General features: G+C 39.3%; 4 protein-coding genes and 1 long non-coding RNA gene across 6 annotated transcripts; 2 read left to right on the top strand and 3 right to left on the bottom strand.

Annotated features, from left to right (window-relative positions):
- Nucleotides 1-4738: 4738 nt before the first annotated feature.
- LOC129774076 (uncharacterized) lies at nt 4739-5807 on the bottom strand. The gene is made up of 3 exons (XM_055777774.1): nt 5789-5807; nt 5415-5728; nt 4739-5230 (listed from the first exon to the last, which is right to left on the bottom strand). The coding sequence occupies exons 1-3, from the start codon at nt 5790-5792 to the stop codon at nt 4739-4741; spliced, it is 810 nt and encodes a 269-aa protein (XP_055633749.1). The 5' UTR covers nt 5793-5807.
- Nucleotides 5808-15141: 9334 nt separating this feature from the next.
- LOC129778250 (chymotrypsin-1-like) lies at nt 15142-17833 on the bottom strand. The gene is made up of 5 exons (XM_055785030.1): nt 17756-17833; nt 16627-16809; nt 16239-16552; nt 15589-16166; nt 15142-15524 (listed from the first exon to the last, which is right to left on the bottom strand). The coding sequence occupies exons 3-5, from the start codon at nt 16306-16308 to the stop codon at nt 15381-15383; spliced, it is 792 nt and encodes a 263-aa protein (XP_055641005.1). The 5' UTR covers nt 16309-16552; nt 16627-16809; nt 17756-17833; the 3' UTR covers nt 15142-15380.
- Nucleotides 17834-68950: 51117 nt separating this feature from the next.
- LOC129778364 (uncharacterized) lies at nt 68951-78651 on the bottom strand. The gene is made up of 4 exons (XR_008743426.1): nt 78076-78651; nt 77820-77921; nt 70681-71705; nt 68951-69844 (listed from the first exon to the last, which is right to left on the bottom strand). It is a non-coding gene; the product is annotated as an uncharacterized LOC129778364 (long non-coding RNA).
- A 43301-nt stretch (nt 78652-121952) lies between these two features.
- Nucleotides 121953-251633, top strand: LOC129776648 (nuclear receptor subfamily 2 group F member 1-B). 2 transcript variants are annotated; one of them, XM_055782410.1, is made up of 5 exons: nt 121953-123456; nt 140965-141114; nt 167936-168475; nt 251265-251422; nt 251496-251633. In XM_055782410.1, exons 1-5 carry the CDS (start codon nt 122940-122942, stop codon nt 251610-251612), a joined length of 1482 nt encoding a protein of 493 aa, XP_055638385.1. In that variant the 5' UTR covers nt 121953-122939; the 3' UTR covers nt 251613-251633. The 2 variants fall into 2 exon arrangements, with proteins under 2 accessions (XP_055638385.1, XP_055638384.1); XM_055782409.1 differs by having other exon boundaries at nt 121957-123456; nt 167933-168475.
- A 27-nt stretch (nt 251634-251660) lies between these two features.
- LOC129774075 (protein kinase 4-like) lies at nt 251661-252338 on the top strand. Its single transcript, XM_055777773.1, has 2 exons — nt 251661-251681; nt 251760-252338. Exons 1-2 carry the CDS (start codon nt 251661-251663, stop codon nt 252336-252338), a joined length of 600 nt encoding a protein of 199 aa, XP_055633748.1.
- The last annotated feature ends 36020 nt before the right edge of the window (nt 252339-288358 follow it).

The following is a 288358-nucleotide window of genomic DNA, read 5'->3' as shown; positions in this document are numbered from 1 at the left end:
TGGGAAGTACTCGTCGCACAATACCTGAATAGCCTTATGAAGAGCATGCCGAAGCACTTACAGGAGATCTTGAAGGCTAAAGGAGGTCATATCAAATATTGAAATGTTCTTGTTTGCCTTCAGTTAAGTTTATTTCAAGCTTTTCTGATCTGGGCACTATTTTTTGTCTCTGTTTTTTTCTGGAATACAAATAATTTTTTTTTCTGAGAGAAAAAATTTATTCTTCTTAGTGTTTGTTACCGAACTCCTCCAAAACGGCTCGACCGATTTTGATGAAATTATGCTCAAAAAACTTGGTAAGCATGAGAATAGGTAGTAAACTATATACGATACCGCTATGATACCGATTACTATATATTTATACCTAATAGGGTGGCCCTATGCAGAAAAAAAATCAGACCTTTTTTTTCTTAAATTTGGCTTCAAACAATTCATTTAATCACAAATCCTATACCCTGTACCCTATTTTTAATCGTGGTTTTAGTTTTTTTATACTAACAATATTCGAATAATTTACACGGCGTTCGTTTTTCAAACAGAACGAATTTATTTATGTTGTTTAATGACAGAAGGCGCTTCATCGAACTTTCATTCACATATTCGCAAGTAACCTCACTTCGTCTAAAGCCGGGCGTATCGCTGGCGAGCAGAAAGTATTTTTGAATAAGCACAACAATTTATTGTTTATTGCGGTGCTAGACTCATAGAAGGCAACTGCACAGTGACGCAAGAAATTGTGAATCGAAGAAAACAATAATCTGGAATTCATCGTTGACGCACATCGTTCACACGACTCTGTCCATGTTCTTCTTCAATAGTCTGGTTAGTCGACAAAATCAATAGGCCCTGAGGAAAGCGATGGTGTAATTTCCTTACAAATTCCAGATACACTGCGTTTCACAACTATAGAACCACTCATTTTTTCTGAGTTTTCAGAGATATGTAAGAAGTCGGATGAATTGAAGTATATAATGTAGGACATAACAACTATCTTCGTTTAAACTGACCGTTTGAATTTTATTGTTGTGTCCAGGCACGAAACATTCCAAAAAACAATAATTCCAGTGTTTCATAACTATAGAACCAGACGGGAAAACTCTCACTTCTTTACAAAACTAACGTCAATTTCACATAAATTACAATAAGTTCCTCATTCGTAGGTCATCTTTAGTTCTCAATCAAAATAAATAACCCATTCGGTGTGGTTTTAACCAAGCTACGCCATGTTGTAGTGTGTATCTCGTTCTCCGCAAAAGATACTGCTCTTTTAAGCTCTTCAACTCACTCATACTGCTTGTAAGCTGCATCTACTATTCGTACGATTACTACTCATAAGTGCTTGATTGAGTTTTGATCTGGTAAATAAACTGACCAGTCCAGAATCTTAAGCCCCTATCCATTGAACTATGCCATGACTTCCCGGATTTTATGAATTGATGCCAAATTACCCAATTATCACATTGTTTTTGATGTAAACACAGCAGTAAATGATTGGGAAGTACTTCTTTGCACTTCTGACTGTTCATTCGTGTTGATGAAAAGCTGTCTGAACCAGTCCGTTTTGAAAATATGTTCCTCAAACCATCAAACTGAATTAGGAACTTATTGTAATTTATGTGAAATTGACGTTAGTCTGTATTATAGTGACTTTCAACTCATTTGGCTGGTTCGTCACTTTTACTTCCATTTTTGGAAGAATGTCGGGAGTGAGAATTGACTCGTGACCCTTAGCGTGAGAGGCATGGATGTTACCACTACGCCAGATCGCCTCCACTGGTTCTATAGTTATGAAACACTAGAATTTTTGGTTTTTGAATGTTTCGTGCCTGAACACAACAATAAAATTCAAACGGCCAGTCTTTTGAATGAAGATAGTTGTTATGTCCTACATTATATACTCAGAAACTCAGAAAAAATGAGTGGTTCTATAGTTGTGAAACGCAGTGTATGTCTACTGATCAACTACTTACCCATATTCTGAAATCCGATCGAGTCAGAATTACCCAAACGGATTCCAATTTTGCATTCAGTAATCTGTTCGACTCAAGTCCAATCGAGTTTTGCAAATGTGGCAACTTTGCCACACAATACGATATAGCCAACATTGAGCAACAATTATGTGAACCAAAAATGGTTATGGATTTTCGGGTGGAATAAACACGTTTTATAGGATAGGATCAGAGCTGATTTTTGTCACTGTCACTGCTCATATTTTAGCTACTATGACGACCATTGCAACATTACTATCGAACGACGTGCAACAAAACACAAACCGACAAAACAAGTTGTTCGCTCTTTGCTGATGAATGGTTTGTCAGAGTGCTCTGACGATCAAAGCATGTTGCTTGTCATTGCACTATTGTGGTCAAGACGGAAAATACTATGTCATTTGGTGTTATGGAAGTTTATACTTTTTTTCAATTTGTTTAATGGAAATTTACACATTTATCAGGGTTTATAGGGCTTCGTGAATATCCTTATTATATAAAAATGCTAAACATCGAGGAGAATAAAATATATAAATGAGTATAGGATCTGCCAAATACGTGCATTTGGATGCCGGGCAGAAATTTCATCGAAGGAATTTCTTCATTATCCTCACATGTGAAGATTTGTCATTGCTAGTTGAAATTTATGTCCTGAATTCAACCGCTATAAACACCTTATGTGTAAAGTAAGGAATTGATACATGTAACGAACTGTTTCCTTATCTTAGTGTGTCTGGGTTTAATGGTAATTTATTGAAATTTAAAAGAAGTTGAGGAGAACAATTAGTTGATATTTTGTAATAGAATCAAAAGATATCTGCTAATCCTTCCCATTTTCAATCAGGTTTTTATTTGAAAGGAAAGTTAAACCGGTCGTCTTGTTTAATGAGTTCCATAGATTCTCAGGTGATTCGTTGGGACTTAGCAGTATGTTAACATCAATGCTTCCTAATTCTAGTAGTGTATAAACATTTATAAATAACTAAGAGAATGATTGGGTTGGAGTGGCGCACCTGCAATTGCGGTATGACATTTATGCTGGAATAATGAGGGAGAACTGATAAGGTCAATTTTAATTGAGGATAAATTATTGCCCCGTTAAGCCCCGGATTGTTTTTGCTGCGGTTTACAATACGCATCAAAAACATTTGCACAATATTAGTATCGATATTTATTGTATAAATAGAAAATAGTCAAAAATTCGGCTTGAGAGAAATCACATATCGTGAAACATCCGAAAATAAACCATGTCCTTTTTTATTTCCTTATTTAGTAACTGTCAGTCCAGTGATTAATGTTTTTCTAACGAAAAGCTCAATGTTGGCCCCTAGGGACTGACATGGGGCTCAATGTGTTAAGCAAGCCAAATTCTGGTAAAATCAAGCTTGTTATTCAGCCATTCCATGCCAAATCGATATAGTGGTTCTCAGATTTTCATGACAATTGGTAGTTATATTCCTTATCGCGGAATATTGAATCCGTTTTTTTTTATTAATTTTTCATTATTTTTTATTCTTTCCGATTAACATTTTAGAGTGGTCCGCCAAATCAACTTTTAACATTTTTTCCAAAACTGACTTTTTAAAATTTCATAAACTTTAGATACAGGACCGATTCAAATGATCGACATATCAAATTGAAGCCAATGAGCTTGTCTTTTTTGAAAAATATTTCCATTGCCCTTTTGTTTTCGTAATTATTTATTGTATTTGTGTTTTATCGTTTACATGATTTAGGAACCAAAGGCAATATAATTTTTATTTTTTTTCTTGAAAACTTTTTTACATAACATATCCAAAAATCGAAGAGATGAATTTTTCGTTTTTGTGTTATGATTTTTCAAAGTTAACAAGTTTCATCTAAATTCAATCTTATTAAAAATGCAATCGTAGAAATTGATTTAAGACCTTACGTGTAACATGATAGTCTGGGATTAGAAATTATAATAAGTATTGATAATGTAACCATGATACAGTCGCTATAAATCATTGTAGGCACATGGCAGTCTAGTCGCATATGAATATTGAACGAAGACTAAAAACACGTTAACTTTAAAAATCATAACACAAAAATGAAAGGAAACACCTCTCTGATTATTGGATATGGATAAAAAAAATCTCAGTTTTCAAGAAAAAACATAAAAAATATAGCGTCCTTTATTTTTGGCCATGTAAACTATAAAAAACAAATACAATCAATAATTACGAAAACTAAATCCAATTTTTCGCAAGTGTAATATATTTTTTCAATTTAGGCTTATTGGATTCAATTTGATATGTCGATCATCTAAGTCGGTCCAGTAGTTCAAAAGTTATGAATTTTTGAAAAAAAATCACTTTTGGAAAAAGGGGAAAAATGGATTTTTTGGACCACTGAATTTTAAAATGGAAATGGGCACCCTAATGGAACAATAAAAAAATACGAGGTTAATATCCTGCGATAAGAAACGAAACTACCAATTTTCATGAAAATCTGAGAACCACTTTATCGATTTGGCATGACTGATTCATAAAAGAGCAACCTGAAAAATGAAACAAAAACTATAGAAATTTTCAAATGTTACGAGAGAGTTGTATTGGAATTTTTGTAAGAAAAGAGGTGGGAAGTTGTTTTAAATTATATTTTTTATTAAAAAGATTAAGTTCGTCTTTTATTGAAACATTGCTTCAAGCTAACTCAATTCAACAAACATCTGTTCTCATATAATAACCCTTAACATATATCTAGTAATATAAAACCTGTCTTGCAATCTAGTTGTTTGAATTCATCTCTGTGATTGTGTCGTTCCAGATGTAAAGGTCTGACATAACCTTATCTGAAAGATCCTTGTTCAATTTGACTAGAAGAATATTAGGAAGGGTTTCCGCTCCTAAACCAGTTCTCTGATCAGAAAGGATTATCGCCAATGCACTGAACGCTCTTTCAACCGATACCTGACTGGACGGTGTAGTCAAAACAACCATAGCTACGGAGTGTAGTTCCGGGTGGGTATATTTACGAGCTACCCATTGTTTCCACACATTGAAAGTATGGGGCTGACGATCCTGTGTATCCAAAGCTCTTATTTGATTATAAAAAGTTGAAGAATTGTCAGAGCTTGTATTGAATGTCCCACCAAACATTTTGTTCAATATATCATCGACTTTGTCGTTAAAGTCAAATGCATTCGTGTGTTCCTTTTCATCAGAAGACACCACTGGGCTTAGAGAGCGAATTCGTTTCCAAGTATCTGCAATAAAATTCTGAAAAGAACATATTATTTTAACATAATTCAACATAAGAATTGATAAAAATAATGTCTAAAAATGTTTTTTTGTTTGAAAAACAAAAAAAATCAATATTATATTACCAAAAGAATTTTATAATTCATTTACATAAAAAAAAATAGAAAAAGGTTGGGTGTACGTGCACGTTACTGAAAAATACCTGAATTTCTGCTTTCTCATTAGTAGACTCAAAAACTGTAGAATCAAGGAAGTTCAACCTCGGATCCAAATATAAAGATGCCTTAAATGCCATGTTGTTGCGAAGACGTTCCAATCGATTTGTGCATGTTGATACAAGGGCATTAGAGAAAGGATTGCCTTTCAGCATACTGACCTCCTGAATGGCAACCAACCAGTCGATGTAGAATTGTGACAAGGGATAATGATCGGCTTGCATAACCTTTGTACAGTGATATAACGGCCTGGTAGCATCAACGTAATCTCTGATAAATCTCCAATCATCCTTGCCCAAACCTGAAAATGTATTTTTTTCTTACATTTATTTATTGGAACGATTAAATTGTCTTAATTTACACATTTCAGAATACTGAGTTCCCAGTTCAACAAATTTCGCTTCTTGCTTTAAAATGCTAGACAACATTTTTTTTTTACGGCAGCAACCATGTTGCTGCCGTTGTCCACCGTAATGCTAAAGATTTGCTCCAACTTCAAATCATAGACACGCAATGTTTCCAATACTTTATCACGCAAAAACACAGCAGTTTGTCTCTGGTCTACTTCAATCATTCCTACAACAGAGATCAACATTAATTCGTTGGCAATAAAGAAATATACATAAACGAAAATACCCAAGGTTCGAATCACCAATTTTCCGTTAATTCGTACTGTGCGTTGATTCCGAGAACGTGACGACCATGCCGTGATGCAGAATCCAATTTGATAGATACCAGCTTGTGTTTCATTTCGACTGCCATTATTGATTTTAGTTTGTTAGCTGCTGCAGAAATCCAAACCTTGATGTTTGATCTGGATACTTTTATGTTCACAGCATCTGCTATAGTATCAAGCAACATTTTCAGACCCTCCCATTGAAAGCAGTTCAAAGGCAGGTTGTGTTGCGTGACAAGCTTTATGGTTCCTTCGACATACGTTCGCTTGTCGACGGAAACAAGGCGCTTAGTGATTACTCGTGACCTTTTTTCTTGATTTCCATCGGGAAAGAGCCCTTTAATTTCCGCTGCCGTTTTATGTTTGTTCCGGAAGTGTCGTACCAAATTTCCTGAATCGTAATTCTCCTGTATATAAGTACAACCACTGTCAGGATCAATAGAACAATAATATTTAATGCCTTCGATTTTGCAACACTCTTTGGCAATTTCGGCAAAACTTTTCCTGCCGTGAGCTCGCTTTCTCTGCATAGAGGAACACCCCACACTACTGTTCTCACCTATCGGCATAATAATTCTTTAAACAAAAATCAAACTCAACAACCGGAACGGAAATCGTAACTTTGCTCGACAATCTACGACAATCAACAATTCGTTACGGACATTTTTACAGCCTACTTGATCGGTCAAAGCGTATTGACGGAGCTCGGCAACAGGTATCGTGTTGCATCGTACTCCGTCAGTCACCATTTGACCAAGAATTTCGTCAGTAGCAAGTGACTAACGTTGCACGTTAGTTGTCAGTGATATTGATGAAACTGTGCAACTCTGGATAGGATAGGATAGGATAGGATAGGATGAAATTTTAAATAAAAAATTAGCTCTACATATGAAATGTGTTCTATGTAAAAAGTAATACATTATCTGCAAGTGGGAGGAAATTTTGAACGAAAATTGTTCTTGATGATGACTGTGTTTTCTATGCATTTAAGCGACATCTAGTAATAATTTTCATTCAAGCTTCAACAATTTGAATGTTTTTCCGGGTCTGCCAATCTGATAGAGAGTAAATTGCTCCACGAATACGGATGAATTATTTTGACGTTTGTTTTGGGACAAGGCGAGGTTGCCACCAGTGTTGCCACACGTACAGATTTATCTGGAATGGTACAGATTTTTTCTTTATTTTTGGTACAAATTCTGTACGGTACAGAGTACAGATTTTCGTCAAAAACTACAGATTGGTACAGATTTTTTCCATTTGTAAAATTTCTTACATTTGAACAAAGCAACATTAAGGTACATGACAACTTTTACGCCGCTGTATCGCTTGGTGTTGCTGACCTTCAAAACATCTACAATGCAATGATTGATCAGATTCATAAGGACGAAATTCCTTACAAGGATCGTTTGAAAGGTTTCGCGTCGGACGGTGCGACGTATGTTTTGCCCCAGATCAACAGATTGAATCGTTTGTTCCACGATGCTATACGAAGAGCTGAAAGATTTTTATTTGATCATTGAATCACCTATGCCTCAATCCTTGGAAACTGTCGAGCGATTTTTTTCTGAATATAATCAGAACAAAAATAAGCTTTGAAATTTATTTATTCATTCATTTTCGTCAAACAAATGTAGACTACATACTTATATATTAATGTTACAATATTTTCGTAATTGAAATATTATTCCTACGGTATATGTTTCTTGTTAACTGTTTTTTATTCATTGTTGTGTCAATTAATTCGCAGTGCTGATTGAATACACGCATCATGCGATTGATAGGCGCAGCAACGATACGAGGAACGCTATTTTGAGATCAAATGATTTGGTCAAACATCGTGGTGGCAGCTCTAAAAAAATTATAAAAAATTATAGTATTCAATCTAGATTCAAATAAACTATGTATAAGCATCATCAAACACACGAATGACTTGCAAATATAAATGTAATATTTGTAGTAAATGAATGAGTATTTTTTTCATGCTAATAAATTATTTTTTTCTCTACAACGAATTTTTTCGATGGTAGAGATTTTTGTAAAAAAAAGTACATTTTTGATCCCTCTGGCACATATTTAAATGTGGCAACACTGGTGTTCGGGTTCGATTCCCGTTCTGGTCGGGGGATTTTTTCGTCAAAGAAATTTCCTCGACTTGCACTGTGGTCACGCGTATTCTAGAGCTTGCCCCTCGGAATACATTCAAGGCGTGTTATTTGGCTTAAGAAATCTCAACTTAGTATTAATAAATGACGCTAGTTAATGCATACGTTGTGACGGCAAAAGCTCCAGAGGGAACGTTAACGCCATTCAAGAGGAAGAAGAATTACTTGATCCACGTTCAGTCATAGTTCGTATTTCATTTGTGATCTCCAAATTACCATAAAAATAATACCCGAAAATGAACGATTTGGTAATCCTTTGGGACCTTCGACCACTCAATCAGCGCCACTGTCACAGATCAATCATGGCTTTCCTGGGACGCTGGAAAGCGCTAAAGTGCAGCGTAAACAAACCGAAACTTCATAATTACAATTTTCTTACTGGAGTACTTGTAATTGATTACGCGTTTCCCACTTGAATCAACGGTACACCGCAAATGAACTCCCTCGACGTCGGTGATGATGATGATGGTGGTGGCGTAATGTTTCAATTAGCAAACAGCCGCCAGAAATTAACACCAACCCGAAAATGCAGATGAGACACACACAAACTTTGTCAAAGTTTAATTTATAATCTAGACAAATTTGCTCCCGCTTCACCAGCCCAGGAGAACAGGGAAAGGGTTACCACGTCTCAGGCCAGCACACAGTTCCACGCGGCGCAAGGTACGATGTTGTAATCCTTCGGGAAATGGACTATCGGCTGGCGAGAGGCAAATTATAGATTACAACCATCCACCGGAGCAAACCCGGGGGGCGCCCGTTCAGGTTCAGCAGCTAGAGAGCAGCAGCACGCGAGAGAAGAGGTGACAGTGATAAATTATTAATTTAATACTCCCACCGAAAAACGGGGTCCACATCCAGAAGTGCCGCTTCCAGAGATTTATATGGGACACAGTATCTCGACTAGATCTCAAACAATTGCAACTACTTAATATTCCGATTCTAATTTATGTGCGGAATCAGTGCGCGAGGATTTCTCCGGAGGAAGCGAAGTGTGCTCGAAGGCATTTGATACTTACAAATATGCCCGATTTTCGCCGGCAGCCGGCAGGAGGGGCGTGAAAAATACGGTAAGGGTAGCAGCAAACCAACAGATCTGGGCAAGTGGAACCCCTGCCGCTGGGAGAGTTTTTCCAACGTAGCAATAATAACGGTAATTTTTGAGAATTTCCGATGTGAAAGGAGCACACCAAGCGCGATTTGCATAATCAAATTTATTTAGCTAATTAAATATTCCGGTTGTTGCTTTATGTATCTGCGGAGATTGAACGATTTGTTCGAGAATATCGCCGGGCCGGGACGGTTGATTTGTAATCCCGATGACAGGTTTAAATCTGTGGTTCCGATTACATGGAATAAATTTTGCAGAGAACTGTTTGGGTATCGGTGTCAAATGTTGATTTGGCAAATCTCGCGGAACTGATTCGAACTTGTTGATTTACTTTTAAATATGGATAATTTTTTCAGAAAACCGGAGTAAATATACTTCACCTCTATCAAAACCATGGCTAATTGCTATATTATTAATTATTATGGATCATAAAAGGAAGGTGAATGTAATCTCCAATGAATTGATAACGTGTGCTTTCAAAAATAGACTAACTTCGGATGGCAATGGAAAAAAACTACAAGGCGTAATTCAATGGAATAAATTTTCCTAAAATTGCATGTTTATTAAGCCTTCTACAAAAATGCTTCGACGCCCTGCTTTGGTACAAGGTTTATAATCGAAAGGTCCATCTACTCTAGAGATCTAATAATCTGGTCAAAATATCACATCTTCCTCTTCCGACAGACACTTCATTATTCGGGAAATAAAGAAAACGATAAGGTTGAGCGTTAAGAAGCGTTGAACATTTCGATCAACCAGAGAAAATCTTTTGCTTCCAATATCTGACCATACATTTAAGAGTAAGAAAACACGGATCGACTTTCACAGGCAAACTACCGTACATCAGTTCAAAGGATAAGCAAGAACGGCTTTTGCGGAAAAGTACCCAATCTCTAATCAAAAACGACTATTGAAAGTGTGGAAAAACCAATGTGAAGTATAACAAGATCGGCATTTTCAGCCTACGATTAAACATAGTAGTGGAAGCATCATACTTTTGGACTGCTGTATGTGAACTGGTGATGGAAAATAGATCCGAATCAATGGAATAATGACATCAACACCATTAATGAGAATCTGCGAGAATCCGTAACAAAAACTGGAGTAGGAAAGGATTTTTTCTCCCAGCATTGTCAATTATCCGAAGTATTGCCTAGGCATCCAACGCTCTTTTCGTGTATAAGCTTCTAAAACCCTTAAAACCTCTAAATGCCAAATTTGGTTCCATTTGCTTGATTAGCTCTCGAGTTATGCAGAAAGCTATGTTTCATTTGAATGACAGCCCCCCTTAAAAAGGAAGAAGGAGTGTTATACCACAATAGAAACATTTCTTGCCCCCTAAAACCTCCACATACCAAATTTGTTTCCATTTTCTTGATTAATTCTCGAGTTATGCAAAAATTTGTGTTTCATTTGTATAGCAGCCCCTCTTAGAGAGGAGCGAGGGGTCTCGAACTATCATGAGAACCTTCCCCGGCCCCAAAAACTCCTACAAACAAATTTTCACGCCGACCGGTTCAGTAATTTCCAAGTCCTTAAGAATCAGACAGAAAGACAAACATAAGGACAGACAGAAATTCATTTATACAGCCATTCCATACCAAACCGATATAGTGGTTCTCATATTTTCGTCAAAAGTAGTAGTTTTGTTCTTTATCGCGAAACATTAGACCCGTATTTTATTATTTTTTTTATTAGGGCGCCTATTTCCATTTTGGGGTGGTTCGAACACCATTTTTTTTCACTTTTTCCCAAAAATGACTGGGTTATGATTTTTCAAAGGAAAAAGGAAAGGAAAAGAGGAAAAAATGATTTTTCAAACCATCGGTTAACTTTGAAAAATCATACTTTGAAAACGAAAAAACGCCTGTCTGGTTTCGACATACGTTATGTGAAGAAACCTCTGCTTTCCTGAAAAAAACATAAAAAAATATAGCGCCTTTGGTCCTGAGACTAAGAGAACAATAAAAACGAATACAATCAATAATAACGAGAGCAGAATTCGAATTTTCGTAAGGTGTAGCATTTTTTCAAAAAAGAATGGTTTTAATTTGATATGTCGATCATCTGAATCGGTTTAGTAGTTCAAAAGTTATGCATTTTTGAAAAAAGTCATTTTTGGAAAAAAGAGGAAAAAGTTGATTTTGCGGACAACCCTAAAATAGAAATGGCCATCCTAATAAAAAAATAGTCAAATGTTTTGCGATATAGAACAAAACTACCAATTTTCAAGAAAATCTGAGAACCACTATATCTGTTTGGCATGTAATGGCTGTATAGATAAATAGCAAATGCAGCGTTCGCTTTACGAACAATGTGGATAGAGAAAATATTGCAATTCAAGCTCCACCCGTTTTCAATTTATGGAGTATAAACAAGTGATTTCACAGTATTCACGATTCATCAGTCATTCAGCTAGCGCCCAGCCGGCAGAGAGGTTTTCACAATTACCTTCATCAAGGCCCAGAGTTTAGTTTAACTTTCCAAACTGACCATTTCAAGACTTGAGGCAAATGAAATGAGAAATTTTAAAGTGTCTATAATTCAAACCATGATCCACCGCATCCATTTCTATGCCGTCTGGTGAAGAGTGCTTTTGAATTATTGCACAGCAAATTACAGTTTTTCGGAAAAAACCATAACCCGCCTTGAGGCGGTGTTGGACACTTGAGTGAAAAAAAATCCGACTGAAAATTAACATCAGATACTGCTGTTTTGCAGAAACTCAGTCTATTTTTGTGTTTTTTGAAAGGTTTGTTTTCCAGCACGGTGTGGGAACATGTTGGAGAAGAAATTTGTTTTTGCTAAGCCGAAGGCCGAAGAGCTACTTTATCCACTGGATGTTGACGTCGACTAAGGAATAACTATTACGAACGGTTAAAAAAATGATTTTTTTTCAATCAGATACCCAACCCGGAAAAAAAGCGAATTACTGGTATTGTGGTATAAATAAAAAATCCGTGACTTTAGAAAATTGTCCTTATGTTTTTCGATTCTCTCCCCATAAATATGATCTACTATAGTTTTTTCACGCATAAAAAAATGGGTTTTAGAGGGTTAACAGAAAGGGAAGAAGGGAAGAGCGAAAAACGGAGAGAAGTGTATGTATACAGCCTTTCCATGCCAAACCGATATAGTGGTTCTCGGATTTTCGTGAAAAGTGGTAATTTTGTTCTTTATCGCAAAACATTAGACCCGTATTTTTTTATTTTTTCATTAGGATGACCATTTCCATTTTAGAGTTGTCCGAAAAATCAACTTTTTTCTCTTTTTTCCAAAAATTATTTTTTTCAAAAATTCATAATTTTTGAACTACTAGACCGATTCAGATGATCAACATATCAAATTAAAGCCACCTACACCTGCGGAAAATTTGAATTCCGTTCTCGTTATTATTGAATGTGTTCGTTTTTTATTGTTTTCATAGTCTCGAGACCAAGGGATATGTTATGTGAAAAATGCTCAGCTTTCCATGAAAAATATAAAAAATATGGCGCCCTTGATCCCGAAACGATGTAAGCTATAAAAACAAATATGATCAATAATTACGATATGATCAATAATTGCTGTTTTTTGATTGTTCCATTCAGTTGAGAGTTACAGGGAGTTAACAATGGAAGTCAACATAAAGAAAATTCGGTACATTTTACACTTTTTTTTATAATGGTGCCAATGCAAGCCAGGTCGCTGAAATTGTGAGTGATGTTAATGGTGCCGATACTGTAACAGTAAAACGCATTCCTTTTTTTATTTTTGATGACGTTTTTGAAATTTGAATAAAAAAAATAACCAGAAAGCGTTTCTTTTAAGAATAGCGCAAAATGGTGAGATGTGTTTGTATATTTAGACCCTTCAAGTCGCCAATGTATGCATGCTATGTTGAACGCTTGTTTGGTGCTGGATGGTTTATGTTTTACGAACGATGTCTAGAGATGTGATACCACTGATACAATACTAGATAACATGTAGCATGATATTTGATACTTGCAGGTATTGTCATTGTTGTTATTTCCATGCGTTATTAGATGTGGAATAATGATGCTGGTGCAACAAGTATATAATCGCTTGTAGCCGAGTGTATGTTAATTGCGAAAAAGGAACCGGAATAGCGTACGAGATAAATTTTCAATGCATTGATATGAAACAAATTCCGACATACGATCAGCTTGTGTATTGTTCTGCAAGGGCAAGAATGGATCGTCAATCAATTATCATTAACTGATTCTACAATAAAACACCATTTCAGCTAACCAAAACAATTTTTCTTTGCAATTATTTCTAGCAGCATTCTAAAATAATATCCGAGGTTATAAACAAGCGACTTGAATGAAATAACAGCGTAGCCCTACGTCAACAATGTGGTAGTCTTGGACACAACCTTCTATAATTTTCTTATGTAATTTTTTTTTGTGCGACCCCTATCCCTCGCACAAAACAGGTTTGCCTGTATAGTCTTTCTCAGACTTTCAAACTTTCTTAGTTCATTCGTCTCTAGCCTTAAAAAAAGGCCAATTCGGACAACGAATCTAAACACTCGGAGAAAATGACCAATGACCAAATGGGCATTACCTTGCTGTCGCTGTAATCTGGTCGCTAGCAGGAAGACTAATAATTCGTGAATATCTTTTTGGTGATTTCTTCCGATCGATCAATTAATTTTCCTGAACTCGAGCATTGATTCCGGGATAAAAGTGGCTTTGAAGTACAGTAAATTTCAAGCCGGATGTGAAGAACGTATTTTTTCAGCGGCGAGAGCTGAAAGCGGTTGCTGTCGACAGTATCACCTCATCACACACTCGATTCGCTTCGGGTTTTTCTGTTGCCGTTCTGAGTGTTCTTTGGAGCGTTAGAAATTTAATTCCACTAAGAGATATTAAAGAACTACCTGATAATTTCGTAAGTTCAATGTTTTAGTATCGCTGTGGACAGCGAGAGTTTGACAGTATATGATAATTACAAGAGTTAATTTGAAAGTTTGCTCAAAACATCGTTTTATGGCTTGGCGAAACATTCGTGCCCCTCATTCCGTGAAAGAATTCATTCATCGTCCCTTGTCAGTGCTACTAAATGTTTATAGAAAAGTGTTTCATGCTTGCATTTATGTAATGTTTGTTTCACGCCGGTTATAGTTTCATAGTCCTACGTTGACATTGCGGTCGTGTCTTGGACACCACTCTTCTTTAATGATTCTGATTGAGCCCGCGATACCATGACTCAAGCGTGTTTGTGGCCCCTCTGGAAAAAAAGGTTGAGTGTCTGGACCCTGCTCTGGACCCCAACAGAATCTACATTTTTGGATAAAAAACTTTTTAAAAAAGTCTTACACGTTGTTCATTTATCAGTACAATCCATATCGTAAAATAACAAACCTAAATTTATACAAAACCACAAGTCGAAACGAGACACCTCAGATCAGAGAATGTGAATTAAATGTTACAGATGTCAAAGAGGCCTGTCACACCCTGACAGACTCCGAGCTCTCGCCCTCTTCTTCGGAGATACTCTCGTGCCCATTGTTATTCCACACGTTGGTTTCGGGCTAACCCATTCATGGAAACAGAGCGCGTGCGGTTCCCGAAAAAACCGGAAAAGAAGAAATGATTTTTTATTGATTTTCCAAGTTGCTTTTTGTTGTCAAGCAACCGCTGTCATCGGAGGCTCATCTCTGGCAGGATTGCTCCCGTTTTCACACTCCCATTCATCAACGGAGAAGAAAGAATATAAAAAACCCTAGACGGGACGTGGCACGCGTACATCTCGTTTTCTGTACGGAGGCTAGGAAAAGGGGTTGATTATTATTTATTCGCAGGGTAACATGTGTGCGCTCTCAACGCACTCACACTTTATCGGGTTTCCCACAGCATCCGTGTGCGGAGGGACACTTGTCACGTTGTTTCATTTCCTATCTACTTTGATACTCCACGGTTTCATTCTTCTTCTCGGTTTATTATTAATACAATAAAAAAGGGTATCATTTTGTTGGACTGTGGTGTGTATCGGGTTACTTTTGGTTTGCGTCTATCCACGATTTGAACTCGGAAACGCGTGTGAAAACGTCCGGCGAGCCGATGCCGCAGAAGCGTGTCCCATAGGACACAACTCCGGCGAGTTCATTGTTGCATACCAGCGGTCCCCCGGAGTCACCCTAAAATTGATGCAAAGAATGATCAAGCGCTATCGCAAGACGCCGATATTTTTCCGAAACTTACTCCACAGGCACCTTGTCCTATCCTCGTAAAGGTGCACATCTCCGTAGGATTGACTGGAAAACTTCGGGCTCTGCACTCCTCATTGGTGATGGTGACAAGTTCCGCTTTCTGTAAATCACTTGGCGTCCTCCCGATTCTTATGGGCATCGTATAGCCCCAACCCGTCAGAAGGCATGTTTCGCCACCACCCACTTGGTTATCGGAGTACTTAATAGGTTGCACACTATCGTTGAACACAAACGGTTCGTCCACGCGGATAATTCCAATATCGCTTCGATTCAACTCTATGTAGTCCTCATGGATTTTGTACCACTCAACCATATGACGTGTTCCCTTGCTTCCGTCGTTCCGCAAATCGTTTGTCCCAGAAACAATCGACAATCGGCTGGCCTCAATGTCATCCAGACAGTGAGCCGCCGAGATGACGTACCGTGGGGCAATAATCGAACCGCCGCAATTGTGTGCCCAGGTTTTAGGACCAAATCCATAGAACGAGTTGATCATAACCTGGAGCGATATTTGATACGGAATCCGCTCGTCGGCCCGCTGGCCTCCGACAACTTTGCTCTGCTCGTCGCCTAGTGATGGTTGAACGAAAAATAGGTAAAAAAAATTAAAATCGGAAATAAAAGATTTCAACTCTAACTAACCATTGACAGTAGCCGCCAGACTGCATAGTGTAAGGACGCCAACTAGTGACAAACTTCGCATCACTTTCATGACTGTAATTAATGTTTGCTTATTGGTGGTGCTATGTTCCGATTATAAAGACACGTTGTGAGTGGCATCGTAATGAAATTTATACTGTTTTACCACCGTCGTTATCATTTGGCGATTGGCGGTTGGCGATTTACGGCGGAAGCAGGAATGTAGCCAGAGTTCTGTTGGTGATGATTTAATTTTTATTTCGTATGTTTACTACCGAAGGTAGGGGGCCTCAACGATCAGAACTTTTCGAGACAGACTAGAAGGTTAAAAATTGTAGGTTGACAATGCGGGTGTCTCACTGCAATCGAATTCGCGGAAGCGTATCCATACCTGTGCTGATAAGCTGACGGAAGGTGCACCGTGCTTTGAATAATTGATTGTAAGTGTCGTAATTAAGCCTGATGCAAGTCTGTTAATTTGTCAGTCAAATGGTGCACTTCACCTAGAGCACAGACCTTCGAATATGCATGGCTTAGATAGATATAGCAGTGTGAGGTGTGATTCCAATTGTTGCTGTGAAATGGGAGAAAAAAACATCAACGAAATTTCATCGATACCTAATTATAAAATTCATGCAGAAATTGAAGGTGTTCTCTCAAGTTTATGCCAATTGAGGTTCAAGAAAATTAGAGCAAAAATGTGAATAATGTTCAACAAAAAAAAAACGAAATTCATGCCAACTCGTTGTATATTTAAAATCACAAAAATATCTAGACGACTTTATGAAAAATAGTTTTTTTTTGTAAAATACTTTTGTAAAATCTAACTCAAATACAATCAGAGTTAAAAAAAATTATTAAAGAATGAAACGTAGGAAATTGTTCTATTTCTGTTTTTTTTATGTTCAACTTGAAAAAATAGAACGTTTAATTGAAAATCGATAATTTGACCGCCATCGGTAGAACTATGAAAGGGAAGGGAGGTAAAAACCGACACCCTTAGTAGAAGTTGATTTTTTTCTTGAATTTCACAAAAAAAGGTATCTCATCACGTATTGATAGTCTAAGTATCTGTCAATAATGAAAATTGTTTCTGAGGCAAACATTTTGCTAAATTGATGTGTGCAGATGTGTCGGAAAAATAAGAAAGAGTCGAGAAAGATGGACACTAACTGAAAAGTTATATTTTTAAAATTCGAATTGATATACTCAACAGGTTTTTGAGGTCTTCAAAAAGGCCTCACAAATGATTGAAAAAAACGGCTTGACTAAAATCACCTAGAAGGGCCTTGTAATTTTTCTCATTTTTTCATATCTCAAACAGTTTCCAGCATCCGGAAGGACAGATTCGGGTTACGTTTCAAAAACCACTTAGCTAGGCTCTTTCAGCCTTCTGAGTAGGTTTATTAAACGAATGCTTCAGTCGGTCTTTTCCGTCAGTTTGAAAGCCACTGGCATGTCTTCCGTCATGGACTTCCCATAGAATCTTCTCTGTAGGTCGAGAAGATGTCGATACTTACAACGATTCTGTTACCTCCTTTTGGATCTTTTTGTTCCTGCTGCTGACTGAATACTGTCGGAAGTGGTCCTATCTGTGGTGAAATAATGGAATTTTTGAGGTGCCGTATGAGAGTTGTTTTTGGAATGTTGGAATTCAATGCAGCTGTGTTCACGGAGGACCCTCCCTTAATAGTTTCTTCAATCCGCTAGCTCGTCCATGAACTCCAGTTACCCTTGCAAACGTAGTTAGTGACCAACTGCTAAAAAAGGAGGGGTTAATCAAATTGTTTCAAAACAACATGTTCGTCTTTCCCTTCGATGGCTTTCTCGACTTGATTAGTATTTTTAACATCAATATTTTTGGAGTAAAGGCGAGAAAAATACCGCCGATTTGATATAAAAAGGATGGTGATGGTAAAACACTCACGAAACGAAAACTACCCAAGAAAATTACTTATTAACAATAAGAACCTCTTTTCCCACAGACGAAAATTTACATCGAACCATTCTTTGCAGATCATTTTTATGTTTTTATTTACAATTTTGACAGAAGACCAGCTACCGTTTTGTCTCATATTCCGAACACTTAAGCTTTGATGGTTTATTTCATGATCCATCCGTAAAATACGGAACGCGAAACACGAGAAATCTCGTAAGCGGTCCGCAATATGTTAACATAAAAACAACAAACAAAATAGTTGATCATTGGTATCATTGGTTTGACTGTCACTTTTTGGCAAATGTCTAATATTATGAATTATAGGCTGTATCGATACCTGTGAATGATGTCAACATGAAGCCTATACATCAAAGAATGTCTGTGTTTTCATTATTCAATTATTTATAACATTAAAGTTCAGTAAATTTACATTTGAAAATGAAGTGTTTGGAATTTGAATCATGCGTAGAAACTTGATTCATATTCCGAACACTACTTCAATATTAATTTTAATGATGATTTCTGCATAAAATATCATTTTATCACTATCAATATCACTTACTTATTGAAGGTTCATACATTATCTAGCGCTTAACATGAACACAACAAACAAAATAGTTGAAACAACTACAAAAACTGAAAAATGAGCGATGCTTGTTTTTGACGGAATTTGCTAACGCAAATATTTTATCATTGGTTTCGACTGTCACTTTTTTGCAAATGTCTCATATTATGAATTATAGGCTGTATCCAGAAGGTTCAGTAAATTTAAATTTGAAAATGAAGTGTTCGGAATTTGATTCATATTCCGAACACTACTTCAATATTAATTTTAATGAAGATTTCTGCATAAAACAACAAACTAAATAGTTGAAACAACTACAAAAACTGAAAAATGAACGATGCTTGTTGATGCCGTTTTGTCTCATATTCCGAACAGTTCATTTTTAAATGTAAATTTACTGAACTTATATGTTAGAAATAGTTGAATAATGAGAGTCTTGACATTCTTTGGGTTATAGGCTACATTTTCACATCATTTATAAGTATCGATACAACCTATAATTTATAATATTAAGCATTTGCAAAAAAGTGACAGTCAAAACCAATGATAAAATGTTTGCGTTGACAAATTCCGTAAAAGACAAGCACCGTTATTTTTTCAGTTTTTGTAGTTTTTTCAACTATTTTGTTTGCTGTTTTTATGTAAAGTCCTAGAAAAGTAAGAAATGAATGAAAAAAAAAATATTTTATGCAGAAATATTTATTACAATTAGTATTGAAGTAGAGTTAGGAATTTGAATCGAGTTTCGACGTATGATTCAATTCCCGAACACATCATTTTTAAATGAGAATTTACTGCACTTTAATGTTATAAATAATTTCATAATGAAAACCCTAACATTCTTTGGTTTGTAGGCTTTATTTTAAAATTCATTTACAGGTATAGATACTGCCTATAATTTATAATATTGAACATTTACAAAAAAAAAGTGATAAAATGTTTGCATTAGCAAATTCCGTCGGAAACAAGCATCGTGAATTTTCCGATTTTTGTATTTTAATTGCTGTTTATATGTTCGTTCGGTAAGAATCTCGTTACGAATCTACTATAAATTGTTAAAAAAAATCTTTTATAAAGAATTCTTTATTAAAATTAACGATAAAGTAGTGTTCGTAATTTGAATCAAGTTTCGACGCATGAATCGAATTCCGAAAGAACACTATTTTCCGGCAAATACAACGATAGTTTACAAATTAGGGTACAAGGACAATTCAATTCTGGTGCAACAGTATAAAAAGAACATTTGTTAACAAATGTTTGCATGCTCTTCCCTTGCAAAACGCAGGTCGCAGGTGCAAACCAACGAGAGTTAAATTGATTTTCTTAGCCAGCTCTTTAACTTAAATCACAATAACAAAACCGGGGTCCTGAAGTAACAGGGCGAACTCGGTTATTATATTAAATTTTTAAATAACATATCCAAAAATCAGAAATGTGTTGTTTTTTGTTTTTGAATTATAATTTTTCAAAGTTAATCGTTGGTCTAAAACTCATGTCTCGCTTTTTTTTTCCAAAAATGACGTTTTTCAAAAATTCATAATTTTTGAACTACCTAATAGATTTGAATAATTGACATATTAAATTTAAGTCAATGAGCTAGTCTTCTTTGAAAAAATATTCAGTTTGCAAAAAAATGGAATCCTTTTCGCATAGATCTCGTCTAGTCGCATAGGAATATCGAACGAAGACTAAACATGTTAAAAATAATAACTCAAAAACGATAAAAAACAAACCTCTGATTTTGGGATATGTTATGTAAAAACTCCTTAGCTTAAAAAAAATTCCACAAAAGACTAGCTTATTCGCTTTAATTTGTTAAATCGATCATTTGAATCAATCTAGTAGTTCAAAAGTTATGAATTTTTTAAACAAATGCATTTTGGCTGTTCGGAATTTGAGACAAAAGTGTTCGGAATATGAATCAGTGACATAAATAGTGTCCGGAATTTGAGACAAATGTGATTAATGTAATTTTTAGTTTTCCACCATGAAAATATATTTGTGAATCAATTTTTTTGAAGTCAAATGGAAAAGAAGGCTCTATTGTATCCAAAAATCAAATTAGTTTCGCGAAAGAGTACCATTTTGAGTAATGCGACACTGTTTAATGGCCACCAAAGCTTAAGTGTTCGGAATTTGAAACAAAACGGTATTTTATCATTGGTTTTGACTGTCACTTTTTGGAAAATGTCTAATATTATGAATTATAGGCTGTATCGATACCTGTGAATGATGTCAAAATAAAGCAAAGCATAAATACATCAAAGAATGTCTGTGTTTTCATTATTCAATTATTTATAACATTAAAGTTCAGTAAATTTACATTTGAAAATGAAGTGTTCGGAATATGAGACAAAACGGTAGGTGTACACAGTTAGTGTCAAAAGTATTAATACACTGTATTGCAAGTTTGTGCATCCTTCAAAGTTGAAATAAAAATGGAATTTATCAATACATGAGTGTCCATCTTTCCCGACTTTCCCCTAATTGCTGTATATTTTTGCATTGCTCTCTCCATTTTTCATTTGCTTCGATTGATAGCGTGTGAACGGACTGATCAACCAATGCATTAACATGGAGATAACCATAAATAAATCGACTGTTGGACAGCTTTGAAGGTTTTTTTTTGAACATATTAATGTTAACCAAATGTGCATAAACTTATTGAAATATAAGTTTATGAAATGCTATCTTAGATGATACGATTTATCGCAAACTAGATAACAAATCAAAGCAATAAGAGAAGAGAATGTATTTGATCTTTAGTTCATGCAAATTAATATGGTCCGTTGGAATTTTCAATTATCATCAATTGCATTTTGGCGAGCTCCAGTCACCTCAGCCTGTGGAAAGATTAAGGTAAATGATGTTGATGTGCCCGATTTTGGGTGTTTTCACGCAACTAGTAAATGCAAATTGATTTATCTTTATAAAAAGCACATGTAAACAAGACGAGTTTGGGTTTGTTTAAAAGCTTATAATACCATGAGGTCATCGAGATGCATTAATTACATGATCTAAATATATGAATCTGATACAAATGGTGTGCAAGCATGATGTTAAAAATATTTGTAAGTGTTATAATCCAGAAAAGGTCCGAATACGTACCAAATAATCATCTGGTGGTTAGTCAAAAGTAAGCTCAAATTAGGTGCGTATTGACACCAATAGAAGGTGGATTTTATAAACCTTTCAAACATGTGAATCCGTAAAAATATCCTATAAATGTATTGTAAATCATGAAAAAGACAATTTTATTTATATTGATTTTGAATACCTGATTTGACACAGGTACGCTGAATTTGCATTTAAAAAAGTAGACAAACTAAGACAAATTTTTCGACTGGACAACTCAACATCATTAACCTTACGCAAAATCCTACATTGGAGAAAAGTTCCGATAGTGCGATGGCGATCTCATCTGAAGCTTCCTTCACGCAATATAGTTTTAGGATTGTGTTTGTTCAGCGAGCAAAAAATAGGCATAGAAATAAACTTTCCTCAAAACTAATGCGCCTTGATCCCTGAAAACAGAAGGGGTCCTTTTCTTACGTTATTTATGTTTTCCCTTCTTCCTCGCATCATTTTGTTGCCTACGAGAGGGGTCACAGTCATCAACATACTGCGCTGTGCGCTACCGTGGCTGGTCAAGGGATGCTTTGGACATTGATCTTCGACCAACATCTTACAGACGTCAGCATCTGGCCCTGCTGGTACTGGTACCCCTGCGAACGCGGCTGGATCTTTAAATGCTATTTAAATTTGTACTGCATCCGAGGCTAGGTATCGAAATTTGCGTCCCCTTAATGAGAGGCTGCATTACTGGTCAGCGGTGATGCGTAGATATGAGCATAATTCAGCATTTGCATCCCACCCTAGTCCCAACGGTCAGTTCAAAGATGCAAATGCGGAAGATGACCCCTCGCTTTTTACATCTTCATGGACCAGTTTGGCAAGATAGACACACCCTGGGCGGAAGATGTTGCCACCGATGTTAACCGTTGAACTGGACATCACCGGTTCAGAGGTTGCACCTTTTGGCTAATTGACGCTCTGCTCTATCGCCGGGTTGTGTTGATAAGATGTTTGTTTTTTTTGCACTCGCAAGATGCATCTGGGGACTGTTTTGTTAGTTAACTTCTTCGAAGATGTTTTGCCTAGAGCGGTGATCGGTGTCAAGGAGATCGTGATTCTGGGTTTTTCGTTTGCATAGAAAGGGTTGTAATAGTTCTAGTTCTGGTTTGCAAAACCAGATTTTTAATATTACGCAACTATTAATATGAGACGAAATTTAATGTTTAAATACGAGGTTCCTTGAATCAGGTTTTCTAAATCGTGTTTCGTCCGTTTTTTCGAAGGCATTTTAAAAACGCGAGAAAATTGTATTTGCTATTCAGCTTGTCAGGAACATTTCAATATGAACCGTTATACATATCTTTCCCAATAACGGAAACAATCAGGATTGAAGAGTCAACAAGTCACTAATCTACTGTCATTTGCCGAATGATACCAATAATCCCACTGCCTTGAATTAGTTCCGGGAAAACCATTCATCACCGGTAGTGGATCGTTCCACGTTCGAAAATCTGCACTACTCTTCCCCGGGAGCCAGATTTAGTGAAAGGACAAATCCACCTCCACCATCGACCGTGTATCAAAGCGCAAACGAGTCGAGCCATGGCAGAAGCAATACACAAGGGTAATTAAGCAGAGCCGTCATTTGCAAGGGATGGAACGGTGTAATTAGCAATCGATAACGACATCGAATCCCGGCGGTAGTACCGAGATGAGCTTAGGAACAATAAGAGCTGCCAAGAGCTAGGCTAGGACCCGATTGTATACCCCTCCGATTGTTCCTTCATCGGGTGTAGGAAATGAGATATCATCGGAACGGTAATAAGCGGTAATTTGAACTGTGTCGGGAACTGCGCGCCTCGACTCCGTCTCTCAGCCGGCAGAGAAATGTTTGAATCCGCCCACTACGATTACACACATTTCAACTGGTTGTCGCAGTTGCGGACAATCCCGGTTGCGAATCGCTTTCGGCGGTTTCAGTCGTTCAACCCCAACCCCATTTTGGATTAACGTTTTCCCGCTAGTTCAGGACGTTTGCCACACCGTACATAACATGTGGTGCACATGTCATCAAGTGTTTCCCACTCCTAAAATGTTTCGTGGCTAGCCATCGATTTGCAGTGGGATGATGATGTTATGCGGTCATCATCTGATACCGAAGAGACAGTATTTATTTCGCAAAGCAGTGATGAAATCTGCGTTTCGGAATAAGTTAAACAAATCCGAATCCGAACCGAATTTATTATTGTTTCACCGTATAAAAAACGACCTAAATATTCACACGATGATAAAAATATTGCACTAACACTTTGACCGCCCCGTCACCACGATGTGGGTGACGCTTTCCTCGCTGAATTTGAATAGGATTTTCAATTGGGATTTGATAGAATAAGCATGTAAATGTAAGTATGGGAAATGTATAACAATCATAAAATCAAAAAAAAAATATAATTTTTATACTATACTATTAAACGGTTTTATTTAGCATGACCTATTGTAAGAATGTTTGTATGTTTATCTGTAGGGTTGTCCCACATCAATAGAAATTTAACCCCCTTCCTGTTGACCGATTGATAAGAAATTTGGAACACAACTTTATCTCTGCTGTCGTTATAGAACTGCTATTCCATGATCTTGAAAATTCAAGATGGCGGCTGCTACAAAATGGCGGACTATATATTTTAATCAAAACCCCATCAATATGGGTATCAAATGAAAGCGCATGACTAATAGAACACAGTTATACATGAAAATGCAAATTCAAAATGGCCGCCATCACAAAATGGCGACATTTTTTTTCAATTCATCTATATGGGTATCGAACGAAAAGGGTTTGACTAGTAGAACATACTTATTTGTGAAAATGCAAAACCTCATCAATATGGATATCAAATGAAAAGACCTGACTAGTGACATTAGATCATGAAAATTTCAAGTTCAAAATGGCCAATTACTTTTATTTATACAACTCCCGCATAGAGCTATTCCACCCCAAATCAGTCGGCTGCTAACGCGACCCTCTACGATTTTTTTGAAACTTGGTACAAATGTGGAAACTACATAAAATTACAATTTTCATTATTATATGACCAATTCAAATTACGACTGATTTTTAAAGAAGGGCGTAATTAAAATGATTGAACTTTCTTCCAAAAAATTGTAATTCCAAAACCAGATATCTGATTGTTTGATTGTTATGATGTTTGACAAAGTTATTGGAAAATCAATAAACCGTTACATTTTAAATATATTAAAATATATTAAAACTAAAATACAATATTAAATATATTAAAATCTTTTATATCTTTATCTTTCGTCTATAGTAAGTTTTTATAACATATCGTCCAAGTCTTCACTTGCGTATAGTTCCTCAATATCCGAACGAGAGCTCGATGAGATAAGATTTACTATTACGCCGTCCGGTAAACATTTTGAGGATGAAAAAAACACATGGCGTCTAAGAAAAAACTTTTTGGAATAAACAGTAGCCTATCCGAGTTGCGCAATTATTATTCTCATTCTCAGAAAAAAAAATTGCCCCTTTTATCTACCAAGCGCAAAGAACAATGAAAACAAATCACGTGAAAAGTTGGAGTTGCCAAATGTGATATAGTTTATGACGATTATTTCCCCAGAAAAGTGACATATGTTTTTGGTATGATATACAGGGTTTTCCATTTCGGACTTCCGAAAGTATACAGCCCTGCGCTGACAACCGTTTGACATAGTTGTCAACCAATGCGTCATATCGTTAGTTGAATGTCTGCCATTTTACAATATGGATCGTTTTAGCATCGCACAACGTTGTTAATTTTGTTAAATTATACTATAAAAATGATGAAAAACCGGCAAATGTTTTTCGAGCATTACGGACGGATTTTGGTCGTCATGGACGGCCTACAGAGCACACAATCGCTAATGTAGTGCGTAAATTCGAACAAACTGGATCCGTAGCGGATATTGTGAAACCTTTGCATCATCGTAATGTGCGTTCGGCCGAAAATATTGCTGCTGTTGCTGCCAGTGTGGAGGATGACCCGAATGTTTCGATTCCACGGAGTGCTCAGCAATTGGGCTTGTCAAACACATCATTGTGGCAAATTTTGCATTTGGACTTGCACCTACATCCATATAAAGTCCAACTGGTACAAAAATTAGAGCGTGGTGACCATGGAATGCGTCGGGCATACGTCGATTGGGTGAACGAACAACAGCAGCAAAATGCTGAATTTTTGCATCAAATTTTCTTCAGCGATGAGGCACAGTTCGAGCTCGGTGGCTATGTGAACACCCAAAAATTCCATATATGGGACTCAAAAAATCCACACGTGATTGTTGAGAGGCCATTGCATTCGCCAAAAGTCACTATGGCGCATTATGGTCTGGTGGAGTCATCTGGCCGTATTTCTTTGAAAATGAGGATGGCGAGACGGTAACTGTAAATGGTGAGCGCTATGGCCGCATTTTAACCGATTTTTTTTGCCACAAATTGAAGATATGGATACGGATGACATGTGGTTTCAGCAGGACGGCGCCAAGTGCCACACAACAGGACCGAACATGGCCATATTGCGAACGAAATTTGAAGGACGCATAATTTCGCGTTTTGGTGATGCCAATTGGCCGTCCAGATCATGCGATTTGAACCCGCTAGACTTTTTTTTGTGGGGTTATGTGAAAGGCCGTGTCTATGCCAACTCTCCGCAAACTCTTGAACATTTGAAAGACAACATTCGTGAAGTTATGACCGAGATACCGCTCCATATGTGCCGAAAAGTCATCGAAAATTACCTGTTCCGGATCCAGGTGTGCGAGGAAACCCTAGGTGGACATTTGAATGATGTTGTATTTCACACATAATGGCATACACCAAACTTTAATTTGAAATAAAAGTTTCATCGAAATTCGAATTTTAAGTGTGTTTTATCTCAATTTACTTTCGGAATTTAAAGTTGGAAAACCCTGTATTAACAGAATCTTCGCAATCGATTGAACAGAATATTCCATGTTCTCCAATAAAATTGTAGATATTTATCGTCATCGAATATAGTATAGGGTTGGGGAAAAAGAAATGTCGTATTTCTGATCGAAATTTGACGTTTTATTTAACATACTTAAAATTATCCAATTTAAGTCAAATATGCGCCGTTTTGTTCGCAAACTTGTTGCCATTTAGAAGGCAACTTCATTATCCCCCCCCCCCCTTATTTGCAAAAAAAAACTCAGACTGCCAGTTTACGCAAGCTTCTTTTGAGGCCAACTTAGTATCACCAAGAGCGTTTTGCATGGCCCGGAAGAGATGATAATCACTAGCAGCCAGGTCCGGACTATACGGTGGGTGCAATAGGACATCCCATCCGAGCTCCCGTAGCTTCTAGCGGGTTATCAAAGATGAGTGAGGCCGAGCGTTGTCCTGGTGGAAAACAACACCATTCCTATTGATCATTTCTCGCCGCTTCTGGTCAATCGCCTGCTTCAAACGGTCAAGCTGCTCACAGTAAAGAACCGAGTTGAGGGTCTGGCCATAGTTGAGCAGCTCATAGTGGATGATTCCCTTCCAATCCCACCAAACACACAGCAAAACCTTCCTGGCCGTCAATCCAGGCTTGGAGATGGTTTGGGTTAGCTCACCGCGCTTCAACCACGACTTTTTTCGCTATAGGTTGTCGTACGTGATCCACTTTTCATCACCAGTCACCATCTTCTTCAAAAATGGGTCGAGTTCGTTCCGTTTCAGCAGTGCATCGCAGGCGTGGATTCGGTCTAAAAGATTTTCTTGCGTCAACTCGTGTGGCACCCATACATCCAGCTTTTTTTGGATTCCAATCTTCTGCAAATGGTTCCAAACGGTTTTATGGTCTATACCCAGTTCCTGGCCAATCGAGCGAGTGCTCACATGCCGGTCTACGTGAATGATTTCAAAGATTTTATCGGTTTCCTCGACGATTGGCCTACCAGTACGGGTTGTATCTTCGACAGCCACTACACCAGAACGAAATCGATCACACCAACGCTGTGATGTGCGAATCGTTACAGTACCGGGTCCATAAACTACACGATTTTTTTCGGCCGTCTTCGTTGCAGTTTTACCTCGCAGGTAGTAGAAACTTAAAATATGACGAATTTTTTGCTTGATGGACTCCATATTTGACGCGCTATAACTAGAGACTGAAAAGGACAATCACAACACTGTCAAAACGACACTTGCAGCACAGATTGTCGTCTTCAAATAGCCGTATAGTATGACCCGATGCGATAAGTACAACACAAGATATGTTTAAGTGTTGCCATATATTGACAATATACGACATTTCTTTTTCTCCAACCCAATATATAGAGCAAGTACGTTTGGTTGAATTTCGTTTTTTATTATCATTGGCAACACTGTACAATTGGCTGAAAAATGATTTTTATAAGTTTTCTAATCAGCAGTCGGTTGATTTCATTCGGATTCAACAGAAAAGTAGTCCTGAATCTAACCCGAATTCATTATTATCTTTGCCCTCTTATTTCTCTTGCGCACCGACAGTTGAATTTGGGCCCCGCATAAAAACCCGACCGAATCGCTCTGGGCGACGAAAGTGTTAAATAATACATTACATTAAATATATCGAAATATTGCATTCAACAACATTTGGCGCAACAACCTCAAAAGTTTGAATCCTGCCCTAGAAGGCATAGCATACGCTTCGAATTCCACTGAAGCAAAATATGTTCCCTCGCCACAGTCCTTCTAACGGCGCACTGATTGCAATCACCCAACTGAGAGGGAAGAAAGGACGACGAAGGATTGCAGTCTTCGTCCCCCGTCGAATCCCCTTGCGATTGACCATCGGCTAGTTTGTTTTGTTTTCTTTTCCTTCGCCAATATATGTTGATTGGGCGCATGCACACACCAAAGGCAAGAATCCGTTGGTCAGTAGTGTCCCTTTTGTTTTGTCCCTTTTCGCATCGTGAGAACATTCCTTCGCTAGTCCTATCGTCACTCCATCTAAGGCAAACGCGACGAGGAAGAATCGTGCGTGTTTGGGTGTCCGGATCGGTCTTTCAGGCTCGGGCGAGATCGGAACCGTTCATTGTGGCGAATGTAGTTTTGGGATTAAAAATTGCGTGTAAATATTAGGGAACAAAGAAACTTTATCCGCATTTTCAATGGTTCGAAAATCCGATGCGCCTTGTTGCCGCCGGGACTGGTTGTAGTTTTGACGATTTATTAGCCACCGTCTCGGCGTGTTCCGGTCCGAGTGGAACTGATCGGTGAGTGATTAGAGCGGTTTCCAATATGACACAGCGATGAGGGGTTCGCTGGGAATAAAGAGTGTATAGCGATGCAAGCTTATGCTGTAATGGAAATATTTATCACATGAGGCAAATCACTATGTGTGAATATTGACTATGCATAAACATATTTATGTGACTTAATTCGTTGGTACAACTATCGTACATTTTAATTTAAAATTGTAAATGTATCTAATGTAAAAAGAATAAAAAATTGCCTACAATCCTGAATCTATGGAGCCATGAATGAATCATTAGCAATCATGAAAGTTCTTGAGCTAAAAGATAAATAATCGCTTCGAGATTTTTTGAGCTTGTTCTGCATTTGTATTCATAACTAGCTGACTCGACGAACTCCATCCCGCCCAAAATAGATTTTTTGATTTGAATACTTTCAAACATCCACGTTTTCTTACTAAGTGAACGTTAGTGAGTCCAATCACTGAACTCTTCATTGATTGATTACCCAAACCCTCACAATTTCCCTATTACAATAAATTGTCTAGTACTTTTACAAAAAATCGTTCTTGTAATATAAAATTATTTTCAGACACAATCCTCGTTCACGATTCTTCAAGCATTTGGAAATAACATGTTTCTCCGTTGCATGGAATACATGTTTGATACAGAGAATATTACAAAATAAAGACAGCTCAAATCGGACCATTCCTCCCTCGTGTTTAGGGCACATCAACACATTTGGCCTTCCGTTTTTGTTCATATAGATAGAAGATATAGGAATGCGTTATTCCGTCTGAAAATCCTTTTCCACTTTCGAACAAAAATCAATTACGTTAGCGCCAACATCAAATGGACTAACAACGCTTAGCTAATTGTAGAAAAAATGGGAATTCAATTTTCCGAATTCACCGATTTTTCTCTCCGCTATATTGATCTACGGGAAAAGACGAATACAACGAAATATAGATGACTCAAATTGAACCATTCCTTCTTCGGGTTTTGCGCTTACCAACACATTTGGCCTTCCATTTTTCTTAATAGACTAGCTGACGCGGCAAACTTCGTCCCGCCCAAAATTTGTTTTTTGTTATGAATACCTTCAAACATTCACGTTTTCTTACTATGAGCAATGATTGGGTCCAATCGCAGAACTGTTCACTAATTGTTCACTAATTGGATTTCTATTCGATCCCGTTGAATTTACCTTTTACTATAAAATTCCTAGTATTTCTAACAAAACTCATCATTATAATATCAGATTATTTCCAGACACAATTCTCGTTCAAGATTTTTCAATCACTTGCAAATATCATGTTTTTCCGTTACATGGAATAAATGTTTTATACAGAAAATATGATAGAATAAAGACAGCCCAAAATCGGACAATTCCCTCCTCGAGTTCTGCTTTTATCAACATATCCGGCGAACCTTTTTTTTGGTATAGATAGAAGAAGATATATGAGTGCATTTCATCACATTAAAATCCATTTCCAAAGATCAATTTCGCTAGCACAAACTTGTCACTATGCACTTGTCACTATGTAATTGTACAACATATGGGAATTTAATTTTCCGAATTTTCCCTTTTTCTTTCAGAGTTTTCCGAAAATTTTCAATTGTCATGTTTGGTTGGAATATTTTTGGTTGAAATATGTATAATTTTTTTTATAGGACCCCCTCTCCATTCCAAAGGAGGGAGGGGTGTCATACCATTACAGAAATATTTCTCATACACAAAAACTCTCACATCCCAAATTGTGCTTGATTAGTTCTCGAGTTATACAGAAGTTTGTGTTTCGTTTGTATGGCAGCCCCCTTAGAGAGGGGGAGGAGTGTATTCACCATAGAAACGTTTCGTGCTCCGTAAAACCTTCACATGCCAAATTTGGCTCCATATGCTTGATCAATTTTCGAATTATGCAGAAATTTGTGTTTCATTTATAAGACCCTTCATTTATAAGTCCACCCTTAGAGAGCAGGAGGAGAGTCTAACCATCATATAAACATTTATTGCACCCTAAAACCTCAATATGCCCAATTTGGTTTCATTTGCTTGATTATTCTCGAGTAATTCATAAATTTGTGTTTCATTTGTATGACAGCCCCTCCCCCCCTCTAGAGAGAGAGGGGAGGAGTGTCTATGCACCATGGAAACGTTTCGTGTCCCGTAAAATATTCACATGACAAAATTGGCTCCATTTGCTTGATTAGTTTTCGAATTATGCACAAATTTGTGTTTCATTTGTATGGCAGCTCCCTTTAGAGAGGGGGTGGAGTGTCTTACCATCGTAGAAACATTTATTGCACCCTAAAACCTCAACATGCCTAATTTGATGTCATTTTCTTGAATAATTCTCGAGTAATGCAGAAATTTGTGTTTCATTTGTATGGCAGCCCCCCCTTACAAAGGGGGGAGGGGTATCAAACTATCACGAAAACCTTCCCCGGCCCCAACAACCCCTACATACCAATTTTCTTGTTGATCGGTTCAGTAGTTTCCGAGTCCATAAGAATCAGACAGACAGACAGACAGAAATCCATTTTTATATATTAGGCTGTCAAAAAAGTCCTGCGGTAATTCCGCGAGGTGTCGTTGTAAGCGCGTAGTTCTAGTTGTGTTCATTGTATCGAGTTATACTATAGCTTGTTGGAAAGGTATTTTTGCGCGCTATAATATAGTCCTTGACAGTGTTTTGTTTGGTTAAGTCGTTCGTGAGTTATAGTGTCGCAAATATGGAGCAAAATAAAGAGAAAATCCGACATATTTTACAGTACTACTATGACAAAGGCAAAAATTGTGACTTTGGCACAAATTTTGTTTTGTGTGTTACTTGGATAATATTCACCACAACTAATGCTATGAAATATCCACCTATCGCGCCAAAGCGTATTTCCGGAGGCCGTCATGCATAAAATGACCATGACCCAACTCGGGGTCAATAATCGATTAGCATCCAAGCCACTAAGACGTTTTACTTCAGATGTTCAAAACTTTGATCACAACTGAAGGTTGTGCCAGCTAATAATTCGACGGGCTGAAGATTGTCCCAGGAACATCAATTAGATGAGCTGAAGGTGGTGCCAGTGGAATACAAAAAGAGTAGTGTACTGAAGATTGTGCCATTGTGCATCCGTACTGAAGGTGGTACCAGTCAACCAAATATCAAAGCTGCAACGCAGCTGCGGACAAGGCCGAGCGACGCGAGCTGGTGGACGATTCCGGTACACAAATTTATTAAATAAAATAATGAGGTTAGTTCACAAAAAAAGTTCTTATATTTTGTTCTCTGTTCGATCTCCCACATCCGAAAACGACCCGCAAAGAAGAGTCGGTAACAAAATGTATCTCAAGCTGCCAATAAAATTTGTGCAGTTTATGGACCCGATACAGTTTCCATTTCCACCGCACAACGATGGTTTCAACGTTTTCGTTCTGGTGTAGAGGTCGTCGAAGATGCGCCACGCTGCGGAAGGCCTGTCGTCGAAAACTGCGACAAAATCGCTGAATTAGCCGAGAAAGACCGGCTTAGTAGCAGCCGTAGCATCGGCCAAGAGATGGGGATAAGTCATCAAACCGTTATTAACCATTTGAAGAAGCTTGGATTCACAAAGAAGCTCGATGTATGGGTGCCACACACGTTGACGCAAAAAAACATCTTTGACCGTATCGACGCATGTGAATCGCTGCTGAATCGCAACAAAATCGACCCGTTTCTGAAGCGGATAGTGACTGGCGATGAAAAGTGGGTCACTTACGACAACGTGAAGCGCAAACAATCGTTTTCGAAGCCCGCTGAAGAATGATGTAATTTTCGAACATGTGGGAATTCAATTTTGAATTTTCCGACCTTCCTTCAGAGTTTTCCGAAAATTTTCCGATTTTTCACTCCACAATATCTACGGGAAGAGACGAATACAACAAAATAAAGAAGGCTAAAATCGGACCATCCCTTCTTCGGGTTTGCTACCCATTTTTTTGGAATGGACGGATTGGTTGCAATTCCTTAACAAAATCAAAATTATTAATTGAAATGTTTTCGTTAACGCGTTCGACAAAATCAATTACGATATCGCTGTCGCCAAACTCCAACGCCTAGGTTTCCATAGTTTTCTTTTGAGCTGGTTACCCGCATATCTGACTGATCGTGTGATGTCGAGTAGATTAAGTATTTTAAGTTATTAATATATTAGGTATCGGGCCTGATCACGAACGTCACTTCAAGGTGAAAACGAAACTAATTATATGGAACTTGTATGCACTTCATTTCGTTTTCACCGTGAAGTGACGTTCGTGATCATACCTATCATTAGGACACCCATGTTCAGGCCTGTTGGTAGTAATGAAATTTGATATGCAGTTCAGGATTTTTCATAGATACCTCTATCACCTTAAAAATCCTTTCGTTTGCTGGTAATAGGGTTGTATCCCATTCACCCGATACGCGTTTACTCGAAACACATTTACCCGAATGTAACACATACCCGAACGACATTCACCTGAATGTAACAAATACCCGAATGCAACATATACCCAAATAGACATTTACCCGAATGCGACAAATACCCGAATGGACATGTACCCGAAAGCAACAAATACCCGAATGTAACAAATACCCGAATGGGCCATTTACCCGAATGCAACATTTACCCGAATGGAATATTTACCCAAATGAGAAGGGAAGATTCCGACAAATCAGATTGTGAGTTTCGTCGAATCTCCTGTTGATAAATAGGATTAAATCAAAACAACATGAAAAAGCAACAAAAATACAAAGTGAAAGAAGAAAATGTGATGAGGAAATTTTGAAGACTTCGCGGTGTAATTTTTAAAAATTAGTATAGGCACAATTGGCATGCCGTCTTCTTTCCTTTTCGTGTTGATCTTTAAGGCCCTGAGATCATTCAAAAATGAGCATGGGTTATGGATTATTTCGAAAATTAAGCAGGTAATTTTAACATAAAAATAAAAGCATAAATACTATAACAATGTGAAAAGAATTGATAAAAACGTATTCAATACCGATTGATAAAAACGCAATGTTTATCATGAATTTATTAATTCGTGATGAAATTTATTCTGAGGTCTACGTAATGGGGGCGAAGTCACCATTTAACAAGGATAATGAACCGAGACGGCACCAAGCCGGTGAGATGACGCAATCCAAGTCGGCCGCCGACCCTTCGTCGGAAGCGGCGGCCTCTCGCAAGCAAACCTGTGTTCATTCGATTGTCCGGTTTGTTTGAAACATAGGAGACGATCCTTTTGTTAGGTCCGACCGAGCGTTAGCGAGCGTCAAACGGCATCAGTTTACCTGGTGCATTACGGTCGGCGGCCAACTCAGATTGCATCACCTTGTCGGCTTGAGGCCACCACGGTTCCTCATCCTCGTTAGATGGGGATTTCTCCCCCATTATAGTGATCTCAGAATAAATTTCATTGCGAAACAAATAATTCATAATATAAATTGCACTTCAGTGCCATAATACGTATGTACCAAAACTGTCAGCTTTCGGGCTACGTCATCTATATGAATAGATAAATTTCATAATACGTTATAAAACTGCATTATTTCACCTTTTATTATTTCGAAATGGATTTGATCCAACGCCGCTATTTCCCAAATTACAATACCCACAAAAATACGAACTTTTTGGATGGAAATGAACGTACAAGACAACTATGATCTTTATATAACACTCATTAGAAATTAATATACAAATACTTCCTAATAATAAAATTTGCGTATTATCCGAATATATCCTTCTTTCGAGAAAGTCTCGTATTTGGGTAGATGTTACATTCGGGTAATTGTCTCATTCAGGTTGATTAACTGTTACATTCGGGTGATCGTTGCATTCGGGTAAATGTCGCATTCGGATAAGTGCCAATTCGGGTAGATGTTACATTCGGGTGAGTGGAATTCGGGTGAATGTCTTTCGAGTAACTATCTTTCGGGTGAGTGGGTTTCGGGTAAATGTTACACAATCGGTAATAGATCGGAAACCGGTCGTAATACAAGCATTTCAAAAGTAACGACTTTTCAAAAATATTAGACTGTCAAAAAAGTTCTGCGGTATTTCCGCGAGGTGTCGTTGTAAGCGCGTAGTTCTAGTTGTATTCATTGTATCGAGTCATACTATAGCTTGTTGGGAAGGTATTTTTGCGCGCTATAATATAGTCCTTGACAGTGTTTTGTTTGGTTAAGTCGTTCGTGAGTTATCGTGTCGCAAATATGGAGCAAAATAAAGAGAAAATCCGACATATTTTACAGTACTACTATGACAAAGGTAAAAATGCATCTCAAGCTGCCAATAAAATTTGTGCAGTTTATGGACCCGATACAGTTTCCATTTCCACCGCACAACGATGGTTTCAACGTTTTCGTTCTGGTGTAGAGGTCGTCGAAGATGCGCCACGCTCCGGAAGGCCTGTCGTCGAAAACTGCGACAAAATCGCTGAATTAGCCGAGAAAGACCGGCTTAGTAGCAGCCGTAGCATCGGCCAAGAGCTGGGGATAAGTCATCAAACCGTTATTAACCATTTGAAGAAGCTTGGATTCACAAAGAAGCTCGATGTATGGGTGCCACACACGTTGACGCAAAAAAACATCTTTGACCGTATCGACGCATGTGCATCGCTGCTGAATCGCAACAAAATCGACCCGTTTCTGAAGCGGATGGTGACTGGCGATGAAAAGTGGGTCACTCACGATAACGTGAAGCGCAAACGGTCGTGGTCGAAGCCCGCTGAAGCGGCTCAGACGGTGGCCAAGCCCTCATTAACGGCCAGGAAGGTTCTGCTGTGTGTTTGGTGGGATTGTCAAGGAATAATCTATTATGAGCTGCTTCCCTATGGCCAAACGCTCAATTCGGACCTGTACTGCCAACAACTGGACCGCTTGAAGGTAGCACTCATGAAGAAGAGGCCATCTTTGATAAACAGAGTCCGCATTGTCTTCCATCAGGACAACGCCAGGCCACACACTTCTTTGGTGACGCGCCAGAAGCTCCGGGAGCTCGGATGGGATGTTCTTTTGCATCCGCCATATAGTCCGGACCTTGCACCAAGTGACTACCACCTGTTTTTGTCCATGGCGAACGAGCTAGGTAGTCAGAAGTTAGCCACAAAAGAGGCCTGTGAAAATTGGCTATCCGAGTTTTTTGCCAATAAGGAAGCGAGCTTCTATAACAGGGGTATTATGATGTTGGCATCTCGTTGGGAACAAGTCATCGAACAAAACGGCGCATATTTGACTTAAAACAGATGATTGTAACTAATTTTATGAACAAATGAAAATTCAAAAAAAATACCGCAGGACTTTTTTGACAGCCTAATATATACGATGGAATTGCGATAGATTACCAACAGATGGTGCAATGAGTTTTCTTTATTTGTGGAACACAATTTATTTTATTGAATAAGGCAAATAAGACACAGCTAAAGAGGCTTTACTACGAGTTAAGAGTAAAGAAAGAGGGGACTGGAGCGTACCTTATATGCACAGATTCGCTCAGTGTAATAACTTCGCTCGGAAGCTACAGAATAAGGACGAAATGGAGAGACTGCATGGAAACACTTTACAATACATGTTTCGATAATGGGAAAGATGTCACAATTTTCTGGATACCGAATCATATTGATATACCAGGCAACGAGCTTTCTGACCATGAGGCGAAAGCGTCACTGAACCATACAGTCGACAGATCAATTGCGGTTGATATTCGGGAAGTTAAAACCCATATTAAGAGACGAATCACCTGGAGATGGCAGGCAGAATGGGATGCTGTGAGGGAGAACAAGCTGAGAAAAGTTAAAAATACGGTTTTACCCTTTACTGTGACAGCATAGACAAGAAGAGAAAATGTGATGCTTACACGATTGCGTATAGATCACACGCCACTTACACATCAGTGCTTGCTCGACAGGTCAGATGTTCCGAATTGTCGGTGGTGTAGTGGACGATTGACCGTAAAGCACTGTTACCGATCATTTCAAAATTCTTCGGTCACAAAAGGTTGTTTGTGTAAATATTATTGTCAGGATTGACAGATGTCCTTCCGGTGGAAATGGGAGGGAGTAGAAGAAGGAAAGGAGCTGGATGATAGGAAAGGAGGTGACTTGGAAGGAGATGTTGGATTGAGTCGGTCACTTAGTCCGGAGTCAGGAAACGACACGCAAGTGAAGAATTTTGGTATCGTTGGAACAGAAATTTTAGGAGAAGAGAGTTGGAAGACAGTGAGTTGAGAAGATAGAAAAGAGTCGTGAAAGAAAAAAAGTGAGTGGTAGAGTGAAGTGACAGAGGTAGAGAGAGAAGACCACTTGCGGAATAGGACTCTCAATCACGCTACACCATCCTCGGGTGTCCGGCCGAGAAACTCCGGCCACCTACCACCACGTTTCCAAGCGACGCCCATCCCACCTCTCATCCGCACCGGTGAACCGCAGCGCGACGACGACGACCACGAAGGACAACGAAGGGCCCCAACGAAAACGGTACCGATACTAACCCTTTAAACCGAAAAAATATAGAAAAATCGAAAACTAACTCCTCTACTCTATTCTATTAAATAATCAATGCCAGTCCATTTTGCATAGGCAGCTTCTTGTGTCCGCATTTCGCAAATCCGCTTTGCTGGTGTTCCAACCGAGGTCGAAACAGTCCTCCCGAGGGCCAAAGCCGACCCTGAGAGAAATATGAAACACGAGGTGAGCTAAGCTGGGCAGTACGGCTAAAGCCGGAGTTAACAATTGGCGATCCTCCTAAAACAAAAAATATTCTAACCTTCAGTTAGAATATTTTTACGGCATCTCGGGGAGACTCGAGACATTCGTCTCGAATTAGATAAAAAGTCATTCGTCTCGATTAATTTCTGCTTCGATTTTCGCACTGAAAGAGTGGGTGAAGTTTTAGGAAACCGTTTGATTCTTTGTATCGAAAAAAAAAGTATCGATTTGAGCTGACTGATAACAGCGACGTGAAATTATATTGCGTTTGGAGATCGGAACAAGCCCCCATTTAGGATTGCTTGTGTCCGCAGGAAGTGAACACGTGTACTTACCTTATCATCGCCATTCTATTTCAGATCTCTAGATAAATTACGTAGTGATAAAGTGTAGATGAAGTGTAGATTCGATATGGATTCATCAATGAAATTTACGAGTGATAATTTGAAGGAAAAATGTGTGTAGATGCGAGTAGATTTTGTGGACGCAGAAGAGTTAGACTATGAATTAGCCATGAGGAACATATTCTTGTCAGGAGAACGTACAATGACTCGACGACGTCGAGCATTACGCGAAGTGCTAAAGCAGGAGAAGGAAAATATCGTAATCGAAAGAATTTTACCCCATGAAGAGGGGAAAGAATTAGAAATTTGTAGAGAAAAATTGCATAACCTCGAATACTCATTAACCGCGAATCATGTGGCGCCAAATTGCTATACTTCATTATTGCATATAGCAAATCGATTACTAGTGCTGATTGCGATTGCAAACGAAAACGTGAAAGATAATGCGCATGAATTGTTGAAGAAAGTTTTAGGTTTGCTTAATCGTCATTATGGAGAAAATGAAGATAATTATCGTGAAAATCCTGGTAGCGTGGGCGAGGATGAAGAAGAGACAGTGGACTGTAATCCAGTTGTGAGTGATTCAAATACAATACAAAGACAATCTCAAGCAGATTTGTTTTCCATTGAGCTAGATATGATGAATTGTTTCCAACGAATGGGTTTGATTAATACTTCGAAGTCGAAAGACGTTACCGAATTGCGGGACGCATTATTATCTCTTGAAAAAGAACTGTTTATGTTGAGAAAATCTCAAATACCATCCGATAACGATTCACCGATTGCTTCATCAATTCAGATCTCACCGCGAAACGATCAAAATTTTCATTCATTTAACCCATCTGTGTGTACTGCAACTTCAGTAGCAAAATACACCGGTACGATTCCGAAAACTACTTACCCTTCCACCTTAAATACTGTAGTAGTCTCGCAATACTCGCGACAAATTCCGTCAATAATGCCATCATCATCGGTATATTCAACAGTATCGAACATGTGTTGCCCTCCTGGGGTAGCTCCTGATAGGAACCGCGCCCATGAGCATTTTTCAAACTTACCATATTCAAATTTCACCAATACCTTTCCCGCGAATAATCCGCTTCAGTTCTCAGACATCACTCATCCTCAGAATGTTGGGTCCTTCGGAATGAATTCCGCTCATCAGAACAAAGTCACGAACCCCATTCTGACTTATCCACAGAACGCACTCCATGCTACAAACAATTACAATCCACACTTTCCACAAAATGAACTCAATATGAATCGTCACAACTTCTTTACAAATTCCAGCACCTCTGATTCGAGACGTACCCCGATATTGCACAAGACGATACCGGTTTCACAGTGGAACATCGAAAAGTATTCTGGAAATGATCAAGGCATGAAACTCAACGAATTTCTAGTTATGGTAGAACAGTTATCGCTTTCGGAGCGTGTTTCTGAAAAAGAATTATTTAATTCTGCATTCCATCTGTTCACAGGACCAGCATCAAACTGGTACATGTCCCTGCGCTCTAGTGGGAGGTTGCATAGTTGGCAACACTTAATTCAAGAGCTTCGAAAAGCTTTCGTTCATCCTGAATTAGACACACTGGTTCGATCTAGCATTTATCAAAGACGCCAGCAGAGGAATGAAACATTTCAAGATTTTCATTTTGATATGGATAAGAAATTCAGATCCATGATTACCCCAATGCACGATAAAGAAAAACTAGATGTACTGAAACGTAACCTTCGAACGGATTATAAAAAGGCCTTGCTGTGGAAACCCATTCACGATCTTCCACAACTCATTGAGTCTGGTCATCTCATTGATGCATCTAATTTTTCCATGTACCATAAAGTTTTCGGTAATGCTAAATCGGCGAATGTAATCACCCACAAGAACCCACCCAATACAAATTCGATACAACCGAACCCACTAAAGGGGAAATACAACAAAAGTAATAACTGGAAGTCTTCTAAAGAAAGTGCTGAGTCCAGTGAAAAGCTACAATCTTTTCCTAAACCAATAAGGAAACCCAATAATTTACAATCAGTTGATACTGAGGATCCTAGAGAAGGTCCGTCCAAACCACATCGGACGCTTGAGTTTTTGGTTGCTGGATTCAAACCTCCACCTCCAAATGTGTGTTTGAATTGTCGGCAATTAAATCATCAATTAGATCAATGTCGTTCATTGAAAGGATTGATTTGCTTCGTATGTGGATTCAAAGGATTTGACTCACAACATTGTCCATATTGCAGAAAAAACGGATTTCAGGCGATCGAAAAACGCCGATCGTCAGACAACTCCGCGTAAGTCAAAATATTTCCAACTCAATTCCAGATTCTTGGGAACGTATTCCCTCGAATCGATACTGTAGTAAACCACAAATTTTGCAGATAACATTACCTGATGTGAACGACAATCGACCATATGCTTGGGTCAGTATTCACGACGTGAACATTAAAGGCTTGCTCGATTCTGGTAGCAATCACACTATAATAAGTGATTCATTATACCGCCGTTTACCTCGTTGTAAATTGAAACAACCAGCTAATTCTTTAGAACTAAGATCAGCTGGAGGAGAATTTTTGAAAATTATCGGTGAAGTGTACATTCCGTTCAGATTTAACAATGAACTGAAGGTTGTACCCACACTCGTAGTGAATGGAGTTGTAATAGACTGTCTGCTAGGAATGAACTTTTGGTCAAAATTTCGCATATACCCTAGCGTACAACAGTGTGCCACTATACATCACACTGATAAGCTTTTGGAACCCACCCTGGAATCAACAACTTTATCCTCTGACGAAAACCTTGCCATTAGCGAAGTCAAGCTTCTTTTCAAAGCTGCCGAACCAGGAAGATTATCCACTACTCATTTAACGGAACAAACCATCGAAATTTCAGATGCGTGGAAATCCAAGGCGCCCATTCGACAATACCCCTACACAATGTCTCCAAAGGTTCGAGAGAAAGTTGCTATAGAACTTGACCGAATGCTTCGTCTAAGAATAATTGAACGATGTCATTCTGACTGGTCTCTGAGTGTTGTACCTGTCATTAAACCCACAGGAAAAGTTCGCCTCTGTTTAGACGCTCGAAAAATAAACGAACGCACTGTGAGAGACGCTTACCCTTTGCCCCATCCTGGACGGATTTTAGGACAGCTCCCAAGAGCGAGCTACTTGAGCACAATTGATTTGTCGGAAGCTTTTCTCCAGATTTCACTGGCGAAAAGCTCGAGAAAATATACCGCATTCGGCATACAGGGCAAAGGGATGTTCCAATTCACTAGGTTGCCATACGGCCTGGCTAACAGCCCTGCGACTTTGGCCAGGCTGATGGACCAAGTCTTGGGGCATGGTGAATTGGAACCAATCGTTTTTGTTTACCTCGACGACATCGTCGTGGTAAGCGAAACGTTTGAGGGTCACTTACAGCTGCTTCGTGAAGTTGCTCGGCGACTAACAGAAGCAAACTTATCAATTAACCTGGAGAAATCCCGATTCGGTGTGAATGAATTATCATTCCTTGGGTATCTCTTATCCACCAACGGCCTCAGAGCAGATCCAGTAAAAATACAACCTATTATCGACTATGAAAGGCCAAATACCATAACCAAGTTGCGAAGGTTTTTGGGTATGGCAAATTATTACCGCCGCTTCATTGACGATTTCAGTGGTGTAACGGCACCCTTGAGCGATTTGCTAAAAACAAAAAGCAAGATCCTAGGATGGAATGACGAAGCTGAAAAAGCTTTCTGTTTGATAAAAGAAAAGTTAATAATTTCTCCCATTCTAGTCAGTCCAGATTTTCAGAAGGAATTCTCAATCCAAACTGATGCTAGTGATGTCGCAGCAGCGGGAGTTCTCACGCAAAACCAAAATGGAAGCGAGAGAGTCATAGCTTACTTCTCGCACAAATTGACAACACCTCAAAGGAATTACCACGCGTGCGAGAAGGAAGTACTGGCAGCTCTCCTTTCCATTGAGGCTTTCCGTGGGTACATAGAAGGGTCTCACTTCACATTAATAACCGATTCATCCGCTTTGACACACATCCTGAATACAAAGTGGAAAACCTCGTCTCGTTGCAGCAGGTGGAGTCTGAGCCTACAGCAATACCACATGACTATTCTTCATCGGAAGGGCAAAGAGAACATTGTCCCCGATGCACTGTCACGTTGTATTGCTGTAGTCTCCGACGGCCCTGGGACAGCGTGGTATGAGGACCTGAAAATTAAAGTTATAAATAAGCCAGATGATTTCGTTGATTTTCAGGTGAAAAATGGAGCTTTATATAAGTTCGTTTCTACACCGGTCGAACCTCATGATTTTCGATTCGAGTGGAAACTCGTTGTCCCTCAAGCAAATCGAAAGAAAATTTTAGAAGAAAATCACGATCAATCTATGCATGTGGGATTTGAGAAAACGTTGAATAGGATTAAATTGAAATATTACTGGCCAAAAATGTCCAAGGACATTAGAGAATATGTTCAGAAGTGCACAGTTTGTAAAGAAGTAAAGTCAGCTTCAGTACCCGTAATTCCTTCTATGGGAGAGCAAAGGATCACTTCCCATTCAGGACAAATAATAGCGGCAGATTATATAGGGCCGCTTCCTAGAAGTAAAAGAGGCAACCAATATATCTTGGTCATCGCTGACCTGTTCAGTAAATGGGTGATGCTTACACCGTTGCGCAACATCAATAGTAATTCACTATGTAGTACTTTGAAAAATCACTGGTTCTTCAGATTTTCCACTCCTGAAGTAATCATATCAGACAATGCGACAGTGTTTCTGTCTCGAGAGCTCAAGGCTCTTTTAGATAGGTTTGGAATTCGGCATTGGTTGAATTCTAAGTACCATTCACAAGCCAATCCCGTGGAAAGGGTGAATCGGACAATCAATGCCGCGATTCGAACCTATGTTAAAAGTGATCAGAGACTCTGGGACAGTAAACTGTCGGAAGTAGAATTTGTTCTTAATACATCCTCACACGTTTCCACAGGAGTAACACCTTATTTCGTGATTTATGGTCATGAAGCTTTCACTAAAGGAACCGACCATCGTTGGTTCCTCGAAAATCAAAACCAAACCCCTGAACAACTGATAGAATCGCGTAGAGGATTATTCCAGGACATTTACGATTTAGTCCAAAACAATTTTTAAATTGTTTTGGACTAAACACACAGCATTTGGACCACAAAGCAGGAATTTGGACCACAAAGCAGGAAAATCTCGTTACAATCTTCGACATCGACGATATGCTGAACCCTTCCACGTAGGACAGAGGGTCTACCGAAGGAATATGAAGCTATCCAATGCTTCCGAACGATATAATGCCAAGTACGGGTCAATGTATCTACCCGCTACTGTAGTTTCCAGAATAGGCACTTCGTCCTATAAACTTGAGGACGATGATGGCAAAGACCTGGGAGTGTGGCCAGCAGCCCACCTAAAACCAGGATAATTTATTTAATTGAATATTATGTATACAGTTACCTATTGCATGTGTTTCTAGAATTAGTTTGATCATTATGTTTATGAGTTATTGGTTGTTTTGTTCCTCATCATTTCTGTTCATCCGCATTTTGTTCCTTCAGGCCCAACTATCGTTTGGTCCGAAATGCTGAATTTTCAGTCAGATCCTACCAATGATTTCGGATTAACTTCAGAAAACGTTTGGGAACCTGAAAGAAAACCCAAGATAAAATTCAACTAGCGAAGGATACTTACCCCAAGCGCATTTTAGATCATCTTTAGCCCCACAATACATATGGTCTCTCAATTAGTTTAGGATGTCTTAGAATGACAACTGTCATTTGACAGTCTTCAACCGTTACAACAATGATTTGCATTGTTTATGGCGGTTCACATCTCCGCTCTTTCTATTGTGATAGAGAAGTGCGTTCAGTAGATGTGTTTTGAATTTAACGTTATTCAAGGTAAATGAGTACTTCGTTGATATAAATGCACTCCACTTTCGAACTCGTGATTCGAAGAGTTGGAAGTGCATGCAACGATAATTGATTATATCGTTAGAGTAATTTGTTTGGAACATGATTGACTAATTTGCTGGAGACCGGAGTCATTACGACGTTGATGGTCAGTAGCAGGCTATTTCAAAAAGGAAATAACCCTGAAAAGGAAATGAAAATAGGGAACGGTATGAATGAATCCGCATGTGAGGTAGAATGAATGAGGACGGACGCGTCCAGCGCATGTAAGAGTCGGATTGATAGATGAATGATTGAGAAGTAGGAAATTATTTCGTTCTTGATTTAGAAATCAGGATAGAGAGATGAGATTGATTTGATGATGGTGGGATGACGGCGTTCATTGATCGTGGCACATAGTGGTTTGAAATGGTGAGGCGCGAGAAGAAATTTTAATGTGGTATGGTGGATCGAAGTTGCCATCAGACGGTTCTTCGTAGTTACCAGAATCCAGTTTTCAGACCGAGTTTTCGGACTTGGACAAAGCGAACTTCAATCAGAAAGCGGTCGAAACGTTTGACGAAAAATTATATTCACAATTTTTCTACCCGAACTCGGGGAGGATTGTTACCGATCATTTCAAAATTCTTCGGTCACAAAAGGTTGTTTGTGTAAATATTTTCTGTCTAGTGTGTAAGTCAATTTTTGTTTTGCTTCGACTGGTATAAATGTTGTTAAATGTACATACCTTGATTTAATTTATGTAAACATACTAACCCAACATCGCCCCGACGAGGTTGCGTGTCGGGCGAAAAGAGACATCTGTCAGGATTGACAGATGTCCTTCCAGTGGAAATGGGAGGGAGTAGAAGAAGGAAAGGAGCTGGATGATAGGAAAGGAGGTGACTTGGAAGGAGATGTTGGATTGAGTCGGTCACTTAGTCAGGAGTCAGGAAACGACACGCAAGTGAAGAATTTTGGTATCGTTGGAACAGAAATTTGAGGAGAAGAGAGTTGGAAGACAGTGAGTTGAGAAGATAGAAAAGAGTCGTGAAAGAAAAAAAGTGAGTGGTAGAGTGAAGTGACAGAGGTAGAGAGAGAAGACCACTTGCGGAATAGGACTCTCAATCACGCTACACCATCCTCGGGTGTCCGGCCGAGAAACTCCGGCCACCTACCACCACGTTTCCAAGCGACGCCCTTTTGCTATACGGTCCAGAGCATCACGGACAGAACGCCTCCCACCTCCCATCCGCACCGGTGAACCGCAGCGCGACGACGACGACCACGAAGGACAACGAAGGGCCCCAACGAAAACGGTACCGATACTAACCCTTTAAACCGAAAAAATATAGAAAAATCGAAAACTAACTTCTCTACTCTATTCTATTAAATAATCAATGCCAGTCCATTTTGCATAGGCAGCTTCTTGTGTCCGCATTTCGCAAATCCGCTATGCTGGTGTTCCAACCGAGGTCGAAACAGTCCTCCCGAGGGCCAAAGCCGACCCTGAGAGAAATATGAAACACGAGGTGAGCTAAGCTGGGCAGTAAGGCTAAAGCCGGAGTTAACAGCACATTATAGTTGAGTGTCCTGGTTTAGAATACGATCGTAGGAGTACGAGATTACGAGCAAATATGCGAGAAGCTCTAGCAGATGGAGAGGATCGAATCAAAAGCATCATGGAGTTTCTGAGGAAAATTGGAATTTATACAGAAATATGATACGAAAATATGAATTGTAAATTAACTGAATTGTAATATCTAGGCTTAAAAGACCCAAATAACATATAGTGGAACGGGTCTCTAATATCAATATAAAAAAAAGTAAGACACAGTTGAATATTGCAATTCAAACCAATAGTTCCAAAAATCGCTGCACAGCTAGTTCCTTCATATGAAATATAATGACACCATTAACCTGACTCTCACATCAAATTTCGATTAAACAATACTTTCAACAGACAAGTTAAAGCGCCGACAAATTTCTTTTAGTGATCTATAATTATTCCCCGGAATATGTATATGAAAAAAAATAAAGAATTGGAAGCACCTTCAGCTAACCGAGCAGCATGGAGACTTAATATTTATGCAGATCTCAACCTAATGAGCAACGGAAGATCGTAAATAATAGGAAGCGTTCTCTGTTGTGCGCGAAGAAAGATAAAAACTGTTAAACTAAACATTTTACGATGGCATATGTCGGGATCATATTTTTCGTGGCTCCCACCAGCCAAATCCTTTCGCTTTTGTTGATTCCAACGATCGTCGTCGTCGTTCGATCGTTTGTCATACCTTAATCGGAGCGCGCTGCAACGGATATTTTATCGTCGGCAGGTGCTGAATTTAATACACCGAAAAAAGGCAAACGTAACGACGATCCCCTTCCGAAAAAAATGATTTCGCCTTCCTATCCATGCGTGCGTGTGTCTTACTGGTCGTCTGAGAGGATGTGGTTTCCTTTCATCAAAGTGAGTAACACAAAACTTCCGAATGAGTGTCTTATTTTAACTCTTTTTAATAGGTTTTCATATTTCTTTATCGCTCTGTTTATGATCGCTATGCGATATGGCCGGTTGGAATCGTTTGCGTCCTAAGTGGATTGTGTATCGTATATATCCGGAATAGGTGTCTCAGGGTGTAGACCAGAATCCACGTGCTCCAACAAATTAGGGTTAATGTGGTTACAGAGTGGAGGTTTGTTGCTCAGCCGACCGAGACAGAAATAGGCATGTTTGCTTCGTCCCCCGCAAGCCTTGCATGTTGTTTTGCATGTGGTCTGAAAGTTTGAAAGAAATAAGTACAGCTAACGCGAAGTTCGTTGATTATTTTCCCACGAGACAGGTGCAATTGCATAACAGTTTCCAACATTGCGCTGTGCTACTAACAGCAATGTCAACAGACTGCATTGGCTACATACAGTGTGCAGATAAAAGTCGGCGACCAAACAAGAAAGCAACCAGAGTGGACCCCTCCGGAGGAACAAGAAAAATCCACGAAACACGCCAAGAAACAAGGTTATTCTCATTCCCATCATGCGCTTTTCGTGACGCTGCCTGCTGTGACAATCCCCATAGATCACAATCTCTTATCTCTTTGTAACTTTCTTTCACTGCCCTGTGCCGTGTCCTCTCTTCGCCTCCCGCCCACCAGCACTCAACATAATTTCACGCTAAATTTATCGAAATTAAAACAAGATATAAAGTGCAATGCAACTACTCGCGGAGATGGTGCAAATATGCACCAACCGATGAAAACATGGCGCGAAACAATGAGAACTCGCCAACAAAACGGACTATTTCGTGGTCTTCGTCGTCGTCGTCATCCCCGTCATCATAATCATCATCATCATCATTATGATCATGGAGCGAGTTCCGAGCAAGAGAAATTGGCCACAGATTGGAATCGGGAGATAAGCGAATTGCAGGAAAGCAAACTTGTGGGAGTGTGCTCGATAATAAAAACAGAAAGAAGACGAACGGGGAAAAGATGGAAAATCGGACTTGCTGAAAACGAATTGAGCTCGAAGAATATATATGCACAAAAAAAACGAAGCGAAATCGGAAAATGATTAATTATGAGAACGATAACCTTTCAATACGAGTCGAGCATAGGGTGGAGAGCACTGGAAATTGAGTGAATGAGATCGGCTCGCGCAGCGTGATTAGTCAGGACTCAGCCACGTGGTCTAGTTTGCGATCACGATTTTTCCCATTCATTGCGATCGCTTTGCTTCGATGTTATGCAACACGTGAAGCATGAACAAAAAACTAAAATCCACTCAACATTGTTTAAGTTTGATTGAAAACCGCAAGCGAGTGTGAGATCTGATTCAAAAATCGATAAGAGATCGTCATAAATTTTAAATAATTACCCCCGACTTTATCGGTTACAGGAACTTTTCGGGTAGATAACGTCTGCACCGAGTATTCACCGAGCCAATAGGATCGCACCGAGTCAGAGATCCTGGTCAGCTGTTGTAGATGATACCGTACGATTACCCGTGAGCAGTTTTGAACGTTCCACTGATAGGTACATCATGAAATATGTTCACCCTCTGCTAATACGACACTATTGTCGTTTATCTCATTCTCGGGCTAGCAACCACTATCACTAAACACCAATCTGTGTAGAACTAGCCCAACATAAAATTCATTTTCCGTACTGAACAACTGCAACGGACCGCTTGGCGGTGGAAACAGAAACCCGGCCGCGGCCGCAGCAGAAAAGTATCACATTTCACGAGGCCCACTATCGTTGGTACATCTTGCGGCATTGCAGCGCGCAGATTACACAATACCGGTAGCAATGAGAGATCGTCAGCTAGCCATCAATTAGATGCAATCATCTTTTTTTGATTCATACATTCAACGATGTACATATCTTGGAGGTTGAAAAAAATAGTTTTTGCATCGAACGTTCATAATTCATAATTCAACAAATTTATATTGTTACTAGCTGACCCGGCAAACTTCGTCCCGCCAAAAATTCGTTTTTGTTATCAATACCTTCAAACATTCACGTTTACTTACTAAGCGCAAATTCATGAGTCCAATCGCAGAACTGTTCTTTGATTGATTTTCTAATCGACCCCGTTAAATTTAACTTTTACTAAAAAAATCCTAGTACTTCTACCAGAACTCAACATTATAATATCAGATTATTTTCAGACACAATTCTCGTTCAAGATTTTTCAACCACTTGCAAATAACATGTTTCTCCGATACACGGAATAAATGTTTGACACAGGAAAAATATGATAGAATAAAGACAGACCCCTTCCCTCTTCTCTCCTTAGAGAGGGGGAGGAGTGTCTATTCACCATAGAAACGTTTCGTGCCCCCTAAAATCTTCACATGCCAAATTTGGCTCCATTTGCTTGATTGGTTTTTGGGTTATGCAGAAATTTGTTTTTCATTTGTTTGACAGCCCACTCTAACATAGGGAGGAGGACTGTCGAACCACCATAGAAACATTGATTGTATCTTAAAACCTTCACATGCCAAATTTGGTTTCGGAGGGGAGGGGTCTGGAAATATCATAAGAACCTTCCCCGACCCCAAAAACCCCTACATACCAATTTTCGTGTCGATCGGTTCAGTAGTTTCCGAGTCCATAAGAATCAGACAGACAGACAGACAGAAAGCCATTTTTATATATATATATATATATATATATAGATTAATTCCTATTTTCGGCAACTAGTGTTTGTACAGAGCGTTTTGACATAGGACTATGTCTTTGATTTCTATATAGGGGGGTCACTCTACGAAAAATGTAACGATTCATTAAGAGTTTTCAAACGCATATTATACAAAATCGTTATAGCGACATATGTTGTGTTATATACCATTAGACAGGAAATTTATTCAGTTTTTTTTCGCTTGAAACATGAATAGTGAATATACAGGGTGGGCCATTTAAAGTGGAAGGATTTGTTTTTGCAATAGCAAATAGAATTTAAATATAAAAAATAGAATTAAATTTTTTTTTTTTAAATTCATTTATTTTGGTCCAAGGAGATTTGTTCTAACTACTTTTTGATTATGATATCTCGTAAATGACCGCCTCTCGGCTTGACCGCAAAATGTGCCCTTTTTTCGGCATTTTTCATCACTTTGCCCAATGTTTCGGCCGATATGGCAGCAATTTCTTGTCGGATATTGTCTTTCAGCGCAGCCAGGGTCCTTGGTTTACCAGTGTATACCTTGGATTTTAAATATCCCCATAAAAAAAAGTCAGGAGGCGTCAAATCAGGTGATCTCGGTGGCCAGTCATTATCGCCGTTTTTCGATATTAATCTTCCGGGGAACATTTCGCGCAATAATTTGGTCGTGGCAGCCACTGTATGGCATGTAGCGCCGTCCTGTTGGAACCAGTAATTGTCCAATTCATTTTCACGAACAAATGGCAATAAAAAATCGGTTATCATTGTCCGATAACGCTCCCCATTCACGGTTACCGTTGCTCCATTTTCGTTTTCAAAGAAGTACTGGCCGATGACTTTATCGGCATAAATGCCACACCACACAGTAACTTTTTGGTCGTAAAGAGGTTGCGTTTCGATGAATTGAGGGTTTTCAGTAGCATAAAACCGACAATTTTGTTTATTCACTCCTCCATTCAAGTTGAAATGCGCCTCATCAGACATTATGATTTTTTGCCAAAAGCCACGTTCATTTTTGGCCATTTCGATGGTCCATTTCGCAAAATCAAGTCGACGTGGTAAGTCAGATGGGTTAAGTTGTTGAGCCATTTGAATTTTATACGGAAACATTTTCAAATCAACACGAATTATGCGTCGGAGAGTGGTTCGAGCGATGCCTAACTCTTGCGAACGATGGCGACCTGATGTCGATGGAGTCTCTGCAACACTGGCTCGAACGGCATCAATATTCTCGTCGAATCGTCTTGGTCGTTGTCTGGACAGATGACTGGCAATACCAACACTACCAGACGATATAAATTTGGCATATAATCGACGTATAGTGTTGTCTCCAGGCGATGTTTCAACTTTATTTATTTATTTAACATTTATCAATTATTGTATTGTATGTTGTCCAATCAATTCGTGCTCAATTCACATCTTTATCGTGTAGGTCCTGCTACTAACAATTTATGTAATTGTGGTCTAGGATGTCATAATATCGAGTATGTTGTTTGGTTATGTAAAAATGCAATTATTGAATTTAAATGGCTGCTGATTTAGAAGGTCAAAAGGGTATACTCACGCATATCAGATTATACTATCTTGAGTAGTCGCGTTCTTAATATTATGCTCACCATATAGTCGGTTTAATTCAGATCGAAACATGTGACATTTTTATGATTTCGAGAAAAACGAGCTTGAAGTTTAATGAAGATTTTCCAAATCTGATTAATGGTGTACGTAGCTTACGAAATGCTTCACCTAATGCAATCAATAACACGAAACTTTCAATTTTGCGACTTGGTTCCCTATGACTTACCACCGACCATATATTTCTTCCTGAGAAACCTGCTTCTCTTCCTTAAATGCACATGCCCATTATCTTATCCCTTTCCTATACATAAGCAGAATTTAGCACCCAATGAGATCAACAGCACCTACACGAACTTCCCAAGAGAGCACTCATGGCCATAGAATACCTAATATACATCACCGGGCTATAAAGTTATTACTAACAATGTTCCGGACAACGTGGCGACGAAGGAGAAAATACTATAGATAAAACTACGTCTTTGATTTCTATATAGGGAGGGTCACTCTACGAAAAATGTAACGTTTATTAAGAGTTTTCAAATGCATATTACGCAGAATCGTTCTTGCGATATATGTTATAATATATACCATTAGACGACAAATTTATCCAGCATTTTTTTCGCCTAAGACACCACGGTAATAATAATAAATAAGTGAGTAACTGACCAATCAAAAGAGGTATGTTTTGTGGGCGGATGCGAAGGTAAATCATGTATTATGCATTCTTTCTTCCAACTTCGCTCCCATGAACGTTGTATGTAACACAAAATTGCGTGCAATAATTCGTTCTATCTAAAAAATAAGCAAGATTTTAAGGTAATCAGATGCAAAATGTCATGCAACACTCAAACTTCATGCAAAATTTCATCAAATCAATGAGGAAAATGTCACCCATTGTCGTTCATTAATTAGGAGAAGGCAGCGATTATCATGCGAAGACTTATTAAGATCAGCATTACCTCGCATCACAAAAATGAAACGTAATGAAATATTAATATTCTTCATGACTCATATTCATAATTCTCAATGACTCAATTCCTGCTATGATAGCTTGAGCAGTAAAACTAATACGACTTGGTTGTGATAGTCTGCTAACGAACATCATTTCACCGAAAAAGCTACTGCTCCCGATGCCTCAGAATAAGACTATAGCTATCCATTAAAAGTAAAGCAACTTCATGATTTAATGTGTATTTTATCTCAATATATCACGAAATCGTGAGTATTTTCAACTTGTTTTTTCGTTGCGGTCAATGTGATCAATGACGATATATTTTTTTTTTGTTTACCGATTCGCATATACTTCATCTACCATTCCAGCCTGTTATGTATCTCACTGATATTCATTAATCATTTTCAGACAGTTGAACTTCCTGTCAGAAGCTTATTGTCTTTCTTTGTTCGTTACAAACCGTTTGAAGTTTATGAGTGCATACAACAAACGACCCTTTTCAGGGCTACTATTTAGAGTTTCAAAAAAAAATAAACTAACATATTTCCGAACAATGAAAAGAATTACATTTAAAATTACCAAGTGTTCTGAACAATCACAGTCCTACGTCAAACTTCCGTCCGTGCCTCTAAGCTCAGACACTTCTACTTTTTTTATGTATAGTGTATTTCTGCAGTCATAGATTTATTTGAATTAGGCTTTTATTTATGAAGATCTTAACTAATTAGACTTGTGTTCAAAAATGATACATGATGACTCTTTGTCTTTGAAGTTCATACAGAAAACAGTTTTTTCATTTGATGTATCAAAAGAGGAAAAATTCAGGTTGTGAACAATGATAAAACTCAATTCAAATGCAACAAACAATCACAGTCCTATGTCAAGATCCCGTCCTTGCCCCTAGGCTCAGACCCATCAACTTTCTTATTAGATGGACACAAAGAATTGTTGATAGTGTTAATTGCTCTTTGATGTACCCTACCGTCAGAGTCGTTCCAGTCTTGTTCTGCCCATGTTTGCAGAGGAGACGTAAGCGACAAAATGAACAAAATCGACCTTTTCGCCGTTTTTTCATTCATCTTTCTAAAATCAGCAATTATCAGTATTATGTGCTATAAGCTAAATCTACATTTGAATCACATTCTGTGTAGAGTCTGCACATGCCTGTCACGATAGTGTCTTATCACTCAGTGTTTCCTAATAGATTAATATAAGAAACCATTGAAACGCTACTCAAATAATTACTATTTTCTGTACACTGCACTGCTATGAACAAAGATAGTCAATTGTGTTTTTTAATGTTATAATTACCTAAATTTCTGCATTTGAATCTTCAAGTAGATAATGAAACAATCAGATCAGTAGTAAAATTCAATAATATTGGTACATACTCAGTATTTACTCATATCATTGGTGTTAGTCTCTACATGATCTTTATGCGATTGATCGTGATATTGGTAAATCATGTCGCTAAATTTACCAACGTTGCAGTTTGCCTTTACAAATTCAATTAATTGAATAAAAGGAACCTGCTGTTCTTATCATATCCCAGAGTATTCAGGAAAAAGTACTATCATAGACTCGCAACAAATCCAGAGCACCTCCAGCAATTTCACTAAATTTCTTCCAAACCTTCTCGATTTTATCCGATAACAACTGAAATTACCGACGGAGACGGTAGACAGAGCAAACTGGTGATTACGTCTAGCTATGCGAACAAATGTTCATTGAAACGATTGAATGTCCGTATAAATAGACGCAAACGTTTTCCGAATGGAAAAATGTGTTTTTATCCGCAAAATCTACTAGGCTCTCTTTTTGCCGATAATATCCTTCAACTGGACAGATTATTCCGTTGGAAATTTGCATGGTTACGCTTGTAACCATGGGGCAGTGTTGTCGATTATCGGACGGGGGTCTCTCAACCAACTGTTTGAGGCAGGTAGGGTAATGATACCAGTTTTGATACTACTGATAGACCTTCGTTTTTCAGCATTCATGTTTGCTGATTCGCTGGTGAACCTTAAAATTTTCCGTGGGCGAAACTGTCAGAATTGAACACCAAAGGTAATTCGCAAACGGAATCTCACCTAGCAGCAACTTTCAAAAAAAAAATCTAACTTTCTGGTGGTTTCTCCTGTTCTCCTGGCTAGCTATTCCTAGTAACGGACTTTACTCTCATACGGTAGAAGTTTGATTGGGTTATTTCAGGGTAAAACTTACCGCGCATATCTAACAAATATGGTTTCTATTGATTCAATCCGTTTCACTTAAACATCATGATGGGTACAAAGTTTCAAAACAATACGGATCACAAATCTCTTTGGAAACGCAGAAGATGAAGCAGCCTAGATTCGTATGTGCGTTAGGGTTAGCATTATTGTTATGTCGAAGTAATGGTCATGAAAAGTCATCTTGTAATCAAGCTCCACTCCTAGATCTCCTATGCTCGAGACTTCTTCTACGTATCTATCAACAGAAATAAATTTATATTTATTTTTAGATAAACAATTCAACCATCGTAAAATGTAAATCATTATCTAAAGGCGCTAAATCCCACGTTTCGAATGGTCCAATTTGTGCTCCTCAGATTGTACCGACCAAAACAGGCGGCTAGAAAAACAGACATAGCTATCCATCGAGCATATCGTGTAGAGGAAAAAAGAAAGAAGAAAAGCAAAACATTGCGTCGCAAGCCTCACCCCTATCGATTACTTATTTCCAAACCGGGAAAAAGTTCATATCAAGAGGATCGGTAGCAAAGCCGAAACAACAAGCGGCGGCTTCAGTGACAGCAGGAAAAAGTTTCAATATCTTGTTTTAAACCACGACTTGTTTCATTTCCCCTTTTACCAAGCAGAAAAGTTAAACCATTCTCGTGTATTGTAGTAGTAGAAATGACTACAGCGACAGCAGTAACAGCAGCGGCAGAGTTCTAATTTCTCTCCACAAACTTGTATAACTTGTTTCATTCCTCTGTTTCATTCCTTGCAGCAGTTTTGAAGGGTGTACTTTGACTGCGATGAGAGCAAACGATTGCATTCAAAAAATGGACAAATTTTATCAATTTGTCATGCGTTTACTATAACACTTGGTGATGAGACCACTTGTCTTTCGTCAATCACAGTAATCCATAATTTTTCAGCTCTATCCATTGAGCTGTGGAAGTTATGGCGAAAATAGTAAAGCAACTGCGTTCCATGGTTTATGCGCACTGGGAGCTCTATCCAGTCGCGAAGAAAGAGGATATCGTCAAGTTGAATCCGCCGGATACGCCCGTTCCGGTATCTATAATATCCTTACACTTCTGGAGAATAAAGATAGCATTGAACTGAATTTCGAAGCTTTTTGCTCCTTGGTTAGCCTGGATGCACAGGTCGGACTCGATTATCCGGAGTATTTTATTTTTGATTTTCGGAAATATGAATAATTTGTATAATAATTCCATATTGAATAGCTAATATGAGTATCGAATGAAAGGGCTTGACTAGTAGAACACAGTTATTTATGAAAAATGCAAATCCAAAATAGCGGCCACTACAAAATGACGGATTACATATTTTCTCAGAACCCCATCAATATGGGTATCAAATGAAAATGCTTGACTAGTAAAACACAGTTATTTATGAAAAATTCAAATTCAAAATGGCCACCACCACAAAATAGCGCCATATATATTTTTTTCAAAACATTGATGAGGTTTTGAAAAAAAATATATGGATATCAAAAAAAAGTTCTCGACTAGTAGAATATAGCAGATGATGAAAAATCCAATTCCAAGATGGCCGCAGTACCCAAACAACTAATTACTTTTTAAATGGTTTCATCCAGCTTGACCTGTTTCTATTTATGTTTGAATGTTTGTAGGGTTTGTAGAGGTTTGTGGACTCGATTATATACAGACTTGATTATATGTGATATGCAAGCAGTGGGAACTTTCGTACTCGTTTGCGTTTTTGCAAATTGGAATGTTTCCTTAACACAGGCTTCAAAACCATGAACTTTTGTACTCGCTTGCATTTTTGCAAACCGAAATGTGTTTTCCCAATACAGATTCCGAAACCAAGGAGTTGGGAGAATAGGCATTGCAGATACATTCAAGTCGGCAATACTTGTATACCCCCAAACATTTTTACAGTCCAGAATTCGTTTTGCTATCACGGTCTACAAAAACGGGTACAAATGCAACGCTTTGGCTCGATTATTCAAGACTGCTTTGGAAGATATCCCTTCATGTCGCTAGCTCACTGGACTTCTACGCATACCATTTGATAATTAGGCAACATGTTGATAACTATTTGCTGCGATAACTGCGATGACCACAGCGATAATGCATGAATTGACTTAAATTGAGATTTGTTTGCAATTGAATTCGTAAATAGTTTCATTCATTCACTATTTTAATCAATAATTTAATCAACACACAAAAGATAGCACTGCGCAGCGGCGATATCGTACCTAATGAGGATCATCCGAGGTGGGATTATTGGAATTACTAAGCCAATGGCAGTCCCACGTCAACCTTGCGGTTATATCATAGGTATAACCCATCCATATTTTTTTCATTTGAGAAAGATATTTCCTGATTTTAAGGGGATGAATCAAAAATCAAATTTCTCTTTTATATTTAAAAAACGAAAAACATATGTAAAAAACGAATAAAAAACATTTTTTTTTGACTCGATTATATACAGGATTCGATTGAACGAACGACCTGAACGAAAACTCAGTGTCAGTCACCGGTGACTGACGTGGCAGTCAACGTGTTAATCAGCGGGAAAACCTTAAAACCACTATCGGAAAACTCACATTTTTTGGCGATCAATATGCTTGCTGTGTTCATGCTACCATTCCCTTCAACCTGTCGAATTTTACCAAAGTTTTTTTACGTTAGGTACATACGGTTCAACATAAAAGGAGATGGCACTTTAAAAAATCCAAGTTGAACCGTACTTTTTGAGATAAAGGGGTGATCCGAATCACCCCATATGTCCAACTCACCCCGTGTTACCCTAGTAGTGAAATTAGAAGTAAGATTATTTAGCATTATGACAATGCTTAATCTAATGTTGCAAAAATTGTCAATTTAGGGGTAAAAATTCGGACATTGAAATAAGAAGCCTCTCTCGTGTTTTCTCCACAGGTTGCAACTTCCATCTGTCACTTGTTTCTATCAATGGTCAGCACTACCGGTTTTTATAGGGAAGTGTCTTCTATGTACCGATCCATTATTTACAAACCAATGCATCAAATAATCTAGTTTGGAGAGATATCGCTCACAGTGAGACTACAATAATACTACATGGGCTAAAAAGTCCCGGGATTTTTAATGAAAAAAATCATTTTTTGGGCAAAGCTGTATTTATTCCTCAACATAGTTTCCTTCGAGGGCAATACACTTGGTATAGCGAGTTTCCAACACTTCGAGTCCATTTCTGTAGAACGAAACGTCTTCGAAATATCATCAACGCGCCGCTGTTTTTGGTCAAGGTCAGCTAACGCGGCACCCATCGCGCGGATAGCTTTTTCATGTCCAAAATGCCGTGCAAAATGTATCCCACTCGTTCTTTTGAAATGCGTACGGCCTCAGCTAACTCGCGTAACTTCACTTTACAATCGTTCAAAACGAGTCGATGCACTTGTTTTATGATTTCTGGATTCGTAGCCTCTTTTGGCCTTCCAGAGCGAAGTGCATCTGCGGTGCTTGTACGGCCCATTTTAAATTCATTAACAACCGATAAATTGGTGTATTGAAGGAGCAGAAGTAAATTAACATTTCGTCAACCACTGCACTGATTGTTCAGGAGTATTTCCCATATTTTTTTTTTATCAAAATGCAATCCCTCTTTTCCATTTTCTACACGCTCAGGTAGTGACACTTAAACAACTGTAGTTTGAGACCACCGCAATAATTATATGACGAGAAGATACACAATCATACTTCAATCTATGCCGCGATTACCAGCGTGACTAAAAAGGGCAAAAAATTAGCTCGCGAATGGCACCTCGGCCAGATTCAATTACACATCCAATTAAAAATCTCAATTAGCACCGTTACGAATTCTACGGGGAAAACAATCACTCAGGATCCAATATGCACGAGACGGTGGAAGCGAGAGAACGTATCGAACAAAACAGCATCCAATCATCGATCATCGTCGGTTGCTACGCTTGCATACTCCGCGGTAACTTCGAGCAGCGTCGTTTTGTTGCGTCTCAATCAAGCCAAGACAAATCGCTCCCTTTAGTTGGAGGGTTGGAGTTGGAGGCGCATTTCAATGATATTTGAAAACCCTTCAATTTCTAGAGCCAACAAGCTCATCTTTCTCAGCCATACACGATGACATGTTCATCATCCCGCATGTTGCGCGCCGTCGGTTCGCACCTAATTGAAATCACGTGGCGAATCGCCAAGTCCATCATCTGCGTTTTTCGACACAATATGAGCATCACGAACTCGATGCCCTTGCTGATTGGTCACAGGCGGGCAAGTGTTTTATTTTGCTCCCGACACGAAGACAGAGTAAATTCGATTCAAATTTAAGTAGATCAAATACCGAATATTGTATAATCTTTTGTGGAGTAACAAGATTAAATTCAAAATGCGCTAATTCAACACTGCTCAGGAAGATTTGACCGAAGAAGAACAATGCTCAACAGCTCATTCTCATTAATCAGCCAGATTATTTGGGTTAATCTTTCCGTCAACGCTGGAAATGCCTCCAAGAGGGCGTGAAAAGTGGATTACACTCCCTCGTTAATGTCTGTCGCTTTCGTTCGCTAGCCACTTCAATTAAAACGCTTGAATTGTGCTAAAAAGAGCGAAACAAGTGAACGATAGGCTTTTATCAGACAGGAGGAGAGGAGAGAAAATCACTTCCAGCTGAACGCATTTCTACCTCTGCGATTCGTCCGGGGTTCGAGCAGAGGATGACAAAAGTTATCATCAGATGTAATAAAATATCCTCTTAATCCTTTTGAAGCTCGAGAGTGGCGAAGAGGCGCTTGGGAAAAATGTGTTTGCGAAAAAGGACACCCATTTGCCGCTGTTGCAAATATCGATTTACGACTCGACATGGTCCTTGGGTAACCACGTGACTTTTCGCAGTGTTAGAAAAAAAAATACTTCTGGCCGCAAAAAAAGGGGTGTTCCGGTGGGAGGCGGTGTGAAGGATACGGTATCCTTCTTTCGCCATGTCGAACATTTTTACGAACCGGATAACAACGAGAGCGATGAGTACCACGTGTGCTTGCGCTAGGGTAGTTGATCCTATTCGTGATAGGAAGGAACGGCTCAACGCGATCCAAGGCAACAATATGTATATACTACTTCGGAAGGAGAGCAGCAAAAAAATGATAGCATCATTCGGTGACAAAAGCAACGAGATAAACCCTTGCGGGAAAGAAGTAGCGGAATCCCATTACTGAAGATGAATGTCACAATGACTGCTTCATCGACGTCGTTCCAATCTACCGGTACTACAGATAGCGAGAAAAACTCTTGTTTAATGCATACAAGATTCTAGCTTTTTCTTTGCTTGTGGAACACACAACGACGATGTTTACCTCCGTACACCGAATGCGGTACTCTGGTTACAACGCGTAATTTTTATCCTGCACACTCGGTTCATTTTTCACGAGAATAGTCGGGGGACTGTTCAATTGCAGAAAATTAACAATCGAAAGTAACGGACTGTGCCCCAAAAAAAAATACACCGTCATCGCAATCGCCCTGTTTATTTTGAGCAATCTAAAATTTGGGCACCCAAATCAACTTCCACGAGTCTCTCTTATCCGATTTTAATTCCCGGGAAGAGAGTTCTGCTCGATACGTTCGCTGATTTTTCCTCTACCGCCAGCTTCGGGTACTCCCACCAGGAAAACGGAACCACAAGAAGTAGCGAGAAAGGATAAAGGTTTTCATTATAAACGGGTGTGTCACCGCCGGAGGGAGACAGGAGGCAGTGAAGTTACAACAAGATGATGAATTAGTGATGCGTGGATGCCTTTGATGAATCGCTCTTGGTTTTTTCCTCTCTTTTTTTGTATCTGCACAACTTGCAAACCGTTTTCATGTGCAGAAGAGCGTCGGGGGAATAAAGGGGAAATTAAAGGATTTCGCTTTTCCTCTTCAGCTTCTCGCATAGATACACAACAGCAAATAGCTGAGTGATTCAACTCAGGCACACACACACACACACACTGACGCTCTTGAACACGCCTGATTACATCGTCAAGCGAGCGAACAGACAAATCAAAACAGATTCGTTCCGCTGGGCGATGAAAGGAGATGATTATCGATTTAAGCTACGGTTGTATCGGGATTTTTTTTGCGTGACACGATAAGCTTGTGCGATGGGAGTACTTTAACGCGAAGTGGGGTAATACATTTACAGCATAACATACATAACTGCATACAGAATATACAAGTGTAAATTCAAACAATGTTTGAAAAGATTATTGATCGAGTCAAATATATTTTCCCAATGAAATCTTACACAGGAATCCATTGCCAAATTATTTGACTCTCATAGATTCGCAAATAATATTAAAGAAAAGAATTACGCTAATATAATAATCAATAATTTAAGAAATAGAAATGCACCATTTTTTGCATGAAAACTTATTGAAACTGGTCAAGCATGATAAATTATTATCAAATTTTATTATCATTGAACTTTATACAGGAAAATTATACGATTAGAATTCCGAATTTTCAAATGCCGAGGTTCACGTTTCACACCTTCCATAATATTTTGTATTCGCTGTTATAATAGCTACCTTATTTGATGCTAAACGTCATTCCGCTTTGAACTGTTTTCCATTTCCAATTTTATGAGTTATATTCACTGAACGATTGTCCAATATCGTTCAACCAAGCGCAGACCCGGCGAGTTTGGAGGATTTTTTGGATATAAATACTACAGTGTTGGTGCTACTTTTCCTAGGCCATTTCCTCATGGTGACAAGAAGCGAGGTCTGACCAAAACAGCACGAACGATTATGTTTTTGACGTTGGACTACGTTTTTGAGTAAGGACGCCAAAACAGAAAACTATGTTTGCTACGAATGGATTTTGATGATTTGCCTACCATTAGAATTGGAAATTTCCTAAGATTTGTTTGATATGTTATTCATTACAGTACTCTGGTTTATAAATGCTTCAAATTTAAGAAAAATAGAAACATTTTCATTTTCCATACATTTGTTCTGTGCACTGTTCTGCCATTCTACTCATAGTTGCCCCATGTTACTTTTTGGCAATTTTCACATTTCTTCATAAAACGATGTTTCTATGCATAATATACAAAAAAAACGTATAGTTTGTTCCCAGCTTTTGAAAAAACAACATCAAGCTCAATTGTCCCTTGTAAGGTAAGGTAAGGTAACAGTCTCACCATGTATTTTTTGCAGCATAACTGCATGCTCGAAACAAACATATTTTTTACATTTCATGCAGTTGTTGCGTGTTTTTCGGACTTTTATCGAAGAGAAGAATGTATAACGACCTTCTAGATAATCACCAGATGATAAAGGTTCTGGAATATGAAGTTTGCATATTTCTAATATCCTTTATCTCTGTATTCTTGGTAAACTAAGAATTAATGCCTTTTTTTAGATGGGGTATAAAAAGATGATACAAAAGGATTTCTAGGAACTTCCTTTACTTTTTCTTGTTTTCTTGTCGATATTGTTCATTATAAAAAAATATCCTCGAAACTGTAACTGTTAAAAATTACCATAAGCCGCCGATTGGTTTATAGTTTACTGTTTACAATTCTTCCACAAGTGAAATTATTTCACAAGTGCGTATATGTATGACCATTATATTTAGCGAATAACTATACGAAAGCCAAACATTTATATTTTGCTTTTGAACGCATGGATCTAACGAGGAATAGTTAATACAGGGTGGGCCATTTAAAGTGGAAGCATCTGGCAACCCCATAACTTTTGACAGAGATGTCAGATTAACAAATGTCATACCGCGTTGGAAGCGTCATTTCAGTACAATTTTAACCATGGAACAATACACACCTAAACAACGCGCTGAAATTGTTCAGCTGTACATTCAAAATAACTTCTCAATTGTGTTAACTAAACGTGCGTGGAAAAATAAAAATAAAGTTAAAACATCGCCTGGAGACAACACTATACGTCGATTATATGCCAAATTTATATCGTCTGGTAGTGTTGGTAATGCCAGTCATCTGTCCAGACAACGACCAAGACGCTTCGACGAGAATATTGATGCCGTTCGAGCCAGTGTTGCAGAGACTCCATCGACATCAGGTCGCCATCGTTCGCAAGAGTTAGGCATCTTTTTATTGCCATTTGTTCGTGAAAATGAATTGGACAATTACTCGTTTCAGCAGGACGGCGCTACATGCCATACAGCGGCTGCCACGACCAAATTATTGCGAGAAATGTTCCCCGGAAGATTAATATCGAAAAACGCCGATTATGACTGGCCACCGAGATCACCTGATTTGACGCCTCCTGACTTTTTTTTATGGGGATATTTAAAATCCAAGGTATACACGGGTAAACCAAGGACCCTGGCTGCGCTGAAAGACAATATCCGACAAGAAATTGCTACCATATCGGCCGAAACATTGGGCAAAGTGATGGAAAATGCCGAAAAAAGGGCACATTTTGCGGTCAAGGCCAGAGGCGGTCATTTACGAGATATCATAATCAAAAAGAAGTTAGAACAAATCTCCTTGGACCAAAATAAATGAATTTAAAAAAAAAAATTTAAAATTCCACTTCTTTACTTTGCTATTGCAAAATAAATCCTTCCACTTTAAATGGCCCACCCTGTATATGTATTTTTTGCAGATCCATAATAAGTTATTCGGTGCAAGTACAATAATTTCATGTCACACTTTCAGCAGGGCTAGTGCACTCATTTCTGGTTTGTAAGAATGAGCTAATTCTCAAACAAATAAACAAAAAGTTCAACAAAACACGTGTACACCTTGTTAGCGATTGCCTAATAACAATATGATTTATATTCTGCAAAGGTGTGTCAAATCACTTACTGAGCTCATATCACTGTGCGATTCACAAGCGATATCACATTCTGATGGTACTTGCTACGGCACCAATTATGTTTACTTTTTATGCTATTAACACTCCTATACTCGCGCATTGGTCTGTCAGACCGAGAAATCAATAATTCGTCCATTTCTCGCAAAATATCAACACTACGACTTTGCGATTCCCTCTAGATTCGTCGTTCGTCATCGACGCACACCGACGCAAGTATAGGAGAAACTTTTTTGGACAAGTGCCTTTTTTCATATTCTAGAATATTGTTGAATGAAATGTTAGTGGCGTGGAATTTTTATTGAATATAATGCATAAGATCATTACCGGACTATTCTTATTTGATTTCAGTCCCTTTTATAACTGGATTAAACGGATCCATATATTGACTATTCCTCGTTAGATTCATGCGTTCAAAAGCAAAATATAAATGTTTGACTTTCGTATAGTTATTCGCTAAATATAATGGTCCTACATATACGCACTTGTGAAATAATTTCACTTGTGAAAGAATTGTAAACAGTAAACTATAAACTAATCGGTGGCTTATGGTAGTTTTTAACAGTTACAGTTTCGAGGATATTTTTTAAAAAATGAACAATATCGACAAGAAAACAAGAAAAAGAAAAGGAAGTTCCTAGAATTCCTTTTATAACATCTTTGTATGCCCCATCTAAAAAAAGGCATTAATTCTTAGTTTACCAAGAATACAGAGACAAATGATATTAGAAATATGCACACTTTATATTCCAGAACCTTTATCATCTGGTGATTATCTAGAAGGTCGTTATACATTCTTCTCTTCGATAAAAGTCCGAAAAACACGCAACAACTGCATGAAATGTAAAAAATATGTTTGTTTCGAGTATGCAGTTATGCTATGTTCTGATTCTAACTCCAATGAAACCATAATCGATTAATACGTTTTTATGTTATTTTATAGCTCTTTATACTTCCATGAATTATATTCAGTTGCTTACTTTTAATTAATAACAGAGAAAAATTCGAATTTCGTCATTTGTGTTGGAGTATCAGAAATTACTCTGTTTTGAGGAGACTGAATTAGATAGCTATTAAAACATAGTAGAGACAAAGAAAACTTATTTTTTTTAGATTTTTCATTTAATAGCCCCCTCTTCTTTGAATAAATGCCAATGAAGCCTGAAAAATACACAATGGCAACATTACAGAGAAGTTCAATTTTCAGTCTGTGACACCGTACGCAAGTATACGTGTTATGATTTTGCACGCGAGTACAGGAGGGTTAAACTGCGATTTTACGCAGTTCTCTCACGATACTTTTTGGCAAATTTCTTCTTCTTTCTTCTTTTTTTCTTCATAAAGCGATGTTTTTATGCATAATCTTTCGGAAAAACACAAAAAAAAACTTGTTGTTTGCTTCCAGTATTTCAAAAAACAACATCGAGCTCAATTGTCCCATGTTGATATTCTAGGCATAACTGTCCCACCATGATTTTTTAAACCCTTAATCAAGCTTGATTGATTCAAGTGAGGGAAACTGTCACATTTCATTAAACAATAGTTTACTGCTTATGAAAAACCCGGTGTATTGCTAAACTGATATGCTTAAAGCTTCTGGTAGACAAATATGCTAGAAAACTTTGATCGCATTTTTCTCAGTTGCCGATTTGGAACATGGGACAACTATGTGTAGAACATTGAAAAAAATGTTAACTGTTGGAACAGTTGAAAAAATTGGTGGCCATATAGCTTCAACGGCCCGTTAACCGTTTGTAAGGCCATGGCAACTATATTGCCACTGATAAAAAAATATTCTTCTCATTGTACTTAGAATACAATTCCAATATTTTACTTTACCAAAAACTTCCGAAGGTTTCTGGTAATACTCGATTTTTTTGGGCTGCTTAAAAATGTACGGTTTTTATTTGGGAATCATTTTAATGTAACAAAAAATGGGTGGGTTATATCTATGATATAACCGCAAGGTTGACGTGGGACTATCTTAGCTTAGCAATCATTTGTTTGTATTGATTAAATTTTTGATTGAATGAAACAATTACCGAATTCAATTGAACTCGATATATTTGCTTTGTGAGTAAAGAGATTGAATAAATGCCATGCAAGGTCAATTCATGCATTGTGATAGATTATGTTCTTCGTTTAAAGTAAACTTAATAACAGTTCTTTTGCGTTTGGTATGATGTCTAGGACAAAATATGTGAACGGAAGAATTATCAAACGAATATTTTCCCTCTGAAGTTTGCAACTCTCAAGTGTACGTACTTTTCGAACTGCCTTTTGATGGATTTCAGCAGTTTCGATTTTGACATGTACGTCGAACACATATTGTTTAATCAATAATAGGTGTTATCGCAGCAAATGGTTATCCACATTTTGCCTAATCATCACATAGTATGTGTAGAAATTCAGTGAGCAGAAGATATGTAGGCATATCCTTCAATGCAATCTTGAATAACCAAGCTAAAGTGTTGTGTTCGTACCCGCTTTTGTAATCCGTGTTAGGAAAACACTTTTCGGAGTGCAAAAAAAAACATACGGGCAGAAGTACTCCCGGCTTGCATGAATGAACCACTTAAACCTCTACTTTTTATACTATAGAGGCTGTAAACTTAAAAATTCATTCGCCTCTAATGTTTGCACGATTTTCCCAAGTTCCCGTATTAAGGCAACATATTCTAGTCTGCACAAAGGCAAGCGAGTGCAAAAGTACTCGCTGTTTGCATTTATTTCCAAAGCCGATTTCGCCAGACACCTTGGCTCTGAAGTCTGTGTTGAGCAAACACATTTCAACCGGAGCAAAAATGCTCCCGACTTGCATGTATTTGCAATACCAATTTCCCCACGCTCCATGGATTTGAAGTCTGTGTTAGGGAAACACATTTTAGTCGAAACAAAAATGCCCCCGACCTGCATGAATTTGCAGTGCCAATTCCTCAGACATCTTGGTTCTGAACTCTGTGTTAGGGAAACACATTTCAGTCGGAACAAAAATACCCCAGATTTAATGTATTTTTAATGCCGATTTCTCCAACACTGCTTGGCTTGAAAGTCTGTGTTAGGGAACACATTTCGGCGAGAACGAAAGTCCCCATACTCTCATGTATTTGCTATACCAGTTTCCCCAAGGCTGCTTGGTTATGATTTCTGTGTTGGGGAAACCGTAAATCGAGCCAATTAAAACGAGGCAGTTAGGGATTTTAGATAACGGTTAACATTTTACAGTTATTCAATTGTTTATCTAGTGAAAAATAACATTTTAATAATTGCGATAGATGCGTAGAAATATTCGCTATCAATTGATGCAATCAATCAATGATCAATTGATTCCGATCCAGTAAGGAATGTTCGAGTTATAAGCATCCGAAATATTTCTTTTTTTTTTCCTGCATGTTCTGTGTTTAGATTTTCATTTTACCCCCCCCCCCTTCCCAGAACCACCCACCCGCCCCCTAATACTCCGGTTAGACGTCGTCCCACATCAAAACCATGATTTTAGAGCGCCGGGAAAAAAACTATGTTTAAATTCGTTGAAAATGCAACAAGTTGATAAGTTTTTCACTGTAAACGTACTATTTTGGATCTACTATGTAAGATCATGCAGTTTTTTCAATAAAATAAATGGTGTATTTGATGAAAAATTCACATATGTCAAGCGGCAATCAAACTTGGTCAACAATATCGTGTACAACTTACCCGATCTTGCTCTGGCCTTGCTGCTTTGTTTGTCATCTGATTATGTCTCACTGTACCCTTGTATCTTGACATTCCGGATTCCGTTTCTTAGCTCTTTGCATAGTTGTGTGCATTCTCGGATAGTTTCCGGCATCTCATATGGTAAGGTAGGGATTACGTTTGAAAACGCAGGCCAATCTTCTACCAGTCGATGCGGGAACCTTGTTCCGCTTTCGTACCTGTACAGTCAATAACGAGCAACCAATCCATCGGCGTCGCCTGCCGTTCCGCGTTTAGGTATAAATTAACCTTTCGTGATTTCAAATCACAATCTCAATCTAGCTAGGGAGCCGGCAATTTTTTTTCTTGATGCTGATATCACAAAAAAGATTTTTTCGACACACAAACAATCAACATCACAAACAACAACTGTGCTATTTTGTTCGGTGGAAGCAGATTGTCGATTTTCATGTCGTCTGGTGCAGAGAGCTTCTGGAGTTTTACATCACACTCAAACATAGTTGTTGTTTCTCATGCATTTTCAGAGATATATTAAAGTGTTTTTATGTGGTTTGATGGTATTATTGGTTTGTTTTTGACCGTAGAGGGAAGCCGACGCTAAAGCTGGAACAAATCTCGTGTTTGTTGTGGTACTATTGTGGTGCGTTGGATCTGAGAAAGTTTCGCATTGGGAGTACTTTTAGCTGACGCTCTGCACGTCCGCTTCTTAAAAAATTCCACCAGCTGTGAACATTGACAACTAAGTGGCGAGTGTTCTTTACCGTAAGGAATGCACTGTGTAGTTGTGTTTTCATTTGTGTGATGCCTTCACATGAACTGTTTACAAAACAGTGAAATTTTGTTCGATGGACGCCTAACGTCGATTTTCATCGCTCCGCCTAGTGAAAAGTGCTTCTGTATTTTTGCATTTTTGTAGGATAAGGATATTTAAGCTAATTTTAAGAAGATATTGCATTTAATTTTAGGAAATATAACTTTATACTTAGCAAACATGTTTCTAAATTATGCATGTCAGTATTTCAATAGAACAATTCCTCTCTCTATCTGTCCGCATCTCTCAGTCCTTAGATTACTTGACATCTAGGTATAAAGTTCCTCGCATCACATCGGTAGCTGATCGTCATTAGTGCCCAGTGGTTGTAACATACAGGGTTTTCCATTTCGGGCTTCCGAAAGTATACAGCCCTGCACTGACAACCGTTTGACATAGCTGTCAACCAAAGCGTCATATCGTTAGTTGAATGTCTGCCATTTTACAATATGGATCGTTTCAGCATCGCACAACGTGTTAATTTTGTTGAATTATACTATAAAAATGATGAAAAACCGGCAAATGTTTTTCGAGCATTACGGACGGATTTTGGTCGTCATGGACGGCCTACAGAGCACACAATCGCTAATGTAGTGCGTAAATTCGAACAAACTGGATCCGTAGCGGATATTGTGAAACCTGTGCATCATCGTAATGTGCGTTCGGCCGAAAATATTGCTGCTGTTGCTGCCAGTGTGGAGGATGACCCGAATGCTTCGATTCCACGGCGTGCTCAGCAATTGGGCTTGTCAAACACATCATTGTGGCGAATTTTGCATTTGGACTTGCACCTACATCCATATAAAGGACAACTGGTACAAAAATTAGAGCGTGGTGACCATGGAATGCGTCGGGCATACGTCGATTGGGTGAACGAACAACAGCAGCAAAATGCTGAATTTTCGCATCAAATTTTCTTCAGCGATGAGGCACATTTCGAGCTCGGTGGCTATGTGAACACCCAAAAATTCCATATATGGGGCTCAGAAAATCCACACGTGATTGTTGAGAGGCCATTGCATTCGCCAAAAGTCACTGTTTGGTGCGCATTATGGTCTTTGAAAATGAGGACGGCGAGACGGTAACTGTGAATGGTGAGCGCTATGGCCGCATGTTAACCGATTTTTTTTTGCCACAAATTGAAGATATGGATACGGATGACATGTGGTTTCAGCAGGACGGCGCCACGTGCCACACAACACGACCGAACATGGCCATATTGCGAACGAAATTTGAAGGACGCATAATTTCGCGTTGTGGTGATGCCAATTGGCCGTCCAGATCATGCGATTTGAACCCGCTAGACTTTTTTTTGTGGGGTTATGCGAAAGACCGTGTCTATGCCAACTCTCCGCAAACTCTTGAACATTTGAAAGACAACATTTGTGAAGTTATGACCGAGATACCGCCCCATATGTGCCGAAAAGTCATCGAATATTACCTGTCCCGGATCAAGGTTTGCGAGGAAGCCCTAGGTGGACATTTGAATGATGTTGTATTTCACACATAATGGCATAAACCAAACTTAAATTTGAAATAAAAGTTTCATCGAAATTCGAATTCTAAGTGTGTTTTATTTCAATTTACTTTCGGAATTTAAAGTTGGAAAACCCTGTAGAACGTTCAACGTTAGAATCTTGTTATTTTTTACCTTTATTAGAGCGACTTTCAGTCTCCTGGGCTGGGCTACAAATAAAAAACTGAACACATGAAAACTGCTGTTATTTCACTATTTTATGATTTTTTTTCCAAAACCAACAGATATAAGTTAAGTGGTAAAGTGAATGGGGCAGCTGCACCAGTTGAAATCTATGATTTTTGGGTTTGCGCTTAGGGTTCATCGTTCATACATTTTACTTTAGTATTGAATTGTTATTTTTTTGTTTCAAATGTATTCAAAGACTCGTGTAAATGAAGCGCCACACAGTCTGATAAGTGAATTGATCTTTTTACGTGTGCCATGCTCTTCTCTCACAAACACTATTGCCTCATTTTTACACGTTGGTTTACCTATAAGAAAACAATGGCTATCTTCCACCTTCACCTTAAGAAACGAAGGATTTAATAATTTTTTTCTCCTTTGAATTTTCTTTTGTAGTTTTTTTTCATCGCCATTCGAAGTTAGCTCATTTTGTTAATGCATAAGCTATGTATTAGGTTGTGAAAAAAAATATTTTTGGGTGAAATTTAAAACATTTTTAATATGCTTGAGATTGTCCTATTTGGGTCAAATATGCACCGTTTTGTTGTAAAAATTTGTTGCCATTCTGAAGGTAGCTTCATAATGACTCTATCATAGAGGTCTTGGTCACTATTAGCAAAAAACCATTGCAATGGATTTTCACAGTCTTCTACTGATCCCAATTTATCATCACTCTGAAATTTTTGCAATGCGAGATCGTTTGTTGCGAGGTCCGGACTATATGGTGGATGCATTAAAACTTGATTCGGATGTCTCGGAATTGTGTGACCTTGCGTTGTCCTGATGGAACACAACACCTCATCTGTTGGCCAATGCTGAACGTTTCTGGTCAATCGCAAGCCTGAAATGGTCCATTTGTTGACAGTAGAGATCATAGTTTAGTGTATTGCAGCGAAAACATTTTTTTTAAATAAAAAAAAAATAAAAAAAAATCAAAGAAAAAATTCGAAAAAAAATAGAAAACAAATAAAATTGCACCTATTTTACTGTTGCAGTATCGGCACCATAAACATCAATCAAAATTTCTGCGGCCTGGCTTGCATTTTCGTATTTATAAAATATAAAGTGTAAAATGTACCGAATTTTCTCTTTGTTGACCTCCATTTTTAGCACCCTGTAACTCACAACCGAATGGAGCAAACAAAAAACAACAAAAGATTTTTTTTAGTGTGAAATGTCACCTTTACAACGTGCCTAAATTTGAAATTGTATGATGGATGTTACGCGAGATATTGATCACTAAAACCAGCCAAAGAGAAAATAATGGATAACTTTTTCCCCGACCTAATACGTCATATCTACCGTGCATTTATACAGATCTTAAAACTCAAAAAAAATTTAGTGTTTCTATAGTTATAAAACATAGTGTATTCAAAATGAATCAAGAAGAAGATGATGAATTATCATGGAATCATCGAATTATTGAAACAAATACAATGCCATAGTGAGTATTCCCACGATGGCGTTGTTCCCATAAATATCCAATATTATTACCGGCCACAAGTAGCAGATATGACCCGCAAGATATCATTATCGATTGGAAACAAAAAGAAATGTTCATGTTTTCTGTTACCGCAAAAGCGAACGACACAGGATTTTATGTTACAACTTTCCGTAAGAATCTACAAAACAAGATAAGAAGTTGAACATGCAATCTAGAGCTTCTCTCGTGCATACCTGAGTTAATGACGTTCAAAATAGCCGTTGATGAACTTTCTCCTCGTTTGATTCCTATTTTGCGATCCTTCACTTCTTCTACCCACGTCGGAAATGTCATTTCGATTGTCTTCCGCATCCCTCGATTTTACCCACGCACGCCAAAGGTAAGGATACTTGAAAATATTTATGAGTTTTGTGGTTTTCTTGTGGCAATAACAATACGACATCGCTTTAAAATTTATTCTATCTCCCGCCGTAAGTTCGCCCACTGTGCTACCATTTAGTGCCGCTATTGTTGTAACAGCATCCTGGCGCTGTCCTGAGGACATCGCCTTTGTGCTGTGTAACCTCGTTATCGATAGCCTATCATCTTGACAAAAAGGCAGACAGACAGGAGCGCGCCAAGGGGTTCTTTGTTTGCCGGTGCCGAAGCTGCAAGCAAAGAAAGAAAGGCATCTCGTCTTCGCCTCGCATACAAACACCAATCGATCACGTTGGTTGGTTGGCGTTGGTTCTTGCCCGGATATGGCTCTTGTTATGCGCTCCGATGCTGATTGTGTGTGAGTTTATGTATATTGCGTAGGAAGAGTGTCCTCGCCACTTTCCGCCGGGTGCTGCTCTTCATCGCTTGTATCCGATGGTAAATTTGATTGTAAACATTTCCTCTCTTCCGAACCGAGATAGCAGACCCTTTTTTTCGTTGCCGATTTTCGACGAGATTCGTTCCAAATGGTGGGAGAATTTTCTTATTTGTGGCTAACTAACGAGATGGTTTGGTGAAACGATACAACTGTTGCATTTTACGACTGGCGTTGTGATTGATTGGAAAATGGACCCAAAGGAATATCCGTTAGAGATGAGTTGTGCGGGGTATATTTGCGGTCGTTTCGTTCTAGATGGTCTGTTGTGGTTACATTTTAACGAGAATTTAGCTAAATTTATCGACACCCGTGAAATGGAGGCGACGTAAACAAACGGTTCCGTTGTCCGTATGAACCCAGGATTCGGCGCTTCGACTCATTGACGTGTTAAGGTATTTAATTCTGAAAAGAAGAAAAAGTTACGAAATGAATTTTTGACTCAAAATTTTATGGCATAAATGAGGTTTATTCACAATCGATGACAAACTCGATAGTTTCTTTATTGATTTTTTACATCACCTTTCATGGTTTATATTGGTGCTAAGGATGCACTGATTATATATATTTTTTTTTGAAGAAGAAGAAGAAATCACTTTAGCGATATTTTTTATCTTCGATTCAATGCAATTACTTATACTGTAGGGAAATCCGAGTAATAGCGACATCCTCTGATTTTTCTTATCTAAACTTTTTTTTTGCAAATTCACCAATGTCAACACTTTCCATTTCTTACGTTTCGAGCCACACTATAACTGCGGAAGTCGCGTTACTGTCAAAACAAACAAAACAAAACTGATCAGCAAACCGGTAACACTCCGTGAAAAATTCCGCTAGAGGAATTTAAGGTTGAGTCGCAAAATTTTTAAAAATTTAATAATTTTCGTGAGTCTTATTCATCTTAGATCATCGTTCAGAATGTTCTGTGAGACAGTAGATGCTTTTGTTGCTTATCAATGATCAAAAACTGTTGGAGTAGCAATCAGACAGACCGAGAAGACGATTTCCGATTTTGTAACTTATATACTTGCAGAAAGGAGAGTTATACAATTTTGTGTAAGTTCAAACTTTCCAAAACGAAAGCGTTACGCCGGAGAACGAGATTTTGAGCGTTAATAGCTCCTAAACAACTGAACGAAATAGTATGATAAACAATTCATTCGAAAGATAATCTATGCTATGTCTATGCGTTATATGCTTGTTACTTTTTGATCCAAAAATTTGTTTCAATAGCCCTAATATTACTTTCAAAAGAGGCTATTGAAATCACACCAATCGGTATATAAGCGAGTGCCGCTCAGTTAAAGTTGCGCAACGATTGAGGTACGATCGCTGGAATGGATGGATATTTCCCTAACACAGACATAAAAACCATGGAGCCAGGGGAAATTGGCATAGCAAAGCTGCGGGTACTTTTGTGCTCGCATGCGTTTCTGCAAATCGGAATGTTTCCCTAACGCAGATTTCAAAACCATGGAGCCAGAGGGAATTGGCATAGAAAATTAGATGCAAGCAGCGAGTACTATTGTACTCGGATTAACTATGGATTTGATATGGTGTGATACCGTATAGTGGATATGATCAAAGTGGATATTATATAACATATCGAAGAAATAATTTATAAAAGCAGCGTTATAATTTTTTTTTATTTACGAATGTTGCAATCGATCGTCGTTATTGGGAAGTTGGAATTGTTGCGAAGGGGGTCTTATTTTCGCCGTGTATTTCCTAGGAGGAATCCATTCCTTCTCAAGCGTTAATAATCCTGCTCCGGACCAACGATGATTCCAACTGTCGGGGCTCGGGGAGTGGGTACTATTTGCGCTGGGTATTTCCGAGGAGGAATCGATTCCCCCTTTGAACGTTAATACTTCTCTTCCTGCTAAACGAAGTGGTACGATAATCACTTTATTCGAAAGATGATACGCTTGTTACTTATTGATTGCTTAGTCAACGTTAGTCCTACGTCCACCATGCGGTTATATCAAAGATATAACCCACTTCTAGTTTTTTCGTTTAGTATTTTGATTTTGAAATCAATGTTTTTAGATAAAAAAAAAGGACGTCAACCTTTTTACGTTAAGTTCCTTTTGGTGATAATTAGCGCATAAACCCAAACTAGCCTTGTTAGAGAAGATATCATCCTTAATAGAAAAGATGCTTTTTATTGTGTTACAGGGTCAAATGCATAAACAAAAGCATCTGTTTTTAAAAGTTTTAAAATATTTATGTGTATTATGTGTACGGAGAAGACCTCTCATTTTCTCAGACTGAATATGAGTATAGAGTTGTACCCAAACAAAATCCCAAACCGTCCTGGAAAAAAAAAGTTTAAATCTATCCCATTTAGTTTGATATGTGCGAGTGACCCCCAAATTTTTAGTTTGTTTCTGCTCCAATATTCTATTTCTATATTAACCCCTTCGTGTACGATTTAATTTTCAAAAGAGTGGACCAAACACAAACGTCTCGATGGATCACGTATCAAATAATTTCACTACTCTGTTGTCTCTGCTCTGCGTCTTAGCGCCTTGTGATATGCAAGCGTACAACGAGAGAGACTCGATGTGGCTCGTTTTGGCACAATCATTTCACATCGAGTGAGACTCGATGTTGTACGTGAAAGGGTTAAGAAAATTATACATGTATTTAACCCTTTTAAGACCGAACGACGATATATCGTCGTTTTTGTCGGTCGGTGCACTTGCCAAAAATGCCAACGACGATATATCGTTGCGCCTCCGTTGGGGCCTTATTGTACTCATCACAAGAGGTCTTTGTTTCAAAATAACTATTAAAATCGTTCATATTCGATGCAACAAAAGTGAAAAAATGGTTATTAGATTGACATTTTTGTTATATTTTATGCTGATTAGTACCGCGGGTCTGTATATGTTAAGACGCGTCCACATTACGCCAATCGGCATCGGTAATTGGCCTAATAAATTGCTTGTGTAAGTAAAAGTAAGGAAATATTACATATTTTTAGTGGCCAGGAAACTAACTATAAATATCTATAATGAAACTTATATTTTTTTAGTGACGCATTACCAGCCGCATGATCCACTTGTGTAGTAGATCTATCTGACGCTTGCCGTGCATCATAGCGTTATCCTTCCGTTTTATTATCCGATTTCTGTTATTGTATTGTAAATAATTGCAAAATGCAATGTCTATACATTATACTAAAAGATGTATATATGTATAGAGCTATGACCAAATTATGACATTTTTATGTGCAATTACCATTTGTAAAAAAAATCATTTTTGTACGATTTTTGTTATGTCTTATGTTCATGTTATTCTTATGAGTTTCAACAAATAATGAGACACAATTCGTATCGTTTTGTTCTCCCTTTATTTCCGAATATGCTGCTTTGTATATTTTGTAAATATCACTTCTACTTTCGTTTTTACGAGCATTTTTGCACTCCTCTGCAAACTCGCCGATTCGACCCGGTATTCTTCGCTTAGGCACGTTCTTTTCGCCGGTATTAAAAGGGTTAATGATTAAAATGCTTTTAATTTGAACCAAAGTTGAATAACAGATGAATGAATTCTATGAATATGAATTTCGACATAAATTCATACATTCAACCTCATGAACATAATATCATAATATAACATGAACATGAAATAGATTCTGGTGCTGAACAAAAATATGTGTTATGCAAAATGAATATTTTTGATTGACTGTAGCAGTTTACTTATATATTTCATGTGCGGAAAAATGTGAAATTGTCGGTTTTAAAAATCTGTGCTACGAATTGGAAAACCATGTAAACAGATTAATCTCCAAACCTGGCATCCCTGGTTCGTTCAACTGATTCGTCAAAGAAATTTTACGGTGTCGACATCTATGGCGACATTATTGTTTATATGACAAATTACAATCTCTAGCAGATTGGCAGGCCTGAAGACAGTTTCAAATTTGTTAAAATTTGAATTAATATTTTTATTTGGTATTATTTAATAATTTAAAACACGTGGCTGACCTTAATTTAATCCTTTTTCTATATTTTTATCTGACAATCCTACAAAAACTAATTATCATATACAATTATCTTTAGACACCATTTACGATCAAGTTTGTTTCACTAGTAGCGAAAAATGTGATTTTCAACTACAGGGAAACTTCGATATAACGTACCCTCGTTATAACGTATCCTCGATATAACGTCACTCGATATAACGTACACATTTCCAAAGTGTAAAGAAATTTTTTTTCAATATTTTTTTTCTGATAGAACAATTAATTATCTGCATTGTGATGCTAAAACAAGTTTTGTATCTTCAATCAATTCCGAAAAGCAGCTGGTTTTGTTATTCCGGATTCTAAATGAATCATGCTTTAATCAACAGTACGAAGGGAAACATCATGAGAAAGGCTGGCTTCGTCTTCTGATTGAAGTTATTCATTAACTTTACTAAAACAGCAACACAATAATGTATTATAGACTTCGTTTGTGAGTACTTTATTATGCTTCGATATAAAGTACAATTCGATACAACGTACAATTTTGAAAGTGAAATGTACGTTATATCGAAGTTTACCTGTACACAGAATGCATATTTGATACAAAAAAGTTATTTTTTATTCATAATTTTTATTTTAAAAGTGTGTTCGTTCCATATGTTCCATATGAAAATCCATTGTCTTTGTCGCTTCACAAAAGCTCCAGAGTCAGGTTCTGCGATTTAAAGATGACAGACAAAACTTAACGATACCTGTCAGTTCCGAGTTGCTTCGTGTGCGGATCGAAGTTGAGCTTAAGTTTGACAGCTGAGATGAAGACAATTTGATATCGAATTTCAGTTGACCCGTTTGCGGACGGCCTTATGGTATCTCACTACATTCCAATCGCCTTCTCTGTTGACATCTCCGCGCCGAAGTTCATGTTCTTCTCCGTAGTGTATCTTTCATGTAAAGGGTGTCCCACATCAAATTGCATCACAAAAAAAGTTGTAAGAAATGAACTAGTTGATCGATCCTTCTGAAGCTTTCAGACAATAAAATATAGCCCATTAATAAGGCATATTTATTCCGTTCAACTTCAAAACCATCACCGTTTGCTCGCAACATACGTTTTTGATGTTCAAAATCAACAATGATTCATCTATACAAGACATAAAAGAATCATTTGATGAAATATTCAACTATGTAGTATGATGCTAAGCATTAGATTTTTCTGGGGAGTTATTTGATGGCTATTTTTACATCAAACTCTGATGAATTATCAAACAATAATCATTTGTACTGCAGTTAAGTCTTATGCATTGGAAGTGAACATATGTCTCCTATAAAACGGTTCACTGCTTTCAAAAATATTTGCAATATTTGTCGTACCCCCAAAGTTAATTTTCAGCACATGTTATGGCATCCCGATTTAAAACATTAAATGAGCCGAAAAACAACAGAAAATGTTCTTCTCCCCAATACGTGTATATCATTTGTATAATATGTATGCTAGAACCAATATGAGCGAGCGAAACAGGAGACACATTTAAATAAAAGCATATGAAAGCTTTGCGTATAGTTTGCCAAATACACGATCCAGACAGAGAAAAATATATATTCTCGTTCATAATCTTCTTTATCCTCTTAGAAAACACTTTCCAACTTCATTTTATGATGAGGTGTAATATTATCTTGCTTTTGTACAACAGTACTAACAGCTATATGGATAGCATGGTCATGTGAAACAGCTTTGCCTTCCAGCCAGCCTTGGTTCGATCCCCATTGACGTCGTATGGTTTTTTGGCACAATACCAAATGAAATGAGAAAAGGAAAAACGAAAGAGATGTCTGCTCCCATACATACAAACCTTTTTTTAAGCTTTCAAAACAACTAATTATTTGGGCATTTCACCCGAAATAGCATTTCACACATTTCACTCATTTCACACGAAATAGCATTATTTCTGCCAAAAATTAAATGTTTTCAGCCAACGCTAGTTTGGGTGTAGACATTTTATTATTCGAATTAAGTGAATTTCACCAATATTAATTCATCAATTTATTGAGAATTTTTTCAGATGCTACTTCAAACAAAGTATCACTAAACCAACGATAGTCCTACGTGAATCTTGGAATTATACCACAGATATAACCCATTTCCTGTTTTTTCGTTGTTTTTTCAATATACGATAACTTTTATTCGATGTTTGAATAATCATGTTCCATGGTGAAAGTTCCCACCGCTCATACGATGCCACCTTCTGACCCATACGCGAACTTCTGCACACATTCTTGTGGTCGCACTGTCGTTTCAGCAGCATTGATTCACAGCCTGATGCTAATTGGTCCCAGAAACTAGAACTTTTCCCACCGAAGGTTCACCGCCACTACACGCGACGTAATTGATGAGAAAGTGGGTCTCTTTTTCTCCATCGTCATCTCCATCAGCCCAGGCATCAGTTGACGATTGTCACAGTTCCCAGCGCATCATTCGGGCTGGTATCAAAAGAAATGCCGCTGGCCGATAAGGATCTGCGAATTGTGTGAGCATGTTTGCATACCTGCAAAGTGCATCGGCGGATTGTTGCATTGCGAGTTACGAAAGTGAGCCGCGACTGTTTTCTATGTCACTTTCAGAAGTCTTCTCATCGGGGGAACGATGCCTACAACGGGACGACAACAAAACATCACGTATCAAACACTTGGCGTGAAACAGAGGTAGGTTTCATAACTGAGACGCCACGAGATCTTGATCGTGTTCGCTTCATGCCCACCTCAACGCTCTATCAGTATCCCCGTAGAATAACAATTGCTCACCTCTAAACAATCGGCCGAGAAGTTGGCTAGCGAATGAACACGCGATGGTGTGAATTACGGACTTGTCAGCGTAATGGCCGTCGTTAACTTCCGCGCAAAATGTTCACATCGGTTTTCTCACAGTGCAATTCCTCTGGTGGTCGGAAATGGGCGAACATGTTAATTGAAGATGTTTTCCACACTATCTGCAGTTGCTTAAATATGATTCCTTTACAGAGTTCTTATTTTACTGGGTCCCAATGAGTTAATTATCGATATTTTTCTAATTTTTACATGTGGCGAAGAAGCCTACATGTCGATCATATAATTTACAATTTCCTACAGTAATAACATTTATGATTCATTACATATTCGGAAAAAAAACTCTAATATCGCACTAGAATAACCAAGAAAACTTATTTTCTCGAAGCATACATTCAGCGTATTGACAGATTCGCTTAACTCGAATCGTGAAATAAACGCTTCCCAATCGATAATCAGGACCTCAAGAATATTGGAAACGCAAGAATTCTCATGAATTCCTTTCCGGTACCGATAAAAGGCGGATGTCTGCTCAAAAGGTTCCATCCACCCACACAAGCGCCGGCACAAAAAACCGTAAACGTCAACCGTCGGTGTTCCTCCGGTGGAACGGGTAAGAGCACGAATGGCAAGTCAAAGTTGGAAGCAGTTCACCTGCCAGCGGTTATACCGTGCCAACATTCCACCCACCCGGGTCCGACTTTCGTTTCGCTGATGGAATGTGTTGCCATTTGCACACTCACGCGCACCTTCTCTCCTCCCGGGGATAGACTCGCTCTTTGGTCGTTTGAGCTCCACCTTCCCATTTAAGAGAATTACTACCACAGCAAGCCATTAGCCATCATCGTCACTCGCCTCCTCGAAAGCAACGGAGACGGAGATGGGGGCGAACAGCAGGGATTATAAAAAGGACTCGAACTCTTGCGGGTATGCCCGTTATCACAATGACAAAGACTCGCCACCCACCTTATCATGGGTAAGCACTACCAACACCACCATCGGAGCAGCTGAAATCAGCGACAGATCTGCACTCTCACATTTACACCCACCACCACCACATCCCGTTCGGAACGGGGCGATGAAGCAAGAAAAAAAGGGGGGGAAATTTTCTTCATCGCACAGAGTGTGGCACACATAAAAACGAAAGCATAAAAGCTTCGGCAAAGTGACGGAGAGACAAAGAAAAGCGTGTGCAGAGTGAGAAAGATATAAAATTCACGCGCGCATGTCAAAAGGTCAGACATTGCCACCCAGCTCCAAACTCGGCCAACGGCAGCAGCAGCAAGCAGCACCAGCATCAACGAGGCAACACCAGTAACAGGCAGGAAAGGAGCACCGGAAGACCTCCCAGATTCGCGACTTGGCGGGTGAGTTTAGGGGCTGCGAAGTGCGGGCCATCTCGGAACGATGTAATAAAGGAAATGTGTTTTAGATAAAAATACTTGGTGCACAATATTGCTGTGAAAAAAAAGTCAGCAAGATTTCAAATCCAATGAGGCACTACGTCGTTGAATCATGATGTGGATGAAAAGATACACTGTCTAATAAGAGGAAACATAGATGAACACTTCGATAATATTTAAAATGGTAGAAACTTCCCCTATCCGATACTCTCGGCAGAAATGTTGTTGAGTAGTTCGTCGGTAATTATGAGTGTAACTCGAAAAAATAACATGAGTCCCCTTTAGCTTAGGTACAACCAATTACATGAGGTTATTCACACGTGTTGTAAGAAACTAAATTACAGGGTCTTTCGGATTAAACGCTCAAACAAAAAATTTTTAATAACTTCTACAAAAGTTAGATTTAATTTTTAATTTTTAAAAAACGAAAATAAATCTTATTTTTGGACATTTTCGATGTGACCACCTCTTTTTTCGATAACCCGTTTTGAACGGTGAAACAAATTCTTCATGCACAACTCTAACATTACGACTTGCTGTTGAGAATCCGAGTTATTGACGTAGAACTACGTCTCCCATTAAGGGTGACAAATCAGAAAACAGGTCACGTTTTTCTGAAATGAAGTTAATGTTAATAACTATTTTTGCTGCGAAAGGATTTTAGCGATTTACATACCAAACGAATCGGAAATTCCCTAAGATTTGTTTTATATGCTATACATTACAATCCCAGAGTCTGTATATGCTATAATTTGATGAAAATTGGAAGCATACCCATTTCCTCATACATTTGTTCTGTCCATTTGTGTGCTTTCCCGAACAGAGCTGTCAATAACGAGCAACTTATCGACAAGCACGAAGGGGTAAACGTAAGATGTAAAGTCTCTGTGAACAAAGAAAAGAAGAAGAACGAAGGGGAATATTTGCCCAGAGTATAAACAGTTGATCTCGCTGAGGTAAACTTTCATTCTTCGTGAGAAAATTGACTGAACAACATCGTTGCTGGGCGAGCTGAACGGCGAGGGATGACAGCTAAGCTAATCTAGACTGGCAATATCGACAGAAAATGCTTCTGTTGAGAAGAGCACGAAACGGAGATAAGTTGCTTCAAGCCATCGATATATGAATATTTGTGTGCGTATGTGCGTGCTTCATAACCCGTGCATAAAAATAGTGCATCTTCGCTACGCTGAAACCCCATTTGTATCTGCTCCCATGTGCATTGACTCTGTAACGATGCAACAATCGCCTAGTTTTTTATGCTATGATTGACGATTATTTGGTGTTGCAAATTATGTAGCCGTAATAATAAATATAAACAACCAGGGGAGATAGCGGGAGGGAAATATTTGCGCTAGGATATTAGTAATGAATCTCTGCTGAGTAAAAAATTCAGCCTTTTTCCAAGCAGTTAACATTGGCTGTTCTCTGTCAACATAAAGGCTTCGTTGGTGTCAAAACATTGCATCAATGCATTGATCTGACGCTATGGTGATGCAGATGTTAAGGTTGTGCACCAAAAAAATATTTGGGGAATACCAAGTTATTCAATAAGTTTTAATAAGTTTTTGATTTATTTGGGCTCGTGTACCAGACGCAAAACTGCCTTCAACTAGGATTGCATTTGTGCTAATATTGATCATAATGAAGCAGTGCTACTCTTTTAAAAGTTGTTTGAATTAGCAGATAAAGTTTATTTAGTTCATTTAGTCACCAAGAAAAGTAAATGTCGTTCTGGAATTTTGTATGTGATTTGGTTTCGCTTGCCAGTAGCAAAACTTTCTCCACTAAGGTTGACAGCTACGCTTATCTCGAGCATGTATTGTTCTGCGAGCACAAAAATGAATCATCAAACAATTATCGTTAAAAATACAATAAAAAAAACATTGCAGGGCGACCAAACTGGTAGCATGGTTATTTCAAAATTTTCGTAGCATTATAAAATAATATCCGCAGTTATAAACAAGCGACTTGAATTAAATTACAGCGTAGTTCTACGTCAACAATGCGGTCGTGTCTTGAACACAACCTCCTCTAATTTTTTTTTTCGCTATTTTCTCTTTAAAGTACATTAAATTACCTTCATTTTGAGCAATCAACATTTTTATTTAATTAGAATGGTTCCAAAATAAACCCGTGTTTAGCGTCCAGATATTAAATGATTCAAGCTTTACAATTCAGTCGCTATCCTGAATGGTGCCCAAAAAATTGTATTCCAGGTCCTCTTTCAACAACGGCGACAAGTTCAAGGCGATCGACGAGTTTATTTACCTTGGTTCGTTCTGCCATGAAATTTGAAGACCCATGACAAACGCAAGTCGGCCCTACTATCGACTTCACAAATCTCTAAGCTCCGTCGAGCGCAAAGAGATGAAAGAGAGGCTGAAAGTGTGTTGAATTATTGAAGCTTTTGCACTTCATCCCCCATTAGCCTTGAAAAAAGACAATTTAGAAAACTTATCCAAAACTCTTGGTCTTGACAGAATCCAGTCGGAGCAGGTGGAGCAGTGGCACAGGAATTGGTATGAATTGATGATGTCCAAGGTTGAAGAAATACAGCCGAAGAGATCCGTTTCCATTTGCCGAAGTCTTTTTGTAATAAAGTGGAGTCTGGAACCTAGTCGGGCCTCCATGAAGCGCCATGCTGACTAATCCAATGAATTAAGATCAGTGCTGGATGGCAGCTACATACCATATTCACTGAAACTAATGAAAATAACGAAGTGAAAGAATGTGCAGTATGCCAGCAGTCTTAATATGTGGCCGACGCTGGTTTTGTGACCACACTTTGTCCAGCTTCTATAAGACCACCCTGATTATATTTTGTTGCAACACAAACAGTTAGAATTTCAACAAGACACATTCATACATTGTAGAATGTTGAGAATAAAGTATATTTAACGTCAATTTCGTTCAAAAGAATTGTTTGTTTATTTATTGTGCTTAAATATGATAATTTCAGCTGTCAAGTTTCTATAAGATCATTTCAAAATTCATATGTGTTATTAATGAAAAATTCAAAACTATTGCCGCCAGTAATAAGTTTAATTACATGAAATAAGAAATGTCACATCTCATCTTAGGTGGATTAACTTAGGTTTATACTTAGAGACCCCTATCCGCCTGTACTTGTTCGTTCGTGAATATAAAATTGATGCATTTATGAATACCGTATATTTGCTAATTGAACTGATTTTCAGTTTGCAGTATGTTTGTGTTTGCAAAAAAAAAAGTGCGGGTTTCGGCCAATCGATTTTTCGAACAGTCATTTCCCGGAAAACGGAAAATGGGAAAAAATTCTTGAACATTGGGGTTTCTTTAGCATCAATAATCCAAATTACACCAATGGCTTCACAAAAAAATAATCACGTCACAAAAAAATAATTTTTACAGCTTGGTCGTTAATGGGTTAATCCATTGCTTAATTTCCTTGCTGGTATGATTAGTACGATTGTTTTGCTGGAATGTGAATTTTTTGTGACGATATCCACGCAAAAACGGTAGGAAAGAGGATTCCAGAACATGTATGTAATCCTTGAATGAGCTATCTTGAGCTTTTCGGTTGCACTGAATCCCGCCCAAACCATGCACGAGCCTGATTGAAAAATACTGTTCCTTCTTCCACAAATCACGCCAGTACCCGTTGAAACCATCAGGACCATCCAAGATGAACTTTTTCTCGTCACTGAAGATAACCTAGCAAAGTTAAAAGTAAAAAAATAATTGAAGAACTTTTCGTTATGGTATATAGCAAAATGTATTCTTTTGAAAACGTTCTTTGTCGTGACATACCATGTCCCGCTGTTGGTTCATGTGAGTTTTGGCAAAACTCAATCGTCTTTCGATGTGAAATGGTGTAAGATTAGGAGCTGTAACCTTTTTAGCTCTCTTTGTGTAATGACTTTTTACCAAAATTTGACGAATCGTCTCCCGTTAAACATTTAGATTCAAAGATCGCTTTATTTGCATGATCGATTTTGAAATATTCGAAACTGTTCTAACTATTTCCCGATTATCCCGGTCAGGGAGCTTCGATTTACGTGAGAGCTCCACGAGCTTCTTTTTACCGTATCCTTGAGGATTCGTCAAATAATTGAGAACTACTTGATGGGATCATCCAATCCGACGAGCAATTTCTCTAATTCCAACATTTTCCTGGTGAAGTGCATCGATTTGTCCCTTTTCTCTATCCGTGAGTACTTTTCCTTTCGGCATTTTCCAGATTCATTAATCGAACTAAATACTATCGAAACCGTTACTGGTCTTATAGAAACTTAACACTTGAAAAATACAAAAACATTTGTTTACGCTCAACGCTTGCACACATACATATGAAAATCATGCAGTGTATGATAGTTACCAATACATATACACTAGAATATTGATTGAAGCGTTGTTTGTTCACAATTACACAAAGCAGCAAGATCATCACCTGGTCTTATAAAAGTTGGACAGAGTGTATATATGCCCCCATATGCCTCATTTAATTTGCTTTCTTTAAATATACAGATTTATTCACAGTGCAGTTCGAAGAAGGGAAACATTGAAGTTGAAGCTCCACCCTTGCCCAAAAACAGCACCAAAAATAGCGAGATTATAAACAGTCTCTCTATTCCAGTCTGCAAACAGTCAACAGTAGGATTGGACGATCTCGGATCGATTCTTAGAAGATCGATCTTTTCCATTCCAATTTTCGATTTTTTGGATCGATCTTTTGTTCTCGAGAAAATCGAGAAAATCGATTTTTTTTTGCTTTTGATATTTTCGATATTAAAATATTTTTTTATAGATTTGTTTATCAGTATACATTGATTTTATTCTCACCAAAGGCCACCTATTTTTTCTAAACATGATGTCAACATTTTGATCAGTTCTTCTACGATTTTTTTTTTGTACAAATGCTGACAGAGACAGAACTAGATCGACAAGATCGATCTTTTTATGGAGATCGCCCAATCCTTGACAACAGCTTTCCTTGAGGTTGAGATTTATTTAAAAAATTCTACTTGTATAATTTAGGTAGAGATGATTGGACTTTAATGTTTCAGAACTAGAAACAAAGAATGGGAGTCTAACATAAACGTTTCAGCAAAGAATGATGACGTAGGGAGTCTCAATTTGTTCACCGATCGATGGAAAATTACCACCATTGACTCAACAACCAAAACAGTATCGCTTGATAGTTGAAATCATTTAAGAAAATAGAATTTTGAGAGGCACCTTCTGTTATCGAACGCGAATGTAGGATGAAAAATTATTTCAGGAAAAAAAACTAAAAAAAGAACAATTTAGAGCAGGACTATGTACTCCTGGTCTGATCATACCTATATGAAATGAGGAAAATTATGGAATGAATGCAAAAAAACGCTAGTCACAATATTCAACGAGATTCAGTCCTCATCGGCACTTCAAAAATCATTTTCTCAACTCTAACTAATCGCCAGAAAGCGAAAAAAGTACACTGCGATACGCTGGAGAGAAAGGTTGGAGAGACACTCGAAAGTCAAGACGCGATAGATTGCAAAAGAAGCAGAAAAAACGGAAGCTTTTCCGCCCCCGTTCAGACACGACGAGGGAGCCGTCTTCTTCCCAGTGGCTCTGGTGTTGGTGTTGATGGATGATATCATTTCATTGGAAAACATCTATTGGCTTCCTTCTTTCGCTTGACATCCAGCTTTCCACCAATCGTAGTATCGCGATAGCGAAAACACCCAGACCACGTTGATCCTGGGGATGTGAGGGGGAGCTTTTTTTCGCTATCCACCCATTGTTGGTCTCGTACCGCCTGGGTTTAATTGTGCGGTTGCAGAGCGAAACCATTTTTCATCACGACCATGGCGTCCACCAGGATTGCGAGGTGGAATAAGGTGATGATGGGGGCGAAGGAGATTGCCCGGGGAGCACTCTGGTCGGATGATCCTTCTCCTCGCTTAGCCGACCAATGATTGCGTAGCGCTTGAGGCACGCGGTTAAATGGGTCGCGATGGGTTGCTCTGCTCTCCGAACTCGGAAGCTTCGCAGCCCTCATTTCACATACCCATCCAGTATCAGCAGCAGCAGGTTTAAACACTAGTTCAGGGGAGCCTCAGAATGGGAAAAAAATCCGCCGCAGGAATTGGCAACGGAGCTGTTATAGATGTACCCATGTTTCATAGTCAAAGGAAAAAGGAACTGAAAATATTGCAACATGGGATTTGTGATTGGAGGTTTGTATGTTGGCTGACAACATCGAACCGTATTGTTAATTCCTATGTATTATCTCATTAAGATACGATCGGTCTACCTTTTACAATTTTCGAAATAGATATTCAAATACTTGACGATTCTAAGGTACCTTCTAAAAACACCCTCAATATACATTAAAAATACTTATTAAAGCAACAACTGTAGCAATTCAATTGTATTTTCGCCTTTTTAGCATTATATCTGTTCTATGTGAGCGTATAAAATACAGTATGCAAAAAAAAAGTTTATCCACCCCCAGTGAAAAATTAGATATCTTCCAAAAAATCCACCAGAAAATTGAAACACGATTAGTTGTTGCTCAGTTTATTATTATTTATGTAAAAACAAAGCCAATTCATGAGAGTTCGAAATAAAAAACTAATTCTCTTGTACTTTAGCTTTTGTGCAGACGCTGGTAGTTTTCGCTACAATGTCCAAGTAAACCTCCATGGTCATGATTCCATCGATGAACTCAAGTTCTCCAACGCCGGATGTAGCCATAGATCCCCACACCATGACTCTACCTGCAAAAAAAAAATCAAAGTCATGTTCAGATTAGGATTGGGCGATCTTTATTTTCCAACCGGCGTAGGGATCGATCAACTGATTAAATCGGTACCAAAGAACTGATCTTTGCTGAATCGATCTTCGAAAAATTAAAAGCTTTTTTATCAATTTATCTTCTTCTTCTTCTTCAATGGCACTAACGTTCCTAGAGGAACTTCGCCGTCTCAACGTAGTATTACTTGCGTCATTTTTATTAGTACTTAGTTGAGATTTCTATGCCAAATAACACGCCTTGAATGCATTTTGAGTGGCAAGCTCTAGAATACGTGTGATCACAGTGCAAGTCGGAGGAAATTTCTTTGACAAAAAATTCCCCCGACCAGAACGGGAATCGAACCCGAACACCCGGCATGTTAGTTATGACGCTAACCACTCGGCCAAGAGAGCACTATCAATTTATCTGCTTATTCTATATAGGCGTGGCCTTTTCTTTAAACAGGGAATACAAATTTCATATTTCTATTCAAACATTAAAAGCATTTTGTTTTGTTCCTCGGCATGAAGGCCACAAAAATTTTCTCGTTTTATCTCTTTTCCCATTCGTTGCTCTCCGCAAATGGTGACCGAATGATGACGTAATTTTTCTTGTATCATTTATTGCTTTGCACTTGTCTGTGCAATGGGTTTCGCGCAGACAAGTGCAAAGTGGTAGAACGGGACGATATATGCGGTTCAAACTTGTATGCAGGCTTCGAAAATGGTGTGCGATGTTTGGTACAGCTCGAATATACAAACAACAGTCTTCGTTCCTCTCTTGGTTTAATCATTTAGCATAACACAAGTGATTACTGTCATTCATACAAGTATCTAAATGATCCACTCATATTTGGTTATATGTTCGTGAGAGGTTACTTGCATGACACAAGGTGCATCATTCGATATTGATCGAAATCCAAACACTGCTCTGAGGGTTTAATCTGAAAGACCCTGTATAGAATTCCTGCCCTGGAATTTGATCGAAAACTGCGAGACAGTACGTTTCGTCATTCATAACCACGTAATCATATTTTGTTAACAAATTTTCGTACAGTTTCCTCGAATGCTTCTTTGCTCCAAATTCTTCTTTGGGTGTCTAATTGCTTAGAGTTTCGCTTGGAAAGACCCACTACTTTCGCATGTTTTCAGGACATTCGTTTCGTCCGTGCAGAATCCAGCCCCATCATAGGCTTTTAATGTCAACATCTCGAGCAAAAAAACGACTGAGATGTAGGCGGATTGGTTGGTTTTGAACCCGTTTTGAACCACACTGATAGCTGCGTCTGCTGAGATGTAGACACTTTTATGGTTTTGAATCCTGTGAAGTTGACATCGTCCGAATACATAGGGAGAGATAGGCCGTAGCAGGACCCTGGTAGCATCGAACTGCGACGCTCTTGCATCCGATGCAGTCATGATGTAAACCAATGAACTTATTCTGACAACCACCGCTTACTGTGATTCTATGCACTGCTTGATTCGGTAAAAAAAAAACAAATTAGGGGAACCGCGGGTAATACGGACAGTGGAGATACAATGGACAGGTGGTTGATTTGTATAGTTACATTTTGAATTTCAAATTTCTGTTAATGAGAACACCTTCTACATGTTGTTCTATAATATTTATGACACCCTATGACAATAATCATACATGATTACGCGTGTGGATGTAGTTTTAGCTGCTTCGATATTAAGCATTTTGAGTGGGGTTTAATATCAAAATTTAGTTCGCTGATGGTTATATTTCGGTTTTTCAGTTAACAGAGAAGCGATATTAGGTATGTACGGAAAAGTAAATTCATTTTTGAGTGAAAAATTTAAATTATGGAAATAATTGTGTTGATGGGGTAAAACGGACAGTTGTCAGTGGGAGTGAGATGGACTGTGAAAAATCTGTTTAAACTATTCCTAAGGAATGCCCTGCGTCTATAAATAGAAATCAAATCGCCAAGTGTGGACTGTTTGGAAGCTGTCTGGAACCAAAATCAAAATAGTTGAGGGTCTGTCCCTTTATACTGCTGAAATGCACGATATCACTTCTAGGTGGATTAATTCGATCTTTTCATCATCTAACGGCCATTCGTGATGAGTTCAGACTTTAGTTGAATAAAGCGCCTTTTTTTCTAAGTTACGTTAGGGTCACCATGAAAAAAAACTGTTTTCTTGCTCTAACTTTTATAATTCAAATTCTACATGCAAACTGTCTTCGAAAGACTTTCAGAGCTTACTGATACAAACATTTTGCGGTGCAAAACTTGTCAGTATCTAAACTTCACTCAATGTTTATGATATTTCTTCCCAAAAAATACGCTCTCTTCAATTGTTTGTCATTCTTTCTGGGGCAAACATAAACATATCTTATTGACGGCATTTGAAAGAGCATGTTTCACTCTACATGGCGTGTGATTTCCAAAACTATGTTATTTTTCGTGTTTGAGTAAATCAAAATTGAAATCATGAATTTTTGGGTAAAAAACATCAATAACTTGGAGTGAGATTAAGATATTGACAAGTTCTGCATCGCAAAATGTTGGTATTGATAAGCTCTAAAAATCGTACGAAGACAGTTTTGATGTAGAATTTTAAATATAAAAATTAAAGCAAAAACCCCGTTCTTTCATGGTCACCCTAATGTAACTTGGAAAAAAGCGCTAATTCGATTATAATTAAAGATAGAAAAATGTTTTGTTCTACAAAGTTGTTTAAAATAACTCGTGCTACAACATTGTCAAACTATGTTTATCTCTACAGGAGGCTTATGTAACATTTTCAACAATTCGGCAAACCCTTCGTCGCACTTCATATGAGCTATCAAAATCTAACACCATAAACAAATGCAATAGATCGCACTCAATTTTCACTTCTGTATCGAGAACAGTCGCGACCAGGGTTGCCAACTATAATTTTCGAAAATCAGGGAAAATGAAAGTAAAAATCAGGACAAATCAGGAAAACTCATTTTGGGATGTCCGGAAAGCTCGTGTCGATTTTTAGGAGAACAAAGGTATTATTTTTATAGGCAGACATACATTTATTCAATTTTATGTGAACAGTTTTGTTCCACAATCTTTCGCTATGTTTCATACAGCTTTAAAATTCTATCCTACCAGATCATGTTTGCTTTCTCGTCGTAAACTGTTCAAGGTATTTGTTATGCTGTCCATAGAATCGAAGTTCTTGCCCTTAAATGAACTTTGTAGAGACCTGAACCTATGATAATCTGAGGATGTAATAACCGATTAGTTTGAGAGCTGGTGATATAGGATCTCCTACCATGACTCAAAAATATATTATTGTGTAATTTATCGAGACATGCAGTTTAGCGTTGGCCTGATGGAAAGGAGACGTCTATCACGTAGATTTGTTTCAAAACAGCATTTTCGTTACATTTATAAAGCGAGCCGCAGATTGAAATGCAATCCATTGAAGGCATATCTTTCAAATTGTGTGGAACCCACATATCGTCTCGAAATACGTAACCAAGCTTCAGCAGATGTTCATCAACGGTGGATTTAGATATCTGTATTGAATTTGCCAATTCATTTTCGTATACTGAGGATTACTCTCGATCAACGTCTCGATTTATTTATCATCAATGGCGGCACAAATTTGCTGCGAAAACATAAGGGAACCTTATCTTCTTTTTCAGTTCTACATAATTCTTAGTAGCTAATATTATTTCCATTATTTCCGTACCCAGTCTATTAAAAATCATTGTTTTACTATTTTTATTACTTTGTTTTATACTTGAGCAAACTTTCACTTGTCCTTTTTTAGACATTTCCACAATTATGCATAATTAGTACTGTGGACTACAACTACGACAATAAATGCCATACATTTTACGATTTTTCAATAATTTATAATTATATACTCTACAAAAAAATCTACTAAATATCTATAACTCTGTAATCCTTGACATAAGATTCAAGAGAGAGAGAGAGATAGAGAGAGAGAGAAAGAGAGAGTGGGAGAGAAGGAGAGAGAGAAATGATCTCGCAAAATCATCCTCAATGCTCATTCATTCAATTGGCGTTGACACGGTTTCATTTTCTGTCATTGTGAAGCGAAAAACATAATGAATTTTTAGGTGTAATAAACGCACTACGTGTTTAAGCATTCAAATATATGTAATACGTAATAAAAAATAATTAACGAAAGAGAAAGAGCAATCACTATACAAGAGAGAACCGAGGAGCTTTTTATGTAGGCTATTCTGACAGTTCTCATTTCCAACCAAGATCCTTTTTATTGTCATAAACTAAAAGACAAAAAAATCAAGAAAAATCAGGAACACTTTAGAAAAATCAGACAAAATCGAGTGTTTGTCAGGATGTCAGGATACGAGTCAAAAAGTCTGGGAAATCCTGAAAAATCAGGAAGGTTGGCAACTCTGGTCGCGACACTTAGAATGAGAGTTTTGACAAACACTTTGAGCAGGCTCAAGAGTTGAAACCATTTTTATTTGCGTTATGCGACATTCTAAATTATCGTGCACCCGTGGCCGAGTGGTTAGCGTTTCACAATATCATGGCGGGTGTTCGGGTTTGATTCCCGTTCTGGTCGGGGGACTTTTCGTCGAAGAAATTTCTTTCGACTTTGCATTGTGGTCACGCGTATTCTAGAGCTTGCCCCTCGGAATACATTCAAGGCGTGTTATTTGGCTTTAGAAATCTCAACTAAGTATTAATAAATGACGCTAGTTAATGCATACGGCAAAGTTCCACAGGGAACTCTAACGCCATTCAAGAAGAAGAAGACATTCTAAATTAAACCGGCGTTGAAAAAAAATAGATTCAGATTCAGGATTCAGTAAAACTGAACGAGTAATTAGCACCGTGACATGGAAATGTTTAATTTCATGTTTAATTTTTTTAATCGCGCTAAAACACGCATCATCAATCGAATTCATTATTCGTAAAACGCACAACAGACATGAACTTGAAAAACAGGGTGACGCACATAAGGCTCTTATACTAGGATCTACGTTAATTGCTTAAACGACACACACAGGATTTTGACAAAATGGCTCGGTATGCGTAGGAATGTATCGGAATATCAACTGTGATGTTGATAACGTGATAACGTTGGAATACCCATGAATGATTCAGCCACGATAAGTTGTTCCCCTACTCAATCAACGAACGATTCCTCCATATCTCGCCAATACAGGAATTACCCGAAAATGATTCGTGCTACACGGTGATTGTTGATCTTAATTGCTTTGAACGGCAATCCACACGAATAGAAAATATTGCTAACGTTACGTGTCAAACCATCATTGCATGAATATTTATTTATCATTCTCAATTGTTTTATGTAACTGCCTCGCTCTATTGGATGAACTCCACCACTCAAGATGAAGGTTCCACATTATTCAAACTTCATCGAGAACAAACAGCGATAAATGTGCCAGTTGATCGGACTTTGATTGATACTCGTCGCGCTGTCGACTCAACGTTGAATGTGGAGAGGAACGCCTTCTTTCGCTGTGAGTGTGATTTTGTCCGTCATACGTTCGTATGTTGGGTTTTGTTTTTTTTTCGTTTTTTTTCTCTGTCCTGTGTTCCACAGCATCCATTCAAATCGCATAAGAAACACTTTCAACTCGATCGTCCGTGTTTGTACCGCCGAACTGACGGATCGTTACGTTCTGTTTCTTCGCTACTATTTGTTTATTGCTATCGATTTTCTGTCCGATTCGATGTGTCTCTCGATGAGGATGATGAGATGGCTGCCAGCCCCAGTATGTGCGTGTGTCTGTATTTGCTCCGAGCTGAGTCGAGTTCCGAGATTGTATGTGTCTGTGGGGATGGATGCTGAGGACTGTTTTAATAGAATCATGCTTATAATTAGAATTATTGGGTTTGATTGCAATAGAATGAGTGCGGTCGATTCACTTATGCAATCGCCGACGATGTGGAGTATTTCGATGTTGATGTATTCATTTGCATAGATTATTTACAGTTTTTACCCGAATCGATTTCGCTTCGTTCCGAGAACGAACGGCTGATATGAACCGTTGTCTTCGTTTACATGCCATTCATCGCCCATAGCACCGACTAATTTTGACTTCTGCCTTAGTAGCGAAACTCTTTGACCCCGGCTGTTGGTGTCACCTGAACCTCTTTTGGCACACCCACTTTGTGGCCAGCGCTACCGCAGACAGCAGACACGAGGTTTCATTTTGCTTAAAGTGCAAACGATATTTAACCATGCACAAATGTCTCTCTGCTGTCTACTTAAAGAAGACATACAACTGCCCTTTCTTGGTTCATCGAATGTCGAACCTTCTTAGTCGGTCATTTTGCATATATGTATGTTGAGTTTGTTTCATTAATCGCACGACAGTCTGAAGAATGCAGGTTTTAATTTACAATCATTGGTGCAAGCCGAATCGGTCTTATCAGTGAACCGAAACTTTGTGTTAGAAAAGATTGCAGCTTCAATCATTGCGAGTCGCCAAAGTCGCTCTCTCCGCTGTTACTGCCGAGTATTGGTGATGCTGAAAGGACAGACATGAAAGCAAACCAATTAACGAACAGATGATGATTAAATTGAAATGACCTAGAATGTGGGGTAATTAATGAAAGGCTGGAGACGCTGCACAAGTCGTGTAATGATTTGCTTCATATGATAAATTTGGAAAAATTGTGAATTACTTGAGCAATATATTTGCGGTCCGGAAAATTCTTGCCGGACTTTTGGTGTACCTTTAATTTATCCAGTTGCGAGTTGTAAAAGTAAAAGCATACAACACAGAATTTCTTTACAACCCAACCAGACATCCATCGCAAACTCGTCGCTCTTGATGGGAGGTTGATTTAGTTCTCGTAGGAGCCTCTTATTCCGATATATGGGGAAAAAGAAATGTCGTATTTCTAATAGAAATTTGACACTTTATTTAACATACTTAAAATTATCCAATTTAAGTCAAATATGCGCTGTTTTGTTCGCAAACTTCTTTATCCCCCCAATCCAATCTTCTGCAAATGGTTCCAAACGGTTTTATGGTCTATACCCAGATCCTGGCCAATCGAGCTCACATGCCGGTCTACTAGGATGATTTCATCGATTTTATCGGTTTCCACGACGATTGGCCTACCAGTACGGGGTGTAGCTTCGACAGCCACTACACCAGAACGAAATCGATCAAACCAACACTGTGCTGTGCGAATCGTTACAGTATCGGATCCATAAACTACTATTTGACGCGCTATAACTTGAAACTGAAAAGTACAATCACAACACTGTCAAAACGACACTTGTAGCACAGATTGTCGTCTTTAAATAGCCGTATAGTATGACCCTATGCGATAAGTACAACACTAGATATGTTTAAGTGTTGCCATATATTGGCAATATACGACATTTCTTTTTCCCCAACCCAATATTTTGTTTTTGACGCATTAATCAGTAGTTCATCCCGCCTAGTTTCGCTTTTAGTCGGGTGCAGGTATCCTCAACCCTCACACAATTACGCACTATAATATGAAACTAATGGACGGAGCCTAGATGTTGAAGCACCATTTTAAAAAAAATAGGTTCCGCTCATCAACTTATCCCAGTCCTGTGTCAGCCTTATCAGTCAAGTGAGTTTATCAGAGAAGATGTTCTCGATCTCTCACATGATCTTCCAAGGCTGATCTTGATCAATATGGTGTCACGGTTCATGTCGATGTTGATGATAATTTGGTTTATGAAAAGGTTGTACTCAGGTTTTTTTGCAATATCTATGTGACTGAAAAGATTGGATCAATAGTTGCACGGGTTTGCAGGCAGGCTGCCTAGTTCTAGCTCAAGAACCTCCTGGTTATCGGCGATAGATATCGGAATAGGATTTGGGAGAGCTTTTTGCTGGCTGCGTTGGTTAGTGCAAGGCCACGATAGTTGTGGTATTACAGCTTGTCACTCTTTTTGTAGATGGGACAGACGACTCGCTCCATCTAATATTGCCTCCTCTTAGACCTAAGAAGTATCCTGCTCTAGCAAATGTTCCTCTCCGTCCTTGCCAACAGTTTTATTGTTTTTCAGCGTTACAAAATTTCGCTTGATCTCGTGTAGGGACTGGTACTCGGTCATCCGCTGCTGGCTCTTCAGTTTCAGTTCCATTCCTACTTGCTGCGCCGATATTCATGTGCTCATCGAAGTTATGCTTCCGCCTGCCAACCACCTCGCTTTCGTTCATGATCAGATGTCCTTCCATACCCCTGCATATGTCAGCTTGCAATACATAACCTCTATGGGTTTGGTCAATCTTTTTCTCAGAATTTCCGCTTATCATTGGCGATACTCCATACTCCATAGTGACTACTCTAAAATAGAAAAATACGTTTTTCAATATATATCCCATGATGTACCTCATAGGAGTTCAAAAAAATTGTAATTTTTTTTATTTGGTACCCCATACAATATTTTCCATCACCAGATCGATTTGAGTTGGAAGCGCTTTTTACTCCCTCACCCAGCCATGACTTTACTCTACCATGGAATTTTACCAAATCCCTATTTGATTTGGACATCGTGTTCGTGTTGTATTTGTTAAATTTTAACAAACGCGAATTTTCAAACTCAGCAATGATATTAACATTATCGAGATGTTTTCATTTAAAACCTTTTAATTGTCAACATTAGCATAAAACTTAATTGTCAACATCAGAAAAATATCGATAAAAGAAAAAAAAAATTATGAACCCTTTGAACAAAAATTTATTTTCAGTCAGCACTGCTCTGGCAGACGATTTAATTTTCTTAATTTGAGGAGGAGGGATTGCATGCACACAAGTATATCAAAGCAATAGACTTGGTATGACTGACAAATACTGCTCAAAAATTTCTGGCGAGTCCCGCCCCTCATTGTCAGTTTGTTCAGGAAAGCTTATGACGAGCTGAACTCGTGTTTGCCGTTCAAGGGGTTAATATAGGATTACCCGCTCTGCTAGAGTGCGGATCGGCTGCGCACAAGTTGTTCGCTTCGGAGTGCAATGCAACATTTGTGGAAAACATTTGCCATTTGTGAAAACACCTGGCGAAAGTATTAAGAGATGCCATTTGCGATTTCTATTCCTGTTTTGCTCCAATCAACGAGCAGTCAACAGCCTTTCTAAACACTAAACCTTTTTCAGCAATCCCAGATAGCGATCAAATGACCGCTTTTCAGAAAACCGTTTCTATCTATCATCAGGTAATAAGCATAAATTTTATTTTATTTTTTGGGGTTCTGGGAAAATATTTTCGTTGTCACACTTTTTATTTTTAACGTGTAGAACAAATGTTTATTGTTTTGTCTTTATTTCACAATACCCAATATAGTTTTCCAGAAATTGTGATAAAATCACAGATCGAGTATTCAAAATAGAAAACCTAAAATGCATGTTTAACACTTTGACGACCATGGTGTTTTGGCCAAAAAGTTTGTAAAAACCTGGAAGGTCCAATGGTTGATTCTTCTACTAGATGGAACCAGGAATCCATCTAGCATAAAATTTCATCCCCATCTGCCATGTCTGGAAAAGGTGCTCTGGATTTGTTGCGAGTCTAGAATAATACTTTTTTCTTGAACACTCTGTGATAAGATAAGAACAGCAGGTTCGTGTTTTCTTTAATGTTGGTAATTTTAGCAACATGATTTACCGATATCACGATCAATCGCAGTGACTTTCACCAATGGTATGAGTAAATGCTGAGTATGTGGAATAATTCGATGTCGAATCCGAGGAGTTATGATGCTAAGAACCAATATTATTTTAATTTTACTACTGATCTGATTGTTTCATCTTATAATTGTTGATATTCGAACGATGTATGAAAGCTGTATGGATCTACGTCTGTTATGCGGACAAACGGTGATTTATCGTAAACGTTTCTTCAAAATTGCTCCAATGTTTTCGAACAAAAAATGTTTGTTTGCATGTTGAGCAAACGTATTACATTTCGTAGAATGCAAAACGGCGAAAAAGTTGATTTTATTCATTTTGTCGCTTACGTCTTCTATACAAACATGGGCATTGCTGTGCTGCACTCATGGCCCCAGCGGAATAATTGTTGAGTGCAGTAAGGCACTCATGGCCATCAAAGTGTTAAATAGCCACTAATGTGTTATGAATGAAACATGTCACACACCGCGGTGCAACTTTGACCTCGATCCTAAATTTGGGGTGGAAACTTGATAAAATGATGCACCCATCGGTTTTTTACCATCACACATACACGTGTCAGCTCCCGAAAACGACTGACACGATAACTGTTACGAGTAAACAGATGTATGTGCAGGGTTGCCAATAATATTTTTCAAAAAACTGGAAGATTGCTTTAAAAAAACTGGAAGAAAACTGTCTCTGTAAAATCGTTTTATTTTAAGAAGTTTGGCTTTGATTTATCTTAAATGGTTGTTTTTACCTATTCCAATGCTTGAGATATAGAATTTCCTACGAAGCTTTCTTGTAGTATTCATATGTAGTTCATAAAATACTGAAATAAACATTGATTGCCCATTCGAGCAGATCAAAATAACGTTTTCCGCCGCTCGAACATTACTGTGAAACAATATTTGAGAATCTTTTCTTTCAGCACCTCTAGGAAATACGGTTTTATTTGGATAAAACTTGTAAAATCTCGTATTTATTGCCCGACAATAAAAAAAAGTCACAGGAGGGTTGTGTCCGAGACACTACCGCATATTTGACGTAGGATTGCGCTAGGCTATCTGTTGATTTTGAATATGTTTGAAGAATTACATCGTTAAACTCTTTGATAATGATTTGATAGCCCTGAAAAGAGCCGTTTTGTTTGGTTGTTGGATATTGTTTGTTCACTCCACCAGTGATGATGACAGAAGGATGGTAAACAATCGTTGGATGGTGCGTTTCAGATAAAAGAAACGATATATTAGGAAAACCGCTCTCTGTGATCCTAGACGAGATGTCTCATGTGATATGTATGAATGAAATAAAGGAAAAAAACTCACCAATGTAATATAAGATAATTACCAATACCGAACACAATTATCAATTTTTCTCATCAGTAAAACATGTAACATGTTACATATTTGAAATGAAAAACGTAATTTTCTTTTATAATTTTTACTTTATGAGTGCTTATTCAACCCAATGCAAATTTTAATTGGACTAACAACACCTAATACTATATGTAGAGCATATGGGAAATCACTTTTTTAATATTTCTTCACTTTAACAATTTCTCACACCGTATAAACTTTCCTTGGGTTAAAATGAACACAACAAAACAGACAGCCTCAACCAAACTGTTCTCGAGCGGGAACACACCTTGGTTTTTATTATGAAAATTGAATTAAACCGTTTCATATATCAAGTCATTTTTAACACAACTGCTACCATATACAATTTTACATTTACACTTGTGCTAAATTTTTCACAATACACGATCGGTCATTGACATAAAATTTCAGGAAGCAACCAACATTGAAGTTCTAAATTTAAATTTTATTTGCTAGAATTAATCGTATCACTCACCTTACTTGCAATACAAAAATGCCCCCGACTTGCATATATTTGCCATACCGTTTTCCCCCAGGCAGCTTGGTTTAGATATCTCTGTTAGGGAATACATTTCGGTAGGAGAAAAATCTTCCCCTACTTTCATGTATTTGAAATGCCGATTTCCCCCAGACAGCTTGGATTTGATGTCTCTGTTGGGGACCCGCCGCATGTGTCATCAATTTCGACCAATCAGAAGTGGGTATTTCCGTTAGAATAGGGGTTGAGATTTTTCAATTGTTCGATAGTTAGTTTGATGATATATATTATTTTCTTCAATATAAAAAATTGTTATGAAGTGCCGAAATCGATTGACGCGAAAAAATTCATCAATCCATCATGAGATGACCGAGCAATAAGCGTTTGAAATCGGACAATTTTCACGATGTACTCGATTTTCGATTTTCAATTTGTACCCCAATATGTTCCCGAAAGACGTAATCCTACGTCAAAACTCCTCCTGCGAATGATGGATCTCTATGGTAGTATGTCCGAAAAAGCATTTGAAACAATTGAGAAACAGAGTAGAAGGTCAAAAGCCCTAAGAAGGACGGTTGTAATTGCTATTATCCATGACTATTACGTAAAGAAATATAACTCTCCGCCGCCGCGATTGAAGTTCGATTCAGAGTACGCGCGATTGATAACGGAACATATCGCCTGGAATATTGGTATTACAGGAGTTCTCTCAGTTACCTTCTCAGGTTACCAAAAGATAATTCTCCATCGCGATTAAATTTCTATAAAGCATACGTGCGTGCATAATGGAACATATCTCCGGGACGATTGTTTCTAGAGGAGTCCTCTCGGCTTCTCAGGTTTTCAAAAGATAACTCTCCCCATTCGAGATTGCCAAGAAGAGTGAACGAATGGTCGAATGAAGTGTAACAGGACTAAATACCGTGACCGAAAAAAAGGGGAAAGAAATATAATGTTTTGAAGTAGGACTACGTATTTAATTTCTATATAGGGAGGTCACTCTACGAAAAATGTAACGTTTATTAAGAGTTTTCAAATGCATATTACGCAGAATCGTTTTTACGATAAATGATAATATATACCATTAGACGGCAAATTTATACACCAATGTTTTCGCCTGAGACATCAACAGTGGGAATAATAAAACAAATGAGCATTTTAACAAACAAAAGAGGTATGTTTTGCAAGCAGATGCGGAGGTAAATCATGTATTATGCATTCTTTCAACTTCAACTATCAACTTTCACCCATACAGCGATCACTCGTGAATTAGGCCGGAAAATCAATACAGTTATCGAATTTTACTCGCTAACTGGACTGCAAAACAGCAAAAGTTATACCTCAAATTGAGGACGACATCTATTATCGAAACATAACTGCTTGCAGCCCAGTTAACGTGGGCCCTGTAATAGATAGGTCCAGTTGAAGATAGTCCAGTTAGCGAATGACTTCTGTGTATGACGGGGTGACGAACATTTTAAGCGAGTGTCTCCGGCGCTGTGGCAACATGAGCAATTGTACTGCGAAAAATGATATCAATACTAGGAGGACTGCAGCGATTACCATGCGAGGATTTATTGAGATCAACGTTACATCACAACACGAAAATGAAACGAAATGAAATATTAGTAATCTTCATGACTCATATTCATAATTCTCAATGACTCAATCCCTTCTGTGATAGATTGAGCAGTACAACCAATATGACTTGATTGTGATAGTCTGCAAAAAATATTATTTCACCGAAAAAGTTACTGCTCTCGATGCCTTAGAAGAATACTAATAATAAGAATAAGATAATGAGAAGAAATCACAATAACATAGCTATCCATTAAAAATAAAGCAACTTTATGATTTCATGTGTATTTTACCTCAAAATATCATGAAATCGTAAGTATTTTCGACTTGTTCTCTGTTTATTCCCCATAAATTTCATATTCAATGTAATCAAAGACGATATAGTTTTATTAATTACCGATCCACGTATACTTCATCTTAAATTCCACCCTGTTCTGTGTCACGCTGATATTCATTATATCATATCATTTTCAGTTAGACAGTTCTACTTCCTGCCAGAAGCTAATTTTCTTTTTTGTTCATTACAAACCGTTTGACGGTTATAACTACATAGTTTCATCAGAGTTAGACTAACAGATTTCAGAACAATGAAAAGAGTTTTATTAAACCCATTAGTGCCCAGCGTATAAAATTTAATACGCAAAAATGCCCGTTTTTGAAAAACTGTTTTTGATGGAACTAAAGTGTTAAGCGCATTTCAAATGATACCACATGACAATTTAAGAGTGTTTTTTGTGTCAGTGTAATTTTTCTGTCATTTTTATAGTTTTGTTGTGTATTGAAGCTTGCAAAGTTCGAGTTTAATGGAATCGCAAAAGTAAACATAAATTTATCAAAGTTTTACCTTTTAAAGGATTCTAAATTGCTCAAATCTGTGAGCTGTACAATTATCTGATTGATTTAGACGAAGACGCTTTCGAAAATCTAGTGTCAACAAATGATATTGACTTTGTCATCGTACCTCCAAGAGGTGGAGACAGCGATGTGGATGCTGGAGATAGTGACTCGGAGGACGGCCCTTCCGATTTTGGCAAACAAGTGAATGTCGAGAGCAATCTTTGGCATATCTACAGAAAGAATCATGGAAATGGACCTTTGATTAATTTCGTCAGAGCTATCTGTGAAGGACTTCTACGTGACATAAATCTAGTAAGGATCGAGATCATGCAGATCGACCCTAAACACTCGAAGTCATCGGAAGTTAGGTTTGACGGAATAAATCATTTCATTAATACGAATTCAACTGGTACCCAACGAAGGTGTGCGTATTGCAACCGATGTACGACGTATATTTGCTTGAAGTGTGATGTGGGTTTGCACCCTTCGGAGTGCTTTTTCCGGTACTGTACTCAGTGATACTAAATCCGATACACTGCCGTTCTACGCATACCTGTACTATGTTCTATGCAATCCCTATGAACCGTGGGACAATTATGCGTAGAACGGCAGTACATGAAAGTGCTAATAAACCATGTAAATGGTTGTTGAAGTTGAATTTTACGAAATAAAACCGTTTTGTTTGATATTCGAATGATTTCCATTTTTGATAAAGGGCGAACACGAAATTATTGCGACACATTCAACAGGGCATAACTTTTTTACCATTAGGTTAAAATCAACCAAATTTTCTTTGAGAGACCTTTGCAGGGACCTGATCCTATGATTAGCTGAAGATGCAATATTCGGTTTGTTTAGCTGATTGGATAGCACCTCCCAGCCAGAGTCAAAAATAATTTGTCCTGTTTTCAAAGAGACATGATGTTTGGCATTACCCTGATGGCCTGATGGGATTGCACGACGTCTATAACATTGGCTAATTCTGGAAGTTTGTACTGGATTTCATATGACAGGCAGTCTGCAGAGCGGCACTGAGGCATATTTCGAAGACTTAGACGTTTCGTACTACAGAAAGGGAATCGAAATGTTGGAAACTCGTTATACCAAGTGTATTGTCCTTGAAAGAAACAATGTTGGGGAATAAATACAGCTTTGCCTAAAAAACGATTGTTTTCATTAAAAATCACGGGACTTTTCAGCCCATGCAGTATCATTCAAACAAAATCTGCCAAATGTCTGTAAAGCTGTCCTCATAGAAGTAAATTTTTGGTGCGAGAGGAATAAATATCTCGGACAGTGTGTCCTCACACACATTCATCGAATTCACGTTAACGGAATTATCTTCTTGTTCAGTCATTGCACAATGGTCCAGGAGATGCATTTAAGTGGAAATTAGCATTTAGAGCTTGACACTCATTCTCTAGACAAAAACTGTCTTAGACAAAGTTGTTACTCATGATAGAGTACTCGTTTTTATGTTATCAAAAATAGGGTGACCAAAATTGTCGATGAAATAAAAAATCTAACTTTCTTATCTCTATAGATAGAGGTAAACATAGTTCGACAATGTTGTAGTTCCAGTTATTCAAAACATCTTTGTAGAACAAAGTTTTTTTTTCTATTTCTTGAAATAACCGGTATAGCGTTTTTTTTTTCAATTTGCGTTGGAGTCACCATTAAAAAAACTGTTTTTCTGCTCTAACTTTTATATTTCAACTTTTACATGCAAACTGCCTTCGAAAGACTTTTAGAGCTTACTAATACAAACATTTTTCGATGCAAAACTTGTCAATATCTCAACTTTATTCAAAGTTATTGATATTTCTTCTTAAAAAACACGCTCTTTTCATTTGTTTGTCATTCTTTCTGGGGCGAGCATAAAAAATGTGACGGAATTTGAAAGAACAGATTCCACTCTATATAATATGTGATTTTCAAAACTATGTTATTTTTTGTGTTTGAGTAAATTAAAATTTAAATCATGAGTTTTTGGATGAAAACCCATCAATACACTTTGTCATTGGTATGTATTGTCTACATGCTGTCAAACTCGAAGTCGTGTTTTTCGATTCAACGAAAATGGAGGTGAACCAACGTATATAAAAGCCGATTTTAAGCAAATTCCGGGGTTGGAGTTTTCACCGGCAAGAGCAAGTTCGATGTGGACGACAAAATTTAAGAAGAAGAAAATGTCGAAGTTCGCCTCCAAATATCTCGTTTGGCAGGCCATCTGCTCTTGCGGACTGAGGAGTGAGCCTTTCGTGACAAAGGGCACAGTAAATGGCGAGATCTACAAATCTGAGTGCCTCGAGAAGCGCCTTTTGCCGTTCCTGCAGCAGCACGACGAAGCTCCGCTATTTTGGCCAGATTTGGCATCATGCCACTATTTTAAAAGTGTCCTGGAGTGGTATGAGGCCAATTCTGTCCATTTTGTTCCAAAGGACATAAACCCGCCAAACTGTCCGGAGCTGCGCCCGGTGGAGCAGTACTGGGCAATAATGAAGCGGGAACTTCGGAAGAGCAAGAAGACAGTCAAAGACGAGAAGGACATGTTAAGAAAATGGAAAAAAACTGAGAAACTGGTACCGGATGACACTGTAAAGACTTTGATGGAGGGCATCAAGCGAAAATGCGTTCAATTTTACACTCAAGGCTCCATCGATTAACTTTTCTTCTGATTTTTGAAGTAAATATATGTATAAAACTACCCTAAAATTTTGGTTTGATTCTAAACATTATAAGAAAATTGGCATGACATTTTCGGTGTCGCAATAATTTCGTGTTCGCCCTTTACTGTATCGGCTCAGCGTATGAAATTTCATACGTCAGATATCTCGACTTCCAAAGAACTCCAAACCAAAATATTGCGTTTCCCCCTCCTGGGCTGATTCGTCTCAACTCTCTCAGGAGGTGATAGATGATCATATTTGATGAAAAAAATTCCTTCTACGCATATGTTCGAATTTCAACAATGACAGAGTTATAGAACTTTTTTTTTTGTTTCGGACTTTGTTGCCTCAAACTTACTCTACACTAAAAAGTACGCCGCGTAAGCCAATTCTGTTGCTTCCATTTGAAAGATGAGAAAATTTAGTAATGGATAGAGTAGTGCGACATCTGAATGAGTGGAATTAAATAAAGTTAGTAATTTTTAATGTGTAATTATTAATTTTATCCCAATAATTCATATTAAACTTGATTGTTTTTTTCAATCAAATTAAAACTCTCAAACCTACAATTTGTTCTTTGACACCCAACTTCTATCTTTCTTAATTCAGCTGCAATATCGATATAAACAATTCCTGGTGAAAATTCAAGCAAATTCTTCGAAAATCACGATTATTACATCACTGTACATATCATAGCCACTTAAATTCCACCTCAACATTCAAAGGATACTTTTTTTCTTGAAACAAGTCATTTTTGAAATGTAAAAAAAAAATTTCATACTGTATATATTCGAGTCCAAAATTGTATATAATCGAATCACATATAATCGAGTCTGTATGTAATCAAGTCCGCCCTGTGTATACTTTCAGTTTATCAAAAAAAATCCTAGACAATTAAAGAAGTGGGTAAACGAATAATCTTCTAGTGGGAAAGCAAATTGAAAAGAATTTTTTTTCGCTGCCTTCAAACCATTGTTTGGCCTATTGCGTGTACGTGTTATCGTTGGAAAATGTCGTAACGGGATTTTTTCTCTGATTGAACTATGTTTAAACGTTATTTTTTTATGCAACCTAGATTGATTCCCAACAGAAAATTCAAAAAATTGCGTGAATCAATTTATTGCATGCAGCATTGTCGGATTAGAAACATATTTTTACATACAATTTGCGGCTTTTAAAGAATAGACACCTTTTCTTTCCCCAGTAATTACTGGGGAATTCCGTCCAAATTAGGAAAAAAGTCCTATCTAAATAACTAAATGGATAGAAAAAAAGGAATGGTTTTAATGATGCTATTTCTGCGCACATTTTCGTACCTCGATTTAAAAAAGTGTCGAGTTTCTCGTGCCCATGATAGAATGTGGTTCCGGATTTTACCTCGTTGTCTCATTTAATCCGTTTAGAGAATATCAGTTCATACAGCTAACCTCCATTTGAAGTATTAAAGAAGTCAAAAAATTATGAACATTGAAACAACTGCAGTTTAACAGTTATTCCCAACAATCCCAGTCCTACGTCAAGCCCCGTTCGTACCCCTAGGTCCAGAACCCTTTTACATTTTTTAAGAGTAAAAAGGAGAGCTGTAAATTTTTTTTTTAATATATTTTATTACTTTATGCAAAAACATTATTTGCTGTAGACGACTATTGCGTTATTACCTCAAAAGAATGACTCATCGATTCTGATTAAAACTCAAGCAATACACAATTCATCTACACGAAGCTAACCCTTTTGTCAAATGATGTTCTGTGCAAAACGGTATAATAACTTTAATAACAATGCAACACTTAGGTATCGTCGTATCAGAAACCAATTCTATACCAGATAATGTCATTAATTTTTTCCTCAGTTTCAACAAAACACTCAATCATCGCTGTAAAGTACGCCTTACCAATGAAGCGCCAGCCAGCCAGAGTCTGAAGTTCACTGTTCGTCAGATCTTTCTTTTCATTAGCGACGCGAATAACGCGAGAGGAAGAAAAAACTCCGCGCTGTGAGATGTCTATGAACGCAGCAGCCGCAGCCTGGCCTCGCAATATCTCGTGGCTCGGCGAAATGTTAATGTTTGCATTCCTCTTTTATTGTCTGTGGCTAATATGCAATTGTGATCATTGATATGCACAATCTACCGCCTCCTCCTGCTGCTGGATCCCGGCTTCTTCTACCGGCACTGTGTGAATCTATTCATCTCTGCCAAACGCTTCCCCCAGTTATAGATAGTACCGAACACACCGCCGCCCCGCTGAAGGCAAGCTGTCATTGCATTTTGATGCGGCAATGAATAAGTGACATTAGAGTAGATATGATTGTAATTTCGCAGGAATTTACTCTGCGCGGCGGAGGTGTCAGAGATTTAAGTGACAACGGGGTCAATCGTTGCATTAATTTGCGCTGCCTCTGTAAGTGGGAGAGGAATTTCATTTTTTATCTGTCCTCTACGATTGTAGGGTAACAGCGATATACAAATTAGGCCATTTTTTTTCGTGGAAAAAGCTTAAACAAATGCACGATAAATTTCGATTCAGCGTCCCCTGGGCGAATTGTAAGCGATCCAGCCCATCGTAAACGTCAACTCAGGGATATCGAAATCGCAAATTTTAATGTGTTTTATACTGAAACGCAAATGGCCACTAGTGTGGATCCGCCACCGTCGGTCCCGGTCTAGTGTTGCGTGTAATCGTACACGAGCGCGCACAAACCTCGCGTAAGCGCTTCGCATTTCGCCTTTTACGTAAATCGAGTGGATATAAACGTACTTAGCGCAATAATGAAGAGATTCCATAGGTCGCAACCCGCTAATAACTTGCTATAGTTTACGTGAACGCGCAGTTTTAGAGTTCACGACGTGTTGGTAAATTATCCATACCCATTGCCACTGGTCGCCGGTGGTCGGTGGTCACAGGCAAAGTAGGAATAGGCGGAAGGACTAACTTTCGACCATCTGAAACTCGTAAGGTCTAATACCTGTCGTAATACGTCTGAAATGGCACCGACCAATAAAGTCTGACGTAACCTGCGAACTGATTTCTACTACGATCTCTCGAACTGTGGGAACCGAAAACGGCACGCTACTTCTGTTTAAACAAAATCTCCAACGTTGTTTACTTTTGCAATTAGAAATCTGTCCGCTGGCGTCGGCTCGGTGAATGAATGAGTTTGTGTCGCAAACTGTGGCCCTTGGAACCTTGTGAGCACTTCGCATGAGCAGAGTATATCGATTAGCTAGATGAACAGCCGTTTGAAGGTACCATGGTACGTTTTTATTTTTAGTTCAATAGGAATGCTAAATACGCACATTTCATCCTGACTAGCAATTGACATTTCGAATAGAGAGAAAGAGTCCTAGTGTCACTCCGAGTGCACTTGCTATTTTTAAACCTGAAATCTCTTGCTGCGTTCGCTTAACGCGTTTGATAAACAAACGAAGGCCATTACATGAGTAATACGGAATGCTTCAGTGCTATGCGAAGGCAAAGACATCCAATCGACACATCGTGATTCGAGATTTCTCCCGATTTATCGCAATAATATACATTAACTCCTCACTTGCTTCAACTTTCGTAAAAAATGATGAACTAAGCAATCACTCAATGACATCCCAGATGCGTAATAACACTTACAGCCAGGGTTGCCAACTAAAAGCAATCACTCAATGACATCCCAGATGCGTAATAACACTTACAGCCAGGGTTGCCAACTAAAATTTGCAAAAATCAGGAAAAATGAAAATAAAAATCAGGAGAAATCAGGATAATTAATATTGGATTGTCCGGAATATTCGTGCTCATTTTTAGGAAAATAAAAGCAACAACAGCAACATATGCACAGTTTTATTCCACAACCATTCGTCATCTTTCACGAAGCATATACATTTCATCATCTCAGAACATGTTTGCTTTTTCGTCGGAACCTTTCATGGTTTTCTAAGCTGTTCATAGAGTCGAAGTTTTTCCCTTGAAATGACTTTGCAGGGACAAAGTATGACAGACTCTAATCCTTGAAGTAAGAAGTTAGAAAAAATTGTAAGGGGTTGTATCTAGGACACGACCGCATATTTTGACGTAGAACTACTCAATTATATTATGCAATCCACTTGTTTACCACTTCGAATATTATTTTAGAATGCATCTAAATTATTGTAATAGATTATGTTCTTTGTTACAAATAAATTTGATGAACGTCCTTTTACCTTTGATATGATGCCTAGGACTACCAAAATATGTGAACGGAAGAATTGTCAAACGATCATTGTATTTTACATTTCTGAAATTATTGCACATCTCATGTTTACGTAGTTCTCGAACCGCGAAAGTTCATTCACCTCTAGTATCTGAAATGATGATTTTCTCAGGCTTCTTAGTTTAAAAGTACGTTTTAGGGAAATATATTCCGGTCTGCACAGCGACAAGCGAGTATAGAAGTACTCAACACCAAAAATACACCCGACTTGCATGTATTTGCAAAGCGGATTCTCGCAGGCACATAAATTTTGAAGTCCGTGTTAGGGAAACACAGCTCAGTGGGAAAAACTACCCCCGACTTGCATGTTTTGACAAAGCGGATTCCGCCAGCACATTGATTTAGAAGTCCGTGTTAGGGAAACATAGCTCGGTGAGAACAAAAATACCCTGACTTGTATGTATATTTGCGGAGCGGATTTCCACAGGTACATTGATTTTGAAGTCTGTGTTGGGGAAACCGTAAATCGGGCCAATCAAAACTCGGCAGTAAGGGCGTTTAAATAACGCTTGACATTTTATAGTTATTCAATTGTTCATCTCATGGAAAATAATTTTTATTAATTATGATAGACGCGTAGAAATATTTCCTATCAATTGATGCAAACATCTTTCCGATCTGTTGAGAAATGTTCGAGTTATAAGCATTCGAAATACGGGTAGGGTTAGTACACAAATCGGCAAAACAAATGTATGGGAAAAAGGAAGTTCTTCCAGTTTTCATGAATTTATACCGTTTAGAAATTAGCGAATTGTTATGTATAGCATATCAAACAAATCTTAGAGAATTTCCGATTCGATTGGTATGCAAATCATGAGAATTAGTTCACAGTGAAAATAGTTATTAACGTTAACTTTATTTCATAAAAACGTGACCTATTTTCTTATTTGGCACCCTTCCTGAAGGACGTAGTTCTACGTCAAAAAAATCGCAGCACTATCTTGAATGTTCATTTATTGAATTAGCATTGGCAGCATTGAGCCTCGTGTTCTGTCATTGTGAATCAAAAATCATATTCGATACTCCAAGCACTTTTGAACTAAGAATTATGAATAAAAGTTTACTTTCCCGCATCGGATATGTATTCTACGTAATAGAGGAACTCGTATTTGTTTTAAAATTGTGAAAAATATTGAACAGAAAACTGTATTTGATAGTGTTTTTCTATTATAATGACAAGATTTTGTGGTAATATCAAGAAATATGTATACAAATGGCCAAGTAAAAGTCAGGACAACATTTAAAAAAACTAATAATTATTTCAATTCAAAATATAACGATTTGAAACGACTTTCGGATATTCTAATCTGATAATGTATTTCTCTTTCACGCCAACTTCAAGATTTAATAGATGATGACAATGTTCCCTCCGGAAACGCGAATCACTTCGGAATAGATAAAAAATAATCGAACAAAGGGTAAGCATTATAGAAGTGCGGACCGAATAGCTTATTTCATGTAATCTGTTAGAATAATTCTCATTTCACACATTTAGATTGTATTTATTACTATTTCTAATGAAGGAAAAACTACCAAAATCAGGAAAAATCAGGATCATTTCAGTAAAATCAGGGAAAATCGAGTATTTGTCAGAATATCAGGGGGTGTGCCAAAAAGTCTAGGAAATCCCGAAAAAACATGAAGCTTGGCATCTCTGCTTACAGCAACCTAAGCTGAACTCCCATGCGAAGCTTGATGGGGTTCAAGAGAAATTTAGCCTATGGGATGTAACCTCCATACGCGAAAAAAAGGCCGTTATTGGAACCTGCTACTCAGAGAGTTCTGGGTAGGTTTGATGCTCTACGAATCTCTTTTAATTGCATGATGAATGCAGATTATGTCCAGTAGGCCAAAGTGAAATCAATCTATAACTTATTCAACGATGATTTTCATCGGCTCATGTTGACTCATCCGTCATATACCCTTAAATTAATGAATGAAACGAACAAGCTCTTGCAAGATGAGTTTCCAAAGCTGCAGGTTATACATTCCTATATTTCAAGATTTTTCCGAACGTTACCAGATATTCCTAAATATAGAGTTTGAATGTATGATAAATATATCGATCCATATTAGAGTGCCAATGAAAATGGCCATCTCGAATTTTCAAAGCGAACTTGATTAAAAATGTTGAGTCCCACGAAAAACTACCCTATGCAAAATATCAGCTCAATCGGACTTCATTTACTAGTGTCGCACAGCGGTCAAAGTTTGAGTTTTTTGTAAACCGAAAAATCACCCAAAGGGGGAGTAAAGGAAATCGGGGTTTTCGAAAAAAAAAACAATTTGATGCCAAATGTCTTCAAATTGCATGAACCGTCGAGATCTACTGTTATCTCGAAAATATCGGACTTAGTCGTTTTTCCGGAATACGAGGCAAAACTTATGGTGCCAATGAAAATCGTCTTATCGATTTTTCATACGGAACTCCCTGCGAAATGTTGAAACGTGGAGATTTACTGTTATCACGAGAACAAAATTTTCGCCAAAAATCGAGTTTTCAGACAAAAACGATCAAATGCCGAAAAGTCAATTTTTGACGAAATTTTTTTTTCGAGATAACAGTAAATCTCGAAATTTCATGCAATTCTAAGACATTTGGCAACAAAAAATATTTTTTGAATACCCCGATTTCCTTTACTTTCCCCTTGGGTGATTTTTCGATTGTCAGAAAACTTAAATTTTGAGAAATGCGACAATAGTAAATGAAGTCCTATGAGCCAATATTTCGGGTATCTCATCGTGCAAATTAACATTTCGCAGGGAGTCCCGTACGAAAAATCGATATGACGATTTTCATTGGCACCCTAAACCATACGTTTTACCTCGCAATCCGGAAAACAGACTAAGTCTCAGAGTGTCCATTTTTTGAAAAAAAAAATTTCGAAATCACAGTAGATCTCGACGTTTCATGCAATTTGAAGACATTTGGCATCAAAAATTTGTTTTCGAAAACCCCAATTTCCTTTACTCTCCCCTTGGGTGATGTTTCGGTTTTCAAAAAACTCAAACTTTGACCGCTGTGCGTAAATGAAGTCCGATTGGGCTGATATTTTACTTAGGGTAGTTTTTCGTGGGAATCTACATTTTTAATCTAGTTCGCTTAGAAAATTCGAGGGTCACTTTTTTCCCATACATCCATTGGCACTCTAATCCAAATGTATCAGTTTCAGTGTAATACCATTCTATATGTATTAGATATGTGATTATATTAAAAATCGCAATTCGAAGAAAAACGTCTAGTTTTAAAATATCCAGACAAATCCAAACTTTTTATTCATCAGCATCCACACTCTACTAAAAAAATACTTGGCTCCCCTAGTTTTCACAGTTTGATTTTTAATAACATTCAGCCAGCATACACAATGATTTGGGTTGCCTTTTTTTTCGCTGTATGAAGAATAGAATATATTTTTCAATTTCGATATGACAAGAATCACTTCGGCAATTTCGATGTCTATGACACGACTACGAAATTATTTCATTCAATTCGCTTGTTTATCTTTTCGGAAATTGATCTAGAATGGAACTTCATATGTTTCGTATTGTCGGTCAATGGACCAGATAATATGTGCGAAAAATCATTATCATCAAAATCTAAATATCTCCAAAAATGCATCTGAACCGCATTGGAGCAGAGCACGATATGGCAGATTGGTGTTTTATGACTCATGGGTACGGAGTTACTAGTTAATACATAAAAAATGTATCGCATCTTAGTCGAAATCCCTCCGAATAGGTTATTTGACTGAAATTGTTGATCATTTTATAAAGAAGTGAAAGTTTTTTTCTATCTGGTTCTATAGTTATGAATCATTAGTGTTTTCGTTTTTTAATATTTCGTGACTGCACAAAACAATAAAGTTTAAATGGCCGGTCTTATAAAACGAAGATAGTTGTCATATCCAACACTATAAATTTCATTTCAACCATGCTCTTCCATATCTCTGGAAACTCAAAAAAATAGTGGTTCTAACGTTATGACACTTAGAGTATAATGTTTGAGTTTAAACTTAATATAAACTATTTCACAATTGATGAAGTCGAATATCTAAACAGCACGAGCAAACATGTTGACGATGGACATTTTGATGTTTTGCTATTTTAGTTGTTTGCAATTGATTGGTTCCTGACTTAAGGTTCCTGGTTTTTATGATCGAGAACCAGGTTCGGTCTTCAAATTCACGCTCTTTCTAGATATCATGTTCGGCTCATACTGCGGAGGTGTGCTACAGTTAGAGATGTCTGTAATTTTTGTTTAATCGATTATGGATTGATAGTTGGGGCATTTTACAATAGTCCATTCATTCGTATAATTGTCTTTCGATTTTCGAATGATCAAATGGATATTTGTTGGGCGAGCATTTACAAAAGGGTTATGATGCCATATTTTTTAAAAGGTACATTAAATTAATTTTCACCATAAACTTCGAAGTGTATAATATTTTTTAAATAAATTGTATCGTATTTGTTGTTAAACTTACTAATTTATTATTTTTGCGGACGATCTGAGCACGTTTTAAAGATGATGCAGATTGTGTTTATTGTAAAGACATACGATTTTTTTCCGTTCAAAATTATCTGTTCATCGAATGTTTTTGGGATAACAGATTTGTTTGGCGTTGTCTGCCGCTGGTGTCGCGGATCGGTTGTTTAGACTAGAAGATTTTTGTAGCTACAATTACAATCGGAGTTCGATAAAGAATATGCTCGATGGTTTACGGAATATATCACAGGTCCGACTGATTTCTGATTTCTCTCGGTGACCTTCTCAGGTTTCCTAAGGATAACTATTTTCCGTCACGAGTTCTATAAAGCGTACGAGCGATGAATAACGGAAGAAATTGCCGGATCGATTGATTATAGAGGAGTTCTCTTGGCTACCTTCTGAGGTTTCCCAAAGAAAATTTTACTCCGTCACGATTGGAGTTCTATAAACCGTTTACGTGATAAATGAAGGAATATATCACCGGGCCGATCAATTTTAGAGGAGTTCTCTTGGTTACCTTCTCAGGTTTCTTAAAAATAACCCTCTATCGCTAAGAATGGGATTGAATGAAGACAACGCGCGTGGAATAACGGAATATTTCGCCGGACCAATAGTTTTCAGAGGCTTCTTATGACTATCTCAGGCCAGGAAAAGTATCTATGTACTACGCACGATGAATAACGAAATACATGACCGATTCGATAAGAATGTATATTTTCTTCAAATCTCTTTTCGCCGAATAGTTGAGAGTTCACGTTTTTAGAATCACATCACTTACCACAGTGAATCCTGATTTTTCTTAACCATTCCCACTAACAACTATCCCTTCCATGATAAACGCTAGGGAACCACGCTATAGAGGCGACCCTTCTGGCCTCCGGGCGGCAAATATCATACTAACATTCCTTCCCTTCACCTGGTGACTGTAAGGACGTGGCCGGCGTCGTTATTGACCATTTGAAGCTCGAATCACCGAAAATTGCACAACGAGAATGATTTGCTAGTCCCAAGCGTCATTCTGTGTGTTCTTTGTGCAGTTTGGTTGGTTCAGGTCAATCACGGAGAGCAACTACGAATTGTACAGTCTACTCAAGCTCAAGCTCAAGCTCAATTTAAACTATTTCACAATTGAAAAATGACAATAATTTGCATGCCAAACAACTTATTTGTCTTTCACGAATTGATTGGATTGTCTATAAGGTATCAAATACTACGATCAAACAGAGACTAACCAGCCCAGGTAGTTAAAAGACTCTATAATAAAGCACAAAAAACCACGATGAGCAGTTTGAACTGATGCTCAGCTCAATATCACAGTTTCTACGGTTTGATGAACATTGAAGAGTCCCCCCAACTGCGACTCGTTTGCTTCATTGATACTAGGAATCACGGCTTGTGACAATCAGACTTGTGTTTATCAGTATATTGCAATCTATGTATTTGAACCATTTAGATCATGTGAAACTTCAGCCTGATTTTCTCAGACGAGCAAAAAAATTACCATAGACCACTATTCTGTTCTGCTATTCTTCAGGTACTGGCAACACTGTAAAAACTTATACACAGTATGCAGAAATGTGTAAAAAGTGATCAACGTGTAACGTGTATGTAGTTGTTTGAAGAAGTAGTGAACAAATCTTGAACGAAAATCGTTTTTGATCGTTTTTAATAATTTATTTATATTTTTATTGGAACCTCTTTATTATTATATGAAATAACTGTCAGGTACCATGTTCCATCACGTGTTACTTTATATTACAGAAAATAGTTATTTTATGAGGGAAAGTTAATTTTCATTTATTTATTTTTTTTCGCAGTACTGCGTCTTCGATTTCAATATATACAGAATATTCCTATATTATCTACGAAATTCAAAATGAGACATAAAATATACCCTTCTGGAATTTGTTCAATTTTTTTTGCCTTAAATACAATTAGTGATAATAGATGAACAATCAAACAATTGAACGAATGCTTACGGTTTTTTTTCATTTTACTTGCCGCTCGCATTCCCCCATAACACAACAAGTAGTATTTCTGCATACAAATCAGAAGTTAATTTGCATGGTATGGGGCTTTCTTCTTTCTCTAATATTTTTTGACGAGGGACTACGTCTAACCGGAATATATGTAAATGGTAAAATGAAATCCTAAACACAGAACATGCAGGAAAAAATGAAAGATTTCGAATGCTTATAACTCGAACATTTCTTAATAGATCGGAAAGATGTTTGCATCAATTGATAGTAAATATTTCTACGCATATTTAAATGACTATCAACATTTAGCTCTTTAATCCTTTAGCGGGCCGTGAGAACTAGACATGTAATCAACGCAAACTCCAATACAACGACATGTTCAGATGCTAAAATACTCAAAATATTTTTTTTTTTCAATACACAAGACAATCAAAAACATTGAGAAAATTGGTGGCAATATAGTGTCCACAGCCCTAGCGGAAAACACTTGATGGTAAAAATGTTGTTTTTGTATTTGAAATGTTGATGTTAGTTTCAACAAAAAAACAACTAATAAAATTCATGATCAGACTCAACAGGTCCTAAACAGTTAATATGTATTGAAAACTTCAACAAAATGACTGTTTCTCAATAACTTTACGGGAAATTTGCTCTTGGTGCTCTAAATCGGGAGTTGTTGACACAAAATGGCTCCAAAATAAATAGTTTTTAATTTTTTCGCGCTCAAAAAAATCAAGCATGTTGCTAGACATTAGAACAAGTTACCACGTAAGGTTAGAAGTGATAATTTATTGCTAAAGAAGAGAAAAAAATTATTGCTAAAGAAGAGAAAAAGATAAATTTATAGAAAAATAAAAAATTATTTAATGAGTACCGGCAATATAGATGCCGGTACTCGTTAAATGGTTAAACTAGAGTCACATCGAAATTTTGAGACTAGTAAATTGTACCTATCTTCTAAGATTTTGCCATTTGGTAAGTCTCGGCTGTCGGCATATGGAGGAAAATTCATAACACACATCAATTTGCTCCTCTCTAGCCCTAAGAACGGCCCTTGTGGAAATAAAACTACTCCATTACTCCTCCTTCACCTGTCTTAAGAAAGACAAGGCAATGCGAGAAAAAGGGTGTGCCAGGTCCGGAATATATGGTGGATACATTAAAACTTCTCAACCAAGGTCCCGGAGTTTCTAGCGAGTCACTACAGACGTGCGTGGTCTTGCGTTGTCCTGATGGAACACAACACCTCTTCTGAAGGCCAATTCTGGCAGTTTCTGGGTCAATCGTTTGCTTCAAATGGTCCATTTGTTGACAGTAGGAATCTGAATTTAGTGTTTGGATGTACGGAAGCAACTCAAAATAAATTAATCCTTTCAAGTCCCACAAAGTACACAGTAGAACCTGTTTAAGCTGTTCCTTCAGGCTTTGACCACGATCATTTTGGCCGAGGCTTCGCAGATGTAAAGCCGATCCATCATGTTTTTTGGTGTTAATTGGTGTAGCACACAAACATCGAGATTTTGCGCAAACTGGTTTAAGCTGTTAAGCTGTGTTTACACAATAAAAATATCGTACAGTAGAACCCCGAGTATCCGCGGAATAGTCGGGCTAGCTCACAGCCTATAACAAAAATCGCGGATAATGCAATAAAGGACTAAAAATGAGTTCCAAACACCAAAAAAAGATATTTCAGCATGAAAACTATGTTCAACAATACATAAATCATTAAACTATCTCTCTACTATGACGTGTTCACCGACCTGCACTATGGTCACGCGTATTCTAGAGCTTGCCACTCGGAATACATTCAAGGCGTGCTATTTGGCAAAGAAATCTCAACTAAGTACTAATGAAAATGACGCAAGTAATATTACGTTGAGACGGCGAAGTTAGTGCCATTTAAGAAGAAGAAGAAGAAGAAGATCGTGTTCACCAGTGGTCAAATAATGTGAAAGCCATAACCAAAAAAAAAAGTGCATGCGTCTATCATTCACTGACAAATTCCGGGAAGGCCTATAGTTTTGCTATGGAACTCGCTGTCGCGAATAATCCGTACCGCGGATCTTCCGCTCACGGATAATCGGAGTTCCACTGTATACTACATATGTCAGATTAATTCTCGAATACTGTAGTATTGTATGGCCCCCCTACATAACTTCACACGAAGACAGAATTGAATCTGTACAAAAACAATTTCTTCGTTAACTAGGCTGGTCTTCATATGATCTCCCTCCACATGAGGCACGATGATGCTAATCAATATAAAGAGCTTAAAAGAACGTCGGAACTCTGCCATGATTCTGTTTATTATTGACATCATGTCACAACGAGTGGACTCAGAAGAAATATCAGGAAACCTAAATTTTTACGCGCCCATTAGGAACCTGAGAAACACTAACATTTTCTACCCAGATTACCGAGGAACGAACTATGCCAAATATAGTCCTATTAATCGTATGATGAGCCTCTGTAACGAACACAGTGAAATAATTGATGTAACCATGTCAAGGTCGATTCTTAAAGACTATCTGAATAGAATAATTTATAGTTAAATTTCACTGTAATATCCGGGCAGCTGATTTAGTCTACGCTGAGATAAACAAATAAATGAAAAGTTTGTTTCTGATTATATAATTTGTTAAAATCCTCTTTTGGATTAAACGGATACATTATCAACCCAGCTGACTTTAGCTTTAAGTAAGTAGTTTTAAGTAGTATTAAGAATGTATCGGTCTACAATAGATTACGACAATAAAAACAAAACAAATCTGGCTATAACTTCACTGGACCTTTCTGCAGGCACTCTCTTACATATGGATTCTCCGAATGGTACTTTGGTTAGAGTTGTGTTTGTGGCGATGTCGTAGTCCGAGAATCCCGGTTAATTATCTCAATACCTTCAACTTCAGCTCCCGGTCGTATGTTTCACTATGACGCGTCCTCTGAGCCATCGAAACAACAGTTGCACGTTCACGAGAACGTTTCAGCCCATCATACACTGTCAATTTAGCCACTTTCATTGGTGATTTTAGTATCTGACCACGCCGGATTCTAATGTGGGTGTCGAAAATCAAATTTCTTCTTCTCAGCATTAATCCTGCACAAACTTTTCAAAACAATATGGATCTACAGTAAATTTTCACCGTCGATAGGTACAGGTTTTCCAAGCAATTAGCTGTCACCCTACTACCTACACCCTGACGACCCTACTATAACATCAACAGTGATTTCGAATTCTAACTGAATCAAACCTTAAGGATAAATAGATAAAATGGACACTTGCACTTTTGTTCCTCAGCACAAGTGTTCAAATCATATTACACAGCATGTAATGAAAAAATTTCATTTGAAAGTCCTAAATATGGACTATGGTTTCAGACATGAGACTTTAATTACCTCATTCGCAATGCAATGATTTCCAATACTCTAATTGAAATTGAGGAACCTGTACCAAGGCCACTAAGTGACATTTGTTGAACCTATGAGATTGATATGAAACTCTAAGTACCTATTCCGAATATATTTTTTTACCCTTTGAAAATGTGTACGTTATATCGAGGTAAAATGTGCGTTAAATCGAATGACGTTATATCGAAGTTCCCCTGTACCGTTTTGTCTCATATTCCAAACAGTCTCAAATTCCGAACACTTCATTTTCAAATATAAATTTACTACACTTTAAGGTTATAAATAATTGAATGATGAAAGCCCTGACTTTATTTGAGGTATAAGCTACTTTTTAACATCATTTACAGGTATTTATATAACCTATAATTTGAAATTTTAAACATTTGCAAAAAAGTGACAGTCAAAACCAAAGATAAAACGCTTGCGTTAGCAAATTGACTAAAAAACAAGCATCGTTCATTTTTCAGTTTTTGTAGTTCTTTAAATTTTTTTGTTTGCTTTTTTCAAGTTAAGTACTAGAAAAGGTGAGAATCTACAATAAATGGATGAAGAAAATGATATTTGATGCAGAAATGTTCATTAAAATTAGTGTTGATGTAGTGTTCTGAATTTGAATCAAGTTTCTTTGCATGATTCAAATTCCGAACACTTAATTTTAAATGTAAATTTACTGAACTTTAATGTTATAAATAGTTCAATAATGAGAGCCTTGACATTCTTTGGGTTATAGGCTACATTTTTACATCATTTACATGTATCGATATAGTCTATAATTTATAATATTAAGCATTTGCAAAAATGTGTCAGTCAAAACCAATAGTAAAATGTTTGCGTTAGCAACTTCCGTAAAAAAACAAGCATCGTTATTTCTTTCAGTTTTTGTAGTTTTTTCAACTATTTTGTTCGCTGTTTCCATATTAGGCGCTAGAAAAGTAAGAATCTACAATAAATGGATGAAAAAAATGATATTTTATGTAGAAATATTTATTAAAATTAGTATTGAAGTAGAGTTCGGCATTTGAATCGAGTTTTGACGTATGATTCAAATCCCGAACACATCATATTTAAATGAAAATTTACTAAACTTTAGTGTTATAAATAATTGCATAATGAAAACCCTAACATTCTTTGGTTTATAGGCTTCAATTTAAAATTCATTTACAGGTATCGATACTGCCTATAATGTATAATACTAAACATTTATAAAAAAAATGGCTATCGAAAACCAGTCATAAATAGTTTCCTTTAGCAAATTCCGTAGAAAACAAGCATCGTGAATTTTGAATTTGTGTAGTTAAAATTATTTTAATTGCTGTTTATATGTTCGTTCGGTAAGAATCTCATTACGAATCCACAATAAATTGTTAAAAAAAATCTTTTCTTCAAAAATCTTTATTAAAATTAGCATTAAAGTAGTGTTCGTAATATGAATCAAGTTTCGACGCATGAATCTGATTCCGAAAGAAAATGTTTGAACACACTATTGTCCGGCAAATACAGCGATAGTTCACAAATTGGGGTACAAGGACAATCCAATACTGGAGCAACAATATAAAAAGACCATTTGTTGACAAATGTTTGCAAGCTCTTTCCTTGTAAAACGCAGATCAGGTGCAAAAAATCAGACCCGTATTTTTTTATTTTTTTGTTAGGGTGACCATTTTCATTTTAGGGTTGTCCAAAAATTCATTTTTTTTTCTCTTTTTTTTCTAAAAATTGCTTGTTTTCAAAAAACCATAACTTTTGAACTACTGGACCGATTCAGATGATCGACATATCAAATTAAACCAGTTAGCTGGTCTTTTTTGAGATGATACTAAGTCTGCAAATTTCAACAATTTAAATTTTATTTTCATCATACGTATTTGTTTTTTATAGTTTTCATGGTCTCGAGACCAAGAGCGCAATATTTTTAATATTTTTTAATATATTTTTTTTTTTAAAGCTGAGGATTGTTTACATAACATACCCAAAAATTAGAAACGTTTTTTTTCTGTTTTGGAATTATAATTTTTCGAAGTTAATCGATGGTCTAGAAATCATGTTTCCCTTTTTTTCAAAAATTTATAACTTTTGAACTACCTAACAGATTTGGATAATCGACATATTAAATTGACGTCAATGAGCTAGTCTTCTTTGAAAAAATATTGAATTTGCAAAAAAATGGAATCCTTTTTGCATAGATCTCATCTAGTCGCATAGGAATATCGAACGAAGACTAAATCATGTTAACTTCAAAAAATAATAGCTGAAAAACGATTAAAAAAAACACCTATGATTTTTGGATATGTTACGTAAACAATCCTCAGCTTTCAAGAAAAAATATAAAAATATATAGCGCCCTCGGTCTCGAAAACTAGAACACAATCGATAATTACAAAAACCAAATCCAGTTTTCTTGCGAGTAAAATATTTTTCCATAATAGACTAGCTTATTCGCTTTAATTTGATATGTCGATCATCTGAATCGGTCCGGCAGTTCGAAAGTTATGATTTTTTCAAACAAATTTATTTTAGCTGTTCGGAATTTGAGACAAAAGTGTTCGGAATATGAATCAGTGAAATAAATGGTGTTTGGAATTAGAGACAAATATGATTAATGTAATTTTTAGTTTTTCACCATGAAAATATATTTGTAAATCAATTTTTTTGAAGTCGAATGAAAAAGAAGGCTTTTTTGTATCCAAAAATCAAATTAATTTCGCGAAAAGTACCATTTTGAGTAATAAGACACTGTTTAATGGCCATCAAAGCTTAAGTGTTCGGTATTTGAGACAAAACGGTACTTTGAGTTTGAATTTTATGAAAATTCCACATTATTCTGTATCGAATTTTGTATAAAATTTCCTTCAGTTTCTACAGTTTGGGATACATTTACAGAATATAGCCGGAGTTACCCCAAACCAGGACAAATCTTCAAATGTTAGAGTCAAATATGTTGCAAATTATGATGGAAAACAGAATTTGAGAACCACCACTACACGCTTCCATCGAATTTGTTGTACTTTAATTTGTCGAACCATACATCATAAATGGTGGAACCTTGGCAAGATATAATTGCTTTACATGTTTTCATCTGACCTTTAAATCATAATCTCCGTATACAAACAAAGGGACAATACTTGAAAGCCATAGGGCATTCTATTAATGAAGATTATTGTTGACATCAACAAATCTAAAACTATATAACCATCAACATAATATTCTACATTCAAAATTCAACGAATCAGGCGTGGTTACGAGAGCCACGAAAATTCTTAATTCAGGGAAGAAAATGTTACCGACATGCAAGTGGTTCAACTACTTATGTTACGGCGTTAGCTTTATTTTAAAACATCCATTCATCCAGTAAATGTGAAGGGATAAACGTTCATTTTTCATCCAAAAATCACACAACGAAGATGTGTGCAACTTTAAACTCTCGCTATCGATTTTCACTGCGAACAAGAGGCCGGAAATGCAAAAGGTTTCAAGTGCAGGAAAAAATCAATTCTCCGCGACAACAACAACAAGGCAAGAAAAAAGAAATCGGACAGTTAAACCGGAACACAGGCCACAGGACGACTGCTCCATAGCAACAACGAACGGCGGCCAAGATTAAGCCCCGGGGCAGCTCTCTATGGCAACGCTCCCCGCGTCCGGTCAGTGGATAATCTTCTAAACGTCCAACAACAAAAGGGAAGCAGCATAATGAAATGGGCCGCAAACGGAGTCCGCACATCGCATTTGAACTAGATTTTCCCGCGCCAAACGTTCGCTCTATCTCTGTCGCGAGTTCTGCATTCAACGCGAATCCTCTTCGTCGTCGGCATCGGGAGACATGTCCTGTTTTGTTCGTTGGATGGATAGAAAAATGTCGAAGGGAGTGAGAGCAGTGCAAAAAAAAATATTATCCGGTTCTGGAACATTGACCGCACCTCGGACCCGGAGTAGAACAAACATTTCACTCGTCACTCGTCACTCAGTGCTCAACTGTCACCATCACCAAACCAAGTTCTCTGAACGGACGGACGGTTCCGTCGTCCAGCACCGGAACGGTTCGTTGATCGATAAAGCCGTTCGGTCTTTCTGCTAAAGCGAGAAAGGCATGATTAGGTGGGGGCCGGGCCGGGCCAGGCTTCCTAAGTTCAGCCCGAAAGTCCAAAGGCTGGCCCAAGTGACGACTCGATTATAATTCGATTTGACGGAATTTCACCTCTCCAACCTCCCGCGCGGTTGTGCGGCCCGTCGAGAATTCGAGCTGCAACTGATTTTTCCTCGTCCGGTCTTTTTTTTTGTGTTTGCGCTCCGTCACAACGGGTGCTCTGTTTCCCACTCCACTCTATTTTCGCTGCGTTACATTTCAACACGAGAAGGTTGTAAACCTTCTCGTAAACCTTCCTCCTCTGAGGAAGGTCTCGGAGGAGCGAATGAAAGAGGGTTAGCGAAAGCGGGACAACCGCTGGTTTGCGGTTGTTTTCGAACAGTTTGGACGATTGCTGGCGTATAACAGTTGACGGGAAAGACCAATATCGAGGCACCATATCGAGGAAGGCGTGGCTAGCGGTTACACGCACACATCTGTTGAGCCGTTTGTCAGAGGTCGAGTCCGGAACGATTTAGGAAGGAGAAGAGGGCTGGGGCAATTTTTTTGTACTCTGTGTGCGAGAGCACAACCTCGACCGTGGCTGTTTGACTGTTCTCCTTCCCCTTGTCCCTTCCACCGAGGGAAAAACTTTCGATCGGTTTCGCTGGTTCTCTCGCAACTCCGGGACGACCGGGACCTGAAGGAGAATGTGGACCGTACTTTTCATCTCTCATTCGTGTAATTCGAAGTAACAGCCGCTACCGCTTACAGTGATGTGTGTACGGCAGTGGCTCTCTCTTGCTCTGGCACACGCACACACCGCCGATCAGACCTGTCATCTCTTTCGTGTGATCTCTCGGGGCCTGCTGGGATTTGTACGTTTATCGTAAGCATGCCAACACACAGTCTGCGAGCATTGCACACTGTCAGTCAGTCAGTCAGTCAGAGTCGCAGGGCGTAGGACCGAGCGAGACGGGGCGTGTGTAATGTGTATGAGGCTGCGCTGCTCTGCGTTTGGGTGTGAGTGAGAGTGGGGTAAACAGGTCGAGTCGAGTCGGGTCGGGTCGCGTACCTTTTGCACTGACTGTTCTAGGCAGTCAGGCACAAGAAGGCCTTTTGAATAGTGGCTGTATGCGGTGCGCTGTCTGTGTACGATTTTTTTGTACAACGTGATTTTTTGAGATTCGTGCGACGGCAGAGACTGGAAAGTCAATGAAACTTTCTACCACTGTGTGTGACGCATTTGTGTAATCTTAAACTAGCCAGCGGCGACGGCTTATCAGCAGCGACCTATTGCAAAAAGTGACTTTTTCCCGTCTGGCTTTTTCTCCCGGTGTCCGTTTATTCCGGTGCTCTCGGAAAACGGCTGGATTACTAGCGTTTGTGACACGAACCGTGATAACACTTGATCGATACGCGCGCCTGTGACCCTGTGGTACCTGCTTTTCGCCCAGTACACGCGAGTGACAGTGAATTATTTCGCGTGAAACATTTCGTGATATTGGTGATCGCCAGCGGTATTCACGTGTCCCGGCAGTGATTCTGTGGAGTGATTAGAGCGTTGAAGCAAGTACGAAACGAAAGAAGAAAAAAAACGGACTTCGTTTGGAATAAACAAGTGATATTGTTTGTGTGGAGCGATTGGAAAACAACAACTATCGAGGCATATGAATATGATTGTAGTGTGGTTGTGATAAGACAAAGCTTTGATTTGATTTTGGTTTCTGTTTTCATTTGTTTGTTTGTTTGCTGTGCCAAACGAGAGTGAATTTCCGGACTGCAAAGCAACGCGGAAGAGGAGCAGTTTTAGCGACTCACGGTTTTTTAAACAGGAAAAATTTTCCTCGATAGCGTAGGCCCCGATTGTGGGGCCAAAACCGGTAGCAATATTATAACACACAACTCGCTCAGTATGTACGGCGGAGGAGTCCTGTGTCCGTCGCCTTCGACGGCGACCGGGTTCTACAACCCGCGCGGACAAGGTTCCGAGATTGGGGCCCTCGAGCTAGGATTTCCTCGGGGGATGGCCCTAGTGCCGCCACCTCCCCACGGAGCCTGGCGGGATCCCACCTCAATTGGTTCCCACCTGCCAGTGTCTAGCACAAGTGAGGACATCACCACCCTCGGTGGTGCCAACGCACCACCCTCGGTATCCTCAATGCAGTCGAACTCGTCTGTAGATAAGAAAGATTTCATATCATCGGTGACCGGTTCCGGGTCGCAGCACAATGCCGGCAGCTTAGCAGTCTCACAGCACACCTCCGTCGAAAAGAAAGAGTTCCTCTCGTTGCAACAGAGCACTACACCTGGCTCCCAGAGCATGAACTCCCAGAACGGAAGCCAACAGGACATTAAAAATCAAAACATCGAATGTGTCGTCTGCGGCGACAAGAGCTCAGGCAAACATTACGGCCAGTTCACATGTGAAGGTAAGTCTCGGAGCCCTTCGCCCCCACCAACAACAACAGTTCAAAACGATCCTCATAAAACTTTCATATCCATCCAGTAAATCCGCTCTGGAACGAAATCCCCGGCATAAATTCCGCCAAACGTGCGGAATCGTTTCCACCGAGCCAGACTTACATATGTTATACACGCGAACCGACGTCGTCGTCGTCGGATTTATCCCTTAAACCGTGAGACACACTCGCTCCTTCACTCCCTCCCGCCATCTCGGGGTATCTTAGATTGCAATCTGCCTCTGCCAAAGCCGAATTCCCACCGAAACCTTCTTCCATTCACTCAGAATGGGGACTTAATAAAATTATGATTATTGTGAAATTGCTTCCCGTCTCCCCCTGGTTCCTCCACATAGTGGAGCGGAGAACGAGGGGACGACCACTCCGCAAGTGTGTGTGTTATTGTTTGGCCGTGCGAGAGGGGCACCAACGCCGGCCATCGTCGTTGGGCCTCGCGTGGACCATTCTCCCGCCGATTTGAGACACAATTAATCAAAACAAATAAGCATAAAAAAGTAATTTTTCTACACACAGGACTACTTCCCTTCGGAGGAGAGCCCGACCCGACTCGACCCGGGAGTTTCATAAGATTTGATTTTTACCTTTGGTTCTTTTTTTTCTCGGTGCGTTATCGGAAAAAAAACCAGCGGTAGAAAGCGAAGAGGGGCCCGCTCGCCCGTCCTTTCCCACTTTCCCCGTCGGTGTACATGTGAGAATGCACTTTTTTGTTCGTTTGTTATTCTTGGTGCAGGTCTCTTGCGATATTTTCCTTCGAGGGCATTCTTCTCTTCCGGGGATTCTGCAGGCGCACGACACACAGAGGATCGCCACTCCGCGATCCGCGGAAAGCATGTGCGTAATTGTTATGATTTTATTTAGAGAAGCTCCGCGTGAGGTTTTGGGATGATTTGGGTTTGGTTTTTTGCTGGTGCTGGTTCTTGGTTATTTCGTTTTTGCTGCATTTCTGGCAATTTATTGGAAATACTTTTTCTCCAATCTGGCGATAATACGCATTTTATTGTGAGGAGCTCTGGGTTTGATGAATTTGTATGCAAATATTTTGTTTCGGCAGGATAATAAGAGAGGGTCATAATTTTGAAACGGATTACTTAAGTTGAAGGATTCAGGAACTCTCTATTGACACCACAGTAGATTAACGTGACCGAAAAAATGCTCGTCATTCACTTTTTATTTTGTTTATGAAGCCCAAATTGGTGTCACATTTTTATTCGCTTCTGATTTGTGGTTGACCAGAATCAGCATTGTATTTCCCAAATCTTAACCCCCTTGCGGTTATTTTCATCGGCAGTATTTGTCCGAATCGGGGATTTCCAACAAAAACGAATTTAAGAGCAGTGTAAAACATAATAACGCTCTGTTTTCGATAATGGTGGTACTGTGTTTCGAAGTGTATAAACATACACAATCAACGATCATCTTTCAGAAGGTTCATTCGTATAACGAACCCATTTTCCCCTCCTAATATCTCTCATCTTCATGTCAATTATGCACAATTGGTTAAATCAATAAATAAAATAGAGAGAAAGCTTATAAAGAGAGAGAGTGTTGAAATATAGAGGCCTTAAAAGTGTGTTAAAGTTGCATTTAAATCGCATTTAAATGACTTTGAACTCTTGGCTTTGGAGAAAATCATTTTGAACGCCCTCGTCACCGACTAGTTTTCGCGAATCGTAATTGAAAGCTTGTACTCAGACGTTCAATATGTCCTGAATATGGAATTGATGCGTCGGGCACGCTGTTCTCGATATATTTCCCGAGTGCGTAGAGTACATAGAGCATACTTCGATAATTTTGATTCATTTACAATGATACTACTTCCCACAATGAGAGTGGTTCCTCACAACAAGCTTACGCCAATAAACCCGGTCCATTGCTGTAGTTTTTCAGGTGAATTTTGCTCCACCTGACGACCTTCTGAAGTGTGGGTTCTCTTTGAAGTTGCACTAGTTTGTGGTTCACCCACCTTCTTCTTGCTCCGTTTTCCTATAAACCGCCGTGCTCTCAGAACACGACGTTTTTTTTTCTTCTGTAGGAGCCTTGAACTAATGACACTACCAGAAAATAAATGATAGTCGCACTAGAATCTTGCGTCTCTCCTCAAAAAGGTTTGTCCTTCCTAATGAAGTGCCTTTCCTTGTTTGGTTCAGCAGACCATATCACGTTGGACGTAAGAAGCTATAACAGAGTATCTTCGAGATAGGGAATATATTTAAAAAAACTTCTTCCCGGAATCCGCAGTATTTTTTGAATCAATACTCTCCATTGACATAGTGTATGTTTCGAGCTTTCAACAAAATTCAGACATTGTCCGGTCATTAGAACAGGAGAACGTTCGAAAACACCTAGTTCAAGCCCTCTTCAAACATTGTCATATTCAACCCATTAAAAAATATCCGATTGAGTTGGGGAACCTTTCGAATGTTGTAGCATAGTTTTGCGTTGACGAAAACCCCTAATGGTTGATGGTCTTTCAAGGAATGTTAATATCACGTGTTGTAAGAGCATAGCTGGACTCGATATAAACATTTAACCACCAAGTCTTGTATATCGGGATAGAATTGCTACTCGTATCTTCGCAATACAGCTGATTCTAGTTTTTCACGTCCCACAAGCGCAAATGTCTGAACGCAGATTATTATTCTCTCCTATTTCTAGCGGACTTTCATTCGAACAGTTTCTTGCATACAATGAATTCATTGGACACAACTTTTGACACGGGGAATTACGTCGGAATAGTCAGCTTGAAGCAGTTTGTTTATCATTTGCTCATCCAAGTAGGCCGAATTCTTGACAAAGGCAAAATGTTATGATAGAACGGAGATTAAGAGGCGTTTTGTTGAATCCGGGATTGGCAATGAAAATCAATGAGTAATACCACTCTGCCGGGTGACCCATAATTAATCGTAAAAGTTTTTTCTGTACATTTCTTTTAAAAAAAAGTCTATTTGTATCTAGCCATTAAAAAAACCCAAACAATCGGTCCAAATATAATGTGAAATTTCCATCCATGCTTTAACCAAATATTTTCACAAAACATTGAAACTTGTGCGTCTTCAAGAGCAGGCGTTGCGCTCCAATTTCAGCCGAATGGAGAAATGCATCCCATTGAAATCCGGTGAGTTTGAGAGCTACTCATTCTTGGGGATCAGTGAAGAAAAATTGGCCACACACGTGTCTTGGAACGTCTTCTTCGTGGGAACCGGAACCAGTGAGGCCACAGATTGAATCTGTACTGGAAGGATTGAAAATCTTTCTCATCTGTACTTTTTCTTCCAAAAATTTGTACCATTAATTGGTTGCATAAAAAATCTGTTTCATTACTTATACATATTCTTACTAAACTTATAGTGCATACTATCATTTGTGAAACGTTTCGAGCTGCTCCACGATGTTTAATCAAATTATTAGATCTCGAGATTTCCGAGGATAGGAGTATACTTTGGACAGAAATCTGTAGTCTGTATCGTACAGAATTTGTACCAAAAAATCGTAAAAATCTGTACCTTTCTAGATAAATATATACTTGTTGCACATTGCCTGACGATTCAATACGGGCTTTTGTTGGGTTTCCCAGCCCGTTGCATTGCGTTCTTCATCAAAATCTCATCCAGGTAATACTTTCCATCGATTTTTATACCTTTTTCGACTAAAAAAACAATGTCGTCCTCGAATCAGCTGTTTTACTGTGAAAACCATCATTAAATTTTTAACACTTTTGTATAGAATTTCCTCACAAGCTTGTTTTTGCTTTCACTCCATTTTCGACACAATGTACCGTTTTGCCTCAGATTCCGAACACTTCATTTTAAAATGTAAATTTACTGAACTTTAATGTTATAAATAATTGCTTAATGAAAACCGTGACATTATTTGTGGTATAGGCTTCCTTTTAACATCATTCACAGATACTGCCTATAAGATATTATATGATATCAGCATTTGCAAAAAAGTGACTGCAAAACCAGCGATAATACGTTTGCGTTAGAAAATTCTGAATTTGAATCAAGTTTCGAAGCACAAAATCCAAATTTTTGGAAGTATAGCATTTTTCCAAAGAAGAATAGCTAATTGCCATAATAATTTGATATATCGATCATCTGAATAGGTCTAATAGCTCAAAAGTTATGATTTTATTCAAAACTTGCATTTTTGGTGTTCATAATTTGAGACAAAAGTAATCAGACTTATATTAATAGTTTTTCACCATGAATATGTATGGCTTTTATGGTGCACAAATGAAATCCTCTATTGTATCCACAAACCACATTAATTTCGCGAAAAAGTACCATTTTGAGTAATGAGACACTGTTTAATGGCCAACAAAGCCTTAGTGTTCGGAGTTTAAGACAAAACGGTACAAATGCCAACAAAACATATTTTTAGGATGGTAAAGTTACAATGAACTTTCGTTCTTGGTATTGGTACTAGAACAAACGAAAATGGTGCAGTCAATTTACAGTGACTAAGTACAGTGACTATTATGGGACCATTTATATACAGTCAAGAGGTGTAGAGACTAATCGACGAAAATGTATTTTTTTAGATATTTCTTTTTTTCAAAACTAAAGGGACGATTTTCTAAAACAAAAAATTGTGAGGCTGTCGGGCCCCAGATTACATAGATTTTCGTTGATGTAAACAAAACGAAAATCTATGAGTGAAGAATGAGGCATACCTTGTTCTTCTCCAATGAAAACAGAAAGCATACAGAGAGTACATGCTACAAAAATATTATCTCGTTCGAAATAATACTCATTGTGAACTGACTATCCAACAAGGTATATAAGGAACGCATTTCTTTTATACTGATTTGACAAAACGTCCGATTTGGTAAGATTCTCTCCGGGCAAGGGTCAAGGTTTGATCATTTACAGGGTTTATTTAGGTTTGATCATTTACCGAGCTGACTCGAGGTTAGCAAGTAAAAGTCATCTTCCAAGTCATTCGTCAATAATTGATTTTTTTCATTTTTTATTTGAGAGGCTTTCAGCCTCCTGGACTGGTTTGCCTCTGTCAATAACTGAGTTATCCCCCATGTACAGATAATTTAATATGTACTATCTAAAGTTTTGAAAAAAAACTATGATGTGTGCCTCATTCTAGGCCATTAACCTATACTATTCACAAATTTTCCTGTTAAAATAAACGATGGATGAATATTTTGTGCTGATTTTCAATTTTTGTCTTTGAAATCCTAAGAATGATATCGAAATTTCTGGGACCACTCTTTCTACTTGTCACGGGTCTGCGATGAAAGAGTTAAATATGATGAGATAAAATGCTAAACAGAAAAATGATGTTAAAACCTCGATACACAATCCCAACACTCTCGAGTGAAATGCATAGAAAAAAACCAATATCACCACTAATTTGCTAATTTAAACTATCAACATTAATTCCACCGGAAAACGACCCAATAGCATTCAATCTAATCCATTGACATCATTATCCTGCTCGACACAATGAACCGGAATCATTATGATCTAATCACAACAAAACAGCTCAATTCTCCTGGCTCATGGCGTCAAACTAAAACCAACAACAACAGCAACAAAAAAAGGCCAACAGCATTCTAGAGCATCATCATTCAATTAACCGATAAGCACACTGAAATAACAAAATAACAACCGGTCCTCACAAGGGGGAGTTAAAAAGCGGCAATTCTGACATTTGACACCCATTCCGTGCAACACCCTTTTTCCAGATTGTTTTTTTTTATTCTTCCTTCGGAGGCTGCTGCTGCAAAAAAGCCCTCTCGCGTTCGCTTTCTTCCGGCGCCCAGTCACCTCTACCTGAACATCTTGAACTCTCGGATCACCGAAAATGTTCTTCTCCGTTTCACCCCTACCTAGAAGGGGATGCTGTGCCGTGCCTCAGAACAGATGATGAATCAACCGCGCGCTAGGTTGGAAGAGGAACAGGAACTCATCTCATCGTTTGACGAAACGGTTATTTCACGATTAATGGCGCCGGTACCAGAAAGGATTGTACCCGAATCTGGTCAAATGTCACCGAGCATCAATTAATCTCACCCGTATGCACGCCAAACACCAGGGGCTGATGCGCTGTCACAGTGCTCACAGCGACGGGATGCGTGTGTTTAAACTGGTTTAATAACAAGTTTTTCTTGTCGTTCGCTTGGTGTAACCTCTTCAATTTAAATATAAATGACCATCATCAGCATTATTACCCAGTGTGCGCCCCCAAAGTGGTAGTAGTAGTAGGCATTGAGTTTGATTATCATATCATAAGCTGCTTGCTGCGACAATGGGCGTCATTTTTGCATTACACACCGCATGACAAAACCTCAACTTCGCCAAATGCGGTCAGAGGTCAATAGCGCGAGTCTTTTCTTAGCCATTGTACGTAAATACACGGACAGACACAGTCAGCATTTGTACACCACTCTCTCTCTCTGTCTATTAATGTTGTTGTTTTGACAATGCGACGGTTTTTTTGTGAGTTTCATTACTTCACCACCTCGTGTATCAATCGAGAGCCAGATTCGAATGTTTAATTATTATTTTTTTCGGTATTTACTGTAGCGCTCGCGATAAGCTGGGTAATTAAAAAAAAGATGGTTCTCCGAAGCAAACCCAATCGAATCCGGCAAAAAAAGGGACAGATAACAGGCAGTCCAAAAACAGCGGCGATCGCAAGGAGGATGATCGCTGAGGATCGTGGTCGTAATTTTCGGCCGCGCTGTTGTGTTATCTGCTCTGTCGTGGTTTTCTGTTGAATTCTCCGGAGTAAAAATAACCGGCGGTGGCGATAAGAGACCGTTCGGGGAAAGAACTGTTGCTGTTCCCGTTAGCGAAGTTCAACGATTCAAATCGGTAGCGTTCCAGAGCGCCAGCGATCCCGGTTGCAATTATTTCGATCTTGCAATCTATGCTAATCGTAGCTCATATATCACGAGCATAATTGCCAGCTGCACGTGCGAAAAATGCACCACTCTGGGTGCAGATTAACATTCTTACTAGACCATCGCGAGCGTGGTGAATGCGGGGTAGGAGGGGGGGTTGTCTTAGTGCTCTCCTGCGCAGCGGGGAATGCCTCGCCAATGTAAACAACACACGAGGAGATAACAGCTACGAGAGTTACTAGGGAGCGAATAATGTTAGAATTTATTAACCGGAACCGGCTTCAGGTGATCCTCATTTCTTCGCGCAGGGGCTGACGAGAAGATGTGTGTGCACACTTCAGATTTGTGCACGCTAGCTTGATGCAGGTGAGTGCACACTCCTCCCCCCGTCCTGGGTTGTCATGTTCCGGCCTTCTGCAGCCGGCAGCAACAGGTTCACGAAGCGGCAACAGCTGACTGGCTACCGGTAGCGTCTGGCCACTGAACTTGTCGGTAAAAAAATATTCAAAACATGCAACAATTGCAAGTAAAGCGCGCGAAACGGCCCGCCACTTGAGAGATTCTGGTCGCTGGAGTACCGTCGGAGAACTAACAGGAACGAACGGACCTGGTTATCTCATCGGCTCTATATGCTATAGACACTTGCGTCCCGTAGCTGTCTGCCAGTGAGCTTCATGGGAATGGACTTCAAGCGCGGATACTGATTTGTAAAATCCGATATTAATTATAATTAAGCAATTTAATCACTGACCATGGCGGTGAACGGACACGGAAGAGTGCCAACGGATGGGTGGCATATGAAAAAACCGTCAAATGAACAAGAAAACGCGAGGGCTTTGATCCCGGCCAATTACGAGCGCAGTTCTTATCGTTCGGACCAGATTACTATCTCGCAAATAGGTTTCTGGACACCTTTTAACCTGATTCATTACGCGAGCTGCTCAGAGAAACCCCAACGGCACGACGTAGACAATGTCGTTTCCGAAAATATGCGATACGATTTGAATAAACGGAATTAAGTCTCATGTTTTGACCTTTTACGGAAGTTGCGACGATGGTCTACTGCAAGTCTCCGCGCGCTACGAGCGGACAGGAACTCTCGCACCAAGAACGAGAGACTTGCCGAGATTTTATTAACTATTAACCTCAATCGCATTCTCTTTCCGCGATCTCCCTGCTGTTTTCCTCCTTCGTTCGATTGATTGCATACTCTGAAGTGCTCTTCCCTCCTTCAAACTACCAACAACGGAACGCATAGGCTGAGAAGGCTAAGAAGGCACACTGAAGTAAGGCAAAAAATTGTGACCTACTCGCGCCCCGTGATCACTCGGCACTCGGCACTCGGCGGTGTGCACTACTCCTTCTCCGTCTTCACGCTGCGACTCGTTTTGGACACACTGTCAAATTCACACAACACACGACCAGAAAGATGTCGTCGTCTCCTCATCTTCCCACAAACTTCGTCCGTCCGTCCGTCCACTATTCTCATTAATAATGAAACTGACGATGATGATGGGAACGATCAATATAATGATCAACGCCGGGACCCCGCGCGCTTTAATGATCATGATTATCGAATCTGCGCGGTTACCTCGCCGCATTTGGCCGCAGGTTCCGCGAGATCGCGTTAGCGCTCTTGTGCCCAACGCCGTAAAACCACGGCTTGCTGCGTGTAACGACACGTAACGCTTTCACATCGAGTCAAATGTTAGAACGGGGCAAAGCGATCGGAACCAAATTCTTTCAGTGTTTGCGGCTAACCAGACCATATCAGCAGGATTGCCAATAATTCAAAAAACTGAAAGATTGCTCTTAAAAAAAACTGGATCCTGTAAAACCGTTTTATTTCAAGAAGATCGTATTTGATTTATCTAAAATTATTTGTTTACCCATTTCAATATCTGAGAAATAGAATCTGCTCTGAAGCTTCGTATAGTTTTATTTATACGTAGTTCATAGAATGGCGGAATAAACCACGATTTAACCATATCATTCGAGCAAATCAAAATTACATTTCCTACCACTCGAACATTACCATGAAACAATATATGTGGATCTTTGCTCCTAGAACCTCTAAACTACACGGTTTTATGTGGGTAAAAATTGAATAATCTTCGCCGTTGCTGTTTATAACCTCTTCTCACCTCTCGACCAATTTGTTGATGCCGTCCCGCCAAAAATCGCCTGGTCTGGTGTCAAAGAAGTTGTTGAGCCATTTTTCAAGGAGCTCTCTGTTATTCAAGTTAACGCTCTTCATATGGGTTGACAGGGAGCGGAGAAGATGGTAATAGGCGTGACCGGAATAAATCGCAGCAGTAAACCGCCGATCCGCCGTCGGAAGCGCCGGTGTCTCGCACGCAAACCTGAGATCCCGCTTAGTTTGAAACATAGGATACGATCCTTTAGCAATGTCCGACCGAGCTTCGACGGCATACGTCTGCTCGGGGTGTTACGTTTGCTCGGTTAATTTATTTTATTTAATACAATACCGCACCACAGTATTTCTAGCCTACTACACTTTTTCTGAGTGTTAGTTTCTGTTGCAATCGTTTTCTGTAGCGTTTTATTCCGGGAACCGGAACCGGTCACCGGTCACCGGTCAGTGCAATGTCCGAAGAATACGGTGGATGCTGAAGGACTTCCCATTCGAGCTCTTGGAGTGCGGCTTTGACCACTTGTGCAAGCGTTGGGCCTGGCGTTGTCGTGAAGGAGTATGGTTTGACCATGTCGATCAGGTCTTTTCAGTCGAATAGGTGTCTGAGAATCGTTTTAGGATCGCAGTTAATTTTTTTCCCGACAATTCACCACTGGTTTGGCGACCGTTCTTCTTCAAGCGTGATTTGAGACATTCTTCATTGAATTCATGTCGTCAAAGTAGCCACTTTGAAACCATTTTCATTGTAAACTCGCCTTTAACCCCTTCTCCATACATGTCGCAAATGTCATGGGACGGCTTCGGCAGCTTTTTGACCTCGATGAAAAGCAAAGAAGAGCAGGTGTCAAAAATGTTGGTTTTTGCCTCCTGGGTATTCCAATTAACATTACAATTAACATAGTTTTGTAGAGTAGAAAGAGTTCTATCGAACTTACCCTTTGCCAAGCAGCAAACAAATCATTGTAAAGTAAAAGAAATATAAAAACGGTATGAACTTATTCCCCAACCCAATACATCGGTGTTGAAGTTGTAGGAACAGAAGTTGATGACCTGGGCAAGGGCGGAAAAAAAATTTCAGACTAACGGCCGAATCGTTAAATTATTGAATAAAAAATATAAATTTCAATAAAAACATACCCGACTATTTTTTCTCAGAATGAGAAAATTCTATCAAAATCTAATTCATTTTACAAGAAATGGGTAAGACTAATGCACACAAACAAAAAAGAAAGGATAAAACTGGATGATACATAAAAAAACTGGAAGAATCCAGTTTAAACTGGAACATCGGCAACGCTGGTGCTGTTTGTAAACACAAAAGTGCTGCTAATCCGTTTCACACATATAAGTATGGACGACTGAAGCCATTTGTTTTGGTTTGCTTGTTTTTTTTCTGGTTGTTCTTATCTTCTTCCACCTCTCAGCTCGCTCTACGAAAGAGTGACATTTGTTTGCTGTTCGTCCCTTAATGCGGGGGGTGTTACACATTTCGCTTTAACCCCGTAAACTGAGTACCCGCCTACTGAGTTACAGAAAAAGGATTAACTTTCGCTTCGCCGGCTTCCTCCGGTTGCTGGGGCAAAAGTAAATGCCAACTAGACGTTGGCGGCGATTTCGGAACCGAAACGATGCGTTGAACTTTTGCAGAAAACTTGACACGTTTGTGTGTGTTTGTGTGGGTACGGGTCTTTCGTCCCACAAGGGCTTGAACCTTTTGATTTATGTCCAAAAGCATCATAAAAGTTAATGAAAAAACATTTTCTCCCTGACGGTACGTTATTCTTCTACATTTTGCATAAAACATGTGATGTGTTTACTTTAGCGGGAGAGGTCAGCGGCGGGCCGACGTCGACCTTCTAAACACCAAGAGCGTTGGTGATTTATGAACAATAAGACCGCTCAATAGTGCTAATAGTGTATATACACGTTGACGCTTATCAAAAAGGTGGAGAAGCTAGAGTGGGCTATAAATCGTTCGGAGGTCTACTCGCTCATCCCTAAGCTCTGCGAGGGGAGGAATAAATTTTCTCAAGAGCGCGATAGGAGGAAAAATGTTCATCGCAGGCTGGGCATGTGTGTATTTTTTTTTTCTAACATGTAACCAGATAACGCGAATGCGAATATGTCCCCAACGTTGTACGACAGAGCGCGCTCCTAGAACACGCATTGTCGCTACTAATTTGACATTTAGATTCGAATCGGCATTAAATTAGCTGCAGCAGAGGCACGGACCCGGTAGGATCGCCGCAGATTATGCTTTACGATTCCTCGATTCCTTCCCCCAGCTGGCGAACGGTTTGGTCCGACGAACGGTGTGTGTGTCTCTCGCGCCGCTGTGGGAACCACGTGATTTCATTTAATTTCCCGAAACCGATCCTCCCGTGGTGGTTGGTCGTCGTCGTCGTCGTCTCGTCCCAATCGATTTTAATTCAATATTATTTTGTAGTGCTCCACAAAACGAAGACGACAAACTACAGCTTGTGTGCACTGGGGCGATGACGGGGTGGCGGAGAAGATAATGGCCAGTAAGTCACCGCCGCTAGCCAGCCGGAGCTCGCGATCAACAAGCGGTGATCTCACGAAAGGGCCAACCCGCAGGCGCCAGAGACGACCTGGATCTACCCGCCGTCGCTGCCAGCACCATCATCGACTACCGGCTTGGAGTCTCTCTCTCTCTCTCTCCCGATTCCGGGGTGTGAGGAAATGAAAACAAAATCGAAAGAAATAAACTCATAAGTACCACCGAAAGTCGTGATCTTATTCTTTATGCAATGAGTCGTTTTGGGCTGCCGAGAGAGAGACAGAGTGGAACGGTTCCGAGGGCGGAGAGAAATGGGACCAGCGCCGATTGCACGGGGATATCCGCGCGGATCGTCCATTAACGGTTTAATTATATTTAAACAATAACAATAAGACTAATGAAATGGAAGGCATTTGTTCGCTGCGTCCCTTCGCATCTGTCAAAGCGCGCGGACCGTGTTGCCAGCCAGCAGAGTCACGTTACCATCGCGCCCGAGCAGATTTGTTGATGGGCCAAGATTTAATACGATAGCAGCGATTTTCTCGTCCCAGTTTTTGCAGTCTCATAAAGATCATCGTCCGCGCAGAAAATCGCTATCATCGTCGATCAGAAAATAATTTATTATAGTATATACTTTTTGTGTGCCCTAAACCCTGTGGACCCTGTGCACCAAACCAACATACCTTTATTTATGTATGTGAGTATGAGGTGACTCGCGGATCTCGCGCGTTCCACAACAAGGCGCTGAAACACTCGCGAGTCGTTTTGTTTTTCAGTTCATGTGAAACGTGCTCGTATGATCGATTGCCCATGATGGTGGAAACCGTGATCATAGCGTCCGCCGGGTCAACAAGGAGGGGAAAATACACACCCACGCTGAGAGGAAAATTATATACCTTTTCCCTCTAGGCATCGCACTGTCGACACACTTGCACATCTGTACATTACATTTTTTTTGCATTTCTCTACAAACCGGGTTTCTTGTTTAATTTATGATTAAATTCATTAAAACTTGACACTCGATAACTCGCACTGTGGCGATGTTCGAGAGCTCCAGCTGGGGCGTCCAACCCACAGTTGACGACAATTGTCGAAACTTGCTGATTTTTAATCAAACGTAATTGAATTAAATATTGTGATGTATGCGTTGGAAGCGACGCCTCCCTACCGATGAAAACAACCCATCTAACAAACCGACCAAAGCCACACATTCTAGCCGCTGCGCTCTATGCAAATTTATGCAAAAATATGTCCTGTTAACATTCTATGAAACAGCATAAAAATAGCGCCTCCGGTTTGCTCCAGTTCATGTCCGGTTATGTGTTCCCCGCACACCGTAACATGCCTGCCGGACATTGTTTCCGCGACCGGGAACGGGGCGGAGGAAAAGCGGCGACGGTTACAATACCGCATATGTGACCGATTCCCGTCCGTGTCTTCCCGGTTTGTCTTTATGAATAATGTATAATTTCACAGGGATCACTTTTGCCGATCTATCACGACCGAAGCAGCCAGCGCACCGCAAAAAGGGGTTTCATAATCAATTATCTCCCAACGAACCTCAAAATTATCTCGTTGCTCAAGGCTCCCATCCTCCCTCGGTCTGAAGGTTCTGAATGGCACCCACCATGCACAAAGGCTTCCCACACATGGAGGATGAAAGTCGAGAGCCGAATGTGATACATCTTCCCGTTCCTTCCGGGCTTGAAACCGAACTGAACTTCTGCAACAAATGAGTGAATAATCCTGCCCGTTCCGTCGTTCCGGCGCTGCTAAGTGGGTGGAGGGAGGGATGGGATGCTGGATTTACCCGTAAAGACCCGTGCAGACTATTCACACTGCACCGAGAACACAATGTGAATCTAGATAAATAGGTGTATCATATATATCTTTTTTTAATTTAATTATTCGATTTTTGTGGCCCCCGGGCGGGTTGACGGACACCCATGATGGATAGCCCAGCTTTGTCTCACTTCCGAATGGGTTTAATTACACGGTATGAGAACTTAGGGTAATACGCACCATCATGAAAAAAAAAAGTTTAATGCCTGAATGGTTTCTAAAAAGCATAAAACCGTTATGGTATTTTTTTAACAATTTTAATATTAGGTATTAAGAACCAGAAAGAACAAAATTAGTTCAATGTTTCTGACTACCAAAAACCTTCCATTATTAAGAATCAAAATAAAAACCCATAAATAAAAAGGCCATCCTGGCTTCACATTTGTGAACAGTGTCACCTAGCAATATATTTGTGAACAGCGGCACTATAAATTAGATTTTTAAATATAAACATAGTATAGTATTGAATATCAAGTAATTTTCACTATTGATCATCCCAGTCTAATTGTCAACAATTATTCTGAATTATGAAAACCCATTTTCGGAGTGGAAATTCTTTTAAGCACATGTTTTATTCTCAAAAATATATTAAAACAAGGACCTGATAATTTCAATATTTGGATATAGCCGAATGAAGTGAAAAGTTTAAAGCCTCTCAAACACAAACAGCTAATCAACCAACCAATATTTGGTTGGTTTTCCATTTTTTAGAATCGTTTCATAAATTCGTTTTGGCATTGAATCAATCACCCGGCATTCTTTGTGGAATTTTATTCCACTCATCTGCAGGCACATGTTTGCGGCTCACGAACTGTTCCAAAATGTCGTCCGCCACTGTAAACTTGCCTTGCCTTGGATCCCAGGACGCCAGGATCTCTCCAAGCTTCATACTGCGATTCCAGTCCCGGCTTGAAATCTTTGAGTTGTCTTTGTTTTTTTTGTTTCCGTATGCCATATTTGAGATCCTTCTTGAGAGAATTTCTTACCACTGTTTCTCCTGTGTTGGTTCTCTTCGCTATCGCCCTGTTGCTTAAGCCGATATCCTTCAATTCGCGGATTAATATCCACTCAGTTTCGTCTAGAAACTTTCCTCCCGGCATCGTGCTTAAAAATCGTCCGAAACGCTTCACTGCCAAACCGTTTATGGAGCGAGTGTACACACATACAACTCTATGTGGCTGATTTGACAGATGATCAAGATATTGTCATTAAGGTAGGGTAAATACTAAGAAGTCAACTGCGCGTAGAGGAACTTAGGGTGAGACGTACCGTATCAGTGAAACGCATCACAATGAAAATCTTCGAAAACGCCGTAATTGGCCGAATTTTTCTGTGATTTTCATTTTAATTTTGCCCCATTTACATTAATTTTGCCCCCATTACAAAAAATACAAACTTCAGAATCAAAACAAAAACTATCAAATATAATCACCGAAAGTCTGGCAGCACATTTGTGAACAGCAATATATTTGTAAACAGCGGTACATATCAATACGTTTGTAAACAAAAATATTGAATTTGAAATTCCTCGACGTTTTTGGTTCAATAACAAAAATGTCTCGAAAGTTCGAGAGCATCTGACGATTTTAACTGGCCGAAACATATCGGAAGCGGAAGGTATAAGCAGCGAATCAATAATTATCCAAACGAATCGCTTCGATGTCGTTTGACATTTTGACCCGTTATTTTGTTGCATTTTGGAAATGCGTATGGCATCTTATCTCGCTTGTTTCAGAAAGGTGTTATTTTTGTTTGTTTTCGTTTTGGTTCATTTCATTACAAAGAAAACAGGTGTGGTTACGTGGTAGATGTGAAAAACGGTGAAATTCGTAGAAAAAATGCATGGTCCATCCTGTTTTGCTTAAGATGGGCGTCTTTCCCCCTTGTCCTCCCCACAGCTTATTACCCCGATGAGCTGAAATGCTAGCAGAACTAAACAAAAATAACGCTCTCTAGGAGCGCCATGTATGCGAACGCTTTATGAAGCTTCTTAATAGCAGTCTGCGGCAAAAGGAACGCTGTTCCGTCGGCACTTTCACGTAATGAGATAAATAATGAGAAACTATGTTCCACTCCGCTCCGTTGGGCAAATATTACAATCTAGACTACGCGAACATAATCGCAATCTATAACCTCAATTTGCGAGCACTTGCGAACATAATGCCCGGTCTGCTCTGTTTGTTTATTTTATATTGATGTTTTTTTTTCTCTGAATCACCCCCTGGTAGGCCCGACCGGGAAGATCGGGAGCGTTGCAAAATTACTCGCGTAGCTGATTGAAATTCGCTTTGTAATGAAGTGACCCGAAGGGGGCGACACTCGCCGCGGCAGCGATGTGTTATTAGTTCACGTTGCCGGAGACGCGACGCGAGTGATAATGACAGTATGGCTTCCGTGTCTGATCCTGCGCTGACCCCACACTGATTGAGGTTGTGGCCGGCGATGGACGAGCGAACGCAAAGGATCCTCCGCTGACGGCAGGAGGATCCCATAAAGTAGCACGCGATTATTATACCCCACAGGTGCACACGCTGCCGGTGGCCACTGTTATGATTATGTAAATTTTCGTTTCTTCTGCGCCGGCTGATGGAGGCATTTCTAAATTATTAGCTCCGCCAAGAATATACCGAAAGTGATTGTGTGTGTGATGCGCAGGTATGCGCCGTGGTTCGTTTTTGGGTGGGCAGTGATTTATTTGTTTCGTATGTTTTCCCGGCGCTTTCCTGAACCGATCACAACTCAATTTATCGCTCATCCCACCTTTGCGCCATCGGCATCCATCCGGTAGGTCCAAGTTTGCTTCGCTATGTGTTTATTTAACGCTCACGTCCCCCAATGAAATAATCACCGGCGGGTAGGGAGCTTCTGGAATTGCATTCGGACACACCACCAACCACCACTGCGGACGTGAGGTTGAAAAATGAATTTCCTGCGTCGAACTTCGGTACCCATTCGTCCAGCAACAATTCGGCCGAGGACAGGTAACATTATGCAAATTAAAAACTGCTCAGACTGCGTCCCAATGGATGCATGGACCTTTCTGCCCATTTCTAGTCTAAACAGCAAACTAAAAAAGAATAATCGGCGCTATTGTGCTTCGAATATTGTTACAACCACCGCTGACAACCTCTCAGGAACTGAATATCCTTTTCATTCATGCCTGCAAAGGATAATGAATGAAAAGTCCTTTCCCCTCTGCATGTGTGCGACACAACACAGCAGCGGCAACAAGATCATTCACTCTGAGAATGGAAGTAAAGAACCTGCAGGGGGTCCCATTGACTGTCGACTGCTCCTTCTGTTCGGGGCCTACGACACACCAACAGCAACAACAAAAAACCTTCCTAATTATTAAAAACTTTTCCCCCGGAGTGCCATAGCTACTGCAAAAAAGCCCAGACCATACCTACGGCAAACATTCGACACAAAAGTGCACACACGAACCGACACAATGTTTCCAATTGTTTGACATTTTATCGAAACCAGCCTCCCTGCCTCCCGGCGCATTTCGGAGGTGCGTCAATGGGAACAAGAAAGCAATTGATTCAATTACTTCCCAGCCCCTTCCGAAACTGACTTCTGGCGCTGCTGACTCCTGGCGCTTCTTAAGACGCCGCCACGGCGCTTCGTCGGAACGCCCGTTGATTCGGATCAAAATAGAGTCCTATAATAGCCCAAAATATGTATCGCTAACGAGATTCCTTCCCATCCGCGGGAGACCACCGTGGGGACTTGCCGTTACTGTTACTTCGGCCGTTCCGGGATTATGGGACTAATCGACGAGGGCGCAAAAATAATTAACATGTTTCGCGTCGTACAGCATCCATGACCTCTGACGCGAGCGGAGTCCTATTCTGGGCCCACGCCCAGCGCGCACTAATTCACCTATCTGCCAACGCTAATTACACGCGTGCACGCGGGAAGATGTTGGAACAATTAATCTTTCCGACGCGGCATTTAACGCTTTAACTTTTTGTTCAAAGCCGCTAATCGATTTGATTGCGTTTGATGGGTCAATTTTTCTGTGCTGAATCTCGATTAATAACCCCCAATCTGTTTTCCCATTTCTTCCAGGATGCAAATCGTTCTTCAAGCGATCGGTGCGGCGGAATCTAACCTACTCGTGCCGGGGCAACCGGAACTGCCCGATCGACCAGCACCACCGGAATCAGTGTCAGTTCTGTCGACTACGAAAGTGCCTCAAGATGGGAATGCGACGCGAAGGTAAGTTTTTCTTACTCATGTAAACTTGCAGCATGCATTGTTTCCGACGGTTGGACGGACTTCCACGCCCCCTATCCAATGGCTGACCGACTTGCTACTGTCACTTTTGACACGACACCACCAAAACACACGCCAAAGCCAATTTACTCGCAGCATTACAAAAGCGTAGCTAGAAGACAATCGATGGAATTAGCACACTCAACACTTGACGCGGTGTAAGGACACAAATTACCAGGCGAAGCAAAGCGGGTGGTTCTGAACAATCATCTATTGAGCTTGATAGGTGTATGAGGGATTCGTAATGTTGCTGACACGACACCCCGTTGGCGAACGATATAATAATTTATGTGGCGCGACTATTTGTGGCTCCTCGAGCCCCAAGCAGTTGGAGCGTGTAAATCATAATGTTGTTATAAGCAAAGCAAAATGATGGCGCAATGAATGCCTATTAGTATCGGCTTTTGCCTCTACAAACGTTGTTTACATTAATGGGGAAGATCGTTTGTCAGCATTATCGTATCTTTAGCTTATTTATTGGACCTGCAAGCTGAATTCTTCCATTCATTTATTGCGTTTTTAATGAGATGCGATAAATAACTCTAGCTTCTAGCCACTGTTCAAAGATATTTAGAAATGCAAACAAACAAAAAGGTTAATTTTGTATTACCTCCGATAGAATTCAATTAACAACTGATTCAAATGTATATGAACAGCATTCCAAATCAGCTACGATTCGACAATATAGTCGAATAATGAACAAGAATATAAAATTGTCAAAAAGTAGTGGTATAGATTCACGTGTAAAGTCTATCCTACTTCCAATGACTACTCAATAAAAACAAAAGTTAACACAATCATTTTGTCATGGACTGCCTCCTGAGCCGATAATCATTACTCCGGGGTCTGATTGGATTTAGCGATCCGATCGAAATCGATTTTTACATTTTACAAATCAAGTTTGAATTCGAGCTTTGCAAATATGGCAACCTTGCCTTGTTGCAGAACAAACGTCATAATAATTCATCCGTAATTGGGTAGCAATTCCCTCTCTGCCAGATCAATAGAACCGAATTTGAATTGATCTTCTGATCTTCACTCACTTTTTTTTCTATAAATTTCTTAATATTCCCGCTTTTACTTTACCATTATTACCATTATTTAAATCAAAATCAGACACAATTTTCGTTCAAGATTTGTTGCACCACTTGCAAAAAATATGATCCTCTTCCAAACAGAAAAAAATATTTCCATTTATAATTTTTATTATGAAGGTGTGTTTATTCCACCCGAAAATCCGTTAACAACCTCTCGCAAACGGAACACGAAGCTCAATGCCGTCAACACGAATTGCGAAATCAGTTTGATTTCCATTCGAATCTTGCTCAAATCGAGTCGATCGGATTGCAGGATGCAGAATTGCTTTCCGTCCAGTTAGTTCTGATTCGATCGTATTCTAGAATATGAGCATAGTTTTTTCTTATAAACAAATAGCAATTTAAAAGCTATCACCACTATCGCTTCAATTAAAATCTGACTGAAAATCAAAGCGCAGGAATCGACAAATGGTTCGTTATATCGTACATATTTCGCGATAAATATGATAATCAAATGAAATCATAAATGTAGTCATTTTTTATGCGTTTAGAATTGTACAACAAGCAGGGAATTTTATCCATTGATTCTTTTTCAAGAAACCATCTTTTTATTCTATCGACCGAATACAAAACAACAAGATCCTACGATGTCACTCTCATTGACGAATCATCACTCAATAATGTACCTACTGCATTTCATGTTACACTTTATTCACGGTGGCTTCATATATTTCGTTGCTCTCTTTGCACGTTCAAAAATGAAAATATCGCTTCTCTTTCCTCTATTGAATCTCTACTCCCTTCGTTTTATGTTATTCGTTCCATTCTTCACGATGGATCGATTCTTCTAATCGTAAGAGTGAATTTATTCGAACAGTTTATAATCAAATGAAAATTTCGTTTTCGTATTCAAAATGTACTCACAGAAACGAATAACAAAGGTGTGATGAATGTAATTAAATCAGTTGATGGAGCCGGTGTTAAGTGTAGTCAGCGTGACTGCTATATCTTTTCAAATAATAGCTTTCTTTAAAAAGGTGCGGAAAAATATTTTTTGTGAAATAGGACAAATTAAACATTCAATTGAATAGCTGCAAGTGTCTCTCCGCATAATACACTTTGACGATGAAAATGAATAGATCCCACTCGAGCAAATTCAATGTTCAACGAAAGCTTCAAAAAGTTTTCAAACAAAGATATTTAGTTTTATGTATTTCTCGGAATCCATTCCGCTCGAGCATGCTGGAATTTTTCCAGCATCACTGATGCCTGCCCAAACCATTACGGTCTCTCCTTCGAAGTTAAAAGTTTCTCTTGTAGGTTTTTTCCGTTTACCTTACCAATAATCACCAAAACCGTCAGGGCCGTCCAGATTCAACTTTTTTACATCGCTGAAAACTATTATAGACCACTCTATAATAGCGAAAACTATCCGTGCTTTCTTATACCATGAACATTGTCGGATATGATGATGCCTGATACCTTCGGATACCTGCGTATAATTACAAACCTACGGAATTAATAGTTACACTGATGAAAAATCTTAATCATATATTTATATATATATATATATATATAAATATCTTAAAAATATATTTATATATATATATATATATATATAAATATATTTTCCACCCGTGTATACATTTTTCGTTCCTCTATTATCTATCATGATAGAATGATTGTTAAATAGGCAAACTCAAACACTATCTCAATCATAAATCAGTAGAATTGAATGTTAGAAAGCGAAAATTCACAAAAAAAAGTTGGTAAAAGCTCCCCGATCATTGAAAAGGTCTTCTCTAGCGTATTGTAACAGTTGCAAAAAATGAATTTGTATGGAAATCAGAGATGACGTATTTGGAATATTGATCCAAGTTGAACCAAATCATTCCTAAGCGTAAACTGCAAATCCAAATTGTTCCGGAACGAAGCCAGAATTGTGTTCGCTGAGTAAACTGGGTTTAGTTACTTACAGAATGATCAAATCCAAACCAAATCGAAATCAACGATATCAAGTTTGAGACGTGTTTTGAACGCAAAAAAGACTCTACAGACGCCAAAGTTAAAATACATCCTTTGCGAACTATTTGTATACACCAATGTTTGTCGCTTCGATTATTATCTCTTCAATTTTTTCTTGAGGAAAAAGGAAAGTTTGTTTCTCGCAATCAAATCTATCGTCTGTTAGAAAGACGACAAAATTTACGGTTTTGACCCAACAATGACGAACAAATTGTGTAGACACCGTTACTGGACATTGGTTTAGCTGAAATAGTACGGAATTGACAAAAAAAACTAATCTGGAATTGATTCTTATTAATTCGCATTTCTTGCCATCAATATGGAGAATGATGCAAAGTCCATGAATCGCCATTCTGTCAATTAGAATAATCATTAATCGAAAACACGCCTATTCCCAGAGGCAAACCAAATTAGAGCCGATTCCCGAGCGACGTGAGAATCCCTTCAATTAACCAGCAGGTGACGCTAACAAAAATCAGAACCAAGAACTCTAACTTTTTGTTGTCCTTTTCGCGATTCCTTTTCTCGCGATTGGAAACACACCGGGAAACAAGAGATGAAGAAGTACAAAGCCTTTGCGAACAAAAGAGAGCGAGGACCGAGGTTCACTAATATCGTTATTAAGTCACAAAACCCTTGGCGCACAGCGGGACCATATTCTTCGTTCCCATGCGAGCCCAAAGCCCTCCTGCAGCCGCGCTCAGAATGGAAGGCAACACTGTTTCCTTCCGATTGTTCTTCGGCGCGGCTGGAATCAATAAAAGCTGGAAGAAAACTGAAAACGACAATCCGTAAACAGAAGTAGAGGAAACAGAAAAAAAAATCCCTGGTTGTGATAGGGTGCTTGCGGGCGCTTGTGGCGAGTGCAACTGTCAATTGGGGGGCAGTCCAAATGTCAAGAGTCGTTGAAACGCCGGGTGTCATGGCGTGATGTGACGCGCGTTGGGTGCTCGATGAAGATATCAAGTATTCATTACGTAATAAATATTAAAACGCTCACAACGCTCGGGAAATCACAACCTGGAAAGTGAGTGATCCGATGTGGTCCCGATAGGAATCATCGGATGGAACATGATAAATACATTCACCGTTGTTGTGCTGTGGGGTTCGGTGGTACATCGCATGTCAAACGCGAGAATGAAACCGCCGGTGAAAACTCGTTAAAGTCGTAGAGGTATCGCGCTGCGCTAGAGTAAACACCACTCCGGCATCGAGAATGACTGGTAAGTCCCGGCGGTTCCCAGGCCCAAGCCCAGCAGTCGTTATGATTTTAAATATTTTAAACAAATAAAGAGTTCGCTTGGAGTCGCAAAATTTTTCTGGAAGACCCTTTCACTGATTTATGCAATGGTTATGATTTTTAATATCTAAAGCAAATATAGACAGACAATTGATGCGGGCCTTCGCTGTCCGGGGCCAGAGTGAATCAAATCCCGTCCCGTTCTGGAGCTCGGAACAATACCGGAGCGGAACTATTTTCCCATTGTTCCCGAGAAAAGATTTATAGTTCGATGTGTCCCTATCTTTCCTCGGCCCCTTCGGACGGATCTTCGTCTTCGAAAGGATCGATGTAAAATTAAAGGACACGGAAAAGGACTGACCACTGTCCAGTTGCTTTCTTTTTATCCAACCCAACACAACAGCAAAGGGGTGCATCTTAGCAAAACAAATTGTAGAAAAAAAACCGGCTTCATCATCTCGGGAACCGGTTAGCTGCTGCTGCTGCTTCTGCCGGTGACCAGACCGAGAGTGGTCAAGAAGCAAAACTGACCGTTGGAATAAATTAAGGGTTATTAAAGCGAACACCCGAACTCCCGAAGGATAATAGCGCGGATGCAACTACGGGGATTTAAAGGACAAGATTCAGGACGTGTGTGACTGCCCCTGACACAAAGACCTTGTGGTGTGAGGATTACGGCTTCAGCGTTTTGTTCCTGAGAACAGCTGTGCTGCTGGGTCTGTGGTTGCGTTACTAAACTGATTTTGTAAACAATAATGTTGAGCGAATGTTTGGTGCGGAAAAAAATCCAGAACATCTGAGAAGAAACAAACATCATTCGTACAAGTGTTCCCCGCTGAATCGATGAGCCTACGATGGATGATTATACATTGTTAACAAGAGTAGTACACACGGTGCGGCAATCACCCCTACCATACATATTCCCCCCGGCTTATGCAGGCAGGAGTGTAGCTTTGTAAAACAATTATTGTGTGGGTGATCAATGGTTATTATGATGTTCATATCTTGGCTCTAACCAATTCCCCCTGTCGATTGTTGTTCCTTCGGCGCGGCGCGCCGCATTAACGGGAACCACACGAGGGGAGTTAAAAGCTCCATTCAATAACCAACATTATCTCGATGTCAATCATAAATGATCTTTTTTCTCTGCGCGTCCCGCTGAATGTAACAATATTTTCTCTCTCCCGGCACCAGAACGTCATTATCATGGGCTCATCGCTCTTTTCGTTGCTGTCAACTTCAACCTTTCCGCTACGCGAAGATAACACCGAGCGTGTGTGTGTGAGTGTGTGTACGCACACAACATGACAATGTTCCACTCTGGGAACGCGGCGCGAGAGATGCTTCAAGAGCCCTCCAAGAGCTGGCGTCCGTTTGCGGAAGATTGACAGTTCCCCCTTCATGTAAATGATGATGTTTGCATCTTCTTTTGTCCCGGTTCACACTCAGCCCGGAACTCCGAGATCTGTCCATCCATCTATGGATGGGATGACTTATCACCGCAAAACCTCGGCACGCATCTGTGTGTCTGCAGACCGTTAGAAAACGTCCTGCTAAGACTCTCCAGCACGAGAAGACGAGTGACGAGTACAAAAGGTGTCAAAACTGACCTTCTCGCTTTTTTTTTTCTCTCGCATTGGTCTCTTTGGTCTCCGGTGCCCATTTGATGTTTTGACCACTGGTCATCATTACCTCGCATTGTGTATCCGCCGGTACACACGGATGGATAGGGTTCTAGCCGGAGAGCCTGAATTAAAATAAAATGTCCATTTTTTAAATGACAAAACAGCGTCATAAATACGGTACACATGCCCACAGGTAGAAATGGCAAAGGGTTAACCGAAAATATCGAAGAAAGACGGGAACGAACACCAGAAGAAAAAAAACTGTTGCATGAATAGGGATTACGCACAGACTCAGGTAAAGCAAGTGATCCCTTCCCCGGAGCCCAAAGGCCGCTATCTGTTGTAGCTCGGTTAGATTAAACCTTTGTCTGCCGACACCTGAAACTAATAAGTAATCATAAATTTGACCGTTCGGGCTAATCGGGCTATCCCTGTGCGTCATCGAAAGCGAACGCGCGGATTGTGTACATGGGAATTTGTGCAATTAAGGTCACTCGCTCTGCTGCTGCTGCACCCGAGCGGAGGACCTTCGAACTTTTGAAGAGTAATGAGTGGTAATTAATCTGGTGCGGACCCGCATGGGATGCGGAAGTGCCTCACGCGGTGGCCTCTGTACCCTTTCTGTCGGGATTGAAACGCATTTTTTCGGACCCCAATGACATGTTTGGAATGTTCAACCGTATTTTGTTAATTCACCGTTAGGAAACAAAAATACACACTTTTTCTGAGGCAGTACTAGTTGTCGAGCGCTATCGAACATAAAACCACTGTGCTTCAATTCACATTTACATTCTGAATTGACAGCTTTTTTGTCGAACAGTAGGGGAAGGGTGGTAAAGGCGGACACATTGAGCAAAAATCGATTTTTTTTTCGTGAATTTCACAAAAAATATATAGCTATCTCACCACGAATCGATAATCTAAGTCTCTTTCAATAACAAAAATTGTTTTCGAGGCAGAAATCTTGCAAAATTACGGTGTCCGGCATCTTTGAAAAAATCATAAAAAGTCAGGAAAGATGGACACTTACTGAAAAGTTATATTTTGAAATTCAAGTTGGTGTACTCAATAAGTTTTGGAGGTCTTCAAATAATTTAAGGCTTATTTGAAGACCTCCAAAACTTATTGAGTACACCAACTTGAATTTCAAAATATAACTTTTCAGTAAGTGTCCATCTTTCCTGACTTTTTATGATTTTTTCAAAGATGCCGGACACCGTAATTTTGCAAGATTTCTGCCTCGAAAACAATTTTTGTTATTGAAAGAGACTTAGATTATCGATGATTGATTGATTGATTGAACAAAAACGCTTGACGGTAAACCAAGGAAAAGTATTGAAATATGTAAAAAAAATTAATATGACATTTTCTTTCAAGACTTTTTATGTAAAAATAATTTTGACGTCGGACTTCTATTGCTATACTGTGGTTCAAAGTTTCGAAAACGAGAGCATTACATTGCAGAAACAAGATTTTGAATATTAATACCTTTTTGCCGATTGAAAGAAATGGTATGATAACCACTTCATTCGAATGATAAAATGTCTACGCGTGTTATATGTTTGTTACTTTTTGGTCCAAAAACATGTTTCAATAGCCCAAAGATTGCTTTGAATGCAAGCTATTGAAATCACAAAAATATGTATAAAGCAGGCGTCAGCTAGGAAATCCGTTATACAGCGTTTGGAGCATGTTATCACTGCTCAAGATTGATGTGGCGAAGCTAAGCATCATGAAAGCGCTGATGAAAGAAGTCATTACCTAGAGCCTGTTTGTGCAAACGAAGGACACTGGTGCGTCGTGTTCGTTCAAGCTAAGGCCAAATGCCGATCCGAAAAATGTCATCGCTGCTGGCAAATAATCTGCCGCTGCTATCGGGGAGAAAAAGGAATAACCGCTGTAAAACAAATCCCAAACTTGTTGTAGTCCACCAACGATAGGTGGATAGCTCTCATCGTCATCCGAATCGTGATCACTGTCTATAAAAAAAATTTCGTTTATTCGAGTTTTGGTCAAGTTATTTCATTTCAGAAAAACAACCTGTAAATACGTAGTTCATTGTTTGGCTTCTCATTCATATTTTAATACAGTGCAGATGTCATGTAGACAAACCAAATGCGCAAACCATTGACAGCTCTCACCGCTGAGAAATGTCCTCTTCGCGTCCAGCTTGACTTTTAACTCGGAAACAATGAAAGAATTCGCGAATATTTAATGAACGATCGGAAAAAAGTCACAAATGAGCCCAAAATACCCATAAATTCACATGAGATCTCCACCAACAAACAAATCGTAACGATCAGGTTGCTTATTATTTCGTATATAACTTTAGAATGCATCGGAATAATTCTTTAAGACAAGTATATCGAAATTTTCGGAAGCAAAATAACTTGTTTGCAGTGGACTGAAGCAGCTGGAAGCCATGATGTGGGCTGACCTGGTACATCTTTCATTATTTCCTACATGATCGGTGCTCAGAGTTTCATTTTACTCCCCATATATTCCTATTAGACGTAATCCTACGCCTAAAATCGCAGATAAAAACGCACAAAGAATCTCACAAAGAATGATTCACGTCAAGTTTGAACACTTTGCCCGAAAATGAATGTCAACAACTTGCTTGATTGAATTTGTTCGATTTGAATTTTCATGATAAAAAACGTAAGAAGAATAAGAAGAAAACAAACTATCTGTCATTCAGCTGGCTCCTCTCTCTCACAGTTTCCGACATCCGAAATGACAGTTCGTATGACGTTTAAAAAACCGCTAAGCAAGGATTTTCCATCAAGTTATTTTCAAAACAAAATGGTCGTCTTGTAATTTATCCATAATATATAAGGGTCCATTTTACCCACCCTGTCCGCCTTTCTCGACTTTCCCCTTATTAAGGATGAATGAACTGCAAAGTTTGAAGCCTCTCTAAAACAAAATGATTAGATTTGCGTACATTGCTCCTGTATTTATAACAAAAAAGGCACATTTTGAAGAGCTGTGTAAGCCCTCTGTTAAGCCACAATGTCCTATGCGTGGAAAACATTCCACACATCGATTGGCTTTCTTGTATCCCCTGTCCAGCACCCCGCCGCAACTGCCACCAATCTGACACGCTTCCTCGTGCCACTGAAGAGAGAGACCCATTGCGCCAATTTCGCTGGAATTTTCCCTGTGCCGGGTTCGCACCTTTTGACCCGCCGTACATCTGCTCCTTTTGATAGCGGCGCAAAGAAAAAACTAACCATCCGCAAGACAAAACAAGATGCAATTTCCATAAAGCAGCTAAATCACGATGAGTATGCAGTTAACTGCCTCTTCCTCCCGTTTCCCGCTCGCTCGCCCTAAGAATGTCTAATTAGGCTCGCTTCAAACATTCCTTCGGCTTCTCGCTGAGCCGCCGCTGCTTCCATCGACCCAAAATCGGCGCCTATTCGAATATGCGAAAAACCGAAATCAGTCATGCAAAATATTTTTTTTCGTCTCTCTGGTCCTCTTTACGAGTCCCTGGTTTTGGCAATCGCCTGGGAAACACAACCCCATTGTTCACGATATGCGATCACTCGCCGGACAATATTTGTGCCAACTTCCGAGCCGGGGCAATGAGATTTGCTTACCGACTGACTGTTCCCAACTGCCCCCCTAGAACAACGGCACATTGCGATATTGCACATCGCGAAACAGGGAAAGGTCGAGCGTTTCGGCAGGTAATCACCGTGTGTCTCCCTGTCTGCTGACTGCAGCCTGGGAGAGAGAGATTTATTTCCGCAATAATTCTTTTCGTCAGGGTCGGTCGGTCGACCAGCACTCCACAGAACTCCGGTTGGTCAGAGAGAAATTATCAAATATCCTTGATGATACAAGAGACCCGAAGATGTTCCCACAAGCCCGGGCTAATAATGTTCCACGGAAATTCTCCGCACCCGGGACCCGTGCGGCGCCGGACAGGAAAAAAGTATCCGCTTACAATTTATTTAGAAAACCCGTCACCGCTTTTGTTCTCCGCGTGACGGCCGCTCGCGGTATATCTTCGTCGTTTCGCCGTGGTTATCCGATACTTTATGTTCTGGTTCGGTTCGGTGTTTACGTCTGCTCGTTTTTTCGGCCGTAATTTGAATAATTAAAAGATGGCGTAATGATAGCGACCTCCGGGAATAACAACAAACAGAACAGAACAGAACCCTGCGCGGTCGGCGCTGTCCGCGTGGCGCTGTCAAAACAGCGTGTACCGTTAACTGTCCGGGCACCGATCAGCTGAGACACAGTGGGCAATGCCGGAAAATGTGACGTATCACGCTGGCCGCACGCTCCGCCAACGCGCCATGACGCGGCAAAAGCCCGAACCTGAATGAGGTTAACAGGCGTCCCAACAATGGCTCAATAGCCAATCAATGCGACCCCACCTAGAGAGAGGCAGGGGCCTTCGCGCGGGCACTTGTTGTCGTCCAGCGGCGATGATGGAGAAGTGCGATGGTGATTTTTCGTTTTTTTACACGCTTCCTCTCCCCACCCAGCGCCACCCGGTGGGGAATCAACGAAATTAATCACTTATTGATACTGACTGGCGTGAAGTCGCACTACAAAACAAATTAAGGGTTTGGATTTCCGTGTGCCATGTGCCTTAAACCAACAACAGAACAGTTAATCGACCATGTGTGTGTGTGTTCGATTCATTGAATTCCTTTCCAAAAGGCAAGGAAGAATGTGGCCTATGGAATGCGCGCCGTGACGGAGCAGTTTACTCCAATCCGTCCATCTATGCGTGCGTGTACATACGTATATTCGCATAGAGCTCAGGAGATTTTTTGACGCCTCTATTTTGGCTGTAACCGAGCTGAGATCATACATCAAACATCATGAAAGTAAGCCTCTCTTGGTCCCCTAATTTTTCTTCACCTTTCAATCGCCGGTCCGATCTCTCGGCGTTCGCTCGTCTGGTATTGATGGTTCTCGTGATTTAAATAATGCCCATTAATCATACGTGTATGTTAGGGTACGATATCGGGCAGAAATAGCTAGCGTCCTGCTGCGGGGGATGGATGCGTTCTGGAATTTGCTCGGTTTGATGAAGGGAGTAGCTCTCTGGAATTTATGTTGCAATTTTTATCATGGTTACGAGTTAAATCAAGATTTCTGAAGCAATGTTTTTTATCAGACAGACTCGGCAACTCTCACCTTATTTTGTTTTACTTGTTTTGAGATCATAAATGTTATTTTCTTTTGTTGGATCGAAAAACTTTTATTGTTCTCGTCTCCTGTACTAATTTTGAGATAAAATCGCAGGGAAACCTGTTTCAACTACGAATCAAACAAACCACAGCTCGGTCTGCGATGACAATTTACAGTGTTGACGTCTGGCAACGACATTCGAACCAAACTGTATTCTCTATCAAATTAGAAGAGCCAAAGGCAATTTCAAAATTATAAAATAACAATGAAAATTTTTGCTTGATGTTATTTGATTCCTTGAAACGAATATTCTGACTCTTACCTAACCATTTGACTATAATATATCCTAATATTTCCACAAAAAATCACCATTTATAATATAAGATTACATCAGACACAGTTTTCGTTTTAAAGTTTTCGCTATTTGCGGAAAAAAAACTTTTCACACTTGTCTATTACACAAACGCTATTTACGCTAAGAAATAGTCAGTTTTCATTCATAATTTTCATTTTTTAAGGTCATTCTACTCTGAAAATTCATTATCATTTTCGCTTCCCAAATGACACAACACAGAGTCATATGCCATCAACGCAAAAAACTTTGTAAATCAAAACAAATACCTATCAATCGAAGGTGCTTTGGTATAGGGGAAATCAGGGCAATTCATATTTCGCCACTTTTCACGAATTGCTTGGCTTAAATGAGAATGCTCCACAAAATTACCCAGAGGGCTGATATATGAAATTGCTATTCCATATATCATGATTTTTTTTAGAATTCTAATTTCAAATTCTTTCTACATTCTAATTTTAGACCCGATTCGGATTCAGATTCTACGTTTAAGATTTCCGATTCCTTACTTCAAATACTAGATTCATAATGTCAAAGAAATTTCATATTCTGAATCTGCAGTCACAAATTACGACTACAGATTACAAATTTATACATCCAAAATCTAGATTCAAACTGCATATATGAATCTTAGAATTTAACTTTTCGATTCGTGATTCAGATATTAAATTCCAAAGGCGACGCGTGACCAAGTGAACTACATGTTCAATCAACAATGGTGTATTTGTTTTCTATCCTTTTCATCGGCTGTGTTCAGCAGAAAACCTTGAACACCAGATGTCGTTTTTACGCAATACGGCGCATTAGTAGTAGTGATCGCCTCATACATAGCTGACTGCGTTTGCCCTGTCGCGCTTGAAGATGCCGAAAAGTGTTTGAAAGACGTCGGGTTCAGATGAAAGGTTTGAACCCGGTAGTCACTACTGCTTATTTCGTAGTGTTGTGTTGTGTTGCGTGTTCACTCAGATACGCATTTTAAATTTATGGGCTCCAAACATATCTCGGGTTCTTGGAATGGATTTCAGATTAAGATTAGATTTTCAAATCTAGGTTTAGTTGGCAAAAGTCAGATTCAAATTCAGAAATTAAATCATGAATTCAGAACCCAGGAATTCTGATTACCGATTCCTTCCGATACCTTGCTTCCTTGTCAGATTTCAGATTCATGATACCAAACTGCATAAGAAATTCTGGGGAATGGGAAAGATTTACGTTCTGAATCCACCTTCATATAGCCAGTTTCGTATTCAAGTTTCCATATTCCACTTCAAACACCGAATTCTAGTTTTAAAAGTTTTTGAAACTTTTTTTTGGTTTTTGGATTCCAATTTGGATTCAGATTCCACATTTAAAAGCATCCTTGCTTCAGATGCTAGATTCCAGATTCAAAGCGAGAATGAAAAAGAAAACGTGAATTACAGGTTTACGTTCCAGGCTCTGAATTAGTTGTTACAGATTACGGCTACAAACTAGAGATTTTGGCCTCTAAAATCCAGATTCAGACTCTAGATATGGCTTTCTGGTTTCTGGATTAATTTTTCCGATTCCTAATTTTCATTTTCAAATGCCAATTTCCAAAATCCTAATTCAATAATGATTTGCAGATTATAAGTTCTTGATCAAAATTAAGGCTAAATATTACAGTTTCTAACTTCCAGATTCTAGATTCAAAAGCCCGACGTGGATTTCTGATCAGGATTTTATTTACAAATTCCAGCTCAAGTTTCGGAATCTGAATCATGCTTCTTCTTTCCAATTTTGATATCAGATTCTATATTTAGTTTTTAGCACCGAACTATAGATTCCAATTTCAGACTCAAACTATTGATTTGGTTCCTGATTTCAAATTAAAGATTGTCGATTCCATGAATCAGACGCCAGATTCCAAATTCAAGCCAAAAAGAAAGCTATGAAATTCAGGAGAAGGCGAAAAATTTCGATTTACTTTCCAGATTCCAAACTCTCGATGAAAATTTAAGCTACAGATTACAGTTTCAAACTTCCGGAATCTGAATGAACTTGCTAGACATGGATTCCAGATCTAGATCTCATATATTTAAGTTCTCACTTCGAACTCCAGATTCAGATCCCAATAATTGATTTGGATTCAGATTCCAAGTTCAAATTCCTGATTCCCTGATTCCTTTTATCAGTCGTCAGATTTCAGCTCCAACATGTTAAACAGCAGCATATAAAATTTGCAAGAAAACGAGAATTCAAGATTCACATTCCCGATTCTGAGTTCTCGGTTATAGTTTATAACTTCCAGATACTAGATTCAAACGCCAGACACGGATTTCAGATCAAGATTCCATTCACAGATTCTAGATTCTAGTTTCTCGTTTCTAGATTCTAGATTCAGATTCTAGATTCAGATTCTAGATTCAGATTCTAGATTCAGATTCTAGACTCAGATTCTAGATTCAGATTCTAGATTCAGATTCTAGATTCAGATTCTAGATTCAAATTCTAGATTCAGATTCTAGATTCAGATTCTAGATTCAGATTCTAGATTCAGATTTTAGATTCAGATTCTAGACTCAGATTCTAGACTCAGATTCTAGACTCAGATTCTGGATTCAGATTCTAGATTCAGATTCTAGATTCAGATTCTAGATTCAGATTCTAGATTCAGATTCTAGATTCAGATTCTAGATTCAGATTCTAGATTCAGATTCTAGATTCAGATTCTAGATTCAAATTCTAGATACAGATTCTAAATTCTATAATAGCTTCATTCTATTACTTCCTCTTAGAATGCCCCATGTTGGTTTACCTAGGATCTTGTCGTTTTGTCAGTTGTCAGTTTGTCAGTTGGCAGATTTTTGTCAGTTTACTTCGAAAAATATAAACTTGGAACACTATTGGAAACCTCGATCGTGTCGAACTAAATCATGTAAATTCCCGACCTATGTGTCCGTATTTCACGGGTAGACTTCACTCCGCGATATTGAATTACACTGCTCTCGTCGCTTATCACCACTCTGGATTATCAGATATTAATCTTCCTTCCCCGAAGTCCGTTTCCTCGTCTCCAGCCTCACCCCCGCGCCGCATCAGATAACAGCCAAATCTCAGAGCAACAACTTGGTCCAGAAACGAACCAGCAACCTCTCAACCGACCATTCAGTTCAGTGGTGGTTGTTGTTGTTGCTGGTAGATTACGTGATATGTACACCCGCCACGGAACAGTATCGTTCCGTGCGCGTTATCGATACATAAAAACCGTTTTCATTTCGCGATCCTCGCGAATCCTCGGCCCCGGCCTCGATCCGTGTATATATTTCATTTCTCTGCCAGTAACCGAAGACGAAGTTGTTTCTGCTTGCTGCGTATTGCTCACCCAGGCCCAATCCGCGCTCTGTTGCTGTTGTTGCTGTTGTTTTGGTTGTTATTTTATTTATTACTCTCGACCCTATCTGGTTCGACCGATATTATCCCTTCTGTGGCCGAACGAACCGTTCACGAGCGGTTCCTCGCGCGTCAGATAACACCCGAGACGGAGACCGCAGTTATCCCCTCCTGACCTCCTGTACCTTCGCGCTGAGCGCTTCTTATTTTGCTTCCCCAAAAATAAGTAACAGCAACAAAAATCTTTCCCGCTGTCCGCTGTGCCAGTGAGCATGTTGTACTCCTTCACTTTCACGGCTTTCGGGGGCGCTCCTCTGCGCACAAACTGCATGGCGCGAAAGTTTTAGGTTATGTCTACAAGTTTCCTACAGGCGGAGAGGGAGGAGGGGGCCCCGAAAACTTTTGTTGTTGTGCGCTGTGTGACCACGGCAGCAGCCTGGGCGATGCTGTAAAATGCACAACATAACAGATATATAATTATGGTTAAATTAGTCGGTATTCACCTTGCCGTAAGCTTGCGACTGATGCGCTTAACCTATATGAACACGAACCTGCGGCGAGCCGGCAGACGGAGAGGATCGGGCCCTTTTCCGCCCGCTCGTTCGAGGTTCTTAAGTGTGTTCGGAAGATACGACTCGCAAAGGTTCAAGTGGGTAGGCGCGAGGTCCCAAAGCAGCAGCATCAGCAGCAGCAGCAATAGAGGCGCAAGGGTCTTGAGATCAACACTCTCTTGCGGTACGCAAGCGCGCTCACGTCAAGTGTATATGTGTGTTGGAGTCAAGTGGGGACCTTTTTTAGCGTGCTTCACAACCGTGCACACACCGGGTGAGTGAGTCGTTTTTGCTTGTTGTTCCGTTCCGTTGAGATGTGTGTAGCTCGAAATCGATTATCCGCCGCAGAATGAAGAATCGGAGATAGGGGCACGGGGACCGGTACCGACAGCGCGCATCCGAAGACACACAGGCTGCCGGAGAAGTCTTGTTTTTACGAGCGGGTAGAACCTTGGTCTAGAAATTGCTGCTACCCAGCCGGGGCTCCAACCGATACAATGAGGCACAAGTGTTTTGATTGATGTTTTTGTTAGCTCGATTGTTGTTTGGTGTAATTATTGGATATGACAATCGAGGAAAACTAGACTTCCTTGACCTGAGTAGGTGTTCGCTGCGGTAAGACTCTCCAGCGACACCTGCTCGTTCGGATGGTGTTTGTTATTAACAGGCGCCCCAGAATATTAAGCCACTATCAGCAGCCGCTGAATAAATTTCGTTAGCATAACCTTATCTTATCACCCGCCGAAGCGCTCTATATTCGATAGTACACATATTGCCAGGTCATTCACTCGGCCAGGATTATTTTCATCTCCGCCTCCGGTGGAGGAAATGGTGCTTCCCAAACGAGAGGTAAAACGTGGTATACAGCAAAAAAATACCAACATTTCTTTCTCCCCCATCACAGAAACATATTTGACCGTGCAGCCTGGGTCCACAGCGAACCATATGGTGTAAATTCAATTTTAAGCTACTCACCAGAATCCACGCCTCCACCCCGACCCTTTCCAGCTCCCGCAAACCCTTGGAACAAATTTTCGCAGAATCCGAATAAAAGAAACTCGCGAAGATAACCACCAAACTGAACATCGGACTGAAAAACGTGTAGTAAATACGTAAGAAACGCATCCCCATTCCATCGCCGCATCCCAATCCATGGGCTGCGCTCACTCAGTAGGTCCAACTGTTTCATGTTCTTGGCTTAATCTTTGCCTCGTGAACGCCAACCGGTGTTCTGTTCGGGAAACGGTACAGCGAAATAAAGGAGAAAAAACATCAAATTCAAAGCGCGAAATTCCAATGCCCGTGAGACGTGTTACCGAGCGCAAAAATAAAAAAAACTGTTGCGAAAGGGGAACTATATTGAGTGGTTTGATATTCAGCTCATGGTAGCTTCCAGAGGCAGCACGGAAAATTAGGTCGTTACATATTGCACACACTGTAAAATATTGAAGGCAAAAAAATGAAATAAACGGACGAATCTTCTGCTTTCACTTCTACGTCATATCGAGGTGACCTTCCTGAGCCGAGGTGTAAAGATCTCCCTCGGTGTTCACCTCTCTCCTATCAGGTACAAAGTCCGTAAGATCTGCGCGAAAAACTCATCATTAATCACTCAATAAATCAACAAACGGCCAAGCGTACAACCCGGAGGGATTCCGCTGGCGACGAACCCGACATATTGCCCATCATCTCGCAAGGCTTGATTTCTCACACTTTGACTATCGTCGGGAGAACGGGGACCGTCACCGTCGTCGGGCAGATCATTAAGCGTTTAAAAACCCTCAGCATCGCTTCAGCTGCACTGAAGCTCTGGAAGTTACGCTTCCCGAGTACCCGAGGCGCACTGTTGATCTGGAGGCATTTAATTGATTCAATTACACGTTATGATTAATTATTATTTGTGTCCTTTCCCTCGGCTCTGCTTCGGCCGCTGCTGCTGTTACTGCTGGTATCTCGCCAGCATATGCATAGTTTATTCTACGCTTAGGTTGCCCCGATTGGTGTGACGTTTGAATCGTAAAGTTGAAGGGCCTCGGCAACATTCTGAGTCAATTTCCACGTCGAGGAATGTGATATATTTACGAACGAAAAATCAGAAAGATTTTTAAACTGAAGCCCCGGATCACTCCAGTATTGGCAGATCAGCCAGTCGGGATCCAGCCCAGAAGAAAAGAGGGACCATCCGGGAGCGGACGTTGCGCGGTGGAAACCGTGAGAAAATTCCTCCACTTTTATGATGTACAATCTTTCGTGATGCGCGCGCGAAGTATCTGCTTGCTACTCTCGGCGGCAGTGCATCTTTCGGTCAGAGGGTATGGGTGTGTACGAGTGTACGGTATCTGGCCAAGAGTCCGTGCATCCGCGATCCACCGCCTTGCGCTTTCCGCCGGCCAACGGAGTGCATTTCTTCCGCTCCGATTCACGATGCGCTGCCGTAGCAGAGCGAAACGCGAAACAGAGGGAGAGAGTTTTTGTTGGTAATGTTGGAATGAGAGGAATACGCTGCAAAGGCAGAGCACAGGGGCAAACTTTGGGACACTCACGGTATTAAATAACGAATTGCAATCTATTCGTCTTATAGGCGAATGAACTTCCAGAGTTCAAAACCACTTTAATTCAACCGTACACTGTACGTTAATATATAAATTAATATGTAAGCGTTAAAAACTGAATATTTGCTTGTCGTGTTTTGTGTCAAATATATTTGATTAGTACATTAGTGATCAAATTTTATCTGTCACGCTAAGTATGAAATATTTAGCTTCAGTCAAACACTTTAAACATTAGCAAGAGAGAACAATGACCGACTGCTCTGATAATTTACGCGTATTCGCGTTGAGGGCTCATCTTCCAAATTATGAGGCGAAAATGATAATGGCTTTTTTCACATTTTTAATATAGAAACTATGAATGAAAATTCACTTTTCCGTATCAAATGTGTAATCTTTATGATACAGTTATAGGTTTTATAGCTAATTGTGAAAAGTATCAATAAAAAATTGTGTCTGAAACCGACTGTACAGTGGCGAAAGAAGAAAGTTGCAAAACTTTGAGGAGAAATACTCGTAGTATGTTTTAATCTATAATAAAAAATCCACTGTTGAAAAAACAACAATTCATATAAAAAGCTCTTTTGGCGTACTTTAACACCAAAATAACGCGTCAAAAAATAAAACCAGCTGAAAATTCATGTCAAAAAAAATGTAAAAATAACTTCATGCCGGAAAAGGCTTCCTTCAGTATTCTGTGCTAATATTTCGTCATATAACCTTTGTTTCGGAAGACCCAGTTCGGCAGAGAATCTACCAGCTTTCGATAAGTGCCGATAGGGATCTCACACCAGTGTGCTATTGTTCGTATAAACCGACTTTTTTACGAGCTGCCATAGATTCTCGATGGGATTTGAGTTCTATGATGAAAAACCATTTCTTCACAGTTTGGGGTCGTTGTCTTGCATGAATTGCCATTTTAACGGTCTATCCCACTCCGCGCGCGGTAGCATAGCATCTTCCAATATCTGAGCATAAAGGTACTGATCCTTTATGCTCAGATATTGGAAGATGCTATGCTATCGCACGCGGAGTGGGATAGACCAATCGAAATGGTCCTTGCAAAAATTCAACCTCGGTAGAAGATGCTTCTGAGTGAGCATAGGAACCTTCCTGGGCCTTTTACCATCGAGTCCATGCTCCACAAGCCGTCTCTGGGTTGTTCGGGAACTCACAGACAAGTTCAGCTCGTCTCTGTTTCTATTTGCAGGCTTAAACGGATCTTTGTTTGAAACTCGTTTAATTCTTAGAAGGCGATCTGGCGTAGTGGTTAACCTCTCACACTAAAGGTCAAAAGTTTAATTCTCACTCCCTTCGGAATGGCAATAAAGCCGTGATCTGAGTGACGAACCAGCCCAACGGTTGAAAGTCCCTATAATAAAAAGAAATCTATAAATTCCTCAATATTTCCAATAAAACCTCAACAACTACTACTAAAGTGTTTATTATGTTTTGTATGAACTCATGGGAATATCTTTCGGATGATCGGAGAGGATTGAAACAGCAATTTGACGTTTCTGCTCTGGGATAACCCATTCGTTTATTTTGGTTAGGGCCTCGCAGCCTTTTTCAATTATAACAGAATTTTATCGTGTACATGTTTATCTTACTGATACACGTGATAAATTTTACACAAACGTATTATCGATCTGGGAGTAATCCTTTTATTACAATATTCAAGTTGGACCGTACAGTCATGGCAGCTGATACGAAGATTCCGTGCTTATTTGTTTTTCTGTTTGTTTATATTTTTCACAAACGGTTCCGAACATCATAGAGGGCTCTAAAATTTAACTCTTTGATTTGCTTGACCCCCGTTAAAAGTTGCCGTCGCAAATTCCCTGGATTTCATATGACCACTAGACCCTGAGTACGGCTCATCGCACCGCATCGAATCGCCCCAAAAAGAAATAAAACAGTGCGGTAGCGCGATCGCGGGTGGATTCGCTTCGTCGTAAGCATATTGCAGCAGTTGAACCATTAGATCGTCCAAATGTCTAGCAATGCTAGCCATCTTCTGCTTCCCTCTCCTCTCTGATTCCATCGGTTCACTCCGCGATCAAGAAGCACTGCACAACAGCTAAGATAGACCAAACCTTCACCGATGACCAAGGAACACTGCATCCCACCACAGAGCAAAGATAGGAAATTCAGTTTATTGCTGAATATACACCGAAAAAAGGCCAGTGCGACCCCAAGGTGTCGGGCCCCGGGGAAGAAATGATAACCAGGAACTGGAGCGTGCTCTCGTGCGCCCTCTTCCTCCGACGGCGAGATTTACGCGATATTCCACCGCTGATAAGCGTTTGTTCCACGCCGGAGAAAACCCCCGCGGAAGGAAGGTTAAAGAAGCAGCATGTTTTATGAGAAATAGGAACTTGCTTGCTGGCTGACTGGCTGCCGATTACGGAGGCAATGCGAGACCCCAGTGAATGTGCACGGTGAAAACAACACACAGATGGATACTGGAAGGTAAAAAAATCGTGGTAATGTAACAGTCAGACACAATATGTTGCAGCAGTTCATGTCCAGGGATCAGCAGCTTGTGTGCGTCGTATTTCGAAGAGCAAGCAAGAACCTGAACTCAGGGGAGGGAGAGTATCAAGTATCGTGTTGAGTTTATAAGATTAACTTGATTATGTATCAGATTAAATATAAATTATATTATTGCTTGCCGGTTTCGTATGTATTTTTCTGTTTCCAAGTAGTGATGAGCGATTTTGTGATGGCTCAAACCTCACAAATGGATCAATTGGATTGCTGACAGCCGCAAAACCTGTTCCCCGTAATGTAAACAAAGTTATTAGTTTGATGTCATGCCAAGTCACCAGGTGAAATGCTATTAATCAGCAATGCAGCAAGCCGGAAAATTATAATTGTGATTAAGCCATTATTCACGTACACATAGTGCGCCATAATTGGCCCGAGACTGAAAATCAACACGCATTCGCGCCGACTTCGGGCGGTTAGTTCGGAGCGGGATGGAGCAACAAAGTATTTTGTTTTCCCGTTTGAGAGGACGAACAAAAAAAACCCGTTTGAATGATTTTATGCAAATTTAATTTAAATTTATAATATTTTCACACCCTCCGGGAGCAAATGTTTAGCACCAAGCCTGGTCGGGACCGTGCAACGAGAGAAACATTTTCCAAGAAAATCATTGAACCGTAAAAGCACTGTGTGATGGCAACCGATGTTTGCTACTTTAGGTAATGCATTTTTTTGTGCCAACTTTCCCACTTATGCACGCTAAGAAGACAAATCGTTACTCATTTTTATCTAGCTGACAGCTGATAAATTGAGCAAAGTGGAGAATGTAAATTCTCTTGTTCTCAAACGGGAATGCTGCGAACCGGTAGACGGGACGCCAATCTCTTCAACAGCCTCCCAACACTGGTCAACCGGGTTGAATTCCCCGACGAAAACTTCACCGCACAGATATTGCCACCGTCTTTCAAAGACCAAGTCACCGGCGATAAGAACAATTGTGTTGGAAAAACTTTTCCCCCTGCAAGAGCTCGGGAAACGCATTCTTAGCATTAAAGTAAAGCCGAGTGATACCGCAGAAGCAGGTGGACCATTTCGGAACCGAGGAGTTTTTAAGATAATGTCCCGGCTGAGACAACGGGTCCCATTTAGGGTGAGCTAATGTACTTTGCTGCTGTGTGTGCTATTTTCAGCTGAATGAGGCGAATGCTCATCGCGGCACCATAATGAGTGTAGAGCTGCTCGTTGTTGTTGAGCTTGTTGATGAGTACTTTCGGTAATGTCCTCAGTAGTATGGCATCTGTTGCCAGCTGGGTTAACAATTTTTTATCGCCTGGAGCAAGCGGGAACTATCTCTGCTTTATTGGATCAGTAAGGATCATATTAGAAGATGCCTCTTTTAAAAGATTTAGAATATTTTCAAACAAGGAATCGAGAAGTAAATTTTGCATCAGTGTAAAATGTTTCCATCGCCAGTATTTACTTCCAATTACCAAGCGACTCAACTGTTTCTACCGTTTTCTGTGCAGATTGTGTCATCATTTGAGGGTTGAAGACATCAATTGGCGTCGCAACACTCGAATTCGTTGACGTCATAATGACAAATATGGTTCATCTGGACGCATTGAAGCGAAAACATCCTGCAAGTTCACAAAAACTGAAGCTTGGTCGTCAGTACCTGGAATGTGTAGATTGAGTTTCAAAGCAAATCTCGGAGCAGATATCATATTAGTTTAGGGAGAGAAATATAGAAGTGTTCATCATCGTCAAAGTGTCTTATCTTGCTTGCGATATGATACTCGCAGCTATTCTACTGTAGGTCTCATCCGTTTGTATCATCAAACTGGGTTGGCCCTGAAGTCTTCCAAAAAAAGGGTGTTGAAGGGAAAAGGAGCGCATAGCAGTCACGCTTACCACAACACCACCTGCGCCAGCAGCTGATTTCTCAGGTTCACGGCCTATTGACTCATCGTGAATGCGTTTCGAATACAACAACGAAACTGCCATTCGAACATAAACTACTCTAATAATTGAATGTCTCAATTCGCTGTGAAAATGGCGATTGGAAACTTCGCTTCGGTTTGAAGAATGGAACAAATGAACGCAATGAGAATGTTGCGTGCGCGAAGGACAAAAGAAACAAAAAATTGAGTCAGCGTGAATAAGGTGCAACCAGAAATGCGGTAGGTTCGTTGTCTTTCGACTCCTGAAACGCGCTCTCCGAGGACATTTCATATGGGTTCGAACAGAGAGAAATCACAGGGAGACATGTCAACAGAATTGGAGTGGCTGTTCAATTGTCAGGGTGGATCGCGCCTGTCGAAACCCCTGAACCCGGACCAAAATCCCAATTAGCCCCCCATCGAATTGATTGAAATCACGTCCCTGACCCGAAACAAGCCCCTGGTTAGCGCAGAACACGCAGAAACGAGCGGTTAGAGGTGGCAAATTGGTATAAATAAAATCAATTTCATAATCATCATTACCGGACGCGCTATCGGAAAATCGCAAATGATTGTGCGGTCGGTTTGCGGTTCTTTCCACCCGTCAGTGGAACACAAAACATCCATAATACAGAAACTGTGTGATTCCGATTATGAGAGTGCCTCCCTTCGATGTGACCTTCCTCGGCGGCCCATTTCGAGCCGACGCGGCTTGTTGTGATTGGGAAAATTTGAATTATCCGGCGAGTTATTACTCGCCGGGAAGATCGACCGAACCGGTAATGGGAGTGAATGCAATCTCGTCCGGAGTGCGTGTATAATCATATCGGCCGCTTTCTGGTCCAGCCGGTCCCGCGACCGATGATGCAAATTGGCATTAAAGCAATGAGAAAAGGTGCGAAATGGATGATATCGATATGGCGGACAGTTTAAATTGGCCCGACTACAATGTTGCATTCGCGATTGATTGAATACAACAACAAAAAATCGGCGTTATTGTGAAATGAGATTACAGCCCGAAGAAATCAACAACGCTACGTGATATGCTATTTTTAGACTGTGAATCTGCATGTTGAAAATTTGACTGTGATTTTTTTTTTGATTTTAATACACAACCTCCAAAACAAAACAAATCATCTCTCCACGAGAAACTCCCGCAGAAGACGAAGACAACGGTGATCTACTGGGAACGTCGTGAAGGAATCTTGATGCGCGATCACTCACGACCGGGTGCCCATGCAGCCCCCGAGAGTTCGGTCAGCTGTCAAAGTTAATGAATTCCACCGCCACCACCAGGGGCGCCACCTGTGTGTGGCTCTATACGCGAATGGCGAATCTTGCGGCTACGTACGCCACGAAGGATCGTCCTTATCCGATTTGTACCGACATGAGTCCTGCCAAAGTTCGTGTCGCTCCGGAATCAGTTTGGGCTTGTTTGAACAAATTAAAAGAGAGGGCGAATGGGGTTCCGCCCCCTCCCAGCCAGCCGCCCTTGTGTTGAGAGAAGCAAATCCAAAAAAAGACTGCAGACGCGAAGCAAAGCAAATAAAACGAGACACATGAATCTTGATCCCGCGCGGTCTCCACTGCCACGGCTCAAACAAACGGACGGGAAAGGCAAGGACGGATCGGTTGGGAGATGAAGATTTCAGCTGTTTCGCTCGGAGCTAATTTCGTGAGTTTCGAGTTTATCCGGACCTCAGAAATAATTAATTATTTGCAAGCATTTGTTCGCGGACCATATCGTACCGTACCGGGGCTAGCGTGATTGTCGTGTTCCAGGGTCTAAATGGGTTCAATCCGGCCAGAAAGAGAGACGTTAAAAACAAATACGCCCTCGGGTGCGCGGTTTGCGGGAGCGAGCGAGTCGCGGGCTGTCAAACTTGTTTTTTTACCACCGCCATCTCGCGGCAAAGGCACCTGTTGCACTACCACCAACGGTGCAGCATTTAAACAATATCAATTTATTCCATTTGGCACGCACACGATCAAAAGGTTGCGTCCGGGAGGTCGAACACTAGAGGGCAGTGAAATATATTTTATAAAGCAGTTCCTCTTATCTAAATCAGCTACTCGATAGTGTCGCGCGCAATTGTAATTTATTCATTTTCAATTGAGCGGTTTTTTTTCACGCGGTTTACTTCCATCGGATGTCCACCGTTTCGCAAACTGTTTCCTGCGTGCAAATTTTTCCGATTTCCGGGTATTGGCTGCCCACACGTGGTAGTGCCATTATTGATGGCATTTGTGCTCACCTGAAACTTTTCATCGTGATAAGGTGATACTTTTTCACGTTATTATTTTTCCATCGGATGTGCCACTCCAGTCCCCGCGAAAAGGTGCCAACGAAAAAAAAAACCCGCGATACACCCATGGACCCATGTACCACGGGCCGTTATCTCTGGGCTTCCCGAGTGCTTGGAAAAGCTCAGCATTTTTTCGCTGGAAACAATGTTGGCAGCACTCAGCTCGTTCCCTGGAATCCCGCCTCACAATCCCCAGGCGGTTGTAGAATTTATCCCTCTTTGTAACCCGCATGCTGCCGGGAGAGACATAGCGCTTCATCAATTCCGCACAAATTCAATAAAATATTCAAATTTTATCGTGATATTCTTCTCGCATGTTTTTGCCCTGTCTTACTTTGCGCTTCGCGACTCGTGTTGTGTCACGTGCGTTATGGTATTCCGGCGGCACTCCGAACCAGAAATCCCAATCTGACGTACCGATCCGCCAGCAAAAAACACCAACAAATGGCGTGAAAATTTCTCAATCATCAAGCATTGTGAAAAATCTTCTAAACGACAATAATGATTAGTTTCTTCCAACTTGCCTGCCAGTTTGGGCCGTATTTTATCCCGTCATCGTTCGCGCTGTCTGTCGTACCATGATTTGTGGGAAAATGCTACGGCGCGGCTTCGAACCGAGCCCCAAGTCGCGCAAGAAATGAAAATTGAAGATTTATCGGTTATTTTATTTCATTTTAAATAGCATCAATAATCGATGCCCGCGCGTGTATGTGTTAACACACACAGAGCGCCCCTTACTAACCCTAGAAAACAAAAGCGAAACACGAGTGGAGCTCCCAAACAAAAAATTGTACACTATATGAAGCCCATCGGTGATGATGATTACCCCGCTAAACTATCAACGAGCAAACTGAGCCGCCGCCGACTCGAAAGGTGAAGATAACGAATTAGCCGCCAGAGGGCTAGAGCAGCATCGCGGCGCGTATCGATACACCGTGGCGAGTTTCCGCGTGGGTCACCACGCCATACCCAACAACAGCGCAATAACAACTGCGGAGACTGGGCCGCGAAACCGTGAAAACAAAAGCGATAAGCTTAATTATCTGATTTATGTTTTCTTCGCAGTCGAAGCCGCCCTCCAAGCGCTCTGGAGCTCTAGAGCGGCCCATATCCCGTCCCACCCGAAATGATTCCTTGGCCAGCGCGCTCTGTGCGCTGCCTGCGCCGTCTGTGCTCAACAATCGGATCGCGTTGCGGTTTTTTCAATTTTTATTCAATTACCCATTCCTCCCGAATAGTGCCGGCGGCCAATTTGTGCTAAATATATTCATCATCATTACATCAACTTTACATCTTTTTAAACAAGCGACCGCCGCCGCCACCACTTGGGATCGATCTCTCTTTCTCTGCCGGTAATCGGTTAACTTCTGTTAATTTCGTGTTCGTTTCTGGGCAATTTGCATAATTTCGCTGCTGCTCTCTTCTGTGAACCATGGCCGCAGCCAGCCAGCCAGGGCGGAAAACGCGGTAATGTCGTCGGGGCGGTTCACGCGAAACTACAAAGTCTTGTCCGTTTTTAAATATATTTTTCTTGCTCCTTCCACACCGCATCATCATTCGCTGGAAGAAATGTAACGAGTCTTGTTTTATTTTTATTGACACCATTACTCATTCCGGTGGTTAGTTTGAGCCCTGTCCCCTGTGATTCTCACGCTTTCGGTGCGCGTCTTTCTGTCGAAGTACACCGAAGGATCAGATCGCCGGTAATGGGCGCGAGTAGCTTATCAAATTTTCCTCCGACCTGGCTGTGTACACCAATGCATACTCAGCCATACCAATCATCGGCAACTCATTTCCATTCCTAATCAGACACTACAAAAACTGTCCTCGCGACGACAATTACAACATAATACAGTTTGTGTGTGAGGAGACAAGCGTGACCCTTAAGTGGTTTGCGGACACGTTGAAAAAAACGACCCTCAGCAGAATATGAATATTTAAATCGATGGCTAAGCAAATGAAACTGAATGACGGTAACGCGACGACGTGACACTCGACACTCAACACTGTGCATGCGTTAATCGATTTCCAGCATGGCTCTGAATTGCTAATGAGCGGACTATCGAACGCTCTTGGTCCCCGACACTCTTTCTAACCTCATTTTTTTTCGCTTGTTTCCCCTTTCTTCATTACAGCAGTGCAACGAGGTCGCGTTCCTCCGTCACAACCACCGGGCCTTCCATACGGCCAGTACTCGATACCAAACGGAGACGCCGTATCCGGCTTCAACGGGCACTCGTATCTTAGTTCCTACATTTCGCTCCTGCTGCGAGCGGAACCCTACCCAACGTCCCGGTACGGCCAGTGTATGCAGACGAACAACATCATGGGCATCGACAATATCTGCGAGCTGGCCGCTCGGTTACTGTTCTCGGCCGTCGAATGGGCCCGCAATATACCCTTCTTCCCGGATCTCCAGGTGACGGACCAGGTAGCGCTGCTGCGACTAGTCTGGTCCGAGCTGTTCGTACTGAACGCCTCCCAGTGCTCGATGCCACTGCATGTGGCACCCCTGCTGGCAGCGGCCGGCCTGCACGCATCGCCAATGGCCGCCGACCGGGTGGTTGCCTTCATGGACCACATACGGATATTCCAGGAGCAGGTGGAAAAGCTGAAAGCACTGCACGTAGACTCCGCCGAGTACTCCTGTCTGAAAGCAATAGTCCTATTCACCACAGGTAAAATGCTGGACTATCTCTTCGGGGATGTCCACGCTCTGCTTGCTAAGATCAGCTCCTCACTCCAAACCCTGCAAACCGAATCCGACCTCATCCATCTGGTGCAGATGCAAATGTACCAGCTCTCCTCTCAGCTACCCACTAACACGACTAACAGCAACACTAGCTTGTTATCACCAAACAGTTCACTAAACACTACCAACAGCAGTAGCGGGAACTCCTCGCTCATCAATCACTCGGGTTCGTCCTCGACTGGCTCGCTGACGGTGAGCGTTTCCGAGAGCACAGCTCCGGCTTCATTGGCTTCCCCCTCGGTGACCACCTCCACGGCGGTAGTCCCAGGTGAGACGCCAACCACCGTCAGCACCACCAGCTCGACGACCCCTCTGAACAACAACGATCTAAAAACCGCCAACAACAACCTCCCGACCTCGCGGGGTGACTCGGGCACTACAGGTAACTCGCTTATGGCGGCCGGTGTGGGTGCACTGTTCGGCAGCAATGCCCAGTCCAAAACCCCACCCCTGCCGGCATCGTTATTCCACTTCCAAGCGACCCCCAACCGGTCCTACCACGGAACGCTGGATGACTTTGTCAACCTCACCAGTAGTAGTCCTTACGGCGGCGTTGGTTCGTCTCCCTTTGTGCCCAGCTTCGGTACCGCCGGCATTTTCAGTCCGTACGCGAACGGTAGCCTGCAGGGTACACCTGGGCCCAAATACCTTAACCATAGTGCTAGCTCCGAGTACAAATTTTCCCCGTACAGCCCGTGGAATAGACGATAGTTTGTAGTGCTTAGCTGTACCTTGCACAGATGTTACAACGTTTCGACTGGCAACACTTGAAGCGTCGTAATAACTGACTAACGTTAGACTGTAAATTTGTTCCCCTGTATGTATTGCTTGTAAAAAACTAGAGTGTATTATTTATTAGTGTATTTATTGATTATTTATTTAACTTATTCGTTACCCTAGTTAGTAGTAGACCATTGAAGTGAGCGCGATGTATAGAACCAAGTTTATAGAATGAAAAATAAATCGACGCGGATCGTTTCCCTTCCCATTGTTTAAACAAAAAGCTACTTGTTTCAATTTAGGTTAGGCAGAGCATTTATGGACTCGGTCTAGATTTCTTCAACCTTCGATGATAGCGAGGCTACTAGCTGAGGTATTCTAGGAGTTAGGAAACTGGACCGTCGCGTCGATTCTACGTTTGTTCCGGATTCAGGGAAGTCTAGTCTGCACCATTCTGTCTTTGCGATAACTGTCCCAATCAAGGAACGCGGAAACGCCCCGTCAAACAATCTTGTAAAGAGGTGTTTTGTTTACGTTTAATTGAATCTGACACTCAATGACGCCGCGACAAAGGAATTGCGCCGTCCTTTGCCACTCAATCTCTCGTCGTAAAATCGCAAATTTTATGGCTCCGCTAAAAGTCACTGTATTATTAATTTCATCTTTTTTTACGATCATTGGAATGATTATGTTTTATTGCGGCACTCCCAGCAAACACACACGCAGCAGTATTTGGCCAAACGCTGTCGGTATGTCTCGTGCCTAACCCCAAAGACAGCGGAGGCCTCTTGGCCTTTGGCTGTGATTTGAGTACATGCATGCGCGCTCGTGCATGCACTTTTATCCGTCATTGGGAGATGGATATTCCGGGCTCTCAGCCTCGTGGGTTTTACACACAGTGGCAGCCAGAGGGATGGGACATGAGATGATTTGATCACGGTACATGAGGAAGTACAAATAAAAGAGGGAGGTTGTTGTACAATTTCAAAATTATAACAATCAAACTGAAGATTTAAGAAAAAATGTTCGTTTCAATCTCGTTTGCAAGAACTTTTTTTTGTTCTGTGCCATGTCCGTACACTAAAAAAAAAGTCTCAAGGGTGAAATGAGAAAAATGCTTGTAGTTTGGTTAAATTTTTATTTGAAAGTCATCTGATTTTTGTTTTAGTAGTTCAAACAATATAAAAAATGTAAAAATACGATAAGCTATTTGCTGCAAAAGGATTGCGGATATGTTCGAGAAATTCCATCACTAAATTTTTGGTTGAAAATTGAGGACCCTGAAAAGGGTCGTTTAGTTCGATAGTTGGGTTTTTCTTCACTCCACCATCGAGAAATGATGGCGGAAGGATGGTGATTAGTCGTCGGATCGAGAAGAACCAGTCCAGCAGGCCGAAAAATATATGATAATAACACTACTATGATTTTCGATTTCCTTCACAATTTCAATTGTTTCGCCCTATAAACCTCCCTTGGGCGGAAACGCACCCAAATCAATGGACAGCTCAAATCGGACGATGCGTTCTTGCAAGGTAATCCGATTCGTTGTGACAGGATATTGTAAAATCTTTACTGCTGTTGATATGTTTCATTGTCATTATTTCGGTTGTTATTTTGTTTCTTTTTTGGTTTCCTTTGGTTGACGGCATAAAATGGGTGGGTGGAACTTGGGATACAGTTTTCGCTTCCCTTCAGGAACTGAACATCTAGCGATATGCGCAAATGCATGCAAAATTCTCTCGATTGAGAACAAGGGCCGGCGCATCTTGCTTCATTGTCAGTGATGCCAATGACTTTTTGAATTATGGGGGCTTGAAAAGCCGAATTTGGAAAACTTGAACTAGAGGCGAATGAACTCTCCAAGACTCAACTTGAACTAAACTCTCAACCTTCAGAAACATGTGATATGTGTGAGGAACATCAGCAGAAAATCAATCACATACGCATATTTCACTGCACAGCCCCGTATTCGTGTTAAATGAGCAACTGGGAGAGCTAAGACTGTTGGTACCAATCGACCAATCAGAACGCGGGATTTCCGTTTAGATAATGCATGACCAGAGATGTTAACCTTCCAGATTTTTACGGATTTTCCAGACTTTTTGGCATGATCCCAGATATGCTTACAAACACTCAGCTTTGCCTGATTTTTCTGAAATGATCTTGATTTTTCCAGTTTTTTGTACCGAAAAATAAAAATTATCCGCAAAATTTTACAAAATAATTTAACCCTCTAACGGACCTTGAGTTTCCACTGCCCGTCTAGCGGTGAATACATGATGATAATCATAATTTTTTTTTATTTGAATTTTTGATGTTAGTTTTAACAAAAAAACACCTAATAAAACTCTTGATCAGACTCAGCAGATTCTAGAAACTTCATATGTATTGAAAACTTCAACAAATTGACTGTTTTCCAATGTCTTTTCGGGAAATTTGCTCTTGCTGCTCTAAATTGGGAGTTGTTTAACACAAAAATGGCTCCAAAATAAACAGTTTTTGATTTTTTTCGCGCTCAAAATATCAGTCATGTTGCTAGATATTAGAACTAGTTACCACATAAGGATAGAAGCCATAATTCTTGTTAAAGAAGAGAAGGAAATAAAATGGTTGATGGCAATATAGTTGCCACTACTCGTAAAAGGATTGAATTGAATTAAATTTAAAAAATTCCGAGTTGAAAATGAGAACTGTTATAATAGCAGTCCGGTCGTGAAATTAAACTCTCCTGGTGCGAAACTGTACCTATCTTTTTTATCAACATGTATGATCGATTCAAATCGGCTGAATAATTTAAAAAAAAAATCAACAGTTCCTCTTCTGCTGATATGCTTTGCTGATTTGGTGAGTATATATGGACGATGAATTAAAATAAATTCTGAATATTGATTACTCTGCATACCATTGTGGTGATTTTTAGTTATTGTAGTAAATTTTCTGGTAAAAATATGACCATTCAAAAGATCCCTGGAAAATTCTCTTAATTATGTAAACATCATATCTAGCATCATCATGTCCAGCACAAAAAATATAAGCAACAAAAAATATATCTAGCAACATCATGTCCAGCATAAAAAATATAAGAAAACAAACATGTTCTGGGGGGCTAGAATCTCTAAGCTGTGTGAAATATCGCGAATATTTTTTTTATCCCATCTGTTTATTTTATTAGGCTCATTAAGCCATTCAGCTATAACAGAACTGAATTTCGTTGTATGTTACACTGTAGCCATTTTTAGGCGTAAGAGTATTTTCTATCTATCGATAAACATTTGTTTTAACTATTACACAGTAGCCAATTAGGCGTAAGAGTATTCCTGTTGTTCGAATGTTCACAGTTGGACTATATACACAACGGGACTGTTGATATGAGGCTTCCATTGTTGTGTTATCAATAGTGCCAATTACCGATGCAGCAGAACGTAATGTGAGCGGTAAGGGACTGGGAGTACCATCAATTGATAATTATGGCGTGAACGTTGTAGCTAGAATAACACCCAAAGATGGTCAGTTGAGGGCTCTGAGCTATGAGCTCATGATCGTTCGCTTAGTAGCGGACACGCAACCAATTAGGCTACGAAGACCCCTTATCGCAAACAATGATTATAGAACAAAATAATATAAATGTAGTGTGTATAATGAAATTAAATATTTGGAAGTCTGCCTATAAAAATGGTGCTATTGTTTTCCAAAAATTCGGCCCGAATTTTCTGAACTGAGCTATCTGAGCTATCATGATTTCTTCCTGACTTTTATTTTAATTCTTTCTGATTTTTTAATAAAACAGTTAGCAACCCTGTGTATGACATTTTTTAATTGGCCGATAGTTTCATAAAATATAAAATTTTCTTCATTGTAATAAATTGTTATAGAAAGCTCAAATCAATCGAAAATCTCGTAAATCCTCACACGATGCGACAGACTGTTCATACATTTTATATTATTGGAGCTATTATTGGAGCTATTAATGGAGCAGAATACGAAAATCCTCTGCTATGATTGCCATCGGGCAGGGCTTAAATCGCAATATTTCCTCTCTGCACAAAAGACACATGTTCACAATTGGCAATATTTGTTCTCTGTGTGTGCATTTCGAACTACTGAACCGGTTGATTCACTGTGGTATTCGTTCTCGCTTCTTACTGACGGTACGGATAGGTAAGCACAGACTTGAGCATAGCAACTGTATTGGAAAATGGGAATGCTTCTCTAACTTTCTTCAATTTTAATCATTTACTGATTATGGAGCTAGGGAAGATAAACGAAATCCAAAGTCAAGAAAACACCACACCACACATTTTTTGGCAACCAAAAAACGGTAACATCGCAAAAGCGCAAATGGATTACCAGACAAGTTTCACAGAGTGAGTTAAGCGTTTAAGTTTGATAAAAGAAAACCGCCGGCATTATCACCATTTCCATTTCCATTTCCATTTTTATCATTTCCAAACTCATTCCTGCTGATTAAGTCTAAACTGGGACGTTAATTCTTCCTGTTTGAAACTGTCGAACAAGAAGATTTCATGATTTCAGGTTTCGTGAGACTCATAAATTCTCATGACGGCTAGTCCACAGACCACAGTAGAAGCTCGATTATCCGCGAGCGCATGCTCTGTGGTCTTGCTCTTGCTCTGACTTAAAATAAGTACGAAAAAAAAAGATAGCTATTAAATACTGGCTGTATTCCTTCAAACGATTCCGAGAGTCACACAGTAACCATGACTGTCGAGGCTTAGAGATCTTCACAGAGGAGACATTGCTTAGCTAGATCATGTTTCATCGATCGGAACAAGTTCTTAAATCTTAAATAGACAATCCTCCTGGTTTGTAACATGTGACCTAGCGTTTTCGAGTTACAAAATGATGTTGCCGTCTCTCTGCTCGTGAAGTGGCAGTTTCTCCTTCAATGTTCAACTCTCGAATGCATCAATTACAGTTAACAGCGATCTCCCTTGATGATTTTATCGATCGTAATTTTATTGATCGTAATTACATCTAAAGAAACATTTTGTTTCCGAGGATACATAAATGCTACCAATCTTAACAGGTTTTCAGTGAGCCTCAGTTGCGATGGATAGATTGTTGATAAAACAAACTGCGAAAACTCTTCTTCCCATCGATGTGTTGAAAACTATGAAAAAGTTGCTTACACTTAGATTTTCGACTACACCGATTTGCAAGCTCCTTCTAGGCGCGCTACCTTAAAAAAACACGCACGAATTAGAATGCACAATGAAACCCTAGTAATAAATTGAATCGCACATTATCTCAAGACAGGTACACTAATTCGTTGGCTATCTGTGTCCCCACCGTAGGTACCGTAACCAGTTTATCCAACGTTCGTTCATTGATGCCAACACCGGGGGGAACAAATGTGAAAGTTTTAAAATGTTATCCTTTCCCTGTTCCCCATCAACAACCACCAGCCAACAAACGTGCGAAGAGATAGTTAAAACTAATAAATTAAACTGTTTGTATGCAGCCCAAGTAGCTGTTTGCATAGACACATCCTCCTTCCGCCCACACATTCTTCTTCTAAGCTGCTGTGCCAAAAGGACCTAAACGGCATTGTTTACGGCTTATCGTAAACTTATCTTCGGGATGACCTTTTCAGCCATGAAGATACGTCGACACCCACATCCGGAGGAGGAGGAGGAGGACGAGAGCATCCGTGAAAATTTTCAAGCAAGCAGTGATTCGACCGCGTGGCGAATGAGTCAAATTTACATATTAATGCCAAGCCCTAATCCCTCCATCGTCGAATGTCAGAATCGGGTAACAATAACCGTATCCTTTCGATTTAATAATTATTTTACAGCCTTCCATTTAGATTATGGCCACATTAGGTGTGATAGTTCCGTCGTAACCTTTAAATAAATTTCCCGACATAACCTTAAAAACGCACACATTTGCCGAAGGAAAACTTCATTTGACCTTAATTTCCTCCGGCACGGATTACTTCCCTTATGCAAATATGTTACTTTGACATTTTAACATCGGTGTGTCTTCTTGGTTTGACATTTGACACCGTGTGTCTCGGATTTGATACGCCACCACAGCTCTGTTTGACATTAGCCCGTTGTTTTTCGAATAAGTAATTGAATTTGTCCGCCATCCCTCCTTTCGCCTCAACACTTTCTTCGAAAGGGAAGAGTTGAATGGAAAATTGTATCGAGGCGAAAAGCCAAAAATAATCAAGATTAGCGGCGTGAATAATCAACTTAGCCCCGGGTCTGCTCGACTAGATTAGAACAGCAAATTTCTCCCCCACTCATCGAGCATCGATACTCGAGCGCAAAGGGTTGGAAAGAAGTGTTATGTTTTGTTTATCAAACCACCGTAACCTTTCCCGGTGGTGTTACAGAGCCGAGGGGCGCGAAAAGTAGTGTGAGTTCGCTCACAGAGATATAATTTTCGCAAGGTCCGGGTGGCACGTGCGACCCCGATCCTCGTCTCCGAGTGTCGTACTGTCCCACCTTATTAATTACATTGTTGCGGTTACGCGGTGTGGCAATGTGGCAAACAAATACGAGAGAGCAAATGGAGCTACAAATGGCCGGCACACGACCGGCCACTCATATTCATGCCGCGTAGATGGTTACAGGAAACCGGGCGCACCAGCAGCAGCAGGGATTCGGGCCGCTAATGATAAGCGTTAATCTTATTTTTCGCCACCATCGCTGCTGCCCGTCCGTTTGCTCATGGAATGACAATGAAGATGTTGGGGGGAAGTGGCGGCTGGAATTAGGTGGGTGTTAACGCTTCATAGATTATTTATGACGCAAAACGGTTGCCCTTTGACAAAAGATTGTCCCCGGTTCCCGAGCTTGAGTTGTAATGGTGAGTATCCAGAGAAAGGATACTCTTATTGGAGTTAGTCAATTACTATGAATTGTTACTTTTTATATGCTGCTAACGTTGCTGTGTTCTTCGAAGAGGTATAGATCCTTAAGCTGGCAGCACTTTTTGATATATGCGCTCAGAGAAATAATTAGTAAATATAACGTAAATATAAATATAATTGTTTTGTGAATGCTACCAATCTATAGTCATTTTCTACCGTACATATATGTCAAACAGAACCATGATCTGTAAGCCCAATATCGGCTACATTTTCCCGCCGAAAAAACACGTATTAGAATTATATCCTTATTATACCCCCGTACTGCCTTATGGCAACAATAAAAATGATTAATACGCGCTTTTCTCACCAGTTTTCAGATAAGACTAATACAAGTTAACTAATGTTATCGAGTAAAATATACTAACATCTGGTGGAGATACGGGTTTGTTGACAATATGAATTGTGCATTCTACTAATGTTTGGATTACCAAATGTATTTGGCAGTTTTCGACCGAGGATTTTTTTAAGTGTGCATCATTTCGTGAGCTATCACTTAATAACGCCTGCAAATTTCGCAAATTTTTAAGAACACTATGGTTTGGTTTGAGATCGTTTGGGATATAATCGTCCGCTGCGATTTCGGGTGACCATGGATCGTTTGCAGACCGTTGTACACGCATCATGAGACATGATGCGCTTTAGGGGCCGGTCGAATCATTGTTCCGATTTTTTCACAAATGCCAAAACATAACAGTTAATGGAGTTTACACTACACGGTCCTAATTACCAATTTGTTTGTACCACTATTGAGTACCCTTCATATGAAGGAGCTGCAGTTTCAACACGGCGGTATTACTTGGCATACCTCGCGGACCACAATTGACTTACTAAACGAAATGTCCGGCGAACGAATAAATTCGCACATTGAACCCGTGAATTGGCCTTTGAGATCATACGATTTCACACCGATGAATTATTTCTTGTGGGGCTATGTGAAGTTTTCGGTGTACGCCGATATACCGTAGAAGTGCACCCGCGGCCGAGTGGTTAGCGTCTCACATTTTCATGCCGGGTGTTCGGGTTCGATTCCCGTTCTGGCCGGGGGATTTTTCGTCATAGAAATTTCCTGTGACTTGCACTATGGGCACGCGTATTCTAGAGCTTGACCCTCGGAATACATTCAAGGCGTGTTATTTAGCTTAAGAATTCTCAACTAAGTATTAATAAATGACGCTAGTTAATACATACGTTGAGACGGTAAAAGTTCCACAGGGAACGTTAACGCCATTCAAGAAGAAGATAAGCCGTAAACGTTTGACATCTTCAAAGACAACATTGGTAACGTTAAACGGTGTTACGATAAAGGTCGCTCAAGATCATATACTTATACAGCCCTTCGCCGTCAACAGTTTCTTGGATCTTCTCAAGGTTCCGCTTGACGATGGACCAATCAATATTCCTCGATTGGGCGGAGCTCTAGCGTGTTGAGAGGTGTCTTGTATTTGGGCATCACCTTCACACTGTTTGTCACACCACCCCATAGTCTTTGTTCTGTTCCAGAAAAGAGAACAGATAGTTTTTTTTCCAGGCCTTTCTCCTTCCTTTTACCATATTAAACTCGATATATACTTTGATCTAGCTTAACAATTCGGCTAAATAGTTCATAAGGTTTTTTTTTGCAAAATTCGAGCATTCTCTTCAGGTCTGCGAAGAGAAAATAGTCGCTGGGGCCAGATCTGGAGAATACGGTGGATGCGGAAGCAATTCGAAGCCCAGTATGCAATTTTTCCATCGTTTTCATTGATTTGTGATTTTTCCATTTTTTTCACAATATCAAAAGTTGCTTCACTCTCGATGCTCGATGCTCGATGCACCATCTAGACGTCAACCTCATGAATTTTTCAGCCGAACTGTTCTATATGATTGTGATTCAATTCCACTTTATTTAAGGCTTCGACTATGCAATTCATACGATTTAATGTTTGCTGGATCGTCAGCATCTTCGATACGCTTCCGGTATCGTGCATTGGATGTCTTGTGTTGTTTATCATCGCGATTTGGAGTCACTATCTTGTTATAAATCGAATCCATACTCTTGGTCGTTCCGAAAAGCTCGAATTTGCTTTCGTCTCACCACAGCACTTTTTCCAGAACGAGATTGTCTTGTGGACGTATTTATTGCTGAACTCCAAACGTTTGATCTGGTTGACCTTACCGATCAACGGTCGCCGAGACGCAAACTTACTCCTTAATCCTGGCTGTTGTAGTCTTAATCGCACTGTTCGTTCTGATGTTCATTGATAAGCTATCTTTTATAGTTTTGCTTGTAACTCTTGCTTTTTTTCGCACTTCTCTGACGATTCTGACATCATTCCGTTCAGCTGTCAAGCGTTTGCGTCCACGTCCTTCCCGGTCGCAAACAGTACCAAGTACCAAGCCTTTGGTACTTCCTCCAAAGCTTCTGAATCTCATCAATGCTTACGATGCACTTGGCCGTTATGTTCCGAAAGGAAACGCGATCTTGGCAGTCCTTATTTAGTTTCCACACAGAAATTCCGATTTTCATGATCAGCAAAAAAACACTTATAACAACTCGCGAAACCACATTCAGGATCAACAAAATCAATCTGACTTTAGAGAATGATGGCACGGTACAGCGTACAGAAATGTCATTGATATCAGCAATGAAGCGCCATCTCCAGCAGAATACGAAAACTGTTCACCTATATCCTTTTTTTGTACCACATTCAAAATAACAGTTTCTACAACATTATTCATTTGTTCACAAATATGATCAAATCTGACACAACAACCCTTAGGGCATCCATATACTAATACACAGCATTTGACAGCGTCAAACATGTCCGGGTCGCAAATGCAAATGCACTGTCACTCGCGAGAACTGCCAAAATGATTAAATATGATTAGCGAATGGTCGCACCTTGTTCCATAGATCTGCCCTGAGCACACCGAGTGATTTGATAGTTTGGCAATGACAGCTAAATTTGCAACACATTTTGACTCGCGGATCATATCCTCTTGGCCGGGGCCCGGGCACAACCAATGTACAACCAATCCAAAAACAATATTTGTAGTGGTAACTGATATTGTACTTATGTAAAACTAACGATTCATGAGCCAAGAAGAAAAAATTTAAACAGTGTATTCTTTATTATTGCCAGTACTGTATCTTTGATCCAGCCATCCTGACTGTCGATGAACATTACCGGAGAACTTATTACGTTGGCGACAGCAAGGCGCCTAGAAGTATATCTTGAGGTGAGGCCGTTTCCTCACTAAGTAGGTTAGGGGAGGTATATGGAAACAGTGCGGATGAAAGCAGAAGGAGAATTATTTGCTTGAAGCGTGAATTAGAGAGACTGATCACGAGCGAGCTTGGGCACAAGCGTATTGTGTTTTGTTTACAAACAAAACACAGTAGACTTCCAAGATGGCTGAAGAGTGGTTTTAGCAAGTTGGTCCACCTTAGGATATACTTCGAGGCGCCTCGGGCGACAGTTGATTCGACCACTTTTAACGATATCCTTTACTCAAAATGCGAGTGGGTCGTATTTTCGAGAGGCGCGAGCACAGTTTTGATGCGTTAGGCGGAGGTGACATTGTATCAGAGTACACACGAAAACACGAAACAAACAATTTGGTCGATAGTATCTGGTGAATTCGAACGAAGCAAGGGAGGCGCAATGTAACCCCACCAATACAATTCTATGTAGTTGTTTACTTCTCACGATTGCATGCGTTTCGTGCAGCCATGTTTGCATAATTAGCTCCAAGCAGTATCTAGCTCTTCTAGCTTGGACGCCATATTGATAACCGAAGAGCAGATATCAAAATCAAAATAAAGTCATTACTGACTGAATTTTGATCGTATTGTTTATCACTGAATATTGTTGCAAAAAGTAATCGAAAGCTGGGCTTCCCGAATGAACTTTATTTGAGTCAGTCGTACGAGTTTTATGCCAGAAATTTAATTCAAAAGGAAATGGAAAAAATATATTTTAGATCAAGGCAAATTAATGGCAATTGACATCGTTTATCTGAGTTTTATTTCAATGCACTATTTTACATCTCGCATAATTACATTGGTTATATAAAGTGCTAACGATTTTTGACGTAAGACTACGTCTCTCATTTCTATACTGGGTGTAAGTTCAAACTTTCGAAAACGAAAGCGTTACGCCGTAGAACGAGATTTAGAGCGTTAATAGCTCCTAAACAACTGAACGAAATAGTATGATAAACAATTCATTCGAAAGATAAAATGTCTACGCGTTATATGCTTGTTACTTTTTGATCCAAAAATTTGTTTCAGCCCTAAAATTACTTTCAAAACAGGCTATTCAAATCAGACCAATCGATATATAAGCGAGTGCCGCTCAGTTAAAGTTGCGCAACGATTGAGGTACGATCGCTGGAATGGATGGATGTTTCCCTAACACAGACTTCAAAACCATGGAGCCAGGGGAAATCGGCATTGCAAAATAGATGTAAGCAGTGGGTACTTTTGTACTCGTTTGCGTATCTGGAAATTGGAATGTTTCCCTAACACAGACTTCGAAACCATGGAGCTAGGGAAAATTGGCATAGCAAATTAGATGCAAGCAGTGGGTACTTTTGCACTCGTTTGCGTTTCTGCAAATTTGAATGTTTCCCTTACACAGACTTCAAAATCATGAAGCATGAGAAAATCAGCATTGCAAAATAGATGTGAGCAGCGGGTACTTCTGTACTCGTTTGCGTTTCGGCAAATTGGAATGTTTCCCTAACACAGATTTCAAAACCATGGAGCCAGGGAAAATTGGCATAGAAAATTAGAGTGCTTTTGTACTCGGATTGACTATGGATTTGATATGGTATGATACGGTGTAGTGGATATGATCAAAGTGGATATTATATTACATATCGAAGAAATCACATTTATAAAAGCAGCGTTATAAAAAATAAATATTTGTTTACGAATGTACGAATGTTGCAATCGATCGTCGTTATTGGGAAGTTGGAATTGTTGGGAAGGGGGTCTTATTTTCACTGTGTAAATCCGAGGAGGAATCCATTCCTTCTCAAGCTTTAATAATCCTGCTCCGGATCAACGATGATTCCAATTGTCGGGACTTGGGGAGTGGGTACTATTTCCGAGGAGGAATCGATTCCCCCTTTGAACGTTAATAATTCTTTTCCGGCTAAACGAAGTGGTATGATAATCACTTTGTTCGAAAAATGAAACGTCTAAGATTTATATGCTTGTTGCTTATTGATTGCTAAGTCAACGTTAGTCCTACGTCCACCTTGCGGTTATATCAAAGATATAACCCACTTCTAGTTTTATATTGAACAAGATCGAAATTCATCATAATAAGGATATCGAATTTTTTGAGAAAAGGGGTTGAGCAAAAAGTATGTAAATGTTAAACTGCTCAACTGGTCCCTAACACTAACGGAAGCATCTTTATTCTCGACAGAGAAAAGATCTACCGTGGAAATAACCTTTCAATTCCTCAGCCCATCTTCGAAGCCAACGACGCGCTTCCATTGTTCTCCCGACAACTTCCTACTTTATGCAAAAATTTAAGCGTGAAATAATGGAAACAATATCCGACCGGCAATATAGTTCCTTCTCTCCGACGGCATACCAAGCGAAAGCCGTAGACTGTCCGACCGTGGAAGTCCACGGCCATGAACACACCGCTCCGTTTCGCTCCATAAATATAATCGATATATTTATTATTTTTCCCATTTTCGGGAAGAAAAAATAACACCTAGTCACCTCTTGGAAAACATCCCTCGATGTGTGGTAGCTGTTGCAGGCCTTGCAGGCCACCAGGAAATGACACACCGATCGAACCGGAGTACGGAAAAAAAGCGCTTCGGTCGTTTGAATTATCACAGCGCTGCCACTTCCAACGGATCCATTCACTGATGTTGATATGGTATGCGGTATCGGTAGTCAACTCGGCTGCCGATGGGGTGGAAAGCCACAGAACCAAAAGTTGATAATGCTACTCCCATGCGTGTGCCAGTCAACCCATGGATGTAACCAATGGATTGGTCTTGAAGACGAGCCCAAGCTCTGTGGGTGAGTTTGTATGTCCGGTAACAAAAAACCACCAGAAATTAATAATATGGCTTATGGAGGATTACTTTTTTCACTCCTGTCACTTGTTCCGGCCGTGCAGTGTGCAATGCCATTGAGCAGGAAAGGATTTTATTTGTTGTTTCAATCCGGTCACCGGTGTGGACGACAGGATCCGAGCACATGACTGCATGGTTTTGGGAGGGAAGGAGCGGGTGTTCAATAGGTACTCGGAGATCAACGAAAACAAAACCTCGCGCTGGAACAACATGACGATATCGGTTGGCGCCGACTTTTGACTCTAGCGCTGGCCATCTAGTGTAAACAAAGCTGATGTTGTTCTGGCCAAACCGATAGCTCTCGACAATGACGCCACCACTGTCATCCTCGGACGGACGCGAGCGCAATGGACAACGTTCCACCAACGGGATAGGGATTATTTTATTTTATTATATTTAAGGTGATTAAGGTTAGGTTAGAGGGTGCGTATCTGTAGTCGAACATTGGTATAATTGTGCGCCGAGATATATTGCTCAGGCAGGGGTTCTCATCGAACCGAGTCGGTGCCAGGATGGATAGCATTTGTGCTGTCGAATCAGATTTGGGCCAATAGTTATCCTCCTTGTGACAGCTTAGCCTCTATGTGGGACCTTTTGACAGTTTATAATCACATTACGATCATAATCATTTCTATCACATTGGCTTTGAAACGCTACGAGTGGAACTATTCCGTGAAAATGTATATTGACGATAATGATTGACTCACATTACATAACAAAAGGTGTTGAAAGATGATATCTTGATGACTATCACCACAGAACACAACAATCGAAACCGACGAAATAGACAGCCAAAATACACAAATATTCCAGAGGTGCTGAGTGAACATAACCCCCGCGCTGTTTTTCCGCGTTCCCCAGCGCCACCCAATCCGCGAACATGACGTGATGGCCTCCGTCCTCGGATCCTGTGTATTTCGACAAATCAAATATCCCCTTCGGATGCACAGCGATAAAATTGTGAAATTGTGTTCCACACAGCGGAAAGAAAATAATGATAACAATATCGTTGAAATTAAATAAAAATATCAAACAATCCCGTGTTTCCCCACTGCCACCGCCGTGAGCCTCCGGCGCGTGTCCTGATCTCGCAGCACGTGGTTCTTGAACTGTGAAAGATAGCGTTCTCGCGCGCGGAAATTGCGGTGGTCGTTGCGAGTGGCGAGCGGAGGAGGTTCGCTATTTCCGCGCGAGAACCCTTTTTTCGGCAAGCCGAAGAGGAAGGGTTAAATTTCATCACCCACTCAAGCGCTGAATGTTATTGTTTTGTTTATCTTCTTAATTTGATTTGGTTCTGTTATAAAAATGTAAATTATGATGATCTCCACCCTTCCGAAACGGAGCGGTTGCGGCGCGGGAGCCTGGGCAATCTTTGTTCGATGGGCTAATGCGATTCAACGTCACCGCGTTTCTTGAGAGGTGGGATGATTTTTAAAGAGATCAAATATTTTGTTAAAAGATATTTGAAGAGTGTGTAAAAAATGTTCACACTGTAGGTTTCATCCCAGTTATGATATGGCATTATATAGAATTTAACGTTATATTAATAGCTTTTTCCTAGCTTTTTTGACGTTGGACTGCGACTATACTGAACACCAAATTAAAAACAAAATCAATTATTTTTAATATTGGTTCACTGAAAAAGTATCCGTCATTTTTTTTCAATTTTGGAATGAGTTTTTTCTTCATTGAAATCCTATCTTTCATGGAGTATATTGTCCATTATTTATTATAACCTTACGTAATTTTTCAATTAATGTTTTTTCACGCAGAAAAAATTAGAATGGTGATATCCAAGACACAACCGCATTGTCGACGTAGGACTACGAAATTATTGTCAGCGAGCATTTTTCGCTAAACGGGGACAGAAAATACAAAATACGCATCGATAGTCAAATGGTGGCTGCTCTGTTGTCTCTTTCATTGCAGAAAGTTATCCAAATCAATCCTCTTTTTTATTTCGGATATTATTTTAGGATACATCGAAACATTTCAAATAACTCTTTCATTGACAGTTTTGATGAACCTGAAAAGGATCAATGAATGGTTTTGAAGAGTCAGTTTAAGATGGATTGATTACTTATTCTTGCCCTGGCCATTTACTCGCGGAAAATGATAATATGTTCAAATTCATAGGCGCCACTTCAATCTATTTTTGGCTACGCATTATATCATACTCTGTAGACACACACATGCAGAGGCACTCTTGCCAGACGGCATGAAAATCGATCTGATGCTGCCATCGAACAAAATTGCCGCACCGTTTGCTTTTTCACCCATTCTTCCATTTTTCCTATGTATCGTGTGAAACCTCTCAGAATCAAGAAACAATGTTGCATGTCCGGTCGCTAGAATGCGACTGTTGTTTGAAGGAAGGAAGGAAGGTATTGAATTAGAGAGACTTTAAACTCTGAGAGTTCATTCGTCTCTTGTTGTTTGAAATCGCGAATGGGTTGTTTATACTCAGTTTAAAATAGGCGAAGCTCACATCGCTGTATTTCCTCTCTCTACAGAATGCTCGTAAAATGAACGCTGCATTTGATTCGCAGTGGTATATGAATATTGTAATTCACAAATGCATTAGTAAAACCTTATTCACAACACGGGTAGGCAAGCACACAAATGGGTAGAACGAATGTGTGGAAAAAAGAGAATGCTTCAATATTCGTTAATTTTATCCGTTTACGGATGAGGGAATCATAATGTATAATATACGAAACAAATCTTTAAAAAAACGGTTCGATTGGAGTACACATAATAAACCCAAGACAAACCCCCCCCCCCTTCCCCCGTTTCTTCGATTTCAAATCGTTTTAGAACCTCTTCTAAACTCTACATGAACCATTCTACAGCATCTGTTGATAATTTTTTGGGTAGAACTTAAATTTTGATAGAGTACACAATTTGATGTTTTTTTGTGAAATAAATGGAAGTGTGAATAAGATCGGCATCATGTCGGGGTAAAACCGACACATCAAGAAAAACGAATGAAAACTTGTAACAATAATTTCAAAGTACTAAGAGGATATCCATATACTATGTGATCACTTTAAGAGGGTGGAGGGGGGATAGTTGCAAAAGATACGTAATTGGATTGCAAAGATTTTGAATGATGAAAAACCAAACTATAGAAACATGGAAAATATGAAATTCAAAACATATAAATTCGTTCTCTGAAGTTTTCTCGTTGCTGCGCATGACAAATTATACCCTATCTCTTTTCAACTTTTAATACGAAAGTACCGTTAATGTTCACAGCGACGTTGATGCCCTAGATGCTCTTTTATACCTTCTACCCTTGCACCAATATGTGCAACTTGAAGCGGAAAAAGATGCTCTTAGGGTGAAACGTATAAAACATATTCTCGAAGCAGATCTCACAGGGCATTTACAAACCATGAATGATTTTCAACTGAACACTATAGTAAGCATGAATGAAGATCAAAGTGATTGAACTCAATCGCAACGAATGGGAAGAAGGTGGTCCCAAAACTCGTCCAGGATCACTCATGTTTAATACCGATGGATCTAAAATCGGTAAATCTACGGGAGCTGGGATTACTGGATCAGAAATCGACATGTCAATTCCAATGGGACAGTGGCCTACAGTTTTTCAAGCAGAAATACAAGCTGTTAGAATACTAACATGTACAAATATTTGTTTGGCTAGAAAATACAGGTATGCCAAGCAGCTCTCAATAAAATACAGGTATAGCCAAGCAGCTCTTAATGCAGTAAAAGCATACACATGTCAGTCAAAGCTAGTTTGGGAATGTATTTTATCCTTAAAACAACTAGCTGCTACTAACGAAGTTAACCTATACTGGGTGCCTGGTCACTGCTGCATAGAAGGTAATGAAAAAGCCGATCTCTTAGCAAGATTAGGATCTTCAACTAAATTCGTCGAGCCTGAGCCATTTTGTGGATTATCTACATCATGCATGAAATCTGAACTCAAAACCTGGGAAATATCAATGATTGAAGCCAAGAGGGCTCTATCAACACCAAGACAATCCAAATTATTCATAACACATTGTAACAAAATAACACGCAACCTACTCAGCTTGAATAAGGCAGATTTTAATACATTAACCGGTCTATCGACCGGACACTGTCCGAGCAGGTATCAGTTTTAAAAAATCGGAAAACTGGCAGATGATAACTGACGTTTCTGCAATTTCGAAGCTGAGACTTCGGAACATTTACTGTGTCAATGCAGTACACTAATTCAGCGAAGACTGCGAATTCTTGAAACCAAAACAGGTAAGGAACTTCATAAAGAAAGTCTGATAACGACGTTATATGATAATGATGAGTTTCAGTAAAAATATCAGAAAATGTATATATAAATTGTTAAGCAAAAGTCAGCACTACTTGAGTAATCGAATAACATGAAGTGAATGATTTCATTTAAACTTTAACAATCCAAAACTGATTTCAAGCCTGCTAATCGGAAAACATATATCGAATATCTATCAGTGTAGTATTTCTGCAACGAATGGTTATCTAGAACATCTGCTTCATTCAGAAACCACAAAAATTGTTCGTGCCATTAGGGGACAAACATGATCAGTGACTCCACTCACTTGCAAAGCTTCTCGGGAATAAGCTACTTTTCCCAATAAATTTGCTGATATCCGTTCGTCTGCCAAAAATTACTCTCATTGATCGAGAAATAATCGTAACATTCTGGCCTTAACCGAAAGCCCCCAGACAAAGTGCAAAATGCACAAAGTTTAAACTCACCCATTCCATTTACCATAACGACAGCAATAACAATCTCAATAATAATTCGAGCCTCATACCTTGCCACATATCGCGCGCTTCGGCAGCGGGAGGTTTCGACCGATAATACACCCTATAATGCAATCGTAAAACTATAAACATAACGTATAAAAAGCTGTAAATTAAGTGCCTAATGGATACTTAAAGCTCGAAACTGACAACCACAGAAAGGCGATGATCCCACACCGGCCCTCAAAACTCCGAACCGAATCGAATAACTTCGTTTTCGGCGCGGTGAAATGGTTTTCATGCGCAAATCTGTCTCCACAGCCGCTCCACGGAACAAACCCCACGAACGCGCCCCGATATTAATTTTCAATTAAAACAAACAGGTTCAGCGTTTAATCGATTTTATGTTATGGGAAAATTATTCAAATTTTGCTTTTATTTCGGTTTTATTATTATGGCGGGATTTCGATTCCTGCCCAGGAGACGAGCTGGGCCTCCCCGGAACAAACTACAGGGCCCCGGTTCGGGTCGTTAAAATCACGCCGCGGACCATGTTCGTGGTTTTTATGGGTTGGCATTTTTGTTTTCTCTCCCCGGTGAAGAAGAAATGTCTCTTAGCATCGTGATGCACGGAGATTTCCGTCCCGTGTCAAAAGTCGGACTTATCCGATCAATATTTGGTTCCAGGGCGGGTGACAGGAGCCCGAAGCTGGCACGCGGTGACGCAGACAGATCAAATTTAATGAGATTTTAATTTATGCTAAGTGCAATGAAACGAGGTATAAATGTTTGACAATTATTATCCCCCCGGTGGGACCGAATATTGGATCTACAGTGAAGCCACATTGGTGTGCTACCATCGAAATATTTGGACCGGGAATGGCAACCGATTGTGCTCAATCAGATTCCGAGCGATATTTTTACGACCCAATAAAACGGATAATGAGCTTTGTTTTGGCATTGGAAGAGAACCACAAACAAACGCCACGTGTAGTGCTTTCTCCCAGGACCCAGGGACAGGGAACATGATCCGTTCTTCGATGAGTCGATCAGACAAATATATGGGGTGCCAACGACATCCACTATGGGCTAGATAAATCGGCGGCTGCTCAATCGTCGCCCGGGACGACTGACTATTAACTGTCCGATCAGTTTCCCGAGAAAGACAACGAAAGGCTCCGCGCTGTGGTGTCAACTGATTTTACGATCCCGTTTTACGACCGCACAAATTGCCTGCCGTACAACTGATTAAACCGATTAAATGTATTTTAATGCGTGGAAAAAAATATTTTTTCTTTCTTTAGAGGGATGAAGCACATTGTGTTGGGGTCTTGTTATGGTGCGGCGGTGATTTATGCTGAATTGATTCCATTTTTAAAAATTGAATATGAAAAACAACAACTCATTAGCATGTTACAAGATTTCGGGGAACTGATAAGAGTTTTATGATGTACCATCGCAACCAACATATTTTGTTCGGGTTTGGAATTGATCGAGAAATTAAAGAGGATTGAGGAATTGAGGATTTTGGGAAGATTCTCCTATAAATATGAAATAAATCTGTTACAGATGGTGGTAGATTGAAGAATTGAATCGCTGATCTTGAAATTTTAAAAAAATATGTTTGCGCGTATAGGGGAAGTCCGGGCAAGACGCCCCTGTTAAGGAAAACAGGATGAAACATCTATTTTTACTACATATTTCAACGTTTCTTCACATCCACAATGTAGCCACGTTTCTTTTCTTTGTAATGAAATGAGATATAACGATTACGAATAGGCAAACCAACAGAAACAACGAGAATTCTGAACGCATTTATATTACACCATTCTCAAATAAGCGGGGTAAGGCTGTTGTCACATTAGGCGGATTCGCCGCCGCGGATTCCGCGAGTAAAACCGCAGCGGAGGATCTACATTGTATTGTGAATGAGCCATGTCACACAGAGCGAGGCGGTTTTCAAATGGAGAAAATAACCGTCGAGATATCCGCGGCGGTGAATCCGCCTAATGTGACATCAGCCTAAGATGCCCATATGCGTGTCCAAAACGCACCACAACGAGTCAAAATGTCAAACGATATCGAAGCGTTTATTTTGGATAACTCTTTATTCGCTGCTTATATCTTCAGCTTCCGTTATGTTTCTACCAGTTAGAATCATTAGATGATCTCGAATTTTCAAGGCATTTTTGTTATCAAACGCCGAAAACGCCAAAGAATTTTGAATCCTATATTTTTGTTTACAAGCGTATCAATATGTGCCGCTGTTCATAAATATATTGCTACGTGCCGCTGTTCACAAATGTGCTGCCAGACTTTTGGCATTTGTATTTATGAGTTTTTGTTTTGATTCTAAGGTTTGCATTATTCTTAATACAGGTCGGACTCGATTATATATAATCGCAATTTCACTTTCAACGTTGATTTTCGAATCCAATACATAATCGAATCACAAAAAGCTATTTTTCTATTAATTTGTTTCTTGAGATTCGATTATGTATAGGATTTGAAATTAATTGTTGAAAAAAAATGGTCGACTATATACAAGGTGGGCCATTTAAAGTGGAAGCATCTGGCAAACGTTAACAAAACGCGTTGGAAGCGTCATTTCAGTACAATTTTAACCATGGAACAATACACACCTAAACAATGCGCTGAAATTGTTCAGCTGTACATTCAAAATAACTTCTCAATTGTGTTAACTAAACGTGCGTGGAATAAAACAAATAAAGTTAAAACATCGCCTGGAGACAACACTATACATCGATTATATGCCAAATTTATATCGTCTGGTAGTGTTGGTAATGCCAGTCATCTGTCCAGACAACGACCAAGACGTTTCGACGAGAATATTGATGCCGTTCGAGCCAGTGTTGCAGAGACTCCATCGACATCATCGGACAATGATAACCGATTTTTTATTGCCATTTGTTCGTGAAAATGAATTGGACAATTACTGGTTCCAACAGGACGGCGCTACATGCCATACAGCGGCTGCCACGACCAAATTATTGCGCGAAATGTTCCCCGGAAGATTAATATCGAAAAACGGCGATTATGACTGGCCACCGAGATCACCTGATTTGACGCCTCCTAACTTTTTTTATGGGGATATTTAAAATCCAAGGTATACACTGGTAAACCAAGGACCCTGGCTGCGCTGAAAGACAATATCCGACAAGAAATTGCTGCCATATCGGCCGAAACATTGGGCAAAGTGATGGAAAATGCCGAAAAAAGGGCACATTTTGCGGTCAAGGCCAGAGGCGGTCATTTACGAGATATCATAATCAAAAAGTAGTTAGAACAAATCTCCTTGGACCAAAATAAATGAATTTCAAAAAAAAAATTTAAAATTCCACTTCTTTACTTTGCTATTGCAAAAACAAATCCTTCCACTTTAAATGGCCCACCCTGTATAATCGAGTCCGACCTGTAATGGATGGATTTTAGTAGTCAGAAACATTGAAATAATTTTGTTCGTTCTGGGTCTTATTACATCATACATGAAATGATATGTGAAAATGGTTTCATGCTTTTCAGACACCATCTGGGTATAAAACAATTGCAGAAAATATCTGAGTGAATTGGTAACACTGGAACTGACTAACTTTTTATTAATATCCATACTGCACTGAGAGAAATAATTAGTAAATATAACGAATTTTTTGGTAAATACTACCAATCTAGTCATTTTTGACCGTACTAATAAACACATATGTCAAGCATGATTCGGAAGCCCAATATTGGCTACATTTTCTCGCCGAAAATGCACGTATCAGAATTATATCCTTATTATACCTCCGTATTGCCTTATGGGAACAATGAAAATGGTTAATACGCGCTTTTCTCACCAGTTTTTAGATATGACAATATCCAAGCTTACTAATGTTATCGAGTAAAATATACTAATCTCTGGTAGGGATGCGGGTTTGTTGACAATATGTACAAAAAATTTGTACATTCTACTAATTTTGCATTACCAAATGTATTTAGTAGTTTTCTGCCGAGGATTTTTCTAAGTGTGGAGCGATGTGCCCCATTATGAGATGGATTATAAAATTGCATTTTGATATAAAAAAATGAATTTTCAACATTTTTTCATTCAAACTCAATTGATACCTCTGGTAACAATTGAGAATGTATTGGAGTTTGTGAAATTTGAATAAGTTTTAAATGCTCAAAAAGTCTTATGACAGAAGTGGTCAAAGTTGCATTCAGTCATGCAGTTTTTAATATATTATTATTTAATGAAGATAGACGTGGTTTTTTATGGTACAATACTTCTAAGCACAGAAAAATCCTGCCGATTACTGCGTTTTCCAAGATTTTTCATGGTGGTGTGTTCTACCGACCCGGTGCGTCTTACCCAAAGTTCCACTACGAATTTCTCGCACTTTTGCAGTCTTGGTTTTTGCAGTCAGGGCTTTTAACAAACGAGGATTCATAAAGAATCGTTAACGAAATCTGACGATTCGATTGCAAATGGAAACCCATCGACAAACGTTAACTATCAAAACTGCTCCAATTTCTTTGGATGCCTGATGAATAGAATGGCCGGTAGTTTGTAGTGTCCCAATGAATGATTTATATTTTTAAAATTGAGTTCAGAACAGTATTCTTCTTTGAAGAAGATGATTTGATATTCGAGGGGAATCATTTTTATAACTCTGATCACAAACCGAAACCGAGCGTTTTTTTTTTGTTTCACAGCATACAGTTGACTCTTTAGCACCTCAAAAACTTGCCCGAATTTTGCAGCTGTTCAGGTTCCATCCACAACGGAAGCGAGACATGCAAAACCAATCTCTTATTTTGGTGCACGAACTCGTTAGTATTCCGCCTGCAATTGACTACGCAGAAAAACTGTGACGACACTTGCGGCTAGCGACGAAAAGTACGAAAAGGCGCACACAGCATCACACAAACAGATTTCGCGCGCGCGTCCTCTTAGATATCGATAATGTGAATTTCATTGTTTCTTTCGCGGAACCTTTTTTTTTCGTTTTTGTCCTGGGATTCTTTTTGCTTCCCGGGCTGTGTACGACGGTACCATCGCGCGTAAGAATGAGGGTTCGCTCGAGTGGATTCTAGGGAATCCACTCAGCAGATGGAAATAAATCTTGCAAATATGATTAATTTACATAATGTAATAATGTGCACCGGGAAGATTCCTCTCGGTTTTGCATTTTCTCTCTGTTGTGTGAAAGCAGCAGCAGCAGCAGCAGCAGTAACAACCGCAGTTTGGCCCTACGTGGAAAGCTACATCGCGCAAATCGCGCAATAGCATATATTCGCGAGTCGGGCCCGGCCTCGGCCACGTATCGCTCATGATATGCGTGAGAAAATTAACAAGTACCTCGCGAATTTATCAGAGGGATGAAAGGATTGAGCTGCAACGGTTCACCGTTGCCGCGATTTGCTACAATCTCTCCGATGAATGATTGCGACTGCAAACTCGACCGAATGCACTCTGAATGTCAATGAGAGATCGATCCAGCTGGCGGCGATGGCGGTCAGCTGCCTTTGGGCCGAGATCACTGACATCTCGAGGCTTAATCCTAATCCTGTTTATCGATTATCTCCGAAAGGACATCACGGTATGTCTTGAGGAGGTGGAACAAAACTGCATCTGTCGCACTTCGGGGTAGAAGTTTGCATTTACATCATTCAAAAGACTTTGATGCAATCTGTAAGGTAAACCTGAAAAGACGGAGAATATACCGTTCCATCACTCTTATGTCGAAAAGAAGCAATTTTCGTTTATCGCTTCTTCCGATCGTACCGGACCGCTAGGATTTGGTTTCCTACGAATCGCTGAGTGGCCAACCGTCCGACCCTGAGTATGCTGAAAACAAACAGATTGGATAGATTAACTTATTGAATATCGCTCTGAGAGTAGCTGGTTTTTTTGCATTTTGCAACGACAAATGGAAGATGCGAGAACGCAAAGAAACACATTATAATGACAAAACAGATTCAAAATACCTTCCTGATTCCTGTGCACAGAGAGCCACCAGGTGACCAGGTGGGTTTGAAAAATGACGATGACCACCGGTATCTAGCTTCCATTTGTAGTAATAGCTTCCACTGTTGTTGTATACACACAGTTACAAAATCCGTAGCGGTAGCTTTTGCTGGAGGAAGAAGTGCTTAAGCTTGTTCTGCCGGGTAAACACGGCTACCGCCACCGAAGGTACTGCACGCTGGGCGGTAATCCGTTTTGTTATTGAAAGTTAATCACATTAGGAATCTTGGCAGGTTTTAACGGGTTACCTAATGGCGCACGCAACTATCAGGCACATTTATTGGTGTTATAAATCACACCTCTATACGCCATCGAAGATTGTTGTGGTCCCTTGTGGTAAGCCACCAGGGGATATAATGGGACGATGTCACCACTATCGCTGGGGTCTCCTGCGAACTATCGCAGTGAAAAAGCTGATATGAGTTGTGAAAAATGAGCAGATGTAACTCCGGTGACTGTAATGCCTGATTATTTGGGGTTCAGCTTGTAGAAGAAGTAGGGTCATTGGTTTGGTTATCTACTGAGTAAGTTACGAATGTGGTAATAATTATTCTTCAATTACTTTGTACGTCATGATGTTTTGGGACAGATTTTTTCTACTAAATTAAGTAAATTTTTATGGCCTTTGTGAACAGAGAGTTTTTTTCGAATGTACTGATATTTTCACGAATTAACAAATTGAGTGATGCCGGTGTTTGCGGCCAAATTGGTAGACCTCCTTACGTGACATTGACCCGGACTACATTTCTGTCGAATTCGTAATAGGGTCTACAATTTACCTGCGAAAGCATATATCGTCAAAGAGTTGCAGAACAATTCTTCAGTATTCACAATAGTAATGGATTATGAAGTAAATTCAAATTTATGTGCGAGGAACGGGAAATATTCGAGCCAACAAAGCGTCATTTGCAGGGTGTTGGGCTTTTCACGTTTTATTCAACGAAATCTGCGGTTGAAACGTATCGAATGATCGCTGATCACTATGGTGGGATCGATTACCATACACCCAAACTTGCGTCGGCATAAAACATTTCATTTTCAGCAGAAAAAAATACTTTTACGTGTGCTGAAAGGTAAAATGAGCAAACAAAAGCTCCCTTTTCAAAAGCTTTAAAATGTTTGTATGTATGGGAGCAGACATCTCTTTCTCTCAGACTGAACGCCAGCTTGGGATTGTATCCAAAAAAATGTCCAACCGATGTCAACGGGGATCGAACCAAGACCGACTGGAATGCACGGTTGTTTTACACGACCGCGCTATCCACATAGCCACTGGTGCCATTGCATAAATGCGTAATAATATTACACCTCATTAAAAAAAATTGCAAGATCGCTATAATCACTGTATCGTCCTCGAAGGCAATTGTGTTGAATAATAAAATTGAATTTTACAGTTTTACTGTGTTACGTTATGAACTTTTCAGCCAAACTATTATATTATACAAATGCAAAAGAATACTAAAACATGTGGTAAAAATGAATTTTGAGTGTAGAAGCTTTACTTTCAATATGTCCAAAAAAAATCTCGTTTGTAATTATTCCGTCTAAGAATTCGAGTACACTGTACCATCGAGCGATGCTGCACGGGAAATAAAATTAAGTAAAAAATGATTGCGTAGCAATAATTAACATTCATCATGGTTGACTGTTAGCTTCAAACACTCTTTTTTTAGACTTTCACCGGTTTGTCGACATTTGCGTGTGATACTATCAGACCCAAATAACATTATTTTAAACTCATCTGTCCAAATTACCTTTTTCCAGTCATCAATCACAAACAAACACTCAATTTTGTCTGATTTTTCAGGAAGATCCTGATTCTTCCTGATTTAATTTTTGCATAATTTTCATTACGCACAAATGTTTCGAGACTTTTCAAAATAGGGCTGAATAATTTTATGAATAACGAGATTAAGTTTGAGGAACACCATTACCTTGTATGATGTGTATGTATGAATAGCCATAATGTTATTAATGAAACAATACGTTTCAGAGTGTAATATTACTCAAGAGAAGCTTTATGAATTCAAAGCCAATATAATAAGACGTATATAAATTACAAATATAAGAAGGGGGTCTTCGTAGCCTAATTGGTTGCATGCCCGCCACTAAGCGAACGATCATGAGCTTATAACTCAGGGCCCTCAACTGACCATCTTTGTGTGTTATTCTAGCTACTACGTCATGTGACGGAAATCCCAGCCCCTTACCGCTCACATTACGATCTGCTGCATCGGTAATTGGTCCTGTTTATAACACAACAATGGAAGCCTCATATCAACAGTCCCACTGTGTATATAATCCAACAGTGAACAACCGAACAATAGGAATATTCTTACGCCGAAAAAGCGACATGAGTTGTATATCGATAAAATAGGAATTCTCTCTGGCCTAAATGACTACTGTGTAATATACAACATAAGTAAAAATGTACACGAATAAATTCGGCTCTGTTACAGCTAAATGAGCCTAATAAAAATAATCAGATGGGATAAAAAAAAGATGTTATACAACATTTGCTCGCCAGATTCAAAATAGAAATTATGGTGTATGGTATTAATGGTGAAATTATAGTAAATATATCTATTATCGAATGCATTGTTCCATTGTTCCGTCGTTATGTTACATTTCAAAAAAATCAAATAAATAAAAACAACAATATGGTAACTATTTAAATCTACCTTTGACGACACCTAAAAACAAAATCAATATGAGCGTTTGATGCAAAAATACACAACCAGTCTCCACCAGACGACATGAAAACCGATGCGGTGTATCATTTCATCAAAATCAAATCAAATTGTGCCCCGCCGCAACATTTTTTGTTCATTGTTGAGGGTATGGGTAGATAAGCACAAAAATGTACAGATCAAATGTATGGTAAAATGGGAATGCTTCCATTTTTTGTCGGTTTATACCATTCACCGACTTGAGAATTCTAATTTGTAGAATACGAACAAAAAAAAACCTTAGAGAATTTCTTACTCGATTGGAATAAAAATCACAAGAATTCGTTTCGCAGCAAAAATAGTTATTGTCGTTGAAACTATTTCATAGAAACGTGACATGTTTTCTGATTGGACACTCTTAATGAAAATCGTACCCTTATGTCAAAAACTGCGCCCAAAATGTTTACTTTTATGCGAAATCCTAGAATGTTTCAAATCTTAAATGGTTTTTTGAGGTGTCGAGACCAGTGAGCCCCTGGTTGTTTAAGTATTTTTTGAAAAGTTCATACTTTATTTTGTTCCGTTTTGAGGATATATTTGAATATAGAGTTTTTGCCGATTTTATCGAATATACTAATTTAAAAAAAATGAACCTGTATATTGAATGACTACTTTAACTCTTTGCGGTTGTATATCTGCTCTCAACCACCACATAGTTTAGACTTTTTCTGAACGAATTTTCATGTTTGTTATTAAATAACATCAAAATTGGAAAAAAAATCGTTCAACAATTCATCTACTGTTGAGATGCTTTGCTGCTCATTAGGATTCATTCCAATTATGAACGATGAAATCGAAGAAATTCTTAACATTGATTCCTCTGTAATTCACTGTAGTAATGCTGTAGGTTTTGGAAAAAAATGTAAATGATGAACAGATCCATGCAAAATTCTCTCAACAACAAACACTTTAACTCTATGGCCAGCATAATCATACGAGAAAACGAATATGTTTTGGGATGATATAATTTAAAGATGGCTGCCAAAATGAACTATTCTGATTTCTTCCTGAGTATTCTTTTCATTCTACCTGATTTTTGAAAATCATAGTTGGTAACCCTGCTTATACCCATGGTTTAATAAGTGCCACTCGACACATCAAATATTGTTTATGATGTCGATTTCGCACTGTTTGAGGAGTCACACCATGGAAAACTAACTCTCTATTTGTTGTGATGTTTTGGCAGCTGATTAATCTCGTTTTTGATTAGCTGTTGACACGATTGCTCTGTGTGCACCAGTGGCCGAGTGGTTAGCGTCTCACATTACCATGCCGGGTGTTCAGGTTCGATTCCCGTTCTAGCCGGGGGATTTTTCGTCAAAGAAATTTCCTTCGACTTGCACCGTATTCAAGACCTTGCCTCTCGGAATACATTCAAGGCGTGTTACTTGGCTTAAGGAATCTCAATTAAGTATTAATAAATGACGCAGTTACTACATACGTTGAGACGGCAAAAGTTCCACAGGGAACGTTAATCACTCTTTTTAAAGTTTTGAACTATATCAGCAATCGAATTTTTGCTCAGTCAAAATTTCTGTATTATGAAGTTCTACCAACTAACTAGTCCAAAAAATTTCAACGAGTGGTGCTCGCCACTGGACCTATTCAAGGTAGAGATGCAGTATGAATGTCCAGAATTAAACTAAGTGTTCCACTTGAACAATGCCGGACCTCATGTTTCTTTGAAACCCGGCCAAATTTTTGAGTTCAGCTGGAATGTTGCATTTCATCTACCGCACTTACCAGATATCGCATCTTCAGATTATCCCCTGTTCAGGTCCTTGTAAAGCTCTCTTAAGAACAAGAACTTCGACTCTTTGGACTTTGGACTAGAAAAGCACCTAAACTAGTATTTTGTTGAGAAGCCAAACAAGTTCTGGCAGGATAGAGCTTGCAAGCTACGAGCTATTCGTCAGTACATATAAACGGTAAAATATGTGTCAATAATCTGTCAACACTGGGGCCATCTATATGTCATGTCGTTGACGATTGAGTGATTTGTTATACATGCTCTGTCACAGAATGAATTATAATCAGAAAATCATTTCATTTACTAGAAAGAATCTTTCTGAACTAAAATTCTACTTGATATCTGATGACAACTAATGACTTTAATATGTCGTTGATTGGGATGATACTAAGCCCATAATATTTATTTATTTTTTTATTTTATTATAACATACACATGATTCAAGACCTCTTCGTTACAGCTTAAAACGCTTGAAATCCCGAATCAATTGAACGAAAAAGATTATAATATAAATGAATTCTAATAAAAAAGTTGACGTTCTGATTAATCTATTGGCATGAGCAATCTTTGATCAATCCCAAACAGAGCCATGTAAACAAACATCCACCGCAACGGCAGGACACAGTACAGTTGATGCTCTGCTGTCGTGCGGATCTATCGCGCCCAAATCGTTCGCTCTCGGAATGTATGCTCAGATATGCGATCTTTCAACGCTGTGTGAGAGTTGTTTCTCAATTTTTAGTTGGCCCCTGTCATGGCTAGAGGGGCATGGCTCAGCACCAATAATCAATTAAAAAAAACTGGAAGTGGGTTACATCTGTGATATCACCGCAAAGTGGAAGTAGGACTATCGTTGGCTTAGCAATCATTAAGTAACAAGCAGTTATACTTTTAGACATTTCATCATTTGAATAGGGTGATTCTCATACGGAAATAACTATTAACGCTCAAAGGAGCAATCGATTCCTCCTCGGAATGCATTCGATACTAGAACTGCTCATCAAACTCATCAAACAGTGCGGCTCCATTCAGTTCGACTGCAGAAAAGAAATGGAATTGGAAGAGAAAAGCATAATACATAGGCGTGTGTGCGTGACCATTCTTTTCACACATCGCAATAACAACTAAACATATTTCCGATTCGATTCGATTCTTTGTTTTTAAGAGGATTCAATGGATTTCCGAGCGGGCGCCGTCTTATGTACGGATTTGTGTGATTTCAATAGCCTGTTTTCAAAACTGTTTATAAGCTATTGAAACTATTTTTCGAGTCAATAATTAGCAATCTAATATCTCTTGGACATTTTGTCTTTTGCATGAAATTATTAAAATTCATTGATCTGGAGCAGAATTATCAACGTTTGAAAAAAGAATGGATTCCTTCTCGGAATTACAGAGCAAAAATAATATACCCTTTCCGACAGTTGGAAACGACGATAGAATGCGACATTCGTATACAAATAATTTAATACCGCTGCTTTCAACAATGTAATTTCTTCGATATGGCAGAATATTTACTACCCCATATCAAACATTTCGTATTCTTCACTATCAAATCCATAGTCAATGGCACCCATCGGTATGGGATTATCATCGATACCTCGATATTATTTGAATGTTCCATTCAGTTCGGCTGCAGAAACTAAATGGAATTGGAAGAGAAAGGCATAATGCATAGGCGTGTGAGCATGACCTTCCCCGGCTCACATCGTAATAACAATTAAATGGATTTCTGACTTATATACGGATTCATGTAATTTCAATAGCCTGATTTCAAAGCTATTCAAAGCTATTGAAACATGTTTCCGGGTCAATAATTAACAATCATATAACTTTTGGACATTTTGTTTCGAATGAAGTGATTATCATACCACCTTTTAGCCGGCAAAGAGGTATTAACGTTCAAAACCTTGCACTCCAAGTATCTCTCTCTCGTTTTCGAAACTTTGAACTTACACCCTGGTACAGAAATAAAATACGCAGTCCTACGTCAAAAAAGCTGATCTCAGCAGAAAACGATGACATTAAGAGTCTCAATCGTCTACTTCTTCGGAAACAATGGAATCATTATTGAAGATAAACGTTTCATTGAAGAACAAGCGATGTAATCGTACACGTATAGGTAACAGTTCGGCTGAAAAGTTCATAAGGTTGACGTCTTGATGGTGCTTGTTGCAAAAATATACTTGGTTATCCCAAAGTACCATCTTTAAATGGATACGTGTCAAAATTTGACAGCAATCGGTCGATTGGTTCGTGAGTTACAGCATTGAGAGTGAAGCAACTTTTGTTATTATGAAAACAATGGTAAAATCACAATTCAATGAAAACGATGGGAAAATTACATGAATTGGGCTTCGAATTGCTTCCGCATCCACCGTGTTCTCCAGATCTGGCTCCTAGCGACTATTTTCTGTTCGCAGACCTGAAGAGAATGCTAGCTGGCAAGAAATTTAAGACCGATGATGAAATGATTACTGAAACTGAGACCTATTTTGAAGAAAATCCGAAAGTGTACTAAACAATCGTGATACAAGATACAAGAGTGATAAACAATCGAGTTCAGTAAAATAATCTCATAGTCCTACGTCAACAATGTGGTTCTATCTTGGGCACCGTCCTTCTATTTCTTTAGCCAGAAAATGAATCGGGTAGTGTCCGGCATACGACCGTTTTATTGGCGTAGGACTACGAAACTATTTCATCTATTCGCTCACTTATCACCTCGGATACAACTAAAACTCTTAAAAACTCTTTGATACAAAGTCCTGGTTGTCTGCAAGCGTTATTATTTTTCTTGGTGTTACAGCTACGACAGCTATCGCGTCGATCTTTTCCAGTTGACATACGCATATTTTTTGGTTGTCATTCAGTCGCCAGTCAGAGTTCAATAACTTTGGAAACAAATGTTATTAAATAGTCATGTAACATTTCGATATACCGATTTCGAAGGTTTTTTTAACTTTTATTCTATTTGTTTAATCCCTCTACTGAGCATTCTAAAAATATCCAATCGAACATTCCTACTTTTATGAACTATTGGTGTGGAATTGTTGTTTTTTTGTGGCATTTTTTTATCAACGCCCAGATGCTGGAAAATCTTCAAACGTTTCGCTTTCTTTTGTTTCCGCATATTTCCTAGCATCCGTTTTAAAAACGGCTATTATGAGTCAATTTGTTTTTCAAACCAAAATAGAAATGCTGACACAATAAGTGTGTCCATCCGGAGCTGTCGTCTGCTGCCGAAATCAATCAAATAACAATTTACGGCAGTGCGCCACTTGCGGCATCAAATTCTGTCGCTCACCGCAAAGGCCGCCCAGAGCGGTCCGCGTTCGCGGCAACTCACCGTGCGGTGCTCACCACCGGAAAGCAGCATTAAATCGACGTTCGATTACCATCGCGGTCGATCCGCGCCAAACGCCAAAACAACGATTTCCTTTCAAGCCCGCGCCCCCAAAAATGTCACCTAGCTTAGATGCGATAAACAATCGGTGATCGTAAAAACCATAAGCCGTTCAATGAATGGTGATGCGTTGAGAAGAAAGAATATCCAATCGACATCAATCGAACCCGTTGTCGATCAAGCGTTTCGGGGCCAAATAGCACGATCCCAAGGTTGAGGACATAAAAACAGTCGTAAAAATCCGTTCGATAACTTTTTTTTCGCCGGACGCGAGGATGATCCGATGCCCGAAATAGCCGCGCGCTGTGATCGAGAGAAAACCTCGTTGGCTCTCGAGAAGCGAATCGGGAAAGGTGTTAATATCCGATCATCGTTTTAGGTTTGATCGTTAATCGCCAACGCCAGCGGAGAGACCACACATGGAGATGAGCAACTTTTCGATACGGCGAAATCTGTGATCAAGCGGCGAAAATACTGTCGGTTACTTTTACGATTGAAATGATTTGAAATCATTTTGCGATTACGGTGAAGTGTTTTATGAATTTTTCAAACCACGAAACAGTACTATTGGGTTCCAATTCATTTACGCCCACTGCCGGCGATAGTCGCAGCAGGGGTTAGCCTGGGGTTTATCGTGTTACGAATCATGCCTCCTGTTGAAGTCTATTAAACTGGCGTATGAATATTCTCCGCAAGGGGCAAACCGATTTGTTTTGTTCCTTTTTGTTGCCTCGAGTCTCAATCAACATGGCTCACAAGCGGCGCGGGTGTGCCCATTAATCAGCTCCAGCTCTGAAATGTAAATATTGCACGATTAGTTAATTATTAATGATTTATTCAGCATCGGGGAGCACTCTCTCGCGAACTCGCTTCACACCTCGGGAATGACAGCTTCCCCCTTCTTTTGTTTGGGTTAACGATGGCTAACCCGACGATAACCCCGATTCTTCCCAATATCACCCAGATTGTGTAGATCCGAGAATTGGCTCACCATAGTAGGCACTGGGGAGCTAGTGGGTCCGCACAAAGTTAAATGCATCGTCAGCATCGATGTGGGATCTTTACGCGCCTGCTGTGACTCGTTCGTTGATTAGCAGCATGAGATATCCCCAAGAATTAACAGCTGTACACACTTTCCATGTTGGGACGTTCGCTAAATCGTCGAATGACGAAGCTAGTCGAATGAGTGTTAAATCATAGCGACGTCGGATTGTTTAAATTTAGTATTTTTAATATAGAAACATATTGTGACAGGCAGACAATAGATCCATCGTCGTCGCGGCCCCTAAAAATGCCCGTGAGAGCCGATGATTTGCCTCAAATGATGCATATGGAGGTATAAAATTCCTATCAAAATTATATAATTGACAGCGATACACAACAGCTCTTCGCATGATGCATGTTTACATGATGATCAATCATTTCACCGGTCTTCGCAGAAAGCTGTAGGTGGTGCCCGGCATGATCATATGATTTACGCAAGCGATGAAAAAACGGGGGTTTAATTCAGCGACATTCATCGGAGGTGCAAAAGTCGTAAACTTTTTCACAGTCATTGGATCATGAATCGATTAAATTTTATGATGGCAAGTTTTTCAAAGGCCTGGATTGTAAAAAGGCGTTGGTTTGGTATCCAACAAACGTTGGTAGCGCTGCCTAAATGCCTGATTTTATTCCAACCTACTGCGGAAGTCAAATGATGAAAAGTTCTGGGTGGCAAATAATACACTATGGCTGAAAAAAACCTATTACAAATATTGTTTTTACAGTGATCCACTACGAAAGAAACACCAGGACAATTATCATACTATGGAGCAATTCCACACCGAATCAACCGAAAAACAGTTGATTTTGACTCGACCCTCTCCAGGTTTTTGACGTAGGACTACGTCTTTGATTTCTATATTTGGGGGGGTCGCTCTACGATAGATGTAACGTTTATTAAGAGTTTTCAAATGCATATTACGCAGAATCGTTCAATCAAGAATACAATTGGGGCATACTTTTAAACGTTTTCTATTCGTTCGAAAACAAGAATGAGGGTGATAGTCTGCAAACGAACATTATTCCACCGAAAAAGCCACTACTCCCGATGCCTTTTTGTTTACCGATCCACATATACTACATCTACCACTACAACCCTGTTATGTATCACACTGATATTCATTAATCATTTTCAGTTAGACTGTTGAACTTCCTGCCAGAAGTTAATATTGGTTTTTTTTTGTTCATTACAAACCGTTTGACGGTTATTGCTACATAAAACAAACGGCCCTTTTGAGGGCTACTATTTGGAGTTTCAACAGAGGTCAACTAACAATGAAAAGAATTACATTTGAAAAATTAACTATTCTGAACAATCACAGTCCTACGTCAAACTTCCGTCCGTGCCCCTAGGCTCAGAGCCTTCTACCTTTTTTAACTTTGTACGTATGGTGACAGCTACCCAAAATCACAGTTTTTATCATCAGATGACCTATTTTCATCACGATTGATTTTTAAAAAGAAGTATCCTGAATCATTGACCTTTCTTACGAAAAATCATTAATTCATATCTTCATTTTGGTGAATCCGACACAACACCACTATACGTCAAACTATTGTCAAAAAATCGAAAGAGGTTTCTAATTTGTTTCTAATTTTTGAGCTATAAACATTTTTAATAATAAATTCAGCTTTTGAACAAGATTTTTAACCACGTATTCAAAACGTTATTTTTCCTAAATATTTCATTGATTTTTCAACAACTTTGCTGCACATCATATTTCAATCAGGCATCTGGATACACCCTCATAAAAAAATAAGTTATTAAAATTGGTTAGCTGATAATGAAAATTGTGATTTCAGGTAGCTACCACCATATAGTGTTGGAAAAAATAATACGTGCGAAGGGAACTTTTCAGTAGATGGTAAATAAACGGCTTCCTACATAGTTTTAAATATCAATTTTATTGTCTAAACGTAACTTGACAAATAGTCACAAATTATTGGATTAATAAAGACAGACACTAACATATCCCGCAGTATTCACATTTTCGGTGGAAAATAAAACAGGTGCGAATCATTAACAAAAAAGAAAACATATTCATTGTTTCAAATGAATAGTAGATATGTTCTATTGAGTGAATTTTTAGCATTTAGTCGGAAATCCATTACTTTTCAATACTGCAATACGTCTTGACAGAAAATCGACAAGCCTCTGGCATGTTTCTACCGGAATAGCATGCCAAGCTTTTTGAACCACGTTCCACAACTTGTCCCGGTTTTTGTGTCTTATTGTCGCAATATTTCTCTTGACCTCGTTCCGAAGATTTTCTATTGGGTTGAGGTCCGGAGACTGTGCTGGCCAGTTCTATACGTCAATTTTTTTTCATAACGAACCATTTTTTTCACCTTTTTCGAGGTGTTTTTAGGATCGTTATCCTGTTGGAATCTCCATTCTAATGACATTTCTTCCTCTACATAAGGTAGCATTACTTCATTCAAGACGCCAAGGTATTCATTCTGTGTCATAATTGACTTTATCCGAAAAAGAGGTCCAACGCCATGCCATGGAAAGCATCCTCATACCATAATGCAATCCCCGCCATGCTTGATGGTCTTCTTTGTGTATTGTGGAGAGAACTCGCTATTTCTGGGACGTCTAACATAATGTCGGCTATCTGCACCGAATTAATTTACTTTTGTTTCCTCACTCCATAGTACATTTCTGAAATAGCTGGCTCCATGTTGATGCTCCAGATGATGTTTTACGAATACCTGTCAATTTCTTTCCGATACGAAATAAGTTTTTCTGGCAGCACGAGCGCAGTATTTATAATCAATCAAGCGGTTGCGGATTGTTCTAGTTGTCACTTCCAGTCCAGTTCCTTTTTGATGGGTGTAGACAGAGATGCCAACCTTCCTGATTTTTCAGGATTTCCCAGACTTTTTAGCACGCTCTCTGATATCCTGACGAACACTCAATTTATCCTGATTTTTCTGAAATGATCCTGATTTTTCCTGATTTTTGTACTCTTTACATGATTCGTAATAAATATACTGGTTTCCATGCTAAAGTTTTCTTTCATGATAGTTCTCCGGTTCGTACTTGTATATATCATACATTAAGTTAAATTCTCTAGACGCAAATCTGTACTTAACTTTTTTTAATCTCTACCCTCAATTGTTTCGTGGTTTTCCAAAATCACTCAAGAGAAAATTTTTGAATCAACAGTCAATATAAAAAGATTTCATATTTAGTTTGTCTGTTGTAAATATATGTATAACAGTACTAAATATCATAAAAATTAGGAAAATTTAACAAGTCTTCCACTGCTGATATGTTTTCCTCATTTGTCGAGTGAAGATTCATTCCAAAGCATGGATGATGAATTCAACGAAAATTTGAATATTTATTTCTCTGCAACTCTGCACTGTAGTGATGCTGTAGGTTTTTCGGAAAAAATATAAACGATCAAAAAGTCAGGTGAAACACTAGTATTTCCGCTTATGCGAGGATTTATACCAGGCTTATTAATTCTTTTACATATCCGGTCTTCGCCCGAAGGAAGATATACTATGTTTCTGGTGTGCTTTGGAATGGATTCTGTCTTCTGAGCTACTACCAAACAACCTGTTTCTCATATGTATGGCACGCAGCAGTCTTCGACGAGGAAAGATGGTGAAAGATTGTGAAACAGAACTATGGATATAACATTAAATTACAATGCTTTGATTGAAAATGGTTTGTTTGTTTTCCCAAAAATCGCCATTAACTTTTTGGACAACCCAATATGAGCTATCCTGATTTATCCTGATTTTTATTTTCATTCTCCCTGATTTTTTAAAATTATAGTTGGCAACCCTGGCTGTAGATGTAAGGAAAGGATCTTTTTTCACCAATTTCAATATTCAGTGGTCATCCCTAGAACTAGTTTTCCTTTTCGGTCCTCGTGTTTCCGATTTTTTCCGGCATTTCAGGGCATTTGTAACCCTATTTTGTTTTGATTGTGACACCAGTCTTATCCACCTTGTTATCCAGAATAGCCCGAAGATTCTCGATAGGGTTCAAATATGGGTTCTGAACAAGACACTCCAGGATTTTTTATTCTTCATGAGATTCGAAGAAAGTCTCATTCTCTCATAGATCATCATTCATGATTCAAACATCTACTCGTCAGCCGTTACACACACGTGTTTTCAGAAAGCGATTTTCCGTAGTATCCGTGTAATGAACACTACAATTGTATTTCGAGCAAGCGATCTACGCAAGTAAAAGCGCTGTGTGTAATATCAAGGTTGTCTGATCGCTGGCTGAGCCTGATGTTGTTTTTATGTGCTGCTAAATATGAATTGCTCATAAGTAAAAAAACTGCAGTGTGTAATTTTTCTTAGAACAAAAAATAGATGCTGTCATTAATTACTATTAAATAATACATCAAAAGAAAATGTTGACATACGGGTGAAGGTGAACAGAAGGCCATGATTACTCAATTCTAATTATAAATTTTCGAGGCCTATGATAATGCAATTATAGGTTGTGAACCTGTCGAAAGACCATTGTGTGTGTTTTACTCCACTCTCCTGCTGCGACTTATCATTGCGAAAATCGAGTGAGAGAACCGCTTAATGTTTTTCCACGCTTACTATCACCTTGCATGTAGACAGTGCGGCTCATTTCTTGGTTCTTTGTGTTGTTGTGTATGATATCCTCAATTTGTTGCTGACATCTTCGATGGAAAGATTAGAAATAGATTTTTGATAACGTAAGTCACAATCGATTTGACCACTTTCAGTAATTTTGCGATTATCGGCGTGGGAATATTTTGATTTTTGCTCCAGCGCGAGCAAAATATGACAACACTGTTCCTTTTGCTTTAAAAATAGCGATATCCGGTAATCGTTCGATTAATCGAATACTATCTACAAAAAAGATGATTATTAATCGAAAAAAAAACTAAGCAACAAAGTGAAAAAAAACAGTATCCATTGCAGATTTGATTACATAAAATTTACTATTTCGTGATGCCTCATTTCACGTTTTTTCGTGTCACATGCAGACCAAATGTCTTTTGTCAGTGGATTTTACCATGTCATTCACTGTTTTGTTTCGTCTACGATACAATCAAATTTGTTTTTAGGCGATTGATCTTATAGATTAATAAGTTCTTTGAATCTTCAATTAAAAATAGAATTTCCATTTTTTACCTTTCCTATTAATCTCGTAAACTTGGATGTAATAACAATCCAATCTTGTAAGTTACATATCTCAGATATATAATATCACAGATGATTTCTTCAAATATCATTCTCCTATTATCTTAGTAATAGATCTGCTAACGCGCGCAATTCACTCGCTCGAAATGCAAATTTATTGTTCGTCCTACGGATACTGTGGAGAGAAGAAGTATTCCAACTCTGCCTGTCTGCAAATCATAGAGTACAAAAGAGGCCAATTGGAATTTTTACTACACAGTCTTGGTCCAGCCAGCGATCAGGCAACTTAACTATACACAACGATGCGTAAATCACTCGCTCGAAATGCAATTGCAATGATAGTTGTACGCATACTGTTGTGAGAGGAAATATTGTAATTGAAGCACCGCTCGTTTGCAACTTATCGAGTATAAAAGAAATTATGCACATTTTCTACAACACGGTCTCGTTCTAGCTAGCAAATTGTTTCTTCATTCTGTGGGAACACACGATCAACATTTAGTTGAGCTCTCATATTATCGAGTATATTTAAAAGGCTAGCCAGTTTAGCCTCTCAGACCTTAAAGCGTCTCGCAAACTTGTGAGTGGAGGAAGCTAACAATAGGAGGCTGTGCATCATCAGCAAATGAGCTAATGTGCCACACCGTGTTTTCCTTTCACCCACTTTATTATAGAGTAAATGAAAATGACAAAAACTCCCGCTGCGCGTGCTCAAGTAAACACAAAAAATGTTTGCCTTCGTTTGATACCTCAAGTGAGCCCGCTTTACGCAAAGTGGGCCCATCGATGTTTTTGGTTTTGTAGGATAACATTTTTGTGTGCAATTTATAAATTCAACACCTTGAGCAGCGGCAGTTGCTGCTCATGTTGGTGAGTTCGAGCGATCATATGACTCGTTTTTGGTTCACAATTATATATTTTCAACGGTCAAGTTTTGCGATCCTTCGGTCCATTCGTAGGCCATAAATCTAAAGGCGATGCGTTTGTGAGAGCCAGAGAAAAGAACATTATTACTGACCAATATGCTACAACATTTTTTCTGCTGTTTTTCCTCATCCATAGACACCGTGAGGACAATAAACTCGATCGTTTGTAAATTGGAAATACACAAAGCGTGACAGCAACTGTCGGACATAAATATTCCTTTGCGTGGTATTATCGGCTCTTGAAATGTCTTTTTCCTCTTTCTAACTAATAACTGTTGTGCACACATAAAGCGAATCGTTTAACAAAACGAAGTCATCTTTTGTTTACAGACGAAATCAGTACTGTTTTGACGTTTATTGTGACTCAAGCTATTGTAAACAAGTTTGTTTAACGTACTGCCCTTTGCTGTGTATCTTTGAAGTGCTACCTTTTATTTCGGAGATCAGAGATTTATCGGCATTAGCAGCTTGATGGAGAGATCTGTGCATGCCGTCACAAATCGATCAGATTGGTGTAGACGCTGTGAGTGAAAGTATGCCCGGCACAGATAATTAGAGATAATTATCGAGACTGAAATATCGCTTATGACACATGCAAAGAATTATCTCAAAAGCAGCTCGCGCACGCGATAATCAAAAGCATTCGAAAATCCTCGCCTCCGTCCACCAGCTACAGTTTCTCTTGGCCGCGCGGCTGGAGTGGATAATAAATTAGGTGTTTACCTTGTATTCTGTTGTCGAATCCCCACGACCGGCTGCTTCCTTCTTCTCGTTTCGTTTTGTTTTTCTTTCCTGTTTTTGTTGGCTGCTGCTGTGCACTTCAGGAAAGAGATTTCTCCATTCTTTCGGGCGCTCTCTTTGAAAAGTAACACGTTTTTATAGCTTTAATCATTGGTGATTTCTCCCCGATCATCCTCGTCCCGTTCATAAAACTGCCAGTGCCGTCTTTTCTTTTTTTTTTTCATCTTTCTTCGATTCCCGTCTCAGCATCATGGCTGAGACGGATGACCACGCAGACAGAACGGCTGCTAGTTCCCCCGCGCTCGGCGAACGAGAAGAAGAAGAAATATAAAGATTGTTGTTAATGCTGTTTATAACAACAAAACATAACAAACTACAAAGAGGAGAATTTAAGAGATCATAAATCACTACAAATTATAAAAGCAGCGCAAACAAATTGATCACTTTTACGGCGTTTACTTGGGGCATATGTTTAATCCGTTTTCTTGACGGTGTGAAACCGCGAAAATTCATACAGATCATAATTAGAACAATTGTTTGTTGAGGTTTTTGGTTTTTGGTCACATTCCTATCCCTCGTTGTGATTACTCACGATATTCACCACCTTAAAGTTTTTTTTTGTTCACCACGATATTTCAACATTCAAACCAGCCGCATTCAATTCTACGTTTTACGACATCCTAATAATCACAATATCTTCATCATTTATAACGATAGTCCTGCGCCATAATACCACCCGAAATCACAGTGTCCCCTTGTGCACTCGATACGGCACGACACGATTCATACAAAATATCCTCTCCCTCGGCACGGTCAGTCGAAATTTATGCGATTCTCTACCCCTCCAGCCCTCCCTTCCCACTCACGTGGACGATGATGCGTTTTGCATAATAGATTTCGTCCCTTGGTTTTATGTCCTTAAATTTCACGGAAGCAACCATGCCGGACGAGCAAAAAAAATGAATATCTCCAACCGGCAAATAGGACGCACCCGAATTATGTTTATTGCTCGAGCGAGCGAGCTCTCTTCCAACGTTCGAGGAGACAATATTTCGCCGTAATAAGCGTGCTCTACACAAAAAGTCGAACATACGGTCAATGGATGATGGTCGTTTTGCCAATATACGGTTTGATGTTTGTAATAATGGTAAAATGTGCAACGGATAGAGTCATCCCTCGCTTGAAGGTGCCATTGTATCCTGATGGCGAAAAAAAGTTGTTAGTGAATAAGTTTTACTGTTCCCAAGTAGCCATTTCATATGTATTGGGAATGTAGCTATAGATTAAGATTTTTATTTTGACAGATCACGCCACACAACATGCTCTCACGTATGACGAGTTGAAATATTGTTTGAATAAAATATTTGCTAATCTCCTAGCATGATTAACAATGCTTATTAAAGGCTTTTCTTATGGTACATTTTTGACATCTTTTTTACTGAGCTTTTTTACTCAGCTCTCCGCGCACTTTCGAAGAATATGTTTTCAGTTCTTTCTCAATAATGTTTATGCTTTTTCGATTCTCTCGCTCCGTTAACTTGCATGGACTTTTTTCTCTAGGAATTTGGTCAAAGTTTTCGGTGTGTTAATATCGTTTAATTATGTTCTGAACTGTTGATCTCGGTTCACCAACATTTTCGGTTATTTTGGAAATAATTTTCTACAACATAGAAAAATTCTTATTTTTTTCTCTTCACCGTAGATTCTTTTCGTAGTTTCCTCGAACAAAAACAGCCGATTTCACTACAAAAAAAAACAAATCAAATGAGAAAAAACAGTTTCATGCATATGGGCTCCCAGATTGTTTGAATTATAGTATACAAAAAAAAAGTTTATCCACCCCCGGTGAAAAATTAGATTTCTTCCAAAAAAACCCACCAGAAAATTAAAACACGGTTAATTGTTGTTCAGTTTTTTTTTATTATTTATGTAAAAACAAAGCTAATTTATGCGAGTTCAAAATAAAAAAAAAACAAATTCTCTTGCATTTGAGACATGATGTTAAAAAAAAACGTCTTGTTGGAACATATATCTGCACCCCAACTTTAGTTTTCATACGGACGCTGGTAGTTTTCACTTCGAAATGTTCAAATAAACCTCCTTGGTCATGACTCCATCGATGAACTAAAGTTCTCCAACGCTGGATGTAGCCAAAGTTATACTCAGTTGGTTGAAAAATCAATGTTGGTTGAGTAACTCACCACCGCCATGCTTGACTGTAGGCCATAAACATAAACACTTTTCAAACCTTCACCGGTTCGCCACCATTTTCTTGTTAAATCATCAGACCCAAATAGCATTACTTGCGTCTCATCTGACCAAAACACCTTATTTCAGTCATCTTTGATCCATGAAATATGGCCCTGGGCTAACTTCAACCTTTTTTCGACATTTTTTTACGGACAACCATGGCTTCTTAAGTGCTACTCTACCCTTGAGACCTTTCTTATGAAGACGATTTCGTACGAGTTGTGATGTTAGTTGAATGCAAAACTCGTTTTCAATCTGTTTCGCAATTTTCGGAGCTGATAGTTCCCGGTCCAGCTCCGCCTTCTGTCAATTCGGCCAGTTATCTTTGAAGGACGTCCCGATCGCTTAGCTGGTGAGATAGAACCACGCTTTTTGTACATCTGCACATTTCTAGCGACCGTATATTTGTGATGCTGGACAATATCGGCAATATCACGGTAATTTTGCTAGTTTTAGTGATGCTGATCGGAATTTGTGCTTTTTTTTTGGCATTTTGCAGCAAATAACTTCCAATTATGAACATGAAACTGAAATTTTGAGCACGAACACTTCAAGAGCACTAAATGACAGCTAGATACAATGTTTACGTTCGGGCAAGTTGCAGAATGCACACTAAAACTCTGTAAATCACACTTAAATCGTAGTATTCGTTTGGGAGTGGATAAACTTTTTTGCGTAATTGTTTACCCTTTTTCATAATTCATCACATAAAAGCTCAAGAGAAGATATAAATGCCGAATTTTCAATGACAATGTGATAAATAAACATAAATTGGAAAATCATGGAAGAACACCCATCAAATTAACTTGATTTTCATCAGAAAAACAAAAAAATAGTGAATAAGGGGGGTGGATAAACTTTTTTTGCATACTGTATGTGATAAATATTTTCGTTCACTAAAAAATGTGAAATTTAGCCATTTTTGTTATCAATAGCTAGAGCGAAAACTGATTTTAGTAGTCTACCAGGTCTAAGAATCGACCTCTATTATTTACCACATGTTCTTATTTGAAACTTTCAGGATGCTGTACAAGTTGTGTTGCGTGAACCATCTTGTTATAGTTTTGTGGATGAGGTTGGTTATATTTCTATAAACTGACGGATTGCTGCAAAAAAAATCTTAAATTCATCGAAAAATGGAGCAATAAGTGATAGAATCTAGTTTTTTTCACTTTGCACCTCCAAGAATATTGAAAAGAAATAGATAATAAATCCACATATTCGAATCCATCACTGGATCTAAGCTAAAGATGGAACTTGGATGGACCGCACATTGCCTATGAGGGATCACATTGGCAAATTGAAATTGGAAATTGACCTGAACAAAGTTTCGATGATTCAAACTATAAATCAACAATGACAACACGTCCGCGCTGCCACCATAGAAAAGGCTTCAATGTTAGTATGGTATTCGTGACCAGACCGGTCACCTTTGAAAAAGGAAGGGATAAAAATCAAAATCATGTAAGCGCGGATTCCACAAAATGTAACCCCGAAAATAGAATGCATTTCAATACAGTAAAACCCGTTTTTGTGCGGTTTTTTGTGCAATTTTTTTTGTGCGGTTTTCTGTTCTTGTGCAGTTTTTTTGTGTGATTTTTTTGTGCGATGTATGAAAAGAAGCATATTTGACGATGTTATTGTCCATTTAGTTTTTTTCGATGGTTTATATGCATTTCAGTGCGAAAAAAAGCATATTAGCGTCTCAATTATCCACTTCTGAAATCATTCCCCTGTTCTCATCAAATGCTCTAAGTTTTTCTAAGTTTTTGCATGACATGATTTCTAATAGCAACACGTTTCGACATGCAACTGAAAGCACAAAACAGCCACGCGCTATTCGGTTGCGCAGTGTCCCATCGCAAAGCAGGGAAACAAAAGTAAATTGAACGGTAAATGGCATGAGTTTGAGTTATTTTCTTGGGGGAAACTTTTTTTATGCGGTCCGCACAAAAAAAGATTTTTCCAAATTTGTGCCGAACACGATTTTTTAAAGCTGCCGGTAAAGTTTTGCACGATTTTTTCATGCGCATTTTTTGTGCGGTCCCTATCCCTCACACAAAAAAAAAGGTTTGCCTGTACGTGGCGGCGAATGATATTCATGGGCAACCCGGCCTTTACCTTATATTGGGAATGCGTATTTAGAATAGACAAGGAATATGTTTTGTGGTTCATCACGCATAAAATGCATGGTAAATGCTCCATAAAATGCATGGCAATCGAGCTGTGCAATTGGTAACTTTGCCTTGACGCAAAACAAACGTCAAAATAATTCATCCGTATTTGTGAAGCATTTAATTCTCAGATTAACAGGCCCAAAAGCAGTTTTAATTTGTTGAAATTTGAATAAAAAATATGTGTTTTATGTGTTACAATTTTTTAAACACTTAGTCCTGGCCAGTGTTGCTACACGTACAGAATTATCTGGAAAGGTACAGACTTTCTCGTTATTTTTGGTACAGATTCTGTACGGTACAGAGTACAGATTTTCGTCAAAAAGTACAGATTGGTACAGATTTTTTCCGCGGGAGAAATTTCTTACATTTGAACAAAGCTACATTAAGGTACATGATTACTTTTACGCCGCAATATCTCGTTTGGTGCGGTAGCTCGAAATTTTTAATAAATGGTAGTATAGAATCTAGATTCAGAAATGTCATGTATAAGCATCATCAAAAACACGAATGAGGAATGAAATGTCAATGTGATATTTGTAGTAAATAAATGGGTATTTTTTATGCTAATAAAATGGATTTTTCTCTACAACGAATATTTTCGATGGTTTCCTAGTGTTTACGCTTACACTTACATGCTATCCCATACTATTTCTGTATATTGCTGTTTTGAATTCAGTCCTTGGAAATCTTTCCTATACAGGGTGATCCAAGACGGACTCCCCGAATTCGTCACGAACGCAATTCGAATTTCTTAATTAGATTTAAAGTTCCATCCCTTCAAAATATTTATCCTGTAACAGCAGAAAAATGTCGAGGTCGTTCATTGGGCTTTCTTGGATTAACAGTCGTCCAATACCAAAAGTTCTAGTTGGAACTTCAAATCAAAGTGAAGAATTTGATTTACAGTTGATCTTGACATTCATAAAACAGCAACATGTTTGCGCACAGACCGCCTCGGTAACTGCTAAATTGAAATTCTTACTCATTCCACGTTTTTGGGGATCTTCCACTCTTATATCGTCTATTGCACATTAGAAATGTTTTTCATGTGGCAACCCTATTGGCGAAAAACTGGGATAGTCGATTTTTCACTAGCAAAATCATTCGACATGGACTGAAGCAGATGCTAGACATTTGGTATCAGGTCCGCACTATAAGGTGAATGCATAAGGTCCTGACGGGTCCTGAGTTTTTCCTTGACGTTGTCATGCACGATCCGCTTCTATAAACGAGTAAGCAACTACTTAAGAAATGAGATCGATTGTCTTGTGATTCAGCAGCATAATTATGTATAGTTGACTGTTACAGTATGATGACCATAAACTCAAGTCACAGTTACAGTCTCCGGCTTGTGTTTTCGGCAGACACAAATCTTGTCAAGTGCTCTGTGTTCGGTTCGAAAACATATCACTCTGACGCCACCTAGCCGATCTACTGTACCCAAAATTAATTTTTAGCGCATGTTTTGGCATCCCGATTTATTACATTAAATGAGCTCAAAAATAACAGAAAATGTGCTACTCTCCCATATATATAATATATACAGTCTATCACAAAATTGAGTGTACAAATGCTACTTGACGATACTTTCCATTTACTTGGTATAAAATATTATGAATACATTGATTCTTTTGATGGATATTTATTACTCACACATTTGACTAGCTGTCCGTGCAATAAAATCCCGAGTAAAGTTATCTTATGATAACTTTATTTCTAAAAATTGAAAAAAAAATCTATTCTAGGCATCGTAAAATTGAGTGTACACCTTAAATTTCTCCGAACAAATTAGTGTTGTAAGTAAATTTCTTCGCGAAATAGCGTCCTTTTTTCATCAGTAATTGGTGTCAACACTCAACCATTGCTTGGGCAGTGTTGGTTTTGTTTTTTATTGAATTTTTTTATTTGAATTTTTTTATCAAAAAGGCAAGTTAGAGGAAAGAAATAGATATTGTTACACATACACTGATAATAAGTATGAATTGTCGTGGAAAGACATTGCAGGAAACAGCAGCTGCTGTCGGAAAAACCCACTCTACAGTGAAGAAAATTATAAACAAGTGGAAATACGAAGCAACCAGGGAAAATCTCCCGGTAGAGAACGCAAACGGATCCTATCTTCTGATGATCAACGGGTAATTGTTCGAACAATGCGAAAGAACCCTAAAACAAACATTTCTAAATTGACTACCGAAGTAGTCGGCATTATTGGGAGACCTGTCTGCGCAGACACTGCCCGGAGAGCAGCATACAGGAACAATCTGAGACGTGTCGTGTTGGCCGTGAAAATTATTCCAACTCAAAGGTAAATATGAAAAAAACACCACAGTTTGCTAAGGCACATGTAAACAGACCTAAGGAGTTCTGGAACAAGGTATTTTATACGGATGAGCCGAAAACCAATCTCTTTGAATCGGATGGAAGACAGATGGCGTGGAGAAAACCAGAATCGGTGCTTCAGATTCTGCATTTCGTTATCACAGTAAAACACAGCGGCGGTAGTCAGATGATGAATGGTACACTGGCGCCTTCTGGAACTGGAACCATGGTGTTTATCGATTCGGCGATGGACAAGATGCCTTAATTGATCTTCCTGAAACGTAACCTGCAGTATCCCGTTCAGAAATTCGGTCTCCCTCGTGATTACTACTTTTAACCGAATAATGACCCGAAGCAAACTGACTTCGTGGTGCTGGAATGCTTGCTCTATTATGTCCCAATCAACTCAACGCATCTCCGGTATCACCGGACTTGAACACTATTGGATACCGAATCCCACTATATATGGTGGGAAATCAAGAACCATCCATCCATCAAAATCCAGGGAACGAAGCGGAACTTAAAACGACGATTACGGAGATCTGGGAGGTACTTCCGTCTACAATGACCAAAAATCTCGCCTTGGTGCTTGCAGGAAGTGCTGGACGCCAAAAGGGGGCCATAATAAATACTAGGGTATTTGATTTTTGTTATCTGTTCACATTTCTGAACTGATTTCAATTTCCTTTTCAAGAAAAACTTGAACTGTACACTCAATTTTGCTACGTCTTAATTGGAGATTTTTTGTTTGTATTTCAAATATAAAGTAGAAATGTGAACATTTTAATTGTTTTCTTATCACTACATGAGAGTAAAATGGATCGATTTTACGATGAATAAAAGTGGCATTTAATTGTTTATTTTTTAACCCCGAAAAATTCAACAATAACAAACCAGCACGAGTTGTATACTCAATTTTGCGATAGACTGTATGCTGGCATCGTTTAGGCTGTTGACATCGTTTAAGCTTTTTTCAATAATGTATCTTCTTTGGATTTACTATGATCTGGACATCACCGACATAAACAAATATGGACTATCTATTACATATCTATACATATCTGGTAGTTTATAAAAGCAGCACCCAAACAGATGAAAATGACGAACACCGTGTATTTATTATCTTTGCCATTACTGTAGTAGAATGCTTGGGAGGAAATTATTGTGTCAAATGAAGATATCAACATTATTTTGAAGGTCTCGATAAATTTCACTATGAAAAACAACCAAAAGAAATTATTCTAAAATTGATTGATTTCATTGAATTCTATTTCTCCTTTCCATTTTGAAATTCACGTAGGACCTCAATTCCGTATAAGTGCATTCCGCTCTGAAAAAGTCTAATGCCACTATAACAGCATTAGCATCACTCTCTCTTCTGTGAGACCTGCTCTTAGAGCTACAGCATCATCCAACCCAACATGAGTAGGTCGTACGACTGACCCCGAAGTGTCCCTCCTTGTAAAACTTCCACCGGCACCTTCAAGCTGTGGCCTTTAAGCCTATTGCGCCTATTGCGCCTATTGTTGTGTTTTGCGCAGTCATACGTATTCGACTCACACCACACGACGACTCAATATGCTGAATCTTGAAGACTTTTACGAACTGCTGGATGTCTATGGCATGCGGCGAAATTGTGCGTCTTGTACCTGACTACCAACTGTCCCACCGGCGAGGTCTACCGAATATAAACATTAGTGATTTATCGTTATGAGTGTGCCATTAGAAAATATCTATCGTCTACTTACCGCAAATTTGTCCGTAATTCACCTTTAATCTGCTTGTTACCGACACTGGATTGCTCAAGTTACCTAACGCGGAGACTTGAACGAAATGAGCATAAACGTTTCACCACTCAAAGAGCGCTGTAATCCTAGTTTCATACCAGCGGATATTGTGTCATTCTTTCATCTTCTAAATCGTGGTGTCAACCGTTATTGCGTAAACCCGGGAAGAACTCTATCAGTGCAAATATCAATATTTCCCCGTCTCACCCTAACTAACATCAATGAATCGCCTCCCCCTTCAGCAAAACGCAAAACACGCCGCATATTTGCGGAAGCTGCGAGCAGACGCTCAGCCACCGTAAAAAAGGCGATAATCACCCCAATAAAACGACCCCTGGGCCTCGTTGGCGCGTGTTTTTCGCTTCGCTGTCGGCTACAGAAACCAGAAATCCGCATAGCCAGAGCGAATTAAGAATAATTCCATTAGCAAAGAGAGAAGCGCACACACAAAAAAAATACACGCAACCAGAGAAAGTCAGCGCTCCCCCTCGGAAACATGTGTACAATGTCTGACACCGGTCACCTATCCGTCCGGGACCAGGATCGGAACCGGACGACCGGAGGAGGCGTTGATTTTAGCCACTCACCTTTCGCCCTGGATGACGACCGCCTTATCTAGATACGGCGGTGGACACACGTAGCGTTTCAACCAGACAACACTCGATTAATGACGTGTAACGACATCCCTCCTAACCTCCAAACGACAAACCAGGGAAGTATGACTGCTTAATAATAGCATCGTTTTTAACCCACAACCACCACCTGCGACATAGATTGTGCCGAACCGGAATGGCGAAACTGGCGACACAACACAAAAAAAACGGAATCCTATTTGAACCCCGCGGTTCACCCAAAAGCAACACACAATGGTACAGTCAAAATAAACAAATCAACAACGCGAAGATAATGTCAATTATAATTTATGCATTTGCGTACAACACTCTTTCAAATGTAATACGAATAAGTGTGTACATACGTATGATCGCGAAACAGCGCACGGAAACCGTCGGCCGCGGAAAGGGACACTCGCCGCGAAGCGATTTACTTTTTCGGAGAATCTCGACGCTGCGTTTTTTTTTTCTTCTCATTTTTTATTTGTGCTGGCAAACACAAAAGAACATTTACACCACCATTTTTCATTTGTTATTTCCAATTCAAGTGTACACTTGATGCGCGATAAGCGAACGTACATTCGAGAGCACAAGAGTGGCTGCTGCTGCTGCTGCGTTGGAACGTTAGGAATTCGGAACGCCGCAGTGTGAACAAGTAACTTGGAGTTCTATCATAAATGTGTGGAAAAGTGTTTAACGAAGTGAACTCTTAGATTAGTACTCTGTTGAATGAGCTGGGAAGAAGTTTGGAATGATTTGGTTGAAATGCTTTGAGTGGGAAACCATTCTCCGTGGACCACGGACCATGGAACCTTTATGTCTACTACATTGAAAACCTCTAATCGGGTGTGAGCCTTATTGATTGTACAATATGAGTTCTCATTTGGTTATTTGATAGAATTGAAAAAAGCGGCACTGAGTGCACGATTCGTAAGACCTTTTCTGAAGTGCTAATCTGGCACCCGATCAACTTAAGCTCGTAGAAACATACTCATACACCTCGGTTGAAGGTTTCGCTGTTCACAATGCAAAATCATAACCGTTCATTTATTCGTACATTAATCACATTCAATTTGGTACGGTGGTACTACTGCAAATATTAAGTTTGCCATACTGCAAATATGGCAAACTTAACGTTACGGTGCCACTTCTCTAAAGGACTTCCAAGATTCAGTAGGTTTGCATAGAACTCTACTTCATTCACTATATTTTTATGGGGTGATTGTAACACAGTTCTTTTACACCTTATCTTGTTTGTTTGCGTTCAAGTTCTACTGGGTACCCAAAATAGGAAGGATAGGGTAATTTTTGATCAATTTTGAAGTGCTGTAACGTCGTCAAAGGTGTTCTTTTTACAGACGCTCTTGCATGTACATTTCCGAAATCTCAGTCCCGTATGTAACGAAAACTTCAAAAGGGGATTTTTCGTCAAAGAAATTTCCTCCGACTTGCACTCTGGTCACGCGTATTCAAGAGCTTGCCCCTTGGAATACATTCAAGGCGTGTTATTTGGCTTAAGAAATCTCAACTAAATATTAATAAATGACGCTAGTTAATGCATACGTTGAGACGGCAAAAGTTCCACAGGGAACGTTAACGCCATTCAAGAAGAAGATGTAACGAAAACTTCAACTTTTCGTCATTTATCACAAATTCCTTGCCAGTTCAGACAGTTTCTAGAAAATTTGTCTACGAATACAAACTTAAACTTGTTTTTGAACGTCTTCTCAAGGGATTACCTCATAGATCTTTTAATCTGGAAGCTACTCCAATATTCGGGTATTCTCATAGAAAATTCGTTCCGGACTGATTGACATTGTATTAGATCAAAAAAAATCATTACCCTTCAGTTATCTGTTATATCATGTTTTTATATGTGAATCGGGGATAGTTTTTCTAATCATCTTTAGCGATTATCTAGTTTCTCAAAGTACCCGATATACTCAGCCCTAAAAAAATTCAGAATCGGTTCTCAATCTATCCAACTATGGCTGTACTCGTGGAACTTGGTTTGATCAAGGCATAGCATCTCGCTGGACCGAGCTCGTTCAATATGCACCCAATTCAAAAGAAGATCATTTAATTTCCATCGTTCACTTGAAAAAATACGCGGAGAATAGCCTTGTATTGATGGGTAAAATTTATTCAATTTTGTTAAAAAAAACAAACGCATCACAAGTGATTTACCCTCACCTCCCCGGGCTCCAAAGAGCACCAGTGTTGTCATGCATACCCATAGAAAACGTTTCAATAAAGAGTTGTCCGCAATCAGAACTCTCCATTAGAACCCGTTCCAGGAAGATGGCTCTTGATATTATTGGTTCCAAATCCTGAACTGTGTTTAATTTCTAGTTGAATCGGGTAAAAAGTATTCAAATCGGACCATATTTGGAAAGTTTTAAAAAATTATGTCCAAGACACCACCGCATTGCTGACGTAGAACTTCGAAAGTATTTCATTGAATTCACTCGTTTATTTCTTCAGTTTTTTTTTTCAGAATGAATCGAAATTTGAGAACTTGGATTAAACTCTTATTTTTAGACTCTGAAAACAAGCCAATACATTGCGGGGTTTTGTTGCTTGGAACGCGATGGAAGCCAAAGTCAATCGCAATTGTCCCAATATAAAGACGAGAAACTTGGCATTCTCCGTTTTTTACATTGAAATTCGCAAATGTACACAAAAAAGGTTACTGCACTGTTTACTACAAACTTATTTTTTACATTAAGGAGGCTTTAAACGTATTAGTTTATTCACCTCTAACCATGGAGGAGCCAATTTTAGCGAAAACAAAGTTTTTCTTCCTTCTCTCATTTTCTCTTTTTTTCTGTCTCTCCTTTTCGAGGCCTCGAGAAAAGTCATTCGGTGAGCTTTAAGTGAATTTTGAGCCTCATGGAACGCTATTGGCTGAATGCTGACTAAATCAAGACCTAAATTGTATATTCTTCTTTTTTGTACTATAGAGGCTTTAAGCTCTGTGCGTTACTAGCCTTGAATAAGCCAATTCTCGTATAATTCTATCCGACAAATTTTGAAATTCACTATCTGTTGACCGTTTACGGACTAGAGCGAAAATAAAATAAAAACAAGTTCTCTTGTTCTTCTCTATATTAGAAAGACTTCAAATTTCAAAGTTCATTCACCTTTAGCCTTGAGAAAAGTCAATTATAAGATGAAAACCAATTTCCTCGTATACAATTCGTTTATTTCTTTAAAAAAGACCATTTGAAATTTGTTTAAGTTAGCCATTAGAAAAACTGTTGAGTTGACGAGAGACTACAATAGAGCTCACAAAGGCCATCTTTTCAAACTCTCGCCCAGTGCCATTTCAATGCAAAAGCGGAGCTTTTTTCCTTTGTGTCTTTGTGTGTGTTACATTAGGTTAATACTTGACCGCAGTCAGTGATTTCTGCGATTTTTTCGAGTAATTGAAAGCGCTCACAATAAATAGTACGCTTGCTGTGGCAAAGTGTTTACTTTGAAATGCATTCCCAGCTAACTGTTACGATGCAGTCAACTCCGAATTTATTACGAAATCTTTTTATTCTTTTTTCGCTTGGGTATGATGATGCATGATACCTAGTTACGATTGGTTTCGTAATGGTATTAGTATATAAAAAATGTGCCTCGACTCCACGATAGGCGCTCATTTTTGATAGCCCTGTAATATGCTCGTATATTTTCTCGAATACGTTCCCGAGTGGTTGCAGATACATATGAAATGCGGAATCTCACAACAGTTATCTGCTTACATTTGATGTTTTCACAAACTAGATCAGACAATAAGATAATGAGGCTACTTCGTCTGCGTTACATCAGTGTAATCTTTTACGAAGTTAGCGTCTTTAGAATGTTGACACGTTGACATGTTGACATGAATCATATATTAACTTTCAACTGCTTTAATAAAACCAAGCAATCCATCGGCTTTTTTCTTTCTACTAAACAGTTGTTTATATAATTTCAATTCATTCCAAAAAAACAAGCGAATTGAATAAATTAATTTCGTAGTCCTACAGTAACAATGCGGTCGTATCCTGGACTTAACCTCCTTCATTTTTTTATCATGATTTGAAGAATTTCTCCTGAAATTCGACAACCGCTCAAGAAAGGTGTAGTAGGCTAGAAACATTGTGACGCGGGAAAACATCATAAGTATAAGGTCTGTGATACCGTGCGCGAGTAAATGAATTATGATTAAGCGGGCTAAATGTCCAAATCAAAATACCTGTAATTGCGGAAATTTCTTCAGAACGTGGTGCAATAGCTTTGCATTGCATTGAATGATATATTTCAAAACCACGCTAAAGCTAGGTTGGACCTTGCTTAAGCAGCGTATCCTATGTTTCAAACTAACCGGGCAATCAGTGAAATACAGGTTTGTTTACATCTTGTTTCATTGTTTCATGTGTAACATGTTTATTACACAAAACACGTATTCCTGACTCTTATTTAACCGTTTGTCTGTATATTTTTCAATATTTCTACTGAGACTCTTCATTATAATATAAATTCATTATCAGACACAACTTTCGTTGATTATTTTTTTCGAAATTTGCAAAAAAGGCTGGCCATCTATCATATAAAATACATATTTCAAACAGAAAGAAATATTTTCATTCATAATTTTCATATTAAAAGTTTGTTCATTCCACATGAGAAGCCTTTACCATTTTTCATTTCACTAATTGGAAATCGAACCGTCAATGACGTCATCGCAAATTTGAAGATTTTATAAAAATTGACATTGATTAAATAACAGAAAGATAATTTCCCCAAATTATATTTTAGTGGAAACCTTTTGTTTATCCAATTTTACGATACAGTGTACAGTGTTGACGTCTAGTGACGACATTCGAGTTTTGGATCCAATTTATTCTCTAACATATTAAAAGACCCGACGGCAGTCCTGACCCTAACTTATTTTCTTTCAATTTTCGGTTATTTCTAATAGAACTTATTATTATATTACGAAACCATCTTAAGACAAATTTTCGCAGAGGAATTTTTCATCACATGCAGAAAAAAAAATATTTTTATTTACATAGAAAATTATTTTTATCAGGAAAAGTTAAGTTTCATACATAATTCTTATTTTAAAAGTGGGTTCATTCCACCTGAAATTCCATTATTGTCATCGTCGCTTCTCAAATTCGGAATACGCATCAAACACTTCATTGAAATTCGCCTCGATTTTATTTGACGTTTTACATACCGGCCCAGTTAGCAAGCGAATGTCGATATCTGGGTTTACTTTTTCGCCCAGCTACCGAACGACTACTGTACTACATACATACATACACAGGTGCGCCAACAGTATCTCGAGTTCTCATTCCGTGATTGTACACTTGGCAATTCGATTATTATATTCGATATATATTTATATATATATTAATATTTTTTTTTTCAAAAATTGTTCGGCCTCCATCGAAAACGAATGATACTCCAGTCTATTCCCGGTTTAATGACACAGAAAACATTATTTTATCCAAGTTATGTGTATTTCTTACGCTCGCTTTTCTGCTCTTCGGAAAATGTACGAGAGCCTAGAAATAGATTAGATTTTTGACTCTTCACGGAACTCCCCCTTGTCGATAAATCTCTCTCACATGAAGAACAGTACCTATTGTGTGGTTGACTTTTTAATATACTCCTCTAATGGCACTCGAAAAAAGGAGTTAAAATAAAAGTTTTCCGCCAATGTGGAAAGGAAATTTTTACCGACGATAAATTATGTATGGAAAAGCCAGCGCCGGGGAGGAGATGAGCATTTTGACTTTTTAATCTCCTACCTAGGCGGCGGCTGTGGTTCATTTATTTTTCCCCCTTGTACGGCGCCACTGGTGGGCATCAGGGCTTATCTGCTTTAATCTTTTGTTCCGAGATTTACTTTGATGTTTTTTCACTCGTTCTCAACGGTAACGGGTGCGGGTGGTGGTTGCAAAAGTTTGTCAGTTGTACAAATCTAACCTTAATTTTTTTGCACTGATAAAAGCCGGAAGTTTTGCTTCCTTGTAGATAACAAATGACAGCAATCCGCAAAAGCACTTGCTGAAACAATAATAAATTGCGGTTAGATTTTTTTGTTGGTATCTTCCAGTCAACCCCCGCATCGATTCCGTGGTTGAAAGAAATTCAATCAAGTGGAATTACACTTGATGTGATAGCTGGCTTCCATTACTTCATGTCGGCAATTTACTGACACGCGGAGGGGTTCGGAGGGCGGGCCGAGATGGCCTGCTCGGTTTGAAACATATCACACACTTAATTTAAAGGTTATGTTTATGGGCTAGATTTGCTGTCAGCCAAAGTCATACGGATCGAACCCAGCTTTCGATGCGACGGCCTTCGCACTTGGAAGGGTGCATTTTTTATGAGTTCTCGCTTCCACTTGCTCATTTGACGTTTGGCATTTCCATCGGAGCCACCACAACCACAACCACCCTCTTCCATTCGACCACAAATATTTATTAACATAATAAAACAGTTGCCTGCCATATAGGCAAGTGGGAGTTTTTTCTCTTGTTATTCGGCATTGATTTGGACTTTACCTTTTTTGTTCAGACTCTTGACTGGGAACGTTTCTGACAAATTGTCTTGCGTTTAGGAGATTTATTGCGAAATGCTCTACTCTACTTCCCAGAGGGGGGAAAACCCATCCGGGGGAAATATCTCGGGAGTAACCATGCGAACCTTGGAGTAGTGTAGGAAAAGCGGAAGTGTGTAACGTTACTTTTATTGATTTACGACTCGATTCTCATTGGAGCCTCTCCCAGGGGGACCAGGAATGTCGTCGTCGACTTCGTTGATGTTGTGATGGTTTCACGATGCCTTTGTAGACCAGCCAAGTTCTGTCACATGGGCAACGAATTAGTGTCAAGGTTGGAGATAAGTTCTGTTTTTCATCCGAAGCCCGGCAACTCCACTGGCTGGATTTGATGGAGAGCGGAGTGATGAAGTATGATGAAAATTTAATTATCGTAATAATCTATTATACCCTATCTTGGCACCGTAGTCGTATCGGAGCATGTTGCCACCATTATTGCTATATATTATTGGGTACGGGGTGAGGGGTGACCGCTTCTGGTCATTTTTACGAGCGGCGTATAGTGTAGAACGAACTGGCCGATGATAGTAATTAAGCATAATCATATCGTTGAATCAACTAGTCGGTTGGGATGAATGTTGTGAGCGATGGACCAGTGGCTTACTGAAAAAATATTCTGCATGCGCTTATGAGTCATCGCCGTGTACAGAATATAACCGACATAGAACATCGTTGCAAGTATCTGATGTGGCACACAGAACATGATCATCAATCTCCAGAATACACACCGTAACGTGTGGGGAAGCTAAGTAGGGTAAACTAGCATCTTGTAAGCACACATCATCACTGATAATGGGAGTGATGATATTTTGGACAAAGTTGGCGATCGATTGGCGGGTGCCAATCGCACTAGTCTGATGACCAAGGCCTACACACCGACATACTCCTCCGTCGGATAACACACTAACCGAAAATTACGGTTGAAAAACTATTAAAAACTTCTCTCCTCAGCTCATGGATGTTTACACATGTTTACGACTGGAAAGGAAGGGTGGGTTAAAGATTTCCGCACGCTTCGGGAGCGGCATGATGCGTGAGGCTGGAGCTATCAAGGTTGAAGATCTCTCGCACTTGCTCAAGGACCACCGATGGAATGCGGTGCGGTGACTTTATCGTAGGGGTGGCCCTGGAATGTGAGAGTCTGTCCCCAAGCAGGCTGTTAAACAATAATTTTAACGACAGTGAAATTGCTAATCATAATGATAATCGTAATCGGGTGTAGAACATGTGTCTTACAAGGCTGCATATGGCGCTTGTGGGGGAGAAAGATATACATTGTATCGCGCATAAAAGCAAGGAGAATCATAAAACGTGCCCAAGTTGGTGTTTTTAAAAACAACCCCCTCTCTGGGTGGCTAGGCTTCGACTGGGTGGAGGGGGGAGCGAAAAGGAGCTACTGCTGACACACCAACGTCTCGCTTTCATACTTGATGCATGCATGATGATTTTGGGAAAAGTTTTCTGATAGCTCCCAGGCGTGGAAGAAGGAGTGAACGAGTGTTTGGTAACAATTAAAACCACATTAAAATATTTAATTAGTTTCGTCTCGCTCGATGAGTGTGGGTGAACGAGTGTGTAAAATTGCACCGCTAAAGAAAGGCGAGCAGCCAGCAGTGATGGTGTCGATTTTCTGCCAAATTTGTTCCCCGGTTCTTGAAAGCACGTGCGACAGCTTTGAGTGTTTCGTGTGCAGACAAAGGGTTGCCGTTTAATTGAATCAATCTCGAGTGCATAGAAGGAGGTAATCTTGGTTGAACGCGGCCTCAGAGCGATTTCGTTCAAATTCAACTTTCGTTTCGATGGAGCTGATCAATGTCATCTGAACAGAGGTGATGGTGCAACGTGACAACATGTTATCAGTTATTAGTTACCAGCCATATTGGGGTCAAGGAAATTTTTGATTGATGAACGTCAACCAAATATAAATGAACCAGACTTCTTCAAGATATCAAAACATAATTTTAAAAAAAACATATTCATTTCGGCAGAAGATTTTTTGACATTTTACTGGTCATGCGATATTGTTTACATTGGTTTTGTAAATTTATCGAGATACCTTATCTACAAAATCGATTATACAAGAGGTTTTATATTGGGAAGGATAATGGGTGGAAAGCAAATTGGTCTACAAAACCGAAATCTTGTTGCACAAGGTAATTTTCGTTACGTATCACGGTAAAATATAGCGGGAAAGTTAGTAATGAGCAGAAGATCGTGGAATTCTACAAACCATAAGAAAGCTTGATACCTTCAGAATCCGGAATCATAAATCCAGTTGTATCTCTAGATTGGTTAATGGCACAATTTTTTTTTTGTATATCAAAATGCAGATGATTTCTTTTTCTTTTCAGATAAAAATATTGAAAAAAAATCCGTTACAGTTTTGATGAATTTTCGTATTTTTCTTCGATTATCCTCCATCAAAGTTTGGACTCACTGTCAGCGACCATTTTATTCCACGATCTATTCACATCTGCAGCATCCCGAGTCATTTTGGCACCATTCTTCACCCTCGCTCGTAAATTAAAGCTGTCCACTAGTGGCAGCGTTGCCAATGTTCCAGTTTAAATTGCATCCTTCCAGTTTTTTTTCTCGATCCCGTCAAACATTCAGATCCCAAAATCTTCCAGTTTTTTTAAAAATACTATCCAGTTTTATCCAGTTTTATATGTGTGCTATCCATTCTATATAAAAGAAATGAAACAAAAACAGTATGATGAAAGGTACAGTAATACTTCTGAATCCGGACGGCATACCAAAACCACAACATCTTTTTCATGTTGAATTAATGTGACTGATAGTTACTATTATATCAATTTAGTGCAGTATCAAAAAGTTACCGTCTGTCAATAGCATACCAAGCTTTTGACAGAAAACAAAAATCAATGATAAATAAAAATATTTGTGTTTCTCAAACCCATGTCCGGAAAAAGCACACTCAGAAGATGATTTTGAATCCGGACGAATCAAAAGTTAACGATTTATGTTCTTATTGGAGGAGTTGGATAAGAGTATGTTAAAACCAAAAATGCCAAAATGGTTCATGGAGACCACGTGCTATGCTGGCTTTGAGATTACATAAACATCAGATTTTAGAGGTCCTCAAAATAATTCGAATGTTCAGAAGATCATAGTCAATGCGCTCCATTGACTTTGATTGATATGAATATACAACCGGAGTAATCCTGCTTCCGTTTACATAAATGAGATATTAGTTTCTCATGGTCACTGATACTTTCATTTTTAAATAACATTAATATTACGCATGATGTAAACTCTGCTTTTTAAAAAGTGATATTACATACTTTTCATGAAATGAATATGCATGAATATGTTTATTTTGTAAGTATGTATACCATGTATATTTTGTCCATAAATACTTTCTCGAGCAGGAGGAAATACTTGAGGATACCTCATTTTTAGAAACAACTTTTCAATGCCAAAAGTTGAACAGTGTCATTTTACGAGCACATTCAATACCAAATTCGGAATAGTATTGTGGGACCTAATCAAAAATTATTCCAGAATTGTAATACGTAGATCACTGCGTAACTTAATGCATGGATACGTCAGTTTGACAGTTTTGCGTGTTTTGTTTCAGTTTTCATTCGTTTGAATTTCCACATGTCTCTATTCAAATGCTAACGAATGGGAGAAACAAACAATCCAAAAACGTCAAACCGAATGTAAGGTTAGGCACCGTGCATTGATTTCTTTTATTCTGCATTCTTCATGAGCGCGAAAAAGATGACAACGAAGATTGCCAAAAGAAACACTACATAAATGTTGAAACTCGCGTTAGAAGACCAAAGAACAATGAATTGAGGTTAGGTTTGATGAAGTGATCTATAACCAGAAGCCATATGGTTAATTAACGGTTTGTTTCGTAATTTTATGAATCAATGTAAATACTACACGAAGCTTCGGAAGAAATTCTATTTCTCAAGCATTGGCGTAGATAAAAAACATTTTAGATAAATCAAAGCCGATCTTCTTAAAATAAAACGGTTTTACAGGATCCAGTTTTCTTCCAGTTTTTTTAATACCAATCTTCCAGCTTTTTGAAAAATATTATTGGCAACCCTGGCTAGTTGCATTAAAGCCCATTTATACGTTGCTAGTAGCTGACTTGACAGTGAAGCCGGTGAACTCGCTTGACAATTGTTTGGCTCGCCTTGTTCGTTCACACAGTGTGAACTGCTGGCAGGAAACTAGATAATACAGCACTAGATACTACAGCAAGAAACTAGATAATACCGGGGATGTCAGGTGATTTTTCCATCAAATAATCAGAAACAGCAATCAGGTTCGAATTTGACAGATGATTCATCCGAAATCGACTTCAATATTGACAGTTTTCGTCTCAGATTTTCAGTTCATTTATCATTACACAATTATATCGCGAAATACACGCTAACCGTGTATAAAAATACTTTGTGCTGAATTTCTTCGAACTGAAAGTACTATCCGAAAAAAGCCATCGTGCAAAACAATATAACAACGTTTTCGTTTTTCCAACAATGTTCAAATCTGTTCTTCGCATATTTTTCAATATCTTCAAAATGGAGACATTTCTTCAAATTTGGCATCCATGATTCGAATGCCAAATGCTGTTTTTGACGTTTTGAGGGATGCGAGTGCAAGTAAAATAAAAAAAAACTTTGAAGTAGCTCGTACGGTGGATCACACATGACACTAAAGCCGGGATAAGACGTTGTCAGTTGCTCGGTTGCGAGTAAACGTCAAACGATCCGAAGAATTACGAACGCACCCGTACCACGAAATTTGACATTTGATTTGTATGTGTGGGGCTACTCGCCCGTTTAAAAACAAAACAACTTTGGAGTAGCTCGGCTGCGAGAGCCGTAATGAGATAAGAGGGGGATCGTTTGACGTTTACTCGCAACCGAGTAACTGACAGCGTCTAATCCCGGCTTAACTGGCATGATGTGTTCACATAGTGTGAGTAGCTGCACTGCAGTAAATGACTAGATCGACTCGTATGTTTACTCGCACCGTATAAACTAGGCTTTAATTAGATATTTATTCAAATATTGATTCACTCAGTAAAGGTATAGAGGTTTTTTCTCACAACAGCACTCCTAGTGGAGGTTTTTTGAAGTTGTTAGCTCCCATGTGTTCGATTTTTTCTACTAGACATAATCACCTGTCCGAATTGCCAATTCCATAACAGTGGTTCTTCATTTGGTATGAAAAACTTTTCCGAATCATGAAGAACCCCGGAAGCAAAGATAGATTCAAATATTTTCCTCAAACGTTACTTCTTTTTCAGTTGTTCTGTTACGTCTTTGCATTTGAGTGTATCCAAACAGGTTTCAACATGTTACATAAGGTAAAAAATGGGAATCAACACTTCTCACAACTAACGTTTTTTTGGCACAAAATCTGACATTTTCTCACAACCAAAAGTATACAAAGCTGAAACAAATTCACTAATTTGTCAAAGTGGTTTGTTTACCATATGTTAAGGTTTGGTTCATGACGTTTTGGATATGTTGAAGTCGACTAGCACTTACTGCTGGAGTCATCTTTTGACGAGCTGCGGGAACCTAGTTGTGCACTTGAAAAATGGATCCCCATTCCAGAGAAGCAGAGAAGCATATAGGTGAAATCAATGACACCACGATTCGTTTAGGTCGTTGATTTTTGTTTTAGGAGTAAAGTTATTGACTGTTCAGTTTCATTCTTTGAATGACATTTCGTTTTATTTTCGTTTACGTAACTAACTATCATCCAATCATATGATATGACAAGAGAACCAGAGAAGAGAACAGAGAAGTTATGGAAATATTTAACTTAATGTGAACACATTGGATCTTGGGAATACATTTAAAAGTGTGTTTTCATTTAAATACCAAAGGAAGCCTGAAGCCTAGGGAATAAAGGTGATTTAAAACGAAAGATTGATTTGATATACTTAAACTTTTTAAAATGGTTGAGTACCATTCAGAACTGACCTAGTACGTTTCGCCACGTGACTGAAAAACCATGCGACCATTTGTTTGAGAGTGCTTGAAGTGCGAACAACTTTTATTTCGCTTTTAAAGACCCACACAGTCGACTACCGTTTAGTTCCCGGCCCCTATGCACAGATCCGTGACTCATACTCTGTGTAGAGGTTATACATTCTGTCAAATATATACTGGGAATTCATAATTTTAAATATTCCCGCTGAACATTTTTCAATTTTTTAAAGAGTTAATACTATTGTAATTGTTTTTAATGTCATTTTGAGCGCGATCTGTTATTACATTTGGTGACTCAACTAAGTTGAAAACACGGCTATGCTCGGAAGTCGTCGTTTAACTTGAGAGACCTAGTCCGTGAATTAAATATCTCTAACAATACCGCTCGTCATATTTTGTTTAATGTTTTGGGCATAAGAAAAGACGCAGCACGACTAGTGCCAAAAGAGCTAAATTTTCTTCAAAAATTTACTCGCAATCAAGTGGCTGAATACATGCTTGAACGACCAAATTCTGATCCCAAGTTCATCCAACGCATAATTACTGGCGATAAGACTTGGGTGTGACTTTTCCATACTTCCGAAACTCAAATCACCGATTCGTGGAACCTGTTTTAAAAGCATTGAAGACATAAAAGTGAATTTTCTGTGTGAACTGAAGGCAGTTCTTTAATACAGTTATAAAAAATGTTTCGATGAATGCATTGGAAAAAGTTGGAAAAAGTATATTGGCCTATTTTGAAGGCGATAATGTAAATTTAGATGATGAATAAAGCATTTTCTTCAAAATACAAATTCCCGATATATATTTAACAGAATGTAGAATGTAACGAAAAAATGGAATTCGTTAGGATCAGCGCTCCAATCAACTATATAGTCATGGACATACGCATATACACAATTTAAACTCTTACACAATTTCTTCGAGAAATTACCCAAACCCATTCGAATTCCTCCTGAATGCTGTCCAACAAGACAAAGGAGGTGCACCGGGAAACCGATGTTCAATATCTGGCCTCCCAGAACAACAATCCGTTTGTCGCATTCCCCAACACGAACCATCATCAGACACAGCGCAGCAGATAGCGAAGCAAGTGAAAGTACAACAACACAAGTATCTCTGGCAATATATCACCCCCTGAAATTTCCCAATCATTCTTCTGGTCCCAGGCAGAAATCTTTGGGCCACACGTCGTTCCACGGCCAACGCCACCAGCGGCCCGGAGCAGCACTCTCCGGTTGTAATACGCGCTCTCGCTGCCATAAAAACAGCCGGCGTACAAGATCAGGGAGGTTAACAGTGGAGAAATAAACAGAAAGAGGGCGTTCACTATTGCAATGTTCAAACATTCGCATCCCGGCCGGAGATATCGGCCGCAATCGCGCAACAATGAATTCCACACAGCCCCCCAAATGCGATGCGCCGAAAGAGAACGGTTTTCTGGAAACAAATATTTATTATACCATCACGAACTACCAATACCATCGTCACCAGCAGGCAAACCAGCGGTCTGCCCAGAAGAAGAGATTTTTCGCCTTGTCTTGTTTGCAAAGTGAGTTGCAGTGGGTGTCTCGCCCTGGACAGTCCCAAGCCATGGGGTTGGGAGGGAAGGCGACGAGTTTATTATTACGCCAGTTGGGCACTGGTGTTTTCGAAACAGCAAACAGTAAAAAATTGCAAATATTTGCTCTGCGGCTAAATGTTACCGCAAATCTCGCGGGTAATGGTTTTCATTGAGATTTTCCACAGCGCAGCATTCAATTAATAAATTAAACTGGTTGGTTGGAACGAGCATCAAACTGACAGCAGCTGTCAGAACAACTCAACCGACTTCACGACTGGCTGGTGGGGGTTCGCTGGCTCCGCACCGTTGTTATTTGATCAATTATTTTATTGTCTCCCTTCGTCAAGATGCAAACCCCTGCGGGGATCTTATTGTTCATTGATTTTAATGATGATTCGAACTATTCCTTGTGATCCATCAGCACATTCTCAACGCATTGCACGAGTCATATTTTATCTTGATAATGATGTAATTGATATTTTATAAGATTTACACAAGATCCTACACGCTTGTCGTTTGCTACATGTTGTTTAAAGGAGCTTCTTATAGAGGAAACTATAAAGCACCGTCTTGTCAGGTTCTCTCTCTCATCTCATTACGGTTCTCCAGTCCCCGGAAGACATACTTAGAGGATCTAGCACATTCCGCTTGCGAAAAGTATTAAATTTAATAAATGCTGACTTTATTAAATTTCAATTACGTTCCTCCCTCGGAGGACATCATTTGATGTGATGTTGATTTGCCACTCCCACACAATCTGGGTGGCAAAACCGCACATCAAAGCACTCTTGTGCAACCAGCAGGATTATCAGGGTAATCTTTTGATGATGAGTTTTCCCTCGTAGCCCGCTGCAATGGACTTTGGTTCAAAAATTTGAATTTTAACAAACCTCCAGACGAGAGATGTTTGCTTCGGCTGTCATCGAAATTTTTATGACTATTTTATTGGTCCCCGCCCGGTCGCAACCATGGTTGCGACGAAACGGCGGGAACCCATTCATCTCTATCTTCCAACACCATCGTACCCGATAGATCACATTCGGGTTGTTTTAATTCCGCTCATTCTATCCGTCGCTTCCATACCAAATAAATTAGGCGATACGCCGCATTTTGCGCTGCTGTGAGGAACTCACTTGTCATGGCCATGGTATTGCCGTGTCTTTCCACCCAGAGGAACGCTCTATCTTAAATAACTCAATACTCTATTTATAATCGCTTAAGAATGTTTTCAACATTGTTAGTGCTTAAACGCTTACCACATACTTCTTGTTTTCCTCTCCCGCCGTATCATGGTCCCTAAGATGACTGAAACAAGTTGTCACTAATCCGATTGATAGGCTTGAGGGGGGATGACTGGTAGCGCGCCTCGTGGGGCGTAATCGCTACAGCCGTTTAGGCCACGCGATTGTAATCCAAAACTGTGCGATCCGATGTGGATTCGAATCGAGCGACGTTCGTGGTCAATGCGGTTTTCGTATACTGAGTAAATATTTTTATCAATTGAGTTTCAAATGTATGGTGACCTCGAATGAAATTAGAGTATGAGTATCAAAAGAAACGATCTGGAGAAATTATTATTAGGCAACTAGAAAATACCGAAAGAAAATGACTGTTGGGATCTTGAGTAAGTTCTCGGTGACCCAACAGTAAAAACAGTTACATGTTCAATTTCACTTTTTCGAGAAAAAAATTAGAACCTCTACCAAACATCAACAATGAAAACAATGTTCTTTCGCACGGATAGAGCGAAAAAACTCTACTCTTCGTACATTCAACGTCAAAATAAAGTGCTCGCCGTCATATTTTTTTTTCAATTTCTTCCAAATATTTAATGAATACATAGATAATAACTGCTTCTCATTCATTGTTCCATTCGTAAAAAATGAGAAAAAGGAGATGCATTACTGATTATGAAAATATGATTTGTTCGACAAAATGTATTGTAAAGGGCATATTAAAGGGCCCTCAAGTAGTTGTTATGTTTGTTATCGACGCTGGTATTGAGTATGGCTCTCAAGTTTTTGATGCGGCTTAAATCCGAGCTTTGTGACCGGAACCATTCCATGAGTTAGACACGGCAAGAACGAAAGAACGAACGGCATCCTTTTGCCTCAATAACGCCCCTCAATATACCTGGGTATGACTCCACGACGACCCAAATGAAAATTGTGAAAATTGTGACCTTGTGAAAATTTATTTCATATTTTTAGCATTCTTCAAATCATTCAAACTTGTTTGTCCTCAAGAGCATTGAAATATTGTTTGTCTTTGGTCACCAAGTTCGTCCAATTAGAGAAGTCGATCCCGTTGAGATCCGATGAGTTTGGGGGCCACACATCCTTGGAAATCGGTGCGGAAAAATTGGCCACACACCAGTCTTGAACCGTTTTATTCGTGAGAGTCGGAGCCCATCTCGCTTTCCATCGATTTTTCGACAAAAAATGTTTCGTCCTCGAATCAGCGAATACTACGGTGAAAACCATCATAAATGTTGGATAAGACGATCGAAACACCGTTTTTCCGATACTTTCAGTATTTCCAGACCTGTTGGTAAGTACTCGATCATTTTTGACGTTGGTCACATTTACTTCATTCATTGAGAGCCTCATTACTCATTTTGAATTAGTACTTTTGAACATGTGATTGGAAGAGACGAAACAAACAAGAGAGTGGTACGTTCGATGGATATTTTTTGTGTGTCGTTCGATGAATCGACGTGGTCAGGACAACATTATTCTACGATGTCATGATCTGTGCCAATAATCCATGGTCAAAATATACGCAAAGGTAGAGAGCGAACGACTGCGATTCCTATGACACAATCAACAGAAGCGGTTTGAGGAAGAATACATTCACATGCTATCATGAGCAACACTGACACAGCGTTTGTTCAAACGACAGCACGTGTGTTCAAACAGAAGAAATGAAGTCTCCAATGAACTCCATTACAAAATGACACGTATTCCGCATTTTGCTAGATGTATTCGGTTGAATGACAAAAGCGATGATTACCTTATACGCACATTTTTATTTGGTTAGTCGAGTAAATTCCTCGGAAATTCCAGATCCATCTACTGATCAACTATTCTTCTGTGTTCTGAAATCCTATCGATCAGAATTAGCCGAAAGGATCGCAACTCAAGTTCAACGAGTTGTGCAAATGTGGCAACATTGCCATGCAATTCGAACACGCTTTCAGAACAAAAATTATAAATGAAAAAAGGACTCTACGGAAAAAATAAAAATAGTCTCTTATATGTGTTTTGTGTAACAGGATAACACATTCTCTGCAAGTGGGGAAAAATATTGAACCAAAATATTGTCTGATAATTTTATATTATGGATAAAGTTATGGCAGAAAGACAAAGAGATTTATAGAAGAAACGTGGAGTTAGAACTGTCTTCTATGTATTTCAACAACATGGAGTAATGATTTTCATCCAAATTTCAGCATTTAAAGTTTGTTTTCGTGCTGCTAATTTGATAGAGAGTAAATTGCTCCACGAATACGGAATAATTATTTTGGTGTTCATTTTGCACCAAGGCAAGATTGCCACATTTCATTACACGCCTGAATTGAGGTCGATCGAATTTCTGGATATTATATTACAGGCAATCCTTTTTTTGTGCGGGGGATAGGGACCGCATAAAAAAATCGTGCAAAACTTCCCCAGTAGCTTTAAAAAATCGTGTTCGGTACACATTTTGAACGAAAACTTTTTTTGTGCGGTAGATAGGGACCGTATTAAAAAAGTTTCCCCCAAGAAAATAACTCAAATCCACGCCGTTCACTATTCAATTTCCTTTTGTTTCCCTGCTTTGCGATGGGACAGTTTGCCTTTTCGTGTGCGCGTGGCTGTTTTGTGCTTTTAGTTGCATGTCGAAACGTATTGCTGTTAGAAATCATGTCATGCAAAAACTTAGAAAAACTTAGAGCATTTGATGGGAGAAGAGGAATGATTTCAGAAGTGGATAATTGAGACACAAATATGCTTTTTCGCACTGAAATGCATATAAACCTTCGAAAAAAAACTAATGAACGATAACTTCGTCAAATATGCTTCTTTTCATATACCGCACAAAAAAAAATCGTACAAAAAAACCGCACAAGAACAGAAAATCGCACGAAAAAAAATTAGCACAAAAAAAACGCACAAAAACAGGTTTTACTGTATATTGAATGGCGTTAACGTTCCCTATGAAACTTTTGCCGTCTCAACGTATGCATTAACTAGCGTCATTTATTAAAACTTAGTTGAGATTTCTTAAGCCAAATTACACTCCTTGAATGTATTCCGAGGGGCAAGCTCTAGAATACGCGTGACCACAGTGCAAGTCGAAAGAAACTTCTTTGACGAAAAATCCCCCGGTCAGAACGGAAATCGAACCCGAACACGCGGCATGATAATGTGAGACGCTAACCACTCGGCCACGGGTGCACATTTCTGGATGCAAAAGATGAATCGTGAGAATCGATCGAGGTTCAAAGCTATCGGATTTCGGAATATGGGTGACTGTTAAATATTGTTACCACAAACATGGTGCATTGCCCACGTGGTGATCTAAATCTTGTATCACCTTGCAGATGAAAAATGTACAGATCGTTTTCCGAAAAGATTTTATCAACAACACGATCAAAAGCGTATGGTGATATCCAATATATCAACGATGAAATTCTGATAATGGTGGATGATCGTTCACAAATATCAACAACGCAGACATTAACATTCTAAATCGTTGGGTAGTACCATATTCCTCTCAGTTGAGCCTTGAGTTATGTTTCAAATTCAGAATACCGATGTGAATACTCCTCGATTCAATCTCAACGACTGAATAATGAGGTACCAGATTGGCCTGCACATCATCTCCAATGAAGTTGTCTGGCGTATCTTTGTTTAAGATCTAATTTTATAGATCGTTAAAACATTTAAACACACTTACAATACATTTTTATTGAACAGCCAAAATATTCACTAAAAATAATTTATATGGCAGAACAACGTTTACCGGGTCAACTAGTTATTATAAAATTTCAAAACTGTGTATGACTGAACCATTATTTCAAAAGTATAATGAATGTTTTGCAGTTTTTTTGGCAGTATAGTGTTTTTATTTCGAAGTGCTTGTTGCTGATGAGTGGGTACTTTATTTTTCCGGTGATTGTATACGAAGGGTGATACGGTTAAAATTCGTACAAACGAGAGCGCGAGTAATCCGATTATTTGTTTTTGTTTATATAATTTTTTTTTTCTTCTTGAAGTTCAATTAACATACAAAAAGTTTACATACATAGTTCAAATAACATACAAAAAGAGAAATATTCAGTTAAAAATAGTGGCAATTCTTCCGGTTGGATAAATCCAAATGGTCATGCCTTAAGTTCAATTCTGGCATCGAATTCTGTAAAACCACTTCTTCCCGTTTGTGCGCTGCAGAACTTTCCAAGCTACATGTACGAAAAGTCAACCAAACCAACGGACTTCGACAGCTTCAAGTGCTTGAAAATATCTGCAACCTTTCTCATTTGGGTTGTTGTACAGAAATCCTGCCCAGGAAGCCGTTTGAAGTCTTCTTTGACGTAAGTTTCGATCGAGATCGTGTTTTGGCCATGTTGTTTATCCTATTGTTGCTTTTTGGAGTCACTACCTTCTTAAAGTCAACAATCCGGCTCGTTTTTTAGCTCAATGCAAAGTTGTAAATGACAATTCCAGCTTGTTCGCGACATCTCGGACGGAGAGGTTGGTTTGAAAACACTAGCTTTTATTTTTGTTGTCGCTGCTTTCGATTACCCCCTTTCCATGCTTTCTAGCTGTCGACAAACGTTCCCTGAACACTTTTATCACATTGCTGATAATTGATTTGGCCGCTTTCAACACGACATGTGGGTAGTTTGGATTTTTAGGTTGCACGAGCAAAATTATGATGCGTTGCACTTCTTGCTTGGACACTATTTCAATAACAGAAGAGTAAATGTCAAAATCAAAATAGAGCCATCATTTTGCGAATACTTCACGAGCTTCCGCGTATGTTTTCACGTTTTTTCGCTGACAGTTTAGCCCTATCGTCTATCAATGCGAAGTTATGTTTTTCAAGCCGTGAGAGTCTTCCTTGAATTTCCCCCTGACATGATTTTTTTTTGAGACTTTTTATAAGATACATTTTTGCAACTTCTGTTTAGTGAACCTTTCGTTATTCACGATTCACTCTTGACGATTGGAAAAAATGCGCGCATTTACACTTATCTTCTTCCGAATGCATTCATATTTGTAACTTTTTTTTCTCAAATTCTCAAATGTTAAAAACCTATTGGCTTTTGATTAAATCTTAATCGAAATTGACATAGATACAGCAGGATATTTCACAATTCAATTATTATGTCAGAATCAGTTCACTTCTTCAAATCTATTACTTATTTCTAATATAATATCACATGGTTATTTCTTTATTAACTTATGGTATTCAGTGGTAAAAACTGTGATGTAGATAAAATAAATTTTATAAATTATACATCTTCACATCACTGTTCAATTCACTGTCACGTGCATTCCGTGCGCACGCATATGTCTTAGTGTCTAATCAATCATTCCATTTCTGTTGGAAAATTTTTGTAATCTCATTTTGTTTTCTTTGTCACCAACTATTCTGCATAGTTCTGCATAGTCTACCTAAAAATTTTATACTTTCTTAGCGAACATCCCGTATTGATGCCTCAGTGTTCCGACGGACATTCCGTTCTACTATCACGGGATACTTGTAAATACGCTTTCACAAGACGCTTGCGGACATTCTATCTCGCATTTCACTCAAATCGAAGGACATCTCGTCTCGTTTGGAGGATTTCCTTCTTTTCAAAAGCGAATTCCAGAAGAATTGGTAGTCCACATTAAGTTAACATCTAACTTTCGATTAATCGACCTGGCAGAATCGCCAGTGTAGATTTCTGCGTAGAAGAGAAATTCCTCAACGCTGAGATAAGAACACGTCTCACCTATTCAAAGACCACATTTTGAGATAGGCCGAGTCATGGCTTCTCAAATCTTGCGAACCATCGCCTGCTATGATCAATAATATAGGGTGACAGTGTATCACACAATTCCTTTGAACATTGCTGTGTACTTTGTAATATTTTCTGGCCACAACCCGATCTAAAAGCTCTGGGTTCACCTCGAGCAATCTCATAATCGTCTGCCGTAGCAGTCGATGGGTTAACCCTCTCGAACGGCACATATGAACTGCTGTTATAATAAATACCACAAAATTCTAGCATTTGCTAATTTAGGTGATTTTTTGTATTGAGAAAATATATTGTAGATAGGGGCAATATGGTCCCCCTAAGAACGAAACATCCTAAACCACGTAGAAACAATTATAAATTATGCTACATATTAAAACCTCACGATTTGAAACCTTATTTATCGATGTAAATTGTATGAATATGCTTTAGAACAGATTTATGTGGAAAATTTACACTTTCAAAAATGTGTTCCATTTCCGTCAATCGAAAGTACTGCGGGGCAAAATGGGCCACCATGCGGGGCAACATGACCATGTTAGTTGATTCAACCTTTTGACCATGTTTTCGCTAGGAAATAACATAACAAGTTCATAAAAGGAAAGTTTATTCTATTTCATTGAGTTTTAATCCGTTGTCATGTACAAAATATAACAATGTGATCCAAATGATTGGACTGCAATTTTTCGTTACTCAAAGCAGGAACAGAGAATATCTGTGCCGTTATGTACCCACTAGTGGCATCGATAGCGTTGGATCCATCCATCGCCGCCCGTAGGAACTGAATTGTCCCGACAGTAGCAACATAGGGAGTCCTGTGGAAGATTCTATGATTGTTATTCCATGTTCAGCACTTAGCGCTCAGCTAAAATTATAGCGCTTTTCTGCCTTTTTCCCCGCATTGAATTTTGGCATTTCTGGTCCGCACCTGTTGAATGAAGATAATAATTTTTAGTTAACTTGCTTCTCCTATTGACAAGAGATAGTTACTGGAATCACTGAATTCTCATCGACGTTGAATTGCATTACTGGTGGAATGTTGTATTTCTGTTGCACGTCCTCCAGTTCAATTTCCCGAATGCAATGCGATTGAATTTTTGTGCCCTGGCGGCGGAGGTTGCTTCTTATGTCCGAAGAGAGAGTTATGGGTGGTGCTTTGGAAAACCAGCCAACTAATCTATTCCAGCTAATTTGGCTATTGGAAGGGTGGAGAATCTCATTTCTTTCGACCAAATCATAAATCATACTGCCGCGTTCTAGCCGTTCTTTGAACATTTTCTACGATCGGATGTTCTGGTATAATTTCGCAGCATGATTTCAAATCTAGCTATTTCCAACTGTTTACAAATATTGACAGCTGTATTTATAGGTTATGTTGAAAAAATATATGGTCATACTGCTCCAAGCAGGTATGACCATTCCACCCCGTATATTTACGCTCAATAAAAATTACCTGATCTTTCTCATGAAACGGTAAAAAAGTGCAAGAAAACAGTGGAAATGTGCAGAAATAATACCAGCACGAATTGATATAAAGAGCAGAGTCATAAATTTCAGTATGAAGCGTACAAGCTTATTTTGCTGACTGCTTTTCTTATATGGTTTTCGCCATAATCAGTTAGAGTGAGATTTGTTCCAATTTCTTTTTAAAACAATCGAATTAGTTTTTCACGGAGATACTTGAAAAGCGTATTTCTAACTCAATTGTTGGAAAATAAGTGTTAATGGTTCAATAACAACCCCAAACGAAGGGTGGCCCATTTCGCCCCGCCTGGTCATATTGCCCCTATCGACCCTATGTATGTTGTATATTTGACTGACAACCGATTTGGGTCAAATGAACATAAAATATGTGACAACAAATGGATATTTCCAAGATATTTGGAAATCGCGAGCCATCCATCCACCCGGAGAATAACCCTCTTATCAAATACAACGAATCATTATAAAATAGAGAATGGGTTGATCACTCTGACCAAAACACAATGAATACTGTCAGCAGCACGCATCTGGTACATTTATCCACCAACGAATGTTTTGATAACAGGTCACGCATCTGCCATTATGACAGCGCCAAACAGGAGCGAGCGCCATCTTCCGATACAGACACCCCAAACTAACAAATCGTTAAAATGCTTAACTTCAAAACAGATAACACCGGTGATAATTTCTGCCGCCGTGATGACTACAAAACATACAACAGGACAACAAATCACTCACTTTCCATTAAGATTCGGTAGAACCACTTGAACCGACGACGAATTCGTCTTTGTTTTCCCCGATCCCGCCCGCTCCGCAGCTCGGAACGTGTACGTATGCAATACATTTAATCCGCCAGACTTACGCGACCGTACCACAGAAGAGTCCATAAATCACGGCCAGTGCGCGACGCATCATCATGAGCAATTTTCGGGACCCTTACGAGCGCATTTTTTTCCTTTCTTTCTTTTTGTGGAGATAAACCTCGTGCTTCCGATGGCATTAAGAATAAAGGAGTTTATTTTTAGAAGACCGCCGCTGCCTTTTTTCCATTGGTTTTTTGATTCTCTCCGGCATTTGCCAGAGTAAGACATCCTCTAATTCAGCTTTCAATCTGATAAACACTAGTGGCCCGACCGAAGCTTGTTTACATTTTTGTTCATCACTCCGCCGCCAACTGTCAGTTAAGATCGAACGAAAAAATGCGCGGACTTAATTGCACTCAATTGAACGAGATGGCGATAAGACTAAATAAACGCGAAAATAAATATAAATAATAATTAGCCTTCGTCAACTGCGTTGGGTGAAGATGGCGGCTTGGGTTGTGTTTGCTGACAGCTGGTTGATTGCGCGAGAGAAGGAGACTGCGGAGAAAAGAATGTCGCAAAGAATGCGTGGCGAGCACAACAAACTGTCGCGTGCCCGACTTGAAGTATCTTCAGCACTAAACGCAGCACTTGCCTCGTTCACCCCAAAGATGGCCATGATTTTAGGGGACCGACCCAAGGCGATGCATCGTCACTCTCTCGAGTAATTAAAATTTATTCCAACTAAGTATACGCTGTCAAACTCTTAAACTCCCCTTCGCATTTTGGTGAGCCACTTAAGTCTATCGCGGGGGAATTTTTTGTTGGAGAAAGTTACAAATCTCTTGAAGAAAACTCTTAAGCCACTTGACTCCGAATGGGTTAACCAATAAAGTAGTAGCGATAACATCTGTTACGAGCGCTTGCATTCTGACAGTTGTCGACAGTCGACATATGTCTTTTTCTCGAGTTTGGGTAATTCGGGAAATATACTTCGTCACCTGTTGTGTTGAACAGCTAATTGCCTGTTACTATTAATTATGGGGAAGTTACTATTAATATATAGTCCAGATGAGGAAGGGAAGTGATGTTTCGATTGTTTGTTGAGAGATTGGTCATTGCGAAATTTGAACAATGTCACGTATGTCACCATAGCATTCATTCACAAAGCAGCTAGTGTTACATAATCGTACGCTTCAATAATTGAACAGAATATATCATGGGTATATACGGGCTCCTAAATGATGTCAAGCAATAATCGGGGTGATAAAATTCAATTAAATTGTTTCCAATTTGCTGCTGTTGCTGCTTCATGTTCGCATCTCGTCGTGAGACTTCGCTCTACGCGATAGAACTAGAAGAGTTCAAATTAACTTTAATCGTCAGCTTCGTCTTCCCATTTAATCAAGACTACAAGCAACCATTACCCCTGTGCCATTGCCATGGCTTCTTTAGGTCTCGAACACTGCAAAACAAACATTCTTCGTTTCATTCAGATCAATTAAGTAAAATTGTCTCTGATTATGAACACCCATATGTAGGTCGGAACACATTCGACGAGTGAACGAGGGAAACTCGTTGTATTGCACGATCAGTGGAGACCAATCTTGATCGGCTTTCTACGGTCGCGGCTCAGAGCGAGTATTTGCCGTGCAATTTACTAAATCTTCAATTAATTCATACTAAACAGATGCATTGGTATGAAATTATATTGAACGCTCGACTGCTATCTTCACCCATAATGCGAAACCCGAACGAGTTTAGAAATTGCGCAAATTTATCGAGAGCGACTTTTGCTTTCTAAAATTATTCGAGATTCAAACCCAATCGACATATGCAGAAGTGTCAACATTGCCTTGACGCAAAACAAACGTCAAAATAATGTATCCGTATTCATAAAGCTATTTACTCTCTATCATATTAACGTGGACAACTGTGTATAAATTCTTTATCAAACATTCAGGGAAACAGACATTGGAAGATGATGTAGGAAAAAATGAAAGATTTCTAACGCTTATAACTCGAGCATTTCTTAATAAATCGCAAAGATGTTCACATCAATTGATAGAAAATATTCCTACGTATCTATCACAATGAATAACATTTTGTTTTCTTGAAATAAACAGTTAAATAATTGTCATGTTCTGGTAGTTCTGGTAAGTCCAATTTGTGCTCCTCAAATGGTTCCGACCAAAAGGAGTCCTACCTCTCTTTGGTTATGTCCCCCGACATTCCCCACCCGTCTTTTTTAGATAACTCGCGAAGGACTTAGCGAAACGAGGACTACTATGCTCAATATCGACGCATTTAACCATAATTCGGGGTTGATATGTGTTTGAAACTATAACCTTTTGCTGTAAACTCCATGTTTAATCAGCCACAAAGGTCGAGCATTTTTTTTTTAAACTTCGTTCCAGTTGTATGCAAGAGTTTGTTTCGGATTGCTAAACTTTGATTCAGATCTTGAAATAATCCGAGAACCGTCAATGACACTTATTTCTTGTACTCGCGCCGCGCCAATGCTGATGGAAACTGTTTAGATTATGAATTTTCCCTGAGCATATTTTGTAATCTACGAATGGGATCAAGTTTTTTCTGGATCTAGCATTCAACTACACAATCACAATCGATATACTATCCGCGTATGCCACTATGCCATTGGATAATTACATGTTGTTGGGAGTTTTTTTAAGGATCACTTTGTCCTTTCGAACGGAAAGTTACAAGTTGGGTTCAACGTTTTCGAATTCTTTTCTAGTTGAAGCAAATGGTTTTTCATTTGACGTGACGAGTGAATACAAATTTGGCTCTTTATTCAACCTGACTTCACTTCATCACTACTACTCCACCCCGTCATGTAACTCGTTGCCCGCATACATAATCTTATGGTAGCGTTCATATAAAGTGGAATGAACACTTGATTTTTGATGCAAAAAAAAAGCGATTACACCTTTAATGGATGGCTCCATTGTTTACCCACCGCGAACTCAGAGAGAATCGAATTCAGTCTGGGAGGGGAGAGAAATATGCCGTGAAGTTCCTTTGACAGTGAATAGTTAAACGAACACGAATCGTCGTTGAGCAAATAGCGACAATAGGGCCCAAATGACTTTTGATTTATGTTGACAGAGAAACTGCCGGAAGGAGCAAAAATTCATTTCCAACTGAATGTGAAGGCCGATGTCTTCATAGTCCCCTGACTATCCTTAGATGAATATGACTTTGCCGAGCCCTGGTTATAAGTGAGATTTCCGTTGATGAGCACATGGGATTTCGATATTCGTATTTTTTTAGAGGAGGACTATGAATCCGGGAGCAAATGATAAGTTCCACATCACAAACGAAAGGAAGTTAATGGCGATAAGTATGCCTGCTTTATATTTGGAATTAAACTTGACAACTCTAATTTTTATGGCATTAACCGCATCGGAAATGTTTCTCTTAATGTTTGAGCATTTTTGGCATTCAAAATATTGTTTTATTCGTTTGAATAGTCGCTCCAATATCAGTGAAGAAGTATACCTGAATCCATCGGTTGATCCTGCAGTTGAATGTTTTTGGCATATACACTGCGTTTGACAACTGTAGAACCACTCGTTTTATTCTGAGTTTCCAGAGATAGGTAAGAAGTCGGTTGAATTGAAGTATATCGTGTAGGATATAATAACTATCTTCAACAATAATTTTCAAATGGTCTGTCTTTTCAACGAAGATAGTTATTATATTCTACACTATTTACTTCAATTCAACCGACTTCTTACCTATCTCTGGAGACTCAGAAAAAAATAAATAGTTCTTTAGTTGTGAAACGCATGTATTACCTCTAAGAGTTGCATTCGAAACGTCGATAAATCACATCAGAAGTATTCCGAAAAACTCTACTGATAGACGTCGCTCCCTGAAGATTTTCTGGAGGCGCTGGATTATATTACCAAATATGTTTCTTTAGTTGTTATCTCATGCATAATGTGATGATCGGTATACGATTCAGCCGTTATTGTACGATTACAAAGGAAATTTTGTTTTATTGTACAGTTTTGCTGTTGTACACCGCTTTGAAGTAACCGAAAAAATGTTTTTAATTTAATGAGGATAACTTATGCTACAACCCCGAAGTCGGATGAAATGGTGTTTTTAATTTTACTGAAGCGGTTCTCATCCCTTCATACCATAGAAACTCTTGAAAAATTATCATACAGATTCTTGGAAAGTAGCTCACCAAATCATTTCCCATATTTCTTTGATGCACACTTACACTTTGTCGTCGAGTTCCTAAAGTGCATCCACCTTGTCCAAAATAAACCACTTCTCTAATTACATTTCTATTCGCCAGCCTGTGTTGTTGCCGAGTTACGTATTTTGAGCTGTTATTATTTTGTTATTTTTGTACGAGTGAAACAAATCTCAAATTTCCAATCGGTCCGTGGCAGTTCAACACCCGCGGGACATTTTTTGATTACACGCAGTATAATTATTTATCGATAGAAATAACGAGGAAACTCCAAGCGCTTCCCTCAGAAATATGTTGGGGTAGAATTAATTTGTAGGATTCAGTTTGTGTATAAGGACGAGGAGACTCAGTGCCATTCTCTAATACATACCGTTTTAATATTAGTTTTATGGATATGGTTTAACTTACAACCAAAACTTCAAAACTGAAATACACAAATTGGGTTATTTAAAAAAATTGTTTGACAAATGAGAGTTCTCCATTATTTTTTGGCATTCGAGCGTACCTCAATAGAACACCTACAATAGTTCCGTTTTTGTGAAATAATTGGGGCGATATTCACTCAATCAACGGTTTGACAAGTCAATTATCATTTCTAAACTCATAAAATTGAGTTCGCTGTTGCGCAATATATTCTTTGTTAATTGAATTTGTAATTTTTAATTTGAATGAAAATAAAAATCAGGAAGAAATCAAGATGGCTCATATTGGGTTGTCCGGAAAGTTAGTGCCGATTTTTGGGAAAACAAAAGCATAATTTTTATAGGCTTACATATATTCAATTTTACTCTGCATTCTACAATCTTATTGTTTTATTCTATAATCTCTTGCCATCTTCGCCATCTTTCAGGCAGCTTAAATGTTCTATCCTCCCAGAACATGTTTGAACATGGTCATAAAGTTGAAGCTTTTGCTGTCGAAAAAAATGGTCAAAATCACCAAATGAGGAAGCAGTGAATGAAACGATGATTTTTTTTATGTTGATGTTATTTGATTTGATTATAAATAGATTTACTATAATTTCATGTGAATGTGAATTTTATGAGCAAATGTCATATAAAATATTATCATATTGACTATGAATTGAAAAAGTAAGTAATATTGCACTCTGAAACGACTTTGCGGCTACTTGTACATACGTATCATACAAAGCAATGTTATTCCTCAAAGTAAATCTCGTTATTATTTCTTAAAATAACCAGATATTTTGGTTTCATAAAAATATCTAGCACTGTTTTAAAAACCTTGAAACATTTGTGCTACAATAATCCGGGATTTTCACTCTGGAAAAGCTTATTCAGTCGATTCGCAACGATCATACATATTGATAAAAAAGTTATGTGAGATACGGAAAGCTATGTAACGTAAACCGGGGGCAAATTGATCACGATTTTCAGAAAAATGTGAATATTTTCGAATTTGAGACCATGAAACGCTATTATTTTTTTTTTGTAGAAAATTTTTCTTAAACTTTCCTTAAATTTTTATATCATTTCACAACATAGGATTGGGGAGAAATTGATCAATCTATTTTTTCATCATTTTCTTGTGTAACACGCACGAAAAATTGTAGAAAATCACTGATTCCTTTACTTACGGTCATTTGAGTAATAATTCAGGGATATGAGGATACACAATCTGATTTAAGCCACCTAAAGGTGTATTCGCGCCTTTCTCATATCTCGATCTAAAGTCTGATCTTCAGGACATCCGGAGACCATTCGGGGCTCTCCTAATGTGGTCAAACATCCTTGAAATGGTTACCAATAATCTATCGAACCATGAAATTCGATATATCGCATGACGGGATTTGGCTCTGGTCATAGTATGGTCACCTAATCAGGAACATATCCAGGTTACGTCAATGAGGTCATATAAGATTTTTTTTGGGTTTAATGCTGTTAACTTCAGTTAGCTATATGGGGTTATAACATAAATAATTGAGTGAATTTTCATACACATTCGAAAGATTATGATACAAAATATGATTGGTCGTTTGAAACGCTCTGAAATTTGTACTTGTTCCCATCTGAATAATATACGAATTTTTGGTTAGTAACTTCTACCCACCATTTCACCCAATTGCCATAACTGAGCTGTTCTCGCAGCCAACGATTTCATTTCTGTTCAAACTCTAGGATATTTTGGTAGAGTAAAGTGTGATCAGGAAAACAGAAATGGAATTTGGAACAAATTGAAAAGCGATACAAAAAGACGGGTGGGTAATGTCGGGGACATAACCGGAGTGACATAGGACTATACAAAGGGGACAGCTTTTGTTAAATATATATTTTGAAATATATTGTTTTATTTTCTTCTCCTACGTGAATACCTACATATATACCTGAAAAATGGATTAGTTTACTGTTTACTCTTTATGAATATGTTGATGGTTCTGAAAAGAACCTTTTGTGTTGTGTTTTTGTTATCACTCGATATTCCCATCTTGTTCGGTTAAACCTTCCTGTTCAGCTATTGCGTTTGCCACTCGCCACAGCTTTCACAGTTGGAAAATTTCTTCCCATCCAGCTTGTGACATGTTGTTCAGTAAATTACATTTGATGCAACGTGCCGGAGAAACACTTTGCCACTCACTAAAACTAATTGTTGCCTTGATGAGCGCCGAACCGAAGCTGCTCTGTTCTTGATGCGGGTTTTCTGATTGTCGTGAGCAGCTTTGCAAGCCAACTCGAGCACTCCGACGGCCGAAACTCTATAATCGCTGTTAGGTATACTGGTGCTCCGGCACCAATCCGTTCGGCATAGTTACCCTTGCGGAGCAATCAGTGAATGCGACCAACAGGGAACTGGAGATCTGCAAGGTTCGAGTGAGACTTTGCCTTTCCCTTAACTTGTCCTCCTTTGTTACGTCCACGATGTCGATGCCGTACAACCACACGGGTTTACGGTTTGAAAGAAAATAAGATATTTTTTTGGGGTCCGCGTGTTTTATACTCTAGCGGTACACACTCACAGGATAGAGACAAATCGGCAGACTCAGCCAGAGGGGCGAGTCCAACGAGACGAAGAATGAGCGTTAAATTTACGATTTGTTCGCTCGTTGGATTCACATGCAGGCTAAAAAGGGTCCTTTTCAGGATCACAAAATTATCTTCAATCTAAAGAGTTTATTGTTTTGTTATCACTCGATATCCCCATCTTGTTCGGCTAAACCTTCCTGTTTAGCGATTTGTTGCCACTCGCCACAGCTTTCACAGTTGGAAAATTTCTTCCCATCCAGCTTTGTGACATGTTGTACAGTAAATTATATTTAATGCGACGTGCCGAAGCACCACTCAGTGTCGCATTGGAGGTGATTTTAACCTGTAATTGAACATTTGCGATGACAGTGGTACAGTGTCGACTTTCAATGTGGGGTCATAATTTGGATCTCTATGTTTACAAAAATGTCCAACTAAATAAGTCGCATTACATGTCCGTCCAATTAGCTAAATGTCGAACTAATTGTAAACAACTGTACTTTCAATCTGGAAACAATTTAAGAATTGGTGAAAATTGAATAATCAGGAAAGTCCCCAACTATCAATAAGCTCAGAACAACTTTCAAATTCACATACTCATCAGATCCTGGCAAACAAATTATGAAAAAATCAATTTGTGTTTTATTATTATTTTGGATAATGTTTTAGGAAGCATTGAACTGTATTTCCTAAACTCTTTTTTGGAAGGTTTAATGGCCCTGAAAAGCGCCTTGTTTTATGGAATGGTTCCAATTTAGAAAACTTAGTACTCGTGGTTTTGAAAAAAACCATTTCGAACGCCCTCGATGCCGCCTTGTTCTGGATTGGCCTCCAAAGCAGTTTGTATAAAGAACAAACTTTTTTTTTCTGCTACCTGATGCCGTTTTGCGATTGCGTTTGCCACTCGCCACTCGCTGCAACTGCCTGTTGTCTTGATGTCCACCGAACCGAATGTGTTCTGTTCCGAATGCGGGTTTTCTTATCGTCGCGAGCAGCTTTGCCAGCTAACTCAATCACTTCGGCGGCCGAAACTATATAACGCCGGCTAGGTGGACTGGTGCACTGGTACTAACGCGCTCGGCCTAGCTACCCTTGCGGGGAACTCCAGATCAACACGGTTCGAGCGGGATTTTTCCTTTCCCTTCACTTTTCCTCCTTTTTTGGTTTGTTGATGTGTTGTGATGCGAACCGATGTGGTGTACGGTTTGAATGAGAATGATCGTTACGGAAGGAAGGAAGGTATTGTATTATAGAGACTTTAAACTTTTGCAGTTCATTCGTCTCTAGCCTTGAGAAAGGCCCTTTGAAAACTCTACTCTACTCTATTACTCTACTCCAGCGCTACCACTCAATCCCTTGCCGTCCAGCTCGTCCAGCAACGATGTTGTCCAGTCGGTGTCCACACAAAGAATGATCGTTACGGCAGCGAAGCGGGGATTTTTAAGCTGACTGGCTGGCTCGAGAATTACGCATGTGTGAGACTGCGACCAATGTTTCGTTCACTTTTTTCTTTTTCCTTTCCAATCGTGCTTCATTCTATTTCGCTGCTGCTCTGGTTGCCCGTTTTGGTCGGTACGATTTGAGGAGCACAAAATGGACCAATCAAAAATGGGCACATAGGGCATTTTAACAATGCTTGATATTTCACAATTATTCAATTATTTATTCCATGAAAAATGAAATGATATTCTTTATGATAGATGCGTAGATATATTTCCTATCAATTGATGCAAAAACCTTTGCGATCTATTGAGAAATGCTCGAGTTATAAGCGTTCCAAATCTTGCATTTTTTCCTACTTGTTCAGTGCCTAGATTTCCATTTCACACCCTATATCTTCCGGTTAGACGTAGTCCTACGTCAATAAAACGAAATTGATGTTATAGGCCCCGAAAGCGAGACATTGCATCGAAAGAAAGATGAGTCCCTGAGTCGAGAGTTGTCTAGTGTAATTTTGCTAGCTTTTCGGAAGTCATCTCAACATTCAATGCAGAATGGTCGCTAAGAATTTGATAATAAAACATATTTTGGCGTACTCTTAGTCAAAACTGGAATTGAACGCGTCCTCTGAAATTGGTGCAATATGAATGAAAATTATTACTTGGTGTTATTCAAATACTTTGAACACGTATTTCTCACCATAACTTTAGTATTTTTTTCTTAATTATCCTCCTATTTCCGTTAAAACTCGTTCGGGTCACAAAATGCAATATCGTGCTAATTCGAACCCGATCGAGTTCCGGAATAAGGGTTGGTTAACATGTTTCCGTAGTATCGTTTGTATTTTTTTTGGTTTTATGTTCGCTTTAGTCAGTATGAGGAATAGTTTACAACAATTTTGTTTTTTTTTTGTTTCCTAAATATTACCTACTAAACTTATTTTCTTTTTATTTGCAGCATTCACTTGCACCTTCAAGCTCTTCATTTCATTTCACATACTTTTATGTTTTTTTCTAACACACTTACGCAATTTAAGTTTTACAGCCAACGAACACAAGATCCCACATGCACTACTAACCTAAACCAGCATTTTCAGAGACAAAAAGGTGGTTATAACAATATTATCTCTTCAAATCCTTTTAACCTCCGAACTTCCCAACGCTTCGCCAAAAAACAGAGCCATGATTTCAGCAATGCCTGAGAAAAACTAACGTTTGTATCTTTTTCTATCATTCCAGATGCATGCGGACTGTCGGACGTAGCTCACATCGAATCGCTTCAGGAAAAATCTCAATGCGCCCTGGAAGAATACTGCAGGTCTCAGTATCCCAACCAGCCGACGAGATTTGGCAAGCTACTGCTTAGGTTACCCTCATTGCGAACAGTCTCTTCACAGGTAAGTCCCACCGACCACCAACTCAGAACAATTCGAGCAAAGTCTAACCCCACGCTTTCCGTGTTCCCCACAGGTGATAGAACAGCTCTTCTTCGTCCGACTGGTGGGAAAAACACCCATCGAAACGTTAATACGCGACATGCTGCTCTCGGGTAGTAGTTTCTCTTGGCCCTATCTACCTTCGATGTGACACACGGCCGTGTGGCGTCAACTTACAACGACATGATCTTCACTGATGATGGGCGGCACGACGTCCACGGTAGTGGCCGCGGCAGCTCTCCAGCAGCAGCAACAGCAGCAGCAACAACAGCAGCAACAACAACAGCAACATCAACAGCAGCAACATCATCAACTATCGCAGCAGCTGTCACAATCGCAGGCGCAGGTCGCTGCTTCCTCTTCCGCGCTGGGAACGCTCTCACCGTCATCCACATCCTACTACAGCAGCTGCTGCTCGGATGTTGCCGCCGCCGCCTTGTCTTCGCTGATGGCAACCACAAACCAGTTTACACAATTTCAAAGCTCGCTCAACTTTACCAACAATAACAACAACATCAGCCACAACAGCAATAGCAACTGCAGCAGCAGCACAAACAACAATGTAAATAGCTTAGATCATCTGTCAACACTGGAGAGTTCGTCCAATCAGGCGACATCGCAGCATGCGGCACAGGACGACTCGGAAGCAGAGCAACGACAACAGCAACAACAACAACAACATCAACAGCAGGGAGGACTTCCAGCTATCTTGATGGGTGCTAATATTCTAGAGAATAGTAACATTACAAACATTAATCTAATTGATAACGATAGGAATAATGACTCTGACAGCAATCACGGCAGTCATCGGCGCCATCGACACCACCAGCAGGAAGTCGAAACGAACGTATCGGTTGTCGATGACGAAATCACCTGAACCAGTGCTAGGTTCTGTTCTGTTTTTATCATTTACTCACCATACTTGAGGTCGGCCATTTTCAAAATTATCGCGCTCTATTGATTAAATCCCAATGCTCAATTTAAGTTAGCGGAGCACATTCGTGGTGCCATCGTACCCTCATTTAGTTAAATATAATCAAACCAAGAAAACGAAGTGCAAATAAACGAAACCGATGGATTTCTCCCAGAGTGAATCCATTTTCATTGTGTGTGTATATTGGTGCGAAACGCAATCGGAACGTACTTCACGAACGCACGTTTTAAAAACTTGTTATTTTTAGTTGAATACTTATTTATTTCTAAATGTACAAGACGAGGAATTCACTCTCTGTGGCTCTAACAGCAGCTGTTAGTAATATACTTAAACATGTTAGTCGTTTCTTTAACATCGCTTCTACTCAACAGCAGTGAAAACATACACAACTAAAGAAGAAGAAAAAACACACACAATCGCAATCTTATGGCCGTCCATAGACTCGACTTTTTGTAAATAGAAAGAACAAAAAAAAACACTCACATACACACGAGACGACTCCCAGAATCCAGTCCGCTTCCAAAACGAAACCAAATTCCCATTCTAGTTCGAGAACAGAACAGACAAAAAAAAACGTTGTAAATTCAAACAAACAAAAACTTTGTACTCAAAAAGAAAAAAAACTAATCTGAATGAATCCGTGAATTTGAATGTGTAAAAAATCTATATGAATATGAATGCGTTCGTTCAAGCCAGTACAGTTGTAGTAGCGTCAAATAGTTAAAGCAAATGAAGCAGTTTACACGGGAGAGAGGGAACCACGCCGGTGTCGTTGGAAATCGAAATAGAACACTTTCTCGCGAAGAAATAAAAACAAAAACAATGTAAATTTGAAGTAATAAGATCATGAAATAAAACGAATCGTTCTGTTCCTTAGTTTAGACAAAATTGATTGTTTGTTTGCAATATATTATATGAAATTCGACGTACTTTCGTTCTCCGAATATAGGCAGCCTAGTTAATTCAGGAAGTGACAAACACTGTGGATGTTTCACATTGCGTATGGGAAGGACAAACAGTAAAACAGAGTAGTTGGAAGTTATCCACATAAAGCTAATGCTAAATGACAGAACAATATTGATGAGCAGAAATAAAACAATATTTAATTGAACATAGGCTAGTTATTAGCTTATAAGCAATGTAATAATCTATTAATATAAAACAAAAATCATATTATGGATATAAAAATGTGTATATAAACTTAAATTATGGAAAAAAAACACTTTTCGAGAAGTTCATTATTTAGATGAAAGAAAATGAAATTCATGATGACGTTCATCTTAAACAAGATGAAACCAATTTGCGGCCATCTTAAAGCCTATTGTAATTTGTTTGTAAACATGTTGCGATGCGCTTGTGCATGGCTTGTGAATATTATTATATGCGAGGTCTGTTCAAAAAATATCGCGACTTTCGAATTTACGCGGGTTACGTATATTCGATTCTAGATTTTTTTTTTTGTGACATAATGTTGGTACTCATGTCTCTCACTTATGCTGACAAGTATGGCTATTTTAAATGTTCAGTTGATTTTTGACAACTGCTTTTCAATATATTCGTTTATTATTGATCAATAACATTGAACGTCGGCTATGGCTATAGAAATGCCTAATGGAATGGGATAGAATGGACCACTCCATCTTCAAGAGCTGTTCTAAAAGTATCACGATTTTTGTTAGTAGGCTGCGTTGGCCAAAACGGGACAGTTACAACACTAATGTTACAATGTTTTCTTAGGTTAAATATTATTTTTGCGGTACATGTTTCTTTTTAGCTGTTTTTTATTCATTGTTGTGTCAATTATTTCGCAGGGTTTAGTTTTGTTGTGTTGGTAGAAAATGTAAACTGTAAACTGTGTTCGAGAACAGTTAAGGTTTCTGACCTTGGCTACAGTGAGAATATCACCGAAAATAGACTCCACATGACAAAAGCATTACGGAGCCGCGAGAGACTAAAGGTCCAACGTTCCGGTGTGTTCAAACACACATACACAACGCTAACGTCAACAACACCCCCTAAGCTAAGTAGTGTATATATTTGTATTTTTGTTTTTTTTTTCTTAAACTAGGTGTTTGCGCTAATGGTTCATATGCCCGAACTCCCGAACTCACTGCTTAGGGTGCTCATACACTATTTGGCCGGAGTCAAGTGCTTGACTCTTTTTGGCAGATCAAAATTTGATCAACGTGTACTGATCAAATATATTCGACACTGTTACCGACCAATGACGCAACAGGGAGGGCAGTTCAATTTTTGTTCAATTAAATGTAGTAATCGTTCAAAACTAGTCTTTAAGTAAATCGTTTGTTTTGTTTATTGTTGGCTGGTTCATTAATAAGATTGTCGTTAAATGTAATTTTTTTGTATGAATTGTTAATTGTAATAACTAACATTAGTTTAAGTGTATATTGTACTAACTCAACTTTGTAATTTGCCACGATCGAAAGCCCCCTTGAGTAACATCGGCGGGCAAGCTGATGGTGTTCCGGAAGTAGGAGAGAGAGAGGAAGGAATGAGATAGAGGAATATTTGGGAGAGGAAAGATTGAGAGAGGAGAGTAGACGGAAAAAGGAAGAAGGATTAAGGTTTCGTGGAGGGAAATGAAAAAGGCCTCGGGCACTTTAGCTGGAGTTTGGAAGCGACCAACACCTATTTAAAGATAGTGAAAAATTATAGAAAAGTGAGTGTTATACTCCTGGGCGTGTGATTAAGAAAACAGGGATGTTCCGGTTCACGCCACGTTGTTTCCAAGCGTGCCCCCGGATTACGTACCTCCAGCCGCCCGTGCGCAATTTGAGTACAACAGATATAACAAGTTCGGCCACGGATCCGATAATTCGCTAGCGAATCAACCCGTAATCGAAACCACGAAGAAGGTACGTGCTACAGACCCTCCTCTCTCTCCGTTACACAAACCACGTGTCATCGAGGGGCCCCAACGGTCGACGTACGGCGCCGCAACGAATAAACTATTAAAATAAAAATTTGTAAATCGTAAACCAATTACCAGTTCTTTTACATAGCTTTCATTTCGAACCAGCCCTATTGGTCTTCTCTCTTGGTTGTGACAGTGTCGTCCGCGGTACAGGGAGTCCCCCGTAGTTCGGAAGCCGACCCTGAGATAAATTAGATAGAGGTGAGCTAAGCTGGGCGGTTATGGAGTAATCCATAACTTTCAATTGGCGATCCTCGAAAAATTCTGTTAGAATATTTTCACCGGACCTACGGGAGACTCGAGACTTAAATTGTCATTCGACTCGACATACATAAGTACGATAACTATTCTTGAAGTTTAACTTTGATCAACGGATTCTGTTAGAATTTTTGCTTCGAAAAACCGATCGCGTGAGAATTGTCTGTTGAAAACGCCGTGAAAATAAATTACTAGCGATTGCTATACGTAACCTACTGTTAACGATTACTTTGTGCTTGAGATTGGATTGTCAGTGTTTCTCACCACTACATTTGTGAAATACACCAGCGATTAATTGCAGTTAGAACTCAATAGTAGAAAATACGATGGAGTCAGAAAACAGATTTACTGTAGATAATGTGCAGGATTTCTATTTGAAAATGAGAGTAGATTTTTTGGATGGTGATGAGTTGGATCATGAACTTGGTATGCGTAATATTATTCTTTCAGGAGATACGTCGATGACTAGACGAAGACGAATAATTCGAGATGCTTTCAGACAGGAAAGAGAGCAGGGAATAGTGACGAAAATGTTGATAAACGATGCGGTAAAAGAATTGGATATTTGTCAGCTGAAGATTTCGGATGCTGAATTCGCTTTGTCGGGTAATCAGAAAGCCCCGAAAATTTTATCGGTATTGTTACATTTGGCGAACAGATTGAGGGTGTTAAGTGATAATGCGAGTGACGTTGTGAAACAAAACGCTGAACGATTGTTGTTGAAAGTGATTGGGTATCTAAATAGATATTTCGGAAGTGATGACACTAATACAACTGTTATTGAAGTATCGCAGGAAAGAAATTCCGAAGAAGGTGTCCGTGGAAATGTTGAATCAAATGATGATGAGAATGTTGAAGTGATGGGTGTGTGTAGTGTACCGGATCCGACAGATGGAAATAGGGAACCGCTAAAGGAACTCCAGTGTAATACAGCAGAATTAGATATGATTGATTGCCTACGACGACTAGGTGTGTTAGACAAGTCGCCTGAGCAAACCGATATGAACAATATTCGAGACGCTTTATTGGCATTAGAGAGCGAACTCAACCAATCTAGAAAATATAGCAACAATTCTTGCTTACGAACGGTTCAAAGTAGTGTGGTAACATCGTCACACTGTCTTTCGAATACGGTTTACACTAACACCAATCCATCCACTTCAATTAGCATGTACACCGGGACAATTCCTAAAGTTTCGTTTTCTTCCATAGTTAACACGATTACCGTGTCTCAATATTCTCGACCGATAGTGTCTACTTCCATTCATCCGACAACTTCCGGACATTTAGATGGTTTTCATTTGAATTTTCCTTCAAAAAACATATCCACCCCTACTATTCACCACGTTCATCAAACCAACGAATTACCCTACTCCAGAATGAACATCCACAGTTCATTCGTGAACAAATGTTATGAACCATCTCGATGCGAACAAACGAGAGGGAATGAAAATTATCCTTATTCTGCGCGTAGCTCAATTCAATCATATGTACCAAATAATGCGTTACCTGTGAACAGTTTCATTTGGCAACCTACTAACCTTCAGGCCAACCCTTCCAGATTTTCGGTGAATTCCTCAACAGATAATGCGCGTGCTACCACGCTTCATCGAACATTACCAGTTTCTCAATGGAATATAGAGAAATATTCTGGAACGGATCAGGGGTTGAAACTCAATGAATGTTTATCCCTTGTACAACAGTTAGCTCTCTCCGAACGGGTTTCCGATGAGGAACTTTTTGATTCAGCGTTTCATCTGTTCACCGGACCAGCTGCTAGTTGGTATTTATCTATGCGATCCGGTGGTAGATTGCTCAACTGGAATCATTTGATGTACGAGTTACGGAAGTCCTTTGTACATCCGGAACTTGACACGTTGGTACGTTCTCGAATATATCAGAGACGCCAGCAAAGAAGTGAGTCTTTCCAAGAATATTATTTCGATATGGAAAAAAATGTTTCGATCCATGATAGTCTCAATGGATGAGCGAGAAAAACTTGATATATTAAAAAGGAATTTACGTATAGACTACAAAAAGGCTCTGTTATGGCAGCCGATTTATGATATCCCTCAGCTTATTGAAGCAGGTCATATTATTGATGCGTCAAATTTTTCATTGTATCACAAGATGTTTGGTACAGAAAAATCAGTGAATTTAATAACCCAAAAGAACCCACCCACAACAAAAATGAACTCGATTAATCGAAGTGCTTATCAGCCCAAAACTGACAGTTGGAAATCTACTAAGTCTGAAAGGACTTCGAAATCACCACAAACTTTTGTATCAAATCACGAAACAATGAAGAAACCAGTTACAAATCACAAAACAAACTCTGAAAACCCAAGAGAAGGTCCAGCCAAACCGTCGCGTACGCTGGAATATTTGGTCGCAGGATACAACCCACCTTCAGTAAATGTATGTCTGAATTGCCGTCAATCATCCCACCACATTGAAGAATGTCGTTCAATCGTAGGATTGATCTGCTACGTCTGTGGATTCAAAGGATTCGATTCGCAGCACTGTCCGTACTGTCGAAAAAACGGTCTCCAGGTGACCGAAAAGCGCCGGCCGTCGACGGATTCTGCGTAAATTCAAATTTGTTAGTTCCAATTTCCGAATTTTGTGAACCAGTTTCTCAAAATCTATATTCCAACAGTGTACCTCAAATTTTACAAATCATGTTGCCCAATTCGGAGGATAATCGACCTTTTGCGCAGGTCAGTATCCATGGTATACGTGTAAAGGGGTTACTTGATTCCGGTAGTAACCACACCTTAATTAGTGATTTGTTGCTTTCGCGTTTACCTCGAGCTAAGTTAAGGAACCCAGCCCAACCGATAAAGTTACGAACAGCGAATGGTAATTTTCTCGACATATTAGGAGAAATACATTTACCCTTCCAATTTAATGGAAAAATTAAAGTTGTTCCTACCATTGTAGTGAAAAATTTATTATTAGATTGTTTGTTGGGGATGAATTTTTGGTCACGTTTCAAAATTTTTCCCCAAATTCAAAATGTTGTCGCGGTTCACGATTATGAGGACCGCTTAAGGACACCTGAGACTGTATCCATACTTTCCTCTGAAGAATCACGTAGGCTCGCTGAAGTGAAAAACTCTTTCAAAGTGGCCACACTAGATAATTTATCCATTACCCCTCTATTGAAACACTCGATAGAGATCCAAGAGCAATGGAAAAAACAGTCCTCCGGCACGACAGTATCCGTATACGATGTCACCAAAGATTAGAGAAAAAGTGATAGAAGAATTGAATCGTATGCTTAAGTTAGGAATATTAGAGAGATGCCACTCTGAATGGTCATTAAATGTAGTACCCGTAATCAAGCCTTCTGGAAAGATTCGTTTGTGTCTAGACGCGAGAAAAATCAATGAACGCACTGTCAAGGACGCCTACCCTCTGCCCCATCCTGGTTGTATTTTAGGTCAGTTGCCAAAAGCCAACTACCTGAGTACGATCGATTTGTCAGAAGCTTTCCTTCAGATCGCTTTGGAAAAAAACTCACGACGATACACAGCATTTAGCATTCAGGGCAGAGGGATGTTCCAATTCACGCGTTTACCGTTTGGCTTGGTCAACAGTCCCGCCACTTTGTCGAGACTGATGGACCAGGTCTTGGGACACGGTGAATTGGAACCGAACGTGTTCGTTTACCTAGACGACATCGTCGTGGTAAACGAAACGTTCGAGGAACACTTGCGGTTGCTTTGTGAGATTGCGAAGCGTCTAGAGAAAGCGAATTTATCTATAAATTTGGAAAAATCACGATTCGGAGTCAAAGAGTTGCCATTTCCAGGATACCTTCTATCCACGGATGGAATAAAAGTGAACCCGGACAAAGTACGACCGATTGTCGAATATGAACGTCCGACTACAGTGACGAAACTACGTAGGTTCCTAGGAATGGCAAACTATTATCGCCGTTTCATTAACGATTTTAGTGGTGTCACTGCACCACTTACAGATTTGCTTAAAACCAAAAGCAAAATTTTGGCATGGAACGATGATGCGGAAGAAGCCTTCTGCCAAATCAAAAAGAAACTTATTTCCCCACCATTATTGGTTAGTCCAGATTTTAGCCAGGAATTTGTTATACAAACTGATGCTTCGGATATTGCGGTAGCCGGGGTATTGACACAAACATTAGATGAACAAGAGCGGGTGATTGCATACTTCTCACACAAACTTACCACACCCCAAAAGAACTACCACGCGTGTGAAAAGGAGGCCCTTGCGGCTCTCTTTTCTATCGAAGCGTTTCGTGGATATATCGAAGGATCTCACTTCACCCTAATCACTGATTCATCGGCCTTAACACATATGCTCCACACCAAATGGAAAACCTCATCACGTTGTAGCAGGTGGAGTTTGACTCTACAGCAATACGACATGACCATCGTACACCGGAAGGGGAGAGAAAATGTTGTCCCCGATGCGTTATCATGTTGCGTTGCTGTAGTGTCAAACGAGCCAGACTCGACGTGGTATGAGAGCATGAAGCAGAAAGTTCTTGAGCAGCCAGATGAATACGCTGATTTCCGTGTAGAACAGGACATATTGTACAAATTTGTATCTACACCAAACCATCCATACGATTACAGATTTGAATGGAAAATTGTAGTTTCTCCAGATAAAAGGAGAAATGTTTTAAATGAATGTCACGATCAGGCAATGCATTTAGGCTTCCAAAAAACATTAGCAAGAATTAAATTAAAATTCTATTGGTCAAGGATGTCACGAGACGTCAGAGAATATGTGAATGCATGCTCAACATGCAAGGAAGTAAAAGCTTCTTGTGTGCCCACGGTCCCCACTATGGGTGACCAAAGAATCACCACCCACCCCTGGCAAATTATTGCTACCGATTTTATTGGACCTTTGCCAAGAAGTAAACGGGGAAACCAATACATACTGGTAACGATTGATCTCTTTAGTAAGTGGATAATGCTGACTCCAGTCAGAAACATCAGCAGTCATTCGTTGTGTCAAATTTTAAAGGAGCAATGGTTCTTCCGGTTTTCTACCCCGGAAGTGATCATAAGCGACAACGCTTCCGTATTTCTATCTCGGGAGTTCAAAGGCTTCCTCGAGCAGTTCGATGTCAGGCATTGGCTGAATTCGAAATACCACTCTCAAGCCAACCCCGTAGAGAGGGTAAATCGAACAGTCAATGCTGCCATTAGAACATACGTTCGAGAAGACCAGAGACTCTGGGATAGTAAACTGGCCGAAATAGAAACCGTACTAAACACTTCAGTTCACTCCTCTACGGAATTGACACCGTATTTTGTAATCCACGGTCACGAAGCATTTGCAAAAGGTACCGATCACCAATATGGTGCGAAAGAAGATGAAGCTTTCATCAATAAGAGAACAGAGTCACGAAAACAGTTGTTCAGCCGTATTTATGACTTGGTACATAAGAACTTGGCAAAACCACATGTAGCGGGGAAAACTCGGTACAATTTGCGACACCGAACTTATGCTAAAACTTTTCAAGCGGGTCAACTCGTATACAGACGCAACATGAAGCAATCGAATGCGAGCGAAGCCTATAACGCGAAATATGGTCCACTGTTTTTACCAGCACGAATAAAGAGAAGAATTGGTAATTCTTCTTATGAACTAGAGGAAATCGGTGGAAAATCCTTGGGAGTGTGGCCTGCTGCCCACTTGAAACCAGGGTGATTTAATTGTCCTTCTAACATAACAGGTTTTGTTTCACAACACATCATCGCTGAAATCGTAGAGTTTCACTGATCCTTCCATTTCGGTCGTATTTTTGAAAATCGCGTCTGTTCGCCTTCCCGATCGATCGTTTGATCCACCTAGAAATAAAAAGGAGATTAGTTGTATATCCTTAGAAAAGGCAAAATACTTTTCGCCCCACGATGCTTCTAGTTCCATTTCATAATAACAAACAAAACCACTTGTCATAAATTTGACAAATGTCTTTTTCATTGTTCGTTTCATTACGATCTGTCACATAGCAGATCACATCTCTAAACACTGTTTATTCAGTGATGCTACACGATATCTGATGACAGACAAGGCAGAATTCACCAACTCAGCATTTGAAAACCGCGGTTCGAATAGTTTGATGTTGGAATTTTGATTTTTAAAAAAAATATATTTCTCAATGAATAGGGGATCCGATCATCTGACAATAATGTGGGTTCGCTGGAGACCGGAGTCATCGAGACGCTGATGGTCAGTAGCAGACAGTTCTCATCAGAATTTGTGCTGGAAACTGAACGGAGTTGAAATATTCAACGTTGATGCCTTATGACCCCGAACCACATGATATAGTTGTTCGGAGAACTTATAAGTGGAGGTAGTAATAAATGTATTACCCCTTTAGGGTTACGCGTAGTTATGAGAACAGGAACGGTTATTTTTGTCTCGAACGATTAGACTTAGGGAATGAATGGGAACTGGTGAAAGGAACGAATGAATGATTTTTTTTAGACGGACGCGTCTTTTGAGTGTAGTGAGTAAATGGTAATGCTGGTAATTAGTTAGGGTTTTGCTCGGTTTAAAACAGAGAGGATGAAAAGGAATTAGGCAGAAGCTGGTGAGTAGTAATATGACAATTTTTCTCTGGTGTAGAGTGGTCGGGAGCAAGTATGGCGAGATATGGCAGTTAAAGGTATGGAAATGGATCGAGGTGATTAACAGATACAAGAAAAAAACATGATCCAGAATCCGATTCAGAGTTTCACGGATGGAGTGGGTGTTGTGCGAAACTATGTTTGGACGAAAAATTACTAGCATTTTTTTTCTACCCTACCGAGGGGAGAATTGTTACCGACCAATGACGCAACAGGGAGGGCAGTTCAATTTTTGTTCAATTAAATGTAGTAATCGTTCAAAACTAGTATTTAAGTAAATCGTTTGTTTTGTTTATTGTTGGCTGGTTCATTAATAAGATTGTCGTTAAATGTAATTTTTTTGTATGAATTGTTAATTGTAATAACTAACATTAGTTTAAGTGTATATTGTACTAACTCAACTTTGTAATTTGCCACGATCGAAAGCCCCCTTGAGTAACATCGGCGGGCAAGCTGATGGTGTTCCGGAAGTAGGAGAGAGAGAGAGGAAGGAATGAGATAGAGGAATATTTGGGAGAGGAAAGATTGAGAGAGGAGAGTAGACGGAAAAAGGAAGAAGGATTAAGGTTTCGTGGAGGGAAATGAAAAAGGCCTCGGGCACTTTAGCTGGAGTTTGGAAGCGACCAACACCTATTTAAAGATAGTGAAAAATTATAGAAAAGTGAGTGTTATACTCCTGGGCGTGTGATTAAGAAAACAGGGACGTTCCGGTTCACGCCACGTTGTTTCCAAGCGTGCCCCCGGATTACGTACCTCCAGCCGCCCGTGCGCAATTTGAGTACAACAGATATAACAAGTTCTGCCACGGATCCGATAATTCGCTAGCGAATCAACCCGTAATCGAAACCACGAAGAAGGTACGTGCTACAGACCCTCCTCTCTCTCCGTTACACAAACCACGTGTCATCGAAGGGCCCCAACGGTCGACGAACGGCGCCGCAACGAATAAACTATTAAAATAAAAATTTGTAAATCGTAAACCAATTACCAGTTCTTTTACATAGCTTTCATTTCGAACCAGCCCTATTGGTCTTCTCTCTTGGTTGTGACAGTGTCGTCCGCGGTACAGGGAGTCCCCCGTAGTTCGGAAGCCGACCCTGAGATAAGCTGGGCGGTTATGGAGTAATCCATAACTTTCAACACAAAACAGGACAAGCAAATATTCAGTTTATGGATGCCTGAAATATATTTTTTCGATCTGTTCGTCAAACCTGTCGATACATGGTTAGGTTACATAAGATATGTCAGTCGATTTTTTTCCATATTTGATGTTTGACATTGTATGCCACTGTTGATAATTGAAGAGTGCCAATCAAAATAGTGTTTGTACAAATTTCAAATTAAGCTTTATCTGTCATAGAGTGTCAAATGTGTAACCTCCGGACAGACGGTGTACGGTCGCTTTTACACTTTCTTGTATGTTATATTTATGAATGTACTGAATGGTGCCTGTTGGAAGGGGGGCGATGGCTCCGAAAAATATGTCTCTTTTAGTGTTTTTGTGAATTTTGGTGCAGTAAAAACATTCCGATATGTGAAATTTTGTTTTTTTTTGAAGACATGAAAAAAAATGTGGATTATAGTGCAAATACTAAAACCACAACAAATCTCCATCTTTTCATTTATAAATTCAGAAATTCAAGAACATGTGAAATTCAAGCATTCAAAATCCAAGAATTAAACATTCAAAAATTTAAAATCCAAAAATAGAAATTAAAAAATCAAAAACTTAAAAAATCGGAAGGTGTGATTCCTGAATTATACCCTGATAGTATTTGGAGAGGTTCTCTCGGTTGCATTCTCGAGTTTCCCGCGGAAGGCTCTCCGACGTCGCAATTAGATTACTAATCGCGACGGCGAGGGATGTCTTTGCGAGAGGCCTGGGGGAGTGACCGGGAGGGCTCCTCTGGAACCAATAGGATCGGCGAAAAAGCGTACACGCGGTGAATAATAGAATAAAGCGCCGGGATGATTGTTACTAGAGAGGTTTCCCAAAAATAAAAATAGGCTCAGAGAAGGTGTGATGAATAACGGAACATATCGCCGGATCGGTTGACCTTGGAGGAGTTTTCTCGGTTACTTTCTCAGGTTTCCTACTACTGAATCTCCACCAACGCGATTGAATTTGATGAAAAGTACATGCGATGAATACTAAAATATGTTAATATAATATATCATATAAAATGTATCAATTTTACAGGTTTTCCTTCTCAGGATACCTGAAGAAAATCTCTGTCGCGTGTTGTAACACATGAGATTTTCGGATTTTTGTTTTGTCGAGAGGTCAATTGTTCGCATTTTCATAATAACATCACTTACCGCAGTGAATCCTGATTTTTCTCAACCATTCCCACTAACAACTATCCCTTCCTTGATAAACGCTAGGGAACCACGCTATAGAGGCGACCCTTCTGGCCTTCGGGCGGCGAATATCATACTAACATTCCTTCCCTTCCCCTGGTGACTGTAAGGACGTGGCCGGCGTCGTTATTGACCATTTAAAGCTCGAATCACCGAAAATTGTACAACGAGAATGATTTGCTAGTCCCAAGCGTCATTCTGTGTGTTCTTTGTGCAATTTGGTTGGTTCAGGTCAATCACGGAGAGCAACTACGAATTGTACAGTCTACCCAAGCTCAAGCTCAAGCTCATTGTTGTGTCAATTATTTCGCAGTGCTGATTGTATATACGCATCATGCGATTGATAGGGGCGTTATTTGCATAATTTGTTCTGGATGTTCTGGTTAGAAACAAATTTCGCGTTCTTAGTTGACGCCCAGGTACATAGAAATTTAGTTTTTCTAGCAATTCAGCTGACTGTACTCGTTGCGAAATTAGGTCATTAACAAAAGAAAGCATTGCAAATTCACGGCGTTCTTTTAGTGTTTGGATGTTTATGAGCATGCAACGTGCTTCATATGAAGGAAGTGGAAATGAGGTCCAGTTGAGTTTACGAAGTGCAAATAGAAGAAACTGTTTCTGGACTGACTCAATGCGTTCTTCATGTACGACCATATACGGGTTCCAAACGATGTTACAGTATTCCAGAATAGGCCTTACATATGTAATATATAAAAGCTTTATTGTGTATGGGTCAGGGAGGTTATGTGAGAAGCGTTTGACAAAACTTAACACACTATTCGCCTTATTTATTACAGAGTTGTAGTGTTCTATGAATGTGAGTTTACAGTCCAGGACGACGCCTAGATCTCTAACTATTTCACATTTTTCTACATTTTGATTTCCAAGACATATTACAATATTTGGTACATGTTTTTTTCTGCTAAATGTTATAGAGTTGCACTTTTTCACATTCAGTGTTAGTAGATTTTTATCACACCAAGTATGGAATACATGTATTTCGTTTCGAAATGCTTCGATGTCGTTTCATGTCGTTTTTCGTTGACTATTGCTTCGAATAGTTTAGGAATGCAAGAGATAATGGCAATTCCACGATAATTACGTACGTCAGATTTAGCGCCTGATTTAAAGATAGGTACCAAAAAAGATTGTTTCCATTTTTCTGGGAATATTCCAGTTTGTAGTGACATATTGAAAATGCAATGTAAGGGAAGGGTGAGTTCCTCAGCCAGGTTCTTTAGGAATATAGGTGCTATTCCGTCAGGTCCTGGTCCTTTTGTTCCGTCTAATTTTTTTAGTGCATGGCATATTTCCTGTTGTGAAAGATAGTTCACCGATATGTCATTTGGATAATCCGGTAAAAATGAAAAGTAGTTCCGATCGCGATTTTCTTCGGAAAATGTGGTATATACTTCCTGAAAGAAATTTGCAAAGAGATTACAAATTTCGTTCGAAGAATTCCTCACATCCTCATCGAGATGCATCTGCGATGGGAAGTTATTGCTTTTGAGCTTAGACTTTACGTAATTAAAGAATTTCTTCGGGCATGATTTGACTTCAGTTTCGACCTTTCTATTGTACTCTTCGTGTGCACTTTTAATTGCATAATTTAATTCTTGGGAAATATGTTGATATTCAAGCAAATTTTGATGACTTTTGTCTATTTTGTATTTTTTATGTGCTTTTTGTTTTTTATTCTTTAGATTTCTTATTTGAACGTTAAACCAAATAGGATATTTGCTGGTTGAATTTCTTCGTCTTCTTTTCTTCGGCGCAAATTCTGATATTATGTTATTCAGAATTTCGTGAAGAATATGTACAGTTAAGTTGACATCTCGTTCGCTGTTTAATAAAGTTTGCCATTCTATGGCTTGTAGGCTACATTTGATTGCTTCAAAGTTCGTCTTGTTATATTCCGGTACTTCTTCATACTCCCAGTCGATGGGCAATTGTCTATTATGTATAAAGATTGAGTATTCAATTGCTGTGTGAATTTTTTCATTTTTCCAAAGAGGAGTCATGGACTCATTCACACAAAAGTCGTCGGTGATGTTAGTGAATAATAGGTCTAGATAATATTTTTGGAAATTTTTTACATGATTTATTTAGCTAAGACCGAGATGTGCAATTTCGTCAAATATATATTGTAGGGTTTCATTTTCCCCGACGACTGGGAGTAGAATGCATTCATTATCATTATCGGGAATGAAGTCTACTTTATTTTGATTGAAGTCGCCATAGATATGCAATTTCACTTCTGGTTCTAGTGTTTCTGCAATTCGATTTGCCGTCTGAAAAAATAATTCATACGACTTTTTATTTGCATGTTCGGGTGGGAAATACACAGAAGCAAATATGTGTACTTCGCCAGCTATAGATAATTTTGCCCATACATGCTCAAATTCTTTATGTTTTTCGGTTATAAGTTCCTCAGAAGTGAAATTTGCATTAATGGCAATGAGGACCCCTCCTCCAGACTTCTTCTGAGATAACGATAAGTTGCGGTCGTGCTGGAATACGTTAAAATTATTTCCAAAAACTTCTTCGCTTCTTACGCTTTCGTCCCAGCTAGTTTCAGTTGCAAGAATTACATTGAAAGAAGCGGGTAAATGATTTTGATGAATTTCCTTCATTTTTGCTGGGCTTTTCATGCGATTGAAGTTTTGACAGTATATCAAAATTTCAGTCGCATTATGTTGAGAAGGCGGAGAAGTTTTTGAAAGACTAATTATACTTACTTTACTGTTTTGATTTTTTCGACTACTATTTCCCTCTAAGGGGCGCGTCAACGTCGTTGAAAATTTAGCGGACTGTAGAACTTTGTAGATGCTTCCCTAGCATGTTGTAGCCATTGCGTGTGTTCACTGAACAGGAATGCTCGGTGTGATGTGAGGTCTGCCAAGGCGTCAATGCGTGAAACTCCCAGCTCTTCGTGTACTTCCAGGATTTTCAGGAATTTCACGCAAAAGGTTTGTGTCTGTTGGTAGACCTTTAGCTGCGAGCATTACTGATGCACTAGTTCTTGTAATTCCACGAATACAAACAGCCGTTGTTTGGTCGTGGAGGAAGGAAAGATACGTCCTCACTGTGTCCATTATTTTCGAGTCCCGTAGGCGTGCCTTCAAAAAGCGTCAATTAGATGCGACCTTGCCGACGTGTGGCCGGTACAGTTGATGGGGGTGGGCACCATGCACTGCCTTATGCTTCCAAGCTGCAATCTTCTCCTCCACTGTCTGCAGATTGCAGTTGAGTTGGTACTCCGCTTGCGCCAAGTGCAGAGTGCTGTATCCTCTGTTAGCGGCGCAGACAGCCCGGTTCAGCGCGTTTTAGTTGACGCGTTCTACGAAGTACTAACGCAATGGTCGTACCTGGGCAACACACAGTGCGGATATGTCGACAATTCCAAGTCCCCCTTCTTTGCGTGGAAGTGACACTCTCTCCAGTGCCGATTGAGGATGGTGCATTCCGGCCCCTTTGAATGTTTTCCTCATCCTTCTCTCAAGATCTTCTAGGTCAGTTTTGCTCCATTTGACTACACCAAAACTGAAGGTCAGTAGGGGAATCGCGAATGTGTACCTTGTTCCCCACGTTGAGGAAAGTCCTCAGGACACAGTTCACTCGACTCACGAACTTGTCTCGCAGCTCCGTCTTGATGTCGGAGTGGCGAAACCCGGTGAGCTGTTTATAGGAATCGCCACGAATCAACTCTCCATCATAGACCTCATAACCTCCGGATTCGGTTAGCTGCCCTTTCAGCAGATGGACACAGCGGAACTTGTCGAGGCCAAACTCCATGCAGATGTACCTGCTTATATCTCCGACAATACGGATAGCTACACCTAGACGCTGGCGTTAATCAGCGTAGACCTTGAGATCATCCATGTAGAAGGTATGGGTCACTTCTTCGTAGGCGCCATCGCCATACCTTATCTTATAGCCATGACCTTTTCTATTGAGCGCCCTACTGAGGGGGTTCAGTGCCAGACAGTTTATCATTTTTTTTTTTTTTTTTTTTTAGTGCAATACAATAAATCACAAAGATTTCTACTGTCAACGAATGGACCGTTTGAAGCTAGCGATTAACCAGAAACGTCCAGAATTGGCCAACAGAAGAGATGTTGTGTTCCATCAGGACAATGCAAGGCCATACATCTCCGGGAGCTTGGTTGGGATGTATTAATACATCCACCATATAGTCCGAACCATGAACCAAGCGATTCCGCCTTTTCTCGCATTGCAAAACTTCCTGAGTAATAAGAAATTAGGATCAAGAGAAGATTGTAAAAATCTATTGCTAGAGTTTTTCGCCAATAAGGACCAAGACTTCTATGAGAGATGCATTATGAAGTTATCTTTAGAATGGCAATAAATTTTACAACAAAACGGTGCATATTTGATCCAAATCGGACAATCATAAGCGTATAAAAAAAAAGGTTAGAATTTCACCCAATCACAAAGGATTACTTTTTCCCCAACCTAATATTAGGCTGTCAAAAAAGTTCTGCGGTATTTTTTTTTTGAATTTTCATTTGTTCATAAAATTAGTTACAATCATCTGTTTTAAGTCGAGGGTCTCCGTAGCCACATTGGATGCGCGTTCGCTTAGTAAGCAATCGATCGTGAGTTCATAACTCAGGGCCCTCATTGACCATCTTTGTGTTGTTACAGAATAGCTACGTCCACGCAACAATCATCAGCGATGGAGATCGATCCACGGTCGAAATAAGATCGATTCATCCATACAACTGCTCTGCTCTGCCAGACACATCGGGCTACTGTTCTATAAATAACTCAACAATGATCAATCAACTGTCTCCGCTGTCCGGTGGTCCAACTGGATAATGGAAGAACAGAAAGAATAATCTTACGCCTAAATGGCAACTGTGTGAATGTACCATATGTAATGGTATAGAAGGAATACTGGCGAATGGCAACTATGTAATGTGCTAATTATAGATATGATAGCCATGTGACATGTACACGATTAAAATTCGGCTCTGTTACAGCTAAAATGCTAATGAGCCTTAAATAAATAAATGGGATAAAAAAAATCTGTTTTATGTCAAATATGCGCCGTTTTGTTCGATGACTTGTTCCCAACGAGATGCCAACTTCATAATACCCCTGTTATAGAAGCTCGCTTCCTTATTGGCAAAAAACTTGGATAGCCAATTTTCACAGGCCTCTTTTGTGGCTAACTTCTGACTACCTAGCTCGTTCACCATGGACAAAAACAGGTGGTAGTCAATTGGTGCAAGGCCCGGACGGATGCAAAAGAACCTCCCATCCAAGCTCCCGGAGCTTCTGGCGCGTCACCAAAGAAGTGTGTGGCCTGGCGTTGTCCTGATGGAAGACAATGCGGCCTCTGTTTATACACCAGAACGAAAACGTTGAAACCATCGTTGTGCGGTGGAAATGGAAACTGTATCGGGTCCATAAACTGCACAAATTTTATTGGCAGCTTGAGATGCATTTTTGCCTTTGTCATAGTAGTACTGTAAAATATGTCGGATTTTCTCTTTATTTTGTTCCATATTTGCGACACTATAACCCACGAACGACTTAACCAAACAAAACACTGTCAAGGACTATATTATAGCGCGCAAAAATACCAACAAGCTATAGTATGACTCGATACAATGAATACAACTAGAACTACGCGCTTACAACGACACCTCGCGGAAATACCGCAGGACTTTTTTGACAGCCTAATATGTTATTCCTCATAAAAGTATTATGTTCTCTGAAGTTGGGGTCGATTCGATGCCTAGTTTCCACGGCCATATAAAGGGTTAAATATTCTGTCAATCTAACAAATTCACAGCGGCCATTTAGTGGTCTCGGTAAAGGTTCCTGAGTTTCAATTGGGGCATTGGAATTTTCATAAAAATAATCTCGTGTTTTGCTTGTTTCATAATATGTGTAACTACATTTGTTCTGAAGAATAAAGGGGCAAAAGGTTATTTCAACATACAACGTCAATATTTTGGTTCACTGTTTTTTGTTGGTAGCACTGAATTGTTTATGAAATATTGATTTGAGTTTAAGATTAATATGAAATGTATTCAATGGTCTGAAATTTCATAAAGATTTTTCTGGAGGGAAGCGGAAGCGGTATGTTGTTCCTTGAACCGATTTTTTAAAATTTATTGAGGATGCGGATCAAGGAATGTTCATTAAATCAATTATGCGGAAGCACAACATCAGATCGCGTTCAATCGTCATCACTAAACGCTCCAGGAAAGACATGTTTTTATTCGTCAATTGTTTTGCAGCATACCGGAAACGTTATAAAAGGCCTAGCATTCGGAGAAAGACGATTTAGCGCTTCATCCGGTTTCTTAAAAAAAACGAACGTATTATACCTAAGTGCAGGACCAAAAGTATCATTCTAAAATGGTTGGAGAGAATGAATACGGTCTTGGGTAATAAATTTTTCAGTCATATTAACAAGATAACATTATCAGGGAAGTTGTAGTTTCCATGTATCTTCTTCTTCTTCTTTGTTTTAAAGAGGCTTCAAACTTTTCAGTCCATTCGCCTCTAATCCATGTATTATTTTTATAAGTTGGTTTGCAAGATGTGAAAAATTCTCAGAGAAAAATGCTTCACTTTTCTTGAATTTTATGAAAGAAATTGATTGATGTTTCAATTCTTCTTGACATAGGACTGAGTCTTTCATTTCATGGGGTGTAAGATCAAAATTTCGAAAACGATAGCGTTACACCGGAACAACAAGATTTTGAGCGATAATACTTCCTAATCAACTGAACTAAATGGTATGATAACACTTCATTCGAAAGATAAAATGTCTACGCATTATATGCTTGTTACTTATTGATCCAAAAACTTGTTTCAATAGCTCAAAAATAGAGATCTAAATGCTCGCGAATATGAGAGGCGAGAGAATGTTATACGCTCACTTTGATTCTCGCCAGAAACGCAATACGAAAATGCATTCTCGCTGAACTTCAGTAAGAGAGTTTTTTCCCACATCTCTTTCTCGCTGAAAAAGAATTTTCGGTGAAAAGGAAGAGACTACATTTTTTCGGCTTGCTGGGCGAGCTGAACGGCGAGTGATCGAGTGCCTTCCTCAAGGCTATGGAGCCTAGCGAGTAGGAAAGATTCACGAGGGTCTTTTTGTACACCAGAGACGAATGAACGTAAAGTTTAAAGTCTCTTCAATTCAATAAGTAGAAGAAGAAGAAGAAGAAGAAGAAGAAAGTCTATTCAGTTTTTCTTTTGCTTTCGCATGAAGTGGTCATGAAAAACCTAGTGTATTATTCTCACCAGCACAAAAATGAATCGTTTATCAAACATATTCAGTTGTTTTTACAAAGCCACGCAAACCCAACGATTCTTTTATTTATTTATTGTCGTCAATCAAAATTGTAGACCGATACATTCTTAATACTACTTAAAACTACTTACTTAAAACTAAAAAAAACACTAAAGAGAGCTGACTGGATAATTTATCTGTTTAATTTAGAAGAGGATTTTAACAAGTTACATAATCATATAATAATTTTTTTTATTTATTTCGTCAAACCAGCGTAGACTAAATATGCTGCCCAAATATTACAGTGAAATTTAACTATATCTTATTCTATTCAGATAGTCTTTAAGTATTGGCCTTGACATGGTTACATTAATTATTTCAATGTGTTCGTTACAGCGGCTCATCATACGATTAATAGGACTATATTTGGCATAATTCGTTCTTCGGTAATCTATGTAGAAAATGTTAGGGTTTCTCAGGTGTCTGATCGGTGCGTAAAAATTTAGGTTTCCTAATATTTCTTCTGAGTCCACTCGTTGTGATATGATATCAATAACAAATAGAATCATGGCAGAGTTCCGACGTTCTTTTAGGCTTTTAATATTGATTAGCATACAGCGTGCTTCATATGGAGGAAGATGTTATGAAGACCAGCCTAGTATACGAAGTGCAAATAATAAAAATTGTTTTTGTACAGATTCAATACAGTCTTCGTATGAAGTTTTATAGGGGGACCATTAGGGTGCCAATGAAAATTTTCATCTCGAGTTTCAAAAAGTTACCCCATAAAAAATGTTCACCACCTCGAAAAAACACCCCATGCCAAATTTCAGCTCAATCGGACTTAAGGGAGAGTGGCGCAAAGCGGTCAAAGTTTGAGTTTTTTGAAAATCGAAAAAATCACCTAAGGGGGGAAATCGGGGTTTTCGAAAAAAAATGTTTTAATACCAAATGTCTTAAAATGGCATGAAACGTCAAGATCTATTGTCATCTCGAAAATTTTTTTTTTGTCAAAAATCTGGAACTTTTTTTTTTTCGGAAACGAAAGAAACGAAAAGTATGGTTTAGGGTGCTAATAGAAATAGTTATCTCGATTTTTCATCCGGAACTTGCTACGAAATGTTGATTTGCACAATAATATACGCTATGCGAAATATTAGCTCATTCGAACTTCATTTACTGATGTCACAAACGTTAAAATTTGAGTTTTTTTGAAAAACGAAAAATCACCGAAAAAACATCTATTGATGGGTTAATTTTCCAGCTTAACACCATTTTTTAAACGGTTTTATTTAGCTTGCCCTGTAATCTGTTTGTATGTTTGTATGTTTGTAACATGTTTGTCTGTAGCGCTGACCCACATTAATAGAAATTTGACCCCCTTTCTGTAGACCGATTAATCTGAAATTTGGAACAAACCTTTATCTCTGTAGTCTTTATAAAACTGTGTATTTCATGATCTTGAAAATCCAAGATGGCGGCCGCTGCAAAATGGCGGATCACATATTTTCTCAAAACCTCATCGATATGGGTTTTCGAAAACCCCATCAATATGGGTATCAAATGAAAGGGCTTGACTAGTAGAATACATTTTTTATGAAAAATTTAAATTCAAAATGGCCGCTACCACAAAATGGCGTCATATATTTTTCCAAAACTCCATCAATATGAGTATCAAATGAAAGGGCTTGACTAGTAGTTATTTATGAAAAATGCAAATCCAAGATGGATGCCACTACAAAATGGTGGAGTACATATTTTCTCAAAGCCCGATTAGTATGGGTATCAAATGAAAGGGCTTGAATGGCAGGTCACAGTAGATCATGCAAAAACCAAATCCAAAATGGCCGCAATCACAAAATAACAAATTACTTTATAAAACGGTTTTATTTAACTTGAACTGTTTGTATGTATGTTTGTATGACTGTAGGGTTGTCCCATATTAATAGAAATTTAACCAATAGAACTGACCGAATTTATAAAACACCTTTATCTCTGCTGTCATTTTAAAACTGCTTATCTTGAAAAATCCAATTTGGCCGCCGCTACATAAAAGCTGATTCCATATCATCTCAAAAAAAGGTTGATTGAAATATGTGTATCAAACGAACGAACTTGACTTGGAGAACACACTATGTATTTTCTGCAATCCACTCAATATCGGTATCAAATGAAATTATTTGACTGATAGAATACAGTACAATGGTTTTATTGCGGAGAAATATTCTAATGAAACAGATAATGTACTAAAAACTAGCAAATAAAATAAGTAAAAAAAACTTTTAAGTTAAACGGTTTAATTGCTAGTTAAGTTAAGCTAGAAAATAATTAGGCAAGTAGCAGTTAGCAGTTATCACAGCTCTTCTTCATTAGTCTAGGGCATTGATAAGACTAAAATAAAATCGTGGGGCACGTTTGATTTCCATTATCCACAATTAGCGACTTCATGATAAGTCCCACTATTTTTTTTAGTCTCAATGCCATAGACTAATGAAGAAGAGCTGTGATAACTGCTAACTGCTACTTGCCTAATTATTTTCTAGCTTTTAGTACATTATTATGTTTAATCACAATTAAACCGTTTAACTGAAAAAGTTTTTTTTACTTATTCAAGTGTGTTCTTCTTGTAAAAGTCATCAAAGTGCATTTCCTAACATTGAGCTGTAATAAACTCTTAGTGCACCATTTATAAAATATGTCAACTTAATTTTTGAATGTTTGAGAATCTTCTTCATTCTTTATTTCCATATACAGCTTCATATCATCTGCGTAGATAAGTGCCTTAACACTGTTAAGAAAAACGCAAACGTCATTAACAAATAAAATGAACAAAAGCGGCCCCAAATGAGAGCCTTGAGGAGCTCCAGATGTAACAAATATTGGTTTTGAAATTTTCCCATTAAATCTTACCATTTGCGTGCGGTCAGTCAAATATGATTCTAGCCATTTCAATACCTTGACTTCTATCCCTTTTTTTTTAAGTTTAAGAAGGAGTAAGGGTATATCAACACGATCGAATGCCTTACTAAAGTCAGTGTATAGAACTTCAACTTGATTACCATTACCCATTGCATTCAAAGTGAATGTGACAAACTCCAGCAAATTTGTTGTCGTTGATCGTCCTTTGAAAATTGCTTATTCGTGTCTTTATTTGTTGAAAAAGTTTTTGTTTTTTTATGGCTCCAATGAGTTTTGGAATGCAAGAAATAATTGCTACTCCATGATAATTTCTTTTCAGGACCATCAACAAGTTGTTATGTGAATAACAATTTTATACTTATACTCATCCACCCGCACACTAACAGGAAAAACTTCCAGAAATCTTAAAAAATATTCATTAGTTCATTCATTGAGAATTGGTTCAGACACAATTTCGAACCAATCAGGTAAAGCAGTTACAGTTGGCAATCCTCCAATTCAATATGTGTATGCTTACCATTGATGTGTGTAAGTCATTGTAAGATCTCGCTGAAACTCTGCAGCAGTAGAATTAAAGCCAATTGGTTGGTAGATCACACTAAATCTTGTCTTGACTGAAGTAGATCATATGGACCATATTATAAGCAACGAGCGTCTGGTAACATAAAGATCATCGCCATGGAACATCGTCTAGTAACATAAAGAACATCGCCATCGCCATCTCTGAAATGCATATCTCTTAAACTTCTATTGTATGGGTTAAAGTCCAGGTTGTCGATTGGCCTTTACAAGGCCTAGGGTGACCCTGGCCAATATGATCAACACGCGCAATAATCTGATTAGAAACGCTGTTGTTGTAAATAATCGGGTCTTCCCAAAGTGGTTCTGAAGTATTATCTTGTTGGTAATTTACACACATAACCTTCGATAAGTGAGATATGATTTAAAACATCTGATATAATCATCGGAAGTCAAAGCTGGTCCAGTTCTAAAACCAGTATTTCAATGTCAACTCTATCGAAAGCTGCTTTAGTATTAGTGTACTTCTACCAAATAAACTTGTGACCCAGCATCTATATTGCGCATGTAGAATGAGATAAATTGCACTAGATTTGGGGATACAAACCGGTTGGGGTAAAATCTATATTGATCAGCTGATAGGTATGTAATTTTTACAACTTAAAAACAAAACTTCGTTAATGACGATCTCAAATAAAAGCTGATTCTACAAGCGTTTGGTTTTCAATTCATAGAAAAAAACACGGGAAACTGTAAAAAATATAAAATTCAGTATTGGGCGTCCTTGCCATTTATTTTCATTTGCAAATGTAATACTTGTAATACTTGTAATACTAACCTCGAGCCAACCGCGAGTAATCGGTTACATATTACTAACATAGTTATAAGGCAAACATTGTCGAAAAATTGAACTCCCGGCACCGTCAGGTTGACGCCATATGACGCCAAAATATATATTTTGGATTAAAAAATTTATTTTCATGAGAATGTTGGCCACGACTAGGAGAAATTCAATTTAGAGTAACTTTTCCGAGCATTTTGGCTGGTATTTAATCGATAACACATGTGATGTTGTCTTCTAATGCTTGAATGGATGATAGTTTATCTGCATAATGAAGAGATTCCACATATTCCCACAAAAAATAGTTCAACGGCGTCAAATCGCACGTTCTAGGAGATCAATTCACTTGTTCAAAATAAGAAAGTTTTTACCGTTCTTGTAATTATCTTGTTTTTAAAAAATTCCGAGATAATGGAATATGAAACATGTGAAAAGCACAAATATTTACATTAAATCATAAAGTTCAGAATGTTCGAACTCTATACGAAAGAACTGTATTGGTAAATTATTATCCGTTCAACTAAAAATAACAAAAGACAAGAAAAATGAATGTTTTATTCATATTAAATGTTCTTTGACCATCATAAGGAAGATTTATGTTATTGTTTCGTTTTCCTGGGTTAAAATCCTACAAATCTTAGAAATGTTACACATATTGTTAACCAAAATCGATTTCATTTCAACTTAAGTCACAATCGAAATCAATCATTAATTATTCCCACACATCATCAATCATCCCGTTGACCGAATGCACCCCATCGGAGGCAGAATCGATCTTCCCGGGCGATCCTTCCTTCAAACAATTACCAGTGTCCAGCTTACAGCAAGACCAGCCAAGCCAAGTCCATTGTATAATAGAAAGAATTTGATAAAATCATACATTTCTCCTGCCACTTTCCCACCTTCGGGAGCTCACAATCTCGGGAATCAATTGACACCGATCCCTCCCCTTCGATGTGCGTTTGTTTTCTGGCGGAAGAAGTGCGCCTGATCAAACACCGCAGATAGCATTCCGATTGGGACTGCTTGCTGCTGTCAGAGTCCTAATTAATGATTCGAGCCTTTAAGAAGCGCAAACAGAACACTCTCGCATTTTGGTGTAAGGGGCACTGGGATCATTAGCTAAATTGGTGGCACGATAAAAGTGGCTATCTGTGCCAATTTTCTGTTTGCAAAACCAGCAATTTGTCAAACGATATTGACCCTTTGATTTTCCTATTTTGGTGGAAAGTAATTAATCATTCCCATCGGGAGGTGGTGGTGAGTTTGAGAGAAAATGTAAGATTCCCCGGTGAACTTTGAAGGTAACGAACATTTCGTTCGAACTGGCTACAAAATACAAAGCATTTCAGTAAACTCTCACTGTAGTATCGATTCCTGAAAAATGAATCTCATATCGTAATGCATTGAAATCCGGACACTTAAGCGCCTTCCGTCCAGATTTGAAATCATCTTCTGAATCTGTTTTTTATTCCGGGCATGGATTTGTGAAACCCATATATTTGCTTTGTTTTTCTCCATTCTTTGTCAACAATTAGGTACAATGCTTGCTACACATAATTGATACAATAGTAACTATAAGTCACATTAATTCAACATGTAAAAAATGTTGGTTTTGGTATGATATTGAATGTAATGAAACAGTGTCCGGTTGCAAAAGCATTACTCTAGATTCTACGAGCGTGCGTTGATATGTTCAGTTGTATTATTGTACATACATTCGTTTCTTGTATGTTGCAGTTCGCCAGTGTTTGTTATAGTAGATAATTCCCTCAATAATGACGTTTGACTTTGTGATCACAACGGAGACTTCAACGTTCAATCAAATAAAAGACGGGTGGGTAATGTCGGGGACATAACCGGAGTGACGTAGGACTATACAAATGGGACAGCTTTTGTTAAATATATATTTTAAATATATTGTTTTATTTTCTTCTCCTACGTGAATACCTACCTATCTACCTGAAAAATGGATTAGTTTACTGTTTACTCTTTATGAACATGTTGATGGTTCTGAAAAGAACCTTTGGTGTTGTGTTTTTGTTATCACTCGATATCCCCATCTTGTTCGGTTAAACCTTCCTGTTTAGCTATTGCGTTTGCCACTCGCCACAGCTTTCACAGTTGGAAAATTTCTTCCCATCCAGCTTGTGACATGTTGTTCAGTAAATTACATTTAATGCGACGTGCCGGAGAACCACTCAGTGTCGCATTGGAGGCGATTTTAACCTGTAATTGAACATTTCCGATGACAGTGGTACAGTGTCGACTTTCAATGTGGGGTCATAATTTGGACCCCGAACTCTATGTTTACAAAAATGTCGCATTACAGGTCCATCCAATTAGCTAAATGTCGAGCTAAATATAAATTACTGTAGAAGCTAGAAGCAATTTAAGAATTGATGAAAATTGAATAATCGGGAAAGTCCCCAACCATCAATAAGCTCAGAACAACAGCCAAATTCTCATACTCATCATATCCTGGCAAACAAATAAGGAATAAAACAATTTGTGTTTTATTATTATTTTGGATATTTTTTTAGAAAGCATTAAACTGTATTTCGTAAACTCTTTTTTGAAAGGTTTAATGGCCCTGAAAAGCGCCGTGGTTTATGGTGGCTGCTTTTCCCATAAAAGCAGTCTGTACAGACAAACTTTTTCCTTCTTCTACCTGCTGCCGTTTTGCGATTGCGTTTGCCACTCGCTGAAATTAATTGTTGCCTTGATGAGCGCCGAACCGAAGCTCCTCTGTTCTTGATGCGGGTTTTCTGATTGTCGTGAGCAGCTTTGCAAGCCAACTCGAGCACTCCGACGGCCGAAACTCTATAATCGCTGTTAGGTATACTGGTGCTCCGGCACCAATCCGTTCGGCCTAGTTACCCTTGCGGAGCAATCAGTGAATGCGACTAACAGGGAACTGGAGACCTGCACGGTTCGAGTGAGACTTTGCCTTTCCCTTAACTTGTTCTCCTTTGTTACGTCCACACGTCCACGTTGCTGCTTGTTTTCTTTTTATGATGTGATGCGATGCGATGTTAAACGATGCCGTATAACCAAACGGGTTTACGGTTTGAAAGAAAATAATATATATTTTTTTGGGGTCCGCGTGTTTTATACTCTAGCGGTACACACTCACAGGATAGAGACAAATCGGCAGACTCAGCCAAAGGGGCGAGTCCAACGAGACGAACGAATGAGCGTTAAAAGGCAGCGATGGCAAAAAAATACATCACGGCGCTTTTGGATCTCGGACTGGAACGTCACCCTCTGGCGCCTTGGAAGGAGTTTGCAGATTTTACCTGTTTTTTCACACCTAAAAAACTAACTTTTGCTTCTAGCAGCCTTTCTGAAGGCTAAGTTAGTCCTCAATATAGTTTTAGTTTACAGATTTGCTGCAGCAGACGACATCCGTTTATTTCGACCGCAGTGAGCGGTGCTTACCGGCGTGCCGGAAAAGCGCGCGCTTTTCGGCGTCACCAACGCCACGCCCCCTTTTTTCTTTTGGGCAGTGTTGGCAGTTTATTTGTAGCGATTAGTGATTTTAAATATAAAAAATATAATTTAAAAAGAAGACGTGCGCTTACGGACAGTGAAGTGACTGGTGAAAACAATTTCAAAAGCTTATTCGCGATATTGGTGGTTTTACAAGTGCTCTGGTTAAAAAAGTGTGAATTTCTGGGCACATATCCCTAAGTGTAAAGCCCGCATAAATATTATATAGTGTTTTAACCCGAAGAAAACCTCAGTCATCGGCTATACCTAGGGTGTAGCCAGACAACAGCATGGCTTCAAGTAGCTCCGGGCCTCCGGGAGGCCGAGCTACAAACATGTACGAGGGTAAACCTACCCAACGTACCGCTCCAAGGTGGGCCGACCCGCTAAACGGAAATCTTCAAATCCTGCTACTTCGTGCAACAGGAGAGAAAGTAATCCCGACTAATCCGTTCGTAGTAAGTAAGACGATCGCCAACGCTGTAGGCAAAAAATATTACACAGCGCGACCGCAACGAGACGACAAAAAGAGGACTCAATATATCCTTACGGCCAAGGATGAGGATATCATCGGTAAGCTCCTTCTAATTAATCAACTAATTGACGAAACCCCTATTGAAGTGTTTTACCACCCAACCCTTAACCAACGCAAATGTGTTGTTACTTGCCGTGATGTCATGGACATCAAGGAATCCGAACTGGTTACAGAGCTTTCCGATCAAGGTGTGATCGATGTCAAGCGCATCACCAGGAAGGAGAATAATATTGTTGTGCCAACTGCCACTCTCATTTTGACTATTCATGGAACTGTAGTTCCAGACTTTATTAATTTCGGATTTATTCGGGCTGGGACTAGAAATTTCTATCCCAACCCAATGCAATGCTACAAATTTGGGCATACAAGCAAACGATGCAAACGCGATAACCCGCTTTGCATAAATTGCGGTCAAGAACATCCAGAACAAAAGGATGGAACTCAAACCTGCAACGCTTCAGCATTTTGCGTGAATTGCCAAGGGGACCATTCCTCTTCGAACAGGAAATGCCCTGTATGGCAATGCGAAAATAATATTACCAAAATCCGAGTCTACTATGGTATCTCCTATAAAGAGGCAAAGGACAAATACAATGGACAAATTAATGGACCAACATATGCAAGTGTCTTGCAAGACAAACTCTCCAACTTGCAAAAATCAGTAACCAGCTGCAACTGTAAATGCAACTGCGCTGCAACTGCCTCGGCCGTTTCGGCCTCTTCCAGCCGCGAAAGCACCCCTTCAATTGATACTACACTCGACACTACCATGACAGATTCGACAACTGATAGTTCAACAGCTGAATCTGAGAGCGAATCAGTCATCTCCATGGATACTTCCGATGTTCCAAACAAAAATAAAAATAAAAGAAAGATTGCGAAAGGCTCATCTTCAGATTCAGATCAAAAATCCAAACTAACTAATAAAGACAAGAAAAGAACAAGAAATGAACAAAAACAGACACCAACAACAAATAACAATACAACCCCAACAGAAAACAACAACAACACTCATCAAACAAAAAACAACAATAACAACAACAGCAACGCACATTCAACAAAAAACAACACAAACACAACAAACACTCCAAAGACTTCTACACCAAACAAAAACAACACCAATACCTCAAAGAAAGCTTCTCTTTCCAAGGGTAAAGGACCATCGAACTAATTCTCTTTGAATAGTTCAAACATACACACAATCAAGACTTAGGAATTAGAGTTAAAAACACCAACACATTCACTCCAATACAGAAATTCGGGATACAATGGAACATCAGAAGTATCCGACAAAATATTTTAGAACTAAAAATTATTATTTCGAGCTCTAATCCCACAGTCATAGCCCTTCAAGAAACTATGACACCAAACAATTTCAACAAACACTTCATCCCAAAGTACATCACATACTTCAAAGAGGGTCCCAACCCCTCAAAGCACGGAGTTGCAATCGCAATCAAGGATGGCACTCCACATGATCTTCTTGCAATTACCACCGACCTTCAGGCAGTGGTAGTACGCATTAAACACCCCTTTCCAATCACTGTCGTCAGCATCTACATCACTAATAATTCTAATCCGGCCACTCTATGAGGCCAACTGGACCATCTGTTCTCCCAACTTCCCGCCCCAATCATACTTATGGGTGATTTCAACGCCCACTCATACGCCTGGGGAGGCGCATACCTCGATCAAAAAGGATCTATAATCGAAGATTTTATCTCCGACCATTCCCTACTCCTTCTAAACAACGGCCAACACACCAGAATTCATCATACTGGTACTACTTCGGCCATTGATCTTACTATGGTATCACACAAACTCTCTTCAAAACTTTCATGGAACATTCACGATGATACCTGCGGCAGCGATCATTTTCCAATTCTCATCTCCTTCGGCCAATCTTCTCCAGAGTTTCCAACAAGGCCAAGATGGAAATTTGAATATGCTGACTGGGCTGGCTATCAATTTGATATTGAAAACCGCCTTTCCGCTAAACAAGACTGGACAGCCGAGGAATTCTCCAAAGTTGTCCTTGAGGTTGCAATGTTGCACATCCCTAGAACCAGTGGCATCCCTGGCAGGAAATGCGTCCCATGGTGGTCGCCTGAGGTGAAGGCAGCGATCAAAGGTCGACGTAAGGCCTTACGCAAACTCAGAAAGGCCCATCCGGATAACCCCCATAAGCCTACTCTGCTCACAGAGTTCCAAAGGGCTCGCAACGAAGCTCGAACTGCCATTAATTCAGCCAAACACAATAGTTGGGCTAAATTCGTCAGCGAAATTAACCCTAACACGTCGACAAAGGAGTTATGGAGTAAGATTGGTAGGCTTCATGGCAAGAAAAGAAGCAAAGAGTATAATCTTCTTATTAACAGTTAATACACCAATGACCGGAAAATCATCGCCGAGGCGTTCGGAGATTTCTTTGCATCTGCCTCCTCCAATCAAAATTACGACCAAACCTTTCAAACCCACAAAACGGAATGCGAAAAAATTCCCATCGATTTTCATACCGATGTGGAATTTGACTTCAACAAAAACCTCTCCCTCAAAGAGCTCGATTGGGTACTGAACAAAGTCAAACAAGGATCCACCGGACCCGATGACATCAGCTACCCGATGCTAAAGAAACTACCCCATCTCGGGAAAAAAGCACTTCTGAAGCTCCTCAACAAAGTCTGGGACAGTGGAACCCTCCCCAGTTGCTGGAAAGAGGGTTTAATGATCTGTATCCCGAAACCAGACATGAACAATCATCTTCTCGACAATTTCCGCCCCATCACTCTTCTAAGTTGTGTTGGGAAAGTCATGGAAAAAATAATAAATCGACGCTTAACGACCTTTCTCGAGTCAAATAAGCTGATTGATTCCAGACAATTCGCATTCCGCCCGGGAAAAGGTACAGAAGATTGCCTCGTAGCAATCGAAAAAATCCTAGACGACGCAACTGAAAAATCACAGAACATAGATATCGTTTCACTTGACCTATCCAAGGCCTTCGATCGGGCATGGAGATACCCAGTGCTGAAAAGCCTTTTCAACTGGGGGATTCGTGGGAGGTTAGGCCTCTTCATAAAAAGTTTCCTTGAAAACCGGTCTTTCAAAACCATCATCAACAACCATAGGTCTTCTTTAAAAATCCCTGAAAACGGTTTCCCCCAAGGCTCAGCACTTTCACCTACCCTTTTCAACATTGCTATGCAATCCATCTTCGAACTAATTCCCGATCACATAAAGATCATAGTCTATGCAGATGACATAACTCTTATCTCTACGAGCTGCTTCGGCTTAAATCAGAGAAAGAGGCTTCAAAAAACCTTAGACTCCATCCAAAACTGGGCTCTAAAAACAGGTTTTAAAATTTCCCCGGAGAAATCCAAGCACATGTACATTGGAAAACATCTCAGTAGGAGAAGAATCCCGATCCCCACAACGAGGACATTGAAAATACTAGGAGTTACTTTTGATAAGAAACTCAACTTCTTACCACATTCCCAAAAGACCAAAATAGCCACCAGAATGAAGCTGAACATCATCAAGGCTATTGCAGGCAACCTAGCCTCTGGTCACAGAAAAACACTGCTGAATATTGTAAACGTTTGGTTGGTCCCAAAAATCCTATACGGAATAGGCACCTTCAGCCGCGGAGGGGACGGTGTGTTAAACACCATTCAACCAGTTTACAATAAAGCAGTCAGGATTGCAATCGGAGCTTTTCCCACTAGCCCCACTCTTGCCGTAATGGCTGAAAGTGGTCAACTTCCCTTCAAACACCTGGCGACAAAAGCCATCACAAATAAAGCCATCCGTCACCTGTCACTTCCCGACAGTGACCACAATGTCCCACTAATACGCAGGGCCAAAACATCATTCAACAACCTCACAAACAAAGACCTCCCCAATATTTGTGAACGGCCATCTGCTACGGGAAGAAATTGGAACGTCAAACCGCCGAACATTAACCTTGATCTTCTTAAGGCTGTCCGAGCGGGAGACCCTTCTCCAAAAATCAAAGCTTGCTTCAATAACCTCATTGCATCCAATTTTCAAATTAATCACCAGGTATATACAGATGGTTCAGTCAATGCCGATGGAGTTGGATGTGGAATTTTTGAGAGTAGATACATAGGTAGCTTTTCTCTTCCACCGCAATGCTCCATCTTCAGTGCGGAAGCTTTCGCTCTTTTAATAGCTACCCAAGAATGCACACATGATTTCCTTCCTACAACAATATTTTCCGACTCAGCTAGCTGTCTCCATGACCTTCTAAGTGGAAACAGCAAACACCCATGGATAATACAAACAGAAGAGGCTGCTTCAGATAAAAACATCTCCTTCTGCTGGGTTCCTGGTCACTCAGGAATCCGCGGAAACACAGCCGCCGACATATTGGCCGGCAAGGGCAGCAAAATGGAACCCCCAGACATGCCCTGTCCTCCATCTGACATTGTCCGCTGGGTAAAACAGCAAGTCCGTGAAAGTTGGGACATAGACTGGATAAACAGCCGTCCCACTCATCTTCATCAAATCAAAAATTCCACTCTCCCTTGGGAGGACCGTCTCAATAGTAGGGAAAGGCAAGTCCTTACCCGTCTTCGAATTGGGCACACTAACTTCACCCACTCACACTTGTTCTACAGAGCCGAAAAACCTCAATGTGCTTGCAACGTAGCACCCGTTTCCGTTAGCCATCTTCTATTAGAATGCCAACATACCAAAGATGCTCGAGCCCGACACAATATAGGTCAGAGTCTCCGAGATATCCTCAGTAGAGACGAGACCCAAGAAACCAATCTTATTGCGTTTCTGAAAGAAACCGACTTCTTTGGTAAAATCTAAATCGAAATACTAAGTACTTTTGAAATTGTTTATTTATTACAGTTCGCCACTTCACGGTCATGTATGCGTGTTCATGTGTGTATATACATGTATGTAACTACATACAACTATATACACGCATCTATTAATACATATTCTCACATATATATTCCATTTATTACATTACTTAACTGATTTCCTAACTTTACAGCCACACTCACCAAGGAGGATAAATTCATTAAATAAACCTCTCCATTTTTCAGCTCTACTATATACCATTAAATTCAAAACCACTATATTTTATTATCTATTCAAACTGTATTTCATTTCATTTCACCCCACCCCACACCCACTCCTCCCCTCTTTCCTTCCCATACCACTCCCACCCCCTTCCACTCCACTAATCCCACCCAAATCCTTTCCACTCCTTTCCTTCCTATCCTCCTGAGAAGGGCCTTTTTGTTTTTTTTTGTTTTTGGAGCACGCCTTTCGCTGGGTCACTTGTGCTTCGTTACTGCTTTGGTCCTCGGATCAGTAAATATTTACTTTTCTTTACAGCATATATTAAATATCTTATGAAGCATAGGATCCCTTCCTACCTTCTTCTTTAACCGAGGGTCGAGTGGACAGATCTGATGAGTGATTTTTTTGGTTTCCCTTTCGCCTGTCCCCTCTGGGCTGGTTTTATTGTGGCTCTTCACTGGGCTAGAGGCGAATGAACTGCAAAGTTTAAAGCCTCTTAAAAACAAAGAAAAAAGAAAGAAAGAAAAATACATTCATTACGATTTGTTCGCTCGTTGGATTCACAGGCAGGCTAAAAAAGGTCCTTTTCAGGATCACAAAATTATCTTCAATCTAAAGAGTTTATTGCTTTGTTATCACTCGATATCCCCATCTTGTTCGGCTAAACCTTCCTGTTTAGCGATTGCGTTTGCCACTCGCCACAGCTTTCACAGTTGGAAAATTTCTTCCCATCCAGCTTGTGACATACTGTACAGTAAATTTCATTTAATGGTACGTCGCATTACCACCACGCAGTGCGGATTGGAGGTAATTTTAACCTGTAATTGAACATTTCCGATGACAGTGGTACAGTGTCAACTTTCAATGTGGGGTCATAATTTGGACCCCGAACTCTATGTTTACAAAAATGTCCAACTAAATATGTCGCATTACAGGTCCACCCAATTAGCTAAATGTCGAGCTAAATGTAAATTACTGTACTTTCAATCTAAATGGTGTGTCGCATCAAATTGCATCACGGAAAAAACGCTGTAGAAATTTAATTTTTAGGAATTATATCTTCAGCTTTCGCTTATATATATATATATATATATATATATATATATATATATATATATATATATATATATATATATATATATATATATATATATATATATATATATATATATATATATATATATATATATATATATATATATATATTCGCAGATAAGAGTGTATAGATCACGTTGGCCATGCTTCACTGTCAATTTTTCGTAAATTTGGAAAAATGTCGTCGAACGAAAAAGAGCGTCGTGAATTAATCCTGCGCACTCATTTCGAGAATCCGGAGTTGTCACATCGGGACATCGGTAAGATGCTGGGAATCGTCCAATCCACGGTCAGCAGAGTACTAAAACGATACTTCGAGAACCTAACCATCGACCGGAAGGTGAAGAACGGCAAAAATGGATGCTCCGTCAGTGAAAAAAGATCACAAGCGCGTAGTTAAGCAGTTTAGACGTGATCCGAGAAGTTCGGTCCGGGATGTCGCCAATAAGCTGAATTTGTCAAGTTCATTCGTCCAGTGGACCAAGCAGCGGGAGGGCCTGCGTACATACAAGGTTCAGAAGGCTCCTAACCGCGACGAAAGGCAAAACATGGTGGGGAAGACGCGAGCCCGGAAGCTGTACACCGAAATGCTGACGAAGCCGCATTGCCTGGTAATGGACGACGAAACCTACGTCAAAGCGGACTTTCGTCAGCTGCCGGGCCTGTTGTTCTTCTCCGCAGAGGACAAATTCAGCGTTCCGGAGGAGATTCGCAAGCAGAAACTATCCAAGTTTGCCAAAAAGTACATAGTGTGGCAAGCGATCTGTTCTTGCGGAAAGCGGACCGGCACGGTAAACGGGCAGGTTTACCTTAAGGAGTGCCTACAGAAGCGCTTACTACCACTATTGAAGCAGCACGAGGGCCCGACCATCTTCTGGCCGGATCTCGCTTCGTGCCACCATTCAAAGGACGTGTTGGAGTGGTACGAAGCCAACGGGGTCACCTTCGTGCCGAAGGAAATGAACCCGCCCAACGCGCCGGAGCTTCGCCCAATAGAGAAATATTGGGCGATTATGAAGCAGGCCCTCCGGAAGAACCCAAAAGTTGTCAAATCGGAGGCGGATTTCAAGAGAAAATGGATTTCTGTTCAAAAAAAACTACAACCTGACGTTGTACAGAATTTATGGACGGGGTAAAGAGGAAGATGCGAGCATACGGGCTTGGGCTCGAAGTATAAATAAAAAGAAAATGCCAAAAGTTGTTTAATAGTTTTTATTTTACTGTCTAAAATTTTCAAAAGGATCGGTCTACTGGGCGAATTTCTACAGCGTTTTTTTTCCGTGATGCAATTTGATGTGACACACCCTTTAGAAGCAATTTAAGAATTGGTGAAAATTGAATAATCTGGAAAGTCCCCAACCATCAATAAGCTCAGAACAACTGCCAAATTCACATACTCATCATATCCTGGCAAACAAATTATGAAAAAAATCAATTTGCGTTTTATTATTATTTTGGATATTGTTTTAGAAAGCCTTGAACTGTATTTCCTAAACTCTTTTTTGAAAGGTTTAATGGCCCTGATAAGCGCCGTGTTTTATGGAATGGTTCCAATTTAGAAAACTTAGTACTCGTGGTTTTGAAAAAAAACCATTTCGAACGTCCTCGATGCCGCCTTGTTCTGGTTTTGCCACCAATGCAGATTGTATAAAGAACAAACTTTTTTCTTCCGCTACCTGCTGTCGTTTTGCGATTTCGTTTGCCACTCGCCACTTGCGGCAACTGCCTGTTGTTGTCTTAATCACCGAATCGAATGTGGTCTGTTCTGAATGTGGGTTTTCTTATCGTCGCGAGCAGCTGCCACTTCGGCGGCCGAAACTATATAACGCCGGCTAGGTGGACTGGTGCACTGGTACTAACGCGCTCGGCCTAGCTACCCTTGCGGGGAACTCCAGACTAACACGGTTCGAGCGGGATTTTGCCTTTCCCTTCACTTTTCCTCCTTTGCCATATCCAACCATGGCTGCTTGTGTTGGTTTGTTGATGTGATGTGATGCGAAACGATGTGGTGTACGGTTTGGATGAGAATGATC

This window comes from Toxorhynchites rutilus, chromosome 3 (genome assembly GCF_029784135.1).
Source record: "Toxorhynchites rutilus septentrionalis strain SRP chromosome 3, ASM2978413v1, whole genome shotgun sequence".
NCBI lineage: Eukaryota > Metazoa > Arthropoda > Insecta > Diptera > Culicidae > Toxorhynchites > Toxorhynchites rutilus.
The sequence above is the reverse complement of the archived record's forward strand: the minus strand, read 5'-3'. Positions and strand labels throughout refer to the sequence as shown.

Bases quoted from the DNA above. Each gene is read 5' to 3' on its own strand.
- LOC129774076 (XM_055777774.1), bottom strand. The intron at 5,231-5,414 runs GTATTTTTCAGT...TGTTCTTTTCAG, and splicing joins ATGAGAAAGCAGAAATTCAG to AATTTTATTGCAGATACTTG.
- LOC129778250 (XM_055785030.1), bottom strand. From the start codon at position 16,308: ATGAAAGTGATGCGAAGTTTGTCACTAGTTGGCGTCCTTACACTATGC. The intron at 16,167-16,238 runs GTTAGTTAGAGT...AACCATCACTAG, and splicing joins TCTGGCGGCTACTGTCAATG to GCGACGAGCAGAGCAAAGTT. The intron at 15,525-15,588 runs GTAAGTTTCGGA...CATCAATTTTAG, and splicing joins TAGGACAAGGTGCCTGTGGA to GGTGACTCCGGGGGACCGCT.
- LOC129776648 (XM_055782409.1), top strand. From the start codon at position 122,940: ATGTACGGCGGAGGAGTCCTGTGTCCGTCGCCTTCGACGGCGACCGGG. The intron at 123,457-140,964 runs GTAAGTCTCGGA...CATTTCTTCCAG, and splicing joins CGGCCAGTTCACATGTGAAG to GATGCAAATCGTTCTTCAAG. The intron at 141,115-167,932 runs GTAAGTTTTTCT...TCTTCATTACAG, and splicing joins GATGGGAATGCGACGCGAAG to CAGTGCAACGAGGTCGCGTT.
- LOC129774075 (XM_055777773.1), top strand. From the start codon at position 251,661: ATGGGCGGCACGACGTCCACG. The intron at 251,682-251,759 runs GTAGTGGCCGCG...CAACATCAACAG, and splicing joins TGGGCGGCACGACGTCCACG to CAGCAACATCATCAACTATC.